The sequence below is a fragment of the Gouania willdenowi genome, chromosome 1 (genome assembly GCF_900634775.1).
Source record: "Gouania willdenowi chromosome 1, fGouWil2.1, whole genome shotgun sequence".
Taxonomy (NCBI): domain Eukaryota; kingdom Metazoa; phylum Chordata; class Actinopteri; order Blenniiformes; family Gobiesocidae; genus Gouania; species Gouania willdenowi.
The window spans coordinates 9,926,845-10,215,202 of NC_041044.1; the positions used below are offsets into that span (position 1 = coordinate 9,926,845).

At 39.4% G+C, this 288,358-nt stretch overlaps 9 protein-coding genes across 18 annotated transcripts in view; 5 read left to right on the plus strand and 4 right to left on the minus strand.

Annotated features, from left to right (window-relative positions):
- Positions 1 to 2,413, plus strand: part of LOC114465094 (interferon regulatory factor 2-binding protein 2-B-like) — a 5,637-nt gene extending 3,224 nt beyond the window's left edge. Inside the window, exon 2 of the mRNA XM_028449876.1 lies at positions 319 to 2,413. Within this exon, the coding sequence (XP_028305677.1) occupies positions 319 to 1,052 (734 nt within the window). The 3' untranslated portion in view covers positions 1,053 to 2,413. The remainder of the gene's footprint in view (positions 1 to 318) is intronic.
- A 9,877-nt stretch (positions 2,414 to 12,290) lies between these two features.
- LOC114463125 (mitochondrial import receptor subunit TOM20 homolog) lies at positions 12,291 to 27,730 on the minus strand (the record flags this gene model as incomplete). The annotated part of the gene is made up of 4 exons (XM_028446439.1): positions 12,291 to 12,654; positions 19,120 to 19,262; positions 27,371 to 27,452; positions 27,668 to 27,730. Coding segments are annotated over 4 exons (333 nt in total), but the record flags the coding sequence as incomplete, so codon positions are not given.
- Positions 27,731 to 30,691: 2,961 nt separating this feature from the next.
- On the plus strand, positions 30,692 to 44,674 carry LOC114471884 (mitochondrial import receptor subunit TOM20 homolog). Its single transcript, XM_028460870.1, has 5 exons — positions 30,692 to 30,923; positions 36,590 to 36,636; positions 36,852 to 36,933; positions 38,510 to 38,652; positions 44,085 to 44,674. The coding sequence occupies exons 1-5, from the start codon at positions 30,800 to 30,802 to the stop codon at positions 44,127 to 44,129; spliced, it is 441 nt and encodes a 146-aa protein (XP_028316671.1). The 5' UTR covers positions 30,692 to 30,799; the 3' UTR covers positions 44,130 to 44,674.
- Positions 44,675 to 45,588: 914 nt separating this feature from the next.
- Positions 45,589 to 54,750, minus strand: rbm34 (RNA binding motif protein 34). 3 transcript variants are annotated; one of them, XM_028449952.1, is made up of 11 exons: positions 54,605 to 54,750; positions 53,081 to 53,237; positions 52,818 to 52,948; positions 52,530 to 52,743; positions 52,355 to 52,414; positions 51,338 to 51,381; positions 46,917 to 47,000; positions 46,769 to 46,832; positions 46,640 to 46,685; positions 46,444 to 46,562; positions 45,589 to 46,345 (listed from the first exon to the last, which is right to left on the minus strand). In XM_028449952.1, the coding sequence occupies exons 1-11, from the start codon at positions 54,625 to 54,627 to the stop codon at positions 45,983 to 45,985; spliced, it is 1,305 nt and encodes a 434-aa protein (XP_028305753.1). In that variant the 5' UTR covers positions 54,628 to 54,750; the 3' UTR covers positions 45,589 to 45,982. The 3 variants fall into 3 exon arrangements, with proteins under 3 accessions (XP_028305753.1, XP_028305760.1, XP_028305745.1); XM_028449959.1 differs by having other exon boundaries at positions 46,640 to 46,682; positions 52,818 to 52,951; XM_028449944.1 differs by having other exon boundaries at positions 52,818 to 52,951.
- Positions 54,751 to 56,253: 1,503 nt separating this feature from the next.
- On the plus strand, positions 56,254 to 88,031 carry tbce (tubulin folding cofactor E). Of its 2 annotated transcripts, XM_028456627.1 has the most exons (17): positions 56,254 to 56,401; positions 56,482 to 56,673; positions 62,858 to 62,942; positions 63,114 to 63,281; positions 68,299 to 68,384; positions 72,461 to 72,560; positions 72,644 to 72,746; positions 72,965 to 73,041; positions 73,145 to 73,237; positions 74,003 to 74,067; positions 74,230 to 74,294; positions 74,530 to 74,682; positions 75,968 to 76,106; positions 77,641 to 77,709; positions 77,828 to 77,887; positions 77,972 to 78,063; positions 87,841 to 88,031. In XM_028456627.1, exons 2-17 carry the CDS (start codon positions 56,559 to 56,561, stop codon positions 87,955 to 87,957), a joined length of 1,587 nt encoding a protein of 528 aa, XP_028312428.1. In that variant the 5' UTR covers positions 56,254 to 56,401; positions 56,482 to 56,558; the 3' UTR covers positions 87,958 to 88,031. The 2 variants fall into 2 exon arrangements, with proteins under 2 accessions (XP_028312428.1, XP_028312417.1); XM_028456616.1 differs by having other exon boundaries at positions 56,254 to 56,673.
- Positions 88,032 to 93,433: 5,402 nt separating this feature from the next.
- On the minus strand, positions 93,434 to 139,091 carry LOC114463516 (nidogen-1-like). The gene is made up of 20 exons (XM_028447122.1): positions 138,783 to 139,091; positions 128,055 to 128,345; positions 127,667 to 127,893; positions 126,381 to 127,108; positions 126,128 to 126,268; positions 125,366 to 125,617; positions 125,080 to 125,280; positions 123,880 to 124,113; positions 115,805 to 115,939; positions 115,094 to 115,222; positions 114,158 to 114,301; positions 106,886 to 107,014; positions 104,510 to 104,752; positions 104,180 to 104,352; positions 103,552 to 103,678; positions 101,642 to 101,813; positions 99,723 to 99,880; positions 97,619 to 97,742; positions 95,859 to 95,971; positions 93,434 to 94,879 (listed from the first exon to the last, which is right to left on the minus strand). Exons 1-20 carry the CDS (start codon positions 138,984 to 138,986, stop codon positions 94,761 to 94,763), a joined length of 4,044 nt encoding a protein of 1,347 aa, XP_028302923.1. The 5' UTR covers positions 138,987 to 139,091; the 3' UTR covers positions 93,434 to 94,760.
- A 3,216-nt stretch (positions 139,092 to 142,307) lies between these two features.
- On the minus strand, positions 142,308 to 194,989 carry ero1b (endoplasmic reticulum oxidoreductase 1 beta). Of its 3 annotated transcripts, none has more exons than XM_028447273.1 (16): positions 194,547 to 194,989; positions 191,509 to 191,628; positions 182,240 to 182,323; positions 182,038 to 182,079; positions 180,184 to 180,266; positions 176,807 to 176,880; positions 176,404 to 176,524; positions 171,366 to 171,412; positions 170,537 to 170,548; positions 170,408 to 170,434; positions 167,767 to 167,859; positions 164,121 to 164,367; positions 155,455 to 155,524; positions 153,871 to 153,957; positions 146,522 to 146,655; positions 142,308 to 146,213 (listed from the first exon to the last, which is right to left on the minus strand). In XM_028447273.1, exons 1-16 carry the CDS (start codon positions 194,709 to 194,711, stop codon positions 146,153 to 146,155), a joined length of 1,467 nt encoding a protein of 488 aa, XP_028303074.1. In that variant the 5' UTR covers positions 194,712 to 194,989; the 3' UTR covers positions 142,308 to 146,152. The 3 variants fall into 3 exon arrangements, 2 of the variants coding, with proteins under 2 accessions (XP_028303074.1, XP_028303081.1); XM_028447280.1 differs by lacking the exon at positions 194,547 to 194,989 and adding an exon at positions 193,529 to 193,756; XR_003674111.1 differs by lacking the exon at positions 155,455 to 155,524 and having other exon boundaries at positions 146,200 to 146,213.
- A 6,516-nt stretch (positions 194,990 to 201,505) lies between these two features.
- LOC114464117 (GTP-binding protein 2-like) overlaps positions 201,506 to 288,358 on the plus strand; it is an 89,747-nt gene continuing 2,894 nt past the window's right edge. The window contains exons 1-11 of one of the 3 annotated variants that reach the window (XM_028448210.1): positions 201,506 to 201,892; positions 203,512 to 203,538; positions 211,125 to 211,309; positions 211,525 to 211,636; positions 211,790 to 211,987; positions 217,446 to 217,620; positions 237,648 to 237,867; positions 238,041 to 238,176; positions 262,165 to 262,223; positions 262,756 to 262,927; positions 264,684 to 265,129. In XM_028448210.1, the coding sequence (XP_028304011.1) occupies positions 201,719 to 201,892; positions 203,512 to 203,538; positions 211,125 to 211,309; positions 211,525 to 211,636; positions 211,790 to 211,987; positions 217,446 to 217,620; positions 237,648 to 237,867; positions 238,041 to 238,176; positions 262,165 to 262,223; positions 262,756 to 262,927; positions 264,684 to 264,755 (1,530 nt within the window). In that variant the 5' untranslated portion in view covers positions 201,506 to 201,718 and the 3' untranslated portion in view covers positions 264,756 to 265,129. Of the gene's footprint in view, positions 201,893 to 203,511; positions 203,539 to 211,124; positions 211,310 to 211,524; positions 211,637 to 211,789; positions 211,988 to 217,445; positions 217,621 to 237,647; positions 237,868 to 238,040; positions 238,177 to 262,164; positions 262,224 to 262,755; positions 262,928 to 264,683; positions 265,130 to 288,358 lie in introns of those variants that run through there. The other 2 variants (XM_028448208.1, XM_028448209.1) reach the window with 2 other exon arrangements.
- LOC114464138 (uncharacterized) lies at positions 276,138 to 280,988 on the plus strand. Of its 3 annotated transcripts, none has more exons than XM_028448211.1 (7): positions 276,138 to 276,910; positions 277,444 to 277,558; positions 277,738 to 278,040; positions 278,920 to 279,083; positions 279,264 to 279,407; positions 279,856 to 280,154; positions 280,280 to 280,988. In XM_028448211.1, exons 1-6 carry the CDS (start codon positions 276,161 to 276,163, stop codon positions 280,084 to 280,086), a joined length of 1,707 nt encoding a protein of 568 aa, XP_028304012.1. In that variant the 5' UTR covers positions 276,138 to 276,160; the 3' UTR covers positions 280,087 to 280,154; positions 280,280 to 280,988. The 3 variants fall into 3 exon arrangements, with proteins under 3 accessions (XP_028304012.1, XP_028304013.1, XP_028304014.1); XM_028448212.1 differs by lacking the exon at positions 280,280 to 280,988 and adding an exon at positions 279,503 to 279,737 and having other exon boundaries at positions 279,856 to 279,994; XM_028448213.1 differs by lacking the exons at positions 279,856 to 280,154; positions 280,280 to 280,988 and adding an exon at positions 279,513 to 279,599.

Below are 288,358 nucleotides of genomic sequence, written 5' to 3' on the forward strand. Positions count from 1 at the left end.
GTGATGTTAGTTTAGAATCACTGTATCATCACTGATGTTTGTTATTTATCTTTTGAAGAGTTGGCAATTTCATCCTCACTTTCACCATGCAAAATCAGAAATTAAGAAGCACAAAAATGTAGTGGCAACATTTTGAAGGGTGCTGCCATGTGCCCAGCAGTGCCACACTGCTCAGTGTTTTGAGTGCTGCGAAGCTACAAACAACAGCCATGTAAAACAGATATGGCTGCATAAAAACTTAAAAAACCTACAAGAATTTTCTGTTCTCATTGTTGTGGGTTTGCCCTGCTTAAAATATTCTTTTCTGCTCTGTCTCAGACAAGGGCAAGCACCAACGCCAAGGGAAAAGAAAGGCCTCCCCAGACCCAGATGGAGAGGGTTCTGCCCCCAAGATCAATGGCAATGAGGGCCAGCTGTGGCTCCCCTCACACTCTGAGGTCCTTAAAATGTCTTCAGGTGCCTTACCCAGCTTTGCCACCACTCCACCTTCTACGCTCTCTCCCCATTCTTGCACTACACCTCCAGAGGCAGTCCCAGCACAGAATGGCCAATCCTCGATGGCTACACTAATCCTTGCTGCAGACAATGCAGGAAGCACAGGCTCACTTAAAGATGGTAACCAAGTACACTCCACAACAGCAGGCACACGGCTGAACAGTAGCAGTCCACGGCCACCCTCCCCGACCTCCCAGAAGAGGCTGCTTCAGCGAGAGGATCCTCATCCTGGCAGCATTGACCCCGATGCGCCTTTGCCACACAACATTCCAAACTCATCTGTGCCCCCCAGCAATGTGCCACTGTGTTGTACGCTTTGCCGCGAGCAGCTGGAAGACACTCATTTTGTCCAGTGTCCGTCGGTTCCATACCACAAGTTCTGTTTTCCTTGTTCCCGGGAAAGTATCAAGCAGCAGGGTGCCACTGGGGAGGTGTACTGCCCCAGTGGGGAGCGGTGTTCACTGGTAGGCTCTAATGTGCCCTGGGCATTCATGCAAGGGGAAATTGCTACCATCTTGGCAGGGGACATAAAAGTTAAAAAAGAGTGTGACTCTTGAAAGGTTGGATTTTTTTTTTTTTAAATGATCTTCTGTGGTAACCCATCAGACTGAGCCTTATAAGTATAGCTGCAGTCAATACATCTGTACATAATGGTTTCAAATGAAGTGTGGAAGGATTTTGTCCATCGACTATCTTGTTTCTATGATTTTTGACAACATCTGATAATAATCAGACTGTCGAGTCATACTTTTTGTAAATCCACTTATGTAAACTAGTTTTGGAGACAATTCTTGTCAAACAGAAAATGTGAGCACTTGAGAAAAATATACACAATAAAAGGCAAAGAAAAAAGCTTTTGACTTCTACACATATCTATTTCTATATCTACTGTATTTGACACGTTTAAGAAAAAATAAACATGCCAAATTGAGTTTCAAACAAATTAGACCTACAGTTTTTTTTTTTTTTTTTTTTTTTAAGTTTCCATAATATCTGAGCAAAGAGTTATTTAAAGAGACTCAATCTGAGAATAAATTAACCATGATGTCTCTGTGCACTGGTTTTTAGGGATGAGTAGGTGGAACAAAAGAAAGAGGTTTGCAGGAAAGGAAATCTGGGAGTGGTTGAAACTGAGGCTTGAAGTCCGTTGCAAAAATGTACAATAGAAAGTTTGGGTAGGCTTTAGTGCACCGACTGTTGAGGGCTGTTGTCCTGTGAACTCAGAGAGATAAACTGAAACTAAGAATAGACGCCTGTCGAAATTAAACATGAAATCTGGTGAAGTGTCTGATCGGATAACAGCTCTTATTACATCAAATGACAGCTTAATGTGTGAAGAAACTCTTTTCATTGTAGACTTGGATTTTCATTGTGTCCTGTGTAAACTGGGCTAACACACATGTCAAATAGACAGCTGAACTTCTCTTCAGCCCTGGCAGCAAATCCTAGCAGCAGCCCTTACTGACTGAACTGATCCTATTAATACTATGGATTAATGTGAGTTCAAAGATTATTGTCTGCTAAGATTGTAGGTGACAACTGTTGAGTTAGCCCTTCAGGGCCTCAAGTTGATCACATACCAAAGTGCTTCAAAGTATTTTTTGGCAGTTTCACCAGACAAAGTTACAACAAGCTATTATTGCATCACAGTGAACAATATATATATATATATATATATATATATATATATATGTATTTTGGCTAGTTTCTACTTCAGAGGGAGATAATGCTCGGAATACAGCTGCTTTTGATAAAATGATTTCGTAGCATGTTACGCACCTCACACCAATGGTAAAGAGGCATCATTTGGTGACGTGCTGACGTATCGATCATTTCCTGTTTACGCTCTACCGCTACTTGCAGCGCTCTACTACTGTGTTCTGCTAACTCTAATCAAACTTGTTGTCATTGATATTTTAGCCTTGAAAACACTTGTTTTAATTTTTTACCGTAGAGTTAAACGTACAAAGGTTAAGTAAAAAGCAATCTCGCCTCTTATAGTCAGTGTAATCTCCTTCAAACTTCCTTTTGTCCTTAGCTTAGCTTAAATTTAGCACCTATGGCTTCTCTCTCCTCCCCTCCGCTCTCCTGCCCGGTGTGTCAGATGTTTAGTTACTCCTCGTCCTCCTTTAGGGACAATGGTAGTTGCATAAAGTGTAGCGTACTGTTAGATATGGAGGCGAGGATCAACAATCTGGAGAAGCGGTTCCGCACCCCTGATACCAAAACCGAAGCTAGCAAGCAGGACCTAGCCGGTGCGGACCGTGCTAGCTCTAGCTTAGCCTCCCCCCCGGCCAGCAATGAGTGGGTTACTGTCCGTGGTAAGCATAGTCGAAGGTCAAAAAGCCGCTCGGGACACCACCATGTTCACGTCTCAAACAGGTTCTCCCCCCTCTGTGAGGACAACACACTCACCGGGGAACAAACTCTGATAATTGGCGACTCCATAGTGAGAAACGTGAAGCTAGCGAAGTCAGCGGGCATCGTGAGGTGCATCCCAGGGGCCAGAGCGGGCGACATAGAATCAAATCTAAAGTTGCTGGCAAAGAGTAATCGTAAGTTTGATAGGATAGTCCTCCATGTCGGCACTAATGACTCCCGACGTCGTCAGTCGGAAGCAACCAAAGTGAACATTGAATCAGTTTGTGCTTATGCTAAAACAATGTCGGACTCCGTAATTTTCTCTGGTCCCTTACCAAATCTGACCAGTGATGACATGTATAGCCGCATGTCATCATTTAACCGCTGGCTATCGAGGTGGTGCCCAGAAAACAAGGTGGGCTTCATTGATAATTGGAGATCCTTCTGGGGAAAACCGAACCTGATAGGAAGAGATGGAATCCACCCTACTTTGGAGGGAGCATCTCTACTATCAGAAAACATGGCACAGTCACTGTTATGACATCTCATGAATGAGACCATGTTACAGAGGTGGAGTCCTCCACGCCCCTCTGCGCTTGCCTTAGGACAGTTTCCCTCCCATTGCTATTATGATAGCTGTGTTCATCGTCATGGCAACTGTTGTGATGGTGGTGAATATTATTTTATGGAGACGGTGTCTGTCCCTCGACCCATATTTCACAATGATTTTAACATAAAATCAAATAAAAGAGCTATCAATTATAAAAATCTGAAAAAAATTAAAATCTCAAATATAGCAACACCAAAACATAAAACCATTAGATGTGCTCTATTAAATATTAGATCACTGAGATCCAAATCTCTACTAGTAAATGACCTTATCTCAGAAAATAACTTTGATTTATTCTGTTTAACTGAAACATGGCTGTATCAAGATGAATATGTTAGTTTAAATGAAGCCACTCCTCCCAGTCATTTAAATACTCATTTGCCACGAGACATAGGCCGTGGAGGTGGTGTAGCAGCTATTTATCATTCCTCTCTCCTAATCTATCCTAAACCAAAGGCCAGTTACACTTCCTTTGAAAGCCTGGTTCTAAATTTATCTCATACCAAATCAAAAACCTGCCAGCCAGTCTTATTTGCGATAATTTACCGTCCTCCAGGCCCTTATTCTGAATTTCTATCAGAATTCTCTGAGTTTATAAAACTTAGTCCTCAGTTCTGATAAAATACTGATAGTAGGAGATTTTAATATCCATGTGGACAAAGATAGTGATAGCCTGAGCTCAGCCTTTATGTCCCTAATAGACTCAGTTGGCTTTTTTCAAACTATTAATGAAGCTACTCATCGTTTAAATCATACTCTTGATCTTGTTCTAACATTTGGCCTTGATATTAATGAACTAAAAGTCTACCCTGAAAATCCTCTGCTATCAGATCACTTTTTAATATCTTTTAACATTATCCTAGAGGATCTCGCACTGTGCAATAAAATAGTTACGAGTAGAAATCTGTCCAATAGTGCTGTGGCTAAATTTAAAGAGGCCATTCCTGCTGCCTTAAACTCAGTGCACCATCCAATAAATAACTATGATATTAATTATAACCCCTCTCAACTGGATCTGCTTGTCGATAGCTCTGCTAGTCTACTAAAATCCACCTTGGACTCAATTGCCCCATTGAGGGAAAAAACTATTAAACGTCAGAGGAAAGCTCCGTGGTTTAGCTCTGAAACTCACACACTCAAACAAACAACCCGTAAATTAGAGAGAATGTGGCGCTCCAATAAAACAGAGGAGTCACGAATACTCTGGCAAGAAAGCCATAGTAAATACATGACAGCCTTACGACATACTCGATCTACATACTACTCCTCACTAATTGAAGAAAATAAAAATAATCCGAGGTACCTTTTCAGCACTGTAGCCAGGCTAACACAAAGTCAGAGCTCTATTGAGCCCATGATTCCTCTAGCCCTCAGCTGTGAGGACTTTATGACATTTTTAACCATAAAATTCATAAGATTAGAGATAAAATTTGCCACTCCCTGCCTTCACCTGGGCCTGCTGTACCATTAAATGTAAATAGGCCTAACCTAAACTGTTTCACACATATAGGACTTCAGGAACTTAACTCTATTATTTCATCCTCCAAACCATCGACCTTCCTTTCAGATCTGATCCCAACTAAGCTGTTTAAAGAAGTTATTCCCCTAGTCTGCCCATCTTTGTTGGAGACAATAAATATATCCCTATCAATAGGCTACGTGCCACAGTCCTTTAAAGTAGCTGTAATCAAACCCCTTCTCAAAAAACCTACTCTTGATTCCAGCACTTTAGCAAACTACAGGCCTATATCTAATCTTCCCTTTATTTCAAAGATTCTTGAGAAAGTTGTGGCAGCTCAGCTCTGTGAATTTCTTCAAAACAACAGCCTGTTTGAGGACTTCCAGTCAGGTTTTAGAGCTCAACACAGCACAGAGACTGCTTTAGTTAAAGTAACTAATGATCTACTCTGGGCTTCAGATGAAGGACGACTCTCAGTGCTGGTTTTATTAGATCTTAGTGCAGCTTTTGACACTATAGATCACTATATTCTACTAGAGAGATTAGAGAAATTACTTGGAATCACAGGGACTGCCCTAAACTGGTTTAAGTCCTACCTATCTGATAGGTACCAGTTTGTACACGTGAATAATAGGTCTTCTGTGTACACTAAAGTAAGCTACGGGGTTCCTCAGGGCTCTGTGCTAGGTCCAATCCTCTTCTGTATCTATATGCTCCCCCTTCGTAATGTTATGAGAAAATACTCTGTTAACTTTCACTGCTATGCTGATGATACCCAACTGTATGTATCAATGAAGCCAGGTGAGACAAATCAGCTATCTAAACTTGATAGGACATTAGGGCCTGGATGGACCAAAATTTTCTTCTTCTCAACTCAGACAAGACTGAGGTCATTGTACTGGGCCCACGACACCTTAGAGAAACCTATGCTAGCCTAACTGCCCTAGATGGCATTACTCTGGCACGAAGCACAACTGTTAGAAACCTTGGGGTTCTATTTGATCAGGACTTATCCTTCAACTCTCACATAAAACAAACTTCAAGAACTGCCTTCTTTCATCTCTGTAACATTGCTAAAATCAGATCTATCCTGTCTCAGGGCGACGCCGAAAAACTAGTCCATGCTTTTGTTACCTCTAGACTGGATTATTGTCATTTTCTTTTAGCAGGCTGCCCGAGCAAGTCGCTTAAGACACTTCAGCTGGTTCAAAATGCTGCAGCACGTGTACTGACTAAAACTAGTAGAAGAGATCACATTACTCCTGTATTAGCCTCTCTGCATTGGCTTCCCATAAAATATAGAATAGAATTCAAGATTCTTCTTCTCACTTATAAAGCCCTAAATGGACAGGCACCAGTCTATCTCAAGGAGCTTGTAGTGCCATACAATCCCCCCAGAACACTACGCTCTCAAAATGCCGGACTACTCGTTGTTCCATTTGTCTCTAGAAGTAGTATAGGAGGAAGAGCTTTCAGTTATCAGGCCCCACTTCTCTGGAACCATCTACCAACCACGGTTCGGGGGGCAGACACCCTCTCTACCTTTAAGGTTAGGCTCAAAACATTCCTCTTTGGTAAAGCTTTTAGTTAGGAACCAGCCCATAGCTCATAATTAAGATGCAATAGGCATCGACTGCCGGGGGGGGGGGGGGTCTGGCATGCTCGGTTGGAGAGAGGTTGGAGAGGGCGTTAAGAGAGAGGTCATTTAGGCTAGAGAGGGACCGGAGAGGGTCCCATTCCTCTCTCCAACACTCCCTCTATGTCTGCTTCTTCCCTTGTGTTTGCTCCTGTACTCCTTCTGGCTTTTGTCTTGCAGGTCCGTGGGATCCTTAGTGTGGAGTTACAGAGTCTCAGCGGCTCTGTCTCCACCCTTTCCTCTGCACACACCCAACACAGCATAACGTGGATGGCTGTTCATCATAGGAATGGGATCCACACAAGGTTCCTGTTGCTTAACAGAAGGTTTTCCTTGCCGCCATGATGAATTCATGTTGGGTGTGGGATACATATGTATGTGTATATACGTATATATGCATATGTGTGTATCTATGAAATGAAGAGTCTGTCCTTAATACTGCTCTACTGTAAAGTGCCTTGGGATACCATTGGTTATGATTTGGCGCTATACAAATAAAGATTGATTGATTGATTGATTGATTGATTTGTGTCGATGACGTTCCGTTGAAGAGTTATTGATGCTAAAAGTCAGAATCTGAATATCATGCCAACTTTACCAACTGTGCTACGGTCCAAATAGTAAGAGTGATTTTATGATTTATTGTGATTTCTTTTGGTGCCGATTTTAATAATCGAATTTGCTTCCCAATATTGATTTGTTTTTTTTATTGTATTTCTCACATTTTCGTGGGTGCACACTGGGTGGCGGTAATGCACCAACAAGTGATTGCAAACTCGCGGAAGACTTGCAGCAGACAAACCAACAGCCGTGATTAAACCTGCACCTCTGCGATTTAAATAAAAAATATGGATATTCTTTTGATCGAATCCATGGCAAATGGATTTAGTCATGACCAAAGCTGTATGCAAACTCTGCTCCAGACAAGTAGGGTATTGTGTAACACAACGTACTTTACTGCTTATCTTGTCCGTCATGAGCCAGACATAAAGCTTAAGCAAGTGTGGTGGCAAAATTGGTTAATTATGTATACTCATATATTTGATCTCATTCAACTTAATACCCCAAGTTGTAACTTTCCACGCCTGTCTGATGTCTTTTCCTTTTCCTGCAAAGTCAGTGGGCTCATACTCCCATAATACAGCTTCTCTAAAGGAATGTCAGTTGGCCTCAGTTTAATCTCCAAGGCCAGAGCACGTCCAAACCCACCCCAGACATTATATACACACACACATACATCACATACACATACACACATATATACACACTCACTCACACACCCACATCTAACTTTCACCCCGACATCGGAGGTGTCACCTCCGGCAGACTGACCTTCCCCCCTGGTCTCTTCTTTATTGTCTGTGGAAGGGGGGAGGTGGGACAGTGGGGTACAAATGTGTGTGAAAGGAACTTTTGGTCTCTCTCTTCGTGCTTCTCCTCTGGCCAGAGGAGACCACCTCTTTGTCTATCCCGCTTTGTACCTTTTTATTTAGTTTAGATTAAATCATTTTTTATTACTTCATCATCTCTCCTGTCTGGTCTTCATCATTTATCACCGCAGAGTGTGTTTTCAAGTCAAAGATGAGGTAACCGTAAATTTCACCGTAACACAAGCAAGATAAAACCAACGGCCCCTGGATGGGATATTGAATAAACGTATCCAGGTAATGAGACCAGTCAAGGTGGGTATGTGCATTATGTCAGATGATGCGGACCCAACCCTGTCCATCATAGTGTGTGCTACGTCACGGAGCTGATCAGCTGTGTGCACCCGAGGTGAACGCGTCAGCTGCAGCTTGTTACAAAGAAACTCTGACAGACGCCAGACTAATGTCCACGCTGGTCAACTATTTTAACACTGCTAACTTAAAGCCACAGTTTGATCCACTACAGAGTAAATAAGTGTAACATTGATGACAGATGATGACAGATGATGACAACGAATGTGCTGATCATTTCTGATTGTAAGAAGTAAAGGAAATCAAGCTTTCCACACAAACAAACATTCATCTGGTGTTAATATGATTAACTGTGGCTCGGACAGAAGAATGTGGCTGATCCTCACACTGCAATACATTGTGACTTCTCTTTTGGAGCAGTATTAACTACCGAGCATGTTGAGCAGTTACTGTTCTTACTCAAAAAAAACCTTGACACTCCTAAGTTATAGTGACTAACTTCAAAAAATTCTGTATGAATTTGTTGTTTTATACATGTTTACCTACTTTCTGATGGATGTTTTATTTTGTTATTTATTTCAGTCTAAATAATAATAAATCACAGAATAAATAATGATAAATCAGTGAATAACTGAATGTGATGTGATGTGCATTGTTTTTTGGAACTGTGACATTCTATAAGTTTAGGATTCAACTTGAATAAGGAAAAAATTGTGATAATCGTCACTGTAGAATCGCAATACTTGTAAAATCAGAATCCCAATTTAAATCAAATCGGCACCCAAGAATAGAAATTAAAATCGAATCGGGACAAAAGGGTATTGTCCCAGCCCTACCAAATAGTGTTCAAATAAACTGGTGACTAATGACTGTGAGGCTGGTGTGAGGAACAATAGATGTTAGAAAAAACACATCACTTTTGCAAAAACAATTACAGCTTTTTTGAGGGCACTAAAAATACATTTTTTGCACGTTTTTATACTGCTTTCGCTAACGGCATCCGTAAACACAGGTGTAAGTTGATCACACGAAACGAGGAGCACCAGTTGAGTCATTACACCACCTCTGGTTCCTTTAATCACATATCTTGTGCATGTTTTAGATAACATCCATTCTTTATTAAATTTATGTATTAATAACATTTCAATTCACCAGTTCATCAGTGATGTGACTTATGCGTTGGTCATTTTTTGGAAGGGAGTAAAAGACCCTCTGTGTTGTGACTGAGCTTAAAACATGAAGCTCTCGTCCTAGTTTCCCCGCGAATATCAAAATATCACGCAAACAGAAAAACACTGTTTATCTGAATTTGTGTACCCTTTGTTCTTTGGTTGTTCCATTTTAAAACAAAATCAAAATAACAAATAAATAGTGTGGTTATTTTTGTTTTACTGACTTAAAACCAAAACAGAAATATCAAAAACCAGATAAGCAGCGTTTTTCTGTTTTAGGAAATATATTGTTCGGTTTGTGTGATTTTTGGACATTTACGGGGGGGAAAGAGCGAGAAACAGAAATCCGCTGCACCTGGTTTCCCCCCTCAGGTCCTGGACTAGGTCTTCTCGCACAATAGGACTGTTTAGGATTTATTTAATCAGTTTTCTGGTCCTGCTCCTGTTTTCATGCAGTCTGTGGATGTTTTAGCTCGTAGAAAGCTGCTCACGCTGTAGTTTTGTTTTATGGAGTAGGTGATCTTAACAGTGTATCTAAATAAACAGGTGACTGACCATTGACTGTGAGGCCGGTGTGAGGAACAATAGATATTACAACTTCTACGATTTCACACTTTTGCAAAAACAATAACACAGCTTTAATGAGGGCAATAAAAATGTTTATTTTGCACGTTATAATACCGTGAGCCACTAAGTTACTAACAGCAACCGTCAGCACAGAGGTGAGTTGATCACAAGAAACAAGGAGCACCAGTAGATTTATTACACCACCTGTGGCTTCTTTAATCACATATTATGTGCATGCTTTTCGTAACATAATTTTTTTGTTTTGATTTATTAATCAAAATGTTTCAATTCACTAGTTCATCAGTAATGTGATTTTTCTGTATTTATGTTTTAGTTTTGTCAGTAAAATATAATAACCCCACCTTTAATTTGTTATTTTGATTTAGTTTTAAAACAAAATAACCAAAGAACAAAAGAACAAAAGGTACACAAGGTAATTTCTGAATGGAAAAAACATATAAAAAATTGTCATAGTAAAAAGTTAAGGGTGCATGGTGGCTTAGTGATTATTAACACAACTGTCTCACAGCAAGAAGGTCCTGGGTACAACACGTGTCCTTTCTGTATGGAGTTTGCATGTTCTCCCCATGCTACGTGGCTTTTCTCTGGGTACACCAGCTTTAAATTGCCAATAGGAGGTTGCTCTGCACCCTCCAACCAGTTTCTCCACTCTTGAATCGCCAAAACCACAGCCAGAAAATTCCCAACATTATAGTTCCATTCTGCGGGACTTAGCCTGCGAGAAATGAAGGCACATGGGTGAAGCTTGAAAGACTCAGGATTACATTGCAAGAGGATAGCTCCTACCCCAGAGTCATGGGCATTCACCTCCACCACAAACTGGATAGAGGGATCCAGGTGTCTTAACACCGGAGCACTGTGAACAGAGTCTTGAGTCCTTCAAAGGTCTGTTGGACCTCAGGACCCCACAGGAAAAGTAGCTTGGTCGAGGAGAGTCTTGCGAGGGGAGCTGCAACAGAGCTGTAGTTCCGAATGAACCTGCAGTAGAAGTTGGCCAGATCGGGTAAAAGCTCTCCCTTAGCAATGATGTAACTGAGGAACTTAATTGAGGAAACGTGAAACTCACATTTTTTGGGTTTGACGAACAGTTTATTTTCCAGCAGCCGTTGAAGCACCAGGTGGACATGTTGACGATGCTCCTCCAGGTTGTGAGAAAAAAAATCAGAATATTGTCAATGTAGATAAAAATAAAATGATTCAGCAAATCTCGAACAAGATCCTTCAATAAACACTGAAAAATGGCAGGGGCATTTGTGAGGCCAAAGGCATGGCTGTATACTCAAAATGTCCCAAAGGCCTGTTGAAGGCTGTCTGTCTTTCACTCATCTCCCTCCCGAATACGGACAAGATGGTAAGCCTTCCTTAGGTCCAGTTTAAAAAAAAAAATGAGCATGAAACAATGGCTCAAAAGTGGGTGTAGATGAGAGGAAGAGAGTACTTGTTCTTCACCGTTATATTATTTAACATTTGAAAGTTTATGCATGGGCGTAAAGAAGCGTGCTTTTTCTCCTAACCCCAGCGGAGATAATGATAACCAGCCGCCACTGGTCAAAACGTCAACATACCAAGAGCAGCCATCCTTCAGTTCACCTCATGCTTTAGGTAATGTGTTTATACGTTTTTTTATTCTGCATTAAAACATTACTTGTGGTGTTGCTTCACACTGGCATGACATTATAGTGCCTTAACATCCACGATGTGAACACCCTGTTTCACCACCACATCCTAAAGGTATTTTATTAGATGAAGAGCTGGTGAGAAAAGAGCCATTTGGATATTTGTGGATTTATTGTTGAAAATGGCAGTCTGAAATAATTTTGTTTTGTGTGATGGAACGTTATCTTGGTAGAACAAGGAAATGGTATGCTGTGGTCATAAAGTGATGGACATACTGTACACAGTGCTCAGATAGGCTGAGGTGAAACTGATTTAACTTGTCATAACAGTTTTAATAGTTTATCTCTTGATTTAGGCTGTAATTCAAAATATTCCCAGACCAGACTTCTGCTTAACCTGCCCTGATCACTAAACAACTATCTGCTTTAAAAGTGAGATGTATTGATCTGCTAGAAAAGTAATGTATGGATGTTTTCTAGTAGCCTGGCCTTCTTAGACACACAAAGACAACTTTTAAGCCTTCACATTTTTTCCAAATCACTGGACAATGAGGGGTTGATAGCTTTTTTAATAATTTTTCCAAAGATTTTTTTCTTTAAAAAATTAACACATTCATGACAAGAGACACAACTTACTGTGCAATAACTAAGACTGACACCAAATAACAGTTTTTCCTCCAGTTTTTTGTCTGCATCTCTACTGAAAATGATAGTTTCAGACAGATCACCAGCATTATACAAGGACAGCCAATCTGAAGGAAGGAGGTCATTCAGGCTTTTACCTCTGGGATGAATAATTAGGGGAAATCTTAATCTTTTTTTTCATTAAACATCTAGTAATAGGTAACATAAATACAAAAACTGCAATAATAAACCAGGAAATAAAAAATATACATCCATTTAGGGATGTCTTGAGAGAAGAGATGGATGTCAGCAGCGTGTCAGGTCATGTGCTGTAGGGTCGGCGAGTTGGGGTAATTTTTCTCCATTCCTTTATTCTATATCATCCTCACTGAGACTCTGTGCACTCACGATCCGCTGCAGATGAAAACACTCAGATCAATGAAAGATTTCATATTCCTAGGTTAACCCAGTTGATGGGATGATGGTGTCTAAATAGTTTACATAAAACATGACACATTAGAAGTATAATATAGCTGGACGAGACACACATTAGTGACTGTTTTATACAGTAATGCATTAGCAGAATTACCAGGTCTCATTCATAAAATATTGCATTGAATCCATAATTGTGCGCCCTGAAACCCTGGAAGGACTCTGCCAAAAATATTTCCAATTGATAAAAATGTGCTGTGTACACCTGCATTCCCTTTATAAATCACAGCCCACCTAGCAGGTCACACTTGTGAATTCACTTCACATGTTGCTCTTGACCCACCCACATTCTACCATAATTGGAAGGGATGCGCCAAAATGAAAATTGTTGGCAAAAACAGAAAATGAGAAAACCAAGGCCAAAACACAGAATGAAATGACTATCAGTAGAGCTGCTGAAAGAGAAACAAATTAAAAATGTTCTGTCATAAAAATAAAGTGCATTCAAATTGTTGATGAAAAGTAGCTTCTCTGCTTTATCACAGTGAAGTCTGTTCTTGACAGTCTCTCACTGTCAGCTCTGCTTTCCGTCTCCTGCGCGCTTCTTTGTCTCCATGCGCGTTCTCCACATCCTTTGGCTTGAAGATATTTTTGTGCGTCCTGATTTAATCCCACATAAGTAATGATCTTTATGTAATGGGGGTTGGGGAGGTACTGGGGAAGTTTGAATAACAGTGAATTGACCAAATGTTTATGGAGGGAGAGTAAAGCGACCGGGTGTGAGCACCTCTTAGTTACCAAGGAGGACAGCAACTGCAGAAGTCACAAATTTATTACAAAGATTAAAAGTAAAACAGATTAAAATGCCCACAAATTAAAATCAATGTATGCTAAAATCCATTAACAATGTGGGCTAAGGAACAAATAAAATAGGGGAAAAAAGTCACGGTCCTCAATGAAGTGCAATGTGCAGCTACGCCCAGGTCCTCCGCTCTCTCTTGTCCCAAGGCGGTAGATCCCTCTGGTCACAGGCTCAGGGTCCCCTGAAAATGCAAAACATACGCCAGCAGGGGGGTCCGAGACTACGTCCAAAGGAGGGGTGTTGCCACGTCACTTACAGGGCAAGGCAGAGTTCCCCTCTGCGTGTATGTGGCTCTTAACACTCCAATCGGTCTCGATACTTCCCGCTGGCTCCAGTCCTCCACACGCTGGGACACCTACACAGAACAGCTATCGGCAGTCAAACGTCCCACAACAATATCCCCGATCTGACTTTGTCCAACAAGTGTTACTACGTTCCCATAGGGTACTCACACAGAAGGGAGAGTCCTCCTCTGCCCCTGCGTGTATATTGCCTCGCAACACTTGTGATCCCGGCGTGCTTGTGGTCCCCGATGCGTGTGCCGTCCTGTGCCCTGGGAACCTGGAAGGCAGAGTCCTCCTCTGCCCCTGGGAACCTGGGGAGGACCCACAGCTTCCCTGCTGCTCCTTCTCCTGTCTGTGTTGTTTTTCCTCCCCCTGCTCCTTCTCCTGTCTGCCCCTTTTATTGTGCTCCAGCCACAGGTGCTGATTAACCTCAGGTGTGTTGATTAGCCTCAGGGGTTGGACATAGTCATGTGATGGGGTTGATCAAATTACAGCATGTGACTGGCAAGGTTCATAAAACAAAAGCTAAAATGCACTGCAAAAATAAAACCAATACAAAACACACTAAAAACACAGCACACAATACAAAATAAAATACCATTTCACAGCAGGCTCACATTTATAAAATGGATCAAGTCACAATGAAGTGCAGAGGATCTCAGTGAAACGTGTGCTGACAGACTCCAGAACAAATTCAGATGCGTAGTTTGGATCTTTTGGAGCCAAGCCTCAGGCTGCGGTGTAGGAGTCCATGTCAACACAGAGGGCTACACATAGCTGCAGCTGAACTTTTCATTGTTTTTCGCTTCATGCTCCAACTTAACTTGCTTAGAAGACACTTTAGTGCTCAGTTATGTTGAGATATGTTCACACTGCAAACATGTCACCCTGTATCCAGACAAGCTTGCGCTGACCACGTACATCACTAATATTTGGTTGCAAAAATGCTCATGAAATGATTTTTGAATCAAAGCGAGCACGCTGCCCAATGGGATTTTATGCTCAGTTATGGCAGGAAAGACGAGAAGAAGGAATTTCAGACTGAGGAAGAGGTGCTTGTGAGTGATAGAGGCCAGAAAAAGTACATTATATATTTGGTGGTGGTCACAGCAGTGCCATCAATAATAAAAGAAAAGCACAATATTAACTGGTGTAAACAGTGGAAATGTAGCAGAGGTGAAGAAAAAAAACTGTCTGAGAGGCACGGCACCGTCAGAGTGCAAATCAAAGAGCAAATCGCGCTGCGATCGCCCAGCCAATAGACTTCAACTTAAGATGACGAAAACAAGGCAGCGCGTCACAACAGCAAACAGGTATCACTCTGAGCAGCATAGCATTATAGAAGAGCGCTCCGAAACGCCTGAAGCTTCTACTAAAAAACTAAAGAAAATTCCAGGTACAAAGCTTGTGGATAAACATCTTCGTGACTGCAACAGAATTTATCTTGGAGCTGCTTTTCAAAGGTGGAGGGACTTGCGGCTTTTAAAAGGATTTCGAACGAACCCCGATTTGAACAGGTATGAAACATGTTTTAATCAAACTACCATAAGTGTTTTATAGGGATGTAACGAATAATCGTAAGGCAGTTAAAAATCGATTCATAGGTATCACGATTCACATCGATACTGTGAAAATTGAATCGCAGTACTTTTTTAAACCAGCTATCCAGAAGTGTTGGCAGCAGGCGGAATCTGCTAATACTTTCTTTCTGGCCGCCTTCTACTCTTAAATATGTTCATAAATGATTCCTTACCCCTTTAGCAACAAAAAATATCTGTAATATTACGTGAATATCTGTAAAAGTCACATTTTTCTATTAGCTCTGTCTGCTAGCATAGCATCTCTTCTTCACTGCAAGATATCTGCATGCCAACCGATGACTGGGTTACCAGCACCCTCTGCTGGTCCAAACAAATATCTGACCTAAATACAGTGAAATTAATTTTTTTTTTGAAGTCCAATTGTTAAGGCACAAAATATGTTTTCAGTTGCACTTTTAAAAAGAACTATTATGCTGTTTTGCATTGTTTACTATAGAACCAGAATTTAAATTAATAGGCTCCTTCTTCATTTGTATTATTCCTTTATTTAATTCAAGATTTATTTTTAGTTAAATTGCATTGTTTTGAATAGTTTATCAAGGGATTCTTTACACAATGAAAAATAAAAGGAGAACAGAATAGTTTTTTATAGCTTTTCCCCCCAAAAAAATAAAGGAATTATTTTCAGTCATCATTTTTCTACAGTCTCACTTTGTAAAATAAATTGTGAGAGAATCATATTGTGAACCCAGTATCGCGAATCGTATCGGGAGTTGAGTGAATCGTTACATCCCTAGTGTTTTATAAGTGAAAAACAATACTACACGTGTGTTGGTGTGTTAAACATTGTTATGTTCCACGGTGCGCGTACAGGAAAGTAGAGACGTGGCTTCTGGTATATTGGCGGGTTAGGGAGGGACATCGTGACGTTCGCTTTTGAATTGTCCTCTCTTTTCATCCTCCTGATATCAGATGTAATATAAACTAATTTATATATATGAACCTAATGGCTCTCTGTTCACATCAAAACTTTGCAGGCTTGAATATTAAAGATTAGGCGGATCTAATAACTCTGATACGTGAGAAAATTAAATGTATGAGATTAATCTGACTTCCATTCAGCTCCATGCTACCAGCGATAACGTTTCCCCACTTCTCCAAAATGTTTGCAGTGCCTGGGTAGGGTTAACTATGGGGCTGCCAATTTGCCACCTTTAAAATTTAAAATAAGGGACACCTACCACAGGTTCTCTGGGCCATGACCCACACAAACCTGACTCATATGGGGTGGGGCACCCGCAGCAATGTCATGATTTATTTTGTATGTATTTTCAGTAAGGGGGTGATTAAAAAAGCAATTATACATAATTAAGGGCCAGGCAACTATTGGTATCCTGTGGTTTCCTTCTTTCTTTCTTGCGTTCAATGATAATTCCCATGCACAAACAATCATCAAATCTTTCACAAAGGTCCGGTTTCATGCCAGATTGCCTCACCTGCAAAAACGGGCCAGTCCTAAAGATGAAGTTACACTTTATTTCACCAAAATTACCCCAATACTGAAGAAACTTTTGTACATTTAATTTTATTGCAAATTATATAGTCTATCAATCTTTTCAAAATCTGTCAAACGTATTAAACCTATCTCGTCCTACAAGCTTTGCTCAATTGATACCAAACTTGCTACAGCACATCTTCAAACTGTCCGACACAACCGATCCACACAGATTTATGATTGATCACAAATTAGTGCAACAAACTGGTTTAATCGGTTTTGTAAACATGTACGAGCAAATTCTTGCTAAATATTTTTATGTACTGTATTGTAAGTACTCCCACTTAAAAAGATTAGCGAGGCCAGTAGTTTTCATCATAGGTATACCTCAACTATGAGAGAAAAAATGAGAAAAAAAATCCAGAAAATCACATTGTAGGATTTATAATGAATTCATTGGTAAATCCCTGGGTAAAAGAACTATTTGGTCACCTACAAACAAGCAACATTTCTGGCTCTCACAAACCTGTAACTTCTTCTTTAAAAGGCTCCTCTGTCCTCCACTTGTTACCTGTATTAATGACACCTGTTTGAATTCGTTATCAGTATAAAAGACACCTGTCCACAACCTCAAACAGTCACACTCCAAACACCACTATGGCCCAAACCAAAGAGCTGTCAAAGGACACCAGGAAAAAAATTGTAGACCTGCACCAGGTTGGGAAGACTGAATCTGCAATAGGTAAGCAGCTTGGTGTGAAGAAATTAACTGTGGGAGCAATTAATAGAAAATGGAAGACATACAAGACCTCTGATAATCTCCCTCAATCTGGGGCTCCACGCAAGATCTCACCCTGTGGGGTGTTATTGACAAAATACATATTTTCCACCATAATTTGCAAATAAATTCATTAAAAATCCTAAAATGTGATTTTTCTGGATTTTTTTCTCATTTTGTCTCTCATAGTTGCGGTATATGTTTTTTTTTTTTATTATCTTTAAACGCTAACAGCTGCTGTGTTGCACACAGTTGACTGGCTTAGTCAATTAGTGAAGCTACATCTGCTAATTATCTCAGTGACAGAAGATATTCCATCATGAAATAGTTGTGGATCAATTATGTGTTTCAATTATTGATTTATTGACCAATCATTGCAGCTGTAGAATTTCTAAAATGAGCTAGAAGATGATCACTTACCACCACAGACCACCCAGAATTTGTGAGTTCAAGACTCAACTGATGTAAAATTCACATTAGAATGCAACCTTTTTTCCCATCTTCATACATTATTCCAATATCAGCCACAGGCAGCCGTGGCCCAGGTGGTAGAGAGGTCAACTTCTCAGAGAGGTTGTGGATTCGACACTATGTGTCAAAGTCTCCTTGAGCAAGACACAGAACTCTAAGTTGCTCCAAATGGCCAACTAGCATCTTGAATGGCAGCTCTGACCCGTTGGTGTGTGAATGAGCTGATATTGTAAAACATTTTGGAACTACTTTGTCATAAAGGTGCTTTATAAATCAAGTCAATTTAACATTTACTCAGAATTGCCTTAAGTTGCCTGCCCCAACCATTACTGCCTATAATTAAAGCTTGAAATGCTTTAATTCATTTAATGTAATGATTACTGAACACTGTATTCCTCAAAAATATAAAACAGAAAGCTTAAGAAATATTTTTATATATTTATATATATTCCTCCCATATGCGTTGCTGTGTAGTGGACAATTTTATACCTGTATGTAGTGTGAGCAGCACTGCTTTGATGTGACATCTGTCACCAGGCAACCGTGACAGCACAACATGCAGAGGACCAGAATGGGGGTCCCTAAAATCCCACCACAAGTTTGCTGGCCATTTTATTCCCCATTTTATTCTGTTCATTATTGTTATATTTAGTGTTGTGTGTTTGTGTGTGTGTGTGTGACAGACGTGCTTTTAAGATTTATCAAAACACTGAACAAATCGCATCCCATATTGCTGCAATATGGGATGCAAACATTTGATTGCAAAATCAAGGATGATTCTGTATTTTACTGAACAGATGGCACCCCTAGAGTTAACGTACCAGTGTGCACAGATTTTTATGCTATGAACTTTGCGCTTCTTTCAGGTCTAGTTTTGTGCGTGCCCTATGGTTACAATAAGGCCCCAGCTCTTCAGATTTTAGCCAATAAAAAAGTTATACAGGGAAGAAATGAGACCCAGTTTGGGTTTGAAGAAACTGTTCAATGTTTGATGACTGTAAATACAGATATCATACCTGGCTGATGCTGGGCAGTTTGGTGAGCAGCATTTGGAAGACAGGCGGAGGCAGAGTCTGCTGCAGCACCTGCAGCAGCTGCTGAGGCTGACCACACACTGCTATGGCATTGGTCAGATGGTCCACTCCTTTCTCATAATCTCCTGTAGACACAAGCCACAGACATCAGGGTAAAACTTCCTCTTTCTACATGTTCCACTGGGATTAAGATATTTGGTTTTCAAAATAGAAACAGTCAATGTAGATCTGTTAGTATATATTTAACACCAACTTTAGTTTGACAAGTTCACCTAAGCTTTTAATGACAAAATGTCATTAGTACTCCTACGGTAGATTGTGTGTTGTTTTGAAAGGTTGTGTTGGGGCAGAATAATTAGTTATGCTTAATAATATAATTACTTATATATTTTAATCCTTAAGCCTTGGGGTGTAACTTTCCATTGTGTGACTTTCATGTCTTAAACCTTGCTGGGTCAAACTGCCTTGTCAAAAGCACACAATATCTCCCCAAAACAATAAACGCACAAGGACGCATAGGCACTCTGTGTGCGTACTCACATGCTCACACAGTCACATGTCACATAGCACACCCCATACACATTCATTCACACACACAAACACAAACGCACACTCCTCCGTCTCTAAGACAACCGACAGATAACAGAACTGGTTGTTTAGACCCAAAAGAACAAACTGTCTTTCTTTTCCTTCACCCTCTGTCCTCACCTCCTCCCTCTGCCTCTGCCTCTGTCTCAATCTCGGGGGGGGAGGAGGGAGGGGGGAACTAAGGGGAGATATACGTGGCTTTAATATTGTGTCTCGTCACTCTGTCTTTGGATCGCCTGGCCAGGGGGTCACCATTTTTGTTTCCACTTTGTATTCTTTTATTTAGTTTAGAATAAACTATTTTTTATATAAAATCATCAATGCTTCTCCTGGACTCCATCATTCAACCAGAGCAATGAATCATGTCTTCAAATGAGGTCAACCGTAAATTCAGCCGTAACAATTGGCGATCACCAACAGGACCATCTTCTGTCCACCCCTCGGACAGAGACTGGATCACGAACCATCGGTTGAACCTCAAACACCAATTCGGACTAAGGTAAAGCTGCCTTTATAAACATATATATATAAATTTTCATTTACATATATATTCGCTCTGTGTTGATTTTTTTTTTGGAACCAGTCAAGCATTGTATTGATTTTCAGCTTTGAGCTTTGATTTTGATCCTCAGCTGTTCTGTGTTTTGACAGTGAATAGAATGCCATGAGAAGGGCTCAAATGGTTGAGGTTCTATGCTTTTTAATGCTGTAGGTTCTCTCTGGTTTTCTTCGGGCTCGGATATTTTGTTTAGGCATAAAATACGGCTGGTCATTATTTACTTTGTTTTGTTCGGACACCCACAGCCTGTGAGGTCCTGACCATAGATAGACGGGCAACCAAAGTTTCCAAAACATCCCAGCGGTGCCATGATCTGAGTTCACCTCTGTACCGAAAGATTAAAACCCCGAATCTAACCTAAATTGTGTTTCTGTGAATCAAACAGATGAACAACCCAATAAACAAATAATATATGCATACGCATATACAATCTTGGTATGATGTGAACTCAGATCATGCTTTCAGGCGAGTTTTACTTTTTTTTTTATCTTTGTTTTTATTTTGTTTAAACGTGGAATCAGATTTCTCCCTTTGGCTTGGCTTTAATGCTTTCATTTGGACGAGTGTCAGCTTTTGGCTTCTGTGCGCCTTGGTTTTTTCTCTCGCAAAGCCACACACACACACACACACACACACACACACACACACACACACACACACACACACACACAAGACAGAGAGCGAGAGGGAAGCGCGCGCACGCACACGCACAGGCACGCGCACGCACAGAGAGCCACACCCAACAGAGAGAGAGAGAGAGGTGGCGCCCCTCACTGGCCAGTTTAGTGCACTACACACTTGTGACACAACATTGTGATTTCTCACCTTGCCCCCTGCCGATAGAATAGTGCCATTACACACAGACACTATTTTTATTTTTATTTTAAATTTTATTTTGATTTCATGTTTGATGGGCAACACACACTCAAACACACACACACAGATGAATACAGTATTTCATTTTATTTTATTTTAATATTACTGTTACCATCATTATCATTTTTTATTATTTAAATTGTTAGTTTCTGTTGGCTTTGTGGTTGCCCCCCTGAAGAAACGACATCTTCAATGAAAGAATGAAATCACCTTCAACTCTTATGCTAATAAAATGTCAACATCATTCAAAGGACCAAGCATCAGAAGGAAATGGACAATCAAAGGTCGGTGACCTTTCAGGACTCAAGGACTCAACTCCCATTCAGCAAAGCAATGCTGAAATAACTCGCTCAGTCCCAAGTCAACTCTTCATCGTCTATGAATGGGCCGCATGCCCCATCATCAAAGACTGAGAACGTGTGGGCGTCGGAGTGGACACTCCCCCACCAGTGTTGCGAGTTAAACGCCACGACTACTGCCTGAATGATGGGCAGCAACTGCAGACTGGTCACACGTCTGCTGGATATCTTCACCAAAAAAGACACTGTTTCAAAAGCCACAAGGATACCAAGCCACAAGAAGTCCACCACAGCCTTTGGTGGTAGTGCTAAATCACTTTAGCCTTGAACTTTGGCATGGAGGGGGACAACTAGCAAATAGCCAACAAGCTTCTCCTTCGCACAATACTAACCCCTCTATCTTCTGACTGTGCACTAGATTATTTTGTTTTCATTTATTCTCTCACACGCAGACAGACCAGACATACAGTCACACACCCACATTCATAACTATGAGAAACACAGGACCACCAGAACTTCACACAGAACCCTTCTGTTTGCCACATGAGATCAAGTGTGCCCATCATTTATCTTTGCTTTTATTCATTATGTTGCTCATTTATTTACACTGCTGTTGCCTTTATGAGAAAAGAACAAACAAAGGGGAAGAAAATAGTGTTACTGATAAGGTTGTTTTTGTTTGCTTTTCTTTCATTTATTTTCTTGATTGAGGGGAGGCCCCCACAATGCAAGATATGGTTACATCCGCTGAAGACAGAGCCCTCTGCTGCCTCAGCTTTTGGAGCTGAAGTTTTAATTTTTATTGGCCATGATTTTTTTTGAGCTCACACGTTTTTCTCCTTTGTTATTTCTGAACGATTCTTCTTTTTCTCTTTTGTTTTTACTCAATTTCAGGAAAATTGAGACAGAGATTGAGGACTGCAGCCTCAACCAAGTTTAAATTTTGACATTTTTTGACCGATACCCTCGTAAACAATCTGTACCTTACCCTTTTTGAAGCTGTTTGCGACAGACAGCCTAGTTCAACATTCATTGTTTTCATTTTGCGCGCCTCCCCCTTACCGCGTCGGACTGTCTGGCCGGCCCAAAGCCACTCGACAGCATGGGGGGGGTACCAAATTTTTCCTGAGAAAAAAATGTCCCATTAGTTGCTATGAGTACATAGGCAATTACTTTTCAAACAAGAAGTCCTGGTTTAATGTGCAGAAAAAGGATACACCTTGCTAGGGAAAGCACTCTTCGGGGGATAGTGGTCCACCTGATTTGATACATGCTTGGTAACCGAATACCGTTCTGAACAAATTTCTACGTTCCCTTAGAGTGAGGGTTATTAGAGGTTGCGTGCTCCGTTCAATCTTAGAGGTGCCCAATAAAGTCCTGACAGTTGAGTTTCCCCCAGGTTTGGTACCGGGGTTGAGTTTGTTTCCCTCAGGTTGCAGACCGAGGTTGAGTTATTCCCAAGCTCTTATTTTTCAAGAGTGTAGGTTGAGTTTCCTGCCGATTCAGAGGTTTTTTCTTAGACTTCTGGAGTTTATGGTGGTTGAGTTATTCCCAAACTCTTATTCTTCAAGAGCGGTGGTTGAGTTTCCTGCTGATTCAGAGATTCTTTTTTACATTTCTGGAGATGGACAGCGGTTGAGTTTCCCCCAGGTTGGGTACCGGGGTTGAGTTTGGTTATTGTGCACGGCTGTGCGATTGCTGCCTGATCAGCAGCTAGTAGACTGTCAGTACTGCAAGGGACAATACTCTAAGTGTAGACTCCGCCAAGGCGGAAGTAAAAAGGAGCGTACCTCTTAGTAATCAGACGATACCAGTAAAAAGCAATTAATTAACACTAAAAGGTTGCCAAGCATGAGGGGGCAATAAGAGCTCATTGACCCCGAGAGAGGAGGTGGACTGGCTATCGCCATTGGTGGGTTAGATGAGACCTATATTCCACTTAGACACTGCAGCAAAACCTTGTGAATGCATGGACGTGAAAATTGAGGCATGAACGTGTGCGGTGCATGAGTGACTGAATGATGACACGTTACGTATGCCTGAGGAGGAGGAGGTCGAGGAGGTTGGAGGGCACAAAGGCAGGCGGACACAAGAGAGAGGAAAACGGAGACACATCCAAAATGATCAGATAAGTGATTTTCCAATGATATTTATCATATGGTTTTAAGAATCCAAATGTATTCTTATGTAAAAAAAGGGAAGGGAGGGACCATCGTCCCTCTGATTTTTGATTTATATTTTATCATAGGAAAATATACCTCAAACCCTCCAACCATTTTCTTCTTGTTCCAACAGCACTTAGCGTGCAAGACCATAAAACACCTTCAGTGGGTTTAGACACGTTTAAGGGAAAAATTAAGTGTTCTCAACATTGGGTTGGTGGCCCAATCTGGGTCGCCTGAGATTTAAAAAGGGTCCTCCTGAAACTCTTGCTAAACTCTGGTTCAGACACAGAATAGGAGACACTTTTGCCACCAATTGACCTTCAAAATTAAGTAAATTACATCTCAAATAATAATTATGAGGGAAATGAATGAAATAAATGAACTGACAAATTCAGCTCTATAAAAGAATTAGGCTATGTGAATAGGTGTGGAGTGTTAACATTATTCAGAATAAATAAAGGATAGAATAAGATTTCTCCTTCACAAATAAGAGATAGCAATGAAAAATGAAACAAACAATTTAAATAAATAAATAACATTATTTATTTATTTGGTTAAACTCATTTAGCTTTCTCACATCTCCATGTCTCCCAATTGTATGTATTCATCTTGAGAAGACATGTAATCACACTCCACACTTCTCCGTCCGACTTGCATGTCCTTCTCCGTCCGACTTGCATGCCCTTGTAAACAGTGGTTCTCAAATTGTTGCTTCTCACCAGGTAAGTAGATGTACCACAGATAATCACTGCAACTCCAGCTATGCTTCTCCTTACTCCAGGAAAAGAAAATCGAATTAATACTTCCTGCTTTTCTTTCAGCCTCATATTTTCCCACTCGCGTGCGAATGGGCTACAGAGCTAGCATGGCTAAAAGCTCACTAACCCACACCTAACCATTGTGTGATTGTGCAGCAGCACCTTTTAGGATCTGAAAAGCTCTCAGATCCTGACCTCTGACCTGTCTCTGCCTTCCTGGCCATACTAACTATTCATTTAGTTAGTTAACTAAATGTTTCGTTTCGTTTCGTTTCGTTTCGTTTCGTTCTGTTTTGTTTCCCCCCCCCCCCCTTTTTTTCTGTCCAGGTACCAGCTAAAGCCTACCAGGTACCAGGTACCAGCTAAAGCCTCAGTAGTGGGATCGCGCCTGTGTTCAGGTACCAGCCAATCCCAAGAGTTCTGTTTCGGTGTTTTTCCCCCTCTTCTGTTCAGGTACCTTCCGATCCCAAGAGAGGTTGCCAGGTGTGTGGAGACTACCCTTCCTCAGACAACAACCAATCATCTACAACGCCGACCGGAAACGAACGACCCACACGGCAGTGAAGGTCGCGGAGCGAGCCACGTGGATTCACGCATCACACTCCAGGAAGGTGCCAACAACACCACTGATCGTGGAACCGCAGTAAGGAGCATTTCCTCTTTTCTGGATTAGGAGCAGTGTTTTGAGGAGCCTTTGTTTGCCCTGAAAGTTGCAACGAAGGGCAGAAGAAAAGTCCCCGGGGTTACAAGCTAATCTTTCTAACGGGGCATATGGTCTGTTGAAACCTTTGAAATCCAACCTTGAGGACATCGTGGGAGATCACAAGCATTTTCTCGCTGTGATGAAGAGGTCACGAGCCCCTCTGTTTATGCCCCAGGAGCAGGCTGGAATTATGCCACTATTCTGTCGTTTCATGTCACTCGTGTTCTGGTCATCGATTGGCACGATGGTCCTGTCCGCAAGTCCAGTACTCCTCTGGCTCCTGGCCTCCAAGGGGGCAATCGAGGACACTGGACTTGAACCAATGAATACAAGTGTTGTTCCTAATGAATGCTTCTTTTTACAGGGTGACGAATGCAAGCAGAAATAAACGTTGGATAAACGACATCGTCCTCCACAACACTTTAGCTGCGACCAATGTTCACGAACACCTGGTACCGATACGCGCACTATCAAGCTAAAAGTAGGGGCCTATCCAACTGTTTTTGTTCTTACATGCCTGTGTCATCAACACACCCCCGCTTAACCGCGATACCAATGGATGCTTCCGACTCCTTTTGTTATTTGTCTCACTCTAATTTCGGCATGGGGGACCCCAACCGTTGTTCTAAACCGCCAGTAAAAAAATTGACTACACTACGCGATGACACATCTTCCGCTATGTATGTAGATTACACGCGATCCACACTTTTTTCCCTTCTGTTTCGCCAGAAACGGAACTCGCAAACTAGGCCAGATTCCCGGTCATAATTGCAATTTTACTTAGTCCTGAATGCGACACCGCACATAATTCGCACACATGTGCCCACGTTCATACACCCGGGACTAATAGTTTAATTTAGCGAACGGTTTTGACTATGCTCAACTATTCCTCTTTTGTCACGAAGTAAATGCAAATCCCACACTCCTTTGGACTTTAATCCACACGACAATCTGGGGTACGGCTGCGCGTCGAAACCTTAGAATACAGGTTTAAGTCCTTTGTTAACGCTTAATGGTCCTACAAAGTAGAATGGTCCTAGACCTACAGACCGTGGCCAAAAGCATCTTGCCACGCGACGCCATGAACAAAGACCGCCACGTCCTGTAACCCTTCCGCCGCCGGAAGCCCAGCCTGAAGTGTTTATGATGAGTGTTTTTGATGTCTCAGATGATGACTCTGCTTACTGAGGACACCTACATATATTTTTGTTGCTGTGCCGTGCTGACATTTATACCATGTGTGTTTTTGCTACTAGTGATATATATTCCATATTCATTGATCACCAATGATGTTAGTTGCTAAGGATATTTGATTTTATTGTGCAGATGGTCTTGTCTCACGTAATATTCATTATGTGTTCATGAGGTTCTATGCCTTCTCCTCCTTTTTCTTGCTCCGACTTTGAGGAATGCCTGTGTCCCCTGGAAAAAATAATGCTTATATCCATAGTGTTATAACGGCGTCGATATCATTTGTCCTACGGACCATGAGGTTGCGCTAGAATTACACTAATTTTGATTAATGTTTTATGTGTTTTGGGCTGTGCTAAAGTTAAACAACTTACTAACTAATTTCGCTTTTTTTGTGTTGGACTTTGTCCAAAAAGAGTGGATTGTTGGGGCAGAATAATTAGTTATGCTTAATAATATAATTACTTATATATTTTAATCCTTAAGCCTTGGGGTGTAACTTTCCATTGTGTGACTTTCATGTCTTAAACCTTGCTGGGTCAAACTGCCTTGTCAAAAGCACACAATATCTCCCCAAAACAATAAACGCACAAGGACGCATAGGCACTCTGTGTGCGTACTCACATGCTCACACAGTCACATGTCACATAGCACACCCCATACACATTCATTCACACACACAAACACAAACGCACACTCCTCCGTCTCTAAGACAACCGACAGATAACAGAACTGGTTGTTTAGACCCAAAAGAACAAACTGTCTTTCTTTTCCTTCACCCTCTGTCCTCACCTCCTCCCCTCTGCCTCTGCCTCTGTCTCAATCTCGGGGGGGGGGAGGAGGGAGGGGGGAACTAAGGGGAGATATACGTGGCTTTAATATTGTGTCTCGTCACTCTGTCTTTGGATCGCCTGGCCAGGGGGTCACCATTTTTGTTTCCATTTTGTATTCTTTTATTTAGTTTAGAATAAACTATTTTTTATATAAAATCATCAATGCTTCTCCTGGACTCCATCATTCAACCAGAGCAATGAATCATGTCTTCAAATGAGGTCAACCGTAAATTCAGCCGTAACAGTTGGAATCAGACTCACCCTGAGCCAACAGCTCTTCTCCTAACTGGATCTCCTCCAGGAAGAACTTCTGAACTGCCTCTGCATCCTTCAGATCAGGAAGCTACACAACAATCAAAAGAAAAGCTAAAGATATAGATATCAGTCCGATAATGCACACAACAGGTTCATAACATGTCTGTATTGTACACAAACTTGGACTGTGACTAAAATGGCAGTTGACATAAACACTTTATTCCTTAAAAAACTAAATCAGTACTCTGTATGCACCTGTTTAAACACAAATTACCAGAGCTAAAAGCAATAATGACTGTTCACCTTTGCTAGGCCAGCCCTTTCCTTGGCTACTTTCTGCTTTCTTCTTCCTGCAACAACATAAAAACACAAAGGTCACTCTTCTATGAGGAGTGAAGAAGGGCAGGATTACACACAACATGCAGTGCGTACCAAACAGTGAGAGACGTGCAAGATAACCAGAAAAATTATTGCTGCCGCGATTAGTTTTAGGCTACAAATGGCAGCTGACCTCCTCAACCTGAGTGCAGCATTTGACCCCATCTCTCACACCACCCTCCTGACAAAACAAGTGACAAAACGAAGGTTCTCGTCATTGGCACCAAAACAAAACAATTAAAATTGACAACTCCCCCTCCCCTCTGATTGTCCTCCTCAATGGAATTCTATCCTTCAAATCCAATAATAATGTTACCCAGTCTGCTTACTTCATTCGACGAAATATTAATCAGCGCCACTAGATATGCTAATTTTATTTTTTTATAACGGCTGCCAACTTTGGTTGTTTAATCGACTAATTGGTCAATGCCGTCGTGGTCGTTCTTAAAGGGACAGTGTCCTGAATGTGATTTACTTTAAAAACTGCTTTCAACAATTCAGAGATGCCCTGAAAAAAGCAACAATACTGAATTTAATGATGCATTTCAGCCTCAATGAAGGAAAAAGTCAAAAGTGACACAATGTTGATATTGTGCTGCTAGTGATTAATAAAACGGTCTTTGTGGCTTTTTTCTCCACTGACATTGACCCATTATTATTTTTCTTGTAAAACTATTAAAAAAAATAAAAAAAAATTAAATGGATTGAATAGCCATTATAAGAAAAAATATAGATATGAATATTGGTCCATGTCACCCAGGCCTAATGTAACCAAAGCAGAAACGTTTTATCTTGTAGGATATGATTGTCCAAACTGTGAAATGAGGGGTTCACACACTGTTTAAAGTAGGATTTTATTAACATGAGTGTGTTACCTAAAAAGCAAATGGAAATCACTAGTCTGATCTGCTGCCTTGTTACGTAGCAAGTGTTGCTAATACTAATGCTACACTACTCTAGTTAAACAAAGTAAAATGACTTTGACTAAAATAACTTGTCAGCCTTGTTGTTTGATATTAATTAAGGGGCCAAGCCCGCGGGGCCAGGGAAACGCCTAGGACCAGCGGTGCTAGGAACCCTATTGTAATCGTAAGGATTATTATTATTATTATTATTATTAATATGGTTCGCCGGTAAAATAAAATAAAAATAAATGCTAACAACACCAAATCTGAGGTCCTTGGTTGGCATGTGACTGTTGGGGTATGTGCTAAATTTGAATAATGTAGGCCCCTAGGGGGTGCTGCAAATATGTGAGATTTTTATCTCTTACATGACAAGACTGATTTTTACCAAATTTGGTGGGTATGATCTTGGATTGCTCCTGAGGCCATATCTCAAAGTTAATCGCGAGTGGTCAAAGTGGGCATGGCTATTACATCATCACATATAAATAAACATTTATTTCAGCTGAATTATTATGTTGAGGGTAGGGGTGGGCGATATCAGCAAAATATCATATCAAGAGTTTTTCTTTGTGAAATCACGATCACGATTTTTTTCATTCAAATAATTTAGACTATTTTAAAGTTATTTACTAATAAAACAAAACAAATCCCCTACTTAAAATAATCACCCTAAACGGAAAAAGGAATAACATCCAAGGCAAACACTGCTCTAAGAGGAATGTCCGAAGCATGGGCTCTGGTATACAGTATCTGACGTTAACAAAATCCTTCAAGTAGAGACTACACATTTTACTCAGCCCCACATGGTTCCTTTTCGAGAATAAACCTTTTTTTGATATCTCAATCTTTAATCTCAGCAGTCACAGCAAGTAGTATTGGTAATATAATACTGTCTGATCATAGCTAGGGTTGGGCATCGTTTGGATTTTACAGATTCTGATTCCGATTCTCAATTTCAATTCATGTTCGAAACGATTCTCGATTCCAATTCTTTGAGTTGTGCAGGTCAACAGGTCACAGATTTTACAGGATAATTTTTTAATTTGAAAAAAAAAAAAAAAGCCTTTAAACAGGTCATTTTTATTAATTCACTTAGTTGATACATCTTAATTTGGATGCTGTAATGTAACTGGGGTATTCAATTACAAAGGTCCCAACTATAACTGTAAAAGTTAACCTTGCTGAGATAAAACTACAAACAAGTTGTCAGCAGTCTAAAAAACAAAGAGCTACAAGTAGATGTGAAACTAAATAAAACAAACTCAAACCCTGGAACAGTCATGTGACAAATCAATCAATAGTTCTTGTTGAGAAAGATTATTATTATTCTGGATACAGTGGAAACAGAAAAAATAAAATAGTTATATTGTGAACCTGTTTATATTGTAGGGAACATATTATATACATAAATGTAATTGGAGTCTAAAGCCACAAAAAAAACACCACTTAAAAAAAGAAAATAGACTAATATAAGGCCTCTTTACAGTTATTTGGGTCATTCTGCGCTTTCGAGACTTGCGGCGATGACGCGCTGGTGACGACATAATCCAGGATGGCGGCGGCCCGGACTACAGCCGACACTATTTAATAAGAGCCTTAAAAGACATGGATATAATGAAAAGAGTGGATGGACAGAGGCATAAACATGCGGACCTTCACACGGACACACACAGATTTATTAAACACACACGGATCTCGGTAAACGGAACAGGCTTCACTGGACGGCAGGCACTAGGACCCAGAGGCGGAGTAAATGTGTCCCTACACACACACACACACACACACACACACACACACACGTCGCGTCCTGAACACATCTTATACAAGAAATAGTTTAGCATTAGGGCTTAGGTTCCTAAATGTGAATAAATGCAAACTGTTTCCTCACAAAGAATGCCTTGAACCTAGTATATGCAACATATTGATTGTATATTTTTTGTATACAGTTTATTTACACAATAAAAAAGAAAAAGGTATAAATAACTATTTCTAGTTAGGCATCTGTGGACACCTACCAACAGTCAAACTGTTGGGTCCTTCCGGGTCCTTCATGTCCTCAGTTAGCCCAATAGTTGCCTGTCACAAACTGTTCTTAGGGGAAACAGCGTGCTACCGAAAACCTCCGTGATCAGACCGAGTCTGTAGAGTTATGATGGGCGGAAGAACTAGTGCGATAGCTGCAGGCGTGTGCGGCGCCCTCCTTGTTGGTTACTGCATTTATTTTGACAGGAAGCGACGGAGTGACCCAAACTTCAAAAACAGGCTGCGAGAGCGTGAGTATTGACCTCAACAGGGCGAACAGTAGGCCGCAGATGCTGTTAATAGTCTGATGTTTTTGTTAAACAAACAATACAGACACTTAAACTTAACATGATAGGCAGGGTCATGTGTAAACGTCATTATGAGGTCATGAATACATTTCATCAACACAGACAAATTAAGAAATAAAATAAATGCACGATAATGAAATGAATAGAATAAAATAGTAATAAATAAAATTGTTAGCAGGTTATCTGTCGTAGCGAGATCGTGACCAAGACATGTAATTTCTCTCAGTGATCACCACACGTCTCGTGGCACACTCACTTCTTTTTATTCACACAGGTGCAGGTCATTTATCAATCACATGATTGACATACGTCACTTCATTGAAAACAAACAGAAAATGGGAACACATCTCAACAAAAATAATAGTAATCATACCATAGCTAATGTGTTGAATGGTTTTATTGTGTCATCAAATAAGTCTCCTAACACTAGTATGCCCTTTAGGAACCACGACTTCCAAAAAAAGGTGCTTTGTTTACACATAGTTTAGGATTATACTATATACCAGATGACTGATTGAGATGAGGTTCAAATTTAAAGATTTGAGATATTCTTTTCCACACCTTCTGAAGATGAGACAAAATCGGGTGCAATCTTTTTTGAGGAGCAAAATCAGTAGATAAACAGTTAATTGGTGTGAATGGGGTGCAAACCATATTTTCAAGAGGAAACCATGGAGGTGCTCTCAGGGGGCAAGAACCAGTGTGCCAGATGTCTGGTGGACAAGGCGTAATGATTATACTGCAAGTTAGGCATTCCGAGTCCCCCGTTGTCCATTGGTTTCTGCAGCTTTCGTAAACGTAACCTGGTTTTTTTTTTTTTAATTTTTATTCCAGATAATTATTTTGTAAATCTGGTCAAACTTTTTAAAACATTTTGGGTGAATTAAAAAGCCTGCAACAGATAGTTGAATTTGGGGGTGAAGACCATTTTTATTAAACTTATTTTACCCCACATCGAGAGATTTAGTTGAATCCAGCTTTCTATATCCACCTTCATCTTGTCAAGCAGAGGGTCAAAGTTAATTCTAATTATATCAGATAATTTTGGAGGAATAGTGATTTCAAGATATTTAATATCCTTTTGGGGCCATGAAAATATTCCAGTTGGAAAAATATTTTTAGGGCAGTGAGCTGTAAGTGGCAGAGCTTCTGACTTTGTAAAATTAACTTTATAGCCAGAGATACAGTATTTCAATCAATCTCAATCAATCAATCTTTTATTTGTATAGCGCCAAATCATAACCAATGGTATCTCAAGACACTTTACAGTAGAGCAGTCTTAAGGATGGACTCTTCATTTTATGGATACACACATATGCATATATATACGTATATACACATACATATGTATCCCACACCCAACATGAATTCATCATGGCGGCAAGGAAAACCTTCTGTTAAGCAGCAGGAACCTTGTGTGGATCCCATTCCTATGATGAACAGCCATCCACGTTATGCTGTGTTGGGTGTGTGCAGAGGAAAGGGTGGAGACAGAGTTGTTGAGACTCTGTAACTCCACACTGAGGATCCCACGGACCTGCAAGACAAAAGCCAGAAGGAGTACAGGAGCAAACACACAAGGGAAGAAGCAGACATAGTGTTTGAGAGAGGAATGGGACCCTCTCCGGTCTCTCTCTAACCTAAATGACCTCTCGCTTAATGCCCTCTCCAACCTCTCTCCAACCGAGCATGCCAGACCCCCCCCACCAGCAGTCTATGCCTATTGCATCATAACTATGAGCTATGAGCTGGTTCCTAACTAAAAGCTTTACCAAAGAGGAATGTTTTAAGCCTAACCTTAAAGGTAGAGAGGGTGTCTGCTCCCCGAACCGTGGTTGGTAGATGGTTCCAGAGAAGTGGGGCCTGATAACTGAAAGCTCTTCCTCCTATACTACTTTTAGAGACAAATGGAACAACGAGTAGTCCAGCATTTTGAGAGCGTAGTGTTCTGGGGGGATTGTATGGCACTACAAGCTCCTTGAGATAGACTGGTGCCTGTTCATTTAGGGCTTTATAAGTGAGAAGAAGAATCTTGAATTCTATTCTGTATTTTATGGGAAGCCAATGCAGAGAGGCTAATACAGGAGTAATGTGATCTCTTCTCCTAGTTTTAGTCAGTATACGTGCTGCAGCATTTTGAACCAGCTGAAGTGTCTTAAGCGACTTGCTCGGGCAGCCTGCTAAAAGAAAATTACAATAATCCAGTCTAGAGGTAACAAAAGCATGGACTAGCTTTTCGGCGTCGCCCTGAGACAGGATAGATCTGATTTTAGCAATGTTACGGAGATGAAAGAAGGCAGTTCTTGAAGTTTGTTTTATGTGAGAGTTGAAGGATAAATCCTGATCAAATAGAACCCCAAGGTTTCTAACAGTTGTGCTTCGTGCCAGAGTAATGCCATCTAGGGCAGTTAGGCTAGCATAGGTTTCTCTAAGGTGTTGTGGGCCCAGTACAATGACCTCAGTCTTGTCTGAGTTAAGAAGAAGAAAATTTTGGTCCATCCAGGCCCTAATGTCCTTTAGACAGGCCTCAAGTTTAGATAGCTGATTTGTCTCACCTGGCTTCATTGATACATACAGTTGGGTATCATCACATAGCAGTGAAAGTTAACAGAGTATTTTCTCATAACATTACCAAGGGGGATAATATAGATACAGAAGAGGATTGGACCTAGCACAGAGCCCTGAGGAACCCCGTAGCTTACTTTAGTGTACACAGAAGACTTATTATTCACGTGTACAAACTGGTACCTATCAGATAGGTAGGACTTAAATCAGTTTAGGGCAGTCCCTGTGATTCCAAGTAATTCCTCTAATCTCTCTAGTAGAATATAGTGATCTATAGTGTCAAAAGCTGCACTAAGATCTAATAAAACCAGCACTGAGAGTCATCCTTCATCTGAAGCCCAGAGTAGATCATTAGTTACTTTAACTAAAGCAGTCTCTGTGCTGTGTTGAGCTCTAAAACCTGACTGGAAGTCCTCGAACAGGCTGTTGTTTTGAAGAAATTCACAGAGCTGAGCTGCCACAACTTTCTCAAGAATCTTTGAAATAAAAGAAAGATTAGATATAGGCCTGTAGTTTGCTAAAGTGCTGGAATCAAGAGTAGGTTTTTTGAGAAGGGGTTTGATTACAGCTACTTTAAAGGACTGTGGCACGTAGCCCATTGATAGGGATATATTTATTGTCTCCAACAAAGATGGGCAGACCAGGGGAACAACTTCTTTAAACAGCTTAGTTGGGATCGGATCTGAAAGGCAGGTCGATGGTTTGGAGGATGAAATAATAGAGTTAAGTTCCTGAAGTCCTATATATGTGAAACAGTTTAGGTTAGGCCTATTTACATTTAATGGTACAGCAGGCCCAGGTGAAGGCAGGGAGTGGCTAATTTTATCTCTAATCTTGTGAATTTTATTGTTAAAAAATGTCATAAAGTCCTCACAGCTGAGGGCTAGAGGAATCATGGGCTCAATAGAGCTCTGACTTTGTGTTAGCCTGGCTACAGTGCTGAAAAGGTACCTCGGATTATTTTTATTTTCTTCAATTAGTGAGGAGTAGTATGTAGATCGAGTATGTCGTAAGGCTGTCATGTATTTACTATGTCTTTCTTGCCAGAGTATTCGTGACTCCTCTGTTTTATTGGAGCGCCACATTTTCTCTAATTTACGGGTTGTTTGTTTGAGTGTGCGAGTTTCAGAGCTTTCCTCTGATAGTTTTTTCCCTCAATGGGGCAATTGAGTCCAAGGTGGATTTTAGTAGACTAGCAGAGCTATCGACAAGCAGATCCAGTTGAATAGGTGTTAATTAAAGAACACAGAGCAGGAAGGGAATTCTGTGGATCGGCCACAAAAAATCAAATTTCGTCTGCGTACAACATTAATTTGTGGCAGCTATGCTCTATTGAGATGCCTGGGAATTTTTTGTCTTTTTGAATAGCAACTGCCAATGGCTCAAGAGCAAGGGCAAACAGGAGAGGAGACAATGGGTCTCCCTGTCTGGTACCTCTCCCCAATTGAAAGGGTGGGCCAACCATACCATTTGTAAGAACAGAAGCTTTTGGGTGTGTATATATAAGCCGAATCCAATTGATGAAATTACTGCTGAAGCCAATACCTTCCAACATTTCAAATAAGTACAGCCATTTGACCCTGTCGAATGCCTTCTTGGCAGCCAATGAAATGACGGCCATAGGAGTCTGACTGTCCTGAACTGCCCACATAATATCTACCAGCCTTCTGATATTGTCAGCTGATGAACGGAAATGCATAAAACCAACTTGGTCTGAGTGAACTAAAGAGGTTATAACCCGATCAAGATGATTAGCCAAAAATTTGGATAATATTTTGCTATCCTTAGACTTTCAACTAATAGGGCGATAATTTCGGCAGTCCAGGGGGTCCTTATCTTTTTTAAAAATAAGACTAATAATTGCCTCTGTTAGAGAGGGTGGCATACTTTGTTTCTGGAATGATTCATTGCAAGTATTTAACAGCATCGGAGCCAGTTTTTCAGGAAAGATGTTTAACAACATTAATTATTTCTTCAATACTGATGGTGAGTCAAGACCTTCAATTTGTTCCTTAGTTACCTTGGGGGGATTTAGGTTCAGCACAGCTGGTGGTTTGTGATGGTCTCCTGTGAAGCCTGGGATTCTGAGCTACAGAGATGCATATAAAAGTCACTAAATATGGCATTATTTTTTTAGGCTCCGACAGGAGTTGACCGCTAATATCAACAGTAGAAATGGCGCTCCTGGCTTCTCTTTGTTTAATGTATTTTGCCAGTAGTCTGCCTACTTTGTCTCCCTCTTCAAAGTGCTTTTGTCTGGCACGAAACAGACTGAAATATGAATACAATGAAATTATGTCCCAGAAAGCAGAATTCAGTTTTGTTGAATTATTCAAATTAGATGAGGAAGGACCATTTGTTTCCATGGTCCAAATTTGTTTTCAATATTGGAAATTCTTTTATTTTCTTTCCTTTTAAAGGAGGCATGCTGAATTATGTAGCCTCTCAGGAATGCTTTTATTGCTTCCCATGCCACTCTGGCTGAAGGAGCAGAGGGCAAGTTAGTTTCGATATATGTAGATTAATTTGTGATCTAAGTGAGTGTCTAAAAGCATCATCCAATAACAGGCTAGAATTCAGTCTCCATCTGGGACTTCATACAGAGATATTAAACACAGTCACACAGACAAATATTGGGCTATGATCAGACAGTATTATATGACCAATACTACTTGCTGTGACTGCTAAGATTAAAGATTGAGATATCAAAAAAAAAAAGTTTATTCTCAAAAAGGAACCATGTGGGGCAGAATAAAATGTGTTGTCTCTACGTGAAAGATTTTGTTAATGTCAGATACTGTATCTACCAAGCCCATGCTTCGGACAGTCCTCTTAGGGCAGTGTTTGCCTTGGATGTTATTCCTTTTTTCCGTTTAGGGCGATTATTTTAAGTAGGTGATTTGGTTTGTTTTATTAGTCAATAACTAAATGATTTGAATGAAAAAAATCGTGATAAATTTGTGATCTTGATTTCACAAAGAAAAAATCGAAATCGAAAAAAATCCTCATAGATGAGTGACCTTTGTGTTTTTATGTTGTTGCAGGAAGAAGAAAGCAGAAAGTAGCCAAGGAAAGGGCTGGCCTAGCAAAGGTAAACAGTCATTATTGCTTTTAGCTCTGGTAATTTGTGTTTAAACAGGTGCATACAGAGTACTGATTTAGTTTTTTAAGGAATAAAGTGTTTATGTCAACTGCCATTTTAGTCACAGTCCAAGTTTGTGTACAATACAGACATGTTATGAACCTGTTGTGGGCATTGTCGGACTGAGATCTATATCTTTAGCTTTTCTTTTGATTGTTGTGTAGCTTCCTGATCTGAAGGATGCAGAGGCAGTTCAGAAGTTCTTCCTGGAGGAGATCCAGTTAGGAGAAGAGCTGTTGGCTCAGGGTGAGTCTGATTCCAACCTTTCAAAACAACACACAATCTACCGTAGGAGTACTAATAACATTTTGTCATTAAAAGCTTAGGTGAACTCGTCAAACTAAAGTTGGTGTTAAATATATACTAACAGATCTACATTGACTGTTTCTATTTTGAAAACCAAATATCTTAATCTAGAGCTGGGCGATATATCGAATATACTCGATATATCGCAGCTTGTAGTCTGTGCGGTGTTGAAAATGACCATACCGTTAAACTCGCGGACTTTTTTTTTTTTTTTTTTTTTAATTTCTTAGTGGCATTATGCACAAAAGGTGCTGTAGTGGCAACACACAAAAATGAAGTTTTACCACTTCCTTGCAGGACATGAAGTTTTCTGACTCGTCTGTTCCAAACATAATCCAATAAAAAATGAAGAAAAAAGAGGCAAGCGTAGGATGAATCAATCTGACTCTTTAATCCACAAAAAATAGAAAAACTAAAATAAAAGTTACAAAATCAAAGTGTCCTTATATTTAAAGCTCAGTCTCAAAGTCCCAAAAATAATAAATCCTTACGTAAAGACCACACTGACGTCCGACCGCGACAATGACGTTTCCGATGGCGATGACGTCATTGACGCTGATGACAACGATGACGTCACTGACGGTGGCACTGGCGCTGACAATGCTGACCACTTTGACTGTTTAGGTTGACGGTTTGAACAGTTTTTACGGTCAGAAACACTGTTGCTCCTCGTCCTGCTTCACTAAACTGCTGTCCTTTGACCGCATGGACTTCACCAGCCTGTGTTTTCCTTCACTTTTCGACACTAACCCACACTTTACGGTAGAAATCCAGGTTTACAGCAGCAAGTCAAAACCAATGGATCACAGAAACTCTGATCATTTAAAAACGTCAACATAAATCAATATTTAAACAATATTACCTTTAAAACTATTTCAAAATTACCTATTCCAAACATATTAATATTTAAACATAAAAAATACTGACATAATAATGATATGGCTCTAACAGGTGCACTTAAATTTAGTGTTGTTTTGAAATGCCATCTTAATGACAACATGCACAAAAGGGCACTATTTGTTTTAAAATATTGTAGTGGCATTATGTACAAAAAGTGCACTTTAATTTTGTGTTTTGAATTGCCATGTGAGTTGCATCCTGCACTAATGTCTTGTTTTGAAATGTCTCTGTGACAATTTTGCACAGAACGTGCACTTTCTGTTGACAATTTTATGTTTGAGCCACTCATTGTTTAATAAATACAGTTATGTCAACTTTGACTTAGTTGTGATATCCCCTTTTTTGCATGAAAGTTTAAAATTGGCATATATTAATGCAGTATGATCAAGAATGTTTTAATGTAGACATATAGAATCATCATAATGGTGTGATTTTGTGCATCAAAGTGTTAATTCAAGGGTAATGCAAAATATCGAGATATATATCGTGTATCGTGACATGGCCTAAAAATATCGCGGTATTTATAAAAGGCCATATCGCCCAGCGCTATCTTAATCCCAGTGGAACATGTAGAAAGAGGAAGTTTTACCCTGATGTCTGTGGCTTGTGTCTACAGGAGATTATGAGAAAGGAGTGGACCATCTGACCAATGCCATAGCAGTGTGTGGTCAGCCTCAGCAGCTGCTGCAGGTGCTGCAGCAGACTCTGCCTCCGCCTGTCTTCCAAATGCTGCTCACCAAACTGCCCAGCATCAGCCAGGTATGATATCTGTATTTACAGTCATCAAACATTGAACAGTTTCTTCAAACCCAAACTGGGTCTCATTTCTTCCCTGTAAAACTTTTTTATTGGCTAAAATCTGAAGAGCTGGGGCCTTATTGTAACCATAGGGCACGCACAAAACTAGACCTGAAAGAAGCGCAAAGTTCATAGCATAAAAATCTGTGCACACTGGTACGTTAACTCTAGGGGTGCCATCTGTTCAGTAAAATACAGAATCATCCTTGATTTCGCAATCAAATGTTTGCATCCCATATTGCAGCAATATGGGATGCGATTTGTTCAGTGTTTTGATAAATCTTAAAAGCACGTCTGTCACACACACACACACACACACACACACACACAAACACACAACACTAAATATAACAATAATGTACAGAATAAAATGGGGAATAATATGGCCAGCAAACTTGTGGTGGGATTTTAGGGACCCCCATTCTGGTCCTCTGCATGTTGTGCTATCACGGTTGCCTGGTGACAGATGTCACATCAATGCAGTGCTGCTCACACTACATACAGATTTAAAATTGTCCACTACACAACGCATATGGGAGGAATATATATGCATTCCCTAGTATAAAAATATTTCTTAAGCTTTCTGTTTTATATTTTTGAGGAATACAGTGTTCAGTAATCATTACATTAAATGAATTAAAGCATTTCAAGCTTTAATTATAGGCAGTAATGGTTGGGGCAGGCAACTTAAGGCAATTCTGAGTAAATGTTAAATTGACTTGATTTATAAAGCACCTTTATGACAAAGTAGTTCCAAAATGTTTTACAATATCAGCTCATTCACACACCAACGGGTCAGAGCTGCCATTCAAGATGCTAGTTGGCCATTTGGAGCAACTTAGAGTTCTGTGTCTTGCTCAAGGACACTTTGACACATAGTGTCGAATCCACAACCTCTCTGAGAAGTTGACCTCTCTACCACCTGGGCCACGGCTGCCTGTGGCTGATATTGGAATAATGTATGAAGATGGGAAAAAAGGTTGCATTCTAATGTGAATTTTACATCAGTTGAGTCTTGAACTCACAAATTCTGGGTGGTCTGTGGTGGTAAGTGATCATCTTCTAGCTCATTTTAGAAATTCTACAGCTGCAATGATTGGTCAATAAATCAATAATTGAAACACATAATTGATCCACAACTATTTCATGATGGAATATCTTCTGTCACTGAGATAATTAGCAGATGTAGCTTCACTAATTGACTAAGCCAGTCAACTGTGTGCAACACAGCAGCTGTTAGCGTTTAAAGATAATAAAAAAAAAAACATATACCGCAACTATGAGAGACAAAATGAGAAAAAAAAATCCAGAAAATCACATTTTAGGATTTTTAATGAATTTATTTGCAAATTATGGTGGAAAATATGTATTTTGTCAATAACACCCCACAGGGTGAGATCTTGCGTGGAGCCCCAGATTGAGGGAGATTATCAGAGGTCTTGTATGTCTTCCATTTTCTATTAATTGCTCCCACAGTTAATTTCTTCACACCAAGCTGCTTACCTATTGCAGATTCAGTCTTCCCAACCTGGTGCAGGTCTACAATTTTTTTCCTGGTGTCCTTTGACAGCTCTTTGGTTTGGGCCATAGTGGTGTTTGGAGTGTGACTGTTTGAGGTTGTGGACAGGTGTCTTTTATACTGATAACGAATTCAAACAGGTGTCATTAATACAGGTAACAAGTGGAGGACAGAGGAGCCTTTTAAAGAAGAAGTTACAGGTTTGTGAGAGCCAGAAATGTTGCTTGTTTGTAGGTGACCAAATAGTTCTTTTACCCAGGGATTTACCAATGAATTCATTATAAATCCTACAATGTGATTTTCTGGATTTTTTTTCTCATTTTTTCTCTCATAGTTGAGGTATACCTATGATGAAAATTACTGGCCTCTCTAATCTTTTTAAGTGGGAGTACTTACAATACAGTACATAAAAATATTTAGCAAGAATTTGCTCGTACATGTTTACAAAACCGATTAAACCAGTTTGTTGCACTAATTTGTGATCAATCATAAATCTGTGTGGATCGGTTGTGTCGGACAGTTTGAAGATGTGCTGTAGCAAGTTTGGTATCAATTGAGCAAAGCTTGTAGGACGAGATAGGTTTAATACGTTTGACAGATTTTGAAAAGAAACAGATTGATAGACTATATAATTTGCAATAAAATTAAATGTACAAAAGTTTCTTCAGTATTGGGGTAATTTTGGTGAAATAAAGTGTAACTTCATCTTTAGGACTGGCCCGTTTTTGCAGGTGAGGCAATCTGGCATGAAACCGGACCTTTGTGAAAGATTTGATGATTGTTTGTGCATGGGAATTATCATTGAACGCAAGAAAGAAAGAAGGAAACCACAGGATACCAATAGTTGCCTGGCCCTTAATTATGTATAATTGCTTTTTTAATCACCCCCTTACTGAAAATACATACAAAATAAATCATGACATTGCTGCGGGTGCCCCACCCCATATGAGTCAGGTTTGTGTGGGTCATGGCCCAGAGAACCTGTGGTAGGTGTCCCTTATTTTAAATTTTAAAGGTGGCAAATTGGCAGCCCCATAGTTAACCCTACCCAGGCACTGCAAACATTTTGGAGAAGTGGGGAAACGTTATCGCTGGTAGCATGGAGCTGAATGGAAGTCAGATTAATCTCATACATTTAATTTTCTCACGTATCAGAGTTATTAGATCCGCCTAATCTTTAATATTCAAGCCTGCAAAGTTTTGATGTGAACAGAGAGCCATTAGGTTCATATATATAAATTAGTTTATATTACATCTGATATCAGGAGGATGAAAAGAGAGGACAATTCAAAAGCGAACGTCACGATGTCCCTCCCTAACCCGCCAATATACCAGAAGCCACGTCTCTACTTTCCTGTACGCGCACCGTGGAACATAACAATGTTTAACACACCAACACACGTGTAGTATTGTTTTTCACTTATAAAACACTAGGGATGTAACGATTCACTCAACTCCCGATACGATTCGCGATACTGGGTTCACAATATGATTCTCTCACAATTTATTTTACAAAGTGAGACTGTAGAAAAATGATGACTGAAAATAATTCCTTTATTTTTGGGGGGGAAAAAGCTATAAAAAAACTATTCTGTTTTCCTTTTATTTTTCATTGTGTAAAGAATCCCTTGATAAATTATTCAAAACAATGCAATTTAACTAAAAATAAATCTTGAATTAAATAAAGGAATAATACAAATGAAGAAGGAGCCTATTAATTTAAATTCTGGTTCTATAGTAAACAATGCAAAACAGCATAATAGTTCTTTTTAAAAGTGCAACTGAAAACATATTTTGTGCCTTAACAATTGGACTTCAAAAAAAATTTTTATTTCACTGTATTTAGGTCAGATATTTGTTTGGACCAGCAGAGGGTGCTGGTAACCCAGTCATCGGTTGGCATGCAGATATCTTGCAGTGAAGAAGAGATGCTACGCTAGCAGACAGAGCTAATAGAAAAATGTGACTTTCACAGATATTCACGTAATATTACAGATATTTTTTGTTGCTAAAGGGGTAAGGAATCATTTATGAACATATTTAAGAGTAGAAGGCGGCCAGAAAGAAAGTATTAGCAGATTCCGCCTGCTGCCAACACTTCTGGATAGCTGGTTTAAAAAAGTACTGCGATTCAATTTTCACAGTATCGATGTGAATCGTGATACCTATGAATCGATTTTTAACTGCCTTACGATTATTCGTTACATCCCTATAAAACACTTATGGTAGTTTGATTAAAACATGTTTCATACCTGTTCAAATCAGGGTTCGTTCGAAATCCTTTTAAAAGCCGCAAGTCCCTCCACCTTTGAAAAGCAGCTCCAAGATAAATTCTGTTGCAGTCACGAAGATGTTTATCCACAAGCTTTGTACCTGGAATTTTCTTCAGTTTTTTAGTAGAAGCTTCAGGCATTTCGGAGCGCTCTTCTATAATGCTATGCTGCTCAGAGTGATACCTGTTTGCTGTTGTGACGCGCTGCCTTGTTTTCGTCATCTTAAGTTGAAGTCTATTGGCTGGGCGATCGCAGCGCGATTTGCTCTTTGATTTGCACTCTGACGGTGCCGTGCCTCTCAGACCGTTTTTTTTCTTCACCTCTGCTACATTTCCACTGTTTACACCAGTTAATATTGTGCTTTTCTTTTATTAGTGATGGCACTGCTGTGACCACCACCAAATATATAATGTACTTTTTCTGGCCTCTATCACTCACAAGCACCTCTTCCTCAGTCTGAAATTCCTTCTTCTCGTCTTTCCTGCCATAACTGAGCATAAAATCCCATTGGTCAGCGTGCTCGCTTTGATTCAAAAATCATTTCATGAGCATTTTTGCAACCAAATATTAGTGATGTACGTGGTCAGTGCAAGCTTGTCTGGATACAGGGTGACATGTTTGCAGTGTGAACATATCTCAACATAACTGAGCACTAAAGTGTCTTCTAAGCAAGTTGAGATGGAGCATGAAGCGAAAAACAATGAAAAGTTCAGCTGCAGCTATGTGTAGCCCTCTGTGTTGACATGGACTCCTACACCGCAGCCTGAGGCTTGGCTCCAAAAGATCCAAACTACGCATCTGAATTTGTTCTGGAGTCTGTCAGCACACGTTTCACTGAGATCCTCTGCACTTCATTGTGACTTGATCCATTTTATAAAGATCATTACTTATGTGGGATTAAATCAGGACGCACAAAAATATCTTCAAGCCAAAGGATGTGGAGAACGCGCATGGAGACAAAGAAGCGCACAGGAGACGGAAAGCAGAGCTGACAGTGAGAGACTGTCAAGAACAGACTTCACTGTGATAAAGCAGAGAAGCTACTTTTCATCAACAATTTAAATGCACTTTATTTTTATGACAGAACATTTTTAATTTGTTTCTCTTTCAGCAGCTCTACTGACAGTCATTTCATTTTGTGTTTTGGCCTTGGTTTTCTCATTTTCTGTTTTTGCCAACAATTTTCATTTTGGTGCATCCCTTCCAATTATGGTAGAATGTGGGTGGGTCAAGAGCAACATGTGAAGTGAATTCACAAGTGTGACCTGCTAGGTGGGCTGTGATTTATAAAGGGAATGCAGGTGTACACAGCACATTTTTATCAATTGGAAATATTTTTGGCAGAGTCCTTCCAGGGTTTCAGGGTGCACAATTATGGATTCAATGCAATATTTTATGAATGAGACCTCTGGTAATTCTGCTAATGCATTACTGTATAAAACAGTCACTAATGTGTGTCTCGTCCAGCTATATTATACTTCTAATGTGTCATGTTTTTTAGTTTTATGTAAACTATTTAGACACCATCATCCCATCAACTGGGTTAACCTAGGAATATGAAATCTTTCATTGATCTGAGTGTTTTCTGTTTTTATCTGCAGCGGATCGTGAGTGCACAGAGTCTCAGTGAGGATGATATAGAATAAAGGAATGGAGAAAAATTACCCCAACTCGCCGACCCTACAGCACATGACCTGACACGCTGCTGACATCCATCTCTTCTCTCAAGACATCCCTAAATGGATGTATATTTTTTATTTCCATGTTTATTATTGCAGTTTTTGTATTTATATTACCCATTACTAGATGTTTAATGAAAAAAAAGATTAAGATTTCCCCTAATTATTCATCCCAGAGGTAAAAGCCTGAATGACCTCCATCCTTCAGATTGGCTGTCCTTGTATAATGCTGGTGATCTGTCTGAAACTATCATTTTCAGTAGAGATGCAGACAAAAAACTGGAGGAAAAACTCTGTTCTTTGGTGTCAGTCTTAGTTATTGCACAGTAAGTTGTGTCTCTTGTCATGAATGTGTTAAATTTTTAAAGAAAAAAATCTTTAGAAAAATAATTAAAAAAGCTATCAACCCCTCATTGTCCAGTGATTTGGAAAAAATGTAAAGGCTTAAAAGTTGTCTTTGTGTGTCTAAGAAGGCCAGGCTACTAGAAAACATCCATACATTACTTTTCTAGCAGATCAATACATCTCACTTTTAAAGCAGATAGTTGTTTAGTGATCAGGGCAGGTTAAGCAGAAGTCTGGTCTGGGAATATTTTGAATTACAGCCTAAATCAAGAGATAAACTATTAAAACTGTTATGACAAGTTAAATCAGTTTCACCTCAGCTGTTTGCTCATATTGGCCATTGGAGTAAATATGTGCATGCAAATCTGTTTCCTCTGCATTGGGAAATTGATGTATGGTACTATGAAATGTAACTGGATTAAGTTTGGAGATGTTCCACCACTTCAAAGCTTTGACCTGAAAAAGGAAGAAAAGTGGGCTATAATAGGAAAATAGGATTTTCTGTTGTAATGTTTGATTTAAGTCAAAGTTACAAGTGGAGCAGTCAGTGGGATTGTTTATCTAGTTCCAAACTTGACTTAAACCAGTTGCTCATTTGTTAACATCTTTCTGATTAAGTTATTTTGATCGCTCTTTTTTCCCCTTGTTAATAAATTGTTCTGGCTTTTGTCTGTTGCCAATAAGACGAGGTTATTCTTTTAACACCTCAACCTATCTGAGCACTGTGTACAGTATGTCCATCACTTTATGACCACAGCATACCATTTCCTTGTTCTACCAAGATAATGTTCCATCACACAAAACAAAATTATTTCAGACTGCCATTTTCAACAATAAATCCACAAATATCCAAATGGCTCTTTTCTCACCAGCTCTTCATCTAATAAAATACCTTTAGGATGTGGTGGTGAAACAGGGTGTTCACATCGTGGATGTTAAGGCACTATAATGTCATGTCAGTGTGAAGCAACACCACAAGTAATGTTTTAATGCAGAATAAAAAAACAAACACATTACCTAAAGCAGGAATTTTACTTTGCTAAAGCATAGTTAAAACAGTAAATTAAGTCTCACCCTGCAGTTTACTCAGTGAATTGTTTTATTAAAACATTTATCACTTTAACAATTCTCTAGCAGAAAAAGTGTGGGTACCCTAGTTTGGAGTCAACCTCCTGACAGTGATTGGGTGACAGTCAGCATCATGGAAAGGCCTTACTTTGGCCCAAGAATCTTAACATAACTGACCAGATAATGTTCTAGTGCAGATCTCTTTTAAACAAAATACAACACCTTGCTAGACAAATGTCAAAATGTTTTTTTTTAACTGACACTAGTTTCAAATCAACCATAACAGGACTTAGAAAAAGTCAAATTTTGTAAAGTAGGTTCTGCTTTTGAATATGCAGCCTGTTTCTGTTGGTTAGAAAAATAGCCTTCACAGACATCATTACTTATTCTTGTTTTTCCTGACAGTTCTAGGGATTTGCACCTACAATGTGAACACATTTGGTTGGCTTCTTTTTCTTCTTCAGTCCTTTCTTTTTAGTCTTTTTGCTTGGATCTACCATCTCCCCTTTAAATGAGCTTGGGCGTTTGGTGAACTGCTGTTTTCCAGTAAACTTCCTCTGAGATCTGAATCCCCCTCGACGAGCTTCAGCCTCTGAACTGGAGCCCTTCCTGGAATCCTTCGTAGGACTTTTTCCAGCCCTTTTTGATGCTCCTTTGCTGTCCATTTTTTTCTTGTTCTTTTCTTTCTTAACTGACCTCATCACTCGGATGGATCTCTCTGCCAGCTTTGAACCATTCAGTTCTAATGCCAACTGCACATAGTCAGCACTCTGCAACACAGGTTCACACAAGGAGAGACAAATGACAAATGCACTGCTTGCTGGCACAAAAGGTGGTGAAGTTCCAAGATTGTGAATGGTGTGTGTACCTTAAACAGGACATAGCCAAATCCTTTCCCCATTCCAGTGTTTTGGTCTCGGACCAGCCGCACTGCCTCCACTGCTCCGATCACCTCAAAATGTTTTCGAAGAGCCACTTCTGTTATGTCTGCATAACAAAAGAGTTTTAGGATGACTGCAAATTGCATGCACAGTTACAGGATAATCAACTGTGTAGTAACTCACCAAAAGGTAGATTTCCCACAAAAACAGAACATTTGTGATCATGCTGCTGCAAGACAATAGCAGAATGTGTCCAATGCAAATATTCAGGTTCACAAGTACAACATTATCATGTGCCGTGTGCAGACTTACCGATGAGCTGCCTGTGACTCTGTCCACTCTGATGTGGAAGTCTTTCTCTACCTCCAAACCATTCCTGCAAAACAAATGGCATCAGATATTTTGATGGTGATTTGTGTAATGAAATGGTATGATGTGTTGGCCCTCAGCAGTGACTGACCTCTGCAGTGCTTTGGTAGCTCCACCCTCTTCTTTGAACACTACATAGGCATTTATGCTCTGTTTCTTTGGATGAACTTGGCGTCTGTAAATGAAAAAATAATTAAAATGAAGTTCTACAGAAAGTGAGTGACTGAACAAGTTAAGAGTATAAAATCTATTTGGAACCACAAAACATTTCCAGATGTCTGGTTTTCCTAAGTCAAGATGGAAAAGGGGAAATCAATGTAATAAACAAAAAACAAAAACAAAAAAAATACACAAACACATTGGCAAAGTTACACTGTCCAAACATAATTTCATCAAACACTCTTTTATTTGAAAGAAGAAAAAAAACTAACAAGATACAAAGAGAAAAACCAATGTTTACAATCAGCCATAATACTGATCGTACAGTGTAGTTATCAACCTCAGAAGAGTTAAAAGGTGAAACATTGCTTTATGGACTGTGATACAACCCACACTAAATCCTTAAAGGCAGTTTTGTCTTGTAAAAAAAAGTGGCAAAGAATTTGTAATGTATGGAGATTCAGGGACACAAAAAGGCAGGAGTACTTAGAAAATGTGTAAACACTTGTGTGTAGTAAGTAAATGTATAATGACTTAATTACTGCTAAATATTTAAATTAACTGAAAGAGTACCTGCAGCCATTCAGAGGACCCATTTGTTTTCTACCTTATTCCTTATTGAAGGTACAGAACCCTGCGAGCTTCAGTACATTCACCGAACCCTTCGATAAATAAATTAAATATTTCTTCGAAGAATAGGTACCGGTATATTTTATTCAGACACACGTAAATCTGGGCAGATTTTTTGCTTTGTTAAAAATTCTTTTCATTTTTATAAATCAATATTCAAAATTAAAATCTTATAGGCACCGACAGACCCCAGCAACCCTGAAAAACAGGAACAAGTGGCTCTGAAAATGGATGGATTAAAATCCTAGATTCATCTTGTAATTTATCTTTTAATAAACTAGTTTATCATGGAAATCTATTTGTTGTAACACATTGTTACTGTCTTGACCCCTGCCCAGCCCTGCAGTTTTATGACCTATTATAAAAACCGTGTTTATATACTCTTAAATGTTAAGTCTACACTAGGGTACTGTTCTGTAAAGTCTTAGTAATTCAGCATATCTATTAAAAATATTTTCAATTCAGTGTTCAGTAGATTTATTTCTCCAACATTGTCTTTAATGCGCAACTTTTTCAACTATACCAGAATCTACAGTTATTATTATTAATAATAATAATAATAATAATACATCAATTTTGTATAGTGCTTTCTTGGACACTCAAAGTCGCTTTACAGAATTAAGGGATTTTTCTTTTACACCACAGTTAGTGGTGGTAAACTACTGTTGTAGCCACACAGGGGCAGACTGACAGAAATGGCAAAAATACCCAGATTCCTTACTTGAGTAGAAGTAAAATACCTATGAAAAAAACGACTTGAATAAAAGTAAAAAATACTGATCCAAATATCTACTCAAGTGAAAGTAAAAAGTACAGGCTTTGAAATGTACTCAAAAGTACTTTTAAAAGTAAAAAGTATTTCTGTTGCACGATTCACTGCCTACAAAGCTATTAAACACAGGATCATTTATATGGAATCTGCTTTAGCAATAATGTTTGAACAAACACGACCTGTCTCGTATCCTAATGTACTTCACTCTATAGTCATTTAGGCATTTGTATTGTACACTTAAGGTTAACACATCACATTTCTGACCATTGTGTGCAGCCCTGGTTATGACAAAAGGCTCTTAACCAGGGGTGCACACAACTATTTTGATCTGGTTCTCAAGGAGGACCAGAGGTTGTTTCTTGGTGGAACTCATTTTTTTAATGTCTGAGTCATGGGTCAGATACTTTTTCTGATAAAATAAAAACATCTGACTTCATGAAATGAAAAAGAAAAAAACCCACAAGTTTCACTTGAACATTACTGCTGTTAACAGTACTGGTTACCTTTTTTGATCATTTTAACAGGAGCAGCACTTACCTAAAATCATTTCCCCAGACAATGTTTGTATCCCAAGAACAAGAATAATGTCTGTACTGTAAAATGTTAGGTACTCAAATGAGCACCAACACACTTGGATGTGGTGCTCATTTTAATATGTTCAGCGCTTCATGTCTTTCTCTGGTGTCATCTGTTTACTACTAACAGCGCTGTGCAGCTCTAAAGTGTTATTTGTTTTAGCCACTAGCTTAGTAGCGGTGTACACCGCTGAGAGATGTTTCATTAGATTAGAATAACTTAGAACACTTGACATGTATTTTTTTCTTTTTACAGCAGAAGGTTGAAGTAGTGATTGTTCTTACATGCAGTTTTAAATCAACAGAGTGCTCCAGGCTCCATATTTATACTTCTTGTCCTCTCACTGTCAGCACAAGCTTGTTAGCAATGCCCACTTACCTGAACTCTGTCACTACATCATTACTTGTATGTCTGTGTAAGCCCTCCCCCTCCCCTTACTTTCAGCTTCTGTCTGATCCTGGCTGTTTGAGCAGCAAATATTTTTACAAAAAAAATACACAAAATGACAACAGATATGCACAAAACTACACTAAAAACTATACAAAAATACACAAAATGACTCCAGAATCACACTACAATGGCAACAAAAAACAATTATACATAAAATACTCAAAATGACAACTGAAAGATACAAAAATACACATAATGAACTTAACAATATTTATACAAAAATTAAACAAAACCACAAGTGAAATGCACAAAAACACAAAATGACTACAAAAACCATATATTACAGAAAAATACACCAAACGACTACAAAAATATGAAAATGACTCAAAATCAGGGCTCTTCACTAATTTTTCCAGTGGTGGCACTGGTCTCACCAGCACAGAATTTGAGTGCACCCTTTTTTTGAACGGGGGTGGGGGGGGGTACAGCATAGCCATGCATGCAGATGAATAGTTGACTTAACTGGCGTACTGTAGTTTTCTATGAAGTAAAGATTGACAATGACTTGAGATATTTGCAAAATATTTTAATGTTTTAGTGACAATAATACATTTTTCTGCAACAAGCAGTGGCTGAAATAACAGGTAATTTATTTTATATAATTTTAAGACGTAAATTTTTTTTTTTTTTTTTTTTTTTAAATAACAGCAAAGCATAACAACAGGTTACATGCATTCTGTTTTTATTTTTGCAGAAATGCTGTACTTGAATTAACTTAACAGTAGCATAACCAACTGAACATCTGCATTGCTTCACCCCATGGAATTAAATTCAGAGGGTCCAGTTCTTATAGTGGGGTCTCCTAACCCTCTTCCCCTGGACAGGGGTCTGTAACCTTTACTCTACACAAAACCATTTAACCTCATCTCACCTGGATTAAAGTCCCACAAAAAATACCTTCTTAATGAAGACAATACAGTATTAAATTCTATACAGTTAAAATGATATAGAATAATGTTTGATTTAATTTGATTTATATTGATTATGTAAATGGAAACTTAAAAACAGTTCAAAATAAAATAAATTGACATCAAGAAATAAAACCGTATCTTTCATCTTCAAATTCTTACACATCTCAGTTTACATGAACACAATGTTATATAAAGAAGATTTATTTTAGTTAATGTATTTGAAAGGCTACAAAAGTAACTTGAATTTGACAACACGTGATCATGTGGTCAACACATGCTAATTGCTCATTTCTTGTCACACATAAAACATGCAGATTTAACTGACACATTGGTGGTTAAATTAATCTGTTCAGTTTTACTGCTGCCCTCAATGTGAGCACACACTCACCCAAGGGCTCGTTATGCCTGGCTCTGTTCATAGCGGACCACGCACACTCCAAAGGAGCTCATTAGTGTTTATAATAATGGTGCATTCACCGTTCAATTACCTGCAGCCAAGTAGTGTGAGCACGCACCGTCTCCTCACCCAGGCCCGCGGGCATAAAGCCTGACCCGACCCGAGCCTGACCCATTAACTTAAATTGTAGGTCTGAGCCCGAAACAAACTTGACGTAAATTATTATTTTATTGAACGCATTGCAGCTGGTAGATTATTAGAGCGGTGCCTTGCGCAGCGAGGGGGGCAGCCCAAAATATATTGTAATGACATGACTCGGGCCGTTATCACAGTTTTACAGGCTTTAATGGAGGTCGCAGTAAAATGCCAAAAATAAACAATCAAACAGAAATAACATATAGAAATACTGTAGGAAGTAGCAGTGCCTCTACTTCCTACAGGCACTGCACTAGTATGATGTTAAACCACTATGTGCACCATCAAAGTGTGAGAGAGGACACAGATGCTAAACTGGTAGTCAATAACAAATACACAGGAAGTCTTGGTACCTTGTATGAAACTAAATACAGTGCAAGAAGTTGATGAAGTTCTAGTGGCAGCAGTAAAGAAACACTTACCTAATTGTAGCTAGTTTTCGAGACATGGATGGATCCTCTCGTACCTGTAGTGGTAAAATAAAACACAAATCACATGATATGTCTAATCATAATATAAATATAATAAATGTAAACCGCCATGAGAAAACCAATAACAAATCAACCAGGGGGGATTTTTAGTTATTTACAGATTCCAAAAGCGTGAATTCTAAGCTTTCCAATGGTATCACAGACATAGAAATTAAATTGTATTTGAAGAAGTTATGACCATTTAAATGTTGTGACTAAGTACATAAGGGAGAAAACAGTCCTCAAAGATTCTGAAATTTTCGTGGCCTCAGAGCAGCAGGCTGAGAGGACAGAAACAAAGTCTGTGCTTACTCTATTTTGCATTAACCACACCCCGCAGCAATAGTTTTCCATAGCATTTCAACTGTTTTAATGCAATATATCCACAAACACACCTTCAGTGTTGAATTAAAGCACAGCGTGAGTGTTCAGAAAGTTTCATTTTTAGGAGCAGCTTGTATTGCCTTTATCAATTTAGCCGACGCATTCTCCGCGTGTTTGACTCAATGCAATGCAGCAGTAGTAAAAAGAAGTGTGTTTCAAACAGCTGACTTTAGTTATGAATTAATCTGCTGCGACAAAACACACACATCCTGAAGCCGCGTTTGTCTGACATAATCAGAATAGATGCTTGAGCAGCCATGTGTTTTACTTCAATGCGTAATTTATTACAAAGCGCTTGTACAACCTAAGAAAGCTGGTATGTTAACCAGCTGGTGGAATTCTACACAAATATTGCTCTATGAGCACAAAGTTTACAGCTTGAAAATCTCCCATGCTGTTATTTCAAGCATGGAGTGCTTTGTTTATAACTTCAACTGGCATATTTTGCTAAAAACAGCAACCCAAAAATCACATTTTTTTTTTGTGCCTTTTCTCCATCTTGCCGACTTACTCTTGGATTTACCATGGTGCGTCACTAATTCTTTAAAATAGAAAGAAAAAGCTATGAGGCAGATTTTTTTTTACCAAAGAGCGAAATCTGATTGATTCAATAGGTCCAGTGTCTCTGAAGATACTGCGCAGGGTCTGAAACAAAGAATTTCACCTATTTTATTTTACCACAATTCTCACAACAGATGCATAAAACAATGAGGGTGCAGGCTTGCGTTCTTTCACCATGTTTTATTACTGTGAATCATACCTTCTTAGAGCAGCTGATGGGCAGGTTACCAACAAACACTGTCTTTTTGCTCTTCACAGTCTCCTCCTCTCTGTTTGCCCTCAGCTTCTGTCTCTTCATCACCCAGTACGTTGCATCCTTTTCTTCCTCTGTATTCGACACCGTCCTCTTCCTCTTTGTTGTAGACTGCACCTCTCCTTTCAAATCCTCATCTGTGTCTTGAAATGTACTCTCCCTAAATGGAACACGGGCAGTGACATATAAGGGGCATTACAATAAAAAAGCAAGGCAATGAATTAGTCTATTTACCGGTTTTTCAAACTGTGATCAGCAGCACATTTGTCCTTGAGCTTTTTATTCTTTTTCTTCACACAGATTTCATCGTTAGCCTCTGGGCTGAGTTTTGGATGGTCGTTTGTGTCTGTGCTCTTCTTAACATGCTGCTTAAAAAAAAAAAAAAAAAAAAGCAGAGTGACAAATTACTATTAATATCCATTTTTTTTGTAATAAAAACTTAACACAGTCTGCTTGCTGATGAAGTGGGTATGACCAATTGTCAGATGAAGGGTCACCTTAGGTGCTGCTTGAAATACGAGTGATGCAGCCGGTGCAGGGGTGCTGAATAAAGCAAACAGGGATCCAGAGGCTGCAGGGCAGTTCTGAAGCAAACTTCCTGACACCTGACCAACTGTGTAGTCAGCTGACTGTTGCCCTAGTGATGCATCTTCACTGTGGATAGAAGCGCAGCAAGGATTTTACCATTATCAAAAACAAGGTGAATGATTAGGTGAAAGATTATTCATTATCCAAAGCTATATTGTCTTATACCACATTCATGATGGAGGTAAAAATGATATATAGCTACATTCAGCAAAAGCAAAACTGCAGTTTAGCGATCACTCTACCTGACAAGTGATCCTTGACCTTACTTTTGAATAGGGTTGCCAGCCATTCATAAAAAAACAGTATCGTCCTTTATTTTCATATAAAATGACCGTTACTTGTTCATTTTTTTAAGTGATAAAGGACATACAGTGGGTAAAAATAAGTATTGAACACAGCACAATTATTATCAATAAATAAATGCACTTCTTAAGGCGATATTGTTATCCACACATGCAAAGAAATCAAACCATAGATGTCCATAAATTAAGTTACATGTAATATTGTGTACCTTAGAACATCCAGTTAATCAACAGAAACACACACACGCACCCCTGTAACTGCTGAGAAACTCACCTGGTGGCTTCAGTAACTTTAAAAATGTAGTAGTAGTTCATTCGGCCATTTCAGTCCATTTATATGGTGGCTGGGAAGTGTCAGGTGAATGCATTAACAGAAACGAACACAAATGCAAACCGGCCACAACACAAATGCAAACCGGCCACAACGGAAGTGTTTCCGCAACGGAAGTGTTTTCGACGGACGGGTATTATGATATGATAGCCTGATATGAAAAATATAAGAGTATCCTAATCAACTTTCACTTACTTTCATACGTGTTTCGATGTCTTCTTGTTCTTCTCTGTTCTGGTGGGTTAAAAACATCCGCCAGAAACGTGTCCGTCTGTAATACCGGTCCATCGGAAACACTTCCGTTGTGGCCATTTTGCATTCACATTGTGACCTTTTTGCATTTGTGTTCATTTCTTTAAATACATTCACCCGGCCACCGAGTTTCCGCAACGGAAGTGTTTCCGACGGACACGTTTCTGGCGGATGTTTTTAACCCACCAGAACAGAGAAGAACAAGAAGAAGACATCGAAACACGTATGAAAGTAAGTGAAAGTTGGTTAGGATACTCTTTTATTTTTCATATCAGGCTATCATATCATAATACCCGTCCGTCGAAAACACTTCCGTTGTGGCCGGTTTGCATTCGTGTTGTGACCTGTTTGCATTTGTGTTCGTTTCTGTAAATGCATTCACCTGACACTTCCCAGCCACCGTACATTTAACATTAACAAAACATTTCCATTATCTCGTGTACAGCACGACCGAAATGGTTTAGGCTGAAGTTAATACTTATTATGCCTAACCCTGTTTACAGACTTCCACGACACAAAAACACAAGGGAGGTAAGTCATGAACAAACCTGTGAGAGGGTTTCTTCTTCATGGCTTCTAAGATAAATTACGTGCAGACTGAGGAAATATTTTGTGTTCGGCAGCAGCACGCTGACTTTTCACACACGTTTAGCTGGTATGAACATGAGTGTCCTGCACTGAACAGTTTCCCCCCGAGAACACGGTAACACTTGTACAATGGTTCCGTTGATGAACATTGATCATAGTCATAAATGCAACACACAATACGGAGTTTGAGTGAATGAATGAGAACAATATATACGAGCTATTTCGACATTTGTCGCTTTTTTAAAAAAAACTGTTATTTAAAGTCAAGCTAGTAGTTTTCATGTGCGACACCAAAATATTTCCGAGTGCCTGTTCTTCTGAGGTATGTAGTGATGGGCAGATGAAGCTACTCCAATGTGTGATATTTTGCTTAAAAAGTATGTGAAATAAACGGTCAGCAAAATGAAGAAATATGCAATGCATGTCCTATTTCGTTTATGTTCATGAGCAGCATTATTTAAATGAAAAATGCTGGCATTAATGAAAATAGAAATATTTTTTATAGTGGAGTATGGGCAGTGAAAGTGATTGTATAACTTTTTGTTATAAGTACCACAACTCCCTGGCACACAACAGACACTTTTGATTTGATTTGATTGATTGATTTATTTTCGAACATGTAAAAACATATAAACCATACATATACAATAAGGAATGTCACAATAATAATAATAATAATAATAATAATAATAATGGATCAATTTTATATAGCGCTTTTTAGGACACTCAAAGTCGCTTTACAGAATTAAGGGACTATTCTTTCACTCCACACTTAGTGGTTCATATATATATATATATATATATATATATATATATATATATATATATATATATATATACACACACAGATACTGTATACATTCACATAAACAATGTACATATAGGGCGTGGCCAGCCGGCGAGTCTTTGTACTTCACGGCATATGTCTTTGATACCAGCCCGATGCGCGCATTTCCTCTTTTTCTGCTCACTCAGAAAATTGTTCTCTGTGGAGTGATTGCCTGTCTGTATGTATATAATTTGTAAAATGTTTGTACATTAAATATTTCTGTAAATAAAAAATCACATATCACCGTCTGGATTACTCGACACATGCTTCAAAGACCGTCACATGTGCTTTAATGCCTCTGCATTATCTCTATAAAGAGCGGTTCAGTCAGTGTCCTGTCCTCTCAATTAGACACTTTTAACTAAAATGGGGTTTGACCATATGGTTGAATGAAACGATGTTTTTGTTAGGTAAAAGGGAAACAGATGAATGTGTGGAATGTAAAGTCACAGAAAACGTTGAACACATAATGTATCATTGCACAAAATATTGAGAAGAGAGAATAAGGCTAAATCAAAAGATAAGAGAGGCAGGGAGGAAATGAAAAATTGAGGGATTACTTGGAACAACAGCAGAGGGAATCAAGCAAACACAGAATACTTGCGATAGAATACTTAAAGATAGAGATATATCATAGGATTTAGTTTATTATTATTTGTACGTGTGTTTTGTTTGTTTATTGATTTTTGTTAAAAGCTCAAGCTACATACTCCGGTACAGTAGGTGGCGGTATGCACCTCTTTAAGTTATGTTGTAACCCGCCATTAAACTAAAAGAAGAAGAAGCAGTCCTCTCACTGGAAGGTGTTTAAACTGTGCTGGAATCAAAGGCTGCGTCCCTCCTATCTCCTTTCCTATCCACTATTCCATAACCCCGTGGCTGACGTCACGGGGTTAAGGTTAGGTGTTGGGAGAGGAGTTAGGAAAAGGTGATTACGTTTGTTTTGACGATCACACGCACTTCCACTAGGTGACGTAATAATCTTATGGCCCCGCCTCCTTTCACCAGAAAATGACGACTTAAACACTTCCGGGGGTAAAGAACAGTGCACATTAAATAGTCAGACTCACACACACGACGCCCTGATGGCAGGACAACACACGGACTCTGAGGTGACGATGGAGGCGGTGGGCAGGCGGTTGTCCTGTGACGGGGAGCTGGCCACGGTGCGCTATATCGGCCCGGTGCCACCAACTACAGGTACTACCACGGTATCAGAAGCACTTGCCAAGTCTAACCAACGTTGAACCGAATATATAGGTAATATTGTGTAGGAAAGCGAAATGCTAAACTTAGTACGGCTAGCCTAGAGCTAAGTTTTTCCTTCAATCAATCAATCTACGTTTTTATTGTCATTCGAAAAGAAGAACACAACGAAATGTCGTTGCATGCTGTACAGTGCTTAAATACCGGGTGCAGATCCTCTTAATAAATGCCCCCTGTGTAAGCATGGTATAAGTATGTGGCGCCACTAAAACATCTTAAAAGGCATCTAAAACAGAGAATATGGTCAGAATAGATGTGATTAATGCATCAATGCAAAGTCCAGTTCACAGTATTGCAGAGTATAATTTACTGTTCAGAGTTAAGAAACTAAGAAACATTTCCAGACTCCACCCATCAGACCTACACCAGGATGACATGAACTAAGATCAACCCTGATAGTTCGGACAGCGGAGTGCAGTTGGTCAGCTGTCCATTCCAGGCCCCTCAAGTCCCAAAAGTTGGGGGAAAATTGTAGCCCCCTAAGCGAGTTTGGATCCCGGGCCCCCATCCCTAATGTATCATCAGTACAAAATGACCGTATGACACATGCATTTAGCCTGACAACCCTTCTTATTAGTATTAATTAATTGAGATACAGTAGTTTGGCTGTATTGGGGGAATCAATCGGTTATAACTAACAAATAAACCTGAAATAAAACTAACTTAAAACTTAAGAACGTAACATGCATGTGTGCCTTTTACAGCCCATTCTGTATCTGATGACTGTACAGACGAAAGTGATGCACTGATTTTTTTTGTTTTCCTTTACGCCTTCATTATTTCAATATAAGTGAGCTAGAGCTGCACGATTTTGACAAAAAATATAATTGAGATTTTTCTGACAGATATTGTGATTTGATTTATGATTTAAAAAAATATTTTATACAATTAAATGCATGTGTTTTATTTTTTCCAAATTCCATTTAATTTTCCCCCCAAATTCCATGTTTTCCACATTAATTTTTTTAAATTCAATTTTTTTTTTTTTTAGAAATATCAATATATTTTTTCAGAAAATCTTAGTTTTTACCTCATGTGAGTAAACAAAATAAATACTAATAAATAAAAAACCCAGAATTAAACAAAAAACGTATGTAGAACATAAAATAAGATACAATTAAAAGGTAGATATAAGTTGTATTAAGTTTTGATCAACTTAATTTAAATTAACCTAATTTAAATGACCCTGATGACATCATTCCAGACCGTAATGATTACACAAGAACAAATAAACTCAAGGATGCATCAGTTATTTCACCACTAGAGGCCAGAATATTTGACAGTATTAGAAGTTATCATTAACCTACGATGTTTAAGACTCTACCATCCCTGGCAATAATGTTCTAGTCCACAACAACAGAAGAACTTTTCCCACAGATCTTCTGCAGCTCTGATGAGTTGTTGTTTAAACTCTGAGCAGGTGAAGCTGATTAAAGCTGGTCATGTTTTCACAGAGCACAGCAGCGCTACATGAGAAACGGACGGAGCTTCACAGATACGTTAAAGTTAAGCGGGCACTGGTGGCTTTGTATTTAGGAGTCAGTGATGATTTGCATAGTTTTTTGGCAGTTTAGATGGGGTTTAGTGTGGTTTAGACTGTGTTTGAAGCGGCCAGGACGGGAGGGGGCGGGCGGTGCATCTAATAAGCGGTCCCCGAAACATTTCCCTGTAAAAAGTCCTTTTCCTCACGTGGATTTTATAGGGCCCTAGTGTAGTTGTAAGCGCATTCACTGAGACTCGCTGCAGCACATACAAGCGTGTGTCCTGTAACTATTAATGATTGGCGAGCAGCCCAGGAAGGCGGTTCTCGGCGATTCTGATTGGTGAACATATACATCACTCAAATGATGGAGACAGAAGTAAAAACCTCCGCATCTGAGGTTAGGTTATTGCAGTAGTGAAAACCTCAATATCGATGCGAATAAAGTTAATCGTTCGGTCTTAATCTGAGCAGTGCTAAAGCGTCTACTAAGCAGAGGTTGAGGCGGACCACTAGGAATGTGCAGTATTTGATCATTTATGATTTACTGTCAAAAACATTCTCACCGGTATGAATATGTCATCAAACGATATAAACAATAAATTCCCATGTTGGAAATTAGCGAGGGCCACGGGCCATTTGCCCCAAAATTTAGCATCAGTGGTTGTCTTTTTGACAACTGTCAGGTCAGCAGGCTTCCCCACGATTGTGTAGCCTACAGAACTAGACTGGAGACCATTTAAAGGTCTTTGCAGGTGCACCAGGTGTCTTCAATATCGAATCTTTCCACAATATTTAAATTTTCTGAGATATTCAATTTGGGGTTTTTATTAGTTGTCAGTTATAATCATCAACATTAAAATAACTAAACATTTGAAATATGTCAGTCTGTGTGAAATGGATGTATGCATTGTACGAGTTTCACTTTTTGAATGGAATTTCTTTAGTAAATCAACTTTTTCATGATATTCTAATTTTATGACCAGCACCTGTATATAAAACTCTAATCTTTGTATCATTATGTCAGATATTATTGTATTTCTTTATTGTATCGTAGATATTGTTTCAGGTCTCCCAGCTTGATTATTTTTAGTATTATTTGTTTCTTTATTATTATTATTACTAATATTAGGTTATTTTTTATTTTATTCATTCTTTTCATTTTTCTATTTCTCTTTTTTTTTTAATTTTTAAAATTAAAATTTTCTTATAGAATCTACATGTTCTGCAGCTTTGCTTTGGTGCATGGGGATGTGGGGCCTCGGACCGGGGTGGCGGGGGGGGGGGTCGGGGTGTCCTCTTCTTTTGGGCCCTTTCACATTGTTAACATATAGCTGTGGACCTCTACTGTCTGGGTCAACCATAAAGCTGGAGGGTAGGCTTCCTCCCAAAAGGTTGTGGAAGCTACCCCACACATGGGACTTCAGCAGCTCTGGGTTGGCCCATGCCCGTATAGAGAGAGAAAGAGAGTTGTGACAATGGAAGTCCAAAATGTTTGACCGTCACGTGATTCATGTAAGACTGAATTTGTTCCCGGAAGTTAGTGGTGGGCCATTCCAATCCATTAATTCCTAGTGACATAACTGGGATTTTCAGTAATTTGTCATCAATAACTGCATTGATTGACAAAATTTATACAATACACTGTCATATGTATGTGTATATACAATATATGTTTATGTAATTCCAAAAATAGTTTTTTTTCCTAACATAAATATGTATTAATAATTAGTGTAAACAGCTTACCTGCTTTTTTGACATAATTAAGGCCAACATTAATTTGGTTCAAAAATGTGTTAATATGTATTGTATACAGAATGTATTGCTTTGAATTTTCTTTAATTTTCTTAAAAAAAAGAAGGGGTCATTAAAAAACACCATATCCAGACAGGACACATTGAAAACATATTTATAATGTTCATACATACTGTAAATACTATGCACTTAAGTACCAAGATAAATACATTAAATAAATGTCTAACAAAGTCAGAAACATTAATAACTTGTCATGCAGTTTGCTGTGCTGTATGGGGATGCTCCAATTTTTCCGAAAAAGGAGTGAAAATGTATGGCTTCCCAACCGAACCAGAAAGGAGAAAGAAATGGTTAGCCAAAGTCAGCAGGAGCAATCTAAAAAAAAAAAAAAAAAAATCAGGATTTATAACAATAAAAAAATCTGTGAGGCGATCATATTCAAACACTTCATTTGCACTTTTTCCACAAATAACACAATTAAAAAGCTTATTGTTTGATAAAAAGAAGATATGTAGATTATGTGGGTAGATTAAACTGTGTGAAGTAAACGCTGTGTATCTGCTAATGATCCCTTAATTTTCTAAGAATTTAGAATTTTTTTATTTTTCTTTTGAACATGAAAACAACAGCAGTGTATTTCACAATGGGGGAAAAAAGGTAATAATAGTAATAAAAATACTTCTAAAATAAAAATATTTACTAGTTTTGCTGGGGATAATCCACTAACATGCCTTAATGCACACGTTAATGGGTTTAGATACGCTGATAATATTAATAATAATAACGTCTTAACGTTAAAAAGTGCATCACAAACCGTCTAATGGCCTCAAGCTCCATGGGCTACAATATTAACTGATCACTTCCGGGAACAATTGTGAAACTTCATGAGCCGCCATTGCTTTAAAAAAAAAAACGAATCATTGGAGTGAACGGAGTTGTCGCAACTCTCTCTCTACGGCTCTGGGTTTGCCATCTCCTGATTAGGTCTGGTGGTGAGAAAGAGAGAAGAAAAAAAAAAGTGGCATAAGAAATGGAGTGGAGGGCGCGTGGGGGGAGGTGGGTGCCGTGGCCCCCTCGTATATTTGGGCGCTGGAGCTGCCGGCTGAGTAAATGTAGATTTTATTATGTGTATATATATATATATATATATATATGTGTGTATACATGTGTATAAAGTGTAATTTATCCAATTAATCAATGAAAAAATCGACAAAAATATTTGATGGCTGCAGTGCTAAACTAAACTCCTGCTTTCTGCTGACCTGCCACTAGGGGGGAAATTCAAAAATCTTCATTATGGGCGTTACTCCTGAAGCAGCTAAGACATGCCCAGGCAGCTATGGGCTCAACCACTACACTGGCCACGCTTACATGATGTTTTTTTAATTGAGAATTAGTTATTCTGAATTAAGTCATTCGGAATTAAAGTGTTCTGCTTCATATTTACATGGAAATAGTAATTCCCGAATTGAGGTTTACATGAAAAACTGGTTTATTTGGCTTTATTCAATGCCGCTTTAGGTCTGGGGGTTGGGAAGGCTCTGATTGGACAGCGGGCGAACATGACGTATCATGTCTATTGGGAAAAACACACCAACATTTTTATTGTTGGCTGTAACACAGAAGACCACACGAGAATTTTTTCACCTTTATTTTGATTGTAGTTTTGAATTAGGAACTAATCACGGGTAAATGAAGCCCAGTAAAACTCTGTAAAACCATCACCAGGAATAAATATTTGCTCCCTGGTTAAGATAGTAGCTCTAACAACCGGTACAATGATAAACTTGGTGATATTACAGCTTGTGCAGCAGTATGGGATGCATTTACTCCATCTCCGGGTCTTTGTATCACCCGTTCAATGAAGCCCGTTCCATTTTCTGATCTGTGTAATACGTCTATGTGTCCGTATGAATGTGCGCATGTGTATGCCTCTTTCTATCCACTCTTTTCATTATATCCATGTCTTTTAAGGGTCTTATTAAATAGTGTTTGACTTTAGACCGGGCAGAATTAAGCAAGTTAAGTGTTTACAAGAAAGAGGAATTATTGAATTCGTAATTAAATTAGCATTAAGTTTTTACAAGGTCAGGGTAAAGAGGGATTAACTTTTATTCTGCTTTAAATTAAGGAATTAAAGCTCCCATGAAAACGTCGCCAATCAAAGGCGCACACAAAATGTCAAAGTGAATCTCACCCACACACACACAACCGTACAGACACTATAGCACTCATGGGCAGAACCCCCTGCTCTCCAGCCATGAGCGCCGAAGCACCACCTCACACACACACACACACACACATAAACCAGGAAGACGCACACACAGCAACAAGAATCTGCTCTCTATAGAAGCACAGACTCCCAATCATTACTGCAGCGGAACACAGCATTGCATGGAGCTGTCAATCAATGCTCACTGACTGCTAGGATTGGACGAAACCATCCTCCCTCTTCCCAGCTTTTGTAGGAGGGGTGGGGCCAACAGTGACTGTTAATGATGCACAAGGGTCCAAATGATGCCATATAATCTGTTTCAGCCAATAGCAAAATGAAATTCTGCTAGCCGGCGTTTAACCCTTAGAGGGCAGTCACTCTGACATTTTACAACTGAATACACAAATATAAAATACTTTTACTAAAATGTGCAAAGTTGGACTTTCATCAATCAACAGCACTACCAGATACCCAAATACATGTGTTCAGCAGAAAAAAGTGGGTTTGGGGTTTAGTTACTCTCTAAATGAACTTTGTGTTTTCTTGTGTACATTATTATTATATTTATTTAAATAAATATTTTCATATACCTTTAAATGAAGCATTAATATAATTTCATATTTTTGTGAATAACATTACAGATCTGCTCCTTATTGGATTGTTTTTAGGGCTGTGGCTTGGTGTGGAGTGGGATAATCCTGACAGAGGCAAACACAATGGAAGTCATGAAGGAGTACAATATTTCACTTGCAGGTAAGGCACACTCGATTGTTTTAAATTATTGTGCTAGCAGTCCTGTCAGATTTCAACAGTAAAGACACCTGCTGAAATTTAAATTGCAAATAATTTAGTTTGAACCCATCAAACTAAACATTACAACATGCTTCCTGATAAAGAACAGATGGTTCACTTTTTACCCTTCAGACACCCAACAGGAGGCTCCTTTGTTCGTCCAACAAAGGTGAGCTTTGGCGTGGACTATTTGACAGCTCTGCAGCAGGTGTACCACAATGACATGGAGATGGTAAAGAGTGAGGAAATCTTTATAGGCAAAAGGAAGCTCAAGTGGAGGCCCTGTACCAAAACCCGAAGGTATGATTATCTTTGAGGAGAATTGGAGTCTCATGTTTTTTTCCTGTATTTTGTGACAATTTATGCGACTGTGGCTAAAATGTGATGGATCAGATGATTAAACGATAAAAACCCCATTTTACAAATGCAACTGCTTGTTATACATGTGAACAAACATTAGACTGTTGCAGGAGGATTTCATTCAGGCAATGACGTCACATCTCAAGCACTTGAGGTGGGGCCATAGGGAAAGCTGTCTTCTATTTTGATTTGGGAAAGTGTTTATGGATCCCGACCTTGCTCAGACCCCATAGACTCATTCCAGTGTAACACAGTATACCCCCAGGCCAGAATATACTCTGGCATGGCTGTTGAATACCCCGGCCATAGTTTGGCCTAGGATGTTGTAACAGGACATATTATACACCCAGTCCATAATACACCCAGGGTATAATACACCCAGGGTATAACCTGGCCGGGGCCAATTCATTTCCCTGGCCAAATCACAAAAGAAGGAACTTAAATTAAAAATACAAGATAACAATTCACCACTTCATGTTTTCACAATACAGAAGTCTGTCAATTTTACCACAGACCTACTTTATTTATTTATTTATTTATTTATTTTTTAATCAATTTACAATAATTATAACTTTTTATTTTGACAAACTAATGACCAGGGAGTAATGCAGAAATTCAGTGTGGAGAGCTTGTAAAAAAAACAAACAACAACTGAAGAACAACGCAAAAACAAATGCCGAAGATAGTGCAACATTATGCTCTCTTACTAGTCGTCAAATGGCTACAGGCTTGTGTAGCAGGTTCAGACTGATCGTTTGGTCAACTGGTGCTTCTTATTTATATTTTATTATTCAATTTTGTGAATTTGTAGATATATTATCAAAACATTTAAAGTTTGACTCAACTTGTGCAATGACACATCAACAAAACACGAATGTGCACTCTTTCATTGTGGATGATTCTCTAATACAGCACCTGTGTCGTGTCAATTATTTTAGTTTACCCAGCCTTATTTATTGCCATTGGATGAAAATAGAAAGGGAGTCCACGTGTAACAATAAAGTTACTGCATGGCTCTGTGCAACCGGAGAAATGCAGTAATCCAAACACGTGTTTAAGAAAGTACATTGATGTTGTACGCCAAATACCTTATCAGTTTGAAAGTATAAGTGAGTAAATATACTTTGTAAATGCAATCAAAACATAAGGGGTAAAGTTTGGCCTGGATTGTTAAATCTGGCCTAGGCCAGGATATACCCCGGGTCTGGCCTGGGCTGTTATATATAGGCTGCTATACTGGGTCATCCTCACCTGTGTGGCAGGGTTATTGTAGTGTAAAAGTACCACAATACAAGAGCCAAGAGGTGTGTGTAAACTGAGAAGGTGGAGGGTCGCTCAGTTATTAACTGAAATATCCGATTAAGGTGGTCAACATAACTAAAAACAGCATGTTTTTTTTTTATCCCTAATAGGTTGCTGCGAAGTGATCGACCATTCATCTAAAAATATTGAATCTTTCCATTCATTGCTTGTAATGAGATTACTCAACACTAACTTAGGTTTGTATAACAGTTTAAAGCTTGCTGGAGGACTGTGGTGTTAATCCAACAAGAGGATTTGTATAACGTGAATAGCGTTTTTAAAAACTAAATACACAAAGTTGCGAAATAAATTAATTGATTGTTATGCAGGTGTCTTCAACCCTTTTTGAAACCTAAAGTGATTCGTATCATAAAAGCAGCAAATGAATGGGGATATAAAGTATGGTTGGCTAAACAAAAGATGTACTAAATGTGGGGTCGCCTGGGAAAAAAAATGGGGTCACGTGAAATGACTAGTAATAATACAACTGAAAAAATAACAGATTAAAATTATATTAAGATTTCTTTTTTTTGAATTGTATTTATCTATTTTTGCACAATTAAAAAAACAATACTTATCACAGAAATTGACATACAGTGCAGGAAGAGGTAGAAAGCTCAGAGCTTACATAATTATTATTTTCAAATTAAAACACTGCATACAATCTCAAACATCTGTATTCTAAATTTAGTTCACATTAAATACAGTGTAAAAATATAAGGTGGCGCATATTCACACTTTATGCACTAATACTTACTACTCTGTATTTGTAACACAGCACAAATATGACAAATTTAAAATAATTTTAGAGAGAAAAAGCCTGGGGTCACGACCCGAAAATGGTTGGGAACCACTGCACTAAACATTGCATTTCATTAGTTCTTTAGTGTTTGTTTATGTACCGTATCATGTGCTCAAATGTTACTACAAGTAACGGAAATATGTTGTTTGGACTAGTGCTTTTTTACGCGCCTGCAGTAACGCACCTCTCTCCTGCGCGTATTCTCCGGTCCAAGCTCCTGACAAGCCCACCGTGTGTAAAAGCGCGTATTCTGTGAATGAAGGTGGTCTGAAGTAGGCTTTGGCGGTAATACCGTATACCGTGGGGTCATAAAAATGGCAACGGTATCAGTTTCAATTTAAAAAAAAAAAAAATTGCAATGCACTTCCCCGTGACTGCGCAGGGTCCACCACACACACACACACACACACACACACACACACACACACACACACACACACACACACACACACAGGTGTCAGAGGGAGAGTGAGAGCAGACGCTTGTAAACCAAGATAAGCAGTGTTAAAATAGTTTAGTCAGTCTGATGTCTCTGTCAGAGTTTCATTTACCGAGCTGCAGCAACTGATGCGCGCACCACGGCACACAGCTGATCAGCTTCGCGACGCAGCTTGCACCCCCTTCCAGGACAAGGAGCAGATGGCACAGATAAAATATAATTGAATATAACACATTTTGTCCTGTTTAGAACTGGTAAATGTGAACATTTAGAAATGCTGATGGTCAATCCTTTGGCGTGCTTGTGTGACTCCCCCCACCCCCGTGACAGCTTGACAGTGTTGGTTTGGATAGATGCTTTCCGGGAGTCTCCTCTGCAAAATTATACATGCGTGTGGCTTCAATTGTAACTAAGTCCATACTTCTTGTGCAATATAATGTTTCACCTTATCGGGGCGCTGCATTTATTCCAGTTTCAGAAGCGCGTAAAGCCTGTGCCAGTGACCTACGCCGTCAATGTGACGCAGAGGTTGGCCAACTGTACTTCTGCATCGAGGGAAAGTATCGCTATGTGATTGGCCCCCCTGCCGCCAGGGGGTTGTGGCTGTGTGTTGTTACACATTAACATAAAAACCCCTTGTTTTTCTTCCAGTCACAGAAAACAATGTTTTATATTTTTTAAGTCATTTATTTTTGGAATATTACTTGCCTACTTAACCATGTGTTTTGTTGGACATAAACATTAAAACAACGGTTTCAAAACATGCATTTTATTTTTCAATTTAAACATATGCAACACGTAAACAAAATATAAAAGTGTATCGAGCGCACTGTCGACTGCTCCGGTCAACATGACGCTGGGGGCAAGGGGACCTGTGCGCAGTGAGTTGAGAGTGGGGCAGCGGTGTAAAACTAGCTTTAAACATAACGTCATGTCTGCTCTTCTGGCCTTCACAGCATGTCAGTCATTGTTTACTGTTAATGAAACACAAACATGAACACAGTGTAGGTACAGAGATGAGGCAGAGTAGCGATAATAAGAGAAAACACACACCTTTTGTTTGTGATTGACTCTGTTTGGCGGTGCTTCACGTGTGCTGCAGCTATAAAAGGAAATGATAAAACTCTGGCTCTTTTTGTTAGTCTCGGTTCTCTCTTTGACTCAATCCACTGTAGAAATAACTGTCGTATCGCCAGGGGCGTAGCAGCACATTTTGGGCCCTTTGTACAAACCATCTTGTTGGACCCCTCCTGTAAATTTCACCCCAGAATACATACAATTATTCTTGCATTATTATATAAGCTTTCTTTTTTTCTTCATATTAACCCAGAAGTTCCCAACCTTTTTTGGGTCATGACCCCATTTTGATATCACAAATGTCCGGTGACCCCAGAAACATTTTTTTCTAGAATTAGTTTTTGATCATGTTTATTAAAATGTGTTACAAATACAGAGTAGCCAGGATTAGTGACAAGTGTGCCACCTCAGATATTTTTTAGACTGCATTTTATTTGAACTAGATTTATATTTGAGAAAGTTAAAGTATAGGATAGTTATTTGATATTTATTGTGTGTGATGTGTATTTGAAAAACAGTAATTTGGAAAATTTAAAAACAGAATTTTAATCAGTTTTTACCTACTTTTTTCTTTTTTTTTTGTAACCAATTACTTGACTTATAAACCTGATGCAGGCCCTGATCCAGCATGAATAACTGTGTTTAGTGCAAAACTATGCTTCACAATCATCTTATTTTTGTTTGTACATATGTATAAAGCAGACTGCTGAGGTATGATGTTTTATTAAACACAAACGTAGATGTTACGGTTGTTCATTAAACACCAGTGTTATTCAGTTGTACTACACAGTACCATAAACATGATGTAACAGATTGTGCATCAGTGTTTTTTTTTTTTTTTTTTTTTTTTTTTTTTTTTTTTTTGCAATTATGATGATGAAAATAATGGAGATTATTTATTGCTTTCAATACTTCAGTACTTTAACTCAAGTAATAAAGGTGAGTAATTTGTCCACCTCTGCAAACAAAAAACTCAACACATCCATCAAGTTCAATGTACTGATAATTAATAAACCGTATTTGTCAGGCAATGTTTTACCTGTTTATTTAAGGCAGGATAGAAATAGCCCATGAGTCACAGTTTGAGACCTCTGGTTTTCCCCCTCTGTAACACACTGCACAATTCAATTATTTAGTGTATGTCATTCATAGATATTCCTATCCAGCTAAATAGCTTTTCTTTTTTGAGCCGAGGGACGGGTTAATTTGCTTTTCCTGAATTCAATTTGAACATATGGATAGTTTTTTTTTTTTTTTTTTGTTCATCATTTCATGTAATATTTTGCATTCCCCATTTTACTGTTAATACATTTCCTCTGTTTAACTTGTCTCCACAGTTTTGAAAGCCTATCATCAGTCTTATTAGACTTCTGTGAAGTAAACGGACCAGGGGTTGATGGAGACATAAAGACAACAACACCTAGTATCTTTTTTACTATATAAATTTTTTTTTCTCCTCTTTTATGATAATCCATTTATTGTCTCTTTGGCCTGTTATAGTTGTTCCAAAGGATTTAGACAAAATAAACCCCCTTATTCATTGGGTCAGCAATTATTATTGTTAGTTTCTTCATGAAAATAAGGCTCAATCAAAAGAGACCACTAACTTATACAAAAGAACTTTTAAAAGAAAAGATTTTATTGCAAAAGAAGCATCGATTAATCAAAACTTAATTCAACAAAATAAAAAGAAACAAAAGCCGGCCAAAAGAAACAAAAGAGGGGTGCCATCGGACCAGCCACCACCTTGACTAAAGCTACCTTAGCCAAAACAAACTAATCAACTAAGAAAGAAAACTTGGAAACAGGACTACCAACTACTATAGCCAAGCTAAAGTAACAGGATTCTTAACATTCATGGGAAGAATGAATGAAGGAGGAAAAAGAATGCTTGGGAAGTTAACAACTTTTTTGTGCTCTAGTGGCCTTTATATGACAGTTTCTTGACAGGAAAGGGATCAGAGAGAGCAGGGAATGACACGCAGCAAAGGGTCCCAGGCCGGGAATCGAACATGGACCGGCTGCAGGTGAGGAACTACAGCCTCCGTACATGGGGCGGGCACTCAACCCACTGAGCTACACACCACCCCAGGAAGTTAACAACTTTAACAGAAAGGGAAGGCTCCAACAAAGCAAAAAAACAAACCTTTGTATGTCTCTTCCACAGGGGTATTGTACAAAAGTCAGATATATACATCTAGGATAAAGGAGATTGCGTGGTTAGACAAAGTCTGGTCGGCGCTATCTTGGATAAATTGGTTGCACCATTGCTGAGTCATAAAGAGACAAGGCTTAATGAAGCCGGCTGTGGATGTTTGCGATAAGTGGGCGGTGATGGCTTTCTAAAGAAGACCATGAATTCGATCACAGAATCACCAATGAAAGTATGGCTGACATACGCGCACCTTCGTTTACACCTGCCAATTAACTGCTGCTTTTTCAGCAGGATGAAGAAATAAAAGACATGATATGGAAAAAAGGAACAGCAGCGCTGCTAAGAAGGAGAAAAAGAAAGACTCCCTCCTGTGTGGGAGATCAAAGTTCAAATCCCAGCAAGTACTTAACTTTTTTTTTTCCCCTCTGGGAGATCAATAAAGGTCTATTCTATTCTATGATAAATGTATAAATCTAATAATCGGTGATTTAGAAAAGTGATCAGCTCCACCTCATCTTACTGTAAGTATAACAGTTCACTTTATTAATTCTACATGTTTGGGATATTCATACCGAGGCTATGTTACATATACATCCATCCATCCATTTTCAGACCCACTTATTCCTGTTTGTCAGGGTCGTGGGGATCTGCCGGTGCCAATCTCCGGCTCTCATTGGGCGCTGGGTGGGGGTATGCCCTGGACAGGGCGCCAGTTCATTGCAGGGCAACACAGACAGACAACCACTCACTCTCATTCACTCCTAGGCAATTTAGAAACTTCACTCAACCTTACAGTCATGTTTTTGGATTGTGGGAGGAAGCCGGAGTACCCGGAGGTTACATATTCAGTGGGGCAAAAAAATATTTAGTCAGCCACCAATTGTGCAAGTACTCCCACCTAAAAAGATGAGAGACCTGTAATTTTCATCATAGGTATACCTCAACTATGAGGGACAAAATGAGAAAATAAAATCCAGAAAATGACATTGTAATTGGTAAATCCCTTGGAAAAATATGTATTTGGCCTCTGTCCTCCACTCATTACCTGTATTAATGGCACCTGTTTGAACTTGTTATCAGGATAAAAGACACCTGTCCACAACCTCAAACAGTCTCTCCAAACTCCACTATGGCCAAAACCAAAGAGCTGTCAAAGGACACCAGAAACAAAATTGTAGACCTGAACCAGGTTGGGGAGACTGAATCTGTAATAGGCAAGCAGCTTGGTGTGAAGAAATCAACTGCGGGAGCAATTATTAGAAAATGGAAGACATAAAAGACCACTGATAATCTCCCTCAATCTGGGGCTCCACGCAAGATCTCATCCCGTGGGGTCAAAATGATCACAAGAACGGTGAGAAAAAATCCCAGAACCACACGGGGGAACTAGTGAATGACCTGCAGAGAGCTGGGACCAAAGTAACAAAGGCTACCATCAGTGACACACTACGCCGCCAGGGACTCAAATTCTGCAGTGCCAGACGTGTCCCCCTGCTTAAGACAGTACATGTCCAGGCTCATCTGAAGTTTGATAAAGAGCATTTGGATGATCCAGAAGACGATTGGGCGAATGTGATATGGTCAGATGAAACCAAAAATGAAACTTTTTGGTAAAAACTCAACTTGTTGTGTTTGGAGGAGAAAGAACACCATACCTACTGTAAAGCATGGGGGTGGTAACATGATGTTTTGGGGCTCTTTCTCTGCAAGAAACGACTGATCCATGTAAATGAAAGAATGAATAGGGCCATGTATCTTGATATTTTGTGTGAAAACCTCCTTCCATCAGTAAGGGAATTGAAGGTGAAACATGGCTGGGTCTTTCAGAACGAAAATGATCCCAAACACACCGCCCGGGCAACAAAGGAGTGGCTTCGTAAGAAGCATTTCAAGGTCCTGGAGTGGCCTAGCCAGTCTCCAGATCTCAACCCCATAGAAAATCTTTGAAGGGAGTTGAAAGTCCGTGTTGCCCAGAGACGCCCTCGAAACATCACTGCTCTAGAGGAGATCTGCATGGAGGAATGGGCCAAAGTACTAGCAACAGTGTGTAAAGACTTACAGAAAATGTTTGACCTCTGTCATTGCCAACAAAGGGTACATTACAGTATTGAGATGGACTTTAGTTATTGACCAAATACTTATTTTCCACCATAATTTGCAAATAAATTCATTAAAAGTTCTACAATGTGATTTTCTGGATTTTTTTTTCAAAATTGAGGTATACCTAGGTATACTATCTTTTTAAGTGGGAGAACTTGCACAATTGATGGCTGACTTTTTTGCCCCACAAAAAAGTCAGAAACAAAGATACAAGAAAGGATTTGTCATCTATAATTTAACAAAAAAAAAAACATAACTCCAATAATCAATTTAAATCAAACCTCTGAAAGCAATTCCACAAGCAGGATTTATTAGTATTACAAAATAGCCAGAGGCCCGACCGAAAAATAAATTGAATTAATAGTTATTGTAAAGTTAAAAAGTGAAGTCAGGCTAATGTGAAACCCTTCAGATCCAACAGTCCAGTATTCATTTTCATATTTTTAGGACACACTTGAAAAAAGTACTTCTAATAAACCGTCTGCCTTCTCACATTCATTGCTCATATCTTGTCTTTTACGTTGTTTTCGTCTTTATATATAAACTATGATAATAAAAATGATTAAAACCAAAAGTCAACTGACAAATTAAATGACTATAATATTTGGGTGAAGAAACGTATAAAATCCATGGACATTCTGTAAAACACATTTCTCACAGCAGAGCCACAGCAGGGATAATTTTATCCTGGTTGTTAACCTGCTCTGCAGTAGGTTAGCTGTAGATGCTACTTGTTCTGGATAAACTTGTCCGGCTTTCGTTCAACCGACTTGGGAATAAGTTTATCCAGGATTGCCGATTTTTCCAGGCTTTATCCCCTATCCTGGTTTTGTACAATACCCCCCAGGAGTGTGTGCATCTCAGTGCTCAGCTTGGTGCCCTGCTGCGCTCCTTTCTCCTTCCACCCAAAATAATCTCCTCCCTCACCCTGAGTGCCAACAGCAATCAGGTGTGCTGCAGCCACTCAGGTAGAGGGAGGAGTCCAGAGAGAGAGAGAACGCAGTAGCCTGCCACATGTAAAAATTATATCTACCTGATTATGAGCACAGCTTCTCTTCTTGTGAAATACAAACAGAAACCTAAGCATCAAGATTTACAGATTTTGGTTAACAAAGTGCTAAACACAAAACAACTTCTACTACTTACCTTTAACAGCAAGAACCCCATATATAGGCTATACAATAAAAAATAACTTGTTTAGAGTCATTACATGATGGTGGCTATACCTTGACAACAGTGATCAGATGTCAAGTGGTTGGACCTGAGTGGGTCTCTGCTCTCCAACTGGGTGGATGTGACTGATTTTGCCAAGCAGATGGACCAATTAGAGGGTCTACAGCTCAGGTATAGCTTCCACTAAGAAAGACACTCTTGCTATGTAATCTATCTGCATGTTTTTGTAACTTTTTACTGTGTTTATCTCTCAGCCACAACAGACTGAGTTTGCCTTTAAATCCATCTGCTTACAGCCAGCATTTTTGCTCCCTGAAACACCTCATTCTCAACAAGTGTGCGCTCACGTGGTCACAGGTATGCAGTTCTATAGATGATGTTCTAAGTTTCTAATCTTTGCTATAATGGATTAGCAAATACTGGTTGATACAAAACCCAGTATGTAATATAAATATATAGTGTAAACAAATTAGCAGATCTCTAACCCATAATTTTTGTTTGTAATTCACATCACTGAACTTGTTTTAAATTCCTTTCATGCTGTGTATAAGTGTATGTTTTTGTTTTTTTCTTAGGTTTTAGAGTGTGCTCCCATGTGGCCAAATTTAGAGGAACTATTCCTAGAAGGGAACCACATAACAGAGCTACAGAGGTAACAGCCTCCATTCTTGGCTTTTTCTTCTTTTGTACCAGATATCCATCTTTTTTTGCACAGTTTTTCTACATTCACCAGTCATGTGTTTTATTTTTTAAAGGCCTGTGCAAGTGCTTCAGTCATTGAGGATTCTTAGCCTGGCGTCAAACCCATTGGTGCAAGACAGTGTAAACAGCCTTGCTGATTTGCCCAGGTGATGTACTGTTAAGAGTTCAGAGGCATTTTATTGCATCCTTGGTCTTAATATTAATGTTATCATCACATTGTCTTTATCAAAACCTCTCACAGTGGCATGTGTCCCTATAGCTGTTACTGTTTTATCTTATACAAGCTGATTGACTGTTCCCCAAACTAGTAAGTTGGGATAGATCTTCAGCTGTAAAACATTCTCTAATTTGACTCAACTGGTCACAATATGTGTTATTGCAATTATGAATTCACTCATACATGACATTTTTTTTTTTTTTACAAATACATGACAATTTTTTAAACAGCTGATTTAAACTTTCACTTACTTCTCGACACCAGAAAACTTTGTTCTCACTCATACTTAGTCTTTTGGTATCACACCTCCACTTTAGGACATTTGTCATGTTATCTTTACGCCGAGCAGTTTTTTGTATTGCTTGGATCTGTTGTGTGATTGGTCAGAAATCTGATATAGGCGTTTGCTTGTGTTCTTATTGTTACACGGTCATCAAAATCAACACTGTGAAATTAATAAAAGGTGTCCTCCTATCCTTTTACTGTACTGTGTCCATTTAATCTGGAAATTTTGATTGCTTCTGCCTAGTGATCATGGTCTGATTGATTTACAGTGTGTGCATATCAGTACTTTGAAGTGCAAAGTGCAAAACACATATAGATAATATAAACACTGTGCGAGTGCAATACAGTCCAATTCTGGTCTGATGCATCACCATCTCTTTTGTTGGACCATGATGTCTGTGTTTTACAGACTGGAGCTGCTGAACTTGTCAGACACAGGACTGTCAGTCATTCGGTTTGAAGATGCTGATTCAGGTAAAAAAAAAAAAAAAAAAGCAAGAATTTTAATTATCCTGTTATTACTAATAACTCCAATCCATCCTCACTTCAATCCACCTTTCATGGAAGGCAATTCAACTATGTTGCTATCTATACGTTTTTTTAATGATTCATACCAATTCTGCTTTATTTGTTCAGGATCAAAAACTGTCATGTTTCCTGCACTCAAAAAGCTTGTCATCGATGATAATAACATTACTGAGGTCAGTAGGTGCTCTTACTGTTATTAATCTGCTTAAGCTTGATGTTGCTCTAGTTGAGCTACGCTGACAGATAATATCTGACTGTGATTGAATCCAGGATTGTTTATTGCTACCAATTGAGCTGCAGGACAAGGGCTTTGATACCATAACTTGCACCTACATTGCAGATGCAATCAGCCAATTTGTTTGACAGCAAGTTTCTCTCTCAAATCTCTCTTCCATTTCTCTCCATCAGTGGTTTGTGATTGATGAGCTGGCTAAGCTTCCCAGTTTGATCCAGCTTTCATGTAGGCGTAACCAGCTGATGAGCAGCGACAAAAACCCAGAGACTGCCGAACAGATGTTAATTGCTAAACTTGGACAACTGGAGGTTCTAAACAGCAGCAAGGTGACCTTAACCTCGGCAAAGTGCATCAGTTTACACCCACGCATATTTGTGTCTATTACATGCACATTTTCACAAACCTCTTCTGCACAAGCACTTTGCATGTTCACATTTGTTGAAGATGCAAAAGACATAAGGTCAAAGTACATAAACAATGTTTTGAATCTATTTCGTGAAGTGTCAATGATATAGCTGTTTATAAAGTATGTCTGATGAGGATTTTTTTTTTTAAGCCATTATTGGTATCACAGCCAGGGGTGGACTGGCAATCTGACATACCGGGCATGTCCCGGTGGGCCGTTGACCCGAAGTGGGCCAATCCGGGATATGTTGGGCAGTGCTAGTTTCTTCATTTTATATATTCCCTCCAATAGGGCCGGCCAGCCATTCATCATTAGCTAGCAGTTCTCAACCTCATGGGCAGGACAGGCAAACTGTTTGCTGTTTAACTAGTCAGGAAAAAATACAGGAGAAAAAACTGTTCGGGTAGCGCTGAGAAACAGCGGGCCAAAAAGATGAAGTAACTAAAGTTACCTTAGTTACGTCATCTCCCTGGTGGGCCGTGAAACGAGTAAGGAGGGCCCAGCTCAGCATCGGAAGCTGATGGGGGAAAAGTCTGTGAACGGCGATGAGTAAAATGTAAGTAAATGACAAAACATGAGTAACAGGTGAGATAAAACATTCCAAAAGTGGCACGAAAAGAGTGAAAAGTATGAAGGTAGATATGTTGCAAAATGTGAGTTTGTAGAATGCGATGTGAAGTTGTAAAATGTAATGTGAGAGCTTGTAGAATGTGATTTGAGCTTGTGTATAAAAAATCCACACACACGTGAAACAATTTGTGTGTTTGTCTCCCTTCCTCAGATTCCTTGTGCTTTCAGCTGCTCTGGTCTAATAGAAATATTCTTCTTGGTGAAATGCACATATCTTTTCAATTAAACTCCCCGTGTTCCATGATTTCCAGAGAGCTGAAAAAAAATGACTTCATGTGAAAGTCCGCCTCCTTTGTAAATTAATCACATAAGACTGCATTCTTACACAGCCTACTCACACCAGGTCTATTATATGCGTATAATATGCGTAACAAAAACATGCTTACCTCCACTCATTTAAAAAATGCTTAAATGCAAACGGGAGAATAGGGCCATATGTTATGAAGTTACTGCAGTTTTCCTCACAATAAATTACCCTGTATATCTGATGTCCCGTCCAGTTTTCCATATCAAGTTCAATACCACATTTGTAGAACTTGAGCTAAAGGTGTGCATTTGTGCCTGCTTTTTTCCAGATTAATCCTTCAGACAGGAGAGGGGCAGAGCTTGACTATCTTAAGATGTTTGGAGAGAAGTGGCTTAAATCACGGGGGGCTAGTCAGCTGAACACCCAGTTTTTCCATCAGCACCCTCGTTACCAGGCCTTGATCGAGAGTAAGTCAAAGTGCCAACATTATCAGAGAATTTTACTTTATGAACTAGTTTGAAAGGTCTTTACTACTGTATATAAAAAAACAATGTTATTTTTCTGTTGTCTTACCGTTTGATTATTACACAATGTGAAATAAACAATAATGTATCAATACAAATGGACAAAGGCTGGAACCAGATTGTCTAATATGAAAAAAGTAATCTTCTTACTGCTAAAATACCCTTGTAATATTAAAGGATTGAAGTCACTTTGCCTCTTAAGGTGGGCTGTGGAAATCGGGATCAGAATGTCAGAAGCAAACTTATCGATTCTTTGATACTTAAGTGCACACCAATACTTCGAGTAGGACGAAGTTTATAATGCCATTTCAAAATAACATTCAAATAAATGCAGAGAATTGCCAAAACTACCGCACTGCCTTTACTGGCTGGCTGACTCTGACTATGCTTTTCAGTCATCCAGGTCATGGTTATTTAGGCAAACTCTGTTTACTGGGATGTTTGAACCTCAAGGTAAAGTGTTTCATTATCTAGTAATCAGTAGGGATGTAACGATTCACTCAACTCCTGATACGATTCGATTCACGATACTGGGTTCACGATACAATTCTCTCACAATTTATTTTACAAAATAGGACTGTAGAAAAATGATAACTGAAAAATATTCCTTTATTTTTTTGGGGAAAAAACTATACTGTTTTCCTTTTGTTTTTAATTGTCAAAAGAATCCCTTGATAAACTAGTCAAAACAATGCAATTTAACTAAGAATAAATTTTGAATGAAATAAATAAAGGAATAATACAAATGAAGAAGAAGCCTATTAATTTAAATTCTGGTTATATAGTAAACAATGCAAAACTGCATAATAGTTCTTTTTAAAAGTGCAACTGAAAATGTATTTTGTGCCTTAACAAGTAGACTTAAAAAAAAAAAAAAAAACTAATTTCACTGTATTTAGGTCAGGTATTTGTTTGGACCAGCAGAGAGCGCTGGTAACCAGTCGTCGGTTGGCATGCAGATATCTTGCAGTGAAGAAGAGATGCTATGCTAGCAGACAGAGCTAATAGAAAAACGTGACTTTTACAGATATTCACGTAATATTACAGATATTTTTTGGTGCTAAAGTTGTAAGGAATCATTTATGACCATGTTTAAAAATAGAAGGCGGCCAGAAAGAAAGTATTAGCAGATTCAATACTTCTGGATACTGCTAGTTAAAAAAAGTACTGCGATTCAATTTTCTCAGTATCGATGTGAATCGTGATACCTATGAATCGATTTTTAACTGCCTTACGATTAATTGTTACATCCCTAGTAATCAGCATGATGAAGTATCAAAGAAGTGTTAGTTTCTTTTACTACTTTTAAAGTTCACGAGCACTTTCCTCACTGAAATAGTAGGTATGCTGAGTTTTACATAAGTTATTTTGTTCGGTCCCTCATTTTATCTGTATTAACATTCTGATAAGCTATGCATGAATTGTCAAGAATTTTTCTCAATTTAAATATGATTGCAACAATTTTTTTTTATCTCAGAGTATGGAGCTCCAGAGGAAGGTGAACTAAAGAAGCGGGAGTCCCCTATGCTGAAGAATAAGCTAATAAGTTAGTCTTGTTGTGAACAATTTGATTAATTAAGCATTTGTGTGGCTTTGTAGTTCAACCAAAAGTTGAATTTTAATGTGTTCTAAATGTTGATATTTTCTATATATTCCTCTGCCAGGAATTACTTTTGTGTTTCCTGATGATCCTGACAGGAAGCCAATTGAGAAGAAACTTCCAGGTTTGTGTAATTCAGACTCACGGTGGGTTCCTGATCAAATAAATCATGGCTGAGATCTGAAGTTTTTGTTTCTGTGTTTTAAAGAGTTAATGCTGGTTCAGAAGGTGAAGGGCCTCTTGTACAGACCGATAAAGGTCCCTGCTCCAGATATTTCGCTCACCTACACCTCCCCAAAGGTAACCATACTGCTTTGCAATATAAATACTAGATTCAAATATCAAACCTAGCCATACATAGGTCATGATTCACATTACCTTTTAAATGTAAAGTTAGTTAAAAGAAACCAATTGTTGGCAAAAGTGGTATGTGAACCCTTGTAATTACTTGAATCTGCATAAATTATTTATAAGATTAAGTAGTCATCAGTCACAAGAATACACAATCACAGTCTTCCTTGTGTGGTTTTTGCCATTATTGATGTAAAAAGGAATTCCAATTTAATTAAACATTTTGCAGGAAAAACTAAGACCATTTGTCGGCTAATTAAAGATGAACTGAGAATGGGTGATGCAACAGGAAAATGGCCCAAAGCACAGAAATAAATCAATTGCATTAGAAAACATGTCTTCAAGAGAGTTACAGTCCTGGGTCCTATACTAAGACACCGGTTAAACATATCTGGACTATCTGTCTGATAGTGGACTTGACCTAACTAAACATTCACAATCCCAGAGCAGCTGTAATATGAAGCTGGTTAACTTAAGCCAGCAGTTTCCATTCTGCGTCAATGCGTGCTCACATAAAAGTGGTGGTATTTGCAACGTCTGACCAATAACAAGCATGTTGAAACCCTGCAGAACAGCCTACATTACATTATTAACAGACAATCCATAATGCAAACTAAATATTGTCAAAACTTGTGCCAGGATCATGTGTGTGCAGATTCTTGATTTTCACTTTCTATGGAGCAGGCAAGTCCTCCAAAAAGCAAAGAACATCATTGCCAATTCACATGGTGCTATCTCGCTCCCAGCAGGGAGAAAGATAGGTTTGCAAACTAATTTATTCCTTCTGCCATCAGGCTTTTAAATGCTTGTGAGAGGACTAAATGAGATGTGTCTCTTGTGCAGTTTTTAGGATTTCATTTACTTTTATTTATTATTGCAACTATTACAGTTTGTTTTTGTTTTTGTCCTGTACAGTGACTGACTGATGAAATGAAATGTGGGATGCATGTGTAATGTTCTGTCCCTTGATGCAACCCATGACTGCGAACTGAATTGCCCCTCGGGGATAAATATAGTGTTCTGAATCTGAATATGTTGCTGCAAGAAAGGAAGGAATTTTGCCAGAAATTTGCAAACTGGTAAATACATACATTTGTGAGATTATACAATATTTATTAAATGGACAGCACTTGGATAAATCAGTTTTGCTTTATTACGGCACAGATGTTTTTCTATTCACATAGTCCGCCTCGTTTTGGGTGCAGACTATTGCTCTGATTAACTAGGAAGCCTATGAAAGGCACATTCTGCATACATACAGCTCAGCATAAGTTACAATGGTGATTTACCCCCGTAAGAAGTTAATCAGCTTCATAGTGCAGGACACACAGGTAGAGCTGCAACAAACGATTATTTTCATAATTGATTAATGGAATAAAAAAAACACATTTTTAAATTCAGCCTCTTTATTCATCATTGTGAATGTAGTGGAAGTAGGTCACCCTAAGGTAGACTTCATTGGCTCCACGTGTCCATACATCAGCAGTGAGAGACAGTTGCTGTTTGTGTTAACTGCATTCTTTATTTCCTTTAAAGTCTTCTTATTTTCTCTCCATGAGCTTTGTAAAATGTGTCCTTGAGGGCAGAGTGTGACCTGGATTAAAGGTGCGGATCATTCTAGTGAAGCTTCATCTTCAACCATCCACACAGGCCTCATGTCAGTGATAATCATGTAGAGGATGTTCTCAGTCAACATAGCTACTTTCTGTGGTTACATCATGTCTTTGTTATCATGAACCTTGTCATTGTTTGTTTTCTGATGAAATGAGAAATATAGTATAGCATTAGTATGTATTATAGCACAATTTACAACAACCCAATAACTAGCTTGTTTTATTTACAGTATTAGGTTAAAGCAAGTTAGTAGCCCAAAGAGCAAACCTCCCCCCCCCCCCACACACACACACTATATATATATATATATATATATATAAGTACAAGTACCTTGAAAATAATAAAATAATAATCAAACAAATTTGAGGTACTTTAACCTCTGTCTAAATGCAATTAATCCAGCCTCACTCCATTACAGACCAGTGTCCTCACTAACACTTATAGGTCAAAAAATTCAAAACTTGTGGCTTTATCTTTAAACTATTACCACCATTGTGTGCAATTTAAGTTTATATACAAAGCACATTTAAACCCTGCTTAAGCTGATTAATTTAAGAAAAAAAAAAGTATTTCTCACACACACACACAAGCGCACACGCAAATCACACACACAAACACTCGTGCGCGCACTCACAAACATACATTTTTGTGCACCCACACTATAATCAGCCAGAGGGGCTAACGATACGTTTCGTCTCTTCCAAACAGAACAATGTAGAATGTTGTAGTGACTTACCTGCTGTTGAGCTCCTCTACTGCTTCGCTGAACTTTGTTCTCCGCCTCCACTCTGCATGATGAAATACACACAGGCTTAATCCCTGAAGTTAAGGTGGTAACCTAACACATTGAAATTCATTTGTCAGAGTAGTCTTCTGCCTTTGCAATTTGTGAAAACCAGGTAGGTCTACCTCAAGGTTCAGACCTATCGTCACTACTATTTTTCTCTTTATATAAACAACTTTCCAAGTAGCTGCCCAACCAATGTACAGTGCCAGTTATATGCAAATAAAGCTGTCATTTATGTTGATACTAAAAACAAACATCAAGCAGCTTAACAACTCACATCTGCTATGAAAAATGTTTCAGAATGGCTGCAGAGGTCCCAACTGATCTTGAATGTATCAAATACTATCTGTATGTTCCTTTCCAAAAATAAGATAGCCGAAGATTACTTCCCTGTACTGATAAATGATACATCAATTGAAATGGTTACTAAATTTAAATACTTAGGAATCAGTGTTGACTCGAGACTCAACTTCAAACAACAAGTAAAAAAAATGACTAATAAAATTAAGTTCAACTTATCTAACTTTCATCACATAAGAGACTATCTAAAACCAGAGGCAGAAAAACTGTATTTCTATGCAATGATTGTTTCTCATATGACATACTGCATGACAAGTTGGGTATCCACAGGAAAGACTACTGACTGAAACCATTCAAAACCGAGTACAAACAGACTCTAAAAACCAAAAACTCATCATGGCTGTATAATCTTAAACACAGTATACTAAGCTGGGAAAACATGATTAAATTTGCAGACTCTGCCCCCGTATACAAAATTAATGTAATGACCTAATACCTACTCAAGTAGAAGTACTGTTACTTGATTGAAATTGTACTCAAGTACAAGTTTGTCATACATAAAATATTCAAGAACAAGTAAAAAGTAGCTCAATTAAATAGTACTCAAAGCAAAAGTAAATTTTACTTTCACCCGCCACATTTATTCTTGGTATTAAATCTCACCACTGTTCCCTTGCATACAGTAAACATCTCATGATTAAAATAAAGAAAATCTTGCACAACTGGAACTTAATGTATTTTCCACAAAGTATCTGTATAAAATAAAAGTTAAATTCAAAATAAAAAATGATCACTCTAAGTATAGCTACATTTATGAACTCTAAAACAGAGAATATAACTGGTATTCAATGCTGTTTTGGCGCTGTGTGTTACGTTTAATCTGGTTAGTTGGCTGTGATGCATTTGATTGTTGTCTGGTCATTTCATCTTTGTAATTTCACAATGTCAGTGTGTCATTTTAAAACAAAAACATAATTTACTCAGTAATGGTTGGGTGTAGAAATGTAAGAAATTACTTAACTCATTTTAAAAATGTACAAGTAAAGTTACTGATTTCAAAATATACTCAAAAGTACAAGTACCCATAAAAGCAACTCAATTACACTAACGTCAGTACTTGTAATCCGTTACTTTCACCTCTGTGAGTTTGTCACAGAAAACGATAAAAACAGACCCTCTAGAGCAATCCAGAGGTGACTGTAAAATCCCATCAAGTAAAACAACCTATGGACGGACCGTATTTTCATACCGCGCCTCTCATACATGGAACACCATCCCAACAACAATACGGAAGCTCTCAACTCTTAGCTCCTTCTCCATCCAACTCAAATCATAAAGTTGGTATGGTATGGTAAATCATGGATGTTGGACAATCTAAATTGTTCACACAACTTGACAAAACCTTGCACAATCATGTGACTGCACTTTTGCGCAGGAGCTTAGAACTGCATCTATATTTGTATTTTGATGTGTCAATAGATGTTTTGTAATGTGTAAGTATGTAGTGTTTGTGTAGTGTGAGTCAACATAGGGTTTGTCATTTTAAAGTTGGATGCCAACACTTCAGAGTATATGAGAGTGAGCTTGGACGTTGGTGATGTGTTGATGTGTAGCTGGATGTCCACACTACATTCAGTTGAAACATAATTACAACTGTGTTTGTAGTTGTGACTTAACCAATCAGATCATATTTTATAACCCATTTATCCTTAAATCCAGGTATTATTAAGGTTTCACATATATTTTCTTGTATGTTGGACAACAAAGTGAAACATTTCCAGCAGAACCAGACTGAGTGTTGGAGGCAGCCAGCTTTGTTTTGTTATGTAACAGGATAAATTGACATGCTGAAGTTAGCACAAGTTACAATCAGGAATGATTAGCACTACAACTAGAGATTCGAAAAGTGCAAAGAGTAATGCAGTCATCATGTATTAAAACATGACAAATTGTACACCTGAACACACATTTGACGATATGATGATGAATATAATAATTGCCATAACGTTCCCCACTTTTGGTCGCCATCAACGACCAAATCAAGAAACGAAATTATCTGGTCGTCTGCTGGGTGTGGGCTTCGGCTCCTCCGCTGGGGCCTCGGGCAGGGAGTTCTCTGGGCCCTCCCCTCGGGGGGTTAGGCGCGGGGGTGGGGTGGGGGGGGTGGGGGGGTCGATGGGGTGGGGGGTCTGGGGGTTGGGGGTGGGATCGGTGGCGTGGTGCGCTGGGTCCTTGGCTCCTTGGGGCTTTCTCGGGTGTGTATGGGGGGTGATGGCTGCCTCTCGGCTTGGGATCTTGGGGGCGTTCGGGGGACTGCTTGGCCGTGGGGTGGTCGCCGGGGGCCCTTAGGCTGCCTGCTCTTGCTGCTGGCCTGACTGCTTCATCGGGCCCGGGGGCGGCTCTTGGGTTTTGCAGTGGCGGTACTTGGAAATACATTTGTCATGGATGCACTGGCCTTGGGCTGTGGGATAACACTCATACTGGGCTCAACCTTAGACACGTTGTTCCCAAATACCTGTTTTATGGAATTTCCACTCACCTCTTCCTCTGTTCACAGCCACCACCATTATTCCTAAACCACACACTGGTCACCAAACTGGCTTGACAACACAACAATAAACACAATATACACAACCACAATTTCACATCGCATCACTTAAAAAACTATTCCTCACCCATTCCATATCCTATCTTGTATCCCTCTTCCCTGCTAACTTCCCCACCCCCCTCCAACCCCTCACCTTGGTGTAACACTGCCCTCTCTTTTTTACATCCTCCCTTTAATAAAGTATTTCTTACCCTTCCCTAGGGAGGGCTGGTGACGGTCACAATTATGCAATGAAATAAATAAATTTATTTAATTGCAATAATAAAATATGCATTGCTGTCAAAAGATTGCACTTCTTGTAGTGTTAACCTTCGAAAGCATGTGCAGACAAGGTAAAAAAAAAAAAAAAAAAAAAAAAAAAAAAAAAAAAAAAAAAAAAAAAAAAAAAAAAAAAAAAAAAAAAGAAACGAAATTATTATATTCTGGTAGAATAACCTTGGATCCACCTTTGCTGTCTGTCAGGGTTAACCATTAGCATCGTTATTTTCATACATTGGATATATTCTTCTTTTGTGAGGCACAGACATATCAAGAAAAATGTGGAAATAAACCTTAAAAAACTTCATCATTATTATCAATGGCATGAATCATCAAAAATCATCCTCTATTACCATCTCGATAAGCAAAAATCATCATTTACATCAAGGACATCACTCGTCTTCATTGACTGAGTTCAGTGGTGACTGGGGTCACCAATAGCCAGAAGAATAGTGGAACCATGGTTAGAATCACCGCACTTGATTGGCGGCATCATGAGTGAAGAACCTTCATGTGATTGTTTTCCTCAATCACAGCAGAAGGGCTGTATCATCTTGCAGCTAGGTGTGAGGTTGTCCACCCCCCACCTAGCTATAAGCCTTTCATGGGTGTGGCCTATAAACAAAGCAAAGGAAGAACAAAATCCCACGTCGGCTGGGTCCTCAAGGCTTGGTCTAGGCTCTTGTTCTGGAGCGTTTTTTCAACAGTGTGTGTCTCGTGAAAAAGACAATCAGCTCCTGTGATCCCACAAGGCAAAGGAACGCTTCTTTGTGCACCGCACCTGAGAAGCCAGCTTAGACGGTGTAGTTGTTATTACGCCGCCTCACTCAGTGGCCTTGTCGGTTCCCCCTTCGTTGTTCGGTCAGCCTCCGTCTCAGCATCAGCTGGTGTCGGCAATCATCTGCTTGGATCCATGTCGCCCGCTCCGCGACCTTCACTTCCGTGTGGGTCATTAGCTGAATTCGGTAAATGTCGGTCCACCTTCGGTCGTTCATTTCCGGTCGGCGTGTAGATGATCGGTTGTTGTCTGAGGAAGGGTAGTCTCCACACACCTGGGAACCTCTCTTGGGATCGGTTGGTACCTGAACAGAAGAAAAGAGGGGGGGAAAAAAAATAAAACAAAATAAAATTAAAAAATTAAAAAAAGTTTAAAGAGAAGGGGTGTTAGGGTTAGTTAACTAACTAAATGAATAGTTAGTGTGGCTCTGCCGCTCAGTTATAGCTTCCAGGAAGGCAGAGACAGGTCAGAGGTCAGGATCTGAGAGCTTTTCAGATCCTAAAAGGTGCTGCTGCACAATCACACAATGGTTAGGAGTGGGTTAGTGAGCCTAGCTCAATGTTATCTGTAGCCCATTCACACGCGAGTGGGAAAATATGAGGCTGAAAGAAAAGCAGGAAGTATTAATTCGATTCATAGCTGGAGTTGCAGTGATTCTCAAACTGTGGTACGTCTACTACCAGTGGTACGCTGATACCTGGTGAGAAGCAACAATTTGAGAACCACTGTTTACAAGGACATGCAAGTCGGACAGAGAAGTGTGGAGTGTGACTACATGTCTTCTCAAGATGAATGCATACAATTGGGAGACTTGGAGATGTGAGAAAGCTAAATAAGTTTAACCAAATAAATAAATAATGTTATTTATTTATTTAAATTTTGTTTTATTTTTCTTTGCTATCTTTTATTTTTGAAGGAGAAATCTTATTCTATCCTTTATTTATAACACTCCACACCTAATAACATAACCTAATTATTTTACAGAGCTGAATTCGTCAGTTCATAATTGCTATTTGAGATGTAATTTACTTAATTTTTAAGGTAAATTGGTGGCAAAAGTGTCTCCTATTCTTTGTTTGAACCAGACTTAAGCAAGATTATTGGCCCTTTAAGGTTAGACAGAAATAAAGTTAAGTTGAGTCGAACAATCATATTGTCTTTTGCTCTCTGCATTTATCCCATTTGTAGGAGTGATGAGCCATAGCACAGTTTGGAGAGCTTCCTTAAATGCTCGGAAGTTACTTAACTTTAAACTATCTCATTTATATCAATCAATTATCAAGAATTTCAGGAGGACCCTCTTTAAATCTCAGACGACCCAGATTGGGCCACCAACCCGATGTTGAGAGCGCTTAATCTTATTCTTAAAAATGTCTAAACCCAGTGAAGGTGTTTTATGGTCTTGCACGCTAAGTGCTGGTGGGGGAAGAAAAGGGTTGGGGGGTTTTGAGGTATATCATTTTCCTATGATAAAATACAAATCATAAATCAGAGGGACGTTGGCCCTCTCCCTTCCCTTCCTTTTTACATAAAAATACATTTGGATTTTTAAAACCATATGATAAATATTATTGGAAAATCACTTATCTGATCATTTTGGATATCTCCGTTTTCCTCTCTCTTGTGTCCGCCTGCTTTTGTGTCCTCCAGCCTCCTTGACCTCCTCCTCCTCAGCCATAAAGGTCAAAGCCAGGGTCAACTGTACGCTCCTTTTGGAAATTTGAAGATTTGTCCCCACTTTCGCAGTTGGATTGGAAGTCTCTGTAGTTTCTGGAATAGATATGTTAGAACATCCACAATATGTCATATTGTCACGTGTCTATTTCAATCTATTTCCCCTTTGCTTCCCAGTTATAGTTATGGACAATACTTCCCTTTTATTCTCATCCTTCATCAAAGAAGCAGTGACCGGAAATGACGGCTGTAGGAGGCAGGATCGGAGTCGAAAAGGTGGTGGCATTTTCTGTTCGGAAACACTCAGAAACAGAAAGAGAGGAAAACATTAAGACTTAGATGAATCATTTAAAAATATCCCTTTTCTTTTGTTGGATTTGATTCGTCTCCTTTGAATATACAGCCAGCGACCTGTATATTGGAAAAAACAACACAATAACAACAACGAAGACAAAGACATAGACGAGTGTACACAACAACGAGTATACACATACAACAACAAAAACATGGACACTGAACATGAACAGTAAGGTCAGTCAAGGTCAAAGCAAGTCATTCCACTGAAAGTGGCGTTATATATTAAAAACGTCGTTTTGGTGTTTTTAAACACCCAGAAAAAATAACCTTTAAAACCTGGTAAACTTTTTAGAAGGCCCAAGGCCAAAAACCATAATTCTATTAACAAGCAGCAGTGAGATCTGAACACCCCACTACATAATTGGCAAAAACAGGGAGAAGATCTAGTGCATCAAAACCCAGATTCTTTCAAATTAACCTATTGGTGCAGAGTAGACCCTTTTAGTTTTCTCACAAATATTGTGAACTGAATTGTTGAATTGATATGTCTGTGTTTTGAATGACACCGGGAGCTAAGAATGACTGGAATTACTGAAGCCATGATCTTGTGCTGGTTCCAGTTAGTTTTGTCACTAGAAGTGCCAATTAATTATAACATAAGTCATGTCATATATTGGGAGTTATACATCTGATTTGTGTTTCTTCTCCACATACTATGTCAGCAGCAACAAAATCGAAATATAACATCACATTGACTCTCAGACGTCAGTCCAACTAAAAATTAGTGGCTTAATGATTAAAAAAATATAAATGTTTAAATGGAAAGGGTGACTTTTAAATTAAGATTGTAGACAATATGTATGTGACAGAAAATGGAAATCCAAAAAGGTATTATTTAAAGCAAGTATTTACCAGTCATTCTCTTACCTCATTACCTATGGTCATCTTTAATGTTTCTTTCGTTTGAATTTGTTTACTTTGGCAATGACTGAGGTCATTGCTTCGGTTGTTTTTTGTAATTGTTGTTGCTTTTTACTGCTGCTATTGCTGTTCTTGTCACCACTGTTGTCATTATTGTTTTTTTTTCTCTCCCTCTTTTCACCATCCCTAGCTTGAATATCATTGATATTACTGTTGTAATTATCAGTGTCCTTGTCAACCTATATGAAATATGAAAATAATTTAAAAAAAGAAAATGCTTGTACATGTTGTTTGGCATATTATTGCTGAATACAATTAAGTGTAGATATTTACAAACGTTTGAGGTTAAAAATACCTGTATCTATATTCATAGATGGATTTTACAGTGAGTAGAAAGAGTTAACTTACTCCCAGCAATATTGGACTTGATGATGATTTGAAAGCATTTCTTTTACGTCTAGATTTAATTGTCTATTGTGTTTATTACAGACGGTGGGGGCAGAATTTGAGATCCACAATGACCTGCAGACACTACAGTTTTACTCTATCAAGGATGGAGACCAGGTGCTGGTACGCTGGTCGAGGGTGAGAAATGAAGCTGAATAACCACAGAGGGACCCCCAAATATTCTTTGAATAAAAGACTTCATTGAGGAAAAATAAAGAAAGCTATGTTTGAAAGTGTAATCTTCAGTGTGAGTTTATTTTTCCTCTTTGTTCTACTTCTGAACTAAACATTTAGCTAACCAATAATCACGTTTTGAATTAGGTTTTTAATCACTTAAACACATTTGGCCTATACTACAAAGCTTGTCAAATAAATCCAGGATATCACTCCGTTAGCGTCCCTAACCAAACATTCTCAATCACAGAGTAGCTTTACTACGAAGCTGGCTATCAACCAGGTGATTCAAACCTGGCAATGTGCGTGTTGCCACAGCAAAAGCCAGGAGGAAAGTAATACTGGCAGAAAGCCGCAGACATTGTTAATGCGTAAAATTTGCGAGATTATACAATATTAATTCATTGGATAATTAACGAACACTTAACGGCACTCTAATCAGCCAGTTTCACTTTATTACAGCACAGATGTGTTTCTATTCATGTAGTCCGCCTCAGTTTCTCACACATTTCTACAGATGGGGATGAAGGTGCAAAGTTTTCCTCCAATGCTCTAGTAAAGACCTGTGAAAGAAATATGCTGCATTCATAGAGCTCTAAGCCTACAAGGTGAATATTATATTAATAATATATATTTATATTTATAATTATATATATATTTTAATGATTATGTTGTATCCGTGGGATTTGGTCTTTTACATGAGGTTGATTTATTTGTTTTGTTAATTTATCTATGTCATATGTAGTCTCCAAAGAAAGGGTTGATAAGACTCAATATACAGACTTAATATATCAGAATAGTTGGAGATTAAAAGGGGAGGGATGTTGTATACCCAACATTTTTGTCCTGTAGGAGGAGATGAGTTATTATTAATGGGTTATATAACTAAGAATATTAATTATGATTATTAATATTGCTTCAAATTTGCGGGGAGCCACTCCTTTTAACAGGAGAAATATGTCTAAGTTTTTAGACTAAACTCATCAATGTGAAACCAGGAAAAAGTGAATTCTACCAGCAACATCTACATCATCATCACAGCTTTAATGAGTCAGAGGAATCAAAGATTATGTTTAACCTTTTATTCAAAAGTCGACAATTAACACAGTCAAAATATCAATTGAAATGGGATAATTAAATCATGATAAAATGCATTTCTAGGCTAATAAAAGTGAGGATTATATGTAATAAAGTGAAATCACTATTCTAGGGGGATGCTAGTCTACTAAATATTGAATACAAATGCAGGATACATATTCGAATAATAAGATCATAAAATCAAAGAATAAAATAAAAACGAAGAGGGAGACAGACGGGGAGACGGACAAACATATGTGGTGTATTGTGAGTGAAATGTAAGTATGAGGATGTATTGAATGAGGTTGTATTGTAGTTTAAGTGAGTCAGTTCTGCTGGTCCCATTGTTCACGGGTCCATACCTTGAGATGCAGTCTGGTTGGACCTGGAGACGTTCTGGGTTTGCAGGAACAACGTCTATTAAGCAGTGCTGTTTCGTTAAACAGCAGTGATTCCATTCCCCTCTGGGATGATCGCAGCCGGTTTCAGACTAAGAGGGACCACGGTTTGGTCCACGAGTCAGATGTTGGAAGGTCGGCTTTCAGGCAGGCTCCTTTGCGTCTTAGGCTTTCACTGCGAGCAAGGTTCTTAAAAAGTCTAACTGATGCAACTACAAATAAAAGAAAAATGAAATGAAAGACTGGAAACAGGAGGGAACACGTGTGAGCATGAACGCCCGCGTCCAAAACTGAAGTTAGGAACGGCGTTCTTCCTTTTAAAAGCTTATCTTTGGGAGTTGCCTCCTGAAGAGGGAACTTCGTTGATTGGTCTAAAGTTGTCAGCAACTCAGCTGGCTGCCTTTGGGTGTGTGGGGTGTGTGGTATGTGAGACAAAAGACAGACGACAAAGGAATGATTCTAAACATAAAAGAATGCCTAATAATTAATTCCACATATTTCAAAACATCTTTTCAACATCATATCTTGAAATATCATCTATAATGAAAGAGTTTGATACCAAACATGACTGGAACACTTTACGAACCGGTTAATTAATTTTACTTGTAATTACTCATAAACATAAATGTCAAAAATCATGTTATGCCTCCTCTTAACTATATGGTTGCAGTAACTACCTCAAACTAACTTTTGTGATGTTTTCTGGTATTTTTAAGCACTTTTAAATGATAAACACTTTAAAATAGCATTCTGTTGTTATTGAATTACATGAAACGAGTGCAGACAACATTTGTAATTTCAATTTCAGTAGAAATCATTCCAATAATGTTTTTATTTGTAACTTTTCAGTCAAACACATGTCCTTTGTTCTCATTTGAGCGGGAGAACTGGAGTTATTCCATCGTCCTGTGTAACCATTGGTGTGGGTTCGAGAGGTGGCCGCATCTGCAGGGGGTCGGAGCCCAGAGTTTGAAAACTTAGCATGTAAACATTGACTGGCTGTTTCCCTTTTGATCGTAAGGTCGCAAAGAGATGATAACAGGAGACAACTGTTCTGGGATTCTTCTGTCCCCTTGTTCGGACAGAAAGGGGAGAAGACCCCCCGTGGGGCACGTTTGCATTTCACCGTAGGAGGCAGGCTCTCTGACTCCACGGACTGGTGAAGCCAAATGTTCTAAGTCCAGATCAACTTGGGGGTTTAGTTTCCTACAGTCCGATGTACACCCTTCGTGTTTTCGTCAAATCATGTGTACCCCCTCCATGATTTCATAAGGTGTTTCAATTGGTTTTGCTAAACACCTTCTTGTGTCTTAGCATTGGTTCTTTATAAGGCTCAATCCACAACCTCAAAATATTGTCCAAAAAAAAGAAACAATGCAACTTTCACATGATTACTTAAAAAGTAAATGAACTTGATTTTATATAGCGCTTTATCACCACACTGAAGCAGTCTCAAAGCGCTTTACATATCAGCTCATTCACCCAATCACTCTCACACCAGTGGGACAGGACTGCCATGCAAGGCGCTAGTCTACCACTGGGAGCAACTTAGGGTTCAGTGTCTTGCCCAAGGACACTTCGACACATAGTCAGGTACTGGGATCGAACCCCCAACCTCTCGATCAGAAGACGACCCTCTACCTATCTCTCTACTCTATCATGGTCGCCCTTTAAGTAAATACTGTATGTAAGTAAATACTGTCTCCTTTGTAAAATATAGTGTTATTGTCAGAAGTGTGAATAAATAGCATCTACGGCATCAATTAGTTATGTGTAATGAAACTTTAATGTCTGAAGAGGGCACTTGGGCTCTGAGGATGGAAGAGTTAATGTGGGCACTTGTTGGGCTGCTTGGAACAGGTATAAGTGGTCAGAAAGAAGCTGCAGAACTAGAGCAGTTGGACAGTGTTATGTTGTGAGTTCCAATAAACAAGTTAAACTGAAGATGACATCTTCACGTGTGATTAATTGTGTCCAACGATATTACAACCTTCTACTAGGGCACATCTTTTTTACCCCTCAGCTGGTACGGCCTACTATTTTTCACACATACACCCAACGGTTGGGAGGATGGATGGTGGGGCGGGAAAGAAATATCTGACATTCATGCTACCATGTAGTGGTTTGGGTGCTGCATCATCTCTGGGGGGTGAGAAAGTGAGTGTCCTAGGCATCCTGGGGGCATTGTTGCTTTTATTATGCTGCGTGTGGTCTGAGCCAGGCTTCTTTAGTAACAGCTCCAGTCAACAGCTTGGTTTTACCCCCACTTTGGGAACCCAGGAGCTAGGTGCTTAGAAGGAGGGTTAAAGCTGTTTCATGACGTGGATAGGAAAAGGAATGTAGGAGTTTGTTAGGAATGTTTAGGAAGTGAAAAGAGCAACAGACGAAAGATGACTTTGAAGCTAGAAATTTAAGGTGTTATGTTTAATGTTAGTGGTTTTGCCACACAGATAGGATGTGTGCTAGAAGAGATGGAGAAAGTCTGGCATGAATTAAATGTGTATCCATGCAGAGATGACAGAGTCATGATTAGTGCAGTCTTTAATGGACATGTTGGTGAAGGCAACGGAAGTGCTGAGGAAGTGATAAGCAGGTTTGGTATCAGAGGATTGGAACACAGAAGGACAGATGGTGGTAGACTTTCCCAAAAAAGGATGGAATTGGCTCAAATAAACACTGGCTTTCAAAAAAGGCAGGAACACAGGGTGACCTACAAGAGCAGAAGTCTCAGTCCGAGATATGTGTTGAGGACCCAGATGCAGGGAAAGATGGCAAAGGAGCGTTCATCAGTAGTTTCTGATTTATTTTAACAAAGTTCAAAAAAGGTAGGCACAGATAAAACTAGTGAAGGAGAAATGCCACGGAGTGGAAGTAGAAGCCAAGACACAAAATTAGATTGAAGCAGCAACCATTCTCTATCCGAACACTCAGCTAAAATGGTAAATGGAGTTGATTTATATAGCGCTTTATCCCTACACTGAAGTAGTCCCAAAGCGCTTTACATATCATCCATTCACACACCAAGGCGCTAGTCAACCACTGGGAGCAACTTAGGGTTTAATGTCTGGCCCAAGTACACTTCGACAGGTAGACTGGGATCAAGCCCCCAACCTCTTGATCAGAAGACAACCCCTCTACTACCTGGCCATGGTCGTCCTAAATAGCTAAATAGTGAAGGAAACTCTAATGGGAATGGGCCACACCTGAGTGCCAAACAGTACGGATATAATCACTCACAACCCAAACACACTGACATCACTGGGAGGTGGAGACATAGGCATAACAAATGCTAAAGGACGCAATACAGCCAGGGGACGTCAAATAAGCTTAGTGAAAAGAAAAAAAAATGTAATGACCAAAGCGCTGATATTATTAGCATGCTAAAGTTGATAGTATTATTAAGTCTTCAAGCTGCAGCTATTTAAATTCTTTCTTTTTTACATTTATTTAGTTTTTGGTGCAATTCCTTACTCTAATAATATTAATATTTTGTATTTTTAACCTGTAACTAAGATGTATATTTAAATTGACTTATTTACTTGTTTGTGTTTTTATGTGTATGTGAACCCTTTTGTCAAAATTTAAAAAGTCAAAAAAGTTATTCTGCTCATGTTTTCTCCTTATGGAAAGTGCCTTTGTGGATATGGTGATATGCAAGTGTTAGAAATTATTCTGACAATACTATTATAACAATAATGTAAATATCCATTACTTGGTATATACCTGGGGGCACCAAAGAGACTAGAGCCACTGTTGATTAGACATGGAAGAGAATCTGAGATCTCAAAATCTAAGTCCCAGGAGGGCAGAGTTCAGACAAATGAGTGAACCAATCAAGCGTTGACATGAAAGTCAATATTATTTGTCCACCAATCGTAGTAGTCTGTGTCTTAAGAAAGTAGCTCATTAAGCTTCTTTATTGATGACAATCAGTGACGAATTGAACTGTTGAATGAGATGAGAGAAATGACGACCCTGCACACATGTTTTTGAAATTGTTTTATTGAGGTTATACAGACTTTTGTTGTTCCCTCTTTGACAGATGTTCAGTAACACAAGGTATATTGTGTTCACAGATATGGCTTAATACACGCATAAAAGCATCCAGCAGAGCTGTATCCACTTATCACTGACTTTTTAGTGCCACTGATGTTATGTCACAAACATGTTATCTTTTATCAGGAGCTTTAGTTTTGTGAAGATATGAAAAATGTAATATGTTTTGGTGTTGAGCTGTTCATTGGAGCTTTTTAAAGCACAGAACTGGATGTCAGAAAATGACTTTAGCTGTCCCATCCATATAATTGTAATTTCTGCACCAAAAACAATTGTATTTACTTTCAATCATTTTAGATCATTTAAATTAAAGCTTGATTACTTTTTATTACATTTTGAGGCCTAATAAATCTTTTCCGTGATTGTCTTTGTTTCAAACATTTCAAACATGCTTATCCATGACCTTCTGTGTGTGACCTTGTTTCTGCACACACAATAGGTCATGAATGTGGTATTACCTTATATATATATAGACACAGTAGTAGCTATATACACACAAGCAGTAAAGTAGCTCCTGTTTATGTTGGCACAGACCACACAGTCAAGGTGTTTATCTGAGCGCAGGTCAAAATTACCCCATCACAGGTCCTTAAGTTTGCTTGGCAATCTTTTTTCCTGCTGCCTATAAAATCTAAACCACAATAAAGAGATTTTTGTGTTAGTGACAGAGGCACCATATTGATCCTTGGAAATGAAATTAACCACAGATTTATTATAAAATATCAAGTCTTTATAATCTAGTCTAGTCCATTTTAAAAAAAAATATCTCAGTATGACAGAACTGGATCCTAATTCTGTTCTCTGCACCTGGCAGTGTTACATAAACCTGCGTATCGGCACTTGGAGTCATTAGTATACATGCAAGTGTACTAAAAGTAGCAAAGATTAATGCACATACATTTGACTGTTTCATATACTGTATGTCTTTCTCATAAGAAAATGCATAAAAAAAGTGTAAAAAATCAGACTTAAAAATTAAATCTCTTTATCTTTTGTCTGAATTCAAATAAGATGCAAACTGAAACATAATCTATCCTCTACATAAGCAATAGACAAGTAATACATTTGAACAAATGTAACATAATATTTACAGGTGTAAACAATTTGCAAGGGCTGGGGAAATGTTAAACTCATGTCTGTAAATCAGTAAAGTAAAACCACACAAACACATGCACAAATCACAGTTAAGTTAAATTTTCAGTGAAAATTAATGTTGCATCTCCCACAATCAACAGTCATGGTGGGTGTGTATGAGGTTCATGCAATTCCTTCAACACAGTGGCTTTCAGTGGCATCTGGGCAGCGGCAGGTGAAGCCTCCATGGTGTGGCAGACACAGGTGAGAGCAGCCACCGTTGTTGGAGCAGTAGTTAAATACTAGATGGGGATTGGGAGATAAAGTCAAAGATGTTAGCCTTTTAAGTGACTCCCCTTGGTCCAAGATGCTACTCTTTAACTCATCCTTCCATCAAATTAACACTGCTTTCTGGGATTTTCCAGTTCCCGTCAACTTCTCCTATGTTGACCTTGGGGATCTTGAGTCAGCCCAAGACCACCTAACTGATTACTCTTACTATGCTATTGAATTAATCTTTGACTTTATCAGTGTGGAGGATCGTACATGGCCTGAGGCAGTAATTCCTTTTGGGTTATTAAGCTGATGGCTGGAGGTACCTAAAAACTACTGCAAGCATTTTATAGCAAGTGACCTCTTAAGACCAACCTGCAGTGTTTTCAGAGGCCACCAGGAGACTACAGCCAACACTTTGGGAACCAATGATATTTTGACTCATTTTCCTATAATGTGCAATAGAATTAAAATCAACCAATCTTTCTTAGAACCAGGGAGACAGCTGTATTCGAAAGTGAAACTGACGTTGTGACCAGAAGATCTGAATGAACTACTGTTGTAAAATCTAGTGTGGCTCTAGCTTTAGAAAAAAAAAGTATAAATGTGGGGGCAAAAACTTGCTCATCCTCTGAAGTTGGAGACACACCAGCTGGTGAAGCTGTTCCTCATCACAACCTGCTTAACAGCCAGGGCTCAGAGCCTGCTGTGAGTCTCCATAGCCACAGCTGGTGTCCCAGAGGTCCTATCAGCTCAGGGTTCCCACGCTTATAGCTCAGGATTTATTACCATACTCACTGAGCATATGTTTAGCTCTGCTCCATTACTACCCATGAGATGTTGTCCAAAAAGCTAGATTACAGCTTTTTGGACAGTGTGTCCCTTTGCACACACAGTGCAAAGGGACATCTCAATATTTATCATTATGTTTATTATTATATACAATATATTTTGGCAATTTTTATTGTCAACTTTGAGTTTTCTTCTGATTGTTTGAGTATTAAGTACCTTTTGGACACTGTGTCGTGGTTGTGGTGATGCCATACAGTCGTGAACGTTTCTGTGGTAAAAATTCTTCTGTTTCTTTCTCTGAGAAACGATCCACAGCTACCACCGCCTCCCTGAAAGGAAATTATGCAAAAATAAAGAAAATATGATCATATGAAAGTGTAATAAAAAGGATTAATGGCAAATTAGTCTATTTTTTTTTTTACAATTGACAAAAAATAGTAGGGTTCATGAAAGTTTAGTTAATGTCTCTGAAACGCCAGGGACCAAAAGTACCTGGATAAATATAAATAACATAAAGCTGCAAGTTACAAGGTTTCAAATTCAAATTTTTGAGTGCTACATTAGTAAATTAACTTACAACATGTGTGTTAAGTAAGTTTATAAGTACGTTTGAGCAGGGAGGTATTTCATCAAACCCAACTAAGGTTTATTTCCAGGTTTAAACAGGGATCTAACTGGAACTGCCGTTTCGTCAAAGACAAACCACCTTAGTTGCCACAGTAACACAGTCTTTGGTGCAAACCTGCTCCTGACCAGGTTTAAGCAGCAGGCTTGGTTTACCATTTAGCCAGTTTTTTCAGACAAAATGACAACTTGTGATGCTTTTGATTGCTCTAAAAAAAATCAAGACATTTTTTGGTTATCAACTGTCCATGATTACTCACTACCTTCAGTTACCAGAGCATCAGTTGTGCACTGTTTAAGGGGGAATAACAGCCTTTTACGGTCACAAATGTTTTTATCCTCTTTTGATAAATAAAAGAGGGTTACATTGATAATTACATTTTCTCGATTTTTTTTAAAGCATTTTGACAGGCTAAATGATCTAAAAAGCAGGCCGAATTCTTTACTCTAATAGAAAACAATGGGATGTTTACAGGTAGTGTGACGTCATCAATCACGTGATTTTAAGATGGTGGAACACAGGCTTTTAAGATGTAAAGTAGTCCCATTTTTAAAAGGCAATTAAATCTATATGGTGCAAAATAATGAGTTTTGTTAGGCATCTGGCCATACCTGCCTGTTTGATCTCGTCAGATCTCAGAAGATAAGCAGGCTGGGCCTAATTTGTACTTTGATGGGAGACCACTCTGTGAATACCAGGTGTACCAGTGGGATGGCAGTTGCTCCAATAGTGTCTGTCATTGTGTCCTTAGGCTAAACACTTCACCCACCTTGTATAAATGTGGTGAGTGAGTTTTGGTGGTGGTCGGAGAGACCGATGGTGCACTATGGCAGCCTCGCTTCTGTCAGTCTGCTCCAGGGCAGCTGTGGCTACAATATTAGCTTATAAATGTGTGTGGAGTAAAATGATAATGTACATCAATGTGAAGTGCTTTGAGTGTCTATGAAAAGCCCTATAAATAAAATCCAATGCATTTTTATTATACATCTTGTAATAAGTACTTTTCAAAGATTTTAGGCCAAATTTGTATAAACAGTGGAGGATCCCTTTAATACTGTAGACTAATAAAACGTACTTGTAGAACAGTTCTATTAAAGCAATATCACACTCAAGGTTGTGCTGAATATTAGCACAGGTGTGATTGTCTGTGGCCGAATCACACTCGTGCTGATATTTCAGCAGAAAAGCATGACCTTAGTTTAAAAAAGTGGTGTTTAACTCTTAATTGTGTGGAATTTTACATTAATTTCAAAGTCACAATAATGTCCAAAACATAAAAGATCTCTATAACAAGAGTAATGACCCTAAATTACATTGTTCAAATGCTGCCTATATTAGGATTAGTGTGTACCTCCTCCAGTCAGTATAGTAAAGGTTCCTTCCATATGAGACAAGAGCAAAGGGATACTGGATTCCCTCAATAATTGTTATCCTCAGTCGACGGTAAGGATCAATACACTCCACTCTCCGAGTGCCTGCAGGTCAAGAAAGAACAACAAATTAGAAAACACACAACGGCAACAGTCAATGAGGCAGATTTACTGAAGGTCATCAGTTATCTGCCAAGAACAGAGATAGGACTGCACCTGCTGCACTTCTAATTCAACAGCTTCAAAAATGAATTCACACTTTAGCCCACTGAGCTGTCCTTCAATCTCCTTGAATGACATTTTACATGCACAAGATGCTCATTTAGGGTCATCTCAACCATGTCAGCATGGGCACCAATTTGAGCTTCTATCTTTGGAGATAAGGTGCACCAGACAAGAAAAAAATGCATCCAATGTGTAGGGGGATGAGCTTGGACAAGGAGGGATAAGAATTATAATATTAATTTTTATTATTATTGCAGTAATTTCCCAACAGGTGCCATCTGAAATTGAGTTAAAGTGTTTCAAGATCACTTAATTAGTTATTAATACCTTGTCATCCAGGGTTGTGAATTCTTGTCAAGACTGTCTACTCTCCATATAATAAACCTTATGATTGTAATATTTTCATAAACCACAGAAAACTTCTCAAAATATAAACACCTACTAACACAATAAAGCTAAAAGAGCGCTACGCTCACTAAACTAAGGATAAATGTATATATACACTTTAAAGGTAAAAGCTTCGTAGAGAAAGAAAGAAGGAAGGAAATTAAAGTAGCATGATTTCAATGTGTGTGTGTGTGTGTGTGTGTGTGTGTGTGAGAGCACTATGGTAAGATCAGTGTGGAACCATGTGGCTGCAATTACTTTAGGCCCGATTTGAATTTGAGATCCAGACTACCTCGGTTCTGATGGGTCCGTGGTCGGTGGTCCATCTCTTGTGGTTGACGGGCTGTTGAAGAAAAGTCTGTGATAGGACCGATGGCCCTGTTCCTAGTTCAGCGTGTTTCACAGCTTGTTTAGTCAGCAGGTTTCCACTGGTTCTGACTTGTGTTCTTCACCACGGGTCGAGAACTGACCTTGCGTAGACTACTTCAGTGCAGTGTGCTGTGCTCCATTGGCCTTCAGACTCAGATCATGCAGGCCTTTGTTCTTGTGTTGGTTCAAGGTTTCGGCTCTTGCAGTTGGAACAGGAGTTTTTTTTCTCTGGGACGCGCAAGCTTGTTTAAAAGGTCCAATGAAAGAAAACACTTTGAGGTTACAAAGAAAATAAAAATTGACAAACGAGAATAACGTACACTGCAGTGGGGCCGGAGTGCCAGCACCACCAAAATCCCATGATTTGAATTTTGCGCTTCGGTTTTATCGCGGTCTAAGCGATTCTATTGGTCGATGTATTTTCAGGAGCCAATTAGATTGCTTTGGATGTTTTGTGGGTTGTGGCTATCATGTAAGTGTGATAAGAGATGATTGAATGAGAAACATTTTGGGACAAGAAATATGAATATAACTCAGAAACCAGTTCGATTATAACTTTCAAAACAAGACGAAAGCAGAGATCATATTTTCCCGGTTATTCTGGCACCAAACATGATATACTTTATGCAAAGTTAATGAGATACAGTATATTCCTTAGGAACACTTTTACAGTAAAAACAATTATATGATCTTATTCTAAGAATGTCCTTGATTTCCTTAGAATGAAGAGAGTTAGTGGCAGTATAGAAAAATACATTTAAAACTTTTATCAAAAATTTGTGTCCTTTTAGGATGTTTCATTGCTAATTCTTGGGGAAAAGTAGAGGACAAAGGGAAAAGATTCTGCCATGTGCTTCAAGGAGCAGTGGGGGAAGAACAAACAGTCGTAAATTCCTGTTCTCAGCTTCTTTGTCTTTGTTTGAAAGGGAAAAAGGAGGAAACTGTTTCTGACCAAAGTGGTCAAGAAGTGTGCCGTGGTATCTGTCATAGACATGACCTCCTACAAATGTATCTAAGCACGCAAGAGATTTTGCACTCTTTATTTGAGATCTTAGTTAATCTGCCCCAAAGAGTCCACCAAAGATGTGATTAAGAAAGTCTCACCTGCATCAGCCCAACACAGCTGCTGGTTGTCGGCGTTGTAGGTCAGACCATTGGGAAGACCCAGCTCATCTTTAACTAGAATACTCCGCTCTGTCCCATCCATGTTCGACATCTCAATTTTAGGGCCATCCCTGTTCCAGTCTGCCCAATACAGCCGTCTGAGAACAACCAGACATATATCAACTTAAACAATACAGAAGTCCAGCTTCCTTTCCAATTAATAAAAGTACCACTTTTGTGGTCTTCGTTGTAAATAACCACCTACTACTCCCAATACTAATTATAGGAATTGTATACAACACTGTTCCTCAAGAGTGACAACCTTCATTGTTTAGAAGTCTTTTTTTCTTTAAAACATCCGAAATGAGACCGATGTGGTAGTCGAGACCGGTCTTGGTCTCGAGACCAAATTTTAAAGGTCTCGGTCTCGTCTCGGACTCTGAAGCATTTTGACTTGGTCTTGTCTCGGACTCGGGCTGCCCGGACTCGGGATTTTCCGTCAAGACCGTTCGAGACCAGCACTAATTCCTGCTATTTTTAAACTTTTTTATAATGTGATAACACGGAGAAGAACGGGATAAAATAATCCTTTATTCATTATTTAATCCACCCAGTATAATGACCACAACCTTCCTTAATGTGACTGAGTGACGTGTGTGACACACTCATACGTGTGTGGCTACGGTGTCAGTTTGGACCACGGAGCGCAAGGGAGAAATGAACTAATTACCGGTAAAAATCCCAGTAAAACTCCCAAAAACAATCACCATGAATAAATATTATCTCCCTGGTAAAAATAGTAGCTCTAACAACTGATAAAATGATAAACTGGTGATATTACAGCCTGTGAAGGCTGGATAGGGGACGCACTTACTCTGCTTCTGGCTCCTAGTGCCAGCCGAGCGGTGAAGCCTGTTCCGTTTACCGTGTGTACTGAGGTCCGTGTGTGTTTAATAAGTCCGTGTGTGTCCGTGTGAAAGTCCGCATGTTTATGCCTCTGTCCATCCACTCTTTTCATTATATTCATGTCTTTTAAGGCTTTATTACATAATGTCGGCTGTAGTCCGGACCGCCGCCATCCTGGTTTATGTCGTCACCAGCGCGTCATCGCCGCAGAGTTGCACTAGCACAGAATGACTCAAATAACTGTAAAGAGGTCTTATATTAGTCTATTTTCTTTTTAAAGTGGTGTTTTTTTGTGGCTTTAGACTCCAATTACATTTATGTATATAATATGTTCCCCACAATATAAACAGGTTCAAAATATAACTATTTTTTATAGTTACTGTTTCCACTGTATCCAGAATAATAATAATTCTCAACAAGAACTATTGATTAATTTGTCACATGACTTTTCCAGGGTTTGTTTGTTTTATTTAGTTTCACATCTACCTGCAGCTCTATGTTTTTTAGACTGATGACAACTTGTTTGTAGTTTTATTTCAGAAAGTTTCACTTTTACAGTTACAGCTGGAAACCTTTGTTAATTGAATATCCTAGTTACATTACAGCAACCAAAATAAACTATATCAACTAAGTGAATTCATAAATATGGCCTGTTAAAGGCTTTTTCAAACTAAAAAATTATCTTGTGAAATCTCTGACCTGTTGACCCTAACCCTAACCCTTGGTCTTGGTCTCGGCTTGTCTCGGTCTTGGTCTTGACTCGGTCTCGGCTCCCGAAAGTCTTGGTCTTGTCTTGGTCTCGGTGCATTCTGGTCTCGGGCAAGTCTTGGTCTCGGATAGTGTGGTCTTGAACACTAGTACAACTACAACATATCTTATTACTGTCTTAAGTCCTGCATGTACTTATGTTAAAACAATTTTCTGTCTTTGAACACTGGAATCTTTAATTGCAGGTAATTTGTAGCATAGCAAGGCTTCGACAGAACAATGTTCCATGTTTTTTAATCCCTCACCCGTGTGCTGGGTCGGTGACAATAGGTCGGGGGTTAACTAGATCAGTGTCAAACAGAACTCGACGATGGCTGCCATCCAACTTGGACACCTCAATAGTGTCTCGCATCGAATCAGTCCAGAAGAGGAGACGTGCCACGTGGTCAACAGCAATTCCTTCAGGACTCTGTAGATCTGAGGATAACAAAGCAAACACACCTGTTGAGCACCTTTTAATATCCATGAGAGACACATTTCAGATGCCTCATTTCATATTGATTTTCTGTGACAATGTTGCTAGTAGTGATCTAATTTTGGACACATTTGTACCAATAGTTAAGAAAGTGGGCTTGTAACTGGAGGGTCACATTTTCAAATCCCCTCTGGGACTTTTAGCAAGTCCCTTAAATTTAACTGCTAAAGAAAAATAGATTTTTGATTTCAATGAGACTTTCCTGGTTACTAAAATATACATCAAAAGAATGCAAATTATTTTATAGGTTTTTTCAAACATTTGTACGGAATTAGTAACAACCCCTAAATCTTAGAGGGCTCTCAAACTGTTGATTGGCCATCTAGTCAGGCATTTTGACTTTTAGCATTTACATAATGACATTAGCATCATTGGTTTAGACCATAACAACAAAAATTGTAAATGCATCAACCTTTATGTGTGTACATTTTCAGTCTTTTACACATTTTAAAACCCCAATTTCAATATTAATAGGCATACATTGTTTAAACATCACAACATTTTAAACATTTTTGGGGTGAACCTGCAAATGTCTCAGGCTTCTCTTGACAAAGAAAGTCTCGGCCATGACAACGATTTAGTCGAAACAAGGACAAAAGAAACTCACGCTACATCTTTAAACAGCGGACGGTTGGTCCACAAGGCAATGACAATGCTGAAATGATGCCGATTGACAAACACCAAACACTTTGACACATTTATTAGTAAAGCCTTATGACCTTAGTTTAACCTCTTGATTAGAAGACAACCCTTCAATCACAATAGCTTTTTCATATCAGACATGGAAACATGTAAAAACCTCTTGTTGACACACAAAAACTGTAAACTTTCTGATTTAGTATCACTCCAATATGTGTAATACCTACGGTAGTCTACGGTAGTCTACAACAAGAAAATGTAGCCAGTTTACAATAACTGCTCTGAAATCAAGATATGGCTAAGTTTCATCTGCCCAGTCTTTTTTACAGGTCAAACTTTAGGTTACATGATCGCGTAGTCAGTCCTCAGTGAGAAACTGCTATGTTTTAAGATAGCTTGTGGCTTTAGCTTTGTTTTAATAAAATTTCTCGTGACACTTGTACGATTAATTTTCATGGTATCAATTTGGTTTATGTATACAAGCCATAGTTTTTTTTCTCGTTGCCATAGTGTTGCTAAGGATGCTATTGACATTGAAGAGGAAGGAAGTTGACTCATGGACTGCGTTAAAGCCGTACTGTTTATGTGATTTATTATTATTGTTTCTATTCATTTACATTTGAATATTTTTTCACACCTCAAGCCTTAACTACTGTTTATGTGTTTGAAACTTTGTAATTATGCAACTAAAGTTGTTTTTTGGCCAGAGGAGAAGAAAGTAAAAGAGGTTCCCTTCTACCTTTGGAAAATTGGGTAAAGATTATTTGTAAACTCAGTGCTGAAAATGTGGGGAAATTCATTAAGAGGGGGGGGGAGTTTATTGATTAAGAATATTATCTACAGCAGCTGAAACTTAGTTATCTAACACACAGATGAAAAAAATATTAGGTCAGTATTAGGGCTAAAGACACCTGGACTGGCTGGGAGTTCTTTCCTGTAAAATGTATAAAATATAAAATAGTCTTTGCTTTATAGTTAAACAAAAACACCTTCCTTTAAAGACAAAAGACTCAGAAACTTGGAATGTGATATTTCTCATACCTTTGGTAACCACAGAAATTATTTCTCCTCCTGTGAAACTGGCCTTACTGATGGCCGGTCCAGTGATGTCAGACCAGTAAATCATTTTCTCCACACAGTCATACGTCACTGCGATCACCACACGGTCCTGAGAGCAAACACAGTTTTCAATGAGTCCTTGGTTTGAAAAATTAGAGATTAGGGTAATAAATTCAGAGAGAAGCTGGAAGGCTTTATCAGCTGCATGAATCAGTTGATCATTGCTGCTATACAATGCATAACTTTGGACTTTGTGAGAGAAAAAGAAGGGCTCTGATCCTGAGTGACAATAACGCACTTGTTCACAAATAGTACAAATTCTCAGAGGGCATTGAATTTATTTCCGCCAGCAATATTTGCCTATGCATGCTAGAAAAAAAGAAAATCTGTCTTAACTCAACTAGCTAAATTTCATCAAGAAAGTTTAAGGATTAAGGTTTTAGTTGAATATTCCTAAAATATTATTATTGTGTTGTACATGTTGTTCTTGATTCGGTCAGACTTATCTTACTCTGCCAAACAAGTTTGTCCTAAAAGTGCAGGGCATACACAGAGTGCAGAACATTTTCAGTAGACTAAGAGTAGCATATATATTTATATGGGTTTTTACAGGTATGTGCAGTAAAGGAGCAGCTTCCTCATTCTTCATGCCATAACCATCCAATGGAACATGCTCAATCTTCCCACTCTGAGCAAACAGCAAGTGTGTCCCAGGCGCTACAGGGTTAACATCGGGCCGTGGGGTGGGACCAATAGGCAGTGGAGTTGTTGTCTGATCAATACCTGTAAAAAAAAAGGGGTTTGTGTGTAAGTTAGTTGCTTTTACTAATATAGTGGATGTAAACATTGAGATTCATTTTAACTTAATACCACAAAAGTATAATACAGTACATTCTCTAATAGGGATGTTGCCATATACTGTATTTGATAGCACACTTACACAGAGGAGTGCTACCAGGACCGGTGCGGGTGTTGGGGATCTCCTGACCAACGGCATTTACACACCAGCACTGCCCGATGCTGGTGTAGCACTGCGTTGGCTCATAAGCTCCATGCTCATTGCACTGGGGAACAAATGTGCCAACAGCTGGACGAGGACGGAAGAAAGTGAACAGGCCAGTGCCAGGAGAAGCAGTGGCTTGGGCGCTCTCTCTGTCTAGCTCACATTGGGTTTTTTCATTCACTGAAAAAAAAATAGAATGTACAATGACACAAGACTGTTTTTTCATGAGTGGACTACAGGAATGTTTGTTTAGCATTCACAAATTTACCAGTTCAAGACGGAATAAAACCATATATAGCCTACACAATATTTTATCTGTGCCGTCCCCTCCTTGTCCTGGGAGGGCAGTGAGTGCTATATCTGGGAGGTAACCAGCAGTGCGCACCCCGAGGTGAGTGTGTCACCTCCACATGCTCGTTCACTGAAGCACTGATGAAGCTCAGACTTCTGTCCATGCTGGTCAGATAGTTGTCCAACTATTATCATACTATGTACAACAGTTTGATCATGCTCTAATCGTAAATAAGAAGTGAAACAAGCTGTTATCTATGCAGAGGTTAGTGAAATGCACTTTAGCCGAACCGGTTTGAACACATACAGTATTTAGAAATGATGCTTGGCTTCAGGTCGGGGTCTGTCACATCAATGCAATAAGGCATTGAACATTTTCAATTTAAAAGAGCTTATTAAGTAGGAAGCCAATGGTTCTGTTTCACTGGGTGTAAACAACATCTCTGTCTCCTCTGTAATAAAGCAGGACACTCTGCGGGTTTGCAGACACTTGTCAAAGTCCACCTTGCATTATTTCCCTCAAACCTGCAGCACATCACATTTGTGAGGGCTTTGAACTCACAGTTACCATATTGATGACAGATGATGATGATGACTGATGCGCTCATCATTATTGAATGCAGGAATGTATAAAGTTCATGAAATCGTCTTTCCACATAAACAAATGTGAGACCAATTTAGTAAGGTGTGCATGTGTCGATTTTCTCGCTTCCCTTTTCATATAGGAAACTGGTATACTAATACAGTTCCACCTACCTTCTTATAATATACAAAAATATCAGCTATACATCCTATCTGGTGGACATGGCAGCCCTTCAAAATCGGAAAAACGTTTGTCTCGGTTTCGGGCTTTAACATGTTTGGGCCTTCAGTAAACAACTTTGCATGCGTATGTCTCAGCTCCCTGTAATTTGATCAGCTTTGAGCTATGCACATAGACCGTTCAAATCACTAATTATTAGTCAGACATATGCAATGATTCTTGGATGATAGTCTTTTGAAATAAAAAGAAAAACAAACTTTTTTTTAACTATTTTCGTTGGCCCATAAATGCATGTGGGAATGTAAGAAAAAAATATGACCTCTGTTTTAATGTCATTTATTCCTTTTTATGTTTTTTAGTAGTGCACAAATGCAAAGATAGAGCAGGCATTCAAATAAACTGGTTATTACAGTAGTAATACAACATAACCAAGTAGAATTCCTTTTTAGTACCTCAACAATGCTATAACCAACCCCCGATTACTGTGCACTTGTTCAATGAGATACATTTTTGTGTCTAAAATCTAGATTTTAGTTTGTAGCAGTGGCAGATAAACATATGTGAGCTGTACAGAGAAGTGCAGTTTAAAGACAAGTAGTATAGCTCCTAATCTCTGCGGGTCATATTCAGGGGGCACAGTGACATCTCTGAGGCTCAGTTCCTTTCAAATTTATCCTCAAAGCTGTTTATCTGCCAAATGAAGGTAGCCATAACAGTCATGTCTTATCTGTCAGCAAGGTGTACTCACAGCACCATGTCTGTTCCCGACAGTCAGATAAAAAGAAAGAGGACACATGGCGATCAAAGGCCCAACTTTTGAGATGAAAGGAAACTAAAGTGCTCTGGATTTTCAACAAACAGCTAATTTGGTAGAATATATTTAGTTACTATAACATGAATATCCAATTTAATTATTTACAATCAAGTTTTACGTCCGATATTTATGGTGCACTCACACCATACTAAACCTACAATGTAGGTCCTGTGTGAGGTCAGACTGCCCTTATACCATTTTCTGTTAGAAAGAGAAACAGACTGGGTGCATAAGCATTGTAAATCTACATGATGGTTTAATAATAGTCATGTTACTGCCTGAAAACCCCTTTCCAAGACACAGCCAACTTGCTTTGATAGAGCACAGTGTACAGTCTGTTCCTTTTAATGCTGATCAAATTTCACTCTTCCAGTTCAAAGAAAAAAATCAGACAAATTGTTCAATGAATATTCAGAAAGCAGTGAAGTGTGATTATGCTTCATACCTGAGGATGTAGAGCTGCACTGGAAACCATCTCCATGAAAACCAGGGTGACACTGGCAGGTAAATGATCCCTGTGTGTTGATGCAGTCAGCCTCATGGTGGCATCTATCCTGCTGACACTCGTCTACATCTGAAAACATACAATATATAATAGCTTAAAGCTAAGAGTCCTGCAACAGATAAGCTGACCCCTAGAATTGGTTAATTTACCTCAAGTTTCACTGGCACAATGTTATTACTATTTATCAGAATGCTTCACCCACAAATGGTACAATAGGATACCCAGTTTCTTTGGGTTTCACAGTGCTTATTTATTGTAGACCGTTCAGAACACAAAATGAAACTGTCTAAAAAGCCAAAACTGGCAGAAAACATTGAAATTGTCCAAGCTCTCATAAAAAAGCCCAACACACCTCTAAAAAAAAAAAAAAAAAAAAAAATTAAAAACAGAAGTTGATTTTTAAAGCAGATTAAATCATCAAGGTTACAATTGTTGAATTGACAAAGCCAAGGAGACTATTTGTAGGTGTTGCTGACCAGAATGCCGTTAAGAGCCAGAATTGAATCACAGAATTACTACGAGTGCAACAAAAAACATTCATATCTATATCTAAACTGATTTGATTTATATTTCAACATCTTTAAAAAGAGTCTGCAAATCATTCGTCGCCATGATCTCCGTTTTCACTGCTACGCCGACGACATCCCATTATAAATCTCCACCAAATCTTTCACCCCTGAAACCCACTCCACACTGTCAAACTGTCTCTGTGACATCAAAGCATGGCTCATTCTCAACAGGGACAAATCTGACATACTCCTTATTGGTCCAAACTCCCTCAGACTTTCACCCCACCATTGATAACTGTGTCCTGGTATCATCTTTGACAATAACCAATGGTCGGTAGCAACGGGTTACAATTACTCCGTTACATGTACTTGAGTATCTTTTTAAAAAATTGAATAGTTATTTTGCAGAATACTTTTACTTGAGTAAGTTTGTGACAATATATGTACTTTTACTCGGTTACTTTGGGCCACATGCATGTCATTACATACATTTTTCTATAAATAAATTCAGAAGAGCTCAGACGCAGCTCTGTAGCTCTGGGCTGACAGAGACATCATTAGCCAATCACAATAGCAGCACCACAGCAGGACGAAGGTTTGACCCAGCCCCGCCACAGCGTCTCTCCCAAAATATGTGCAAGCACATCCACACATTCAGACCCCGTTTGCCTTTCAAACATCATATAATGCACTTCCTACTTTGTCAGCCCAAAACGGTGGAAATCTCAACTTTTAAGAATTCCATTTCAAATCTCAGAAAGCGTGATAAGTAGGATGAAATGTTACTTATGATAGCAGCACTAACTCGCTAATGAGTGAGTGAGTGAGTTAAAGGTCCAGTAATATGCTATTTTTCACTCATCTCCAATTGTTCTAAGAACCCCAACAACATAGTATTTGAGATTTATATTCCAGAGTTTTAGCCCTCTAAAAAGTCACTTTCATGACACCTCTAAAAACAGGCTGTTTTGGGGCCTTCATGCATAAGCATGAGTAGGCATTTTTGTAGACTTCATGCCTCGCTCTTGGAGAGAGACATCACCATAGTGATTTTCTTTTGATATCCACACACTCTTGTTATTATTTTTCAGCCAAAAAAATGCAAATTACAGTAAAACACATGCTTATTTAAGCGGCTATTGTGATTGTGAGTCCAACAAACGCTGCTTTAGGCAATCACTTCCCTGGTTTAATACTTTGTTTAGTCTAAAGTAAAACTTAGACCTATTTCCTCTTTTTAAGAGGTGGCACCCAGTAATTCGTTGAGCTAATATTAATAATCAAAATTAATATTCTCATTCATATAACCCATTGTTAACTACCCTTATCCTCCTACACAGAGTAGGCACCGGTATCGGATAAAACCATGCCGATACCAACCCTATATTCGCTGCAGGTTAACACAACGAGTACTGCTGCACAAGCCACCTCTGTTGGCCTTTTGTGTCACCGGGTTAACTATATAGCACTTTTCAGTGGGTGTAGCAGGCCCAGTTTTAATACAACGTAGGGGATACATATATCATTTGAAACTACGAACTTAAGGATTAAACACATATCAAGCATATCATCAAGGGGATGAAGTAACGCTCCAAAGTTGGGATAAGTTACTGTGTCTTGCCTTGAAATTGATGTTAAGGAGGATATTTTAGAACTAGTGTGTTCAAGCACACAGGTTGGGAAGGTTCAGGTATTTAAATATGTATGTATATACACACCAGCGTTTTTCAACTTTGGAGTCATGACCCAATGTGGGGTCGCCTAGGTAATAGTAAAATAAATTAAAATTACTGATTAAAATTATATATTTTTTATATTTTTAAATTGTTTTTATTTATTTATATTTATCCATTTTGAAAAATAAAAAAACAATACAATACATCATATTACAGTGCAGGAAGAGGCAGAAAGCTCAAAGAGCTCAACTATTTATTATCAGTTCTCAAATTAAATCACTACATACAATCTCAAACAACTGTATTCTATTTGACTTTCTCTAATATAAATATAGTTATAATAAAATGCAATATAAAAAAATCACTGAGTCGGCACATATTGTCACTTTGTGCACTAATCCTCACTACTTTGTATTTGTAACACAGTAAAACAAATATGATGAAAAAACTAATTTTAGAAGAAAAAAAAAGTATCTGAGGTCGCCGGAAATCAGCCCTGATATACACACTTTATTATGTAGATTATGTTTTTTCATGCAGGCTTCTATTTTAATGAATGTATCCAAGCCGCTCATTCAGGGAGTGAATAAATTGCACCTGAAGTTGCTCACTACATTTTTACTCTTACTCAAGTACTTATTTTTACGAGAACTTTGAATTCTATTTGAGTAATTATATTATGAAGTAACAGTACTTTTGAGTACTATTGTTGTTTACTCTAACCACCACTGATAATCCAAACCAATCCAATTTATTTATAAAGCACTAATAAAAACAACATAGTTGACCAAAGTGCTGTACAACAAGGCAATATAAAAAATACAATTATATACAGTACAGTGGCACCAAAAAATACAACTGGAACAGTAAAAGTCACCTTCAACACTGGTTAAACGCCAAAGATAACATGCATGTTTTAAGGTGTGATTTAAAAATAGGAAGGGAGTTGGCCTGTTGAATGTATAGAGGCAGCTCATTCCACAGGGACCAACAACAGAAAACACTCGTCTCCTCTAAGTTTGCAATGAGTCTGAGGAACCATAAGCAACGCTTGATCAGCTGACCTGAGTGACATGAGCAGGTCGGACAGATAAAGCAAGGCCATTGAGGCATTCAGAGACAGATAACAGAATTTTAAAATCAATTCTGTATTGGACTGGGAGCCAGTGAAGGGAAGACAGAACAGGTGAAACATGATCACGTTTTTGAGATTCAGTTAGAAGGTGCGCTGCAGCGTTCTGAACCAGCTGCAGGTACGTGAGCGAGGACTGTGATGCCGGTGTACAGGGCGTTACAATAGTCCAGCCGTGCATGGATCAATATTTCAAAATGATGCCTTGAAAATAAGTGAGCACTTTATCTTTGCTTGTTGCCTCAAATGGAAAAAACTTGCCTTCACCACAGCACTAATTTGTTTGTCAAACTTAATATTTTGATCCATTTTCACTCCAAGATTTGAAACTGTGGGCTTAACAAACTGTGACAACGATCCTAAGTTTACCAAGGTGGCACTACCAGAATTGCTTGGCCCAAATAGAGGAACTTCAGTCTTTCTATCATTGAAATGCAAAACGTTAGCAGACATCCAGGATTTGATTTCATCAATGCATTCCAAAAGTTAAGTGGCACTGAATACATTCTCATGCATAACGGGCACATATATTACATCTACAGAGAACAGATCCTAGCGGTAGCAGATCGATAGACCCTTGCGGTACGCCATACGGCAGGGGGGCTGTAGAGGAAACAGTCCCCAACTTTGACACCAAAACTCTGTTAGGTAGGATCGGAACCATTCCAGAGCACATCGCTGAATGCCGACCAAATTTTCAAGATGACACAGGACAACACAGCACCAAGGCCACAGTGTGGCCAGAATCAGCACACAATAAAATATCATTAAAAAAAAACCTTAAAAAAGCAGACTCAGTACTGTGGAGGTTCTTAAAACCAGACTGAAAACGGGATCTCATGCTCATCCAAATATGTTTTCAGGTGATTGAAAACAGTTTTCTCCCAAATTTCGGACAACAATGGGAGCTTGGAAATGGGATGAAAATTAGGAGATCTTTAGGATTAAGGCCAGGCTTTCTAGTTAATGGCTGAACGCTAGCATGTTTGAAACTTGCAGGCACGGCACCATTCACCAAGCATCCTTAAACACCAGGGGTGGAAAGAGTACAGAAAAAATCTACTCAAGTAAAAGTACTGTTACTTTGATGAAATTTTACTTAAAGTAAAGTTACTGGTATAAAAAGTAAAAAGTAGCTCACTTAAAATGTACTCAGAGTAAACATTACTTAGTTACTTTTTTTTGGGGGGGGGCATCTCTCCCACGCAATAAAAAAATAAAAAGACGTGTATAAAGATCAAACTAGGTTTTTTTATTATTATAATTTATTAGAGAACACCATTTCAAAATAACGTGCATGAGGACAAAACATGGCGTGGCTAACCTTGATAAATAAAATAAAATAGATGTCAAGGATGTCAATTTGATGAGATAAGTGCTTTTGTCAATCCATCCAATGTGTCAGAGCATCCAATAAATCACCTCTGAAAGCAAGAAATGTGTAAAGTATGTTATATAAAGTCAATAAAACATTCTAGGTGGAATGAGCCGAAGGAGGAAAAAATTATACTGATGCCCCAAGCTTTGATGTAAATTTTCTATGTTCATAACAGGGGACGGGACTTGGATAAGCAAACTGCTTCTCTCGTCTGCTTTTTCGGCATGGACAAAACAAGAAAAAAAAAGGGAATAACAAAACTTCTGTGAATGCAACCATGTCGGAAATAAACTGAATAAATAAATAAATAAATAAATGTGCGCGCGCCTACAAATACGATTTTATATTAATGATAATAATAGTAAATAAAATCACATGATCATTGCGCAAAACTGCTGATCAATTGGCTACAACACCTGTAGCTGTTATAAAAAGAAACACACACACAATGCGTAAAGACGCACAGGCACTGCTGGAGGACGAGGGGCACGGGAGACCAGAGTCGGTGCCAGGCAGTATTAATTGAGGGCATTAAAAAAAACTTTGAGGGGCACAAAAATGCTCCACTCTGAGTCGCACATCACATATATGCTATATAAACACAGCCACAAAAACAAAGTGTACCTCTGACCAAGCGGTCGCTAGAAACACGGGCATCAGCAGACTCTGCTCCTACCGACCGCAGACGTAGGTTTAAAATCCACTTTTTACGGCGTTGTTCTGTGAGCTTTTTACATTTCTCACCTTGTGTCTATAAAATCTATTTTCCTTTTCTCGGTTAGAATGATTGGAGCGGCTGTAAACTCCACAAAACATGGCCATTTTGATGATTTCAGACGACAGATTCTCAAGATTCCTGCTCTCCTGAATTTAGTGCCCTCGCTTTGTCACTTTGCAGCAATGTGAGTGATGTCACGTGAATCAACAGAGCAGACCATAGACACATTCTATTGGCTGATCCTAACAACAGCCCTAGGGTACGTTCAATAGCACAAATGTAGCAGACACCCCCGTCCGTGTGCAGGATTTATTTTATATCACATCTTTGAACAGGCGAAGGAAATGGGATCAAAGGGTGAATCACCGGGCTTCATTTGAATGACAACCTTTTCCAAATAAGAGTGTCAGGGTCAAACTGACAGAATGAGGCTGTGCATGTGACAAAGTCAGATACGCCAGCAGATGAAGGGCTGATAAAGGTCCTAGTGGTCACAACCTTATTTATGAAAAAGTTCAAGAAGTGTTCACACACTGCTGGTGTCGCTTCGAGGTTATTGGACTGAGGAACATTAAAGGGGACACATCATGGTTTTGAATCCTTCCTTTTTACATATAAATCATACAGTTGTGGTCTATATAAAGCGGAACTGCACTGCTTGGGTCTGAATTCCTCATTATTATAGCTCCACAGGCCCCTTTTCTACCCCTTTTCTGATGTGCTTCTGAGAGCAACTCGTTTTGGTGCTGTCTCTTTAAATGCAAATGAGACACTTCATACCCCGCCCCCTCTCGGTTTAACTCCACCCTGCTCGGCCATTTTTGTAGTTTGGTAGAAGAGATATGGCTATGTAGCGGCGCAGAAAAAGTTTATTCACACGTTATTTACACAATATCAATAACGGAAGACTTGTCCATCCAGCTTTACATGTTCCGAGCCAGAGTCGGACCCGGCGGAGCGAGACGAAAATGAAGATGATGAACCTGCAGAACCCTAACAAGCACCGAGCTAACGCTAGCGCCAAGCTAACATCACGAAATGCATTTTAATACAGTCTTTTCGGAGAAAAAAAACGGCAAAATGAAATGACTAATGAAAACTTTAGACTTAAATTAAATCACGTAGGCCATATCATCAAGGATCTAAAACGAGCACACAGCGCTAATATATGAAGTCTGAAGACGGTGCAACTGCTTATTTACAGCTTACCGAAGTGCTCTGTTTGTCGTCTCCAAAGATAGAAGGAATTGAACCCTCAATAAGACAAAGTCTTTCAGCAAATCCTTCTTTATACTGGTGGAGGTTGCTGAAGCAGTCATCCTTGAAGTGCTTCGCGCACACAAAAATGACCTTACCCACAAATGTGGGTACATTTTTATAAAAAATAAAACCCAACCAGGCACTTCAAAAAGGTTCTGATGCTGGGAGACGGTGTAATGAAGCGTGTGGGTTACTACATCCAACAACCGAACATTTTGACTTGTCCTCTCGTAACTTCGGCATCCTTGAGCGTGGACTACAAAATCACAGCGAGAAATAAAAATGGCGGATTGCTCGAAGTGTTGGACCTGGAGTCGATGTCCTAATTTGGCAGTTCCGCTGCAAATAATGTGACGAAATAGTTCAAAAAATATGAGCAAAACAGAATATAAAGATATCTACGGAGCACCTGAAGAGACTAACTTGATTTTTTTTCTGTACTTCTAAACACTCTAAATATACAACAAAATGCATTTAAGGGCTAAAAAAGTGGATTTAGCATGATATGTCCCCTTTAAGAGTAATCTCTGTTCACTTACCTTGGCATAGCCGGCCATCACCCACAAATCCCTGTCGGCAGTAGCAGACGTAGTCCGAGCCACCAGTGTAGCTGCACACAGCTCTCTCTGGAATATCACAGTCATGACTTTCACCCTGGCAGTGATCCACAGGACGGTTCTCCTCTGTAAAACACCACACGTTAGCTAGCTCCTGAATGTCAACATGTTTAGCAAAACTTTGCTGAAAGAAGTCGAATTTTTGCAGACAGCATCTTACATGTTACTATAGGTTATTTGAACAACCCAAATAGTAATGAAAAAGCTTTTGAAAATAGATGAACCTACAATGACTTGTTAAATTGTTTTGTATTCCGAGAAGAGATTGATGAAACCTAATCGTTTTTCAAAAAATCCTTTGTTCTTGTGCTGCTGCTTCAAAGCCTGAAGCAAAAACTTGTCTGTTATAAAAATAAAATAAAAAAAGTGTGAAAAACATATCCAGTCTTTACTTACCTGATAGAACTCAACATCTAATTTTCAAGTCTGCTTTTAGCTGGTCAACACTTTTTGAAAGTCATCACTGGTATCATAAATAACAGGAACATATGCTTTTGCTTATGTGTAATATAAATAGTACAGCTAGATTTATTTTGTGATTTAAACAATATTGCTTTTTTGTTCATTTATACATGTAATAGGTTTCATGTCAGTCTATGTTTGGTTTACATTATATAATATTGCCTACTCATTACTCTCTACTTTTAACCATCTTCATTTAAACTATCTCGGCAACAAACGCCATCAGTGTATAACTTTCTATCTCGCTAAGAGTAAACAAAACCTAAATTGTTTGGGTCTCTTGGAGACTTTGGGATCTTTATGAGAAGCAAGAGTTTCTTGGATCACACTCACAGGAAGCATACATTCCACCCACACAGCTGTAAACACAGATGGATGCATAGAATGTAACCCTACCAATGCAAGTTCTCCCATCACTGCTGAACGTGAAGCCTGTGGCGCACTCACAGCGGAATGTTCCGGGATGATTAGTGCAGACAGCATTTGGTCCACACACATAAGGAGTCTCCTGGCACTCATCCACATCTGCAAACATTGTAATATATTGAGAAAATAACGCTACTAAAAACAACAGCACCCTGAGGAGAGCATGTTTTACTTTGATTGCTCTCATATGGTATTCTATAATATATCTCTGGTAATAAGGTTTTTTTGTTACATTGTTTATAATGGTAAATAATAAAATTGTAGATTTTCATTAGTCTAAATTTGTAAAACTTTTACTTGTTTGCCAGGCTAGAAATGACCATCAAATTTTTTAATCAGTTACATTGTGAAGTGAATTGAGTTGCTGAGGTTGGAATATGAAATATCATCCATTTCCCAACCAGCTTCCTCCTTTTCAAAGTCTCGGGGTGGATATTAAAATAATATCTATTTAATGGAATTGTTCACAAAAGATACGTATTTTCTAAGGTCCCCACAGTTTGAAAACAAACATTCTCTTCAAACTCTCTGCACCTAATAGATTGTGGTGACCTTCAGCCAAAAAAAGAAAAGGCCCTGCAAAAGCACTTGAAAAAAAACACGCTTCTACAAACATCACAAATAAATAGTTAAAAGCTTTCAGCTTTACTTTTGACACTTTTTAGACTGTTTAAAAATTACCATGGCAGTAGTTTCCATCCCCAGTAAAACCAATTGAACATTCACATGTGAAATGGAAGCCTTCGCCTGGTCGGCACACAGCACTGTTGTCACAGCCATGGCGGCCAGTGAAGCATGGATTTTGCTCTGGAAGGCCTGAAAGAAACAACCATCTCAGACTCTAAGACTCTGCATGTAAAGAACAACAACAAGTAATGATTCCACATCTGTTCAGAAAATATGACCACTGACTACTTTAGATAGGTGCAGTGAGCTCCTAAAAGTCAGATATATTATCAGAATCAGAATCAGAATCAGAATCAACTTTATTGGCCAAGGGTGTATGAATACAGACGAGGAATTTCTTTTGGTGACGTGTGCTCTCTCAGGTAGTGTAACATTAAATAATAACAATCAACTAGAATAAAGAAAAATTAAATAAAATAAAGAAAAATAAATAAAAAAAGAAGTATAAACATAAATATAAGAGTAGTTAGACTAATATGTGCAAACTAAATAAAAATAACAAGATAATAATTATATCATAATTGGATTTATTAAAGGTAATTTGCAATCAATATAACCCAGAAAACCAAAGGACAAAGATCAGTATTTAACATTAAGAAAGCATGGAAGACCAAAAACTACACACATGGCTGAAAAAATATGGGAAGTACAACCTTGTGCTGTATTTGGCTACTTTTACATGTTTCCAAAGTCATTATTAAAATATATTAAATTCACTAAAGCTGGTGTAAAATAAAGTAGAATTCATAATCAGAAGCCTCATACTGCTTTGCTGGTTAATGATGTTGGCGATTGCAAACGAAACGTGATTTACGGTAGAAATGAAATCCTATACAGGTGCCTCATTTATAAAGCAATGCGTAAGATCCATACTAAAAGGTCAAGGTTAGGGGTTAGGGTAACAAAGGGTTAGGATTTGGGTAACGAACGACACTTAACGACAACCCTCCTGACACCTTATTTATGCTAGTGACAGGTGTCATGTCCTAATAATGACAGCGTAATGTCACCTTATGTATAAAACTTCAAATAAAGTGTCATTAATAACAATAAATTAGGACAAAATGTATCGGCACCCCTGTTTATTTGAAGAATCGCAGTCAAATTCACAACCCAGATGTGATTCAGTTGAAACTTTGTGGGGTAATCGAGGAAGTCAAAATTCATGAAGCATCAATTACAAACCAAGATATGAAGATTTGAAAATTAGCTAATGATAAGAGATAGGGATTTTTAAATGTTCAAACTGATGATGTCATCAACAGTGACTTCATCGGCAGTGTTCTATTCTATGCTTATGCTTATGCTAATGCTAATGTTAAGCTAATGCAGTGCAACGCTGTCTGTACACGATAACTTGAAAAGTTATGAATGGATTTTGATGAAATTTTCAGGAAATGTTGATAATGGATGGGTCAAGGAACAGCTGATTACATTTTGGTGATGTTCTGGCTACCAAAAGAAAATATATAGATATAGATCCCATTAATTTTCCCATCCACACTGTGGAACTCCTGTTAACGTCAATATGAATAGATACCTCTGACCATACCTGTCAAGTATCCCGTTTCGGCTGTGAAACTCCCGTTTTTTACCCCTCTTTCCCGCCATCGTCCCGTATTATTATTTTCCCGTAAACATCCCGTATTTTTATGTAATAATAATTAAAAGATGCCTTACAAAACTGAACGCCGTCACTAGCCTCGCAAGAACTGCCACCCAGGCCATTTCAGAGATGAGTTCCAACAGCGGCAAAACAAACACGGAAACAACTGGATGATGGATGAATAAAGACAATCTGGCGAAAAAACCTAAAAACTTGTGTAAATATCTTGTAAAATAGACAGAGAGTTTATCTTCCTAAAGAGCAGCAGGATGGGACACAGTTACACGTTCTGTTAGATTAGTAACTGAGATCTTAGCGTCTACCACGGGGGAAGGAACAACGTAAGTCACCATGAAAAATCAGCCAATCACAAGCGCCACAAATATGCGCTGTTTTTAAAAAGTGTTAAAGGATGTAAATTCTGCAAAAAATGTGTCTAATAAGTCATTAGTGAAAACCAGAGAACCACATGAGTGAGCATGAGAAATTAAAAGAAAATATATAATGAAAATAAAACGTTAATGTCTAACTTAAAGACAAGCAACGTGAAATTAACAGTAAATATGCAATGTGTTGACTTTTATATAAACTGTAAGAATATTAAATAAACACGTGCTTCATAAACCCATTTATGTTTTTATTTAGGCTGAATTAGGGATGGGCGATATAGTGAGATTCAAGATGTATCGAGTTTTCTATTTTGGCGATATAGAAAACTATAATATTTCATATATAAACTCTTCCTCACCCACCACAGGTGGTCTCTTTTTTCCTTCAAGCTCGGGTCCTCTACTAGAGGATATATATACTATATATATATATATATATATATATATAGTTTTAGGAGTCGCTGCTTTTACTTCTCAGAACAGAATGTAAAGCTCAGTTAGATGATTGAGTGCACATATTGATCAGCTGTTTGTTAATAAATGTCCCTGTGTGGCATTTTGCATCAGTAATTTAACCCAGAATTGTCTTTCTGGTCAGACTTTATTTGATAAAATTATCTAGATTTATATTGTATATCACCATTTTGAGAAAATATATTGAGATATGAGTTTTGGTCCATATTGCCCAGCCCTAGTAGGAATGTTGACAGCATTTCAATGTTAATAAAGGTCGACCTACCAGATTCTAATCACATAATTGTATTTAGTAAGTGGTTGACAAGTGGGTATTTTAGATTTCTTGTACACCTATCTTAAAATATAAGGGATACTGGAGCTTGATTGGGTGGGTGGGACGGCTCGTTGTGGGCACCTGATAATTTCCCTTATTTTCAAATCCAAAACTTGACAGGTATGCCTCTGACAGGCACTGTACTAGTTCAACTAAATCCGTCAGAACCGTGTTTGAAGCACAGGTAACTTGTAGATTGATTAAATGGATGCTGGTAGTTTATGTACATCAATTTCAAGCAGAGACTTAATACTAACATAGTGCATACATTAGGCCTAATGGCTCAATAAAGAAACGCATTTATAACTCTGCAGAAATTGACTATTTATGATTACGTTGATCTAGAAGTCTGATATGTGATGACATTAAATGTATGAGATTAATCTGTCTTGAATTCACTATGCCACTCTATGCCTACAAAATGTTTATGCGGATCTGAGGTGCCGTGCTGGTGCGTACAATGTCCCATTAGGATTATTTTATAATTCATAAAGTTTGCATGTAAGAAGTAGGATGCACATCTCACAGGCCCTGTTTTGAGTGTAAGCAACATGAATAAATGAAACCAAAAAATCACATGCAACTGATGACTATATCACACTTGAGATACATAATAAGAATTATTTCTTCCCATTAAATGGTTGAAATGGAGCATTACTTTTTTTATGTTTGGACCATGGAGTCTTTTGTTTCCATAATGCAGCAGGGAGTTTGCATCCCACTAAGAAAAGGAAATCTTCACAGGAAACACACCACAGATGTTCTACTCTTTGCCGACAACCCTCCTGACTGACTATTGTTTGCTTGTCTAATTAAGAACCCTACCATGTTCACATCAACAAGATCCATATGTGGATCAACATTTAACATAATCCTCTTTTTAAAAAGGCTGCTATATAAGTTTCTACTTCAGAGCCCCCTGAAAACCGTGCAAAGCAATCTTTGGATGTGCAATTTTCTTAACGTACAACCACATACTCAGAAAATGTATACTCTTAAAGATGTATTTTGAAAAAGGGAAACATATCAATAGTTTCTTCTAAAGCAAACAACGTATGACATTTCAAGATATCACTGTTAGTGAAAATAACATGCCCTAAATTTCTTTGTACTCAAAAGACCATTGGTGAGCACACAACACACTGAAACTTTAGAAAGATGAACTAAAGCAGTAGCCCTCTAAACACACTTATTTGGGGGGACAACTCATTTCAGGGAATATTGGGGGGGGTCCTTTTCTTCCAGCCCTATCATATAGAGAATGTGGACTACACTGGAAATTATAGAGTTCCCTGATAGGGGTCCACCATAGCCCTGGAGAGCAGGCTTTCTCCCAAAGGGGTCTGGGAGCTGCCCTTCTTACAGGATTCCAGCAGCTAAGCCTTTTCCTAATTAGCGCTGAAGGCAGCCCAGAGCTAGAAAGTACACCTGGACAGGGCAAGGGAAAAGGGAAAATAAGGGGGAAAAGAAAGAAAAGGGAAAGAAAAAATGAAGGTAAAAAAAGAATAAGGAAAGTAGGAATAGGTGAGGTCTGGAGTGGGGGTCCCCCTGGTTCCTTTGCATCCACCAGGTGCTGGCCTGGCTCGCTCAGTTTGTGTAGGCACCGGGTTAGCAGTTGAAATGTAGTGAAAAAAAAAAAAATCCTAATTAATTTCTCTTCATACCTCAATTTTTATTAGGAGCCGGGAACCTATTATTTTCCTGTGTGTCTTTCTTTTTGTCTTTCAAGGAAATCAAACTTGCTACGCATGAACAATCACCAAGTTTTGCACAAAGGTCCAGTTCCACACCAGATTGCCTGAGCAATCTGGTGTGGTGTGTTCTCTGCATTTAACCCCTCCCTGAGGAGCAGCAACGGTAGCACCAGGGAGCAGACACCTTTTTAGTATCTGTTCTAACGCCTCGTATCACTGATCTGACGTGTTTGTGACACAAAGCGATGCACCGGTTGGGCAAAACAAATTATTGTCACCTTAAATGCACTATTCCTGTAGTTAGAAGAGCAGAGGAGTAGAAGGAACTGACTTATCAGCTTAACACTCCGATGAGAGTTTGAAGCAGCTGACTGCTGCTGCTGTGATAAACACATGCACCTCACAATAACAATAGCCACTTAAATAGCCATGTTTTTACTGTAATTTACTGTTTTTTGGCTGAAAACAATAACAAAAGTGTGTGGAAAGCAAATTGCTTTGGTGATCACTGATCTGCCTCAGAGCAAGGCATGAAGTCAGCATCTATAGACCCGTTGTTCAGAAAGTCTCTTTTCAGAGAGCTAAAACTTTGGAGAACAGGCAAGTTTGGGAAAATAAACCTCAAATACTATGTTTTTGGGGTTCTTAGAACAAATGGGGATGGGTGAAAAATGCATGATATAGGACCTTTAAACTAACAGCTGCTGTCTTGCAAACAGGTGACTGGCTTAGTCAATTAGTAATGTGACATTTCTATTCGCCAGTTAGCTCAGTGACATAGAGGATATTCAATCATGAAATAGTTGTGGATGTATTATGTGATTGACTAACCCCCAACCGAAGGCAAAGTAAACTCTAACATACAGGCACCGAGCCAGTAAGTAATACCCAAAAACTATTGCCACATCTGCCTGCCATCTCTAACCAGCAGGAACTCCAGAGTGGAAGAGAGTCCAACCCTCTCGAGAAGACTTGTTCAGGAGCCAGGTTGCTATGTGCGGAGGTAAAGCTGGCTATATGGTATCTACTCAAAACTTACTGACCTTGCTCACAAGGTCACCAGAGAGGAGACATTCCATGTTGCACCAATCCCCTCCCCCCTACAGGTTGTGAGGGCGACCGTGGCTCAGGTGGTAGTGGGTCGTCTTCTGATCGAGAGGTTGGGGGTTCGATCCCAGTACCTGACTATGTGTCGAAGTGTCCTTGGGCAAGACACTGCACCCTAAGTTGCTCTCAGTGGTCGACTAACGCCTTGCATGGCAGTCCTGTCCCACTGGTGTGTGAATGTGAGAGTGATTGGGTGAATGAGCTGATATGTAAAGTACTTTGAGACTGCTTCAGTGTGGTTATAAAACGCCATATAAATCTAGTCCATTTACCATTTACCACTTGGCTCACCACCTTGGTAAAATACATTTACCATAATATATTTTTTATTTTGTTGTTGCTAAAAAAATTATCAACCTAAAACTTAATCAATTCTTCTTTGTTTAACATTACATACACTGAAAACCTTTAAAATGTGAGGGAAATTATCCATATATTCAATTGTTGCTGTTGGTGAATGAGCTTTCACCAACTAGCAGACACATTGGCCACTCTGCCCCTAGATACCCCCCTCTTGGATTTAGCAGGCCTCTGTTGTTTTTTTAAAAATTGTTTTCATTTTGGTTTTGTACCGTTCTCTTTCCGTTTTGAATTTTTAGACTTTTACTCTTTTGCACCCATTTGTTGCACTTGAGATTTGTTTTAAATGTAAAGTGCATTATAAATAAACTGTATTAATATTATTGTCAATCTGAGCCCTTTTTTGTATTGTTATAAAAAGAAATTGAAAGGAAATCAGTTGTTTTGCAAATTGCAAATGCAGTCATGGAGAACAACTGAAGCCTTTAAAGACCACGATCTGATGCAAAATCTCACATTTTAGGCCGCAAAAATCACACAAAGTGTTCGATATGCTTACTCATTACACACTGACAAGACTGGCTCGTTAAATAAACATGGGAACCTGAACATAGAGACGTACAAAAAAACAGGGAAAACTGAAAAATAGGATAACTAAAACCAACTCTGAGCAATTTTTACTGAAAAACATTTAAAGAATATGTCTTCAAGAAAACCTACACAACATTCAAAATGCTACCGGACAATGACAATCAACACAATTATTCAAACCCATAAACATAATTGAAATATTTAATGAACTAAACAAAAACAAAAAAACAAGTGGGTATTACTGGAAAAGTGATCACTTTGACCAGTACAGCCTCTCTAGTACAATATGTATTATAGTGTACTGTACTGTTTTGTTTTATCTGTTATCAATAAAAATGCATTAATGATCATGATACTTGTTTCCCACCATTGGCATCTAGTTGACCTCTATTGCTGACCTCCACCCCCTGCCAGGACGTTCACAGCCTTTCTGATTGCAGCTGAGGAAATACAGCCAGGCTCAGATTACTATTTATCTTCCTCTGATCTTCCAGAGCAAACACCTCCAAGGCATTAAACGGTCTGAGGCATTCCTCTGCGTTAACATGCTTTAGTTGGCCAACTAGTTCCTAAATGTAACATAAGAGCCATTACCTAATTATTGCACAAAAAGCATGCACAAAAGACATGACTGTTTTGAAATAGAAACATTTGTTTCTAGTACTGACTTGTTATATTGACTAATATTGAGTTGTGAATACATTTTTTTTTGCATTACTATCGCTCACTAACAGTTTTGAGCAACTGTTAAAAACTGTTAAAAACTTTTAATAATTAAAAACCTGCTCCTGTTTTTAGTATTTGTGCCTGCTCTGCTCTTGTTGGGTTCTTTTTCTTAGGGACTTTATATTTTGTTAAATATGTTGTGACTTTGTTGTAATTTGCGCTATATAAATAAAGTTGAGTTGAGTTGCTTAGAACTCGACTTTGTATGAGTTTTTGCTGCACTTTCATATGTCTGTAAACTCTTATGTTTTATAAATATTAATGTATTTTCTCTCTTGAAAATTATACCTAGTTGTCTTAATAGGACAACCTGTATGAATAAACATTAAAAATGAATAAATACATAAATATAATAATATAAATAAATTGATCAGAAATGTAGTTATACTAATTGATTTTAGCACATTCCTTTTACTAATTCCTCTTAACTTCTCCACATTGAGGTAAAAACAACACTTTTACAGTCTGAGTGGAGTGATGAAAATGAAGTTTGTAAATAGATTGAAAATCTAAATAAACAAATAAAAATCATAAATTCATTGTCTACAGTATAAACCTGATAAAGGTTGTAAGTCGAGTAGAGTACAGCCTCGGCAGATAACAACTTTCCATCAAAGGTTTAACGAATTTTGGCATACATTACTAGCAAACACATGTTCATATCCACGGCCAATCAAAATACTCTAGTCAGCCTAACGTCATTTTCGATCATGAAAGAAAACCAGAGGACCTTGAAGAAAATCAATCCAGTTTGAATTGAACATAAAAAAGTATTATAAGACAAAGTTACACCAAAGTCATACAATGGATAGTACAAACAACAACTATATGACTTATCTGCTACCAGCAGAGGTGTCACAACTCACTGTGGATGGAGCCAATCCTGTTGCTCATGGCATATCTGATCAGGTGGTTGTCAGTGTCAAACATGACAAAGATCTGATCCACACTTAGCTGCTGTGTTGATGGCACAGTCTGCATGGTGTTTTTATATGGACAGCCCTGAAAAGTGATGGTTTGACGCCATTGGTAGGTTCTGGTGTCCATGTCGCTGGCAGGTGAGGTGATGGTGTACTCCCGGACAGAAGAGGAAGTGATTACTGAGACAAGGACAAAATGAAAACACAAAAAATCAGATCGGTTGGTTAATTTAGAACATCTTTAGAATTACAGACATCCATTTTGAAATTATTTCATAAAGACCTAATTTAGAATGACAATCATTATTGATGTCATTTGTTTTAGAGCAGCCTTGCCCTTTATGTGCTAGTCCGTTGGAATTTGACAGTATACATTGTTAGTTATTGCATCTATTCAGCCCAAGGAATATAAATAGGCAAACTTGATTTCATTTGTTTATTCCAATCATATAACAATAACATTTCGCATTGTTAACCCATGTAAAATATAATCCAATCCTGTGTGCATATAAAGCCTCAGAAACATATTACCAGATTACGCGTCAGTAAATCAGCAGCAAACTGCAAATTCAAACATTCATCATAGGTACATTTAAGTCAGTGCTGGCAAAATATTGTAGCGTATCAAACCTTTAAGCGCCAAAATTGCTACAAAGACATTTTTCATAACTTCAAAACTAATGACCAATCTTGCTGCTTTTGACTGCTTAATGTCAAGCACTACTAGTTTTAATACAAATAATATTTAGGGGTAAGTGTATATGGAATTCAAAAGTAGTTTCAAATCAGCTCTCTAGGGCAGAGTGAGCAGACAGGCAGCAGTGATAAGAGCAGGGTGAACAGGATGAGATACAGAACTATTAGAGGGAAGTTCACTATTTGTCGCTCAGTGACTGTTTCTATCTCTGGCAGCCATAATTCCATAACTGGGAATAAAATTTAACCATTGTAACTGCACTAATGCCTTGTTATGTGTAGAAGTGTCCAATAACTTGTTTATAAATAACGCTGCACTTTAACTTCACAAAAATGCTATGTGATTTGGTGATGTGCAAGTGAAAAAGATAAAAGCTACGCTTGGTTAGAGTTTTAACAAATTATAATTTTTGAAACAAAGGTAACATGAGTGTGAGCTGCTGTCCTTACAGTTGGTGTCATAATGGTAAATTTCCTTATATGGGTTGATCTGGACAGATGATCCCAATGGTACAGCAGGTAAACGTCCTTCAAGCTCAGTGCTCACTACCAAGTGATCATGCTCGTCAATTCCCTTGAACTGTTGCATAATTGTCAGGCGCTCATTTCCTGGCTGAAAAATTACCTCAGCCTGCCGTGTAAAGGTTCCACCTACAAACAAATGGCAGAAAATGATAATATGTAAACAGTAAAATGAGGTGCAGTACAGGGCGTCATTCAAAAGCAATAACCTCACCAATTAGACTGAAGCCGTTCTGGTAGCCAGTCTGTTCCAGTGCAAATGCCCAACCCATTACTCCTCCTAAGGAGGAAAGCAGCTGCAGGGAAGGGCCCACAGTATCAGGGATGTTGCTGATGGCCACATAGGCTCGTCCGTCATTGGCCACCACATAAGAGTGCAGGTCATTGTTAATAAGCTCCACAGGTGAAGGCAAGTTTCCCACAAAAACTTGACCATTCACTTTTCCATTCATCCTCTGGGGTTTACCTACAAAATAGCACTTTTATGTTTACTGTACCCAGTAACAGGTTATGAGTTTAATAATAACATTTTATTATATCAAACCACTTTTTTTTAACCATGGTTTAAGGTTCATAATTGTGTTTTATTCAGTAATAATGTGCGACCGTTTCTCAGGTGGCAGAGTGGTCGTCTTCTGATCAAGAGGTTAGTGGTTCAATTCCAGTGCTATACTGTGCCTGTCTATGTGTAGAAGTGTCCTTGAGCAAGCTACTGAACCCGAAGTTGCTGCCATTAGTCGGCCTTGCATGGCAGCTCTGTCTCATTGGTGTGTAAATGTGAGTGTCAATGGATGAATGAGCTGATATTGTTAAGCACTTGGAGACTGCCTTGGTGAGGATAAAGCGTGACAGTATATAAATCCAGTCCATTTACCATTAACATAAACATATATAAAAGAAAATTCAAATTCCACAATGTTTGCTATGTAAAGTACCACAAAATATTCCATAAAGTTCACCAAGGAAGGTTCCTTACCCTCTGCCACGCAGTCTATACCATTACCATAGAAACCAGTCCTACATTGGCAGCAGTACCCATTATTGAAATCTTGGCAGTCAGCAAAAGCAGAACATTTGTGCCTGTTTAGTGCACAGGTCTCCAAGTTGTAGGCAAAAACTAAAAAGAATCCAAAAAACATACAATTCACTTTAACCTCAAGGACAAAAAAACTGCTTGGAATTTGTTCTAAATTTATAACACTTTGTTACTTTGTAGTTAAAATGATTACCATTCACATTGAGGTCTTCATCTTCATCCACAACAACAATCTGAGGGTGCTGTTGACCCAAGTGTGGTGGGACTTGTTGGGCTCGTTCAGGGTTGTTATACCATGGTTTAATAGGATCAGATTTAGGGTAGCTTGGCTCAACTGGAGAGTATCTGGGTTCACTTGCTTCTGGAGCTGTGTATTTTGCTTTGGAATCAATAGAAATATGGTCCTTGGTTTCAGTTTGGTCAGAGCTTTTTGGTTTAGAGGGTTCTGGATAACTTCGCTCTGATGGTTCATTGTGTCTTGATTGATTTTGATCCGGAGATTGTTTCGATGTCCTTGGGCTATCTGCTGTGGATGCTACAGTCTCTGGCTCATAGTATTCTGGATTTGATTGGCCTGGTTTCTCATCATCCCATTTTTCGGTTTTTACATTTACATTACTTAGGGTGATGGTCTCAGTTATGGGATAACTGGTTTCATACTCATTGGGAGACTGAGTTAGAAGCGTATCCTTGTCTTCAGGCACTGCCACAGTTGGTATTGTTGTGATGAGGTAGAAAGAGAAATCTAATTCTTGTGGATTATCATATCTTTCAGTTTGCCCAGGTATCTCGGTTGTGTGAGGTTTTGTAGCCTCCCTGTCTTCATCAGAAGTGGTGACCATTCCCGGAGCGATGGAAATGAAGAAGGGTGAGCTACCAATCTCAAACACCCAGACTCCATTCTGGCCTGCATTGGTTTTCCTGGTAACACATAATAGAAAATTAAGATGAATCATGGGGGGAATATGTATCTTCAAGTCTATAGTGCACATAAATCCTATTTACAATATAGTTTTCAATCAAAAGATTCCGATCCAAATTTAGAATGTAAAGTATCTTCCATTTTTATTATAGTCCCATATATAATATGGCTATTGTACATGAATTTATGTAGTTTATATATCTACTAAATGCATTTTAAGATTAATTCATACAATATTGTTTAATTCTACTGTAAGATGTATGAATCTCTGTGTACAAAGGCTGATTATATCAAACAAGACCGACAGGCAGAGAGCTCAAAACATTGATACATTTAGGTGTATTGATACAGATGCTATTGGAGCCACAGATTGTTAGCTAACCATTTCCAGCAAGTAAGGAACAGTGCTTAGTTTGCAGAAATGGTCCTACAAGCTCATCGCGTCAAATTGTTGATTAATTCATTTGCCAATTGCTTTGCCCCAAATTTAAGACTTTAACAAGCATTTTTTTTACATTCCCATAAAATACACAAGGACCTTAACTGTGAGGTCATACTTGGTAAGATCCCTGATGGAGGATTCTTCATCTGTGGTGGCAAGATAGTGTGTCCCCTGTTTTTCCCAGAACCAACCGGAAACAAGTCCTTCATTAAAGCCAGCTTCTAGTAGTTTGTTTTCCTGCTGTACAGATGTGGAGATAAACTGCAGACCCTCTCTGGGGTATAAGAGAATCGCACTGGAGGATGACTCCATGAAGGCTAGAACCAGTTGAAAGGTGTTTCTCTGCAAGTGAAAATAAATCAGCATCATTTAGTCATCTGTCACAGATGAAGCTGTAATGGTGGTAACACTTAGTAATGCGTGAGTAACGTTGATTGTGCATGTGCATAACAGCAATGCCTGTAACCAGATTTTAAATATTGAGTATATGAAATGCAGCTCACCTTCACGTCAGGTCCAGACATCCCTTGTGCAATCATGTTCTCCCATGTGACAACAAGGGTGTTAGTAGGGTCCACTCCATTGTCTCTGGGAAATGCTCTCTGGATATGCCCTGCGGCTCGGCTCAGTACATATTGGCTGCTGTCCTGTCTGAAGTAGACTTTTCCTTTTCCATCACTGTTGTCAAGGTCTCCCATTAATACTGCAATGTATTTGAAACTACTGGGCTTCCGCTCTAAGTACTCCTCCTCTGCTGGGGGTTGAACCACAGCCACATGCCCATTCGTGTTAATCTGGAAGAGGGTTCAATGGATTGTTGTGTTAATTGCATTTCATAACAATAATTTGTGAAAGCAGCAAAAGTTTGTCAAACAAAAATTCACATAAGGAGGTTTTCTCCTGTATAGCATTATGGACAACTCAGTCTCACAGCAAAATATGTAATAGCAACAATTGTCCACAAGCAATATTGCAAGGATTTTACGTTTGAGGCTCTTAAAACATAAGATGCATACAGTTTCTTCTGCCCAGTTTTTTCAACGGGCTAACATCGTGACTGCTGACTCTGAACCTTGCCTGCAATGCAAAAAACGGCGGACATCTCATGTAGTACATTTTAGTCGCAAATTGCCTTATTTCAAGACAGATTGTGGCTTTAGAATTGTTTTGATAACATTTTTAGCGAAAAAAAACCTACCCTTAACTTTCATTCTATGGAAAAAAAACGACAAACCAAAAGCAGATTAAAATCCATTCATGGCCTCGTCGATGTAATTCTTTTCATGCTTTATTTTTTCATTATTATCAATATTTTTTATTGATATTCCTTCCTATTTGAATGTGTTTCTACACCCTGTTTCTACTACTGTGTTGGTCAAAGCGCAGAAATACTACACGTCATTTGGCCAGTGTTTTCTATTTGGCATACGTCAGGTCACGTGACCACCTGTCAGGCCAGTTTGAGAAAGGGAAAACATGGTGCTATATACTAAGAGAGCTTGTGGCTTTAGCTTCGTTTTGATGTCATTTCTAGTGAGAAATGTACCCTTAAATTTCATAATATCCATTCTGTTTATGTAAAGGATCTGTAGTTTCTTTGTTTCGATGTAGATTTATCATGCTTTATCCCGTTGCTATGGTGTTGCTAGGATGCTTAGAATGTACTGGAAGTGATGTTTAATTATGTGTTTACTATTTAAAACCGAGAATTCCGTCATTATTAATATTATTTATAGTCATTCACATTTGAATATATTTCCACACCTCAAGGTTTGAAATCTCGTAATGATGGAGCAATGTAAAAAACGTTTTTTCTTTTTTTTTTTAAACTTTCATTTAAAAACTGACTATTTTTAGAGTAATAAAGTAAAAAGATTATTAGACAGGCACTAAACAAGTGTTTTTTTTTCTTTTTAAAATAAATTATATTATGAAAGATATTTCACTTATTTATATGAAAAATTCAAGGATTTTTATTTGTCATCATGTGCATGAACATGATAAAACAACATCCCCAAGTTCCTCGTTAAGCCCTGAAAAAATAAACATCTCCAACTCTCATTGGGCGTTAGGCTGGGGTACACCCTGTACAGGGTGCCAGTCTAGAAAAACACCACTAAAATATAAAAATAATATATACAAAAATAGTACAAATATACAATAATATACATAAATGATATAACCCCTACAGCAGCAGCATTAACAAGTTATTATTCGGGCAAGATATTTGTGTTTGCAGATTGCTCTAAAGGCTAAAGAAAAAAAAAATCAAATATTAAATATTATCTACCTATGTGATGATTTCTCACATTAAATGTTTAATATTGATTTCAGAAACTGTTCATTTTGTGATATTATCGATTAGTCTTTTTCTTTTCTTTTTTGTACATGTAATCACAAAAAGGCTTTATATTTCATTACAAGGTTAAGTTTTGGGTCAGGGTTCTGTTTAGAGGTTAATTGAATGAAAGTAAAGATTATGTGTATAAATAATAATATTAATCTTGACAAAGCTTTTAATCCATAAGTGTAGATATATAAAGACAAAGCCATGTTTTTTACATTTACTAAATCAGTTAAAAATATTTAAAAACAAAACAAATTCCAGGTTTACGTGTGTTCAAATAGAATATATTATACCAATGTTTTGAAGAAATCATATTTATTTATCCAATTAAGAATGGTTCAGTGAATGCCCCGATGAAGCATTCAAGGTTTACTTCCTCCAATAAGGTTAAGAACCACTGTCATAATCAGACATGAAGTTTGCTGTCAAGCAGTGAGTGGAACTGGCCATGGAGCAGAGGAAAGTTATTTTCTATTAATGTATCAAAGTTTTTCACATGTACAGCTCAGACCTTGACTCTATCAGCAGCTTCAGACATAGACTGTACAGTATATCTAACAATCCCCATTTTACCGCAACATGTGGAGTCCCTCGTGCAAAGAGACTAAACAGCTCCTCTGAGCAGAAAAACTTTGATAAGATCAATTATCTTTATATCTCATATTCAATTCCTGATTCTTGTAAATAAAGAAGAACAGAAAACCTTTTCTGTAAAAACCTTGCAGAAATATTTAAGATTTTACACAAACCAGCCAGTTTTGATTTAAGCAAGGGAAACAATGAAAAAGCTATAAGAAGAGTGCAGCAACAAGCTAAAAAACAAATGTGTGAGCTTGAATAAGCTTGAGATGACTAATCGCTTTAACAGCATGATAAAGTGCGATAAAAAAAGAATGTGTTTTGAACTGCTTCTGCAACCTAGACTCTGAATCTCATCCAGGCTCCTGCCCCAAAAATAAGCTAAGCTACAGAACTCATTCACACATGAAGCAATGCAACTAGAGCAGTAGCCTCACATGTTCATATTGTGCAAATGAATGTTAATGAATGTGGCTCTGAGAAAACATTTTAAGAAAACAGATTTTGTTTTCTGATAAGAAAAAAAAAATTGACTTGTATACATTTTGATAAAAAAGTTGAGACATGAGTTTTGATTCATATCTTCCAGCCAGGGTTTGGGTCAATTATATTTTTCAGTTACAATTATGTTTTCAATTACCCATGTTCAATCACAAATCAATTACGATTACAGGTATCAGCATTTTTGCCAATTACATTTAAATTACAATAATTTTTTATCCTCAGAAAGTTAATTACAATTACGTTCTCAATTACTATAGTTCAAATACAATTAATCACAATTACTGAGCCTGAAATAAACAACGTAATAAAAGTTACCCTTCCTCTTGTGTTAGCTTTCTGTTAGCATCTCTTAGGATAACAGGTCCTAAATCAGCTGTAAAATACACTAAAAACAAATATCTATCATCTAATTTCTTTCTTATCTCTTGGTTACCTTGTTAGACTTCCTAATCAATGAAAATATAGATTTTATTATTTTTGGTGTGGGCATCTGAGTCTTCTTGTGTCAGTATACCGTTCGATTTCCTTTTTTTTTTTAATGGTAAATCTTCATTTTAATTTCAGGCAAGGATTTAAAATCAAACGAAAAGTGTTGGAGGACAGACGAACAGATGTTGAACATTCAAAGACATGTATATTTGTAGCTTAAACTACTGTAATAGTGTATGGAACTCAACAGCATATTTGCAATGCCTCACTGTGGTAATGATCTGGCTCTCCATATAATAATGGCTCTACTGTTTAGGGACCCACGGCATTCTGATTACAAGCAGACCTTTTAGGAAAGTTGCCAGAAAGTTGACATCACACATGTTCGACCCCTGAGATCACCATTATCAGTGTGAGAACAGCAGTGGGAAGAAAAAACGTGCAGCTCTGCCATCTGGTTTGGGAGGAGAGATGTATCATTTCTACACACTCCAGATGTACCAACGCTATGAGGAATTTCACTTCCTGTCAGCCAAATAGCTTCACAACAGCAAAATCTGGATCCAGGCCAGGAATTTCTGTTTTATAGAATCTCCAAATAGTTTTTACTCTGATGTAATTTCATATAACAGAAGTGTTGAAGAAAGTCACTAAAAATTACAGAGGAACCTAAGAGCAGCAGCAGGATATTTACAATACTGCAAGCCTGGAGGTGATAGTGGGGGGTTGGAAACGCTTTAAAAATAAGTTCTGATGAACTACGGCCGGGCCCCCGGACCGGCTCCATGTCGAATAGCACGTACCATGTCCCTGAGACTTCAGTGAAATTAAAACAAGTAAAACAAATCAAATTGTGCTACGTAAAATCATAATCTACGTTGAATTGCCTTTGAAATGATATATCACACGACTATGTTCCAATACATTTAGAAATTACTGGAAAAGGGGTGGGACCCCGTCCCCCCGTCCCTTTCAAAAAGGTCTCCGAGAAATTCTTAACATCGCTCATAGAATGTCCATGTGAAATTACAGCCCGATTCAATGAGCATTAACGGAGGAGTAGTCATTTGAAAAATGGGGCCCCCTGGCGCCCCCTTGGCACTTGCGAAGTAATGGGCCTCATTCATATATTGGTATGTGTCAATAATTCGGTACCATCGAGCTCTGAGTACACATCCATAGATTATACCTACCAACGTTCAGCCCGATCCGTTCACGAAAAACAGAGTAGTAGCAATTTTAACTAGTGTACACAACCAACAATAAGAACAAGAACAAAGTGAGTGGCGCTGTGAGTCCGGTAGCCCGGCCTAACAATGTGTAACTGTGATTACAGCAAACTTACAAAGGAGCATCAAGAAAAAAGAAAAGAAAAGAAAAAGCATGAGGGATAACGAAAATTAGCTGTCAATCTGACCAATGTACCAGGATCCCTGCAATTACATCAATGAAGTCTTAGATTATATCTCATTCTTTATTACATTCTGTAAAGAAATACAAAAAATAAGAGCAAAACGTGGGTGACAAAAAAACCTAAATCTATCATTAACAGAAAGAAAATAATAATGTTTTTCAGGTAATGATAGCAGTAATCAAAGCACTCTCTAAAGAAGTTAAGACAAAAATCAGGTAACATTAAATTGGACTTTAAAATAACAGATGAGACCTCAGTGCAGTCTGGAAAGGTTCATTTATTGTGCAACACGCTTGTTCCTTTTCAATGGGGTTGCAAGTGTCTGATGGTGTCTATCTGCAGCACTTAATAAAATAGAACTTTGTCATTGTACCAAGTACAACAAAATTGCAAAAAGCCCTTGAAGGCAAGTAGGTAGGGGCTTCACCCTTGACAAGGCACCAGTCCATCACAATAGGGATACATCACAATAGAGACAATAGTGTCAGCACCACCAGAAACAATGGCCAATTATTTATTCCAAATTAAATTATTCGGAATTAAAGTGTTCTGCTTCGTGATTACATGGAAATGGTAATTCCCAAACGAGGTTTACATGGAAAACAGGTTTGTTCGGCTTTCGTTAATTCCGCTTTAGGTCTGGGGGTTGTGAAGGCTCTGATTGGACAGGGGGAGAACATGACGTATCACATCTAACAGGAGAAACACACAACAAACCTTTTATTGTCGGCTATAACACAGACAACCACACATGAGAACTGTTTTCACTTTATTTTGATTGTAGTTTTGAAGCAGCAGCTCAACAATAACACATGGCTTCAGTTTGGACCGTGGAGCAGAAGAGAAGTAGGAACTAATCACTGGTAAAAACCTCAGTAAATCTCTGGAAAACAATCACCAGGAATAAATAGTTGCTCCCTGATAAAGATAGTAGCTCTAACGACTGGTAAAATGATAAACTGGTGATATTGCAGCCTGTGAATGCAGTACGGGGACGCATTTACTTAGCCTCCGGGTCCTAGTGCCACCCGTCCGGTGAAGCCTGTTCCGTTTACCGAGGTGTGTATTTAATAAGTCCGTGTGAAAGTCTGCATGTTTATGCCTCCGTCCATCCACTCTTTTCATTGTATCCATGTCTTTTAAGGCTCTTATTAAATAGTCTAGGCTGGAGTCCGGGCCGCCGCCATCCTGGATTATGTCGTCACCAGAGCGTCATTGCCGCAAGTCGTGCATGCACAAAATGATACAAATTAACTAAAAGTGGCTTTAACCAAGTTGAGTGTTTACAAGAAAGAGGAATTATCTAATTCGGAATTAAAAACAGAATAAACCAGCCACCTAATTCGGAAATAACTTTTATTCCGCTTTAAAGAGGAATTAAAGCTCCCATGTAAATGTGGCCACTGTCATCACAGGCAACCCCAGTAAGTCTAGATAATAATAATAATAATAATAATAATAATAATAATAATAATAGTAAATAATAATGTATCCTTTATTAATCACTGGAGTTAAATTCTTTCTCTGCATTTAACCCATTTTCCCCAAAGGGTAGCAGTGGGAAGCCACGGTGTGGCGCCCAGGGAGCAGTTGAGGGTTACAAGCCCGACGTCCTTAACCACTAGGCCACCACTCCACACCATTCCCCAATCCTAAATTGTTAAAGACAAAAATTTCCATCAAACTAGATGGAAACAAAATCTCGGTTAGTGTCAACAGTGAGAGAACAGACCACCAGCAGCCCTCTGCCAACACCCACATTGGCCAACCAGGAAATTGCCACTAGCTAAGGTTTTAGAACTTAACTATTAGTTCTTACTTAGTCCTCATGTTAAACTTTTATTTTCTTCAACCGCAGCTAAAAGGAGGAGGAAAAGGAGCAACAATGAACCCTTCTTCCAGTCACAGAGGGGGACAGGGCCACATGAGCATTATTCAAAGAAGCCAATGAGCATTGCAAGTCCTTTCTCGAAATTTTCAAGAGACTTCAGCAGAATCAAATTTCAGAAGGCGGGAGGTGCGCCACCAGCGGGCATTTCATGAACAAATGTTTTTGCTTTTTGGAACACTTGTGCAGTCATTAGCTTTTCATTAGATGAACAGACCAATAAAGGAAAAACTGAATTATAAGTTTACTAAGATATATTCAGTTATTATTGTAAAATAAATGTGTGCTTTTGTAATCTATTTGCATCATGAATGTGATAAAACTGAATGCAATAATTACCAGAGTATTTTGCACAAAACAAATGCAGAAAGATTTATGAGGGCACTTATAATCAGTTTTACATTCTTCTCCTCTTTCAGTTTTTTTTTCCAACCTATATTTTTGTCAAGACATTGCAGCTTATGTAAATTCTAGGAGCGTAACGATTCAATTTAGCAACAATTCGATTCAAATCACGATTCACTGTTTTCGATTCGATTTAGCAACAATTCAATTCAAATCGCGATTCACTGTTTTCGATTCGATTCAAGAACAATATTGGTTAATTCAGAATGATTCGATCTGAAACGATTCAGTGACTTGAAATCGATTCAGTAACTTTTTAGTCAAAATAACAATTAAACCAGTGTGATTGTCAGAGACAAAATGAATAAGTCCATGATTGACAAATGAACAAACTCACTAAAAACTGATTGTGACAGTCAACCACTCTCGGTAGTAAAGGATGTGGGGCTGGAAGTGGTGCTACAGATAGCATCATCTGACCCAACTTATGAACTGCTATGTAGAAAGACAATTTTAAACTTAATTCATCAGCTTCATCAGTTGGTCTGTTTATTTCATGCCAGAGATATTCTAACTATTTTGCACTGTTCCGTTTCCACTTCTCTGGAATGTTCTGTACTAAATGCTGTTTGTTATTTTAATACACATACATATACACATTTGTTTTAGAAAGTTTACAAAAAATTCAGAAAAGCATGAGTATAGCTTACATGAAGGAGCATAGGGCAGGATCTACAAATCAGACTCCATAGTGACACAACTGTCATTAGTGTAATTGCAGTCATCAGCCAAGCCACCACAGGGGTGTGCATCAACTGTCTAGTACCACAGCACAGCTGATACTGTGACTAGAGGATGGATACCCGACCGAAGCCTGACGGGACCTGACGGCACCGGACGGGTCGGACAGTTATTTAGAACTGGTGGTCGGGTTCGGTCACATAGTGTCCTTTGCGCACACAGTTCTTCCATTCCTGCTGCAGCAGCTGAAGTGAGAGCAGCTGCAGCTGGAGCAGTGACAGCAGGATTAGCGGTGCAGGCCAGGAAGAAAGAGCAGAAGAGGACAATTATGAAGGCATCGACCGTTGAATCAATACTTTTAACAAGAACATGGATTATCCTAATCTTTGATACAAGGATTATGTAAATAGATCTGCTGGGTCTCTCGCTCGCACTGCGCCCCTGTTTGTGTTTGATGTTCGCTTGTTACCCCATGCGCTGATCTGCTGTTGACATTAACAGTTTTAGGCCGGTGTCACAGTCTGAGTTTACCTCCGTACTGAGATTAGAACCCTAGTCCTAATTTAACCCTAACATAATTCAATAAACAGATAAAACAAGTGTCCGTTCACTTTGAAAACGAAAATAAACAAAAATAAATTATTTTTTTGTTAGCAAAAATTCATTTTTCGGTAGTGCGCATGCGCATATACAATCTCAGTACGATCAGCACTCAAACCATGACACCGGGCTACCGGATTCAAAATACCACTCACTTTGTTCTTCTTCTTCTCGTGTACACTAGTTAAAATCACTACTCCTCTATTATTCGTGAACGGATCAGGCTGAGATTTGGTAGGTACAGTATATCTATGGATGTGTATGCATCGAAGTTCGAACCCGATTTTTGATTTTTATATATATATATACACAGTATATATATATATATATATATAAAAGAAAAAAGTGAAAGTCAATTTCTATTTTATTTGCGAGTCAAATATTGCGACAGTTGGTGGTACCGAATCATTGGCATATACCAATATATAAATGGGGCCCATAACCCCATACTTGTCGTGGGGGCGCCAGGAGGCCCCATTTTTCAAATGACTACTCCTCCGTTAGTTCTCGTTAGATCGGAATGCAGTTTGGTATGAAAACTCTATGAATGAATGTGATGAGATGCTCAGAGCCCTTTTTTGGAATGGGTCCTGGGACCCCCCACCCATTTCTGGTAATTTTCAAATTCATGGGAGCATAGTTGTGTGATATATAATTTCAAAGGTAATTCAACGTAGATTACAATTGTGGCTCACACAATTTGATTAGGGGCCCACCTCCATCTTTTTTGGTGATTTCCATTCAAGTCGTTTTCTCATTTATTTGTGAGTCAAATATTACGACAGTTGGTGGTACCGAATCATTGACACATACCAATATATGAATGGGGCCCATTACTCCGTATGTGCCACAGGGGCACCAGGGGGCCATTTTAAAATGACTACTCCTCCGTTAATGCTCGTTGATGTCAAGAGCCTCTCGGGGACCTTTTTGAAAGGGAGGAGGGGACAGGGGGCCCACCCTCTTTTCCAGTAATTTCTAAATGTATTGAAACATAGTCGTGTGATATATCGTTTCAAAGGCAAATCAATGTAGATTACAATTTTACGTCGCACAATTTGATTTGTTTTACTCGGTGGAACCGAGTCATTTGACTGAATTCTCGGGAACGTGGTACGTGCTATTAGGCACGGAGACGTGGTTCGTCCAAACTTGTTTGTTAATAAAAGCGGGTAAAATTTGAAACTGAGGTGTTAAATTAAACAAACATCAAGTAAAGAAGCTGCAATCTTAATAAACTATCACATGACCAAAAGAATGCCATCTATGTGTGCTTGAGTGTGAGTGGGAAACAGCTTATCTGCATTGTCTCAGACTCACATTCCAACCTCTTATAAGAATAAATATTCACCAAGAATATGAAAACTAACTATATATGCTGCTCTCCACACACTTCTGTATCCATCATGGCTATGGTGTACCAACAAAAGTGATCCTTTTAAATAGGACTCTTACTTTGAAATGAGTCACTAAACTAAGTAGAGGTGTTTAGGGTCCCAATAGATTAGTCCGCGTCTACAAACACAGTGGGGGGATAAAAGCAGAGTACTCAAAGACAATGTTTGCATATAAACTGTTAAGTACCTCAGCCAGGCCCCTAATTAAGTACTTCTAATCTCACTTTAAGTTTAATCAATACAGAGTGTAAAAACTATAGTTTCATATGTTTGTGTGAGCATCTAGTGGGAGAACCTCAAAGATTGGAAAACATAAAAAAAAAATTGCTGCCAATTTGCATCCAGAAACTTTTTTTTTCTAAATTACAATAATCCAGCAGTAAAATTCATACTTTTATGAAAAGTTTGAATCACCCCAAAAAACAAGATAGATATCTTTTCTGCCTTTAACTCCATCTGCCTTTCAGTGTGATGCTTGCAGGGCAGGGAAAAAGTCAGCGGCGTTGTCAAATCTTACTGCCTCAGAAATTAGTTTTACCACAGCTGACTTTGATTTAAGGATTAATGCCAAAAAATGCTTTGATGCACTTAAAGCTCAATCAAAACCAAGACAAATAAAAACCTTCCACAATAATTCAGAAATAATAAGAGAAAATAATACATGGCAAATATTTGTCTCTATGAAATATAAGTTAGCAAAAATATTGCATAATGATTGGATTCAGTTTTAAAGAGCATCATTCTATGTTTTTGTTTAACAAAGTCTCCAATTTTGTTAAATGTATTATTTACATACATCTGTATGCATTCAATCAACTGTCTCAATTGTTTTAAGAGTTAAGTGTCATGATGACAACTTCAAGCGAAGTAGAAACCGTTCATGTTATGTTATGTTATGTTATGTTATGTTATGTTATGTTATGTTATGTTATGTTATGTTATGTTATGTTATGTTATGTTATGTTATGTTATGTTATGTTAACTCACATAAACTCTGTTGAAAGTTTCGCTGAAGAGGAACAGCGAGCTGTTCAGCTCCAATTCGGCCGTGGAGTCCGTTCCCGGCTGTAGCTGCACGTCTCCGGCTTCTTCTCCAAACTCAAACAGCTCGTTCAGTTCCAGAGCCTGGTTCACAGCACTCAGGCTCAGCATGCAGCACCACAGCCAGCAGCTCCAGGACCCGGGACACATCGTGAAGCCTCACGCTCAGATCCGCAAACACACACGGTGTGACCGGGACGGCAAAGTTCTAGGGAGGTAGAGTGAGCCGGTGGAGAACCACGTGAAGATGATGAGGGAGAGTGAAGGGGGTTGGGAGGGAATGAATGAAAAACCAGTCCACTCATTCTGTGATTGGCCTTTTCAAAATAAAGCCTGGATTTTTTTAAATGTATTTGTATAGCGCATTTCAAACACAAAATAAATCATTGCGCTTTACTTGATTAAAAAGTGCAACTGTTTAAAAGTCAATAAAAATATGAAATTCACAATAAAATGATTAGAAATCTCTCTTTCAGTCAAACAGTGGAGAAATGTTCACATGCTAAATTCAGTTCTGCTAGCAGTTTCACCATAGTGCAGTAAACTTCACTATCTGACCTGTGTCCATAGATCTGACAGACCAAACTGGGTTCATACCTGACTAACATCTCACCGATGTATTCTGGACCAGTGGTTCCCAATCTTTTTTTGTCTCGTGTACCCCTTTTGTATTTTTGTCAAATTATGTGTACCCCTTCATATTATGAGTACCCTCTAGACTCATGCTTTTTAATTTTTGAAACAGCGGGCTCACCTAAACCGCTAAATGTGTCTTGAACATTAATCCATAAATTCAAAACAATGAGTGGAATTTAAAGTGAAATTTGTTTAAAAAATGTAAACAAAAAATCCAAATGCAACTTTTATGTAATTACACCACTAGAAAGTTAATGTGGTCCCCTGTGTCAAATAATTGTCTTTTACTGTCAAAAGTTTAGGAATCACAAGTGAGTCGTAATTTCTTAATAAAAAGCACTACCGTTTACATGAAATTGTATTTTATTTATTGTTTTTGTAATGAAGTCTTTAATTATGTAAGTAGTACCAACCATTTGCATTTAGATAAAAAAGAGAGGTTATTTACTGTCTTTTCAATTATGGTACAACACTCAAGACACCAACCTGTTAAACTCAAGCCCCTTAACAAAAATCCAATAACTAGGCATGACAAAAAATAAATAAATAAATTTAAAAAAAAAAAAATCACATGGAAGTAGGAGCCTTAGTGATGTGAAATATGATAATGAGTGACAATAAGTTATGTTATATATAAAGTTAAAAAAAAATGAACTGCAGCAAGTTTTGTGATAATGATGATAAATAGGCCAAAAATACACGTTTCTTTTATTCTTTTTTTTAAGTTCAGGTGGAAGCAGTTTTGGCAAGTATGAACTGTGTGATTCAAATGGATTACAATCATTTTTAGCATTGTATTTGGACACTAGATTGTACAATTTGGTGTAAAATAAACACATATGACCTAAATTATTATACTTTATTCATCCCACATGGGTAAATTTGTTCCCTGCATTTAACCCATCTCCGAGAAGGAGTGAGCAAAAATGTACTTCCTTGTATATCTCTGAGCAATCCTAGTTTAACTTTAAAGTTAATCTGAATGTTTTTGGAAAAAACAATTGATACAAATTTTTATCAATTGTTTTTCCAAAAACATTCAGATTTTCCCAAATTGCACAATTAATTCAATTTTCAATTCAACTCCAACTTTATTTATATAGCATTAATTACAACAATAGTCATCTTGTATCTCAAATTCATCACAAATCAATTCCATGCTTTTAATAAGTATATTTCCTGGAAAGGAGTGCTCATCAGTTGGAGAAATATGGTCATATATGAAATGCATTTATATTTTAGTCAGTTTTGAAGTCTGTTTGTCAAGTTATGATCATGGCTACTAGCGTTGCAAATTGTTCCTTTGGATCAGAAAACAACAAATGGCATTTGGATGACTATACCAGGTTTGAAGCATCGTTCACAAACCTTACAAGATAAGGTACCTTACACCACACATGGGAGGCGATACACCATAGCACAAAAGGATGCCAATGTCCTGAAATCAAATTTAACTGGTTTCTGATGCCGCATTTAAGTACTGTTATGATAATGGATATATATTAATGTATTGTGAAAGAAGCACATCCCAAAAAGAGAAAATGTAGAGCCAGGGAAATTTGTTCATAATAAATACTGTATGTTTTATAAAATAAATGTTTTTCTGATACAATGGTTATATTTCTTACATTGCGAATGAAAAACTAGTGGACAACAAATTATGAGACACAGAGGTAAAATACAATGGCTTCACGTAAGGAATTTTCAATATTTGCGAGTGGTGAAATAACTCAAAGTTGGAGTCCAAAATAAAAATGAAGTCGCATAAAGAAAAAAATGTTTTAAATCCAAAGAAAGAGTAATCTTTATACTACTACGATTTTTTTCTTACATTCCCACATACAGGCAGATGTAGATTTGTCACTAAAGTATTATTTGAATTTCAAGAGACTGTCATTCAAGAACCAATGCATATATTTGACAAATCAGTCTATGTACACAGCTCAAAGCTGATAAAATTAGAGGGAGCTGAGGCATATGATAAGTTGTTTACTGAAAGCTCAAACATGTTGGAGCCAAAAAACCCGACAAACTTTTTTCCAAATTTGAGGGGATGGCATGTTCACCAGATAGGAGTTCAGCAGATATGTTTGTATATTCTGAGAGTGTGGGTGGAGCTGTATTACTATACCAAACTTCAGTTTCCTATGTGATGTAGTTACTAAGAAATAGGAACCTGAAAATGGAAGAAAAATAAGGCGGACGCACGAAAATCGACGCGTACCCTCCCTCATTTAATTGGCCATATTTGAAAAAGTCTTCATTCGATCACACTAAAAGTTTACAGTGGTTCCAGTTGAATAAGTAAGGAATAAATAGTAAACATTTTAGATTTTTTTGAGACAGCAGTGCGTAGGATGTCCTGATTTTTTTTTTTTAATGACATGGAATGAGTCTACTGCTGATTTAATAAACAGTTTAACGGCCGAGGGAAGAATTGAGAACACCCTGGTAACGTGTTTCAGTATTACTGGTTTGTTGATGGTGATGTGAGGCAAAGGATCACACATAGATCCTTTGGGTGGACCAAGGATGAATAAGGCATTGCTATCAGAAACTGGTCTGGGGCTCTGTCACTCAATAGTGCCAAGAGGCTGACTGATGTCCTCATTCAGGTTTAGAAGATCATCACCAGTGAATCAATGACATTCAGACATGTGGGGAAGCAGGCTGTATAAATGAAAATATTAAAAGCATATTTTGTCTGTGATATTTTTTCTCAACTTGTCCACCAGAGTAATTTTGAAAATGGTTAAACTTGTCCTTTTTGTTTTGCTTTGCTTGGACATCCATAAGAAAACAACGTTGGATGAAAGAGTTTACACACACAAAGTATATATATCCAGGATCTCTTTATTCACTTTTTATAAAATATATACATCCCACACAATTCAACATGGTGCAACTGTGTATATTATATATGTATTTATGGGAGGAACAAAGGGACAAGCCTGAGAGCCAAACAAATAAGTCGTGCAGCCTGAAAACCTGTACACAGAGTTCAAAAGGAATAGCACAAAGAACTGAAGCATAATCCTTTTTCCCTGATGATGGTTTTTAAGGCTGGTGAATGGACTTTATAAGACGTGCAGCAGCTGGAGAGCATGCAAGGTTTGAAGAAAGGCATGTGAACGTGAACAAGCAAGCATGCAAACACACACACAGCTTCTATGACTCTAGCAAATCAAACTCTTACAGAAGCAGAATTGACAATTCAACTAATTTGTTTTATTGTTTAAAACATTCCAAGCTGCCATTGTATTAATTTATTAGTCAATTTCTTGCTATTTTTTATGATAGTGGTGAAAGCAACATTTAGGAATTGTCAAACTAAACTGCCAATGAATAAAATAAATGTAGAATTAAAATATTTTCCTTAACAAGAATGAGGTAAAACATTTTGAAAGCCATTCATGAGAATTTGCAGTTGTCCTGGTATTCCTATGCTATTGTTTCCAGTTGTGATTACAAAATGATCTCAAGTCATAGTCTTAAGGACAACTTGACATGAGATCTCAAAACCGCAGATTACATCTTGATTAAAAATCACCAGAAAGACAACAAAACAATAATTCCATTTAGTCCATTTCAGATTTTTCTTGCTCAGCTAAACAAACATTCCACAGGAGAAAAAAAAATGAATGCCTTCTTTTTCTCTAAATAACTTATCTGCAAATGACAGAGATTTAGTCTTTTCTGTAAAATGCTGCTGATGTCACCAAAGGCTTCCTTCACCTCAGTGAACACCTACTCTCTGCTTGTGTAGTTGCTTTTTGATATATTTATCATTATATTTACTACATTTACATCCACAACGTCAGTGTCATTATTAACCACTGCATCCTCTTACTTGTTAGTTTATGCTCTATCTTAGGTTGAAGGTCATTGCAGGTTAAAAAAAAAACAATGTACTGCTAATTGGGTTTAATAAAACAAGGTTTGCATGCATTGTGAAATAACCACTGGCAAAAAATTATGGAATCATCAATAGGAGGATGTTCATTCAGTTTTTGAATTTTGTAGAAATAAACCAGATCACAGACATGACAAAAACTAAAGTCATTTCCAATGGCAATTTTCTGGCTTTAAGAAACACTAAAAAAACAAAAAAATGTGGTAGTCAGGAACAGTTTCTTTACGTCAAAGAATAATAATAATGGGATCACTCAATTCTGAGGAAAAATTATGGAATCATTCTGTAAACTTTCAAGTTTAAGACTAACACCTTCATCAGATTAAATCTGCTCATTAGTCTGCAGTTAAACAGACGTGCTGACATGTTGGAGAGCTGTTGCACCAAGTGGTTTGTTTGACATCAAATCTGCTGTGGTGCTGTACAGCAAAATGCTTAAAATTGTGATACTTTGTATATTTTTATGAAGCTGACTAAAAAACCCTGCATTTTCTGACAAATCCAAATGGTTGAACAGCAATGATCTAATGTGCTACTCTAAGTCTTAAGAGACTCAAACTGACAAGTTGGTCAATACTGTCATTTTCCCTCAAATCCCTCCAACAACCATTAAAAAAAAATGTAAAACATTGCCAGCTTCCTATTGTTTTTACCATACCATTGTGAATAATTTACTCAATGCTGTTTTGCATTTTTGCTGTATAGTTGGCTAAAGCGTAGAGCAGAATTTTTGAGGAACAAACAGAAATGTGATTTAGTTTTGATGGAAGTTTTTAAAGACAGCTTTAGAGAAAATTAAAACTAGTTCAAATTGATTTTAAAATTTCAAGTAACATTTAAGAACTGTAAATTTACGTTGTACTAAGGTGAATGTTAAACAAATTTAGGATCATTGGTCAGAAGTCTGAACTAGCTTTACACATAGACCTTTCTGTTGTTTGCAGCACAGATAAAAGCTTTTAGGAATGTAGATTTAGCTGTGTTATAATTTAATTAAATCTGTCAGCATTGTAGTACCAATGCCTTTCACGACTTAACACTTTCTTCCCAATTAGTTTTCGAGTACTTCTGCTCAGAGAATATTTCAGCACAAAGCATGTGGCAGGTTAAACAGCTACAAACACCTAGCAAGCATGTCACTCATTCACACATTCTTGTATCTGTCATATCACTTTTGTGCAAAAGAACGATCAATTTCATGATAGTAGTCCATCCCCAAAATGCCAAATAATTATTAGTGAATAACATTTCCAGTTAAGAGAAATGTGGCTGAAAAGCGAGGCAAAACAAGGTTTTACAAAAAGCATCAAAGCAGCAGGAGGACAGACAAAAACATTGAGTAATCCAAATAAATCTTCATCAGCTAAAAACTTCAAACATTAGAAGTCAAGACTCAGGCTAACGTTTCCTTACGGTAAAATCAAGTCATAGTCGGAAGTAATTCTTTCACGTCTCAAGACTCAAACATACAATGACAAAATGTTGCAGCCCTCCACACTCTTTTGATAATCTGCCTAATCAGCAGTCATATTGTTTTCATTGATTGTTGCAGGACATTATCATTTAGTTTGACCTTTTTTGTGAATCCATGATCTATTAGTTGCGAATTCCATTGTTCCATAACTTTAAATTAAGGCATCAAAAGTTACAATCAATGACATTTGACCTGATTGGCATTAAAGGGCGTCACCAAATATTGACTGTATTTGTAAGAGTTGACAACAGCAGATTGTGTTTCTCTGCTTGAGAGACAACATGTTCTTTATGTTCAATGTGATGGTGTCATATTACAAAAATTACAATGTTGAGGGAGGCCTATGAAAAGGGGCCAATAAATATATTTTAATGAAGAACTTTAAAGACAATAGCGATAAAAAGATACATTTGTGAATCTTTCAAAACCATGTCATAAAACATAAAATTTAAGGTCCATCTTCCCACCTTCTGTCCGATGATGAACTGAGCAACAGCAAACAGATCTGCAGACTACAGGCTACACGTCTACATAAACACTGCAGGGACAACAAACCTTATGAGCTTAAGTAGAAATACCTAACTGTGGTAGGGTTCTGCTATGTTATTACTTAACTCAAACACACTAATGCACAGTGGCAGACACACACCTATGGGAGTGCCAAATCAGACATGAGAAGGTAAATGTGAATTAATTGGTCAAAATTCCTTCGTCTGAGGAAAAAAAAAGCGAGCAGGAAACACATTTTTAAAATGCAAAAAAATTGAGGGGAAATAAAATAAAAAAGAAACTAGGCAGCTTTTTCCTGATTTAGTCATCTTCTCAACTGTTTGGCATAAGGAGTTTATGTCCTTAAAATATGGCCAACAATGAAGTGTTTAACTGATGATGTGAAGTCAGCAGGAAGCGGGAAGGACCAGCCAAGAACATAAACAAGAGAGCTTCTTCATGACGCATGGTTGATTAGTTTCTTTTGTCTTGTCTCATTCTAAACACTCAAACTCTGGTCCTCAAACCCCGAAACCCATTTGAAGTTTGTCAATGGCAGAAGAAATAGTTGACAGAAATTGCTAAAGCTTTCCTTAACTGGACTTTTTTCTGAGGAAGCCAAAGATGAGGTGTGATTAATGTTTGAAAATCCTCATGTGAGAAAGGAGGAGGCAGCAAACAAACTCAATAAAAAGGACTGGGCCACAAAAGAGGAAGAGACTGCTGACCCTGATCCCAGTGATGATTAGAACCTACACCTGTGTGCTTGTACCATCTCCAGGCCAGGAAGAGTATGACATCCTGTTACCTGCTGTCCTTCAGCAGCAGGCGAAAGTTGTGCAGCTGATGTATACTGGTGGACAACCTAAAGCAAAAAAAAAACAAAGGCGGTTTGTCATAGTTTTTAGTCTAATCTCTTCCTATATGGTGTATAGGCAGGGATGACGCACATGCAAAGTAAAATTTTGTGAAAAGTTTCACTCATGGAAAGCACAGGCCAATGCTAGTAGACCACAAACCTGTGAGTAAACTTGTTTAAGTGTAAGTTCCCAAACACTGTCAAACACATCATGTGGTTAGTAAGCGGGACTAAAATTAATATGTTGGCAGGACGCAGAACATTCTGGAGCCTCTCAAAGGGACACCTTTGAGCTTCACGCAGATGAAACATACCTGCAAAAGCCGTTGAGCAAAGCAACAATCTCCTGTCGAGTAAGCTGGAAGCCTTTGGATGGACTGTGCTCTGGAAGGTTCTTGATTTCTTTCTCTGAGAACAGGATCTTCAGAGCTGTACCTAGGCCTTGGGTCTGTAAACAGATAGGGACACACACACACACACACACAACGTGTGAAAATATATTTGTTATCCAAATACCTAAAATTTACATTACAATACAATATTTAAAGCACCGTCAATATAAAGTTTGAATTTATGTAATGTAATATCTGCTTAGAAGGTTTAGGGATGTACATCTTAATGCTGCAGTATGTATGTAGAATCATGCGAAGCTCCCCCCATCCCTCCCTGAACCAAACTTACCGGTATCATCGTGAATGCTCTAACTGTGGATCTCTCAGCGACTTTTTTCTCAATAGTGACTAGTGACAACTGTAGGGACTTTATTTTGTGTTATGAGAGAGCTTTCCGATATTTTAGGCCCTGTTTACATGAAAACATATTCTAGGGAAAATGCAAAAGTTTTGTTTTGATTTTTTGGCTGTGCGTTTACACAGCAACAGCGTTTTCCCCCGTGTCCGTGTAAACATGGAAACAAAACTTTTGTACTAAGGCTGCTATTTTGTAGCCTGGCAATAAGCCACACCCACTGCCTTACTTTTCGTAAGAAAGTGGGTATGGTAATACCGCTGTTTTTGCTCACTTCCTCGTTTTAAAAGAAACAGAGTCAACCAGAGCCGTACAGAAAGATCATCATATCTCCTGCACCACTGTCTGTGCAGCAGTGTCAAAACAAACATTGCACCCACCAAAAGACCTGGAGCCTCCTGTACAAAAGGTATGTACGCCCAAAAACATGCGTACGTCAAGTGAACGTGGAAATGTGAGGTCTTTCACGTTAAGTCCATGCGTTTCTACATAGTTGATGCTTAAAATTCTAAGCATTTATTAGGCACACTACTAAAATACAAAACATTCACACATGAACCTCTGAGCTGCTGTTGACCTGTATCATTTACACATTTGTGAGTTACAATTTTTTTTAAATCTATCAAATGTGAGTCAGCCACATTGTTGTTCATTACCTGTCAAAGATGTGTGCTGGAACTGTACTGTACTCCTGCAGGTGGTCAGTCATCCTCTCAGTAACAGATTTCAGCATCATTAGCAGACATACACATACACTATGGCAAGCTGTTCTAACATTTAATAAGTAACAGTACTTGTATGTGTAGTTCTCTTTCATAACATTTGTTTCGATGTCTCACTATGGGAAATACGCCTCCGCGTCATATCTCAGAAATCCTCTCTCATAAAGCCAACCCTGATTGGCTGGTGAAATCTATTAATCCGCGGCAGATAGTCCCACCAATGCAGTGGGCAGAGAATACATTGGCACGTGGTAGTGCTAGCTGGCTTCTCCTTTCCGCCACACCCCAGTGCAGAACAGGAGAATAGAGGACAAAGCCCCAAGCAATAATGGGGCTGGAGGATTGCCTATGCGGGTGTGGTAAAAAGATCTCCGGACGGGACATACACAGAGTCTGCTTCAGGTACCTCGGGCTGGAACACGCCCAGCGGGCCCTGGACGCCCCCGGGTCCTGCCAACACACACCTTCACCATGAAGGGCCTCCGTAACCGGCTGCCATGTCAGGTCAGCCTGGCAGAGGAAGGACCCCTTCCTTCCCCTCTTAAAAAGTTGGCGACGTTGCACCCCGCTGGGCCCAGCTGGAGTTCCCAGTCCGACATCGCCAATGTCCCTCTGCCCGGAGAGGACATTCTCGATTTGGACTGCGGGGACAACGATGACATGACCTCAGAGTTCATTATCTCAGAGAACAAAGAGGAAGACGACATCTTCGTCACCTCAGCTCAGGCTGCAAAGCCCACCGTCTCTGCCGCCTCCACTGAGGGGAGCATTCCAGCTTCTCCTCTCCCTGGCTCGGACATGGTGAATGTCTGCAAGCGAGCAACCGCCCGTCAGTCCATCCAGTGGCCTGCCATTGTGATCGAGAAGACCAGGTCCCGGTACAAGACGACTCCCCGCAGCCAGGGGTACAACGAAGCAGATGCTCCCCTTTTTTCCAGAGCTGCTGGACAAGGTGGCACACTCCTGAAAGGACTGGCCATTCACCAACGGGGGCGCAGTACTGGGAGCTTTGTCCCTGGACTGTGAGAACAGAGGGCCTGGACCTGTTCTGCTTTCAAGTGTGCTCTCAAGGGCTCCCCACGCCTCGACCCGACGGCTGCCAGGAGAGAAGGAGAGTTTTCCACAGAGGTTCCGGCTGTTGCCCCTCAAAAAGGGAAAATACTGTCCAGAAGCATGCACCCACATTCAAGTTTTTCAAAAATAAAATTAAAATGTGCCCCGCTGGCGCACCTAGGCCGAAGGCCGAGGGTGCAGCAAATAAGAAACCAACAAAAAGTGGAACAAGTCACTATAAGGAGCGTGGCGGCTGCTGTTCCCTCTTGGTGGGTGGGCTGTGCCCCCCCCGAGCAGAGGACTGTAGGGTTTCCGCCGCCATGCTGTCCCCTTAGGGGTGCCGGCATGGCTCCACCGCTAGAGGCCCCTGTGACGGTCGGGCCGCTATAGGTGGCCACTCTCTCCTCCAGAGGGGAGAAATGGGCTGAGCTCGCGACCCAGCACTGGGCGTTGAGGACGATAATGGGGGGATACAGAGTGCAGCTCTCATCTGTATCTCCCCGGTTCCCTGGCCTCCTAAACGCAGGCTCAGGGAGAATCAGCCTGTGTTTTGCAGGTGGAAATTCTCTCATTTCTAAACAAAAGGGCGATTTCTGTCGTTTCTACTCCAGGTATTTCCTGGTTCCCAAACTAAAGGGGGGGCATCCAGGATAAGCCCTATACTGGATTTACGTGCTCTCAACAGGTTCAGGATGCTTACGCATGCCTCTCTGCTGCGCATGGTGCGTCAGAACGATTGGTTCACATCTGTCGACTTGAAAGATACGTATTTCCACATCCCGATTTAGCCTTCTCACAGAAAGTTCCTACTGTTTGCTTTCCAGGGGATATGTTGTAAGTACTCTCTGAGCCCGAGGGTGTTTGTCCGGTGCAAAGAAGCAGCGGTGGCCTCGCTGAGGCGGCAGGGCATTTGCTTAGCCACGTATCTGGACGATTGGTTGCTTTTGGCACAGTCGGAGGCGGAGGCCAGGACGTACACGCGTATCCTGTCGTGTCACCTGGACAACCTAGGTTTTGTCATAAACATAGAAAAAAGCATGTTGGTTCCGGTACAGTAGATAGTCTATTTATGTCTATCCCTTTCATCGGCATGAGTGGAAACCTTCACAACGTGCCTCGCGCTTCTCCAACCGGGAAGATTCGTCCAATTCAGGAAGTGTCTTCGGCTGCTCTGGCTTATGGCATCAGACATTTTGGTGACCCGCCTCAGCCACCTCCATATGCGGGAATTCCATCTGTGGGTGGCCGCGTGTGGGCTCGATCCGGTGCGTCATGGCGCACGGTGAGTGTTGGTTACGCAGGAGTGTGCCAGGGCTCTGCGCCACTGGCGCGACCTCAAAGCACAAAGCATTTTCAGCATTTAAAGCAAATAAAAACTAGCAAATCTGCTCTATAAACTAATACAAACTGTCACAACCTGCTCTTACTTTGAAAGGTCTACTTCCACCTACTGCAGCTCGACTTACCTCTCCTGCTTCCTAATCACCAGCCTGCTACTTAAGCTCCCATTTGCATCTCCTCAGTTGCCAGACTGTCTATGTTCTCATGACAAGGGGCCTCATTTATAAACGCTGCTTACGTACAAAAGAAAGCCTACACAACTTGTAAGCAATGTTTGGGATTTATAAAAATCAATCCCAAGTACGCACAAAATCAGGAGATATGGGATACTCCGACCCCAACAGGAGAAGGATGAAATCAAAGACAGTGAGAACTATTTCTTAATTTCTTATAATCAATTGTGTGTAAAGATGTTCAGAGGTCAGCTTTCCTTCACAAAGAGAGCTACGCAAGATCCAAGGCAGTCAATCATCGTCATGTATGACATCAAATCCCATTTTTTAACCTCAAATAACTTATTTAAAACAAACTTCACAGAAAAATGAGCAGTTGAACACAATGTGGGGTGATAGTAACTAATGATCACAGCAGAGTTTGGGTTTGGAAAAAAATTATGTGACGAGTATTTTAACTTTACAGTTTGACAATCATCCCATCCGTTATCATTGAGCAGGCAGGGTTCATGACCAATGCTGCAGCCAGTCAGCAGGGGAAGCGCTTAAAAAAAAGCTTCACTTCCCTGTGAGCATGCGCCCATTCTTTTTACAGTCTATGTGGGGTTGCTGTCTGAAGGTATGCTTAATCAATATCAGCCAGCCTATGGCCAGCTGCATGCTGGTTTTGGGAGTGAACAAGTGTTTGGTCAGTTTGTGAGGAGTCTTCCTTCTACAGCCAGCGAGCTGGCAGCATGCTTGAAGCTTGTATGTGGTCTTGCCTCTGCTTCAGCCTGTGAGCAGCCTGCATGCTGGTTGCAGGAAATGACTATAACTTTGAATAAAATACACTGCCAAATAGAATTACTCCGGTCATCTTTCCTCAAAAGCTACTCATTTAAAGATCTGGGAAGATAGAGGTACAAAAAAAATTGATACACGTGTGAAATGATCGCATAATACACATCACATCATAGATGAAGAATACATTTGCAAAACTGAAAGGAAAAAAAATTATACTGACAAATACAGTTTTATATTAATAATAATTGTAATTAAATCACATGCGGATCTTCAGTGACGAGCAAGACCTATTTGCAGGACCGTGCCCGTGGGGACAAGGCTGCTGTGGGTGGGCCCAGTTAACACTCTGGAACTCAATAAAAATATAGTTTTACTTGAAATTAAACTATTGTGAATTAAGTGTTTTACAAGCGTAAATGTTCATTTTTATTATTTGAAACAAAACAATACAATTTAATCCCGTGCTTCTGGTGGATCAGTGTCCTTAGCCTATGTTACAACACAGAGGGACTCTCTAAGCTTTTCGACTGTGAGGGTGCGCTCCAGTGTACATACGCTCTTCCTATGGAGATTGATATGCCTTTTTGCCTTCGCTTTTATGTCTGGCCATTTCTCTTTCATCTCAGTCAAATAATACGACCCTTTGAGGCAACATTCTTCACGGCATCAGCCACATGCTCCCAGTCTTCTTCCTTTCGTGATGCCCACTGTGCCCACCAAATTACACTGTCTTGCAAGTGTCCACCTCAACAATTAATATCTCCACCTCGCATCGAGTGAAATTTGTGCTATTTGTTCATTTTCCTCCTTGGTCCATCCTGAAATTTGTATCAGTGAATATTAATCAAGGGCGTTCACCTGACCTTTATAGGCAACATATGGGTGGAGCAAGGCATTTTCTCATGTTTGACAACTTGTTGATTATGGTTTATTAATGGAAACAGGCATAGGACGTGTATGTGCCCTCTTTTATACATCTGAAAGTTTTTATGTGTATGCATTTCGTAGGCCAGCTGAAGTGATCTCACCTACGCACAGTTATAAATGATGTAATGTTCCCCTAAAGGCTCAAACATACTTGAGTGGACTCCGCGCACACCGGACTTTGCGCAGACTGTCCATTCTCCTCAGAGCTTACGTACCCGGGTGTACCCCCGCATCGTAGTTCCCAATAAAATCCTACATTTCCCACAATCCTTAGCGCTTCTTTGTAGTTCTTGTACTCCTGGGACGTGTTTAAAAGGTGTCACTACTGTCGTAGCTGATCTGCCAGTCTCTCCACTAAGCTCGTCTTCATCTCACCTGCTCCGTTTCACCGGGCGGGTGAAATGCAGGTCGGTGTTACATTTAATGCGGGTCAATACAATGCCGAGCAGTGTTTAGTGCGACACCAAAGTCTGTGCGGTCGAAAATATCTGAGCTTTGCATTTAATTGGCCTGGCGGACTCCATTTTGTGGGTGTCTGCCCGAGTATGTTTGAGCCTTTAGATGAAACAGTATCATAGCAAAACTTATCTTGGATAGCGCGGTAATCCTGGCTTAATTTGCTTTCTAGGCTTTTTGAACAACCCTGCTGGTTTATACATTATCAACAATAAAAATAATAACCATATACTGATAATCACATAAATATGGAGCTGAACCCTATGGCACTTGAGTGACAGAGAATAGGTTAAGGCATGGTTTTTTCTGTCAATGAACAGGACATCTGTTCATTGACAGAATGATACGCGACTAGCTCCGAGGAGCTGCGCCTGATGGCACCCTAACAAACAGGTAAGGAGAACTCCTGACAGAGTTCATTATTTAGTCACAAGGAAATAAGAGGGAACAATCTGGTGGGAATGCAGTTAGTGACATGACAACCGCCCATAGTACACCCTGTAACCAGAAATGCATTAGTGCTCTGAACAAGTACGTTCACAAGCTGGATTGACACTTTCTGTGAAAGATTCCGTCGGGACTGCGTCTGATTTCAGATGCAACTTTGGCTTCATGCCTATTAGTTTAGCCCACAGATTCCTCTCATAGCAGCTCGGCTTGAAGTGGGAAGAGTGTGTAACCCGTACCGATATTATGGAGCCAACGTCTGGATAACTCTGTCTTAATGTCGTTATTTGGCTTAGAGATGCAAAATAAAAGTTTTTCCTGGGTATTTCTCCTGTTGTTAAAGCAACCATTGGCTTTACACTCTGCCATTGTTCAGAGTGTGTAGAGACCAACAGAACACTGTTGCCTAGCAACAGCTAACAGGAATCAATGAAAGTGCATCATACCCTGACAAAAATGGAGGCTCGACATAGTTTGTGCCCCAAGGTAAAAATCGTTTGAATAAGTCCTTTTATTGTTTTTAAATTATTATTATTTTTTTTAATGGTATAAATATTTTGTTTATAGGTAATACATTAAACACATTTTAAGGTACCCTTTAAAATAATATTTTAAAATTTTAATAACAATACTAATAATTTGTATTTATCTATTTTGCAAAAAATAAAAATAAAAAAAAACATAATATCACAGAAATAGATATACAGTGCAGGAAGAGGACGAAAGCTGAGAGTTTAAATAATTATTATTTTTCAAATTAAAACACCACAGGCAATCTCAAACAATTGTATTTCTATACTTAATAAAATGCAGTAGAAAAATATCTCATTTGGCGTATATTGTCACTTCGTGCACTAATACTGGCTATTCTGTATTTGTAACACATAACAACCTTGATCAAAAAACAAATTTTAGAAAAAAAAAAAAGTCTCTCCGGGGTCACTGAAAATCTGCGATATAAAAAAGGCATCGTGACAAGAAAAAGGTTGGGAACCACTGGGTTAAGGGACTCACCTGTAATTTTCCCCAAAGTCGACATTTACTGCAGCCAACACAGTCCATAATCCTGGAGATGTTTTTAAAATGAAGGCGGAATTCCTCCTGTGGGAAAAGTGTTGTGACAAGTCAATTTAGATTCTAACCAAGAAATAGTTACAAATCCTAAAACACAGGGAGGATGTACTGTACAGTGGATAAAAGTTTAGATTCAAATCACCATAGGGTGAATAACAAATCTACCGGTATATATTCGTATCTATCTATATATCTATTCATACTCAAGAGACAACAGCTGGTCATGTTGTTTTAATGGAAAGCAACCCCTGCTACAGTCAAGAAATCTGATTGGCTATCGCAACTGACTACACACACTGACAGCGTGGACGGAGTCTGTTCTGTTGATTCACGTGATGTCACTCACATTGCTGCATCGCGAGAGCCTTATAGAAATATGGATATTTAGCGCTAAATTCAAATGGAGGGCAGGTAGTGAAGTAGCTTGAGAATCTCTATCTGAAATAATAAAAATGTTGATGTTTTGTGTAATTTATGACTGCTGTAATTGTTCTTACCAAGAAAAGGAAAAAAAATATTTTATAGAGTAGCGAAGATTGTCGTTCACAAAGGTGAGAAAGCTCACAGAACAAAAAAAGTGATTTTAAAGCTACGTCTGTGGTGGGGAGGAGCAGAGTCTGCTGAAGCCCTTGTCTTTAGGAACCACTTGGTCAGAGGTATGTTAGTAATTATTTAGTCAGTGCGGAGCGTTCTTGTGCCCCCCGCAGTTTTCTTAATGCCCCCCTATTTAATACTGCCTGGCGCCAACTCTGATGGGCCATTTTGTTCTTTTAACAGTAAGAGAACATGAGCTGTGAGCCAACGAGAGAAAGTTGTTGTAAATAAAATTAAGGGCAACACATTTAAAATGCACCAATATAGTGTGTAATTCTGTGATGAGGAAAATGACAAAATGTCTTTTGTGTAGCTGAGGACAACACAATTTAAAGCAACTATGAAAATAAAAAGTTTAAAATTTTAAAATTAAACATGTATTGGTTCAAATGGACCCAGTATATTAAAGAGTTAAGAAGTAATTTTGTCTAAATAATTAGCTCAACTTAAGGAATATTAAAAGAGGGAAAAATTGCATCAAAATTATATCTGTCATAACTGTTTTCACTTGTCCAACCATTAGGTTTAGGTTTTTATTATTATTATTATTATTATTATTATTATTGTTATTATTACTATTATCATTATTGTTTTTTGTTGTTGTTTTTGCTATTTATATTAAAAAAAGACTATTTCTAGTTATATCCTTTATTGTTTCTATATATAAAAAAGGGAAAATACAATCAGGAGCAATCACTTACACATTGGTACAATTTTAAGTGTTTTAAATTGTTTACCATAAATGTTAACAGTACTATGCATACAAATATTTGTAATTTTGGAAAATTGTACTGCTCCTAATGTAAAAATGCTGTGCGAAATCAATAAAAATACAGAATGTAAAAAAAAAACAAAATAAAAAGTTGGGGAAATTTTGTGGTAATGTTTTATAACATACCACATTGTGCAACTACCTGATGCAGGCCCTACCTTTAATGTTTTGGCTTCCAGTTTGTGACCAGCAAACATGGACTTCTCATCAAAGTGCATAGGGAAAGCCCTGAAACACAATAACAATAGTTACATGCAGTTCATTTCTAGGTTGTAAACGGGCTCAAACAAGCATTGTATGAGTTGAGATATCTGAGTATATCACAGTTCTTTTATAAAAGAATAAATTGATTAAAAAAATGACTTGATGCAAATGATCTGAGTCGATGCATCGTTAAATTAGTGACAGAATTCAGGATATAAGGTTAATTTCACAAAATCTGAAATTATGTTTCCAGGCATACCGAATAAGACGGAATCCAGCTTTGTAAACCCTTCCGTTGGGAACCAAGTGGATTCACAAATCTGGGAGTTAAGATAACCCCAGCAATTATTCAATTGTATGGAGAAAATATTACTCCGATCATAAAACACATTAAGGATAAAATGTTAAGCTGGAAGAAACTCCCCATTTCTTTTCAATTCTACCCAAATTGACTTATCCAATGTCTATGCTCTTTCTACTTTTGAATGGAAACACCGTTAAAGATATTAATAAAGCTCTCTGATTTTGTCTGGGCAGGCAGGAAACCTAAAATCAAACTGGGCATTCTCCAGCTGCCAAAAGATCAAGGTGGTTGGGGTCTACCTAACATTGTCAATTATACCATTTCAATGCAAGCATGGGCAGTAAGCCACCGTGCGCCGGCACTGGTTTCAACTTTCAGAATTGGCAAGATGCATGAATATATCATATTTATGATTTCTAGGAGAATGGAAAATGTAAAACTTTTCAGTCCATGAAAGATATATATACAGTACCAACAAAGGATTTTTATAATTATCTTCAGGTCAGGCATTACGCACACTCTATAATGAAGACTTTAACACTTTGGAAAAGGTTGTTTTAGAATGCTCAAAACAGAAACATTTTGTTACAAAATTTTATTCAAAGTTGCAACATCTAAATACTGGAAGATTAAACTTCCAGAAAATGTCTTGGACAACTTTGTTGAAAATAACGATTGTGAACAATGGAATGAGATTGTGCTATTACTTTTAAAATATCAATATGCAACAGATTTGGAGAAATGCAATATAATATTTTGCACAATGTGTATATCTCCCCTTATATGTACAGCAAATACACAGCAGGCGCCTCTCCTATTTGCCCGAAATGTAAGGTAGCTGTAGGGACAAGGTTTCACTGCCTCTGGGAATGTGACAAGATTCAGCAGTTCTGGAAGGCTATCTGTAAAGACATTGGTGTAATAATTAATCAAAAACTACAACCAAACCCACTACTCTGTCTTTTAGGCTCCATTCCTGATCATTTAAAAATGCAAAGGAGCGTTATGCAGTTTTTACTTATGTTAGGACGGAAGGCTATAATGACCAAATGGGTAGGTGATGCTTGGCTAAATGTCTCATTACGGAAATCATTACTAATTGATACTACTGTTTTATAAAGGTTGAGATACTGCATGAAAGGAAAGGAAAGTACATTTACAAAATTGTTTAAACAGGTAATTAATTATCTGCGAACCCAGGATACTTGACGTGACTATTGTAATATGTAAGATTTTTTTTTCCAAGATGGTGGATCTGTATTATTGTTATACTATTTGTATAAATCAAGGAACAGATTTACATGTAATGATGGTTCTAAAACAACAATACAACTACAGTAAGTTTGCTGGATATATTACCGGTACACATAAAAATAAAGCGATCATGAGTAAATGGAAGTATTTTGGCTTGAGCCACCTCAGTGACGAGTGCATTTATCAGGGGCAGTCCAGGTGTATTTGGCTCCAAGGCATCGAATCATGTAATCTCTTTAATTTTGCACATTTAAATATTTGCTTAATGCTCAAAGGAAGCCGTATTTGTTATTGAATTATTTTGTGGCTGCAACACACCCCTAAAAGTTCTGTTTCCTCCCTCCCTTGTTATTCCACATTTTCTAAAAAGTCAGTTCCAAATGGGCAAGATGGATTTTTCCCCCACTAATAAGCAGTGTTTGGAATAACGGCTTTTAAAATAACGGCGTTAGGTAACGGCATTTGTTTTTCAGTAACGGGGTAATCTAACTAATTACTTTTTATGACGTTACAACGCCGTTATTGTTACTGAACGCTAAATACGTTGCGTTACATGCATTGATTGAATAAACTGTGATCCGAAAGCATCCCGGCTTCTTACTCAGCTGTCGTGAGCAGGTGGGTTAAAAACAAAGTGAGTGATTATGATTGGCTAAAACGGCGTCATGTTTCGTGGTAGCCAATCAGAGCCAGTGTTTTTACTCATGTGCCGCACACACACACACACGCGCTACAGATTTGATGAAGCAGCAGTGATGACGAGTGTTGAGCAGTCCGATGAAAAGTTGGCATTTTTAAGGTGGCGATTGTGATCAAAGGCAAGAACGTGCATTTGAAGTGTACATTATATCCAGGAACGAAGACTGTTGACATCCGATGTAAGCAACTCGAATTCAATGAAGCACCTCACAACAACCCACGCATCTAAAAAATCTGAATTCTTTGACATAAAGCAACTTTTTTTTTTTTTTAACAGGAACGCAAATAGTTACTTTACTTGGTAATGAGTTACTTTTATTATAGAGTAATTCAGTTACTAACTCAGTTACTTTTGGAACAAGTAGTGAGTAACTATAACTAATTACTTTTTAAGTAACGTTCCCAACACTGCTAATAAGTCATAATGGGGAAATTCCTCTTACCCTACATAAGAATGTGAGCTCCTCCCTCTCAAACTACCTAACAGGTAAAACAAACACTGATGTTTAATATATAATATACTGTAGGTTATGATTTATTGTCATATATATAAAGTAACATACATGGAATGTGTTCTCTGCATTAAACTCCTCCCTGAGAAGCAGTTGACAGCCATGGTGTAGCACACAGGGAGCAGTTAGGGTTAAGATAAGAGACTGATCAACATCCCACAGTGATGGACCAGGTAGATTCGAACCAGTGAGCCTACAATTACAAGCTAAAGGGACAATGGTTAAGGGAGCAGTCCCTTAACCATTTGTCCCTTTATCCACAGATAATATCTTTATGTTCAGTATATATATAATCCAGTAGATAATCCAAAGTGCAGTGTGAGTCCTCACAGTTTAATTTTAAGTAGCCATTATATTGCCTCGTATCGCCTTTGACATGATCAGACGTGATTGTGACCCAATGTGGCACAGCGGCTGGACAAAAAAAATTATTATCACCTGAAATTGACTATTAATGTGGTTAGAAGAGGTTAGGAGGAGAAGGAAACAATTTGGCAGCTCCGCTGAGTGTTTGAAACAGCTGACACACTCCAGGCCGGCATGCGGCGGGGGTCGCCCCCTGGACCGCTGGGGCGTGTGGCTGGTACCCAGCTGTGCCTGGAGGGTGGGTTTTCCGACTGTGCTGCTTGGCGCGTCCCTGGGGTCGCGGTGTCGCGTGCCCATCTGCGCCATCTACCTTCTGCGGTGGCCCACTCTGTGGATATGCGGGCTCCAGTGATGTGCCTTCAGGGTAGGCAAGGTAGGCAGTGCCTACCCAAGGGTGAATTGATATTTTGATTATTTAATTATAATTTTTTATTTTTTTTTAATTATAAATTATTTATTTTTCCATTTCCAATAGCCTACAGTACCTATAAGTTTGAAAGTGTCCGCATTTTGTGCGTTTCATAGCCCAAATTACTAAACAGCGCTATTTTCTGGAACAGCTGCACAGTCTTATTTTTTCTTTTTCGCTCCGCTGTAAGGCAGAGGGAGGCCACGCCCACTCCCAAAGGCACGTCGCTCTTCTGCCGTTCCCATTGCGTGATTTTACGTGTTTGCGCATGCGCAGTCAAGTCCCCAAAATGACATCCATTTACGAGTAAAGGCAGCGTAGGGAGCTGCCTTTGCACGTAACTGCGCTATGCTAAATGCTATAGTAAGTTCACAGCACATTAGTGAATATGACATTTGACTGCTGCTGCTACGTTCTCTAGCTAGTGGGCGGGATAACGCTACAGTCAGGATGACAGCGCTAGAGATGATAGAGAAACGACAGCTTTTAAAAGATGGAGACCAACACCTGAGTTAGCAGAGCTTCAGCTAAGGTAAGGTCAGAACATGTTTCATACTTTTCACAGTGAATGGTACAAAGTATGGAGGCTATATTAAATAATTGTTTGTTTCTTTAATGGTGTTTATGATGTTGATTTTGTTAGATGGCTAAACACTTGTTCATGTGGATCTTATTGGGTTTTTTCTTTCTTATTATGAATTTTATATTTTGGTAAGCGCATTGAGATGACTTTGTTGGAAATTGCTTTATACAAATAAAATTGATTTGAATTGAATTAACACTTGACAGCAGAAACATATGAAATTGTCATTGGTGGTCTCGATTTGCAACGTGCCTACCCAGCCCTAGTGGTCACGGCACATCACTGGTGAGCTCACACCAGACAGGCCTTCTACATGGACACTTCACTTCACTCCCAGCTGGTCTGGCTCACTCAGTCTATGCACCACACCCCTATCCAACCCTTGGGGGGCTGGATGGCGGGGCTAGATGGCAGGGCCTCCTCGGCTCCTTGGGGCTTTCTTGTGTATGTGGGGGCGGTGGCCGCCTCTAGGCTTGAAATCTCGGGGGCATCTGGGGGGCTGCTCGGTCGTGGGGTTGGCCTGGGGCTCCTTGGCAACCACCCTTTCTGTTGGCCTGGCTGTAACTCTGGCCCGGGGCAGCGCTTGGGTTCGCAGAAGCAGTTCTTGCACAAACATTGGTCATGGATACCCTGGCATGTCTTGGGCTGTGGGATAAACTCGTACTGGGCTTAACCTTAGACACGTTGATCCCAAATAACTGTACCAGTTTTAGGTATAACCACTCACTCCTTCCCTCTGCTCACGGCCACCACCTTTATACATAAGCTCCACACTTGTCACCAGACTGGCTGAACTGAATACACAACACAATAAGCACAATATGCACACTTATAACATCACTTCTCTCTAACTATAAAGCAGTTAACTCTTCCCCACCCTTTCCATTTCCTACCCTGACACCCTCTTCCCTTCCTCCCCACCTAGATGAAGCCCATTTTCCTACCCTGAATCCCTGTTCCCTTCCCCCTCACCTAGGTGTAACACTGTCCTCTCTTTTTATATCCTCCCTATAATAAAGTGTTTCTTACCCTTCCTTGGGGAGGGCTGGTGAAGGTCACAATTATGCAATTAAATAAATTATTTTATTTAATTGCAATAACAAAACATGCATTGCTGTCTTTAAAAGATTAAACTTCTTGTAGTGTTGACCTTTGACAACATGTGCAGACAAAGTGAAAAAAAAAGAAAGAAACACACACCCTGAAGCAGCGTTTGTCGAACTCACAATCACAATAGCCACTTAAATAGCCATGTGTTTTACTGTAATGTGCAATTTTTTGGCTGAAAACAATAACAAGAGTGGTGGATAGGGAAAGACAATCGCTATGGTAATCACCCTCTCCAAGAACAACGCATGAAGACTGCATCTACAGTAGAGATGGAAATTGAAAAGAATTTAGTGAATCCGATTCCATTATTGACACTGCTGATCGATTCGATTCCTTACCGATTCGCTTATCGATTCTCATTGGGTGAGGGAATTAAATAATACAAATGGATGTGTTTGCTTTAACTCTTTATTATCTTATCTCTGTCTTTTTAATTTCCTGCAGGAACATCAGCTCTCTTTTAATCCACCAGGTATAGATTGTTTTCACTGAATAATAATATTTACAAAAGTGCAATATAAAATTGATGAATTACTATTATTATTATTATTATTACAACATATGACATATTTTGGCTGCAATCATTTGAGAATATTTACAGTGCTCCTTTTGAACTTGAACAACTTGATCTAGTGTTGTGTTCAAGACCACACTATCCGACACCAAGACTTGCCAGAGACCAGAATGCATCGAGACCAAGACAAAACCAAGACTTTCAGGAGCTGAGACCGAGTCAAGACCATGACCGAGTCAAGCCGAGACCGAAACCAAGACCAAGACCATAAACATTTTTTTTTTCAATTTAAAAAAATATATAAATAAATAAAATTATGACAAGGTTCGACAGTTAAAAAAATTAGTCTATTTTAAATACATTTGATAGAAAAAAAAGGTGCCTGCAAAAAATTAACTAAATTATTAAAACTACTACTGCTACTGATAAATTCACAACTATTCTACAGATTTGAAAACAAGATTTTTATGTCAGCCGAATGTACAGCAAGTGTTTAAAAGTATTTCTGCCAAGAAATAATGATTCTCGATTCTGATTCTTTGAGTTGTGCAGGTCAACAGGTCACAGATTTCACAAGATAATTTTTTAGTTTGAAAAAGCCTTTACACAGGCCATTTTTATTAATTCACGTAGTTGATATAGTTTAATTTGGTTGCTGTAATGTAACTAGGATATTCAATTAACAAAGGTTTCTAGCTGTAACTGTAAAAGTGAAACTTTCTGAAATAAAACTACAAACAAGTTGTCAGCAGTGTAAAAAACAAAGAGCTACAGGTAGATGTGAAACTAAATAAAACAAACTCAAACCCTGGACCAGTCATGTGACAAATCAATCAATAGTTCTTGTTGAGAATTATTACTATTCTGGATACAGTGGAAACAGAAACTATACAAAATATTTATATTGTGGGGAACATATTATATATAAATATGTAATTGGAGTCTAAAGCCACAAAAAAAACACCACTTTAAAAAGATAATAGACTAATATAAGACCTCTTTCCAGTTATTTGAGTCATTCTGGCTTGTGCAACTTGTGGTGATGACGCGCTGGTGACGACATAATCCAAGATGGCGGTGGCCCGGACTACAGCCGATACTATGTAATAAAAGCCTTAAAAGACATAGATATAATGAAAAGAGTGGATGGACAGAGGCATAAACATGCAGGATTTCACACGGACACACACAAACGTATTAAACACACACGGACCTCGGTAAAGGGAACAGGCTTCACCGGCCGGTTGGCACTAGGACCCAGAGGCGGAGTAAGTGTGTCCCCTGTATTGCATTCACAGGCTGTAATATCACCAGTTTATCATTTTACCTGTTGTTAGAGCTACTGTCTTTACCAGGGAGCAACTATTTGTTTTATGGAGTTTAACTGGGATTTTTACCGGTGATTAATTCATATCTCCCTTGCGCTCCGCAGTCCAAACTGACACCGTCAACAGACAGACACACACACATACATTAAGGAAGGTTGCAGTCATTATACGGGGTGGATTTAAGAATGAATAAATGATTGTTTTATCCCGTTCTTCTCCGTGTTATCACATTATAAAAAAGTTTAATATTAGCAGGAATTAGTGCTGGTCTCGAACGGTCTTGAGAGAAAATCCTGAGACCTTTAAAATTTTGGTCTTGAGACCGGACCGGTCTCGACTACCACAACACTAACTTGATCCAAAACTAATTCAGACATAAAACAAATAAATATTCTGTAAAAAAGAACATATTAACCAAAAGTACAGCTGCACTTACTGTTATGTATTCCAACGGTAAAGCTTTAGTTTAGCCTTTGTTTACATTTCTATAAATGGACCAGAGACGCTGTCCCCGTTATTACATGTGACATCATCAGCCATGTATGTGAAAGAGCAAACTAAAGACAACAATCAGTACCAGTCAGTCTCCTGTATTTGATTACTTGTTATGAGGACATGAACTGGCGATGAGGTATGCGTTATTGTTGAAGTTTGTTGTTTTCAGAAGAAAAGTTCGTGCAAAAAGCAACTTTTGCGCGAATGTACAGAACCCGGAAGTGAGTAGTATAGCAACGGAGACGCTTCAAACACAGGAAGGAGGACAGCGCAGCTGCTGGTGGAGGAGGTGGATTCTCCGTAGTGGACAGCAAACAACTATATGGTGGAAGGAGTTTCATTTGGTGCTAGCATAAACACAATATACAGGACCTAGAGGAGTTTATCGTTACGTATTCGCGACATAAGAGGAACCGATAAGTGGAACTGACAGGCAAGCAAACAAACGATTCCCAGGAATTGGATTACTGGGAACCGCTTCTCAGAAAGAACCGGTTTTCGATTCCCATCCCTAGTCTACAGGCACGCCTACTCATGCATATGCATAAAAGCTCCAAAACAGCCTGTTTTTAGAAGCATCATGAAAGTGACTTTTCAGAGGGCTAAAACTCCGGAAACAGGCGAGTTTGGGAAAAATAAACCTAAAATACTATGTTGTTTGGTTTCTTTGAACAAAAGATTTGTGAAAAATAGCATAATACTGAACCTTTAAATGAACTGCAATTCGCATAGTACAATATAGTTTCTCTCTGGTATTATTATTTTGCATTCTGGCATTAATAATAATAATCATTATTATTATTATAAAAATAAACTAATGTCCTAACTTTTTAGATGACATGGAAACTTTATCAAACCACCCTTTAATTTCTAAAACCCAACAACTAGTCTCGAAAGACAAGTGTGACTAAATAAATTGGGTGAATCAATAGCATTAAGACAATGCTGTGCAAAGAACTACTTTGTTTGTGGTAAGCATTGAGTGTAGTCTTGGGAGTTCCATGTGAATCTGTATTAGGAACGATCGTTGTTTGCATTAACCTTACCTGAGCTCGTTGAATATCTGCAGCAACAGGTTCTTGGTGTCTCCATCCTCCTGAGCATTTCCAGTGTAAAGGTTGATGAAGGCTCGCTCAAAGTATGGAGCCACCTTGTAGAGCGCTCGCAATTCAATCAAGTACAGGAAGTACAAGTTCTTCAGTCTCCGGATACCCTCACCCTTCGTCTCTGCTGTGTCAAAGCGTCTGCGAAATTCTTGGATGTTTGGACCCCACACTGAGCGGCTCCAGCCCTCTGAGGTGTCAGACAACAAAAACAACCTATCAGTTTGTGAAGTATAGTCACCTGAGTGCATAGTCACTTCTGATGTCATCTGACATAGTTTGTCCTTCAAAGTTATGGAATCTTTGGATCTTGGATCAAAAGTCATCTTTAAAAAGTACAAGGGTTTCCTGAATTTTGAAATTATACAGTGGGGAAAAAAAAGTAGAAAGAGGACAATGGGAATAGGAGGATGCGGGCAGGGAAACCCTCCTCCCATAGGTTGGGGTCTGGGGGGGTCTCTTCAGGTACGGTCATTTTGGTATTTCACGATTTGATGCAATCTCGAATATTGTGGCCATTAGAGAAACCATTATATTACTTGTTATTTTGCTGTAATGGCCATTACATGTGTAAATCTGAAACACTGTAGTGTAATGTACAAGCATCTTTAGAACTTTAAATTGAACATGCATAACTTGAGTTTATCTATTTTGAATAGGAATGTATGAAGCGATCATCAATGTCTTCAATACCTAACCTGGACATGGCCTCCTGAATTTCATCTTTAAGTTTAACTTTTTTCAGTCAGAGTTATGGTAATCTAAGGTGCAAGTGAACAAACGTGCCACGTTCACCTTATGTGGGAAACCTGCGTATTTTTAATGGACACTATCAAAAGACAATCAGACTTTCATAAGGATTACGGTCAGCACCATCTTGCCTTGATAATGACGCTAGGTCATAGCAATGTGAATGGCTGAAGTCGTAGTACTGTCTGATTGGTTGAGCTGCAGCCAATCAGATAATACACTCCACCCCATGGGCATGCAATCCAAAATCTTAAATCCGGATGGATTAGAATGTGATGAGGTTCTGCCAAAGCCCAGATCATAAAAGTGGCTATAGTGCTGCGTCTCTACAATATGCCGAATTACGCAATTTGATAGTTTGCTTTATGTCAGCACAATGGACACACCGAAGAACCAGTCAGAGCGGACATGGAGCATACTGGTACACTCTGCTCTCACTCATAGATTGAGACAAACCTTGAAAGCAGTTATTAAATTGAGAGCTAGAAAAGACACAAAAATAAAGCTACAATAAAGAAAAAAAGTCAAGTTCTCATTTAGACCAGGAAAATGTATGGCTTTTAATGTACAGTATATATTGTCAGAGGTGTTTTAGTCTGTCTCCTCCTCTGATTCATTTTGTACATGTTCAATACCTGATATTTTCAATAAGTTACAAGTACTCAACACAGCACAGAGATTGCTTTAGTTAAAGTAACTAATGATCTACTCTGGGCTTCAGATGGACGACTCTCAGTGCTGGTTTTATTAGATCTTAGTGCAGCTTTTGACACTATAGATCACTATATTCTACAAGAGAGATTAGAGAAATTACTTGGAATCACAGGGACTGCCCTAAACTGGTTTAAGTCCTACCTATCTGATAGGTACCAGTTTGTACACGTGAATAATAAGTCTTCTGTGTACACTAAAGTAAGCTACGGGGTTCCTCAGGGCTCTGTGCTAGGTCCAATCCTCTTCTGCATCTATATGCTCCCCCTTGGTAATGTTATGAGAAAATACTCTGTTAACTTTCACTACTATGCTGATGATACCCAACTGTATGTATCAATGAAGCCAGGTGAGACAAATCCGCTATCTAAACTTGAGGCCTGTCTAAAGGACATTAGGGCCTGGATGGACCAAAATTTTCTTCTTCTTAACTCAGACAAGACTGAGGTCATTATACTGGGCCCACGACACCTTAGAGAAACCTATGCTAGCCTAACTGCCCTAGATGGCATTACTCTGGCACGAAGCACAACTGTTAGAAACCTTGGGGTCCTATTTGATCAGGATTTATCCTTCAGCTCTCGCATATAACAAACTTCAAGAACTGCCTTCTTTCATCTCCGTAACATTGCTAAAATCAGATCTATCCTGTCTCAGGGCGACGCCGAAAAGCTAGTCCATGCTTTTGTTACCTCTCGACTGGATTATTGTAATTCTCTTTTAGCAGGCTGCCCGAGCAAGTCGCTTAAGACACTTCAGCTGGTTCAAAATGCTGCAGCACGTGTACTGACTAAAACTAGGAGAAGAGATCACATTACTCCTGTATTAGCCTCTCTGCATTGGCTTCCCATAAAATATAGAATAGAATTCAAGATTCTTCTTCTCACTTATAAAGCCCTAAACGGACAGGCACCAGTCTATCTCAAGGAGCTTGTAGTGCCATACAATCCCCCCAGAACACTACGCTCTCAAAATGCTGGCCTACTCGTTGTTCCATTTGTCTCTAGAAGTAGTATAGGAGGAAGAGCTTTCAGTTATCAGGCCCCACTTCTCTGGAACCATCTACCAACCACGGTTCGGGGGGCAGACACCCTCTCTACCTTTAAGGTTAGGCTCAAAACATTCCTCTTTGGTAAAGCTTTTAGTTAGGAACCAGCTCACAGCTCATAGTTAAGATGCAATAGGCATAGACTGCCGGGGGGGTCTGGCATGCTCGGTTGGAGAGGGCGTTAAGAGAGAGGTCATTTAGGTTAGAGAGGGACCGGAGAGGGTCCCATTCCTCTCTCTAACACTCCCTCTATGTCTGCTTCTTCCCTTGTGTGTTTGCTCCTGTACTCCTTCTGGCTTTTGTCTTGCAGGTCCGTGGGATCCTCAGTGTGGAGTTACAGAGTCTCAACAACTCTGTCTCCACCCTTTCCACTGCACACACCCAACACAGCATAACGTGGATGGCTGTTCATCATAGGAATGGGATCCACACAAGGTTCCTGCTGCTTAACAGAAGGTTTTCCTTGCCGCCATGATGAATTCATGTTGGTGTGGGATACATATGTATGTGTATATACGTATATATGCATATGTGTGTATCCATAAAATGAAGAGTCTGTCCTTAAGACTGCTCTACTGTAAAGTGTCTTGAGATACCATTGGTTATGATTTGGCGCTATACAAATAAAAGATTGATTGATGATTGATTGATTGACTATGCTTATCCTCTGTATAATGTAAAGCTATATAATATTGTGGGTTTCCCACTTTAATGGCATTTATGGTCAGCCAATCTTGCCGTAATTTTTTTACTTAGTTCTCCCAATATAAAGACATTCAAGTCTGGACTACAAAACAATTATTAAAAGATTCATGGTCAAACTGCTGATCGGCTGTATGTCCCCCCACCACCAAACAATGCCCTGTTACGCCACGCCACATTGCCCCACATCCTGGCATCGCGTCACAGGAAAAGCCTGTACAACAAAAAAGACAAAAACACCACCGGCACCCAGCAAGAGTTAGCACACTGGCCAGCACCACTGCAGGGGATCACCAGATGTGAACAAGTAGGACCTCAAGAAACAACCTCCGTGCAAAAGGAAACTATACCTAATGACATCAAGTATGAAGCTCTTACCATCCAGCAGGTAGTCGGCACACAGATGAATGTTGATACTGCTGTGCAAGCCAGAGATGAGTCGATAGAAAACTCTTTTCTCTAAACACAAACCTGAACAAAGCAAAGACAAAAGAATACATTAAAACTCGAGAGCTCACACTAAATTACAATCGATCCATCTTCTAAACCTAATTTATATAATCAGGGGTATTCCCATTTTTTTGTTTTTTTAATGTGATCATTTTCAATTCTGTTCATGACTTCTTAGTAATTATTGTTTAGGTAATTATGAAAAAAATAGTTGCCTTTTCTTTTGGCCACTATTTGGAAAAATGTCATGGAATTTGTCATGTCCAAATAATAAACACAAACATATCCAGCCAAAAAACTCTTACAATAAATAACATTTTATTTATGTCTATAAATACTGTGAATGCTGGGCTCGAAGCATCTGGAGAGAGACAGTATCAATCTTTTGAATAATTTTTGTGACAAAAATCACTTGTTTCACAACAAGCAAATTTGCGCTACTCCTCAGGTAGAACTTCCTGACAAAACAAATACTACTGAAATCCACAGCAGAGCTTGTATTTTCACAATGCTTTTTAAGCCTGGAAAAATCAGCTGGATAATTTTCAAAAGCAAGAGGATATCTGTGCGTCACTGTGAGAATTCTATCACAAATGGGGAAAATTACACTAGACAGTCTTGGTGATCCAAAAATCTAATTAAATATGCAGTTCTCTTATACTGTCACTGTAATTAATCTCAACCAACAACTTAGATACTTTGTGCAATTTATTTTATAGGGCATCTTGTTTGTTATTAAGAACAAGTAATTTTTTTGGTAAGGGACTGGCCTTTAGAATATAGAATAGAATTTAATTTATTGTCATATATGTTCCGGTACATACGCAAAATTTGTTCTCTGCATTTAAATTACCGTACTCCATCCCTGAGGAGCAGTGGGCAGCAGGTCCGGAGTGGGACTCATTTTCAGCCCTGGAGTTTCATGCCTCAGACCGGCCCACTTTAGATCATGACCTGTTCTTATTTAAATCATGTTATTATAACCTTATATGTTAAGTCTACAATAGCGCACCGTTACGTAAAGCCTTGTAATTCAGGGTATTTTTCTGAAATATTTCCAATTCAGTGCAAGTAAGGTTTCCACTGAATTGTGCACATCTCCAACATTACAACACATCATTTTCAACAATATCAGAATCTATATTCTGTTCAAATAAGTGTTTACAGATATCCAAACCTTAAAAATGAAATAAAAGAATAAATAAAAATATTAAATATTAAATGAAAAAAATAAAGTGTCGCACTTTCTAATAACACAATCATTTCTTTTTCTTCTGCAAGGAAACAGTTCCATCACAACTTAGATTTCACAAATATGAGAACATTCATTATAAGGCCAATCTCCAACACTAATCTTTACAACATCGGAATATCCTTTTCTGCAATATCAAATATCAAGCAAATGAGTGTTCACAGATATTTAATCTTTATGAATAAAGAATAAAATAATTAATGCACTGTTCTCTGCAAGTTTGTTATTCACAGTATAACAAAACTTTCTAATGATGCCATTATCTTTTTTCCTTCTGCATAAGAGTAGTTTCAAACATGGCCAACCCTAAAACATTAATAAACGCCTGAGCAGTGCACTGGTCTCTGTGACTTTGTTTATTACAGTATAATTGTCCAAAGACATGATAATTTCTTTCTCAGTGCACATGAGCACGAATGCCCCAAGTTTCTTCTGGGTCAAAGTGCCCTTGAGTCTGTTTTTTATGAATTTCACTGTTGAAAAACTCCTCTCACAGGCTACTTATGTGACAGACAGTCTTAATAGCAACTTGTAGGCCAGTCCAATCACATGGTAGGCATCAATTAGCAAATTGTACTAAGAGAGGATCAGATGAACACAAATGACGCAGTTTTTACTGAAGGAACAAATTTTGATCTCCAGTACAACATCCTGCTGTTCAATGGAAGGAGTCTGAACGGCTACAAGACAAAGTTTCCCAGTTATGTGGCATCGCATCATACTATTATCTAAATTATATAACGTTATGTTATATGCCAAAGTCACACAATTCATTGACTTGATAATTAATTTACTTGAACGGTGGTTTGGAGGCAAAGTTCAACATCTTGCCTTACCCATTTCATCGTCCTCATTTGTCGTTTTAAACCGCAAGCTAGTTTTAGTGAAAAAGTTGCCAATTTTAGCACATTTGGCTGCGTCCGTTTCCAGAACTTTCCTCTTTTTAATTCTTGCCTTCTCCTCGCCACCCTTGCTCCTTCTATTTTCCATCTTTCAAACACCACTGACCGAGTGCACAGACGTGTTACGTCACGGTGCGGAGGCGGCTACTTTTGATTATTTATATTGCATTTTAGAAACAAATCAAAACAAAGGAAGTTTTTAATCTTCACTGGAATACAGTGAACAATATTTTGTAAGTTTTCACAATGTTAGAATGTTTTTGTCATTTGAACATTTTCTCCAATTTAGTTAACTACCAAACTATATTTTCGTAAAATATAAGTGGATCTTCTTCTTGCATTGACATACAAAAACAATTGAAATGTGATTTTTTAAATAGATTGATAAAAATGTGAGCAAAAGATTAAAACTCACCTTCAAGCCAATTGTAGAAACCTTCTCCTGCAAATTGACCCACAAATTTAGGCTAATTAGATCATGTACAGCATTTATACACAAATGAAAAGTCTTTGAATGAATACAGGCAGATTTAATTTTCCTCACCATCATCATCTCCTGAAAAGCAAGCAGAAAAAGGACAAATAAGTTTGATGGAGGTCATTTTTAATTGGCACAAAGCATCATGAATCTAATACAAAACCTTATTTACCTTTTTGTGCTGCAACTGTAAAGTTGGTTTTTATTTTTACATATTGCATGCAAATCATCAAACATACAGAGGATACAACTTTACATAGTTCATTAATCTTATAGTAACTTGAAACTAATAATTTTTCTGACAATACATTTTACTTTGTGTGTAGAGCAATCTTTGTTTCATGCACTCTCACAAATAAAACAGTGAGAGCAAGAAACAAAGGCAATGAGCTGAAGAAGTTTGGTCTTGAGGATGGAGACAATAGTGGCAGGTTCTTATTACACAAACCTAAGCCTATATAACTTCTGTTGATTCAGAGGAATGAAGGAAAAGATGCTCTGTTAAGTAGCCTGAGTGGGCACTTTTATTCACAACTATGTTTTGTTGTTTGGAAATCAAAATCATGCTTGAAATATGATAAGTGAATAAGTCACTATCTTATGTCTTTATCCATTTCTGTGGTGATGTTAGATGCTGTAAATAAAAATGTGTGCAACACACATGCTATCTTGATACTTTCAGTTATGTTAAATTACTTTATTTTTACTTGGTGACTTATTTTGTGAATTTACCCCATGCAAAATGTACACTTGGCACAACAAAACTAAAGCTTGGAATGTTACATTGATCAACAGAAGAACATGTCTACCACAGCATTTAAAGAAAAAATATTCTATGACTTTTTAACTTAAACATGTAAAAAATAACTTAGAAATGGGATCAAGCACAACATACCTCTGCTGGGAACCAGAGGATTGAGTGGACGATACACGGACCGAGGTCTGTGAAGACAAAAGTCCGAATTTAAGAGGCACAAACAAAATTCAGTTTTATTCACATTTGAAAGAGGGAAAGAAGAAAAATATCACAAATCTACTAAGATTTGGCGACCGTGGCTCAGGTGGTAGAGGGTCGTCTTCTGATCGAGAGGTTGGAGGTTCGATCCCAGTACCTGACTATGTGTCGAAGTGTCCTTGGGCAAGACACTGAACCCTAAGTTGCTCCCAGTGGTCGACTAGCGCCTTGCATGGCAGTCCTGTCCCACTGGTGTGTGAATGTGAGAGTGAATGGGTGAATGAGCTGATGTGTAAAGCGCTTTGGGACTGCTTCAGTGTGGTTATAAAGCGCTATATAAATCAAGTCCATTTACCATTTTATTCTCTAAGGATCTTTCATTTAAGATTTTATCAAGTTGCTGGCCAACAAACTGAATAACATAAGCTTAAAAAGAAAAAAAAATAGGGCAGTATGCTTCCTACAACTCTCTTCAATTCAACCATATCTATTCTGCAGCAACTAAATATTATCATTTTATACTCATCTGATAGTCAAGAGGATACACCAAACAGCAGAAAAACAGAAAAATGAATTTGACTAGTGATCAAAAGCTGAGATAGAAACAGAAGAACACACAATAGATTTAGAATCAGGGGTGTGTTGGGCATTTGACTAAATGCAATAGTAAAAACAGCAAAGTATCAATAAGCTTCAAGAAAATATTAGTACCCCTCTAGTCCTCTAGGTGGGCATGATGAGCTGAGATGCCCATCGCTCTTTAGATGTAAAGAGAATTGTTTAATAAACCAGTATTATCCTTACCCTTTGCTTTTAGAGCCTTGCTGTTCAGAAAATATGCAAGTATGAATCAAACTCTTTGAATCAATGTAACTTTTAACATAATCATACTCTGTTAACTTATAAAAGTAACATTTAAAGTGAAAAACATACAGCTTAAGGTTGCCAAATAACCATGTTACATTTATTCAGAAGCTATCATGTCAACGTGTTCGCTGCAGAGGCTAATAGTGCTCGGGAGCGGACGGAGCGCTGTAACGGTCTGGAGGATCCAGTAAAAAGTGACCATAAAAAGCTGTAAATGGACTGATATGCAGATGGGGGGCAGTGAGGTGGAGACTTAATCTATAGATGGAAACTCATCCGTTTAAACAGATCAAACTATGAGGAAATACACGGAAACCTCGATTAACCGGAGTACAGCAGCCCGCCTACCTATCCGTTCTGAATGGCCAAGTCGTTAGAAGGACACCCTCATCAGCCAATAGGATGAGGACTATGTCACAGAGCGGTCTTTGCGTGATTTTTTCTTGGAAAATTGCTAAATTATTGGAATGTGACCAATACAGCGGTGCATCCAATAGCCCGGAAAATACGGTGTATCAGCTTAATTAGTCCAATGGAATGTCAGAGGTTAATAGCCAGTGCTTATCTTGTAAATCATCAGGTCCTGGAACACCCGCCGTGTGTTGTTCCGGCAGTAAGAGAAAAACAAAAATGTCACGGAATAAAAACATTTTTAAAACGCCTTTCGCTAACTAAATGGGCCAATAATATCACATGAACACAAACAACCAATTAACCGAAATGTTTAATAAAAGAATTATGAATCAGCGTTAAAGAAGCACGGACAATCCCCCATTATGGAGTGCATCCGTCTCTCTCTGAGTGAAAACTGCCAAAATCTACCATGTTTCAGCACCAAGGACAGTGCAAAATCACCACTAATCTAGCCACTTTAAACTTTTACACCCATACCATAACTCCACTAATGAATCGGCAGCACAGCAGAAAATGAAAATATAATGGGTGCTTACCTTTTATTTCTCCAAAATAGAAGGAGAACTTTGTATCCTAACAACTTTTTTACATATTTCACAGCCGAGGCCTACCTCATCTTTTATAAGCCAACAGTAGCAGCTCATCTTGGTTTTGAACTGAACCCCTCTTTCAATGTCCATACCAGAACTTTCTCCTTCTCTTCTCTCTCCCTGCGTTCTTCTCATGTCCCCTGGACAGTTCTCCTGTGTCGTGTCTGTTGGAGGCAGGTGCTCCTGCATTAGCATCGTTGCTACAAGTGCTGCTACGCTAACTGCTGCTGTGCTGCTGCTCCGCAATTTCCACAAACATTGGAGCTTTTTATCTCAGGCTTCACTTATTGGCTTAAAAAAACTCTTTAAATCCAACTGCCTTTTTTTTTTTAGCCTTTTTCTATCATCTTCCAAGCTGACAAGACACAATTTTTGCTGACTCTTGCTGCTGCAGGATCCGGCCCAAATTAAGATCTGGTAATACCCTAGCACTGGACTCTTACCTGATAGATAAAGAGCTGATCCTGATAATCCCGTAAGGGGTTAAAAACAGGTGATCTCACCACTGCTGTGGGTTGATAAACAGTAAGGTCTTTTACCTGTTTTCTGTTAAGTGTCTTGCAATAACACGCATTACAAATTAGCGCTATACAAATAAAAATCGATTGATTAGTGAAGTTATTTTGAGACGTAATGGCCTCTTTCAATGGCAAAATAAAAAAAATAAAAAACAAGAACCAACAGAAGAAAGTTAATTTGTAGTTCTAACTCTCTCGCTCTCTCAGCAAGCGGCAGATGTATGCCAGCCTATATTACAGTAGTAAATATATATACTTACTTCCTACAGGCACTGCACTAGTTTTGTAAATAAGTGGAAAGAAACAGTATTTAGTGCAATGGTTCCCAACCTTTTTATCGTGACTGCATTTTCATAAAGAATTTCTGGAGACCCAAAAAACATTTTTTTCACTGCATTTTAGTTGAAAGTGAAAGTAGAGAAACATAGTACGAAAAAGGATTAGGGCAACTGGAAAAAGGAAAAAAAAAGCACTCACTGAAAAAAAACAGAGCCACTAGAGCAGGGGTCACCAACGCGGTGCCCGCGGGCACCAGGTCGCCCGTAAGGACCAGATGAGTCGCCCGCTGACCTGTTCTAAAAATAGCTCAAATAGCAGCACTTACCAGTGAGCTTTTATATATATATAGATTTATTTATTTAGCTATTCTTGTTTAAATCACACTTACATGTAACTTAGAAATGACAATACATATATATAAACACTTAAAATGTAAAGTGTTTTTTGTGTTTAATACATACTTGCCAACCCTCCCGATTTTCCCGGGAAACTCCCGAATTTCAGTGTACCTCCCGAAAATCTCCTGGGGCCACCATTCTCCCGATTTTCTCCTGATTTCTGCCCGACATTGTCCGGGCGGACCATCCTTCACTGAGCGTCATTTCCAGCCGTACAATAATAACGATTACACCGCATAAGAAGAGGAAGAAGACTCTTCTTCCTCTTCTTATGTGGTGTAATTATATTATTGTAATAATAATATTGTTGTAATAATAATAACGATTACACCGCATAAGAAGAGGTGTAATCGTTATTATTGTCCGGCCGGAAACGACGCTCAGTGAAGGATGGTCCGCCCGGACTATGTCAGTGAGGAAATCGGGAGAAAATCAAATCCAACCATGTGTAGGGAAGTGTTTCTGTTATGGTTATAGCCGTTGTTGTATAGGCTATGTTTAATTTTCCTTTTGTTGATTATTTTTATTTCAAGCATACATTGCATAGATTGATGAATAATTTATGCAATGTATGCTTTTTTTGTTTAATTTTATGTTATTTATTTTATTTATTCTACTACTACCACCATTTACCATTTGCACAGGTACTGTGGAATTTGTTCTTTACTTTATATGTGTTTTTCAAATAAAAGAACACTGTGAAATTGAATTATTTCATTATTTCATTTTCTCTTTAAAAAGCTTTTTTGAAAATGAAAAACGTGCACTTAGAGAAAATATAAAAATAAAGTGTTGCATATTGATATTTATCTGTTTCTATATATATTTATTGTGAGAAATCATTGAGATGATCAGTGTTTCCACAAAGATAAATATTAATTATTAATAATAACATAGAGTTAAAGGTAAATTGAGCAAATTGGCTATTTCTGGCAATTTATTTAAGTGTGTATCAAACTGGTAGCCCTTCGCATTAATCGGTATCCAAGAAGTAGCTCTAGGTTTCAAAAAGGTTGGTGACCCCTGCACTAGAGGAAGAAATGACAATTGTAATCTTAATTTTTTTTTTTTTAGTCTTTTTTTTTGTTCATTTTCTTTTTATAGTCTAAATTCTATTTTTTGTGTTAACTTTTTTCTCCAGTCCTTTTTTTCCCAGTGGCCCTAATCCTCTTGCATAAATATGAGATTGTGTGTTGTTTTAGATAAAAAATTATAATACTTAAAAAACTTCAAAAATCAATTTTAATTTTTCTGAAATATCAGGTGACCCCAAATAAACTCCAGGTGACCCCACATTGGGTCGTGGACCCAAGGTTAAAAAACCCTGAATTAGTGGCACCTAAATAGATTTATTTCTATAGTATCACTTCCAGTAACTATTTGTTAATCTTTCTCTCACCCCCCATGCCATCGCATACCCGTACCCCTATTTGAGAAACACATGTGTAGGGTGTGAAATTGCACACATACAAAAAAAAATATCAATATTGTAGCATTTCAATCAAGGGAGTCTCTGATCCTGCATGCCAGGACACTATGAACAACAGCCCCATCTCCTTTGGTCTAATCTGATCACAGGCAGTTAACTATGCTGGAGAAGACTTTTGATCTTTGACAGAACAAAAGGACTCTCACATTTTTGAGTTGTAATCCTGATTCTGTGATTTGACTATTGGGTCATGTTGACCAGAGGACCCCTAAAGTAACTTTTTTTTTTTTAATACAGCTTACATGAAAAGGTAAAATTAAGACATTAAATTGTTATATTGTGGGGTCCAGCTAGGCAAAGTCCTTGAATTTCAAGGTAAAAAAATATCATTGAGGATTTTCCAACATTGTTGAACACAAAACCAAGTCACTTCGACCAGAGAGTGCCATGCATTATGTGCAGGAGGCAGCATTTCAGACCCACTTGAAGCAGTTTTCTTCATAGATGCTGTTCCAGACTCTCCAGGCTGAAGGACCCTTATATCCAGTGAAGCGCTCAGGATTTAACAACAGGTCCACATATTCAGCATCAGGTGAAGTCTCATCTGAAATCACAAATACATGTAAGCACAAGGACTAAAAGCACAAAATAAAAACATTCTGGGTGAATGCAAATCTGTGCTGATGTTACATTACATTTAAAAACATGTAGTGAGCAGGGTATCTTATGGTAATATGACTAAGTGCCTTGCTTAAAATGTAGAAATTTATCAAACTGGAGGATTTTAAAAGTCAACTAACAAAATTCAATCAGTTATGAGAACTCTTTCTTTTTAAATGAAATTTTTGGAGCGAGAAACAAATGAACACAAAGAAACGTTCCTCACCATCCAGCTCACAGAAGTGATCCTGAGCATCGTCGTGTCTCGCCCAGTCAGCGAATGCCTCTTTACTCTGGTTACTGTTGCCAAGATCATACAACAAAAAAAAAAAACCTCAACACATCACAAAGACAAGATATATTTTTCAAAAATAGCATAAAGAGGGAACGTGAGCTGGATTTAGACCGTTGTGAGACAGTTTAGTTTTACACTACTGATGATGTGTTGTTGCAATAGTATTTTTAGATTGTAGTTTATAATCAATATTAAAACATTATTTCAGAGATTGAACAACTGAAACTATGCTTTCAATAAAATAATTGTAATACAAAAGAAAAAAAACAATAGAAAACTCGAACTTTGCTTATCCTGGAACTACACTAAGTAAAGACAGTAATGTTGGGCATGCATACATTGGGGAGAGCAAGCTTACAAAAACCTATTGACAAATAATGCACTGTATTTGCAGATGACTAGAATTGAACATGTACTCAGTATCTGATTGGACAAAGCCAAGTGATTTAAGTGGCCTTTATACAGTAAATGTGTTCTATTACCAATAGCTATCTCACTTTAGGTTACATTTTCTCAGCTCTACACACATCTCAACTCAATCAACCACATTCAGTTTAATAGCCTTCCCCTAATCTAATAAGGGGAAACCAAAACGGAGGGGGATTGGGAGAAACTGTAGGCTAAATCAGAGGGAATGAGCTTGGGGCCCAATCTGGTTTACAGGTAGGTTTGCGCACTTGCTGCTTATTACCGTGCTATAAAGTGGGTTAGCAAGGTAAGGGAAGGGTCATTCAACTCAAGTGAACAGGACCGCATTGCGGCATGGTGCTCTGTATCTGGCTTAGAAAAGACAGTCGGTTACAATCTACATTTATCAGTGCTAGTCAGTACCACAAAAGAACTCCACTGGCTTCCCCACAAATGTAGGATGTTTGGTCTGAAGATGCTGCTTTCGTTAATGTACTGGGGCCGGCTCGGCTGGAAAAGGGTCTTCTTCTGCTTTTTGGAGGCTGTAATTGAAAATCCATTGGGGCACTAGTGCCACCACACTATGTGCTAAGAGGCTGAATTGTAACTAAGGAATCCAGGGCTGATATGTGCAATCTACTTTCGGTCATTTATGACGCCTCACGGCCCACGCACGTGATCAATACCCAACGTCTCTGTGATCGACGGATTGATCAACCAATTGGGCACTACTGTAAAAAAGTAAAGTGGGAATGACATGGAAATGGATATACTGTAAAAAAAAAAATGGGTAAAAAATTTCGGCCTCTGAAATTTTTTTTACCGAAACAACCTGGTCGAAATAGGATGTTGCGATGAAACGAGCAAACACCGCAGTAGCTTGTGGGCTAACATGTCCACAGAGTGGTCGTATCTCAGTATATCTGAGCACCAAAATGTCTCCTAAGCAGCGGTTGAGACAGACCATGGAGCAAAACAATGGAAACACTCTCCAGTGCAGTTTATGTTTATGCATCAAGTAGACTGTGTCAACACGGACTCCTACATCGCAGCCTGACGCGCACATCCAGAAAATCCTAGCTACATGTCAAAAGCATAAATTAGGCTTTAGAGTGTCAGCACATGTTTCACCAAGATCTATTCAGATCCTAAAGATCATTACTTGGATGGTGGAATAAAGCAGCACGAACAAGAAATGATCCACGCCCTGATGGATGAGGAGAATCCACGTGGAGATCAGAGAGTGCTGACTGTGCGAGACTGTCAGCACTATAAAGCAGAGAAGGTACTCTTCATTAAGAACTTAAATGCATTTTTTAAGTTATAGGCCTTTATAGTTTTATCTAATGTACACATGCGAGGGCTCAAGTTAAAAAAAATTTTTTATTTTATCATATTTTATATTGTGCATTGTTGGAAAGTCAGCACTAAATAATTTTAATGTATTTATTCTTTGAAGCATTAATATTAATTCATGCAACTGCATTGTCTTGTGTAGGGGGTAGATAAGGAGTGGTAATTATAATAATAATTATCATTAATACTAAATGAATTTACCAAGAGGTGCCATCTAAGATAGAGTTTAAAGTGTCTTAGATCACTTTAATTGTTATTAATACCTTGTCATCCAGGGTGTGTATTCTTGTCAATCTATCTACTCGCCAATAACAAAAAATATTATTTTGGAACATGAATCAAAGACAAATTTTAAGCATAAACATTTATTAATCAAAAGAGTTAAACCTACTTACACAATAAAACTAAAAGAGCGCTACACTCAATAAGCTCAGGATAAATGTTAAGTATATACAATTTAAAGTAAAAGCTTATTAAAAAAAAAAAAAAAAAAAGAAAACTGTGGTTTCAGTGTGTGTGTGCGTGTGTGTGTGTGAGATAGCTATGCTAAGATCAGTGTGGAGATGAACTATGTAGCTGTAATTACATTAGGCCCAATTGGAAATTTGAAATCTAGAGTACCTCGGTTCTGATAGGACCGTGGTCCGTCTCTGTGACGGAGCGGGCTGGTGAAGAGAGCCGCCTTTTGCTGGGTTTTCAACGCGTTTCACGGTTGGTTTTAAAGCTGGTTTTCACAGTTCGTCTCAGCAGCAGCAGGTATCACCTGGTTCTGGCTTGTGTTATCTTCACCACAGGTCAAAAACTGACTTTGCGTGGACTTTCTCCAGCTTCAGCGTGCTTTCCTCTCTGGTGTGGGTTTTCAGTGGTTCAGCTCATGCAGGTTTGGTCCCAGTCTTGGTCCTCAGTGTTGGAGCTGCAGTTGGAATCAGAGGTTTTTCTTCTATGGAACGCGCAAACTTGGTTAAAAATTAGGATTAAAAGGTTACAAATAAAATTTAAAAGAGAACATCGCGAAGGGGATGGCCCATGCGACCAGAGCCATCCAAAATCAAAATTTGCCGCTTGGTCTTATAGTGGTGATGACATACTATATCCGGGTTTAAGCATTCCTATTAGTTGATGTTTTTGCGGGAGCCAATCAGATTTGCTTTGGTGGATCATGGATTGCAGATTGTCATGTGGGTGTGAGTGAGTTTGAATAGAAACTTTTTTGGAAAAAGAAATATGACAATATCTCAGAACATAGTCAGAATGTTTTTGTCAATTCTTGGGGCAGAAGCAGAACAAAGGGTTTGGCCATGTGCTTCTTGAAAAAGCCGGGGGAAAAACAAACAATTGTTCAGGGTTGTGAGAGAAAAAGGAAGGAAGGGGGACATGGTCTCCTACATCTCTGTTCTGTGGTTAAAAATTAAGCTGTGGTATCAGCCACAGACGTGGTATCTTAAACTTGATTTTAGTGAGGTTAGACCACCATTATAGCCATAATGCAATAATTGGCAATATAAATTATTTTGGTATTTGGAAGGCTTTAACTTTGGTCTCACCTTAAGGTGCTGTTGATGGCACCCAGCTCATTGGCTTGCTCACACTCAGCCATGTCGGAGTTTGTGTTTGCTGCTTGAGAGTACTACACACAGAGGGAAAGGGATGGTGGTGTTATTATCACATAATGGTTCAACCACTGCCATTGCAGCAAACACTACAAATACTCATGTTATCAAGCTCTAGACTAGTTATTTACAAAAGTTACTCTTAAATATGCCATTTTCTAAATCTGACTGATCAGCTACAACAAATCTAAATCAAAGGCGTGTGCATCATTTGTGTTGTGATGTACTCAAGTGAGTGTAAGTCTACACATATTATGCACAGTCTCTGACATGAAAATATTATAGTGAACTGCAATAGTGAAAATAAAATGGCAGTCTGTTTCTGTTGTTGGATGATTTACATAAATACATTTCTAGGATTTAACAAGGAGAAATCCAAAAATAAAGTGATTCTTTTTACTGCTGGACAGAAAGATAATGGAAAGATCTTTGTTCATTGAGGTACAAGACACAATTCCCACACTTTATCCTGAAACAAGCCTTTGAAATGTAATTAAAATTACTGTAAACAAGCTCATGCTTTGCTAAAGCTCCATGTGAGTGCTGCTTAGTGATAGAGTGGCAAGTAATGCCTCACTCTTAAGTGTTTGAATGAAGGAAACTATCTTCATTATCATGTAAGTTAAGGGCATTAGCCTGTGTGGTCAGTCATTGTGTCTGGTGCTGTGTCCAGGCTAGAGACAAGATTCCAGCATTACTTCTGAGCAACACTGAATAAGGAGGAGACATTTAAAAAATAAAAATAAAAAAATTATTAAGTATTCCTAATTCTAACATCTATATGGTTTACCTCTACAGTGGTTCAGCATTGTCTGTAAAATGAACCACTTCCAATTGATACTGATTTCAAAGACACCCAGTGTGCCTAATGCTCATCGCAGAATTCGGAGACTGTGACTCTTATCATTCTGCTTGAGCTCTGCTTGATTTTCCTGGCTACCAGTAAATTTCTGTGATAGACATTAATACACATTTTGCTGAATGTCAACATCCAGTTTACAAAAAAGCAAACAAGAAGCAGCTGCCCAGAAGCTGGCAATCAGTGATCAGTTTGAACTTGGTCACAGCATGTGACCTGTGAGAGGAGGTGGGGGTCAGTGGTTGGTCTGCATGCAGGATGTCTGTGTCCTTGATGTAATCAGCTGACATGATAGTGCTGAGACAACTGCAGCTGGTGTGCGGTGGTAACAGCAATTTGAGACCAGCAACTTCAAGAAAAATCTACTTTCATACTATGTGAAAAGCCCCTCAACTCTGGCTTTCCTTTGTTGAGAATACAAATGTCATTCTTCAAAAACGTACCATCAGTTATACCTAATGTGCTGGGAAGGCTAGTGGTTACATTGCAAACACTTCAGTAACAGTAAACTGGAAATCACAAGAATAAAATGATCTAATAGATTAAGTAAACATGAAGTAGCTCCACTTAATATCCCTTTAGTATTAATGGGAGTTAGGAAAAATGTGAAAAAAAGCAAAAACTCTGCATATTATATTTAAAATATTCAAGAGGAAAAAACTAAATTACTCTTTCTAAAACAAAGTATTTAGTTTGTAATTTGTAAATTACTGAGCAAGCCCTAAAGGTTTCTGTGCTGAAATGCCCCTTAATACTTCAGTTGTCTCTGTTTTAGGAGACATGAGCTGCTTGTAAAATTTAGAATATAAAATCATCATAATAAATACCATTATACTTAACTTTATAAAAAAGGCAAGAAGTTAAATTTTACAATTGTGGTCTACAGATGCTTATCTTCAAAAAGCTTGTGGTTTGTCAGCAGTTCTCACCTTGTTGTAGTTGCCAGACTTGATGCCAACAGGTATCTTACTCTACAAAACATTAAATGTTAATAAAATGAGAGGATATATTCTCTTACATTGAAAAACATTGTTCAAACTCTTTATTTAGAACAATAAACAGTAGTGTAAAATCCCAGATTAAATCCAATACAAACAAATTTGTCTGTATAATTGAGTCAGTGAGTTTGACCTCTGGACACGGCTCCACATGGCAGTCTTTAATGGCACAGTGTCCATCATCAGCCCAGAAAGGACAGGGTCGCTTTAGGTTGACCTGGAGAAGACACAAAAACACAAACTATTGCTCTGGTACCTTTTCTTTGGAGATACCTCCAGCTATAAGAACAAACAAGAGTAAGTATCAGTGAGGACCAAAGTACCTAAAAAACATCAAACTGGGCTTTACCAAAGGTCTTTGATTCTTAACCTTGGTGCTATGATGTTGTCTTGACACAAAACAAAATGTAACAAATAGCAACACAAATGACTAACCCAATGAAGACTGGAAGCACAAACAGCTTTAAAGGAAACGTGACACCAGTTTTGACATCACGTGATTTTAACACCATCTTATTCTATAGAAAGAATCATGCTAATATCTGGTAATGAAAGTGCCAAACAATGCTCAGTTTGTCCACTTTTAACTCAACATAGTATGTTTACTTCTGTCGGATGCCACTGCTGAAATCCAGCAGTCCGACTGTGACGTTAGATCAGAAATTCTCAGCTAATGATCGATACGTCCGAAGCATAAGAAAGTTTGATTTCCGGAGAAGTTTACTTCGAAAATTGTTCGAAGTGAGCATGAAATTGTTCATGAAATTGTTCCCCTTCATGCTTAGATTCATTCAATCAGCTTTATGAATTTGAACAAGAGGAAGGATACCGACTCCTGTCACCTCAGTAATAAGGCAGAGAGCTACGTAAATGCTTGATTATAGGGCTGAAACGATTTCTCAAATAATTCGAGTAGCCTACCACGATTACAAAAAAGGATTGATGAATTTCCTCCATCTTGAGGAATCTTTAATTTCTTTTTTACAGCTTAAAGCATGGTATTTTGTCCGGACTACATTTAATGTGGCACAATGTCATGCACGAAAAAGGAGGAGGAGGGAGCGGATATGTTTGTTTAAGCAGCAGGAGAAATGTAACAATGACAAAAGTGAATAAAGGCACAAAAAAAGACAGTAAGACAACGTTGCATACCACAATAGTACGTGTTCAATGCTCCATCTCCACCAAAGGCACCGGTAAGTTAATGTAACGGTAGTGAAAATTAATGAATTTGACAATAATTTACATTGCAAATATACCGGTAATGTTAGCCCTTCGGAGGGCCAGTTTTCTGTTAAATATGACTACCGTCGAATAGGTAATTATGCTCCTAAAATCGCATGTTAGTCATACAGGGTTTATTTAAACTGTATAAACAGCACTGTAGGATGAAGAACATGAAAAAGAAAAACGGAATGAAGCAAGCTGGGCAGTTGTCAAATTTAGCTCACAAGTCATTGACGGATAAGAAATGGTGCTTAATGTGCTGGTATTAATTTTAAATTATATTCAAGAATATTTGTTTTTTTTAGTTAAAATGTCTCATTTCTAGTCATATCTCATACTTAAAATATATCACCCAATGTCATTAGTTTTAAATTGTTTGCCTTTTTTTAAATTTCCCTTATGTTTTTGATACTTCAAAGAAAAAACTAAGATGCAATTGCCGTTTGTTGATTTGCACAATGTGCATCTAAAAATAAAAATGTTGACTGTCTAGAAAAGGAAACCAACTGTTCATTCATTATGTCCTATTTACACATGCATATTTATAATTACTCTTTAACAAAACTAAAACATAAACAAAAGTTTTCTTCAATTACTGGTACTTGATTAATCAAAGAAATTTCAGTCGAATTCTCAATTACAAAAATATTCTATAGCTGCAGCCCTACTTAATTCCAACCTGACAACACACACTAAACAGCAAGTGATCAAGATCCCCATTGCAGCATTAGGCACAACAGCTACAAGGCAAAGCAAGCCTAAAAAGGAAGATTGACATGCAGAAGCAACAGTCTAAACAGCTTGGATTGTTTGTTTACGCGGGTTTGTATCTCTAGTAGTCAGAAGAACATCACTCATCTGAACATGGACCACAAAAACCGTTGCTCGAAAGTCTAGCTTCATTTTATTTTGAAAAAGGGATGGATTGGCAAAGTGTACCACCTGCCAAAAACGTTTTACTGCCTAAGGAGGATGCATAAGAAATATGGCAAAACAGGCTAGCTAAAGTTATAACCTACCAATTGCTAAAGCTGTGTCAAATCTATTCATGGTTGTTGAAAGCTCACAGAGTGATGCTAACGTTAGTCAGTCTGAGCGTGCTGCTGCTGCTGCATTAACCAGCCAGCGACCCCAGCCAGCAGAGAAACGACGTGACCATATTCACTCTAGCAGCAAGGGGAAAGCTGTGAATGGAGCAAGTCGAAGAGTGCCACAGGAAAGTTACAGCTTATGTGGTGAAAAGGCTGCATCCCGTTTCAGATGTCGAATCGCCCACATTTAGGTACTCTAAGCAATTAAGAATAATGTTAAGCTAACTAACTTAGCTGGTAGCTACTTGTTATCTGCCCCCAGTCACAGACAGTTTAGGTTTAAATTCGACAGATATGTTTTTGCAGTGCTTGTTTCGTTTAAAAAAAAAATCACAACATATGGACGTGCTAAAGTGTTTGTGTGTATTTATTGCACATTGCTTTTATTTTCTGTTTAAAAGTTAAATTTACTAAAGATACCTAATGTTTGTTTTTGTGTTTGCAGGAATATGATCAATTCAATAAACCCCAAGTACACCCCCCCCACAAGGGACTATTTAACTAATACATTAATCTTAACTTGGTGCCAGGTTGAAATATCAAATATAATCTCAGAGCTTAGTGAGGTCAACCACATCGCTCTTACTTGTGACGGCTGGACTAGCCTTACACAGGACCACTAACTAACTGTCACAGTGCACTATGTAGTGAAAGGCAGCATGAGGCAGAAAGTTCTAGCAACAAAAGCGGTGTATACAACCCAGACAGGAAGTGTTGTGGCAGAGGAAATCGGCAACTTCCTGAAAGAATTTGACATGTTTGATAATAAATCGTAGCCGTTACAGTGCATAATGAGGCAAATATAGACATAGCTATCAAACGGCTGGACTTCACTAATTCACAAGCACAAAGTCTGTACTCCAGCAGCTTAGTGGCTTAGTGGACTGCAAAAATTCAGGCCATCATCTTCTGGATGAAGAGGTCATCGATGGCAAAGGTAGTTCAATGGGAGAAGCAGGATGTCCTAAGTAAGTAAGTTAATTGGGTACCACAAAGATCAAATTAAAGCAATTCCTTTGTTTTAGTAGTGCACAGGACACAATGAACATTTTGCAGATATTAAAGCAGAACTAAGTAACTTTTTCACCTCATTAAATCCTTCTCATAGTCCCTGTGAGGGTAAAACAGAAGTGTTTTTGGGGTAATTGGGGGGTCTTTCATCCCCCCGCTGTCTCTGGCCAGAAAACAGCATTTGCAACTTTCCTGCCTCCGACCCGGTGGCAAGACGTACTGCTTTACCGCAGCCCAATACAAACTAATGCTAGATTATCACCAGCCCCGTGGCTGCACACGGTTGTCTACAAATTCACTTTTCTCAAACTTATATTGTTGCGGAGCCAGCAAAAAAAGGCAGAGAACGAAGGAAGCAACAGAGCAACTCAATGCAGTGACAGCTCAGCAGCAATCACACACACACTGTCGTCATAGTGTGTGTGATTGCACAACACACTCGCAACCCAGCACTCCATCAGGCAGCACACACACAAATATCCATCCATCCATCCATCCTCCATCCATTTTCAGAGCCGCTTCGTCAGCACACAAACACATCACACACATTTCCACACTGCCTTCCATACTACTCCCACATCATTCATTTAGTTTACTTGTCTCTCTTCCTCATATTGTTCACATGGTCACATAGGACTATAAGTGTGAAAGCACCCTTAGTGTCACTGTTGTATTAGGATTTTTCAGTGATTGGTTGCTACCGTCTTGGTAGAACATGGAGCTGTGGGATGGGGCAGGTGGTGGGGTGTGTGGAGTTTTTACGGGAAAAGGAAAGTTCTGCTTTAACATTGGTAAAACAAAGCAACGTTACATAAATCTGTCTAATTACACAGTATGAAAGTTACATGTTCTATTGATGTCAGTTCTCTATGTATTTGTGATTTGATGAATTGCATTGCACCCACTGCATTAATTTATTTGCATTTCCTCCTCCCATTTTTTGGCATCCCTTTTGAGATCCGCCTACTTTCATATTCATCAGGGGGAAACACTAAATGGCTTGTGGGCACATTGTGACGTGCAGTCCTGATTCTCTGGGGTTGGTACCCCTTATTAGCACATGAAGTGACGTTTGCACACATTTTAATACCCCTAAACCTTTAGTGATTCCACCCCTCTGTGTTTCCAACAAAACAAAGCCCGAGCCAGACAGATACTTTTTTAATCACCTTACTACAACAACTCTAATGTTAATCACTTAAGTGCATGCCTTTATTAGCACATATTGTATTATTGACAGACTGTGACAACTCTCTGTACTGTTCATTGTTTTTTAATTTTATTCTATCCATCTTTCTATATATACCCATCCCTCTCCATATTATGTTCTCTGTAGTCAGTGGAGGTTGGTATGATGCAGGGCAAGGGAAACCAGGAAGGTGTGGAGACTGAGAGCAGGGAGGGAGCGGATAATGTAAGTACAGGTGCTAGTCATACAATTAGAATATCATATAAAAGTTGATTCATTTCAGTAATTACGTTCAAAAAGTGAAACTTATATAATGTATACATTCATTTCACAAAGACTGACATTTTAAGTGTTTATTTCTTTTAATGTTGATGATTATAACTGACAACTAATGAAAACCCCAATTTGAGTATCTCAAAAAATTATAATATTGTGGAGAGGTTAACTATTGAAGACACCTGGTGCTCCACTCTAATCAGATAAAAAAACTCAAAACACTTGCAAAGACCTTTAAATGGTCTCTCAGTCTAGTTCTGTAGTCTACACAATCATGGGGAAGACTGCTGACCGGACAGTTGTTCAAAAGATGACCACTGACACCTTGCACAAGGAGGGCAAGACACAAAAGGTCATCGCCAGAGGCTGGCTGTTCACAGAGCTCTGTGTCCAAGCACATTAATAAAGGAAAAGATGTGGTAGAAAAAAATGTACAAGCAATAGGGATAACTGCGCCCTATGAAAAAAAAACCCATTCAAAAATGTGGGGGAGATTCACAAAGAGTGGACTGCAGCTGGAGTCAGTGCATCAAGAACCACCAGGCACAGACGTATGCAAGACATGGGTTTCAGGTGTTGCATTCCTTGTGTTAAGCCACTCTTGAACAAGAGACAGCGTCAGAAGCATCTTGCCTGGGCTAAAGGCAAAAAGGACTGGAATACTGCCGAGTGGTCTAAAGTTATGTTCCCTGATGAAAGTAAATTTTGCATGTCCTTTGGAAATCAAGGTACCAGAGTCTGAAGGAAGAGAGGAGAGGTACAGAATCCATGTTGCTTGAGGTCGAGTGTAAAGTTGCCACAGTCAGTGATGGTTTGGGGTGCCATGTCATGTGCTGGTCCACTGTCTTTCCTTAGGTCCAAGGTCAACGCAACCATCTACCAGGACATTTTAGAGCACTTCATGCTTCCTGCTGCTGACCAACTTTATGGAGGTGGAGATTTAATTTTCCAACAGGACTTGGCACCTGCACACAGTGCCAAAGCTACCATTGCCAGGTTTATGGACCATGGTATCCCTGTTCTTGATTGGCCAGCAAACTCGCCTGACCTTAACCCCATAGAAAATCTATGGAGTATTGTGAAGAGGAAGATATGACACCAGACCCAACAATGCAGAAGAGCTGAAGGCCACTATCAGGGCGACCTGTGCTCTCATAACACCTGAGCGGTGCCACAGACTGATTGACTCCATGCCACGCAGCATTGCTGCAGTAATTCAGGCAAAAGGAGCCCCAACTAAGTATTGAGTGCTGTACATGCTCATACTTTTCAGTTGGCCAACACTTCTAGAAATCTTTTTTTTTGTAACGGTCTTATGTAATATTCTAATTTTCTGAGATACTGAATTTGGGATTTTTATTAGTTGTCAGTTATAATCATCAAAATTAAAAGAAGTAAACATTTGAAATAATCAGTCTGTGTGTAAGGAATGTATACATTATATTCTAATTATATGACCAGCACCTGTAGATTACTGAAATTAGATTTGGTATGTTTTTCTCACTCATGACATATGTTTGGGGTTTTTTTTACTGATAACTGTTCTGTGTTTGTTTAGCAGCCTCTTCCTTCCAAACAATCTCCACTGGAGGAGATTTTTGCTGAAGAAGATACCATGAAGAGGACCTCACAGGAGAGGTTGATGATGTTCATGGAAGAGCGTGCAGCAGGGTCACATCGACTGACCCTGCTGCCTGTTTCTGGACCCAGAAACAAACTTATCCTTTACTGTCATGTCTGGCCTTCTCATATTTATGTGTCCAGGCCTCCTCAACGCCCAGTGAACGTGTGTTTTTGATCGATTTGACACATGACTGCTCCAGGGTTTGAGTTTTGTTTTATTTTGTTTCATAAACTTCTACCTGGGCTGCAGCTCTTTGTTTTTTAGACTGCTGCCAACTTGTAGAGTTATTTTAGTAAGTTTCAGTTTTACAGTTGGGGACCCTTGTAATTGAATACTCTTGTTACAGTACAGCAACCAAATTAAACTGTATCAACGAAGTGAATTGATAAAAATGGCCTGTGTAAAGGCTTTTTCAAATTAAAAAAAATTATCCTGTGAAATCTGTTACCTGTTGATCTGCACAACTCAAAAAATCGGAATTGAGAATCTGAATCATTAAAATCTTAATGATGTCCAACCATAGCCATGGTGCAAGGGGGTTCTGTGTGTGTGGTTTCAGAGGAGCATTAAAAAGCCCTTGTTTACCTTCTGATCACAGAAAACAATGTTTTATGTTTTTTAAGCATCTTAAAATTGTATGTATTTCGGTATTATTACCTACTGTACCTAACCATGTGTGTATTGTTGAACACAAACATGAAAACAACGGTTTCAAAACGTGCGCTTTATTTTTTAATATAAATATATGCAACATGCAAACAAAGTATAAAAGTGTATTGACCGCTCTGGTTGCCAGTCAAGCTGGATGTGACCCCACTGTAGAGCAGAAAGGGCCCAGCGAGGCAACCTAGTCCATGGCCCCGGGAAGCGGCGAGTTGGGAATAGGGATGGGAATTTACAGTAATCTCTGCACTCGATTACTCAAATTACCTAATAAACGAGTACTTGCAGATTTATTTTTAAAAAAAATTTCTTTTAACCGTAAACAAAACAAAAGGTCCATCGGACCGGAATTGTAAACTTTATTCCTGAAAAATTACATAAACATCCAATATTTAAATATAAATATAAATAAATAGCCAATAACATAGATTTCAATTTAAAATGCATTTATTTAACAACTGTAACAGCTGCTCAATTTAAGTTTTGTTTGACATTCCTGTCATGTCACCGCAACAACGTACTGTATATGGACTTCATTCTGCTGCTTAACACTCTCAAATAACAGCCTAAATCATACATTCATCGTTAAAATAAATAAATATAGGCAAATCAACTAAAATACTGTTTTTAAGCCTGCAGTTTCCCTTGGCAAAAAAATTTAAATGACATCACACAAAGATGAGCTGCTCAACTTAATAATTTGAATAGCCTACATCAATATAAGCGGACTATGGCTTAATAGCAAACAAGCAGGCTACTGGCAACAACATAAATTAACCGTCCATATATAGTTTCATGGTAGACACTAGACAGACATGAAGTGACTTAACTTATTCTTCTTTAAAAAAAATAAGCATATCAACATGTTCAGGCAACAACCTAGTACGGAGGCAATTTAAAATGAGGCCCGCTGTTGAGAATACTTTTTTGGCTGGTACGAAGGTAGCAGGTATACTAAGGTATTGTTTCGCCAGCACTCCGAGTTTCTAGTACCTGGTCTCATTGTTTTGCCATCATTGCAGCAGGTTTTGGTCAGGTGGGATGCATGGCTCCTTGAAGAACTGATCCAACTTGTAATGGGCCTTGGTGCCAACTGTGCAGTAATCATTCCCGAACAAAATGTCAAGTGCTGCAGCGATTGTAATTTGGGCGGATGTTGGGCAATGTCCGTCTGTCTAGGGCAGAACACTGTCTCTCCTTCTTGGCTGTTCTGATCTGTGGTAAAAGTTGTTCTGTAGTTGTGGACGAGACCATTTATGCCAGTGATTGTAGGGTCTTAAACATCATAGATTATTGATAATTTATAATATTCTGGCCCTTAGTGGTGAAATAAATGATGCATCCTTGCATCCATTTATTTTTGTTTAATCATTACAGTCTGGAATGATGTCATGAGGATAATTAAAATTATGTTAATTTAAACTAAATTCTCTTCTTCATGTCATCTACAAAGCAGCAGAGTTGGAACTGTCGCCCCCTGCGGTCACAGGTTTTTTAGGGTCACGAATTTTGTTTATCAAAATAAACAAAAGGTTTACATCGACTTTTTCAACTTTTACTGATTTTTAGAGCAACCCAAAGCAGCACAAGTTGTCATTATAACTAAAAAAGCTGCTAAATGATCCTGAATGCTTCACCTCCTATAGAACTCAATGGACTAAAAGGGAGGATTCGCGTCATCAATGACGTCATTTCAACATGGCGGCGCACAGGGTCTCAAACGGTAAAGCACTCCCATTTTTAAAAGTAAATAAAACTAATATGATGCAAAATAATGTGTTTTGTTAGGCATGGATCTTCTAATAAGGACATTTGAAAGGTTTTAGTTGCCCAGTGATGGACTGGCGCCCTGTCCAGGGTGTACCCCCGCCCAGCGCCCTATGAGAGCCGGAGATTGGCACCGGCAGACCCCCGCGACCCTGTTAAAACGGGAATAAGCGGGTATGAAAATGGATGGATGGATGGAAAGGTTTTAGGCTACATTTGTGAAAACAGTGGAGGATTCCTTTAGAGATCAGTGATCCGCCAGAAAATTGCAATTGGTCCACCCCTAATTAATTGAAGAATCATCATAACACTGTCCTCTGGCATTTTATTGGCAGAATATTCAATGCTGCTTTACCAGCCAGCCACAATTCCAGAAGCAAAGGATCTACACAAACAAGTTTGTTAGGTAAGCATAAGCAACAGGGACTGCCTGGCACAATTATGCTACTGCACTCCCTGTTTCTTTCACACAATAACACAGTGAGAATAGTCATCATACAGGAAATGCATGATACAGAAATCTAACCGGTCTAACGCAAAGCAGCATCTCTCACCTTGTAATATCTGAAGTAGTCTCTCTCCGTCAGCTTCTTAATGCGTGGGTAAATCTTGAAGTTGTTAAAGATGTCAATGCTTTCTACATCACAAAAGCAGTCATCCAGGACACCAGTGAGCTGAAACATAGCACAGGGACCTTTGGTTTAGCAGTTAGCATGTTAAGCTGTAGGGCAGCAATAAACAGTTATTTTAGCAATAGATTAATCCATACATTTTTAACTAATTAAAGCTCCAGTACATATGTTTTTTTGGGCATCATTTGTTCAAAAATCCATAATCATCTTTAAGTATATTGTAATCCAATGTATTCTAAGTGGAAAGTGAATCTCTGCTGCTTCGCCTCGCCCTGTAAATGAGCTTTAGAAATACAGTGTGTGTGTGTGTGTGTGTGTGTGTGTAAAGCCGGTGACAGAGGAGAAAGAGAGGTATGATCACTTCTTTTCCTTCTTCTCCGGCCGTATGTTTACGGCACTTAAAGACAACTCCGCTTTTACGGTTTAAATTATGAACTTACGGAGTTACTAAAGGATGAGTTAATTCAGAATGTAGGCTTATTCAAGAAGTTAACCGCTTTAATTTTGCCCCAATAAATTGAGGGCTGCAATAGTAGCAACACCTTTAAAACACGTCCCAGGAGTACAAGGACTACAGAGAACTACTAAGAATCATGGGACATGTAGGGTTTTAATGGAAACTACTATGCGGTGGTGCGCCCAAGTATGTAGGCTCTGAGAAGAGCGGACAGTCTCCGTTGTGCGCGGGGTCCGTCCGAGTATGTTTGAGCCTTTACTGTCCTCACAGCAGAGAGTGATATGTGCTTTCATGTTTCTAAAACATCAGAAAACTTTCTAATCACATAAGATAAAGTCCCCACATTTGTCACTAGTCTCTATTAAGAAAAAAAGTCGCTGCCTTCACAAAGGGCCAGTAGACGCAATTTAAGTATTACCTGTAATTACATTTTTTTTTTTTTTTTTATATCTGGACAGTCAAAATGAGAAAGGTGTAAAGAACTTCAATATATTGTAATAACAACCATGAATTTATCAAATCGGAACCAAGGGACACAGACTTCAGTGATGTTTTTAGGAGCTGATTTGGAAAACTGTGGATTTCAAAAATCTGATATTTGGACTACACTCTTGTTTTTATGGGCTGCTCAGTTCAACAAAGGTTAGTGGCACTGCCTCTCAGCTAAACAACAGACTTAAACCAGGCTCACTTCCTTTTACGCCATTTCATATTTTCAAAGAGTATGGTATGAGTGAGGTAATTAGAGTCTGATTTCCAGAAACTTCACCTGTATTTGCTTTGTTGGAGTAAATACAGTGCTTGTGAATAAGTATGTTGTTGACAACCTTTGATCGTCCATCTCTTAGTGTTTCAGCCCTCTGGCACACATATACTAGTCCAGGAGTGTAACTAAATAATCTGCTAGATTACTTAACCACATCAAGTTACCTATCTTGTCAACTGATGAAAAAAAATACAAAAGGAACAATCAATGAATAACATAAAAACATGTTTTAGAAACTTTAGAGGAACCCAGAGTTCATTTGAACTGAGAAAACCTTGATTTTTAATGTCTATTTAACATTACTGGAGATGCTTAAACAATTGAAATAAATGAGAACCAAAATTTTACATGTATACAAGTTTGGAAATGTGTTTATTCCTCTGAAAAACACAGATGCTTGAAAAGGTTACAGTAGTAAATTAATAACTGAAAAAGCATAGGTAACAGTGTTACAAAATTCCAAGGCATCACATTTTACAATTACTCAGCTATTTCAAAAAGTTTTGTAACACATAATTCACACCAATGTTTTCTTCTGAATAAAAACAATGCCAGAGATTTTGTTTAGTCAACATTTACCACACATGTAACTGTCTCATGCAACTCTTAAAAGATTATTGGGAGCAAAACTTGTTGGGTAAACCACACTTGTTAAATTCAATCAAATCGGAAACATACTGAGTGACTCAAATATACAATATAAGCCAATCAAAGCTGACCTCTGGATGAAGAGTTCCACTGAATGCTACAAATGGTATGAAGAGATACATTCCCCTCAGCATCCTGTAGTCCGGCCCAGCCTCCGCTTGGTGCTTTAATGCTCTCTCTTGATGTTCTAACTTTATTTTACTTAACTTGGTGTCCATATGTTACCGCAGCAGCAGCTCATATTTGGCCCTGAGCCGAGCTGCCAAAACCAACCTCCAGCCATACGCAAGCAGCAGACCCCGCCCCGAAACAAAGAACTGACAAAGTAAACCCCGCCCCTACCTAGATTGTAGTCTTCTGATAATTGCCCTTCGCGTGCTCGGTTGCGGAAACAACTACAACTCCCATAAACGAATCGAGGAAGGAACTTCTACTGCAACCAATCAATTGACACCACGTTTTCTGTTTAGCAGTGGAAATCAATATCATCACCGTCACAATCCTCCGAATTCAACCCAATCACTCACAGTCGGACTTCTCTGAATACTTGAAACGCGTAATATCAATAGCAGCGCTATTAGTCTCTTCCCTCGTTAAAAACATTTAATTGCCTGCTTTACTGGTAATGTTTACTTTTTATAACATTTCATATCACGTTCAGTAAATATTTACGTTATTTATGTTCGGTTATATTTACTATAATACGTGTCGTGGGCACACATAGGTGTATAAAGATAAGTTTGTTAGCCTCGCTTTCTGGGTTTGTTGAAACATGATGCTTCCAGCATGTTATATTTTTTAAGAAAATGTATTTCCCTATTAGCGGACACAATCCAACCATGCTTACAACTACAATCATACATAGATTAGAAAGGTGGGTTTGTGTTTGCCAAACTAGTCATACAACTCTTCAGGAAACTAACTCGTGCAACATCTCACGTCCTCACGATGACGTCAAATGGCTGGATGACAGTAGAAAGTGCTGGAAAATTCCCAGCATGGCAGACTCCGTCACACTAAAAGCCTCAAATGGATGACGTGAGGTGGTTTTAAACATAACGAGAACTGTATGAGGTGTGGAGGACTTACATGGCAGAAGCAGCTTTGGTCCTGGCCGCCGAGCGCTGCATTCTGGGGCTCACCGAGTTGCGTTCGAGGTTTGACGTTGTTTTGTTGAAACCAACCCAGAACGCAGTTCCCGCAAAACCAAATAAACAGCAGAACACCGACCGCTCGTACAGATATTTTCAACATCACTCAGAGCTGGCAGGACACCAGGGGTACAACAACACAACAGTGATTCCAAGTACTTCCGTTAGTTTATAGCTACTAGCTACCGATGGTAGCTAAAGCTGGTTTTATACAGCGCACAGTGTCTATAATCAGCTCAAATCAGCAGCAGTGGGCGATCATACAAGAAACACTGGCAGCCCATCTCTCCCGATAAGCGTACAATCACCGCGAAAGAAAAGTTCATGCCCCTTAGTATAATAGACAGTTGCACCAAATTACCATGAGCAACCAATAACAAAACACCAACATCCGGACGAACTTTTCAAGTTAAGATGCTTGAATCGATTGTTTTGCATTGTTTTTTTTTTTTTTTACATATTTTTTTTCTTCATATTATTTATTTGTTTTACCAAAAATACATTTAAAACCACTGTTATAAATCCCCTAAATGATGACAATGGTTTCTCTGACAATGCTCTACCTTGTAAAAGTATTACAATTTGGTTTTGACCGGAAACATAAATGCATATCTGTTTTTTTTTTTTTTTTTTTTTTTAAATCAGTTATATTAATTTATTTAAGTTATATCTACTGCACTTTCCCCTGACAATAAACATTAAATGGTTTTTATCCTTTCTAAAAGCATTTATGTTAGGAAAAAGATAAAAGTGGCTGTTTTCTTTAGGACAATGTAATTTGTTACTGATTAAAATAGTTCATAGTTTCATTGATATTTAAATGGTAGACTGTCATCAGTCCGTTTGTGTGTGTGTGTGTGTGTGTGTGTGTGTGTGTGTGTGTGTGTGTGTGTGTGTGTGTGTGTGTGTGTGTGTGTGTGTGTGTGTGTGTGTGAGATACTTAGGTTTTGACGTTTATGTGCTTAACTATGTGTTCCAAGAGTTCTGTACGACAAAGTTGGGTTTACTTACACAGGGTATCGCTCGGTGAGCTGGGTTGACATAAGCCTGAATCATGCTACTGCCTCATGAGCTACACAGTAGGTACGGCAACAATGTGACAGCGCTTGACCAACAGAAGTTGTGTGTTGAGGGAACATGTTGCTTTGCAATTTACTGCCATGTTGCTCGAGGGTTGTGGCTGTGTTTGTGGTTTCAGACGGGCAAAAAAACATTGATTATCTTCCTGTCAATGTACAAAGTGTTTACGTTGTACGGTCTTAAGCATTTGAAAATGCAATTTCTTTTTGGAATACTACTTACCAGCTATCCATTTGTTTATGGTGTTGGAAACAAACATCAAACAAATGCAAAAAGCAAGCATAACGTATAGAAGTGTAACACTGTCATGGATTGAGCAGTAGACTTTAAAGATAACTTAGCATGTCGGTCATTGTTTGCTGTTAATGAAACGCATATCGTGTGTTTTTAATGAAAAACACACACTGTAGGTATGAGGCATGGCAGAGTACCAGTAATAACAGAAAGCACATCTCTTTTGTCAATGATTGGACTCTGTTTGGCCATGAATGGAAATAAACACTGGTTATTTTTGGCCATTTCTGCTTGATCCATTGTAGAAACAACACTCGTGCCGCTCAGCAAAAAGATCAAAAATGGTGGTGTTGACTGGATAAAAGCAGTGACCATGGAACAGTTTTTGAGAAGACTAATCTCAGCCCATGTTTAAAGTGCAGCTAAAGCCCAACGATTTGGTTGACGTGCACTAGGTTTAAGATTAAAAAAGTGCCTTGATTATGGATGTTATAAGCCTTTTCACACTCTCTGAAATCTCGCTCTCGTTCAGTTCAGTTGTGGTCAAAAGTCAAGAGGTGTAAACATGGTCAGCTGATGGTACAGGCCGTGAGTCTCACAGAGATCTAGATTATTTTTCCTGTTGGAGCGTTGATTCCTTGAAATAGTTTTTGTGTAAAGGTCTCCAAGACAGAAAGGCAGAGTTAGCTGCTTTATGCTGCACACAAGTTGAAAATACGGGTTTTTCCTGACTTTTCAAATAGTGACCCACATTTTTGAAACAAGAATCAGCTGATCTGTGCTGTTTTACTTACCGGCCTGTCCATCTTGAACTCATACTTTTCCTTTTCACACTCTCAGAAATCTCGCTTATCCAATCAATAATAATAACAATACAAAATTTAAAGACACTTTACAGTTGTTGAAACAATTGCACAAGTCAAAAAAGAAAGAGGCATCCCGCTAGTGGAAATAAAGAAGAATGAGAAGACGACGACTTGGACACTGAAAGAAGACAAGCACAGTGGCCTAAACTACTGTTTGGTTCCACAGATGCATACAGAAACATGTGCACAGGTCTTGTAGTAAACAGTGACATGAACTGCATAAATAAATAACCGTGTCACAGTTGGAGTGGGGATCAGGCTGCATTTTCTCGTCTGAGTCCGACCTGACAGTGAAAACTCTCACTGCTACAGTTGAATCTGCACTATTCACTGCAGCTGCTGCAGTACAACTGTGGAACTCTTAGTGACTTCCTTTCTAAATAACGAGTAGTGGCAAACGTACGGACTTTATCTTGTGTTATTGAAGAGTTTTCTGATGTTTTAGATACTCTGACAATGAATGAACGTATCAATATCTGGGTCTAATATTCTTAAAAGGTGGTGGCTATCCGTACGGTTGCCGTATCAATATATCGACTTCCTATCCATACGCAGCGCCCCTATTTGGCCAGCTTAGCTCACATGTTAGGTCAGTCATTGGCCAGTTTAGGTCACGTGACTAAGACTAAACCTTAAACCTAACCCTAAACCTAAAAATTTTGCGATATTGGGTTATAACCGACCCCTAAACCTAACCCTAAGACGCTACGTATGTGTACTTAGGTAACCGTACCAATAGCACCGGGGGTTGTCTGTACGGCAACCATACAAATAAACACTTTCTTCTTAAAACACCCCATAAAGATTGACCAGTATATGTCCTCAGTGAGCAATGAGTGTGACCAAAGTGAGTTTCTTGTAATAATTGTAAACTTCAATGACTAATTCAGAGAAATTTCATTTTAGGAAATGGGGTGTCCCAATCCGATGTTGATATCAAATATCGGTTTGATATCAACCAGAAAACGAATATCGGATTTTATCGGACTGCATCAAAATCTTCGATATCATAACCGATATAATAATTTATTTTTCATTCATTTTATTCAGTTGTAGAATACTGTAGATATTATGCTGAAGGTTAAAATGTATGTAACCAATTGGTTAATAATAAATGGGTCAGTTTTTCTCATAACTACTGTTGCTGACTATTGTTTTCTGTTTGAGTAACATCACTTGATCAAGCCTTTTCTAACATTCCACACTACAAAATAAGTAAAAGTATGTATGATTCATGCTGTTATTGTATCGGATCCATATCGGTATTGGCCAATACTCAAGGCTGCAACATCGGTATCGGATCGGAAGTGAAAAAGTTATATCGGAACATCCCTATTAGGAAATGCTGCTTGTTTTAAAATATTGTTTTCTTATTCAGCTAAATTCCTGAGTCAAGTAAAACATTCTGCTTATTTCATAATATTGTACATTTATTTACAAATTCAATGACTAACCTGTGTGAATGAGCTGATATTGTAAAGAGCTTTAGAACCATCTTGTCATAAAAGGGCTATTTAAATCTAGTCCATTTTGAACATTTTTTATATTATTTGGTCAGATGACTAAATTGGCCAAACAATTTTGGGCGCCTGATGGTGTAGTGGTTAGTACGTCTGCCTCACAGCGAGAAGGAACACTTGGGTCCTTTCTGTGTGGAGTTTGCATGGGTTTTCTCCAGGCACTCCAGCTTCCTGCTACAATCCAAACACATGACTGTTAGGTTGATTGGAGTCTCTAAATTGCCCATTAGGAGTGAATGTAAGTGTGAGTGGTTATCTGTGTGTTCCCCTGCGATGGACTGGCACCCTTTCCAGGGTATTACCCGCCGCCTAATGCCCAATGAGAGCTGGAGAAAGGCACCAGTAGACCCCTGCACCCCTGAAAAAAGGAGCAAGCAGGTACGAAAATGGTTGGATGATAAATAAATAAATATTGAATAGAAATAAAAACAAATCTGAGTCAGAAAGAGAACTAAACATGAACGTGTGCCTATTTCAGCCCGTTCAGCACCTGATACATTTTCTACAATTTTATAGCATCACTAGTTGACATATACATTCACAATAGACCCTAAATAGTAAGGACTGTTCTTGTTAACATGTATACTTAGATGCACTTTAAGTTAAAATGCAGCATTTCTTGAGGTAGCCTGTTCACTTGTGTGAACTAGGATAAGAACAAAATCCTGAAGTTTTATTGGTTGTGACGTTTCATTTTGGTTTGAGGAGCCAATAGAAAGCCTTGGTGCATTCTCCTTCAACCTTACAGTATATTTTTTTTCTGTAACTACTTCCCTACATTAGTAAGTTAGAATACACTTTTACCATCACTAGTTCTCTAATGTTGCTGCAAATGGGTTTACTAGTCAACTAATTTCATTCTTCACTAACTAAACATACAACTTTATAAAGACCTTAATCAATGATTGACAAGTTAACATGTCAAATATGTTGCAGCTCACTAGTGAACTAGTTTGTGTTTGACATCTTGATATCAAGGTTGCATAGACTAGTAAATAGCCACTGGGTTTTCCATACGCTCCTGACTCGGGATGTCGACAACTTCCCATTTTGCAGCGCTGCAAGTGCTCTCCTCCTTAACTAACGATTCAATTGTATGTTCCTTGAAGGTTGAAAAGCTCACTAGCAAAAAAGGCTTAAACTAGTGAACATGCACACTAATTTAAGTCTTTTTTGCCCTTACTAGCAAAACTAGTGTTACAACCTGGCTTAAAAGTATGTGACAAAGATGGAGACCACACATAGGTGCCAAGTTTTAGCAAATGTATTTAATGAAAAATAATTAAATAACTCCTAGAGTTAATGAACACGATTGACAGTGTGCATGCAGTGTTGGATGTGAGTCAGTGAAACAAAATCTACAAGCAAAAAGCATTCTCAATCTGCAGGCCAGGGAAGAGAGAGAGCTTCTTTTTTAATTTCCGGCCGACTAGCCGCATCAAAGGCATATTGTTACCCTCCACAGGTCTCGTGTTTCCCCACATGTAGTTCATATCTATGTGCAGTTTACCCTGTGCTATCATAGTTCTGTGCCTTCAGTTTTTAAACTATGACCGCAATGAGCGTTCCTCAGTCACAGACTGGTTACTCCTCACTCTTCCATGTAATAATTCCCCTACTTCTTGCCACCCCAAACATTTAATTCCCAGGAATTTTTCCGTTGACTTTGATTATCTTGATCTTTTCAGTTTTCTTTTAAATTCGAGCAGGGCAGTTTATGACATCGACCATGAATAGTATGAAATTGTTCTTATCCACTATCTGTTTGCAACCTTTGCACTCTACTTTTTTCACAGTTTCTTTTGTATGTTTTCCTGTATTTCCTCATGTTTTTCTAACAGCTTCGTAGCGCAAGCTCATTTTATTGAACCTTCTGAATCGCTGCTTCTTTTTTTACTGACTTCACAGCCCCATAGTCTGAACTATGTTCACCACCACAGTTAACACACTTGGGTTTTACCCCATCCTCACACATCCCATATCACCAGCACTTCATGTTCACCGCTGCTTCCCCCTGCACACTGCAGCTATATGACCAAACCTTTGGCATTTATTGCACCTCAGTGGTGGGGGGGGGTCACAACTCATGTAGCCCATATAAACCAAAGCAGGCATGGCAGCTTCCTTAAATTTGATCAACTACAGACAAACTGTCAATTTTTTCTCCAAAGCGTGGAGTCTTCAACCGTTTCACCTCCATGATCTCCGCCCCAAGCATTTTCTCCATTGTCTCCTCTGTGGACACTGCTGGATGTTTCTACTCTACTCTTCCGTGGCTTATACCTTCTTCTCAATCTTTTTCCTACCTTTATTGCTTTTTGCATCTGCTCACGGTTAACACAACACACTAGTAGTGATCCATTCCTTGTTATTGTGACTGTTTTGATCTCCCCAACAGCTTCCTTTATCAATTTTGTTAGCTGACTGGGACTTAAAGAAAACTTTAAAATCCTCACAGTTACTCGGCTGTTCCTGTCCTGCCTCACTATCTGTTCCGTCAGAAGAAAGCAACTCCCTAAACTGCTTTTTCCATTTCCTTTTGCTTCTCTTTGAAGCCATGAACTCAGATTAATTTTCCGCATCACAAGTTTCCATCCCATCTATCTCACCCACATCTGTATCTGTCATCGCTTCACTCTCTTCTGCGCCCAGACCTCAAAGTGTTCCCCCAAAAGAGAGACAGCGCTGTGAGCAAGACTGCTTTATAGCCTTGTGGGCCCACCATGCTCAGGTGTGCTGCATTACTGAGATGATTAGCGCCTCCCTCATTACCTGCAACACAAACTCACAGCCAAAACAGAGGAAACAAGGAAAAGGAATAAGGCCATGTAGGTGGACCCAACATGTTTATTAGTGAACTAGAAGAAGTAAGATATCTACTAGCAAAGCCATTTGCAGCAGCACTAATGAAATATAGATGGTAAAAAAGTGTGTACTAACTTACTAGTACAGGGAAAATAAGCACTAGTTAACTAGTAACAGAAACTGTATGGCATATATAATTAGGTATAAGTGATTAATTGAATTATTAATTTATTGACATATCTGTAGATATTTATTTTTAATTATGGCAGAGTTCTTCATCCATATAGAAAATGCAAGTTTGGGTGAATAAATGGATTAATTAATTTGATACTGCGCATGCCTAGTTCATTTTCAGTTTTATTTTGAAGGAATCAATAGTGATGAGTTTTAGATTTCCTGTCAAGCTATTGTCTGCCTAACAGACTGCCTTAGTGAAGCTGATGGGGGAGCGTCCACTGGATGTTTCCGTCCAGCCAGGCCAGACCCTTGAGGAGGGTCGTGACATCAAAACCAACAACATGAGCCGTTTCTATCCTTTGTAAAGCCTTTCTCATCCTGGTCTATAGCTTATATAGCTCCAGCGAATATCGTTACTGAGCTCAACCATGGCAGATACGTCAGAGGGAGCTGCAGTGTGTCCCGCGAACAGTAGGCACGCACCGGGATCTGCAAACATCGGCAAGAAAACGTCAAAAAAGTCACGGCCACGACGAGGAAAACGGGGCAGGAGAAGAAGGAACAAGAACAGCAGAACACCGCCACCACATTTCCCGCCGGAGGTAGCAATCCCTTCTAAACCTAGATTACCTACACCCAGCCTGCTAAACTAGCCTGCTAGCTACTTGTAATGCAGAAATAGCCTGTGCCTGCTGTCAAATTAATATATATACACCAGCTGTTATAGTGATAAAGGGCTGCTGTAAAGGAGACCGTCACTTTTAGTATCACCAACTCTCATTCAAACACAATATGAGAAACATCATAATCATCAACTATCCTCAAAATATGTACACATACATACAGACGGAGAATAAAACTTAAACTTGTGATACAGGTTGTGGTTCTCAAACTGGAGAGCAGTTCTACAATGTGGCCCTCTAGTACTCGTACCAGAACCTGGATGAGTAAAGGAGGCTGAAAGCAAAGACATTTGAAAATGTTGTTTGCTGTTTTTCCCGCCATTTAATATAACATAAATTTAGGATGAGGTTGGGTTTTCAAACTTTTTTGGCTCAAGTACCACCTTTCTCTTATTTCTCTTTGACTACAACGTTTTTCTCAGATTACTCCAAAGAACAACTACAGCATAATGATGGAATGAAAGGGTGATAACACATTTTAAATAAACTCATTTTGTAAATAAGGGGAATTAAACGGTATTTTATGGAAGCCCGTTTCCGCCACTAAAAAAAAAGAAAAAATCACCAGGGAAAGTCATAATTATGAGTTAGTAAAGTAAATTACTAGAAAGGAAGTCATAATTATGAGTTAGTAAAGTCATAATTATGAGATAGAAACATTTTTGTTACATCCATCTGTACCCATGGCACTGACCAGAAATGTCCATTTGTTGTTCAATAAACCGTGCTACTTCAGCCACATCAGTTTTATCCTTTCGACGCCAGGGCCTCTTTTTGCTTAGTATCTTTTCAAAGGTGTGTTTACTCAGCATATTTTTATTTGAATTTGCAAGCACGTATTTCATCTTTTGTAAAGCCCTGTCTAAAGTAGTCTTCGATAGTCTTATCAGCCATCTCTCAGTGTCAGCTCACCACATGAAAAAGCTGCTGTAAATGTGTTTAAGTATCTCATAATTATGACTTTCTATCTCATAATTGTGACTTTTTTCCTCATAATTTTGACTTTCTATCTCATAATTTTGACTTTCTATCTCATAATTATGACTTTCTTTCTCATAATTATGACTTTATTTCCCATAATTATGACTTTCCTTGGTGATTTTTTTTTTTTTTTGTTTAGTGGCACAAACGGGCTTCCATAGTATTTAGTGCCTCGTGAATAGATTTAAAAAAAAAAAAAAGTTTTTGTATATTCCGATTCCAGTCATCTTCCGCCTGGTGCGAGACCTCTCTCTCTCTCTCTCTCTCTCTCTCTCTCTCTCTCTCTCTCTCTCTCTCTCTCTCTCTCTCTCTCTCTCTCTCTCTCTCTCTCTCTCTCTCTCTCTCTCTCTCTCTCTCTCTCTCTCTCTCTCTCTCTCTCTCTCTCTCTCTCTCTCTCTCTCTCAGTTTTTGGGACTGACACTCTACATGTACTGACTACATAAACAAGATAAAAATACCAGCTTTTGTTATTTTTTGCAGTTATCAGACTATTAATTTAAAACTATAGTGATTTGTTAGTAACTAAACTCTTTTGTCTTCTGTTTTTGTGTATCCAGGCTGAAGAGGGAAACATTGAGTATAAGGTAGGACAGAAAATAAGTTATATAGAATACAACAACTATAGAATAAGCTCACTGGTTCTATTCACTATTCTTTTCTCTCTTTTTTTTTTTTTTCTGAAATTATTGCTATGAATGTCAACAACTCACACACTGTTTTCTGTAATTGAAAAGCTCACAACTCCCCCAGATCAGATAGCTCCTGAATTACTGTCAACTGGAAAATATATATATAAATACTGTATATTTTAATGAAAAAATACAGTCAATAAGGTCAAACATCAGAACAAACCAGAAAAATAACAAAAAGCTTGAACAGCTTCAACCACTGAGGGATGAGTCAACTACAATGTTATTACAGTGAACTCAAAAACAATTGAGGAAACTGTTCAGCAGCTGAATCCATCACAGTGTTGCCTTGACACAATACCCTCAAACTTCTTTAGAACTGTGTTAAAGTCAATTGACACCGATTTGTGTCAGATAATTAACTGCTCATTCCAATCAGGCACCGTACCAAAATCCCTGAAAGTAGCTGTTGTGAAACCTCTGTTAAATAGAGAACACTGGATGCCTCTAAACTGGCTAACTATAGACCAATCAGCAACCTTCCATTCATGGCCAAGATCATTGAGAAGATGGTCCTTAACCAACTGATAGGGCTTTTCCACCGGACAGGAGCTGGAGCTAACTCGGAGCTAGCGCGCGTTTTAGCTTCGAGCCATTCTGTTTCCACCAACATAGCGAGTCCAAAGTGAGCCCAAGAAGACAAAACAGTGGTCAGAGGAGGAGAACATTGTTTCCTAGTACTGTGGGTGTCTGAAGAGGTTCAGGGGAAAGTAGATGGAGCCCCACGGACCGAATAGAACTACGGCCATGGAGGAGCTCGTCTTGTAGAACTTTTACTAATCCTGGTAAGTTTTATTTCACCCTGTTGTTAACCTACTACCAATATTAGCTTGTTACAATATTCCCTCATCCATATTATGAACGTCACTTCTAACGAGGTGCAGGCTAGCCAGTTAGCCGCTGGTTAGCTAGGAAACCATAACAATACTTTAATATTCCTGAAAGCAGCAGTAATATTTCATTAACCTGTATTCAGAACTTATCTTATTGTTACACAATGGTCATGTAATAATATTACTGAACTATGTGGTAACAACGTTTCTGCTCATTTCAGAGTTGGATTTGGAGGTTCATCAGCTCATCTTCATCTCAGAACAAATCTAGTTAGATTTATTCATTCTATGAAAACATCAACATGATCAATATTATCTGTTGGTCCATCCTGAAATATAATTATACACCATTTACTGTATAATTGTGGGGGTGCCTCTTCCCTATGGGTGTGGCTTGGCCCTTGTCTCGTCTCCTGGTCGTCTTGGGGGCTGTCCTCGGTGTGTGCGGGCCCGGGGCGGCCTGCCTCGCCATTGTGGGGGGGTGGGCACGCTGGGGGGTGCTGGCGTCTGTAGCGGGGTTGGGGCGGGGTTGCTTGGCGCTTCGAGATTATGCTGTTTGCTGGGGGGCGGCGCGAGCTGTTCCGGTGGTTGCGGTTGCTGTCGGCTGCCTGGTAGATCTGTCCTGCTATCTGTGGATCGGTGGGTGGGTCCGGGGCGCCCTTAGTTGGGGACTGCTATTCCTGCCTCCATCCTGCGCCGGTGGGTGGCATTGCCTTGTGGCTTGCTGCTGTCCTTGCACCATCTGGGGCTGTGCGGTCCTGCTGGACTTTGGCCAGTTCGTGGGCTGGGGTGGGGGGCTCCCCGGGGGGCTTTTCCCGGGGTCTCGCCCTTGGGGGTTCCCGGGGGTGCTCTAGGGGACCGGCGGGCTTGGCCGGCTGGCTTGGCTGGTCCTGGCGGAAGTCTCCCGGGGTGGGTGGTGCGGGCCGCGCTCTTGCATACCAGTGGGTGCGGGGTGGGGTGGCCCCTGCGTGTGCGGCCCGAATTACCGCCTCTGGTTTGCGCACGCCGCATGACAGTGTGGCGGTCTGGCTGGGCTCTTGGGGGTGGGTGGGGAGGTACTTTAGCAATAACTGAGGCGCATCGCACTGGCGGTGTCCAAAAAAAAAGGGTGACCTGGGGTGCTCTGGGGGGCTGGGTCGGTGTGCCTGGGGGCTGGCGGTGCGACGTGCAGTGTCCACTCGTTGCCCAGGGCCGCCGGGGGTGTGGTCGTTGTCCTTGGGTGTGCTGTTCCCGGTGCTGCTTCTATTCCGGGTCCTTCTGGCCTGGGGTCCGGTCCCTGCTGGTTCTGGCCCCACTGACGGGTGCCCGCCGGCTGCCCGTTCGTCACGGCCCTGGCCCTCTGCTGGGGTCTCGGGCTGGGGGCTCTCTGAGCACTCTAAATGGGGGATTGGGTTCGTTGATCCCAAACACCTGTTTCAGGTATTACCACTTACTCCTTCCCTCTGTCCACAGCCACCACCATTATAGTTAAGCCTCACGCCTACAACTTCACATCTCACTCTCACTTTACAGTAATCAACTTTTCCCCACCCTTTCATTTCTCTACCTTGAATCGCTCCTCCCTGCTCTCTGTGAATGTATAAACTGTATATAAAACTTTTGTGGAATATATATTGTTAAAATAGTAATAAAAGCTAAATAATTTTGTTTGTGATTATCTAAGAGCCTTGTTTAGTTTTGTTGTGATAAGGTAGGTTTATATAAGCTTTGCTTCAACCTACACACTTTGGCTTAAGGATTACACAATTGTTTGTTTTTGTATTTTCTTATTGTGGAGACTGCTGAAATAAATAATAAATTCAAATATTTTTAATGCTTCTATGCAGGAAAAAAGGAGGAAGATGTTAATGCAGATTTTCTTCCATGGAGCAATCTGGGACACAGTTCATGGACCAGAACCAGGTCCATAACCTCCAGCTCATGATGAACTCTCCTCAGCACTGGTTGGACTGGTGTTGGTTCTGGAGCAGATAGAGGCAGGCTTTGGCCCTTTCTAATAGAAAACCCACAATCAGTTTTCAAGTCAATGTTAATATATATTGAGTTGGTTTATATATCCTTTTTTACTTTGTGTAAATAAAGTTACTTATTTTGTAATCTACAAGGACTTTGTTCATTGTTTGTTGCCTACTTGTAAGCACACATATATTTTATTTTTATTCAGATAATTTAATTGCTCTTTACATCCACTTTTTGTAAGATAGAAACATAATCTGCTGTAGCACACACTATTAGGTTTGTATTTTTATTTATAGAATTGAAAAGTTCATTATATACTCACCTAATAAGTAGGACATTTATATGAAATGGCGATTTCCTCAAATCAAAATTTATTGGAACAAATCAAACAGCAGCAATAGGTATAAAACAAATGTGGATCAATAAGGTGTCGTTGATCATTAATAACACAAGTTAAACAGTATGATGAGGACACAAACATATTTAAATACAGCATCCGTTCAGTCACACAATAAGTCCTCGGTCCAAACGCAGATGAATGAATGACATCAGGACACGTTAGTTTGACACAAACTTGCGCTGATTCTGGTCGTATTGAGTCGCAGCAGCTGCAGTGCGATCACGGACATGCACAGTCAGCATTAAGAGCATCTATAATGATAAACAAACATATCAAAATCAACTTATTGTCTTTAACTGCTGTACTTATGCAGGCGTAGTTGAAGCTAAGTAGCTTAGCAAAGGCTAACACTAACATGACTAACATGTCATTGTTAAGCAATGTTGTCGCAGATTCCTGTGACTCCGATAAAGACGGTAGAGTTGTTCAGCTGAATATTTACATAGGATAGGATAGGATAGAATTCATACGATGTCAAAAGTCAAAGCATGGGCTTCATTATGGCGCAAGTGCTCATGGGTAAACTGCTACGTAATCAGTGACGCACTGACGTATTGTGGTGACGCAAGGACGTGGCTCCAACTTGCCGCTGTTGCGGTGGAAAACCAAACCGGTTCTTCAGCAAAACAGGACAAGCTCTGAAGTAGCTCGAGCTCCAACTATAGCTCCGAACGAAAAGCCCGTGCTCTTGGTGGAAAAGCCCTATCAATTCTTAACATCCAACAAAATATTTGAGAAATTTTAGTCTGGGTTTCGTTGTCATCACAGCACAGAAACTGCTCTTATCAAAGTGATCAATGACTTAAGGTTGAACACTGATTCTGTTCTCATTCTATATGATCTAAGTGCTGCATTTGACACTGTAGACCATGCAATTTTGTTGCACAGAATGCAAACATGGGTTGGACTAAATGGAAAAGAAATGCAATGTCAGCGGGGCCGGACTCCAGTCCTCAAGGGCTGGATTCCTGAGACTTTTAGATGTGTTCCTGCTCCAACACACCTAGTTGAAACCAATGTGTTGTCATCATGCTCTGCAGAAGCATGATAACGAGCCATTCAGTTATGCTTCTGCAGAGCTTGAGGCACGATAACTGATAACTATGTTGTTACTATTGCAATAACACATCATCAGTAGGTTAAAACTAACAGGAGTTACTAAAGGATGAGTTCACTCAAAATATACTTAGAATTTAAAAGGCTTATTCAACTAGTATTCCACTTCATTTGGCCCTAGTAAGTAGAGGAAGTGCACAGCCCTCCCGCTGCAGCCTTCTCGTTGTAGTGATAGGGAGGGCTGCTGCCTTGACTCTACAGACATTGACGACTGCTTGACGTTGCGTCATTTACATTTATTTTAAATGTAATGTAGTCAACTGGACATCTAAAAAAGACGTCTTCTAGACATCCCAAGGAAACGTCATAAAAAAGATGACCCATGTTAGATTCCAACCCCTGACTCTATGCTTTCAAGCACGCTTCCATACCCGTTGCACCACAGTAGCATTCATATTGCGACACTGACGCTATGGTCAATAAGTATGAATACAACAGTATTTCAATAAGAAATGATGTAAATATTGAGTCTTAAATGTGTATTCCTTTAAATTGACATACTGTATCCTTTACATTTACCACAGGTTTGTATCCAGGTAACTTTACAAAAGACGTCATTAGGCATTTTAATGCAGATATACATTTCTGATTACTCTGCATATAGTGACTTTCCCTGAATGCTCTGCATATAGTGCCTTTCCCTGAATGCTCTGCATCCCCAATGTTGTAAAGAAAACTACCATTTGCAAAAAAGCCTCACATTTTTAACGATGGGAGTGCATGTCTGTGGTGTGTGATGTTACAAATGTGTGGTCAGAGAAGAGTGTTAAGGTAAATTTAAGTGTTCTTTGAGAAGCAGTGTTCAGGTGGGTGCAGGCAGGTAGAAACCCAGGGTTTCTTAGACAAAACCTACCAGCGAGCATGTTCAGTTCAAGGAGAATGTTACCATGGTGACATACTCGGAGTAGAACTTACCTCGCTTTCAGGAATCGGAAACGCAGTTTCACTAATGTGAGCCCGAACACCCCTCAGTAAATAGATGATCATGATTTGTTCTCAGCTCAAAAAAGTTTAGGGTTCATTGTGCTATACCTGTTTATTTAAAAAAAAAAAAAGGACGGGGGTCAATCGATGCATTTAACAGTGGCAGAAATTAATTTACCTCCCTATAGGCTACATGAGGGAGCCAGTGCAGTACTACTACAAATTGAGTCATTTACCATATTATTCTTTTTTTTAGTTAAAAGTTGAGCAGGATTCTAAATTAGCGGTGCATGACTTTAACAAGAGATAATGAACAAATGTACACAAAAGAAAAAATAAGCTAAAATAAATACACATGCAACTACAGATAAGCAGATAATTCACTCGTTAGATTAGCATGTAAGGCTTGGTAAAACATCTTAGATGATACAAAACGTATCTATAATTACATATCTACAATTACACAAATTTAAGCATATATACACAGATATTTCCACAAATTTTTCTTGATTTCTTTTTAAACACTATCTACTTAGAAATATCTCCACATAAAGTGTCAATATAATGTCCTGTATCACGTGGAAGTGACAAAGACATAAAAGGTGATTTCTCCTCACCCTTTACTGCAACAACAGATGGATTTTTGTTTTTGCCATTTGCTTTTGTGCATATGGTATTTGCCCACAATTGTCACTATGTTAGAGTGTTTTTGTTTACTAATTCATTTCACGTCGCTTTTAAAGCCGCCGCCAGCTGGTTTCCCAGGAGATTCCTACTATACGTCACAATGCAATGAACTATGGTTTAATTTCCTAACAATCTGCGGAGATGGCCACTTATGGAAAACGCACAAGAAGGCCTGAAAAAGTCAGCGGAAGTTCCCTCACAGACTTCATGATTTAACAATGAGACAGCGCTGAGCCCTCACAGACTTAGCGGGAGCGCGCCTCAAAGTCAGTGAGTGTGGACATTGGGGTTGCGTCTGCATAGTCCCTCCCATCTCTTTTCCTATCCACTTTTCCATAACCTCGTGGATGACGTCACGGGGTTAAGGAAAGGCGTCAGGAGAGGAGTTATGCAACGGCCATCACATTTGTTTTGACAGCCAGACACACTTCAACTAGGTGACGTAATAATCTGACGGCCGCAAAGGTTTGTGACGTCTGCAGTGATAAAAAACTACAAAATTCTGAAAATGGACTACTAAACGCACATTTATAACACCTAACGCTGATATACTATAAAAAATCACACGGTTTCAATTTAAATCAAAGGAAAAGAGACTACCAGGTTGCGGGGAACAAAAGTGAAACTAGGAACACAGACAAGCTTCTTCTGGCCACCTGCGTGTGGGATTAGATGACTAAACTTTGCTTGGGAACCTCATTGAAATTATATTACCCTTGTCAATTGTCCTCAGAGCTGTTCAATTAAAAGATCCGGAAGAAGGTAGAGAAAACCTTACAACGCCTTTATTGTCCACCACACCCAGGATTTGAATTATGAACTGATTTTGTAAGAGGAGAAAAGGTACCCGATCCAGGGTACCTTTCTTGAAAAGTAGCATACACTTAAATCTAGAAAAAGTCACAGGAATATTCGGATGTATGAATCTCTGCATACAAATGAATTCCTTTTTTCCGGCATAGAAGCATTAAAAATATTTGAATTTATTATTTATTTCAGCAGTCTCCACAATAAGAAATTCCATTTGAGCTTTATGTGAAATTGAGTGCACTTGTTGGAGTAGCTGACCACTTTCTTTCCCCACCCCCATTTAAATAAGGGAAATTAAGTTTTGCTAAATGTTACTTAGATACATTTCTCAAGTGATTTCATTACATATGAGTATTTAGAATTATTTATAGTTGTGAAAATTAAAAAAATTATGAAACATTTTAATGTGAAACCTAAAAGGCATGTTGCAAATGGCACACCTCAATGTCTGTTTTACCATTTAATCTATTTCTGAAATAACATGGACTTTATATACAGTATACATTTGTTCACTTTGACACATTGGTCATTCAATGTGCAAGAAAAAATTAAAAACATTGCATGAAATTGTATGCATGAACTTGATTGTTACAGATGGTCTGCAAGGTGGAGAAGATTGTTGCTGATATAATCCTTTTTATAAGGAAATGATTTGATGAGTGATATTCAATAATAGTTGGGAAATGTTGGAAAAAGAATGGTTCTTTTCTTGGTCCATGTGTCTCATTGTTTTTTATCTATCCCTCCTGTAGCTGAAGCTAGTCAACCCCACTCAGTATCGTTTTGAGCACCTGGCTACTCAGCTCAAGTGGCGACTGCAGGAAGGCCGTGGAGAGGCCGTCTACCAGATCGGAGTGGAAGACAATGGACTGCTTGTGGGCCTGACAGAGGCTGACATGAAGGCGTCACTGAAAACATTAAAGAGGATGGCTGAGAAGTATGTCAGTTTGACATGTTTTGAGCTCTAAATGTAAACTTGAGACATTACAAAACACAACAGATCAGCCAGTCCTATTAAGAATTGCTTTTGTATATGGGAGAGACAAGATACAGCTTTTGGTATGGACCAGGATGAGCTCATTTCAAATTGTGTTGTTACCTTTTGTTATTTTAAGGCATGATAGGACTTGGACACGATATGTCTTATTTCAGAGTTGGAGCTGACATTGCTCTTCTTCGTGAGAGGGAGGTAGACTATGATTCAGATAAAACCACACGTAAAATCGCTGAAGTCCTTGTACGAAAAGTCCCAGATGACCAGCAGGTAGGAACCAGTTTCTATTTTGAGTCGTTGTAGTATTTGTTTGGGTTTTAAACTACAAAATAGATTGTGAATTTTGTGATTGTTATTGTTGAATTTGGAGCCAGAACAAATCTACACAAACCAAACATCCTGTGTCTTATGCTGTTGGCACAGTTCTTGGACCTGCGAGTGGCTGTGTTGGGGAATGTGGATTCGGGGAAGTCCACTCTGCTTGGTGTCCTGACACAGGGCGAGCTCGACAATGGCCGAGGCCGAGCACGGTTGAACCTTTTCAGACACTTGCATGAGATCCAGACTGGACGCACGTCCAGCATCAGCTTTGAGATCCTGGGCTTCAACAGCAAAGGAGAGGTAATGCTACTCACACCACCTATTGGTGACTTGTTGGAAAACAGGTTTGGCATGGGTTTCTCAATGACTCCAATGCCTATGATTTTTTCTCGTGAGCACATACTCAGCATGTCAGATTCATATAAGTTCATAGTTTTTACATTTGAGCAGTTAATAACTCTGTAGTTTTTCCTCATGTTCTCCATTGATACTCATACACCACACAGTTTTCCATTGAACATTAACAGGCCATGATCCAATTCACAACTGAATAATTATTATATCATAATCCTCATGTTCAGACGCTTTCAGTAATTTTTACATTTTCATCCTTTTTTTAGAGGCAAATTTGATGCTACAGATTGTAGATAAGAGCAGTCAACAGTGAAGAGAACCACAATGTGACATGCCTGGATACAGCCAGTGATTTGGGCAATCTCTTGAGGGCCATAGTTCGTCACGTTTTTGATGTGTTCCCTTTTCCGCATGCTGGTCTCCATCAATTGTGTCATAGTGCAGCTTAACAGAAGATTTGATAAAGACTTTCTCTCTCTGATGGAACAGAAGCACAATTAAGTGTGAAGGACAGCAGCCCTCAAACCAGATGCCAGACACACTTTGGGTTAATTGACTTTGTCACTTTTTCTGACAGAAGATTTTTACAGTAATACTCATGGACCTTAGCTGCTTCATTACATGGCTAAGGGCTTTATTTTCTCATTCATGTAGGTCCAAAAAGCCACGCAGCTGCGCTGTTTTCGGCTGCACGCTATTATCCCCCAGTATCACAGGTATACAGAAGAACTCAAATGCAACGCAGGAAGGAGTAGACAGATACTGAAATATCTAAATAAGATTGAATAAACGGGCCCCGCACAAAACCAGGAAGACAACTGAAATATTCCCCACTCGGATTTGTTATTTAATAAAGAACTCAGATTCCACACTTAATAATCAAAAACAGGAACTCTCAATTCCCCACTTTAATAATCAAAACTCAGGAACTCTCAATACCCCACTTTAATAATCACACTCAGGAACTCTCAATACTTTCTAGGAGTTTGAAGTCTCTCTTAACGGGTTGACCATCTAGCAAGAGACTGACAGAACAGAGGGAGTATAAGTAACCTCCTCCAACTTTGACGAGGGAATGAGGAGCAGCTGTGGAGAGCAGGAAAACTGGGCAGGCAGGAAAACATGGACCGGAACAGGCAAAATCAAGGAACAGGGAGTGAATAAGGAGGTAAACCATAACTAACTAAGCAGACTCATGACACCCAGTACTTAAGTCAGTCGCTGCACGCCTTCATCCCAGTTACGCACTGTGGGTGTACCCATTCAAATTTGGCTTTACGCGCATTCTCCGGTGTGCGTAAGTCCTTTTCCTTTTATGCGCTTCTAACCCTGGAATAAGTGCAGCACCCTGATAAGGTCAAACATTATATTGTACTAGAAATATGGACTACATTTAAAGCCACACGGATTTGTGCGTCACGCAGAAGCAGCTGTGATCATTCAGCTTTTGCTGCGTGATTAATTAAAATGCAGACTTCTGTCCACGTTGGTCACAGTTATTCAACTATTTTCAAACTATGTCCAATGTAAAGTCACAGTTTGATCCACTACAGAGTGAAACAAGCTGTCATATACAGATGAGGATGGACCAGAAACTATTCCCACGTGTATTTAAATGAGGCTTAGCTCAGGTCGCTTTAAACAATTTATATTTAAAACTGCGTATTGTGGAAGCCAGTAGTTCTGCGTCACTGCAAACATCCCTCTGTATTAAAGAAGGACGCTCTGCGGCCGCGTTATTTCATCATATCTCCAGCTAATCTAACTCGGTCACACTTTACAGCGATGATGATGATGATCAAGGAGAGAGATTTTAACTGTGACTCTGACAGAAGAATGTGGCCGATCCTCAGTCAAACTGCAATAATCTGATCAATGATCTGATCAAATCAACCTGTTACAGTGTTTATCAATGAAGGCCTTTCAAATTAAAAGTGAACTTTATCATTTTCATGGATTTCAATGACATTTACAAACACCATGCTCCGTGATTTCTCGACAGCCCGCCTTCATTCACAGACTACGCGGTTTTTGCTCTACTTTACCCACGGTGGGCATGTCAGGAGAGACATTAGAATTTTCCCTTACTAAGATAAAAGTAATTAACGAAGTATCTTAAGCTCTAAAGCCTGATTTAAGGTTCTGTGTAAAATCCCCACCGTAGACGCACGTAGGCGCAGACCCCCTCCCCGTAACCTAACGTTGTGCCTCCCAAAATCCTGACTACCCATCAAGTCGACGCCTTGACGCGTAGTCAGCTAGGGCTGTGATTGGTCCGCTCTAAACCTCAGCCTCGGTCACTGCCATTTCCAGTCACACCGCCATGTTTCAACTTTTTGCGGAGCGATACGAGTTGTTTCTACAGTGGATTGAGTCAAAGAGAGAACCGAGATGGACTAAAGGTGCCAGAGTTTTATTATTTCCTCATAGCTGCAGCATGTGAAGCACCGCCAAACGGAGTCAATCACAGACAAAAGGTGTGTGTTATTGTTATTATCGCTAGTCTGCCTTGTCTCTGTACCTACAGTGTGTGTGTGTTTCATTAACAGTAAACAATGACCAACATGATGTGGAGGCTGATAGAGGAGCAAACTTGATGTTATGTTTAAAGTGATCTTTACAGCACTGTCCCGCTCCAACTCCCCGCTTTCCAGCGCCGTCGTTCAGGTTATCTCGCTGCTCTTTCTCCAATCTACAGCGGGGTCTGGGTCTCCTACCTCCGGCGTTACTGTTGACAGTCTGCTTGATACACTTTTATACTTTGTTTACAAGTTACCTATGTTTATATTGAATAATAAAGTGCACATTTTGAAACCGTTGTTTTAATGTTTGTGTCCAACAAAACACACATGGTTAGGTACAGTAGGTAAGTGATAATCCAGAAATAAATTACATTTTAGGATGCTTCAAAAATGAAAAAAAATTCTGTGACCGGAAGATAAACAAGGGCTTTTTCAATGCTCATTTGTGACAACACACAGCCACAACCCCCTAGCGGCAGGGCGGCCAATCGCATAGCGAGGCGTTCCATTCACGCAGAAGTAAAAGGTCCAACCTCCGTGTCACGTTGACAGCATGCCCCCGGCATAGGTCCTAACGCTGAACCTTAAACCAGACATAAGTGTGCTCCTAAGGTGGAAAATTGTTAAGAGTGGTGAGGAGGACTTTTTAGAAGCATTAGAGGTGCTTAAACAGTCAAGATGGCGGAAAGACAAAGAAAGGGAAGATGTTCTTCGTTTGTTTAACGACACCAATTTATTGATACTCTACCGGCTTGATCGTGAAGGACTACCCTGACGTCGCGGTCCACACTCTGTGTTTGAACACTGCGTATGCGCCCATTGGTTTAAAAAGTGGGGAGAAAATGTGAGAAGTCATATGATTGGCTGAAAGCAAACACACCTGATTTGCTGATGAATCTGTCAATCAGTTTTATCAGCCAATGGTGACGTTCATTGACCCGCGACGTCAGGGCAGTCTCAAAACAATTTTATCAGTTAATTTTACTCTCCATTCATTACTAGAAGCACAGAGCGTGTTTCTTTCTTTTCCTTTCCTCTAACAACCAATCACAGATTTTAGCAGACTGCAGACACTTTGTGAATCACTTTTAAGCTAAGATTCCATGCTAGGAATTTTTAGGCTAAGTTAGGAGCTCTTTGAGTGGATTCTGAGAAGCTTCGTGAATACGGGCACAGATCATTGCGGTATGATGTGTTGAAAAAAAAGTTCAGGATAGAGACTCAGATGACTGAAGGCCATCTGCCAAAGCAGTTCAGCTAAAAATTTGTTTTATGAACTCTTGTATTAAGTGCACACACGTCGACATGGCTCACTTTACAGAACGTTAAAGGGGACATATCATGATAAATCCACTTTTTAGCCCTTAAATGCATTTTGTTGTATATTTAGAGTGTTTAGAAGTACAGAAAAAATCAAATTAGTCTCTACAGGTGCTCCGTAGATATCTGTATATCTGTTTTGATCATATTTTCAATCTGTTTCGATTTTTTCTATTCTCTACTACGTTTTTTGAACTTACGTCACAGTATTGCAGCGGAACTGCCAAATTAAGACATCGACTCCAGGCCCAAACACTTCGAGCAATCCGCCATTTTTATTTCTCGCTGTGAATTTGTAGTCCACGCTCAAGGATGCGAAGTTACGAGAGGACAAGTCAAAATGTTCGGTTGTTGGATGTAGTATCCCACACGCTTCATTACACCGTTCCTAGCATCAGCACCTTTTCGAAGTGCCTGGTTGAGTTTTACTTTTCACGGAAATTGTACCAACATCTGTGGGTAAGGTCATTTTTGTGGGCGCGAATCACTTCAAGGATGACTGCTTCAGCAATCTCCGCCAGTATAAAGAAGGATTTGCCGAAAGACTTTGTCTGATTGAGGGGTCAACTCCTTCTATCTTTGGAGATAACGAACAGAGCACTTTTGTAAGCTGTAAATAATGCAAAAAAGTGTGATGATAAGACGTCCCTGTCATGTTTGTTAGCATTAGCAGTTGCTTAGCCTTTGCACCGTCTTCAGACTTCATATATTAGCGCTGTGTGCTCGTTTTAGATCCTGATGATATGGCCTGCGTGATTTAATTTAAGTTTAAAAGTTTTCATTAGTCCATTTCATTTTGCCGTTTTTGTCTCCGAAAAGACTGTATTAAAATGCAATTTTTGTGACGTTAGCTTGCGCTAGCGTTAGCTCGGTGCTTGTGTTAGCTCACTTGTTGGGGTTCTGCAGGTTCATCATCTTCATTTTCATCTCGCTCACCGGGTCCGACTCTGGCTTGAACATGTGAGGCTGGATGGACAAGTCTTCTGTGTTGACATTTTGTAAATAACCTCTGAATAAAAAGTTTATGCGCCGCTACATAGCCATATCTCTTCTATCAAACGACAAAAATGGCCGAGCAGGGTGGAGTTGAACCGAGAGGTGGCGGGGTATGAAGTGTCTCATTTGCATTTAAAGAGACCGCACCAAAACGAGTTGCTCTCAGAAAGCACATCAGAAAGGGGTAGAAAGGGGCCTGTGGAGCTATAATAATGAGGAATTCAGACCCAAGCATTGCAGTTCCACTTTATATAGACCACAACTGTATGATTTATATGTAAAAAGGAAGGATTTAAAACCATGATATGTCCCCTTTAAGTAATCTCCACCGTGGACAACTTTTACAGTAAAAACTAAAGTTTTGATTCAGCTGACAAAAAAGACTGTGCTTAGAGGCAGAGTATACTAGTGTTGACTTAGGCATGTTTATGTTGTCTAATGCTGACCAAGCTTCACATTTTTATAATCGGGTATAAATTGTACTTTTCATGCTTGGAAAATTTACTTCTGTGTAAATCTAGGTCAGTTTTTATTCATATGTTGTTCTTCTCCTTGGCATCTTTCAGGTGGTGAACTACAGCGAGTCTAGGACAGCTGAGGAGATCTGTGAGAGCTCCTCTAAGATGATTACATTTATTGACCTTGCAGGACACCACAAGTATCTGAAGACTACTATCTTTGGCCTTACCAGTTACTGCCCAGACTTTGCCATGCTCGTGGTGAGCGCCAACAAAGGCATCGGTGAGACTCTGCTCTACACTTTACCCCATCATTACTCCAGCACGGTGTGGAAATCAAGTTTTCATGTAAGAGGGGATTAGAATGGAGTAGAATCACCACACTGACAACCTGAATCTGCAAGGGCCAGAGTACTTTTTAAGTTCCTTGATCATTTTTTATAAGAGATTTAAAAGTGGCCTTACAAATTTAAAACTGACACTCAATATAGCAACAGCACAATGTATTTATAAATAATATATATTATATATGTTCATGACATGAGTCATTAAATATGAGATATAGTAAAATGATTACATTAGAAATGTAGACAATGAATAACATTATAGATAAGGTCAAATATTAAATGTCTACTTATTAAAGCAAATTAAATGGCGTCTTCAGTTTGCTTTTAAATAAAACAACAATAATAATAACATTATTACTCTTATTATTATTTTTTTAATAATAATATATTTGTACAACTATGGGAAACCTATATACAACATTTACACAAACATCTGTTTATCTACCTATCTACCTATAAAAGCAAGAATGTTCTGTGTGCGTGTGTGTGGAGCGAATATCTCCCCGACAACGTAATGTGTTAGACCTGAAACTTTGTCAACGCTTCCAAATACAGCAAGTGTGTGCATCCGTTATTTTGGAGTGATTTGGAGTTGCAAAACGTTCAAAACGTTCATTTTAATTTTAAGATTACGACTCCCTCTCTCAGTATTGAGCGCGCTACTTCCGGTTCCGGGGTCATGACGTCACTGTGTTGCTGTTTTTTGGATTCAAAAAAGAAGGTCAATATTAAAACGTTTTGGTACTGCTAAAAGTTATTCGAGTTTATATTTCATGGTTATTTAATATTTTATGGTTATTTAAAATTATTCCCGTGATCCCAAACTTCCTTTAAATCGCTGGTCACGGAGTCCACTTCCTCTTCCGTCTCCACCACTGCACAAAATGACAACAGAAATGCATCTACAACAAAAAAGACACATAATGGCTCCAAAAATCATACATTACAGAAAAATACACCAAACAAAAAAATATATAAAATGAGTAAAAAAAACAACAAACACATTTATAATGCACATGTCCCATAGAATTAAACCAGAGAAATCTAACACGCTATTTTACTTTGCACCCGCAAATATACCCCTTTATAACAGTACAGAGTATGTACACCTCTTTGTACATCCAACCTTCCAACACATCCTCATTTGGCCATAATTGACAACTCTACTTAAGCCCCCACTATATGAATACATACTTCCGACAGGCACTGTACTAGTCTATATAAAGCAAGGAACCTCTGTCTGTCTGTCTGTGTGTGTGTTCCTCAAATATCTCAGTGCATCAGGATCAGACTGACCTGGGAGTTTCAACTTGGATGCTGCTTGGTTCAAGGGTGTGCAACATCGGATTTGTTTTTGACTCTCCTGAGTTGACAAACTCAGTGATGATGTCATCAGTCTTAGCTCTACAGTGATGATGTCATCCCTATGTTCTAATAGTCCTACCTCTTAAAAGCAAAGTTAGACATCATAGCAAAGTTCATCAACTCTCAAAAAAAACATCATTTTTTCAACTTTTTCAACCCATTTCAACTTTTTTTAATGTTTTTCAACCCATTTGAATTTTTTTCCAACTTTTTTAACCAATTTCAACGTTTTCAACCCATTTCAGCTTTTTTCAAGTTTTTCAACACATTTCAACTTTTTTTCAGCTTTTTTTTTAACCCATTCCAACGTTTCTCAACTTTTTCAACCCATTTCAACTATTTTCAATTTTTTCAACCCCATTCAACTTGTTTTTAATGTTTTCAACTTTTTCAATCCCCATTTAATTTTTTCGACCTTTTTCAATCTAATTACTAATATTAAGCTATTGCTAGTTTATTGCTAATGCTATAATGAGTCTTTTGCAGACACGTTTCCCAACCCGTTCAATACTCCATCTGGAAAACTGCAGATTCTCTGTGGTGCCGTGCATGGAAGCTACGCTCTGACCACTCGGTTCGAAGGTAAACAATGATTTTTGTTTTTAAAAAAAAGGCAGCCGAATTGTAGATAATACTTTAATTTACTTACTCACTCATGTAGTGTGCAGCTTTACGTTTTGTTTTGCGCAGTTTGGTTGTTTTTCTTATTGGCGCTACAATCACTATGGAGTTTGGTTATCTGCGTCTCAAACATTTCAGGGAACACACACACGGTATTTATTTATTTATAATAAAATTAAAAATAAAAATATAGTAAATGAGTATAAAACATAAAAAATGCAGAAAAAGACACCTGAAAGATGAAAAAAATACACATGACTCCAAAAAACATACATTGCAGAAAAATACAACAAAAATATGAAAATGACTCAAATACACAAAACTAAATATTCATGCAAAAAATACACAAAAGACAACAGAAATGCAAAACACTACACTAAAAAAAGATACAAAATGACTCCAGAATCACACTACTTAAGGCAACAAAAAACAATAATTATACAAAAAATGCACAAATGACGTAAAACAAAAAATTAAACAATATTTATACAGGAAGTACACAAAACAACAACAGAAATGTACAAAAATATACGAAAAGGCATTTATAACACTACATAGTACAGAGTATGTACACATCTTTGTACAGCCAACCTTCAAACATATTCTCATTTGGCTATAATTTACAACTGTACTTATGCTCCCACATGAATGCATACTTCCGACAAGCACTGTACTGTCTATCCATAAAGCAAGGGGTGTGTGTGTGTGTGTTCCTCAAATATCTCTGCGAATCAGGCTCAGACAAAGCTGAAGCTTTGAACATGGCTGCTCTTGGTTCAAAGGTGCGCAACATTGGATTTGTTTGGACTGCAGTGATATTGTTAAAAAATAATTTCATAAAATTGTCCACCGGGAGCCGACAATTTTATGACATTATAGAACTGATGACATCATCACTGTGGATTGAGCCTTTGCCACGCGGCTCAGTTGGCCTGGTTAGATGCAGCCTGTGGGCACACCAGAGCCAATTACTCTGTGGGGAGAGGGGCAGAGGGTGGACAGTGTCAGCCGGGGCAAGCCTGTCCCGAGTGGAGGCGCTGCAGCAGCCCGGGGTGCCATCCGCGTGTGTGCGTGTGTTTTTTTCAGAGGTAAATGTGCATTAGGAATTAAGTGTTTATAGGTCAGTTTAAAGAGGATTTAACTTTTATTCTGAGTTAAGAAGAAATAAAGCTCCCATGTAAACCATCCATACTTAACCTCCCACCTTTCTATAGCAAGATATAGTTCCTACGGGCACTGCACTAGTAATGTAAATAAGGTCTGCGTGTGTGTGTGTGTGTGTGGAGCAAATATCTCCCTAAAGCGGTATCTGTTTGACCTCAAACTTTGTCAACGGCTTCCAAATACCACGAATTTGTGCATCCGTTATTTTGGAGTAATTTGGTCATTTAAAAATGTTTATTTTAATTTATTCGCCTGGACGGCACATTCAAGTTTGCCCGAAGTGAACAAAGCTCTCAAGTGACAAAGCTCTCAAGTCTCAGTTGGGCCTGATGTGAGTCATGCGTGCATGTGCGCGGTTGAAGCGCTTGCGTGAGCCACGGAGTCGCAAGAGACACATATACTTATTTGGCCATAACTGACAACTCTACTTAAGCCCCCACTATATGAATACATACTTCTGACAGGCACTGTACTAGTATTAAAGAATACCAATAGTGGAATGTATAAAACACCAAAACATCTTTAATACATTACCAATACAAAAGCGTGTTTGTATTAGGGATTTAACGATTAATTGTAAGGCAGTTAAAAATCAATTTGTAGGTATCACGGTTGATATCGATTTTCTGAAAATTGGAATCGCAGTACCTTTTTTAACTATCAAGAAGTGTAGGCGGCGGGCGGAATCTGCTACTACTTTCTTTCTGGCCGCCTTATACTCTTAAACATGTTTATAAATGATTCCTTACCCCATTAGCACCAAAAGAATATCTGTATCATTACGTGAATACCTGTAAAAGTCACGTTTTTTTATTAGCTCTGTCTGCTAGCATAGCATATCTTCTTCACTGCACAGCTGCATGCCAACCGACCACTGGGTTACCAGCGCCCTCTGCTGGTTCAAACAATATCTGACGTAAATATAATGCAGACTGGTTTAATTTTTAAAGTCCAATTGTTAAGGCACAAATACATTTTCAGTTGCACTTTTAAAAAGAAAAAGAACTATTATGCAGTTTTGCATTGTTTACTATAGAACCAGAATTTAAATTAATAGGCTTCTTCTTCATTTGTATTATTCCTTTATTTAATTAGATTTAAATTTATTTTTAGTTAAATTGCATTGTTCTGAATAGTTTATCAAGGGATTCTTTTGACAATGTAAAATAAAAGGAAAAAAGTACAGTATTTTCTAGTTTTTTCCCCCAAAAAATAAAGCAATGTTTTTTCAATTATTATTTATCTACAGTCCCATTTTGTAAAATAAATAGAGAATCGTATCGTGAACCCAGTATCGTAAATGAATCGTATAGGGAGTTGAGTGAATCGTTACATTCCTAGTTTGTATATATAGAAAAATAAAACTGATTCAAAGTACTTTTTTGAACTATTTCATATGTTAAAATACCATCCATGAGGATCAGCTATTTTAGGCCAGATAAAAATAACTAGTGGCTATAGTATGGTATTTTAATGAGCTCCTATCAGATTTCTCTGATTTTCTGTTGTTTTTGTAGTGGTTTTCTTTACATTTCTTTATAAAGTTATATTAATACGGACTACACAAGGAAATCTGTTGGAGCAACTTTGTTTTTTGTTGTTTTTTTAACTTGTCTGCACATGCTGTCAAAGGTCAACACTACAAGAAGTGCAATCATTATGAGACAGCAATGCATGTTTTGTTGTTGCAATGAAATAAATTGATTTATTTTATTGCTTAATTGTTGACAATCACCAGCCCTCCCTAAGGAAGGGTAAGAAAAGTTTATTATAGGGAGGATATAAAAGGGAGAGCAGTGTTACACCTAGGTGGAGGCGAAGGGGGAGGAGGAAGGGCGCAGGGAAGAGAGACTCAAGGCAGGAATAGAACGGGTGGAGGAAGAATAGATTATTTTACAGTGAGAGTGAGATGTGGAGTTGTATTAGAACGTATTGTGCTTATACTGTTGTGTAATCAACCCAGTCTGGTGACAAGTGTGAAGCTTAGCTAAAATGGTGGTGGCTGTGGACAGAGGGAAGGAGGTGAGTCGTAATACCCTAAATCAGGTATTTGGATCAACGTATCTAAAGTTAAGCCAGTATGAGTTTTATCCCACATCCCAAGGCGTGCCAGTGCATCGTAGACCAGTGTATGTACAAAAAAACCGCTACTGCAACCCAGGAACCGCCCCAGCCCATAGATGCAGCCAGGCCAGCAAAAGAGTGGGGACCAAGGAGCCCCAGGCGACTCCCCACGGCCGAGCAGCCCCCCAGACGCCCCCAAGATCCCAAGCCGAGAAGCAGCCACCGCCCCCCCACACACACATTCGAGAAAGCTCCCAAGGAGCCGAGCCACCCAAGCGCATCCTGCCACCGACCCCAACCCCAAGGCCCCCCACCAGCATCCCCCCCAATCCACCCACACCCCCACACCCGACCCCCCGAGGGAGGGCTCAGAGGGCCCCCCGTCTGAGATCCCAGCAGAGGAGCCAAGGCCACGCCCAGCAGACAGCCAGAGCCGCGCCGAAAGGGCAGCCGGCGGGCGGCCCAATTCCCCAATGGAGAGGCACTTCCCTATCTCCTGAGTGAATGAGTGTGTTTGGGTGAATGTATGAAGTGCTATTAAAAAAGGTGGATGGAGGGGAGCCATCCAACTTATTTGTATATATGTGTATGTGGTGCAATAGCTCGTAGGGTGGAAGTGGTGGTCCCACCCTCCGGGTGGTGTTTTTAGGTGTAATTAAAATTGGAGGGATTAGTAGGGCAGCCAGAGGTGGGAGTGCCGCCCCCCGCGCCACTAACTTAGTAGCACAGGCGGTGGCTCCCTCCACACCTAGCCCCACCATCCAGCCCCCCAAGAGTTGGGTGTAAGTGTGTGGTGCACCAAGTTGGTGAGCCAGACCAGTTGGGAGTATGTGAAGTGAAGTGTCCATGTAGGAGGCGTGTCTGGTATGAGGCCCGGCCCGTTCACATGGCGGGCTACCGCCCGCTGGCTCAGAGCGGCCCGCCCCGCCAAAGCAGGAGGCGGCGAGCAGGAGAGAGGCCAGCGCCCACACAGGGCCAGCACAGGCCCGCACGGCCACCACAACATAGCACCCTCCACAGGGAGGTGGCCCTGGCCCTCCCGATGAGAGAGGATGCCACCCCGCCAGCCACCAGACCGATAGGCAGCATACCTAAGCACCCCCAGCCAGGCACCGCAACCCCACACCAATGCCGCCAGCAGAGCCGCCCACCCCACGGAGGCCAAGTTGGAGCAACTTTGGACATTGATGAGATTTAGAGGACAAGTGTGCCTCAGTAAAGCTACCGTCACAGCTAGATGTCACTAATGGTGTTGAGGTGAGCAAAATGGCGCCGACCGTTTCTCATAGACGAGTCTCTTTCCTCATTGTGGCTGCTCTACAAGATGATTAAAGAAAGTAACTCTACTGAACCTCTAGTATTATATATGATCTTTTGATATAACTTGCAAATAAAATTCAGTACAAGTATCCTTAAATAAATAGTCACACCCACAAACATTGGTATAATACATATACGCAGGGTATGATATTAAGATCATATTATGGATGCAATTTTGGCCCCATAGTCTAAATGGCCATATGTTACTCAGCATAATTTATAATTTTAGAGATGACCTAATAATGTTTTTAAAATAATATAATTATTATTCAGTAGCGTACGGTTATATTTATTTTTCTGCCACCACCTTTGATAACCCGTTTTGGTCCGGTGTCAGAGGACAAAGAAACTTGCGCCACAGGGATGAGGTATAGAAAACACTTATTTTATTTAATAGTGAATCCTAAAATAGATAAGCAACATCACTGGCAATGATAAGGCTCCACCAGGTCACTCTGGCCAAAGTGCCACTCAGCCACCCCCTTGTTGCACACAGTAGACACCAATAAAAATGCACTGCAAATGGAAACACCACATATAAACAGTGGAAACATGCATCTCCACCTTTCAAGACCATTGCAAGCTAAGAGGCCAATCGCCACTCCACCACTAGAGGGAGCCAGAGGATCACCCTAGCTCTAAGTTGTTCCCCAGTGAGACCTAAGGCAGGCACTGTGCATCAGGTTTAAAAACAGAGCCATACATCCATCTTGAAAGTACAGTGTGTAATGTTGGAGACAGTTGAAGGAATACAACCCCCAATGGTCTAGGTCCGTAGAGTTTGCGGGGATGAACAGGGCGCTGGGACTGGCCCGAAAAGTGTATCAGCTCAGGATCTCTGCCTTCACAAGAGTTGAGAACTCAGTGTTTCACAGCCACACAGTGCTGGACTGGCCCGGTAGAGACATTTACTAACCCCCACTCGCTACCTACAGGAGGCAACTATCTTTGCTATCTGCAACACTAGAAGTTGCAGATAGCAGCAGTCTTTGAAAGCAGAAGCCTTCAGTCACGCTCCTCATCACTGCTTGTTGGAGCCTCAGCCTCGGGCTACAATTTGCAGGTTACAGAAACCCATACAACTCTCTCGTAGCACCCTTCAGGACACCTCTTTAAACCAGAGCTTCCTTACCACAGGTGAGAGCAATCCCAATCAGTTCACCTGTCCATGGGATCTCTGCCCACATGAGCCAGGATGCAAGGAAATTCCTCCCACAGAGAGTTTCACTACAATATGATAATCCTTTATTCATCCCACGACGAGGAAAGGCACTGTTAGGCCTACAGTAGCAAACAAGCAAGAGTACAGTGCAAACAAAATGACAACTAGGCTTTATAAAGATATAACTGGACACTGTCCTAAACTGGCGGTTTATCTGACATCACAATGCAATGCGTATCGGTGGAGTGGTCATTAGCTAAACGTGTTGTAGGCTGCCTGGCACACATCGGTGCCAAGTAGCGGCTCCAGGATTGTGTTCAAGGCAACGCTGATGAAACTCTGCTTTTCTTATTTGAAAATTCTGAGAAATTACAATAAAGGCAATAATGATTCATTTAAGGCTTTAAAAACATGACACAGGGCTCAAGTAAAAAAAAAACACACATTTTGAAATCATGAAATAGCAACATAAATAAAGCCTGCATTACTGTGTTCCACAACAGCTGTAAGTAGTTTGTGAACATAGTTAATATTGTATATATTTTCTGAGTTTTTTTTTTGGCATTTAAAAGGCTTTTAATAACTGTTTTACCAATGACGTGGTTATGCATGTGTTTCATCATTGCTAAGAGACGTCAGACAAAATATTTTTAGAGGAAGTTCGACTTTACCGCGTAGGAGCTCCAACTCCAGGTGGCGACCCGCGGTAGATATAAGTCCAGATTTCTGAGGTGCATTGAAGGCATCATGAGGACAGAGAATTCCAGTGCAGCCTGTGGGCAGGATTAAGAGTCCACAAGTGGGGTTGCAAGCCGCTGATTGGATGAAAACCTTTCACTCAAAGCTTTCTTTGGCTGGTTATTGCAAGTATATCCAACTGCAGCTGCGGTACAGTGCATGTGATGCCCCTTAAAAGTGACGCCCCTTATAAGAAAGTGGAGGCGGTATCAGTTAAGGTTAGTAAAAAAGAAAGATAAGTATAGTCAGGAAGTGGAGGCGGTAGCTGTTAAGGTTAGTAAAAAAGGAAGATAAGTATTGCAAAGTTTCAAACAGTGGAGGCGGAAACGAAGTTGGTGCTCCAGTGGGTGGCAGTAATACACTAAATTGTAGTTTGCCAAATCTCTTAAAACCTCGAAGAAGAAGAAGAATGACTGTGGAGGGCAGCATACACTCTACAGAGTTACAGCCTGCCGGAAATCCAATTGAAAAAGAATTAGAAGGCGGAAGCGGTTGTGGTAGTGGAAAGGTATTGGCTCAGGGGGATTGATAGGGCATATTTTGCTAGGGGATGTGGTTAGTAAGGAGTGTGGTTTGTAAGTGGCTGTGGCTGCAGCTTGACCCTTCTTGTTATTGGATGAACAGCAACTGGGTGGGTGTTGATTAAATCTCCAGTATTATTTATTTTTCACTGTCTCCATTTGTTCTAAGAACCCCAACAACATAGTATTTGAAGTTTATTTTCCCAAAACCCTCTGAAAAGCCACTTTCAGAGCAAACAAATGGCAGGGCTGCCAAGTTTCAGAAAATTGCCAAGAGTGAGCATTTAGTGACCTGATGCGTTGTGGCGAAAAAAAACATGGCTTTGGCCTGTTTTAACGTTGATATATACCTTTAAGACTGATGTCCTCATCGCCATGCCAGCGGCTCTCCCTGCACTGTGGCCTCCTAATGCTAGTTTAAATCAACCAGAAATTAGAAATGAAAACTGACAAGAATTTTGACAAACTACATTTTTTGGCAATATTTCATTTCAACCAACTCTCCATCATTTAGCTGGGGACATGTCTCATGTTGTAGGTGTTTGTCTCAGATTTTGATGCCTTGATGACAGAGCCAGGGGGCTCCCACTTAAAACACTGTGGCCCAAGGCAGTGCCACCTTTACCTCAGCTTTCCTTGTCTGCAACAGAAAGGAGGTCATTCAAAAGCAAATCATGTAAAAAACATTAAAACATCAAGTGATTTTGATTGAATGAATGTATAAGCAACAGACTCAAGGTCCCTAGAAATACACTATTAAATACAAAAATAATCAGATAAGAACAGTTCAAATTAACATTAGATTAGACTTAATTAGATTTCATTCAAATCATTTAGACTATTTTAAAGTTATTTACCAATAAAAGAAACCAATTCACTTACTTAAATCATCGCCCTAAATGGAAAAAAGGAATAAAAGATCATTTAAGGACAAGATAATTTTAAATATTTTTTTTAGACTGTATGTAAGCAATTTATCAAACTGGTTCCAAGTACAATTAACATCAAACAAAAAGGCTGACTTGTTCTGATAGTCACACACAGTCTTTTTACTTTGTTTAACTAAAGTAGTGTAGCATTAGCATCACTTGCTAAATAACAAGGCAGCATATCAGTCTAGTGATTTCTATTTTGTTATTGAGGTAACACTCATATTAATAAAATCCTACTTTAAGCAGTGTTTGAACGCCTCATTTCACACAGTTTAGACAATCATATCCTTTACAAGAGAAAAGCTACTGCTTTGGTTACATTATGCCTAGGTGATATGGACCAATATTCATATCCCTATATTTTTCCTTAAAATGGCAATAGACGATACAAACCATTTATTTTAATCATTAGTTTTCCAAGAAAACAATAATGGGTCAAAGTCAGTGGAGCCCCAAAGACCCTTTTATTAATCACTAGCAGCACAATAACAATATTTTGTGTCACTTTTGACTTTTTCCTTAATTTAATTTCTTTATTTAAGTAAGGACAATACTATTAATGAACATTCAAAAAAAAATGTATACATGCCAGATTGTAGCCAAATGGCTAATTTCCATCTGTTGTCCCTAGACAGGCTGAAATGTGATTAAATTTTGTGGTGTTTGCTTTTTCCAGGCAGCTCTGAGTTGCTGCATGTTGTTTTTAAGGTAAATCAATTCAGGACACTGTCTCTTTAAATGGGGAAACAGCCCCGTTAGCTGCAGCAGCAGATCTCTGCTGAGGAGCGACAGAGAGTTAGTTAGAGAAGAGAAACACATGCAGTGTTTCCTCAAACATCTCTCAGTTGCTTTAACACTCAGAACTGATAGAGTTTTACAGGACAACCAGACATTTGCACTGAGCGTCTGACAGACAGTCGCTAACACGCTGACTGTGTGTGATCAATGCACTGGGGGAGGGGGGATAGTGTTTTAGACGAGTAAACAAACACTATAACACACACAGACCACACACACACATACACACACAACAATATAAGCACTGAACAAAATTGGGTAGTTACATATCATCTCAGACGGCGTCTGACTTCTAGAAACACTTTCTTTCTGAAAGCATATAGGCGAGTCGGTGTGTTGTGTGAGGTGTCTAGGAGACAGTTCGTCAAGACCCGCCTTAAGTTGATTCTGATTGGTTCATTATTGTGTGATGCCTCCCGTGGTTGGTTAGATTTAGGCACAAGGAGACATGGATTGGTTATCTCGGTCAGTCAATCAGAGTTACTCGAGTTACCGCAAGCCGCGTGGACCAAAGTTTATCATCGTGAAAAAATAATTAGATATTGAATGGGGAGGAAGCGTGAGAAATGTCAAGTGTGGCATGTGGTGTGAGAATGCGGTCAAATTGCGTGACTGTCACGCTCAAAGCGTGAGGCTTGGCAGCTCTGCAAACGGGCTGATTCGCAGCCTACTTATTCATATTCATGAGTAGGCGTGTCCGTAGACGCTGACTCCACACACAACTGATCACTAGCAATTATATTTTGCTACACACACACTCTTGTTATTGTTTTCAGCCAAAAAACTGCACATTACAGTAAAACACATGGCTATTTAAGCGGCCATTGTGATTTTGAGTTAGGCAAACACTGTTTCATGATGTGAAGGTGGACCTTCATCTTCCCAGTGGCTGAACATCCTCTTCCTCTTATTCCTCCTCTTCTTCCACAGGGACACACACACATCAATGTCCTTACTACAAAACTGCAACCTTAATAGTGATGTGTCCCGGATTACACCATCTATCATTCACAAACACAGCCAGACCCCCTCCTTTCCGCTTACCGCTCTCCGTCGTCCTGTCGCAGCGTAAAAAAGTTAATGGAAGCCATCTAATTCCACAACTGTAAACATCCCAAGCCACATCCCCATCGTTTTCCTCCTCCAGTTCACGATGGATGTTGGGTCTCGCTGCATAGGCTGGCTTAGCATTAGCACGGAGTGCTAACAGCTGATGGGTGTAAACAATGGCCTTGGCTCCGAACTCCTGACACGATCGCAAAGATTGCTGACACAAACAGCAGAAAAAGTAGTGCAGTTTGCATTTACCAGTGGTGGAAAGAGTACAGAAAAAATCTATTTAAGTAAAAGTACTGTTACTTGGATTAAATTATGGATTAAAAGTAAGTACTTACTTTTTTTTGGGGGGGGGCAACATCCCTCCCATGCAAAAAAATTAATAAAAAGACATGTATACAGATCAAACTAGCTTCTTTATTATTATTATTATTATTATTATTATTATTATTATTATTATTATTATTGTTATTAGAGAACATAATTTCAAAATAACGTGCATGAGAACAAGACATGGTGTGGCTAACCTGGATAAATAAAAAGGTTGTCAATCGATATAGGCAAGTGCTTGTGTCAATACATCCAATGTGTCAGAGCATCCAATGATCACCTCTGAAAGCGGGGAAATGCGTATACAGTATGTTATATAAAACATTCGAGGTGGAATGAGCCGAAGTAGGAAAAAATTATACTGACGCCCCAGGCGTTTTTATACAGTTTTATATTAATAATAATAATTGTAATTACAATCACATGATCAATGTGCAAAACTGCTGATCAATTGGCTACAACACAATGCATAAAGACGCACAGTGGCTTATCTGGCACTGCTGGAGGACGAGGAGCACGGGAGACCAGAGTCGGCGCCAGGCAGTATTAAATTGGGGGGCACAAAAACACTCTGCTTTGAGGCACACACAACCTATATGCTATATAAACATGTGTTCACATCCTTGCGCGTGCATGTAGAATGATCCTTTGCAAGTTAATAAATAAACATGACCAGCAGCTTCATGTGCACTTAGTCTGGTTGAAGCTCTGTTTATATTGCACGGTGCACACAGGCAGCATCTGGGGCAGCTAAAGAACTGCAGGAGTCCTCAGGTGAAGACGGGAACATCCGAGCAGATCGCCTGTATTAAATAGACTGTGTGGCCGATTATGTATTATGTTATGTATTTTCTGTATTTACCTTTATTGTTATTAGTTTATTTTTGCTTGTGTTGTTGTTTTAAAAACTGTAAAGTGTCTGAGTTTTGAAAAGCACTTATAAGTAAAATGTATTATTATTATTATGATGTGACAAGCAAAATTTCCGAGTGTGAAGAGGACAGTATGATTTCTCACTTTGAAAAGGTAAATTTACGAGGTACACCATTCACTAACCAGGTGCATGATTATTTTTATTAAGCAATTATTTTAATTCAATTTACAAATTTGAAGGAAGTGCACAAGATGGACAGGCCGATTAGTGAAACAGCACTGTTCAGCTGATTGGTCACTTTTCGAAAAGTCAGGAAAAACATGAATTTTCAGCTTGTGTGCAGCATTAGCTTTAGCAGCTAACTCAGCATTTCTCTCGGAGACCAATATCACGTTTACGCAAAAAATGTTTCAAGGAATCAATGCTCCAATGGGAAAAATAATCTAAATTTGTGTCAGACTCACTGTCAGCTATGTCGAGTTTATCCCTCTTGACCTTTGACCTCATGCAGGAGAACTGAGTGAGCGCAAGATTTCCGAGAGTGCGAAAAGGCTTCTTCCGTCTCTGGAGAAGGAGTTGTTGGCAAAAAACTTGGAGGCAATTTTGGCCCGTGGAACAAGGTTTTTGGGGGCATTCTTGACCAAACTGAGGGAAAAATGACCCGTGGCCTTTGTTCATTTCCGACACTGCATATAAGCAATATTTCGAAGTGTCAGCGGTTACCGTTATGGTTTGGAGAGAAGTGTATGTGTGGTCAGTGGGGGTCTTACAGCAGCAGGAATAAATGATTTTTGGTACCCCTCATTCGCACACTGTCAATGGAGCAGTCAGAGCTCTCCAGGGCTGTCCAGAGGATCTTGCAAAGGATGTCATGGATGTTGGCTTAGCTAACATCCTTCTCTCTTCTACCTCACCAAAATGAGGGGGCATCCCAGAATAGAGCTGGCCTTCCTAATCAGTCTTTCCAGCCACTTCCTGTCTGAGAGGAGAAAAACTAGAAGAAATTAGATTGCTCCCTGCACTCTGAAAGACCTCAGCCTCCCAAGTCTGTTCTGGCCATCTTACAAAGTGCAGTAGTGTTGTTTGTCCAAATTGCAACACCTAGTGGTCAAACATAAGACAAACAATGATTGGAATGAATTTGACTGACATATTACAGTTACAAACTTGTTTCCAAACTTGTGGAAAACTTTGGCACTTCAGCATGAACAAAAACATGTGTATCTTTGGCCTATTGTTTATTATCACCAAACTTGCTGCAGTTGATGTCCATACATTAGTTAAATTTTAAATATTTCTGCTTTTTTAGAGTTCCCTATGGAGAATTGGCTTTATATTTGATGTAAATCTCTAGGTTTTTTGGGCGGACTACAGATTTCTGTATTTAAAACATGATTTATTGTCACTCAGTATCATATATTTCCCAAATTTCACATCATTTGTAACAGGACCGGTCCTATGAAATTCTGGGCCGGGGAGTAAAACCATTGCGTTGATTTATTATTACTGACAATTGTGAATTCATCAGATACTATGATCAGAAGAAGTGTGACAACCTGCAAAACGCCTCTTGCAGCGTCAGTCACTTGTCCACTCGCCTTTCCCACACCACCGGTTCACTCCCCTGTTCAGCCTCTCACACTAATGCCCATCTCTGTCTCTTCGCCCATTCGCTATCCCCGGTCCCACCGCCGGGCAAGCCTCCTGCTTGCGGTAGTAAAATGACATACCTCAGAGAGCCGTGGAAGCAGCAGCATCGGTTTCTGGGTCGGAGCAGAGTGTGTCCTTGGGAACTCCGTACAAAATTGTTTAAAGCCATCACCAATTGTGTCCTTACTGGAGGCACTTCATCCACCCGCGGCACTTGTCATTTGCCTCAAATAGTTTTTAGAGCTTAAAAATCCAGCCCGCAGACCCAGACACTACCGCTTCCTGGTAGCTGCAACACGTCGGTGACGTCAGTACGCACACCGCACGTACAGATCTGACCAGACATTGGACTGTCCGTGAGTTTCCTTTTTTGTTTTCTTTATTCAATATATTATTATTTGCCTCTGCTGTTATGATATAACATTGATGGATGTATGTTTAAATAATATTAAATATGTTTATTCTAGGGTTCTTTGTGCATTCAAAACGACACTTCCGCATTACGTTATCAACCCGCAGAGACCTCTGGATTTCTACAGTGCACACAGTGACACTCTGAAGCCAAACCATTTCCATTTAATTTAACCATTATTCCTTTTTTTCTTTTACTAACTAACTCTTCATTTGACTCTGTCTTAATATTGTCGCTGTAGCTGCTGAAGTGAGTGAGTGAGTGGAGGAGTGGGGGGTTTGGTAAGTGTGTGTGTGTTGAGTTTCACTCAGAGGGACATCCACAGTGTCTTCTTGTTCTTCTGCTGCGGCTGCCCAAACGTTAAACCACGAACCCTTTTAAACCTTTTTAGCATATTCTGTCTCCTTTTTTGTACTTTCAACTTTTCGTTTTACCTTTGTCCGTTTCTGGCAACCCAATTTTAATCTATTTACCGACATGTTGGCAAATCATGGTCTGAATGTCTAGCGTTGACTCAAGTCTCTCGTGCGCATGCAGCATGGGCAATACTAACTAAAGATGGAGGGAGGGGTGTGACGACACACATTTTGACACATTTTTCAAAATATCTCATTATGGGGGAAAAAAATGTAAGAGCAACATAAAGGGCCTCTTGGTACTGAGTGACCAAAAAAACAATAATCAGAATTTTATTTTTTGGGAGGATTGAGGAGGAGTGCCCCACTGCAGGCCTGGGCCTGGTGCAATTGCTCCTGTTGCAACCCCTGAAGAACTGGACCTGATCTGTAACCATTAAGAGTCCTATACTTCAAATTGAACAAAAATTAACCATGTAGGTCATGTAGACGCTAAGAGAAACATTATTTGTTATGGGTATGTGATTTTTGGCGAAAAGTTGCTGGTGCTTAAGAGGATCATGCATGTACCTCAAACATTTTAAAATGCTATACAAGAGTTATATTCAATACAAAGATGTAAGAAAGTACTTGGAATCGATTGAACTTCATTTCAGTGTGTGGTAGAGATGACAGTGATGATAGATACAGTATGTGTTTTATGCCATTTATATATTGCTGTTGTGGAGCCGAAGAAAAGGAGTTGGAGGTGGAGTATTCAGCACAGAACTCCAATCTTTATTTGCCATTTAACCAGGCTCTTCTTCACCTCTCTTACATGGAAGAAAACAGCATGAGCAACACACAAAATACTACCCCCTGGAAACACCCTTCTCAACACAATAAGTTCTCCCGCCGCTCCCCATTTACTGGGTAAATTATGAACGTGAAAAACAGTCACCACACTGTGTTTGTACCGGTAGTCCTTTTTTTTTTTGAAGAGTACAAGTATTGACTTCTTCCTACTCCTGTTTAAACTTGTAACATTTAATTTCTTTCTTTTTCTTTCTTCATATTGTTGCGTGAGTTTAAAGGGAATTTTCTTTCTTTTTCAGATTGAGTGTCATTGTTAGATATTTAAAATTAATAAAATAATAATACTAATACAGTGATGTTGCTAGGTATGCGTCCTGCATCCATGATGCATAAAAATCTGACAGGACACAGTAAATCCACTATCCATGCGTCCCAGGGACGCATCTAATTTTTCCCATGAAAAATGACACATTGTGAACTATAGTTGCACGATACCCACGGTACCCCGTAGTGCCCAATTGTAACGGTTCTTACTATACTAGAAATTCTACACGACGGTACTACCGCGGATTACTATACTACCAGTGCCAGTTTCCGCTACTGCCTCTACTTTCCTCCCGGCTTCTCACTGCACAGTTTAAACTCACTGCACGCTATTCACTTGAAAACAATCCAACTTAGCAACCGAACTCCACAGCTGCTGAATGATTGGCTGTTTGCCTGTTACTGGTGACGTCCGGAGATGTGATAGGCTGTTTCCGCCCTTCTGTTAGCTGATTGGCTGTTTGTGTGTTTCTGCCGGCAAGAAGGAACTGAGGACAGCTCCGCTTTGACAGAAACTCTCTTCAAAACAAACAACAAGCTGGACGCGTGCACGGCTTACAGTCACAAACAGGAGACAACACATGCCCGAGCGGCGAGTCTGCACCGGGGTCATCGTCGTCAGTGGCATCACTAATTTTGCTCAAAAAACCAAACTCCAAAAATTCCATTTGGAACTATTTTGACTTTAAACGAGGCAGAGACGGTAAAGCAATTTTTTTTATTTACAGAGATTTACAATGTACAAACAATTTTACAATTTATATACATACTGTATAAAGGAGGAATCACATCCAATTTCATAAAACACCAGTGACGTCACAAGAAAATGCATACATATAGTTTACTCAGGGAATCAGTTCCTGTTTTTTGTATTTTATTCTCTATGGATTATGTTGGAGAAGCATTATTTTCAAATAGTTTTTTTTTTTTTTTAAGACAGGGATTTGTTATCCTAAGTGATTATTTATATTAGTTAAACATAATTTGATCTGCAAAGGACCTATAAATTCTAACTTCATTTATTAGTTTTTTATTTTTTATATGGTTTGTACTCTTATCATGCACCAAACAACACTGTAAGTAATTAATAAGTATTTCTAACTCATACAAATACATTGCAGTTCATATTGATAATAAAAAATGCTTCAGTATGGTGATATTACCCAGAACTGTGATACTTGTCTGGTATAGTATTGTGGTTACTCATTTGGTATCTTGACAACTATTGTGAACAACTTATGTTTAAAATCACAGTAACTAACAAAAGAAACCTAGCCGACAGTGGACCCCTTTACGCATTAACTTGAGTACATGCTAGTTTAGCCGCTCAACAAACTAACCAGTTACTCTAGCTGCTTAATACACCACAAACATATCTGCATCATTTTATTTTTCTCAACAGACTTCGTTAAGTTTATTTTTTGTGCAAAAAGTTTCATAGTGATTGACAGTTCATTTCAGAAATCAGAATCAGAAATGTTTTAATGGCCAAGTACAGTTTTTAGGACAGTACAAGGAATTTGTCTTGTGTCACGGCAAATTTGCGGTTGACCTCATTTGGAGACATGATTTATTGCTCTGGTTGAGTGATGGAGTCCAGGCGAGGCATTGATGATTTTTTTTAAAAAAAAGGTTTATTATAAAACTAAGTAAAAAAGAGTACAAAGATGGACAAAATTAGTGACCGCCCGGGCGGACGTCCGATGATCGAGACCCGCTCTAACTAACAGTTCCACAGCTTAAGCTTTTATACAGATAACCGAAAAGTTCCACCCTGAGGTAAGGAGAAGGGGGGAGTCAGATGCCCAACAGTGGAAACTTTTGAGGATGATGAAGACGTGTATATTATGAGGAAGATTGGGCGCCACTCTTATCTATCCTTGATAGTGTGTGTGTGCGTGCATATCTGCATGTGAGTTTGAGTTTTGGCCTTCAGCAGAGACTCTGTGTTGCACTGAGTACAGTACGATCTGTACTGTTTAATCTAACATGATTCAGCTGTTCAAAAGTGCAAAGAGTAATGGAGTCATCATGTTTTAATACATGACAAATTGTACACATGAACATACATTTGACGATATGATGATGAATATAAAAATTGCCATAACACTTGGTAGTTGGTGGACAAAACAAAAACAAAGAAACAACCCAGCAACAATAATAATAATAATATAATAATAATAATAATGAATATATAAAGGATGAGGATAAATAAGGATAGATGGACTACACGATACCTCGCATAACATCTATCTCTATATATCTCTCTCTCTATCTCTCTTCTATGATCTCTCTAGCAGTGCAGCCGCGCATGTCATCCTGGAGGTGGTGATCGGGTGGTGGGGGGGGTTCATGTGGATGGTGGCAGAGGGAAAGAAGCTGTTTTTGTGTCTGGAGGTTCCGGTCCTCATGGACCGAAACCTCCTTCCATAGGGGAGAGATTGAAATAGTTTATGACCGGGGTGGAAGGGGTCGGCCACAATCTTTCTTGCACGCCTCTGAATCCTGGAGGCGTAAAGGTCGTGGAGGGAGGGCAGATTACAGCCGATGACCTTCTCTGCTGAGTGGATGATGCGCTGCAGTCTGGCCTTGTCCTTGGCCATAGCTGCAGCGTACCAGATGGTGATGAAGCAGCAGAGGATGGACTGGATGATGGAGCTGTAGAAGTTCACCATCATCTTTGTTGGCAGACTGAACTTCTTCAGCTGCCACAGGAAGTACATCGTCTGCTGAGCTTTTTTGATGAGGGAGCTGATGTTCAGCTCCCACTTGAGGTTGATTTAGTTGATGTTCAGACAAGAAGATTTTGGTCTTATTTTGGTGACAATTTATTTTTTGACTCTTTTACACTTTTATTGATGAGTTATTTTTGTACAACAGACACCATTTTGTTTTCTTTTGAATTTTAGTAATTTATTTTGGTGCTCTTTAATGTTGCTACAAAAGTGCAATACAACCTGCCACTGTAACAGTTGTTGTGCAATAAACTTTTCAGACTTGGAATTGTATTTCAGATACATTTTGAACACACATGAATCTATCTGCTAATTATAGCCATATCAAACCACCATTAAAAGAGTTTAACACTACAATTTAAGAAATTGAAGAATAAAAGAAATAGAAATAAATATTTTTTTTTATTGTGGACCCATTGAATTTCCCAGGGACCCACTCAAATCACCACCTGTGGGTCCCGGGTACTCGCTACATTGAAAAACTATCAACATCACTGCTAATAGAGATATTAATACATTTATAAAATAGAATAAATACATAAATAATTACTTTAATGATGGAATTGTATTCTTGCAACATATGAGATTTTATAGTAAAATTAAATCAGCCTTTGTTTTGTACTTTAGAAAACCTATTTAAAGTCTTCTGCCATGTCTTGAAAACTCTGACAGTGCAATGTGCCGTTTTGTAAAAACTGCTGTTGGAAAAGTAGCATACTTAGCTGTGCTTTATCTGTCTCACTCAGCTGGTACAACTCGGGAGCACCTGGGCCTGGCCATGGCACTGAAAGTTCCTATTTTTATTGTGGTCAGTAAAGTGGACCTGTGTTCCCATGGCACAGTGGAGCGAACGGTCCGACAGCTGGAGCGAGTCCTGAAGCAACCAGGCTGCAACAAGGTGCCGATGGTAGTGTCCAGTCCTGACGATGCTGTGACCGCCGCACAGCAGTTCACGCAGTCTGCATGGTGGGTTCTGTTACTCTTAACAAGAAACATAAATACTAGTTTATTCAGGCAGAAGTAATTAGGTGCATTAAGGAAGACCATTCATGTTTTAGGGGTGATGACAGGACACAAAGGCTTTAAATGCCAATATTTACTAAAAAAGAAATGTAATTGATGTGTATGCGTTCATGCAGCGTAACTCCAATTTTCACCTTGTCCAATGTGTCTGGAGAGAGCCTTGACCGCCTGAAGGTTTTCCTCAACATCCTCCCCCCACTGAGCAACAGCAAGGAACAAGAGGAGCTCATGCAACAGCTGACTGAGTTTCAGGTAAACACACTTGAACAGACACACAGCTCTAATTCATAGAATAGAATAGAATATGCCTTTATTGATCTCCAGAGGGGAAATTTAGCAGTTTTGTAGCAACGCAATTAAAGAGCAGACAGTGGGAAAAAAATAAAAAAATTAGAACTGTAGGTCAGACATAAAGGGGGGGTCAGTTTGGTGACAGTTTATTTATTCATGCACAAGCCCTCAAATTCATCATCTTTCATATATCCCCTGTTGAACATTTAACTTCCAATAGTAAAAAATAAAACTGCAAGCATTGATAACCGGCCTTTGCCGAGGCGACTCCTTCCTACCGGCCGTGTTCAAAGTCAAACTTCATTCTGTATAGCACGAGGTCTGGTTGCAGAGTGGGGCGTCTGTCTCCTGTGAGCGTCTGTGTATTACCGGTGTAAATGATTGTTTCATAAAGTGTCCTTATGCTCTAGAACAGGGGTTTTCAAAGTGTGGGTGCGCCAGCCAGAGTTCTTCAGGGGAGGTGCGGCGTGCGAGAAAAAAATAACCCGAAGAAATTGTGGTAATCTTTCTCTGAAAAAGCAGAAGAAGAAAGGGGGAAACTGTCTGTGACAGCCTTATCCAGGTATTTCTGAGGTTTTTTTTCTTTTTTCTCAGCTAGCTGGTTAAGGCGTTGTGTCTATGGTGGGTTCTTCAAGCATCTGACCACAAGTGTGCATAGGTGTGTGGGAGTGTGATCATTATGGTGATCCACTCCGTCTCAATTTTCAATTAAATTCAAAAAGCTTTTTAGGCGTGACACACATATTTACATTGCCAAAGCATGTAAGACATTGAACAATGTCCACACAAAAAGACATTAAAGAAGCATAATTACATAGTACAAAAATATTATATGTTAAAAAATAGCATCTGTGTCCCTGTTCTCTGTCTGTCTTAAGTGTGTGTGTGTGTGTATGTGCGTGTGTGTGTGAGAGAGAGAGAGTCGCTCCTAGTTGGACTCTCTCCATCTCCTCCGTTAGTTCCCTCACACACACGCATGTGCATCAGCCGTGCGCATTCTCATAAACCGTCACAGGTTGTTGAGAGAGAAAAAACGGACCCCGAAGTACCACGAAAAATAAACGTTTTGCAACACCACATAAGTCGCAACTCTCTCTCTAAACGGCTCTGTGTACGTTCAGCATGTACATTTCGGCACTCTCACACACGCATGCGCATAAGCCGTGTGTGTGTGTTTACATCATAGCTCCTAGCATCTTAACACATAGAATAATATAAGAAGAAACGACCAAAGTTTTCCAGATGGAGTATTGAACGGGTTGAGTTCAGTACTGACTCAAACGAAACATGGGCAGTTATATGGTTTAAACAATGGAAAACTTGTTGGCAAAAGACTCATCAGTGGCTGACAGTTTCAAATGATCTATTCCCGTTTTTGAGACGCTGACGATAGCATGGAACAGTGATGGAGATGGAGATGGTCTCGACTACCACAACACTAGGAGATGGAGGAGGAAGAGGAGGAGGAAGTAGACTCCGTGATCATGGGATCATGGGAATAATTTTAAATAAGTATGAAATATTAATTTAAATTACTTTTAGCAATACAAAAACGTCTTTAATATTGACCTTCTTTTTTAAACCCAAACAAACTGCGACGCAGTGACCTGGAACTGGAAGTAGCGCGCTCAATTCCACGCTCAATACCCAGAGAGAGCCGTAATCTTAAAATTAAAATGGACGTTTTGAACACCAAATTACTCCAAAATAATAGATGCACACCCTCAGGGTATTTGGAAGCTGTTGACAAAGTTTCAGGTCGAAGAGGCGGGGAGATTTGTTCCACAAACACACACACACAGACCTTTCTTACATTGTAGTATATATAGATAGATATAGATTATGGCTTCCAGATAATGAAAACCCAAAATTCAGTGTCTCAGAAAATTAGAATATTGTGAAAAACTTCACCTGCAAAGGTTTCCTGAGCCTTTAAATGGTCTCTCAGTCTGGGTCAGTGGGCTACACAATCACTGGGGAAGACTGCTCACTTGACAGATGTGCAGAAGACAGTTATTGACTCCCCCCACAAGGAGGGTAAGCCACAAAAGGTCATTGATAAAGATGCTGGTTGTTCACAGAGTGCTGTATCCAAGCATATACATAGAAAGTTGTGTGGAAGGAAAAAGTGTGGTAGGAAAAGGTGCACTAGCAAAAGGGATGACCGCAGCCTTGAGAGCATTGTCAAGTGTAGGAGGAGTTATTAATAATGGGTTATATGAATGAGAATATTAATTATGATTATTAATATTACTTAACATTTTGCTGGGGTGCCACTCCTTTTGATTTTGAAGTTTTTAGATTAAACCCCTTAATTTGAAACCAGGGAAATACATTAGATTTGTACAGCAACATCTACACCTTAATACACAGCTTTAATAAATCATAGGAATCAAAGATTACAGTTTATGTAGTAATTAAATCGTGATAAAACAACACAGTTCTAATTAAAGTGAGGATTATACGTAATAAAGTGAATCACTATTCTAAACTAATCTAGACTAAATATTGGATAGAAAAGGTAAAATACATATTCAAATAAAATAGCCTAAAATTCAAGGAGCTCATGATAAAAGACAAAAAGCGATGACAGACAGGGTAGACTGACAATGACACCACTGACATGGTGGATGTGTGAAGCATATTGGGGTATTGTGTGTTTGTAGGAATGGGTGTTTTGTCTGAGGATGTATTGTGGTTATGTGAGTCAGTTCTGCTGGTCCAGTGTTCACTGATCAGTTCCTTGAGATGAGGTCCAGGTTGGACCAGGAGGCATTCTGGGTTGGCAGGAACAAAGTTTGTGGTGCAACCGTAGTTCTGTTGGCGTAACAGAAGCGAATATTGTTTGAACATTGTAAATATCTCTGTAAATAAAAAAATATTGCTTCTCATAAACAGAGAACAGCTGATTCCTATTTACATGCCTTATGGCCTTGTTCCCCAATTCAACAGTTTTGGTTTCTACTGAAAATCCGTCCTCCATTTTGGACTGCAGGATTTCTCTGTCTCCAAATCTATGTCTGATAGGAGACCCGACGATGCTTGATCTTCCAGCAAACCAATCGCAATCCATTCTTGCGGCACTCACCATAGCAAAAAAACAATATTAGTGAATTGGAAAGATTAAAAATCCTTAAACATAAACCAATGGCAAAATCTCCTAATAGAATTTATTTCCATGGAAAAGATGTCTGCTCTCAGAAAAAATAAAATGACCTGCTTTGAGGAGCGTTGGACTCCTTTTTTAATTGCAATAATTGCTTTTTTAGCCTGTTGATTTAACCTGCAAGCGACTGCCATCACCACTCTTTACTAACACACTAATCCAACTGTAGACCTGGACTTCCCTGGGCTTGTGGCGTAACCTTGGCCTGGGTGGCTTGGGTGAATTGCCGGGGTGTCTGGGTGCCTCTGCGTGGGCGTGCGTTCCTTCTCGATGTTCTTGTGATCCCGGGACTGTTTGATGTTGCCTTCCTGCTCCCTCTGTGCACGTCTGGGTGGTCCCTGGGGCTGGGGGCCTTCGTGTTTCTCTGTCGCTCTTTCCTCTTGCTCTCTGTCCCCCTGTCCCGTCCTCCCCCCTCCTCCTCCTTTGCTCTTGTGCCTGCTCTCCTGTTGGGTTGGTGTTGGGGGGCTCCTGTCAGCCCAGGATGCTGTGGCTCTCGCTTGGGGGCGGCGGTGCCGCGCTGGGTGGGTCTCTCTGGGGGCCTGGGGTGGTGGGGTTTGTGGCTCTGGACCGGTGGGGTGGAGGGTGGGGGTGAATCTGGGGGATGCTACTGCTCGTGGGTGGCGGTTTTGCCTCTTGAGTTGCTGGGTGGCGGCGTGTTGCTGTGGGGTGCTCCGCCGGCTCGTCTAGGCACTTTGGCTTTTTCCTTGGGGCGCACTTTTGCTGGAGACGTTGCTGGCACGGTGGGCCGGATCTGGCCTTCTCCGGGGCTCACTTGGGAAACCGCGTGGGCCGGTGTGCGACGTGGGGGGAGGTGCTATGGGACCTTGCCCGTGCTGGGGCCGACCCAGGGGTTGTGGTGGGTGGGTGTGTGGGGGCGCAGCCAGCGACAGGCAGCGAACAGATGGCCGAGGTTGGGTGTGGAGGCAAAGTCAGAGGAGGAGGGTTTATCAGGTGTAGTATCTCCCATGAGGCGAAATATGAAGGAGATTGCTGGGTCTTGGCCCTGTAACGTTATTAGGTCATTGTCGGTGAAAGCGGGTTTTACCGATGCAGTGACCTGTGAGGACGTTGGGGAGTCGGCCTCGGCAGCAGTACAAGAGCGCGTAATAGCATTCACTGACACTGGGTGGGGCTCAAGGAGCTGGGTTGTGTCAAAGGACCAGGGTACCCCTGACAGCGCCCCCTGTTTGGCAAGGGCATCAGCTTTTTTGTTCAGATCTCGGTCTAAGCTAAGGACCTTGGAATGACCCTTGACCTTTTTCCAGTAGGCCTGTATGTTGTGTTTTAACACCAAGTTGTCGCATGCAATGAAAAGGTCTTTGTGTTTAACGGGTTTGTGACCTGATGTCACAAAGGCATTGGTGTTCCACACAGGTAGATGACACACAAAGCTGAGTCGCACATAATTAGAATCAGTGCAGATTACCAAGTTTCTGAGGCCATGGTCGGCGGCATGTTTCAGGGTAATGAGAATGCTGGCTACCTCTGCAAACTGAGACGTTTGTTTGCCTAATTTGAACATCATTGGTTTGCTGGGGACATTGTCGACCCAGACGAGACCAGCCCCAGCGAGTACCTGGGGGTTTTGGTGGAAAGAGCATCCATCAACAAAAACTGTCGCCATGTCTGTACATACGCTCGGATCAAAGAAATGATGATTTGAGGGGACGACAGACAGAGGATCGGCTGGGATTGGAGGCAGGTGTGTGCTATGGGGCTGAGAGCCAGCTGACGCGGCCTGAGCAAAGGCGTTGCTGGGGCAGAGTTGGCATGCGGCCAAATCCATCCCCAACAGTGTCTTGCGGTTTTGTCGGACTTCAAGGTCAAAGCTTTGCAGGGTCATCATCCAAGATGTGACGCGAGCGTTTGTAACCACGCCATCTCTTAGGTGCTGGCTGTTAAGGAACACCACTGGTTGGTGTTGTATTTCAACGATGACCTTTTGACCTCCAACATAGTTGGAGAAATGCTTCACAGCCCATACTGTAGCTAACAAAGCTTTTTCGCAATCATTGTATTTGAGTTCGGGGTCGGCGAGGGTTTTGCTTGCGTAAGCAACCACTCGTCTGTCCATGTCATGTATCTGGTACAAACCGGCACTGAGGCAGTGTGCTGAAAAGCCCACTTCCAGATGGAATTCCCTGTTGTGATCAGGGTAAGCGAGGCACGGAGCCTTTGTTAGCATATCAATTAGAGCCTGCATAGCGTGTTGTTGTGGCTCACCCTAAGTGAAAGGAACATCCTTTTTTAGGAGTGTGTAAAGGGGTTTGGCTAGATCAGTGTAATTGTCAATGAATTGCCTGGAGTAGTTGCAGATACCAAGGAAGCTTCTTAAGCCTGAGATATCCTGGGGAATTTTGAGTTTCTGGAGACCTTGGAGACCGACATAATTCACTTTTGTGCGGCACCATTGACACTTGGACAGTGAAATTTTGGCACCGGCGCAGGTGAGTTGTGTCAGTACATGATCAATTTCACTCATGTGGTCTGCAAAAATCGTGTTTCTCCTTAGTATGTCATCAACATATGAGAGTGTCGCAGTCGCTAGCGTCCGGGCATGCTTTGTTCAGAAAGATGTTAAACTCTGCTGTCGAGTTAGCATAACCAAAGGGACACCTGGTGAAGGTGTATTGTCGTTTTGCAAAGGTGAACGCGAGTTTGTGCTGGTCCTCCGGATCTACTGGAATAGTCCAGAACCCGGAGGCCACATCAATGGACGTGAAGTACTTAGCGTTTCTGACTTTAGGCAGTTCTTGTTGTAACTGTGTCATAGGCCACCATGACAAAGGAATCTGTTGGTTCAGGTGCATGTAGTCAACAGTGAGACGCCATTTACCGTTAGGGTTCAGAACAGGCCAGATTGGTGCCGAGTAGGTGCTATTGCACGGATGAATTCTGCCTCTGTCCAGGAGATCGTTTACGATAGTTTGGACTGGTTTGTATGAGGCTAATGGGATTTTGTATTGTCGCACAAACGTTGGTGGAGCATTTGGCGGTGTCGGGATGTGGACCGAGTGGATGTCGGTTAAGCCCCAATCCAACGAGTCGGTTGAATTCTGTGCTTTAGCAGAATTGCTCTGAGTTTGGCCCTTTCGGGTTCTGTCTGGATTGCGTCAGCATCCAGAATCACCTGATCAATCTGCTTCATCAGTTTGGCGTGGGGGTCTGGTGTAGCATTGGTTGTGGCCCGATCACTCACTTGTGCGGTGAGGACTTGTGTCGTTGCTGCCCCGCGGTTCGAGTCAGACTCAGTGGTTTGAGGGTCAACGTATGAATCACCATTACATCATCTTGAGTTAAATCAATCCGGGCTGGTGTGTCGTCACCCAGAGTGGTTGTGGCGAACAACATTACGGCACCGGAGGGTTTTGTCGGCATGGTAGCGTTGTTATCACTTCCTGCAACAAGTGAAGCAGGGATTTTCCCTATGACGGGCACGTTTAACTCAAAGTCATGAAAATTAGTGTCGATTAGCCAGCCCAGAGAGGTGGATTTGGATATCACAACAGTCTCGTTAGAGGGGTTCTGACAAAGTAGGTTGGTGGTACGATTGTGTACCTCCAGCAGGGGTGTTGCCGTTAGGGCGAGACCTAGTTTCGGCAGAGGGTTGGAAGAAGACCTGGGAGCAGTCAAGGCTTTAGGCTGTATGATAACCAACCGGATGCGCACATTGGAAGCCAGTGGTGGCACGGTGACATTAGATTCGGTCATGACTTGGCACACTTCCGGGATAGTTTGATCGGAGTTTAGTTTCAGTGGCATGGACTGGCCTTGCTGCAGAGCCTGCGTTGCTAGTGACAGTTGGACACTGTTCACGGTGTCCAACTGGACACCAAGGCGAACTAACATTTCACTTCCGATACATGCTGCGTAGGGCAGCTTCGGTACGATCAGGAAGTGGTGGGAAAATTCTCTACCATTCCACGACATCTTGAGGACGCAGGTGCCCGTTGACTTAAGGGTGATGTGGTCGGTGGGTGCGATGGGGAATCGGTCAGAGTGTTTTTCCCATTGCATGGTGGGGGTGAGACCAACCATGAGGTCGAATAGGTCTTGCCTGATAGCAGACCTGTCGGACCACAGAACCAAGATTACATCGCTGATGTGTTGGTTCTGAAGTTCGAGGCCACCACTAATGATGGAGCAGTATGGCACAGCTTCTGTGTTGGTTAACGAATACAGGAACGTACTTCTGGTCGTTAAAGTGCGGTCTACTGTTTCAGTAGCCGGACGCATTTGGGCCGGAGACTGGCTGGGGGTCTCCTTTAGAGCCTGAGGGTGGTTCAGTTGGTAGCACTGAACTCCGTTGGGTGAGTCAGGCTGCAGCGGCAGTGGCTGCCTGACTTGGGCTCAGATTTTCAGATTCCGAAAGTCGATCAGGGGCTCAAATCGGTTGAGCAGATCGATACCTATGAGAAGGGGAATCTGGTTGCGGTCTGAGATGTAAAACGGGTGCACCAGTGATAGCTCACCAATGGTGATTTGAACAAGAGCCCTTTTTGTGATGGTGGTGGCATTGTCGCCATAAGGTTCAATGTCAATGCGGCAGTCTTGGAGTACCAACCTTAGGTTGGCCTCCTTGGCTAGGCTGCGCAGCTTGTTGAACAGTTGGGCTGACATGAGGGATATGCCTGCTCCAGTGTCCAGTAAAGCTTTATTGGTAAGCATACCTTCAAAAGTGGCTGATATGTAAAACTTTCGGCCAATTCCTCTTTCGTAGAGGTCGCACAAGAATTGGTGACTTGGTAGTTCACTCTCAATGGACTGATGTCCTCCGGAAAGGAGGCGGTCTGGCGAATGTGTTTGCACCAGCAAGACAGCACTAGGTGGATCATCGTCATCTTTTCGTTTTGATTGTTTTGGCTTTTCATTGGTTTTGTCATCTCTCATTTGTTCAAACATTTGTTCCATAATAGACACTATATCTTTAGCCATTTTGTTAGACAACTTTGTTTTTAAATTTTTTGTTTCATTAGATTCATCGTCTGATTTTGACATGTTCGGCGGCTGGCTGTCGGACCGTTTCTGATTCATGTGGTACCAAGGTTTTGAGTGTTCGTTTCTGGGCGGAGGTGTTCGGCGATCGTTGTCGTGTCTTTTCCACTGGTCAGAATGGTCGTTATCAAACCACGGTGGGCTTGATCGGCGATCCGGATAGTGTTGGTTGGGGCAAAAATTTTGGTGTTGAAAGTTTTGCCTTGGCGCGTAGTCGCGGTAATTGGCTTTACTTTGATAATGTTTTGGTCTTGCACCGTGGTACGGTTGCTGGGTGTGTGGTGGAGGAGTGTGAGGAACGTCGGGTGTCTTTTTTGTGCCTTCCAATTGCAGCAAGTGGGAGTTATTCTTTACCGGGAACATTTCGCGAGGTGTGGATTTTGCCGAATTTTGTCTGTACAAGAGGAAGCCTCCGATTGCAAGATCGCGAAGTTTCTTACTGGACATGGTGTATGGATCTGCCGTGACGCCGAGATGGGTGCTCGTGTTGTGGTGAAGGTTTCTAAGGAAAAGTTTTTTGAACTGCTCTTCTTCCTCCATACCTGGGTCTTTGCCTGTAGCAAGGTGTGGTAGTATTGTTGGGGTGATTCGTTTTTCCCCTGTTAAATGGTGTGGGCATAGTCAAAACCTGTTTGATGAAGTGTGTCAGAGAATTCATCCACCAGGAGGTGGCACAGGGTTATGTAATCATCTCTGACCTGAGGTAGTTGACGTTCAATGAAATCATTAACAAGCCTGCTCGAGGTTGCTTTGATTAGGTAGGTTTTATCTTCAGCGTTAGCCATTGGATAACTTTTTAGATAAAAATCAATGTCTCTCAAAAATGCTCGAGCGTTTTGGGGGTTCGTCGAACTTTGGTTCGAACCTCGGAATGTTTCTGGCGATTTTATCCAGGTCGCGGTTGGACGGTCGATTTATATTAGGGGGCTTAGCGGGCGTAGGTCCGCCGTCAATAGGAGGGTCAGCGGAGGCATCCTGGGGTCTCCTTGGGCGACACGGACATACCGGTGGGTCGGTAGTGCGCAGGACTTGTCGACTTGCGTCTTCACCGTTGGAGTCAAGGTCGCCATCGGCTTCCAACATTGACAATGATGAGAGAGCCTGGCCGAGCTCACGTCTTGCGTCTAGGAGCTCTTTCCTGGTGAGGTTCAATTGTCGTTGAACCTTAGCAGTAGCTACTTTACCGTCAGCTACTTGTTGTAATAAATCATTAACCCTCTCTCGTTCTGCTTCTAATTCCTTAGACAGCAGTTTAGTTTTGGCTTTTGAGGCTTTGATCGCCCCTTCTGCCTCAAGGAGGAGTTTCCTATCCTCATTTGACTCTTGTAGTTGCGCGTCTAATTCCCGGGTTGTGGTGTCGAAATCATGTTCGAGAATGCGTATCTTATCTCCGAGTAGCACTTTGGATTTTTCTAATTCTTTATTCTGAGTGATTAATTGATTCACTTGAGCTTTTTTTAGGTAACTCACACGCGTTTGGAGCAGTCCATTTTCTTCACGTGTTTCTTCATACTGGACCGTGATGTTCACGCAGCGGGCTTCGCATTCCTCGATGGCTTCGAGTTGAGCGTTGCGTTCACTCTCGAGGATTTTAACCCGATTCTGTTCGTACTTTAACTGGGCAGAGAATGCTGATATTACAAAGCCAAGCTGTTTAACAAGCTCTTTATCTTTCAGTTCTTTTTTTAAACGGTTGCAGTGATGCAATCGGCCAAATGGTCTCCTAATTCTTGAGGAGGGGATTCTTGGATTTTGGCATCAATTGTGGATTTGTCGCCTCCTAAAATTTCTATGAGCAGGAATTCTAAGTTCTCGGCCGGGTGGTCTTCTGAGGAAACAGACATGTTGATTTGTTGTGGGTCAAAATCGTACGAAGAAATCTAAAGAATTCAAAATTTCAAATAATTTTTCAAAGTTCAAATAACAAAATACAATGGTGGTAAATTGTTTTATCTTATTCTGTTTGTTTTTAGCAATTCACTGTTTGGTAAATAAAACTGAGTGGTAAACTTGAAAAGGTTTTGTTTGGTGTATTCACTTTAAATAATTGTTCTTACTCAATCAAGATTTGTTCTTAACTGAAGACTTTATTGAAATTGGCTTTACCTCAATTAAATTAAGGTATTGAATTAATTAACAGGTATTTTTAATCAATTAAAAAAAATGTTTTATTGAAATTAAATTCAAATCCTATTGAATTTATTTTAATCAATAAATGTTTTCCTTAATTCATTTAACTTTAGTTTAAATTTGCTTTACCTTGATTCAGTTTCCTTAAATTAATCACGTGTTTTTAATCAATTAAATTTTTTTTTATTGAAACCAAATTCAAATCCTATTGAATTTATGTTAATCAATAAATGTTATTTTTAAAGAATTAAATCCTGTTTTAATTTATCAGCTTTTATTTTAGTTGTAATTTTCTTTAGGTTGGTTTAAGAATGGTTTGTTTAAATTCGGTTGTCTTGAATTTAATTACCTTAATTAAAACTGGTTTAACTTATTTTAATTAATAAATCCTTCTTAAATTAGTTGCTTTCATTTAAATAACTTCCTATTCAATTTAATTGTTTTTAATTAAATTGATTTAATTTTAATCACACTGGATTAATCATTTAGTAAAATGTATAATTTTACTTTAATTATTAATTTTATTTATTTAAACTCTGTTTTAGTTTAATTATTTTGGTCAAATTGGTTTAATTCTTGTTAAACCTTGATTTTAGTGTGTCAATCGTATTTAATTGAGTTACCTTAGTTTTAATAAGATTACGTTTTAATTGCTTTACTTCTGTTTAGTTTACGAGCATGTATTAAAATTGTTTTTGTTTAATTAACTTATACAAAGGGGATTGAATTCTGATTCAATTAAGTTTTCTCACCGTTAGATTTGTTTTAATAAACGTCAAAATCTCTGGTTTGAATCGTTACACAGCTGTGTGTGTGTGTGGGTGTGTGTGTGTGCGTGTGTGTGTGTGTCTCAGAGAGATGACAAAATCAGACCGTGGCTCAGGTGGTAGTCGGTCGTCTTCTGATCGAGAGGTTGGGGGTTCGATCCCAGTACCTGACTATGTGTCGAAGTGTCCTTGGGCAAGACACTGAACCCTATGTTGCTCCCAGTGGTCGACTAGCGCCTTGCATGGCAGTCCTGTCCCACTGGTGTGTGAATGTGAGAGTGATTGGGTGAATGAGCTGATATGTAAAGCGCTTTGAGACTGCTTCAGTGTGGTGATAAAGCGCTATATAAAATCAAGTCCAAGTCCAAGTTCATAGAGCACATTTAAAACCACACGATTTCAGCAAAATGACGGTAAAGACAGCTGTGTCGCAGTTGTAAAGCCAAATTTGTCTAAAAGACACGCTGTAACTTAAATGTGTTTAAAGGCCACACTGGGCAAGTTAGGTTAGCTGGATGCTAGCCGCTAAGTAGCAGGCTGCTGCTGCTATGCTTCGGCTCTCGTTAGCCTGTTATTCGCGAGGGGCAGTCGCGTCTCAAAGAGGGACAGGAAGGCCTGTCTTCGTCTAAGCACGGCGGCTTGACACACTTGCTTCCGGTTTCCGGAGCTTTCACACACATGTACCAACCAAGAAGAGCTAACATGAGCTAATACAACATTAGCTTGTCCGTTTTCAGGAAACGGAAGATTCAGACGACTTACACTTTGTTTGCGTCAACGAGATACTAGAGTTTCAGAGCTCTTCGAGGTAGCAAATTCCTAGTTTGCAGTGTCGCTACGTATCTTTTCCCAATTCTGGCAACTTACTGTTTACCTTCAGACATCTCAGTCACTGACGGCGCAATGATAAAATTTCAACTTTTTCGGCGCGGCGGCCTTTCATAACATAAGCGCTTTAAAACACAAAGACACGGCGGCCTTATTCATTCAGTTTCCAAGCATTAGCGCGGCGGCTTTGCTTAAAATACTACACTGGTCGGAGCAAGGCGGCTTCCGACCCAATCTGGCAACACGGAGTGTTCAGTTTTTAGAACAGCTTTTGATTTCAATGATTATTTATTAACGCTGTGTTCATGGCTTCAGCTGTCCCATCTCCGGGCGTACCAATAAAATATAGGAGGATGAGCTATTATTAATGGGTTATATAAATAAGAATATTAATTAGGATTATTAATATTACTTCAAATTTTGCGGGGTGCCACTCCTTTTAACAGGAGAAATATGTCTAAGTTTTTAGACTAAACCCATCAATGTGAAACCAGGGAAAAGTGAATTCTAACAGCAAATCTACACCATAATCACAGCTTTAATGAATCAGGGGAATCAAAGATTATGTTTAACCTTTTATTCAAAATTCAACAATTAACACAGTCAAAATATCAATTGAAATGGGATAATTAAATCATGATAAAATGCATTTCTAGGCTAATAAAAGTGAGGATTATATGTAATAAAGTGAAATCACTATTCTAGGAGAATGCTAGTCTACTAAATATTGAATAAAAATGCAGGATAAATATTAGAATAATAAGATCATAAAATCAAAGAATAAAATCTTAAAGAGAGCTCATAAAACAAAGAGAGGAAGACAGACAGTTCTGTTGCGTTTCAACAGAGTATAGCCCCTTCAGCCAATCCAGGCGGTTCTGGCCTTCGCAGCTGGATTAGAGAATGGCTCGTGGCTTACCCCAATGGGTCGCAGGCCGGGATTCTTTTTCGGGTGTTATGCACGTCACTAGATGCTGATTTCGTCTGAACCAAGCAGCTGTTGGTTCCAAAAATCTAACTGAAAATAAAATGAAATAAATGAAAAGGTGGGGAAGGGAAACGCGTTGAGCATGAAACGACAGCGTCTCAAAACTGAAAGTTTGGGCGGTCTTTTAAAGGAATATCTTTGAGACTCGCCTCCCAAGAGGGAAGCTTTGTTGATTGGTTTAAAGTTCCCAGCATCTCAGCTGGATGCCTGTGGGTGTATCTGGGGTGTGTGTGTATGTAGGGCAATGACAAACAGGAGGGATGATTCCTAGATTTACACATAAACCATAATAATGAGTTCTGCATATTCAAATAATCTTTTCGACATCATATCTTGAAATATCATGTATTACGAAAGAGTTTGATACCTAAAGTGGATCACTTTAGGAACCGGTTAATGAATTTTACTTGTAATTACTCATAAACATAAATGTCAAAAATCATGTTATGCCTCTTCTTTACTATATGGTTGCAGTAGATACCTTAAAATAACTTTTGTGATGTTTTCTGGTATTTTAAGAACTTTTTAAATGATGAAACATTTAAAATAGCATTCTGTGGGTATAAAATTATCTGAAAAGACTGGAATAGGACAGACAATATTTGCAATTTCAATTTCTGCAGAAACCATTCCAATAATGTTTTCATTTGTTACTTTTCAAACATAATATAGTTTCTTTGTTCTCACTTTTTCATGGGACACATCTCAGAGAAGGCCTGGGCAGTGTCCTTGTGTGACAGCTCACCACAGGTGGTCAGAGGTCAGTGGAACAGTTCTGTGATCTTACAGCATCGCAAAGATATCTGTGAAGGGAGGGAGAAGACGGATGTTCTTCCCCCGTGTGGAGTCGTAAAGAGGGTTCGTACTGAACATTTCAAAGTGTTGGGTCAGTCTTTTCGGCTGCGTTATTGGGTTCAAAAGGCTGCATAGTGGGATTAGCTATGCACCTCAAAGTTGCTGGGGCAGTTATGTTGTAAACAGTTCATGATAAAGAAACAGGCTCCTTGGTTAATTCCTGTTAGACAGAGGGTCTTTAGGCTTGATGTGGTTTGGTTCCCTACACTTTGGAGGGTTTGCGTGGAATCGAGTCATTTTTAAAGTAGATGGAGAGGATGTATGCTTGACCGGTGGTTTGATGCCACATTATTGGATTTACTGCTTAGACCCGAGACTTCAAGGCTACTGAAACAATGCTAGCCTGAAACAAAAACAAATTATCACCAGTTGGCCTCCCCCCACACGCCAGCTCAAAGTTGTAAGGTTGTGTCTAAATCTCACCATGGATGTATGCACATCTGACGCTCCATCCCTCCTCCTCTCTCCCATCACCACCTGGACATTCTGTTTTCTGAACCAGACCTACCAAGCTCGCCACACAACATCTGAGCTCAGCAAAGTTTTATTTTGTCTACACCCTCACCGGTACCGTATTAAACTGTACTCTCTAGAGGTGGGAGAAAAAATCGATTCTTAGATGCATCGAGATTTGGAGGTGGACGATTCTGAATCTATTCTTTAATTTCCAGTAATCGAAAATCGAAATTTTAGAGGCCATTTAAAAGTCTGAACAAAAAAGGCAGCGTAACTGTGGCGTGCAGCGCGTTGACAGAGGGACACTTTAAAGAGAGCACCACAACAAGGAAGCATGGATGGCTAAACTGGCCAATGAGGGGCACTGCGTATTCATAGAGTGGCAGTCTACGGATACGTTTAACGTACCCGTAGCCACTGCCAATAAAAATTCCCAGACTTCCCAAGCTATATGCCTTAGCAATCCTGATCTCGGGCGGACACGTGAGATATCAGTGCTGGTCTGCGTGAGCAAGTTGTATAGCTTATGGTCAAATCCTACAATAATAGCCGAGAAAACTCGGCAGAAGTGGAAAACAAGGATCTGTCGACACTGGTTGGTGCCACGATTCAAGGGTCGGCTCAAAAAATGAAGAATAAAAAGAGGAAGAAGGCGATAATGGTGGAGGCGGGTAGGCAAGCCTGTATTGGAAATGAACCAGAGAGTGCAGGGGATAATCTAAGTAATAGTGAAGATGGTATGGAGTATAATCAGGGTGAGTCAAGCAGTGCAAGAAATAGCAATAGAACATTTGGATTAAGTAGTGACAAACAAGGAAGGGAGAGAGGAGAAATGGGAAATTAATTTAAGGTTATTTTGAGGTTTGCAGAGCAGGGAGGGATTGCGACAATGAATCCTGTCAGGTTAACTACAGTGCTGAGGAAAGATATAGGAGATATAATGTTGGCAAAAGTGTTAAGGGATGGAAACCTGTTGGTTGTGTGTAAAGATGATCAACAGAGGAAGCGTGCATATGGACTGAAAGTGATAGAACAGAAGTTAAAGCAAACATATGGGGGGCAAAGATTAAAGAGGCTCGGCGTTTGCAAGTGTCCCAAGATGGAGAGAGAAGGGATAGTGAATCTGTGCTTTTGGAATTCCAAGAAATAATGACGCCAAAGAAGGTGTATGTGGGTTGTTTGAGCTACAATGTCCGGGAATATGTGCCAGGGCCGATTAGGTGTTGTAAGTGTCAGAGATATGGCCATAGAGCAAAGGTATGTAAAGGGAAGCGCAGATGTGCTCGGTGTGGAGAGGACCATGAATATTCTGAATGCAGTAAGGAGCAACCTCATTGTTGCAACTGTGGCGGGGATCACAGTGTGGCTTATAGGGGCTGTGAGGTGTTTAAAAAGCAGAAAGAAATTCAGCAGGTAAGAGATCATCCGAAAGTCACTTATGCTGAAGCTGTCAAAGTGGTTAATGAAGGTGGTGGAAGAGCTAAAAAGGATAAAAGTGTGAACTTAAGCATAGAGTGCGTGGCGGAGGCTGCAAATCAGGAAAATGTGGTGAAGGTAAATGGACTGGTAAATGGACTTGATTTTATATAGCGCTTTATCGCCACACTGAAGCAGTCTCAAAGCGCTTTACATATCAGCGCATTCACCCATTCACTCTCACATTCACACACCAGTGGGACAGGACTGCCATGCAAGGCGCTAGTCGACCACTGGGAGCAACTTAGGGTTCAGTGTCTTGCCCAAGGACACTTCGACACATAGTCAGGTACTGGGATCGAACCCCCAACCTCTCGATCAGAAGACGACCCACTACCACCTGATCCACGGTCGCCCGTGGTGGATCTAAAGAAGTTCGTCACTTTCATAACATCTGCGATAAATTCAACTATGGATGTGAAATCAAAGTCAGAAAGAATTCAAATAATTGTTCAAGCTGCAGAGTGTAATCTGGGCCTGAGTGGACTTACTTGGGGTGAGGTAAGCAAAGACCTGTATTATCAAGCCAGGTCAGAGAGGCCATGTACATGATGACATCTTTATGCTGTAAATGATTTTATTATTACAATGGAATGCGAGGAGTTTGTTGGCTGACGGTCAGGAGCTAAAGAAATACATTGATGTTATGCCCAGTAAGCCAGAGTTGGTGTGTATTCAGGAAACATGGCTCCGGTTTCGATTGGGTATAGGAAAAGATCAAGAATATGTGTCTGTGGAAATCTGGACAAGAGAAGGTGTGGTTGTAGTGATTAATTATTACAATCCGTGTAAAAGGTTGGACCGGGATAAGTTTTTGCAAATGGAAGGAATGGATCATGGTAGGGTGGTGTTATGTGGAGATTTTAATGTTCACAGTACATTGTGGGGAGAAAGCAGGAATGACGTTAATGGAAATGTGCTGGAAGAGGTGTTGGAGGACAAGAGCATGGTCTGTTTAAATGATGATAAAGGGACCCGTATTGATGTACGGACAGGGAATGCCTCTGCTCTGGACCTAACTTTGGTTACAAGAAACATGGCTGGTCTGTGTGAATGGGAGGTGGTGGAAGAAACAACCATGGGCAGTGATCATTTCCCTTTAAAAACGAGAATTTTGTTTCAAGGAATAGTGTCACAGAGCAGTTTAGCTGGAAGATGGATTTTTGCTAAAGCTAAATAGGAGGTTTTTAGAAATATAAGTGAAAGGGAGATTGACCAAGTAGACCTGAAAAATGATATTGAAATTATTGATAATAAGATATGGAAAATATTAATTGAGGCGGCAGGGCAGACCGTACCTAAAAGTAGTGGGAAAATAAAAAGAAAATCAGTTTCGTGGTGGATGGAAGAGAGTAGTGCTGCCATTAAAGAAAGGGATTCAGCATTTAGACGTCTGAGAAGAGTTATGAACTATGACAACTTGGTAAAATATAAAAAGGCTCAGGCTGTTGTGCGAAGGGTTATTAGAAAGGCTAAAAGGCAAAGTTGGCAGGTTTTTTGTGAAAAAATTGGTAGAACTACACCTATAGGAGAAGTGTGGGGTGCCATAAAGAGTATGCGGGGTATCCGGAAAGAGCGACACTATCCAGTTTTAAAGATGCAAGGTGAGGTAGCAGTGTCTAATGGGGAAAAAGCAGAAATGATTGCAAAAGCGTTAGTCAAAATACACAGTTCTGATGATTTAACAGAGATGGGTAAAAGAGGAAGAGAGGAGACAAAAGCAAGGCACCCTGATGCTCTTAGGAGGAGGGAGGACAGTAGAGGTGTTATGGATGCCCCCTTTACTATGGAGGAAGTAAAGAGGGCAATATCTAGATCTGTAGACTCCTCACCAGGTAAGGAATATATTTGTTATAGCATGCTGAAGAATCTGGGTCCTATGGCGCTCAGGAAAATCTTGGGGTTTTATAATAAAGTATGGGAGATGGATTCTTTGCCAAAAAAATGGAAAGAGGCAGTTATTGTTCCTATTAGAAAACCAGGAAAGGATTCTTCTAATCCAAGTAATTATAGACCAATAGCTTTGACATCTCATATGGGAAAGATAATGGAAAGGATGATTACAGATCGGTTAGTGTATTATGTCGAAAGCAAAGGAATTCTGTCACAATATCAGAGTGGATTTAGAAAGGGGAGGGGAACAATGGACCCTGTAGTATGCTTGGAGACAGAAAAAAGAAAAGCACAAACTAATAAAGAGTCAGTCATGGCAATCTTTTTTGATGTAGAAAAGGCTTATGACATGGTTTGGAGGGAGGGGCTGATGATTAAGCTAAATGAATTGCGTATATTAGGTCGAACTTTTAATTGGATTAAATATTTCTTGTTTGACAGGCATATTCAGGTAAGAGTTGGGACGGCGATGTCGGAGCTGTATTCTGTAGAAAATGGTACTCCCCAAGGCAGTGTGATAAGCCCAATTCTTTTTTGTATTATGATAAATTATGTTTTTGAACAGGTTGAATTTAGTATTGGACGGTCGCTGTTTGCGGATGACGGAGCATTATGGAAAAGAGGGGAAAAATATTTGTCATATAACAAGGGAAATGCAAGATGCCATGAATATTGTTGAAAAGTGGTCATATTCATGGGGGACTAGGTTTTCTGTGGAGAAAACTAAAGAAACAAGGAAAAAGAGATTTGATGCAAATATTAAGATATATGGACAAGTTGTGGAACAAGTGAAGGAGTTTAAGTTTTTAGGAATGTGGTTGGACTCTGGATTAACATGGAATTGTCATATAAACCATATTGTGTCAAAATGTAAGACAATTCTAAATGTGATGAGGTGTCTTTCTGGTGAGGAGTGGGGGGCAAGTAGATCAGCATTAAAGAAGATATATATAGCTTTGATTAGATCAGTTTTAGATTATGGAAGTAGTGTATACGGTTCAGCCGCAGTGAGTGTGTTGAAAAAGCTTGAGGTAGTGCAATCAAGTGCATTGAGGATTTGTGGTGGGGCTTTTAGGACTTCTCCTATCTCAGCCCTTCAGGTTGAGATGGGTGAGATGCCTTTGTATTTGAGGAGAATACAATTAGTAATGAATTATTGGGTGAATCTTAAAGGACATTCTGAAGATCGTCACCCTGCAGTAAGAACACGATTACCTTGTTGGGAGAGTGAGAGGGCAAGCTGTGATTGTTTTGCATGGAAAGGGCAAAGAAATGCGGAGATCATGAAGATAGATCATGACGGTTACTCTTCCGTGGTTGTTTCGAGCAGTCTCAGTAGATTTTAGTTTTTTGAGTAAGGAGAAATCACAAGAGTTTAATATGAATGTGGCAGTGTTGGTAGAGGAATGGTTGAGAACAATATATAGCTCACTCACATCAGTGTTTACGGATGGTGCGAAGGATCCTAACTTAGGAAGTACAGCGTTTACGTTTGTGATTCCAGCTCTTCAAGTAGCAGTGAAAAGGAAAGCCGCAGACCATTTGGCAGTTTTTACAGTGGAGATGTTGGCAATTTCATCAGCGTTACAGTGGATAGAAGAATCACAAGTTAGAGAAATAATTATCTGTTCTAATGGCAATTCAAAATTTTAAGTCTTCTAGTAGACAGGATTTAGTGAGTGAAATTAATGAAAACTTGTACAGACTTTATAGGAGAGGTTTCAAGATTTTATTTTTATGGATTCCAGCACATAGAGGGATAAGCGGTAATGAAGCAGTGGATAAATTAGCAAAACAAGCGCTTACTTCAAATGAACCTTGTATGGATATACCTTTTAGTAGGACAGAGGCAAAGTCTTTTATTAAAAGGAATATCATGGCAGAATGGCAGGCGTGTTGGGACTCTTCAAACACGGGGAGACATTTATACGCTATACAGAGTACAGTGGGTTCTAGGAGGTACACCACTGGAAGTAACAAGGAAGAGAGGATCTTTACTCGATTGAGAATAGGACATACAAGGCTGAATAAAACTTTACATCTCATCAAAAAGCATGTAACAGGACTATGTGAGCATTGCAACGACCAAGAAAATGTGGAGCATGTTCTTCTAAGATGTAGTCGATATGCAAGACGAAGACAAATTATGCTTCAGGATTTACATCGTCAGGGGATGGAGATTAGTGTGAGTAATGTTTTGAATAAAGTTAAAATGAAAAGGGTAATCAAATTTTCTTTTTTTTCCTTCTTTATTAGGATAGTGTTATTAAGAATAAGGATAATTATTGGGAGTTAGGAAAAGGATAAATCTCTGGTTCATACTCCGATACAGTAGGTGGCGGAAAATGCACCTTTATCTGATGAGTGCCACCCGCCAATAAACCACATAAGAAGAAGAAGAAGGGAAGCATGGATGTGCGGGAGTTAAGACCAGCCCCGTGCAGTTTAAAATCTGATGTTTCTTTAATGTCCACGGTGGAAATGAACTGGACAAGAGCAACGCTGTATGTAAGCTCTGTTACACTAAAATTAAGTACTTTGGGAACACAACAAACATGAGTAGCCCTATAGCACGCTTTCACTCGGAGGAGGAGGCAATGTCGGCTGCAGCTATGGCTGAAAGTACCTCTACTAACCAGAGAACAATAGAACAAGTCACAACAAAGCTTCCACCCTGTTCGGAAAAGGTAAAGTAGATTAACAAGTCGATTGCAACATTTATTGCTAAAGATTTACGTCCTTACTCGGTCGTGGAAAACCAGGGCTTTCGTGCACTGCTGCATACTTGGAGCCTAGATATACCATCCCTTCTCGATACGGCCATCCTGAAGCTTTACAACCAGACCAAAACAGAAGTCATAGCATTGCTGCAGAAAGCGGGTAGGATAGCAGTGACATGTGATCTGTGGACATCTTATAACCGCACACTTTATCTCTAATGACTGGAAGCTAATGTCATACGTCATTTTTTTTTTTTTCTCAATTGAAGTTATTTTACAAGGAGGGCTGCTACTCCCTTTGTTTCAAAAACTTGTACATTTTCAGTTCACATACTTCTTCCATTAGTGTAATAAAGGATAATGAACTAACTACAAATAATATATATTTTTATACAGTGCGTGGACACAGTGAATACAACAGATATTTTGTGAATAAGACATGATTCATATACATTAATAATTGATTTAGAATCAAATCGAAGCCCCTAGAATCATCGAAAAGAATCGTGAGGTGCCTAAAGATTCCCACCCCTAGTACTCTCCATAGGGAATTCAGTCTATGACCTGCCTTTTCCCCCTCACCCCCTCTCTCTCCTCCTGTTCTTATCCCACTTCTCATCTAAACATGATGGTGCCGAAAATGGCAGCCGCTGTGTGTTGATGTATGTTCTTTCCGCTGCAACTACCAAGTTAAATTCCTTGTACTGTTCTAAACTGTACCTGGCGAATAAAATTCTTTCTGATTTTCAGAAGCGTCTTACTTGGACTGTGGAGAAAAAGAACTAGACTGTGTCTCAGTGGTCCAAAGTCCTCATTTCAGATTAAAGTAAATTTTGTGTATCATTTGGAAATCAAGGTCCCATAGTCTGGAGAAAGAGTGGAGAGGCTCGGAATCCTTGTTGCTTGAAGTCCAGTGTGAAGTTTCCACAAATATGATGATTTGGCCATGTGATCTTGTCGGTCCACTGTGTTTTCTGAAGTCCACAGTCAACGCAGCCATCTACCAGGAAATTTTAGAGCACTTCATGCTTCCATCTGCTTACAAGCTTTATGGAGATGCTGATTTTGTTTTCCAACAGGACTTGGCACCTGCCCACACTGCCAAAAGCTGGTTCAATGACCATGGTGTTACTGTGCTTGATTGCTTAGCAAACTTGCCTGACCTGAAGCCCATAGATAATGATTTTGTATCTCTGAATATTAACACTAGCATGACCAGAGTGGTGTCATTTGACACCTATACCTATAAAGTCCAAGCTGGTGTCAGATGGCGGGTGTGAACAACTCAGCTTGTGACCATTGTTATGTTACTGAGGCCCCCTCAGCTAGGGTGGGGGGGTGGCTGGGTTGGTTTCAGGACACAAAGACCTTTTGTATTCTCCTTTGTGTTTCCCATACAGCAGCTACATAGAGGTTGCAACTTATATTTCAACTTTTGCGACAGAAAGTAGTAAGTAGTAATCGTGAGACATCAACACAGTTTGTTTGCATTCTTGGTGAAATTTATTTATTAGAGATTTTGTGAACAATTCTGGCACTGCCACACCTCCTTTATGCATTTGCCACATGCAAACTTGTCACAATACATACAACGCTTGGTAGCACGGTTTTTCCTGCAGCAACACTTCACCTGGCACAATGCCCTTTTCCCCACATCCGGTGTGGGTGGTTGTTGCTGAAGGTTTTGCTCATTCACCTCCTTGGCTGCCATATGAGACTGGGCAAGCTCATTTGCAAGCTCCAGCAAGAAGTCCACCCTTCTCTCCTTGACCCCAGTGCATGCCTGATAAAGCACATGTGCGTTCAGCGCTGCAATGTCAATCATGTTGTAAAACACAGCGACTGGCCAACGCCGTGTTCCTGAACGCACAGTGTACTTTCGAACCATCTGGTCCATGACGTCCACACCGCATTTCATGCTGTTGTAGTTGGTGACTGTGTTCGGCTTTTTTTTCCGAGTAGCCTCAGTCTCCACCACGCTGTGCACGCTACTGAGGAGGCAGACAGTCTTCTTTCGTTTGGGCACATAAACAGTCAGTGTGGCACCAGAGGTTGAAAACACTTGTGTGCTGAATTCCTCACGGGCCAAATTTTTTTTAGCTGAATCTGGAAGCTCCCGGCGAATCTTATTGACTGTGCCAAGGAGGGTGGTCTTCCGGCTGTGCAGTCGACGTGCTAGTGACAATGAAGTGAAAAAAATTGTCGGTTGTAACAGTTCTTCCTTTGTCCATAAACGGTTCCGTAAGCTTCATCACCACATTTTCAGACAATCTCTCCCCAGGTGGACGACTGGGGTCTTTGCCAAGATATGGGATGATTTTGCACACATACTTGGATTTAAGGTCACATTCCACCCAGAACTTGATACCAAACTTGTCCGGCTTCGTACTTCCGCATTGGGTCAAAGGTTAAGAGGGATAATGTCAGCATAACTGATGGTGTAAACAGAGATTTAGATTGTTTTTCCCTGTTGAAGCATTGATTCTTTGTGCATCTTGTGCACTTTCTTCAAATTTGTAAAATAGTGAATGGTGGACCTCGTGAATTTACCTTTTTAAAGTGAGAACTCAAACAGTCCTTTTCACACTCGGAAATCTCGCTTCACCATAAATAGCAACAATACATTTGATTTATAAGCACTTTTCAAAAACAATAAAGGTAAATAGTGAATACTGTTAATACTGTTTTTCTTTTTCTAATTTTATTTATTGTGGTTTATTAATTGATCACAACACACATGGCTCATATTAATTTGGCCATTCTTATCCAATAATTCCATATAATGTTATTTGGATTAACAAACATCTACCTGGGAGAAACTGGTTTCTCAACACTGGCCATCATTTACACCAACCCCCAAAGTTTGTCACTGCCCAGCTGCACATTCCGATTGAAAGGCTTTATTTACATAAGAGAGGTGGCCCCACTGAGTTGCAAATGAGTGTCATTTGGCGGCCCCTGGGCAGGGCAGCAGGAGTAAGAAAACCTTGGGCATGCTAGTGTTAAAGACTTTTAATTTTAAAAATAAACATGATGATATTTACTTAGGATTGTGCTGTTGGCCAGTCAAAAAGTAATAACCAGGTAATGGCGCTGTGATCTGCCTACTGTGGATGAATGGTTAGATGTAATGTTAAACATTTATAATATGGAGAAATTGACAGCGTCGCTTAGACTGGATGTTGAAAAATGTAATGGTATCTGGAAAGGATGGCTCCTATATGTTCGACAACATAGACCTGACTTTGTGTAAGTCTTACTGAAAGATATGTATCTATCTATGTATGCTATCTGTCCGTGTGATGCAAGATTGAGGGTTCTCTTTTCTACGGAGGCTGGGAAGATAATTTTTAAGTTTTCTCAATTCCACAGTTCAGAGCTACAACCTTTTTTTCCCTGTTTTTCTTTTCAGTTTATTTCCTTTTTCTCTTTTGTAAGTACTGTTTTCAATACAAGTATGGACATTTTAAGGACATTTAAGGAGTTTGGGATTGTTAATTAGTACTACAGCTGTATGTCAGGTCATTTATTTTGTGTTTTAAGGTGGTAAATGAAAATTAAAAAATAGAAGTTGATGTGCACCATCTTTGCGAGTCGGTTTCCTCATTGATTGGCTCCCCTGATTTTGCCAATTTTGACAGAGGACAAACCACTAATACTTGTGTCTGATTACAGGTGGATGAGATTTACTCAGTGCCTGATGTAGGCACTGTGGTGGGAGGAACGTTGTACAGGTCAGTGCTTAGTTTAATTATTTGCAAGAACATCAAAAAATTTAAAGTTTGTTAAAATTGTGAGTGTTTAATAATTGTTATTAATTAATTGAGTATTATTGTAACAGTAATAGCAAAGTCTTTACTGAACAGCAAATTAAGTTAGATCTTTCAATCTGCTAAGGCTGTAGCTTGGCACTGGTTCATTTCAGGAGTCTTTGAACTTCAGTGCTTTGATAAACATTTGAAGCTGCCGGCTGTATTTTAAGTGTGTATGTTTAATTAGCATGTTTTGGTAAGTTATCTTTCTTGATATAAACAGTTATTCGTTTGTGCTGTCAGGGCTCCTGTCAGAATGCAATTTGTTGGAGCTTCATATACTGTATGTATGAATGTTTTAATTAGTTGCATAGGAGAACCAAAAAATATGCCTATTCAAGCTACTCCTGCACTGTGGATGTTTATGTATATATTCTTCTTGTTAGTTTCTACCTTCCTAATGACACACATATTATATTACATTTTAAAACCAGATGTTGTGTATGTTTTACAGCGGAGTGTGTAGGGAGGGCGAGCGGCTGGTAGTGGGGCCAACGGATGAGGGTCGTTTCCTGCGTCTGAAAGTGGGCAGTATTCAGAGAAACCGCTCCGCCTGCAGGGTGCTAAGGGCAGGGCAGGCTGCCACGCTCGCTTTGGGAAACTTTGATCGCTCATTTCTGCGCAAGGTCAGAAATCAATCCTAAAATGTGGCTGTTTGCAGTACTTGTTATGTTACACTGTTCCTTGTAAATATGTATGGATTTTTTTTCACCTTCTGCAGTCCAAAGAAAAGTTGTAGAATTATATATATAATTATAGTATATAGTTGTTTATTTCCCAAACTTTTTTCTGTTTCACCCCCGAAAAAGGGCATCTTGTCTTGAATTCATTGCAATAGATTGCAATTTTGGCTTGATTTTGTATAGTTACTTGTCATCCATTTCTTTGGATGTTCAAAGATCTGACGGTAGTTTTTTTTTAGTTAATTGTTTCCTCTTTTATCATTTATATATATTAGTGATGAAAATAAATTTTCCTATCATCCTCTTAGGTTTGTTTTTCTCAAGCTTCTACCAGAGGCCTTGGAATTTGAGGGTTCTGCATAGTATCTTAGCTGTTCCTAGTAAAGCTGGGTATTGCAGCCAGTTTCCTGAATCAATTTGATTTTGATTATTAGGGTTTCAAATCGATTAATCACAATTCGATTTGATTCAGTATTTATTTATTTTTCAAATTTTACTTGTATATCATACATATTGTCAAACAAAAAGCTATGAGTATGAATCCTCTACATTGTGTATTATTAGAAATATCAATATTTATGTAGAAAAATCACTACAATGCAGTCACAAATAGAAAAGTTTTTTATTTTCTGTTTGGTCCATAAACAATAAAAAAGAAAAACTTTTATCCAGTATTACACAAACAGTACTGGTTATAGCTAGTTGTTAAAGTGATAGTAAGTTATTGTTTTGTTATTCTGTTTTTAATGTAAAGTGTCCTGAAAGGTGATATAACTTAAATTAATTAATTATTATTATTATTATTGTGATTATTATTAATAAAAATTATTCCAGTTTTTTTAAACAAACATTGAAGATTTATTTTTATCTTATCTCTTTGTCTTCTGTAAATTGCTCCTATATTTATTTTTTTGCATACCGTTTGGACCTGAGCACTAAATTTCATTTTCATTGTCATTACTGTGTAATGACAATATAGGCTATTCTATTATAGACCAACACAGTATTACAGCATATTTTTTAAGGATGTTAGGCCCCAACTTCTTTTGTCTTTTTCTAACTGTAAAGTTTTGTACAGTATGCTGGGGTTTTTATCCTGCCAAATAAATCTTGATATATTTTTTCCCCATTCAATTAAATGTTTTTTTGCTATTATTATTCGGAGGAATTGGAAGAGATAAAATAGGTCCAGGTGTGGTCTGATAGATTGTCGGAGCTGCACCAGGATGAGTCTTTCCAGGGTCTTTGTGTTGTGGGAGGTCAACTGTATGAAGGAATAATGGCAGTTTATATCTCCTTGAAAAAAGCGCAATATAAATCAAAGCCATTATTATTATGGTTCATAAGTAATGTGACGAAGGATTCAATGTATGTGTGTCTTTAATAGTTTGATTGACAGTTCTTATGTAGCCAATCACAAGTTAGACTATAGCAAGTTTGGTTGTAATCGCTACGTCTGCAGAGCATTAGTTTCTCCGCTCTCCCCAAAACATGTAATTTGTAACGTCCGTCTAATATTGTCCTGAGTTTGGCGATTATGTGTAAATCAAGTCTGGTCATTATGTATACATTTGGGGAGGAATTCATCCACTCTTTGAGCCATTTTGAAGGCAAATATGCAGAAATCTATATTAAGGATTGAGATCGGCCTGTATGAGCCAAAACATTGTCTTATTTTTCCTCTACTGCATCTTTCTAGATGGAAGGTGTCTCTGTTTTTATCAGTGTCCAGTTCAACACCCTCAAGAGCATAGGTACGTGCTCTTTTTGAAATGCTTTGTACCCCGCCATGATAAGGCTGAACAATTAATCGCATTTGCGATCTTCTCACAATATCATAAAACGCGATTTTCTAATTGCAAAGGCTGCAGTTTTTTTTTTTTGCATCGATAAGCTACATCCTTCTCAGCCCTGTTACGGGTGTTTTTAGGGTTGTGTTAATCCTCAAGCCTCAGATAAGTATTGATACTGCCGTGCTGCCTGTCAGTCCTCCTTAAGAACCCGCATGCGGAGCTGATTGATGGGAGAGGCAACTGTAGACAGTGCTCGCCTCTTCGCCTCGCTTCATGAGTAGGCGTGTCTGTAGACGTTATCTACACATTTATTATTGTTTCCAGCCAAAAAACTGCACATTACAGTGAAACACGTGACTATTTAAGCGGCTATTGTGATTTTGAGTCAGAAAAGTATGTGCCACTGCAGAACCAGAGCAGCAGAAGCAGATGAGTTGTTTGTGTGCCGCGCAGGGTTCTCCACGGCTTAGCCTTTAGCCTAGCCGATAGTCCTCCGTGGTAGCCACGCTTCTGCCGTCTGTCACGCCGCCTCCATCTGCTCCACTGGCGGCGAGTGCTTGCAGGCAAACCCTCTGCTTTGTGGGCCGCTGGGTCATAGGTTTCCCCGCACATCGGCCGCTATCGTGTCTCGGCTGCCAGCAATATTAAGTTTGAGTAGTGACTTGCTATCATATATTATCTTACAGCTAAAATGTTGCAAGTTAATATGGCAAAACAGGGGTAAATCAACATAGTTAGCCTTGTTGTCATGAGCCAGTGCAGCAGCAGCCATCAGAGGTGCAGCTCACTAATTCTCCTTTTGCGCAATGTTTCATTGTTAAGTTATGTTTGATATGCTTGATTTGAATATTTGTATTGTTTAGATAGTTGGTTTAGTGTTTTGTTAATATAAAAAAGTTATTTATATGGTATTTTTTATTTATACAATTATAGTGTTTTATTTAGAAATATTTATTTTGTATTTTTCATTTATTTTGTGTGCCATATTGTTAAAAATGTAAAAAAAAATAAATAAATAAATAAACAGATTGATGTTCATTATTTGTTTTTTGTTATTTTGTGTTTTTCCATTGAAAAGTAAGGTATCGACAAGGGTATCGATATGTACCGGATCGAGTAGTAGTATAGTAGTATACCCATCCCCAATGTGGAAGAGGTAAAGCCACAGATTTGTTTGCTTTATTATTGCAATCTGTGCTTTAAAATTTACACTTCATATTTATTTAAAGTTTAGTCTTTATTTTAAAGTTTAAATAAATATGAGATTGTTTATCATGAAACAGATTGTTTTATTGCTTGTGTTCATTGAAAAATACATGACAAGAGGACCTTGAAAAAAATGATTGCATATTAAATTGCAATCGCAATATTGAGGAAAAAAATTGCAATTAGATTATTTTCCAAAATCGTTCAACCCAACTCCATGGTATAGCCATCACTTTCTGGTGATTTGTTTAACTTCAGTCCATTAATTGTCTCTGTTAATTCTCTTTCTGTAATTTCTGTGGCAAGAGTATTATTTTGAACTTGAGTTAAAACTGGTATATCTTGGGCATCCTAAAAGGAGTCAATCTTGTTCTCATCTGCTGGTCTGTTAGAGTACAGTTATTTATAGAATGATTCAAAGACCCTCTGGATTTTATCTTGTCTGTTGGGGATCTTCAATTTTAGAAATAGTATTGTCTGCCTATTGTTTTTTTAGTTTCCTTGCCAGTATTTTTGTGAATTTGGAGCCACTCTCATAATCCATCCATTTTCTTCTGCTTATCCATTGCCGGATCGCAGGGGGAGCATCCTTAGTAGGGAGGCCCAGACTTCCCTCTCCCTGGCCACTTCATCCAGCTCTACCGGGGGGATCCCAAGACATTCCCAGGCCAGCTGAGAGACATAGTCTCTCCATTGTGTCCTGGGTCTTCCCTCCTTCCGGAGGGACGTGCCATTGAGTGACATTGAGAGCTTCGCTTTTCGGCTCAGCTCCCTCTTTACCACAATGGATTGGTGCAGACTCTGCATCACTGCAGACACTGCTCCAATCTGCCTGTCGATCTCTCGCTCCATCCTTCCCTCACTCGTGAACAAGACCCCGAGATACTTGAACTCCTCCACTTGGGACAGGACCTCATCTCCAAACCGGAGAAGGCACTCCACCTTTTTCCAGTCGAGAACTATGGACTCACATTCGGCTGCGAACCGATTCAGTGAGAGTTGAAGGTCTCGGCATGATGGAGCCAACAGGACCACATCATTTGCAAAAAGCAGTGATGCAATTCTGAGGCCCCCAAACCGGACCCTGACTGTGCCTAGACCCTCCTCTCCAGTACCCCTGAATAGACCTTACCAGGGAGGCTGAGGAGTATGATCCCTCTATAATTGGAACTCACCCACCTGTCCCCCTACGATGCTGCAGAGTCGTGTCAACTTTGACAGCCCCACAACATTCTAGGCCTTGAGGAACTCCGACGGATCTTATCCAACCCCTGGGCCCTGCCACCAAGGAACTTTTTAACCATCTCGGCAACCTCAGCCCCAGAGATAGGAGAGTCCACTCCCGGGTCCCCAGGCTCTGCTTCATCATCGGAAGGCGTGTCAGTGGGATTGAGGAAGTATTCTTTCCACCGATTCACAACATCTCGAGTCGAGGTCAGCAGAGCACCATCCGCACCATACACTGTGTTGACGGTGCACTGCTTCCCCCTCCGGGGTCGCTGGATGGTGGTCCAGAACCTCTTTGAAGCCGTCTGGAAGTCGTTTCCCGTGACCTCACCATACTCCTCCCATGTCTGGGTTTTTGCCTCGGCAACCGCCGTGGTTGCACTTCACTTGGCCCATCGGTACCTGTCTGCTACCTCTGAAGTCCCACAGTCTAAAAAGGCCCAATAGGACACCTTCATCTTCTTCGGCCGCAAGTCCGATGACACGACTACAAAGTTTATCATCGAATTGTGGCCTAGAGTGTCCAGGTGCCAAGTGCACATACAGTATGGACACCCTTATGGTTGAACATGGTGTTTGTTATGGACAATCTGTGAGGAGCACTGAAGTCCAATAACAAAGCACCGCTCAAGTTTTGTCAGGGGGGCCGTTCCTCCCAATCACGCCCCTCCAGGTCTCAATGTCGTTGCCAACGTGAGCGTTGAACTCCGCCAGCAGAACGAGGCAAGGCAAGGCACATTTATTTGTATAGTGCATTTCATACACAAGGCAATGCAATGTGCTTTACATCAGGGGTTCTCAACTGGTCTCACCCTGAGACCCACATTTTGCCACGGTCTTGAAATCGCGACCCACTTTTTTTGGAATTCAACCAACCAAAACACACATATAATCTTTTTTAAAACATACATCTATATATTTTCCTGTGTAACATGCATTTCACAGCAAGTCTGTCAAAAGAAAAGTTTTTTCAAAATAAAAGACAAGTCCAATTTGAGAGGTACTTATTTTTGACCAGCTGTCTGCGACCCACCCAGTACAGGTCCGCGACCCACTTTTGGGTCCCGACCCACCAGTTGAGAATCACTGCTTTACATGATCAAAAAGTGCAACAGACAACAGCTTAAGATCAATAACAACATTAAAGTGGGCAACAAAACATTTAAAATCATCAGTAAAAACATTTAAAATCATCAACAAATAACAACAACATGACCAAAAATCTCCCAATTTTTTTGTCATATTCGCACATTCGCAAGAGTTGAAGTATTGAACCTCTGTGACTGTTTCGCATGACGAACGCCAATCATTGTCTTTGTTGACGATGACGTCAAAACCGGACAGCGGTCTGTTCACCCATTCAACTATAGGGTATAAGCTGTGTGTGACCACCTGGAGCTGTATGACACGGCCTTTATAACCGGGACCGGACGAGGAAGGATTTGGCGTGGAGGAGAATCAGCGATGAGGTGGTAGTAGCAGGTAAAAGTTCTCTCTGTAGTTTTCATCTTTGAAAGTCGGCACTGAGCTAGCTGAGTTAGCATTAGCCGCTAATCTCACCGAGTTTGATGTGCGCAGGTGGGCGGTGCTCCGCTTGAAACGCGTATATGAAGCGAATGGGGAAATTTTTTTATCCTGCGAAAATGCGGAACGTTCCGGCTAGCAGACACGTCCGGTGCCACAGAAGACGTATTCGGTGTGAATGCTGCATTAGTAATCACCCATAAGGGTGTAGGTTGAAGCAAAAGCTTATACACATCTACCCCATCACAAAAACAAAACAAGGCTCTCTAGATAATATCCCCCAAAAAATTAGGACACAATATTACAATTTTTACAATACACATTCTAAACTTTATTATATATAAAATTATTTATATAGGATATGATATTATAATCTATATTCTGAACATAGTTTTATATATACAGTGTATACATGCACATCAAACATATACAGGTGCTGATCATATCTAACTAAAAAGCAAGGGACGTGTGTGTGCGCGCGCGCGTGCGTGCGTGTGGAGCAAATATCTCCCAGACGCGGTGCGAGTTCGACCTGAAACTTGGTCAATGGGTTCCAAATACCCCAAGTGTGTGTATCTGTTATTTTGGAGTAATTTGGTCATTTCAAAAATGTTTATTTTAATTTTATTTCACTTCTTTTGACCTCAGAATGTGAGGGGGCGCTAGCGCACCATCTATATCTATTTCACTGCACAGCTCCTCACCCGAGCAAGAGTCACGTGTGCAGCCAGAGCCAATCGCTGCGCACACAGCCAAGCAGACACGGACTGTAAACACATGAGTGAGAGAGAAGAAGATAGTTTTATACCGGAGAGGGGAGAGGGGCGTCTGAGTAGCTGTGCTTGCACTGATAAACTAGCAAAGCTCTTAAGTCTCACCTATTGGGCCTGATGTTAGTCACTGATGTTCCTGTGTGTGAGCGACTGCCGACTCCACTTCCTCCTGTGCCATGCTATTGTTAGCTTCTCAAACACGGGAGCTCTCTGAATAGATCATTTGAAACCGTCAGCCACTGGTGAGTCTTTTGCAGACACGTTTCCCATTATTTAAATCAATAACACGCTGTTTCACTAGAGTCGGTATTGACCTCAACCCGTTCAATACTCCATCTGGAAAACTGCGGATTCTCTGTGGTGCCGTGCATGGAAGCTAAGCTCTGACCACTTGGTTCGAAGGAAAAAAAATATTTTTGTTTTTTAAAAAAAGACAGCCGAATAGTTGATAATACTTTAATTTACTTACTCACTCATGTAGTTTGGAGCTTTACGTTTTGTTTTGCGCAGTTTTGTTACCTTTCTGATTGGCGCTACAATGTCTATGGAGTTTGGTTATCAATGTCTCAAACATTTCACGGAACACACACACACGGTATTTATTTATTTATTTAAATATACTAAATGAGTAAAATAAAACACAAAAAATGCACAAAAAGACAACTGAAAGAATAAAAAATACACAAAATGACAACAGAAAGATACACAAATACACATATTGACTCCAAAAAATATACATTACAGAAAAATACACCAAACAAAAAAATATAAAAGTGAGTAAAAAAAAAACAATTAACACATTTATCATGTTCATGTCCCATAGAATTAAACCGGGGAAATCGCACATGCTGTTTTATTTTGCAACCGCAAATAAACCCCTTTATGACACTACAGAGCACAGACTATGTACACCTCTTTGTACATCCAACCTTCAAACACATACTCATTTGGCCATAATAACTACTTAAGCTCCCACATGAATGCATACCTCCGACGGGCACTGTATCTATTTCACTGCACAGTACACAATACACCAAACAACAACAAAAATATGAAAATGACTCAAAATACACTAAACTAAATACTTATACAAAAAATACACTAAAATGACAACAGAAATTCACAAAACTACACCAAAAAACAAACTAAAATACACAAAATTACTCCAGAATCACACTACAATGGCAACAAAAAACAATAATTATACAAAAAATTCACAAAATAACAACAGAAAGATAAAATAAATACACGTAATGATTAAAAAAAATATACATTATAGAAAAATACAACAAAAATATGAAAATGGCTCAAAATACACAAAACTAAATATTTATACTAAAAATACATAAAACTAAATATTTACACAAAAAATACACAAAATGACTCCTGAATCACACTACAATGGCAACAAAACAATAATTATACAAAAAAATGCACAAAAACACAACAGAAAGATACACAAATACACATGACTCCAAAAAACATACATTACAGTGAAATACACCATGCAAAAAAATATAAAAGTGATGATGAAGTCATGCACATGTCCCATAGAATCAAACCATGAAAATTGGACCCGCAAATATACCCCTTATGCTCCAACATGAATGCATACTTCCGACGGGCACTGTACTAGTCTATCTAAAAAGCAAGGAACGTCTGTGTGTGTGCTTGCGTGTGTGTGTGTGTGTGTGTGGAGCAAATATCTCCCCGAAGCGGTGCGAGTTCGACCTGAAACTTGGTCAATGGGTTTCAAATACCCCAACACAGATACACACACGTATCTGTTATTTTGGAGTAATTTGGTCTTTCAAAATGCTTATTTTTATTTCACTTCTGGACGGCCCCGAAATGAAACCTATTCATCTTTTGATCTCAGGGTGTGAGGGGGCGCTAACGCACCATCTATATCTATTTCACTGCACAGCTCACTTCCGGTGCATGCAAGAGCTCCTGTGGACTTCTCTTTTGAGAAAAATACTTTTTTTACTCTTCCTTATTTGGTGATGGTATTTAAAACGTTTATTTTCATGTTAGTTTGACCGTACGCTATTTAAACCGGACAGACCTCACCCGGAAGTTATTGATGGCAATGGCTGTTGTGCTGAAAGCTGCACATTTCTTTGCGGTGTGTGTGTGTGGGAGAGAACCAACAGAGGAGATTAGAGTCCCTGGTAGAAAGTCTCACACACACACACACTCACACGTAGATCAGGTGCGCTTCACTATCGATCACCGTCTACGTGACATGCGTGCAGGTATGTAAGTGTGTGAGTGTATAACGGACCACCATTTAGTCCGGTTACAGTCTGTGTGACGACACCCAGTCATTGCGTGGTAGTGACTGTAGTGTTGCGCTCTGAGTCAGATCTAAGTGTTTACATGTTACGTAGACGGTGCTACATAGTGAAGGTCACCTGATTACTGCAGCTTCACTCACGACACACCTGCCACTGCACCTAACGACTGAAAATAGATAAGGTTAGTGAAAGTTAGGCAGGCAGGTACACGTGGATGGACTGGTGGCATGAAGTTAGAATGGATTCACCCCACACACACACACACACACACACACACACACACACACACACACACACACGACAAACACGACAAAAAAATATGAAAATGACTCAAAATACACAAAACGAAAGATTTACACAAAAAATACACAAAAGACAACAGAAATGCAAAAAACATGTACAAACAATAGGGATAACCGCACCCTGGAGAGGATTGTGAAACAAAACCCATTCAAAAATGTGGGGGAGATTCACAAAGAGTCGACTGCAGCTGGAGTCAGTGGAATCACCACACACAAACGTAGGGATGTAACGATTCACTCAACTCCCGATACGATTTGATTCACTCAACTGGGTTCACGATACGATTCTTTCACGGTTTATTTTGCAAATTGGGACTAGACAAATGATGACTGAAAAATAATCCTTTATTTTTTTCGGGAAAAAAACTAGAAAATACTCTACTATTTTTATTTTATTTTTCATTGTCAAAAGAATTCCTTGATAAACTATTCAAAACAATGCAATTTAACTAAAAATAAATCCTGAATGAAATAATTAAAGGAATAATACAAATGAAGAAGAAGCCTATTCATTTAAATTATGGCTCTACAGTAAACAATGCAAAACTGCATAATAGTTCCTTTTCTTTTTAAAAAAATGTATTTTGTGCCTTAACAATTGTCATTGTACTGTATTTACATCAGATATTTGTTTGGACCAGCAGAGGGCGCTGATAACCCAGTGGTCGGTTGGCATGCAGCTATTCTAGCAGTGAAGAAGAGATGCTACGTGCTAGCAGACAAAGCTAATAAAAAAACGTGACTTTTACAGATATTCACGTAATATTATAGATATTCCTTCAGTGCTAAAGGGGTAAGGAATCATTTATGAACATGTTTAAGAGTAGTAGGTGATTCCGCCCGTTGCCTACGCTTCTGGACAAGAGAAGGATAAATACATACAGAGGTAGCGTCCTCTGCTGTTTAAAAAACTACTACGATTCAGCTTTCAGAATATCGATATTAACCTATGAATCAATTTTTAACTGCCTTACGATTAATCGCTACATTCCTACACAGACGTATGCAAGACTGTTTCAGCTGTCGCATTCCTTGTGTCAAGCCACTCTTGAACAAGAGACAGCGTCAGAAGCGTCAGTGATGGTTTGGGGTGCCATGTCATGTGCTGGTGTTGTTCCACTGTGTTTCTTTAGGTCCAAGGTCAAAGCAGTCATCTACCAGTAAGTTTTAGAGCACTTCATGCTTCCTGCTGCTGACCAACTCTATGGAGATGCAGATTTCATTTTCCAACAGGACTTGGCACCTGCACACAGTGCCAAAGCTACCAGTACCTGCTTTAAGGACCATGTTATCCCTGTTCTTGATTGGCCAGCAAACTCGCCTGACCTTAACCCCATAGAAAATATATGGGGTATTGTGAAGAGGAAGATGCGAGATGCCAGACCCAACAATGCAGAAGAGCTGAAGGCCACTATCAGAGCAACCTGGGCTCTCATAACACCAGAGAAGTGCCACAGGCTGATCGATGCATTGTTGCAGTAATTCTGGCAAAAGGAGCCCCGACTAAGTACTGAGTGCTCTACATGCTCATACTTTTCATGTTCATACTTTTCAGTTGGCCAACATTTCTAGAATTTTTTTTTTTGCATTGGTCTTAAGTACTATTCTAACTTTCTGAGATACTGAATTTGGGATTTTCATTAGTTGTCATTTATAATAATCAAAATTAAAAGAAATAAAATTTTGAAATATATCAGTCTATGTGTAATGAATGAATATAGCAACCAAGTTTCACTTTTTAAATGGAATTACTGAAATAAATCAACTTTTTCATGATATTCTAATTGTATGATGTCACGGCAAATTTGTGGTTGACCTCATTTGGAGACATTATTTATTGCTCTTGTTGAATGATGGAGTCCAGTCGAAGCATGATGATTTTATAAAAAAAAGGATTTATTATAAAACTAAATGAAAAGGAGTACAAAAAAAGAGAGTCCCATCCTGTGGGAAGGAAAGGCGGCCAGGTACTAAGCAGGATGGTTCAAAAGGTCTTGTGTCCGGCTCAGGATATACAGGACTGGCCAACAGTTTCACAGTTTAAGCTTTATACAGATATGAGAAAAAGTCCCAACCCTGAAGGGAGGAGAAGGAGGGGGTCAGATGCCCAAGGGATGGAAGATGATAAAAACGTGTATGTTATGAGGAAGGCCTGCGCCACTGGTATCTGTCCTTGATACTGTGTGTGCACGTGTATATCTGCATGTGAGTTTGAGTTTGGCCTTGAAGGTTCAGGCCGGGGTTCTTATCTGTGTGTTAACATGACTCAGCTGTTCAAAAGTGCAAAGAGTAATGCAGTCATCATGTATTAAAACATGACAAATTGTACACATGAACACACCATTGATGATATGATGATGAATATAATAATTTCCATAACATTCCCCACTCTTGGTCGCCATCACCGACCAAAGCAAGAAACAAAATTATTATATTCCACCTTTGCTGTCTGTCAGGGTTAACCATTAGCATCGTTATTGTCATACATTGGATATATTCTTCTTTTTGAGACACAGACATATCAAGAAAAATGTGGAAATAAGCCTTAAAAACTTCATCATTATTATCAATGGCATGAATCATCAAAAATCAACCTCTATTACATCTAGATAAGCAAAAATCATCATTTACATCAAGGACATCACTTGTGTTCATTGACTGAGTTCAGTGGTAACTGGGGTCACCAATAGCTAGAAGAATAGTGGAACCATGGTTAGAATCACCGCACTTCATTGGAGGCATCGTGAATGAAGAACCTTGAGTGTTTTCCGCAATCACAGCAGAAGGGTTTGTGACTGTATCATCTTGCAGCTATGTGTGAGGTTGTCCACCCTCCACCTAGCTATATGCCTTCCATGGGTGTGGCTTATAAACAAAGCAAAGGAAGAACAAAAATCCCACGTCAGTGGGGTCCTAAGGGCTTGATCTAAGCAATCAGCTCCTGTGATCCCACAAGGCAAAGGAACGTACAAATAATCTTTAAAACCTGGTAAACCATTTAGAAGGCCCGAGGCCAAAAATCATAATTCCATTAACAAGCAGCAGTGAAATCTGAGCACCCCACTACATAATTGGCAAAAACAGGGAGAAGATTTAGTGCATCAAAAACTCAGGACGAAAGGAAGGTGAAACAGAGGAACATGTGTAGTCAAAACAGCCATTCATCGATCAATCACTCAATGACATGTCCGCGGCACATTCGCACTCACAACGCGGTTCTCTCAGGCATGCGTAACGTGTCATCATTCAGTCATTTATGCACTGCACACGTTCATGCCTCAATTTTCACATCCATGCATTCACAAGGTTTCGCTGCGCAGTGTCTAAGTAGAATACAGGCCTCATCTAAACACACCAGCGGCGATAGCCAGTCCACCTCCTTTCTCGGGGTCAATGAGCTCTTATTGGCCCCCCATGCTTGGCAGCCTTTTAGTGTTGATGAATTGCTTTTCACTGGCATTCAATCCATATAGGTAACTTTTCACAGCTTCCATCTCCATATTTTTTCTTCATCTGATTATTAAGAGGTGCGCTCCTTTTCACTTCCCCTTTGGGGGCCGATTAACTTTGATTGTTGCCCATAATTGTCCTTACGGTCCGTTCTGTGCTGATCAGGCACTTTTACACTGGCCAGTGGTTCGGAACGCCGTCTGTAATCACACACACACGGCTCAAAAGAGCCCCGTTCAACCCAGGGTTCCCGCGGGGTCTTAAAAAGTCTTAAAAGCATTGAATTTATGAATTGGGAAATAATACCTTAAAAAGACTTGAAAAAGTCTGGAATTTTGATATCTGGGTCTTGAAATTTGTGCAGTAACTTCAGGTATCACATTTACCTCTCTAAAGTTTCCATTTGTCAACCACTATTATTTTGATTAAATAACGTAATAGCCTAAATAAACAGTGGCGGAACCAATAATTGAGAACGCAACGCCGCCCGGACCCGAACACTTCACTTTGCGACAGACTGACCTAAACTTCTCTCTCAACGTCCTCTCGTCAACGTCGACTGGGACGCATATCGCATGTAGACCCACTTCATGCTGAGGTTATGGGGAAATGTAAATTTAATGAAGCGTGGCAAGATAAACAAGCATTTTGTCACTGGTTAAAACCGGTGGACAACAACGTATTTGAGGCTTTTTGTACAGTATGCAAAAAAAAGATTCAGCTTGGTAACATGGGTGTGAAGGCTTTGGAGTCTCATGCCAAGTCAGGTAAGCACATCAACTCTATCAAAGCTAAGGAGAAAACACTTTCCATCGACGGAGTGTTTCAACCTGCTAACGTTAGCCAGCTAACTGTTAACGCGCCTGAAGCAGAAGATAACGTTAACCAACCAGCTGCTTGCGCTAGCACAGCCCCTCCAGTTACGACCGCTAACGGTAGAGTGGATCTGCGCACAACTTTTGGATTCACACCTACAATGAAAGCAGAGGTGTTGTGGACTCTTAACACCATCGCCAAACATCAGTCCTACAATGGAAATGAGGGTATTTCAGAGCTTTTCAAAAGCATGTTCCCTGATTCCGACATCGCTACCACGTTTACTTGTGGGTCCGACAAAACGGCATACATAGCCAAGTTTGGTTTAGCGGTTCACATCAAAGAGGAATTGGTGTCCAAAGTAAACAAATCGCCGTTCGTTCTTATGTTCGACGAGAGCCTCAACGAGACAACAAAAAACAAACAGCTGGATGTGCATGTTCGCTTCTGGGACGAGGGACAGGTTCAGTCCAGATACCTGGGCTCCCAGTTTATGGGACATTCCACTGCACAAGACCTGCTGTCACATCTCAAAGTAAGCATAACCTTTTTTATTCTAAATGTTTCTCAATCTATATTGATATAATTTTGTGGGCACACATCGTCCTGTAAAAGCAATGTCACATGACCAATTATGTACTTGCCTTAACAATGTTTATTTTTTATGTTTATGTACTTGGCAGACACTTTTATCCAAAGCAACATATAAAATACATAAAAAACAATCACTATAAAAATTCTAATAACTTATGGAAAGAATAATGTTGGTACAAGTAGAATACATAAATGGTCGTCTGTAAGGTTCCTAATCAGTCCTTTTTCATAGCACAGATGCACAAGTGAACAGATGTGTCATGTACTCTAAAAATGTTGGAATTGATTCAGTAAATTTTTTTGCTCTTTTGAAAATCTAAAATATAACTGACCCAAGTATACAACTGTGCCTATAGTATAATGATGTGTAGTACTAGTATAGTGTGTGTGTGTGTGTGTGTGTGTGTGTGTGTGTGTGTGTCTCTAACAATGTGTGCTGCTCATCTTGAGTAACCAAATGCAACCCTTTTTAAGGAATGTATGGACAAACTGGACCTCAGACACTTGGTGTCCATTTCAATGGATGGGCCCAGTGTGAACTGGAAACTCTTCGACATTTTCCAGAAAGATCAATCTGAGCAGTACGGAGGTGAGGAGTTTATAATGCCATTACTGTGTGTGTGAGTATGTATATGACCCACTTGTAATTATAAAAATTAATTTTATTTGTTGTGCACTTTTACATTGAATAAACTATTTAAACGTGCTACAGAGCATTGCTACATAGAATTTGTTTTTTTAATATCAAGTTTCCAATGAAACCTTCAGGTGTTCAGCTCATTTGTGTGGGGAGCTGTGGCTTACACACGCTACACAACGCATTCAAGTGTGGGTTCAGTGCATGGCAGCTGGACAAGTTGCTGAGAGCAATGCACACATTGTTTCACAATGTGCCTGCCAGGAGAGAGGATTACATCACCATAACCAAGTCCAGTGTGTTCCCCTTGTCTTTCTGTGCCCATCGTTGGGTAGAAAACCTTCCGGTTGTGGAGAGAGCCTTGGCTGTCTGGCCATCACTTCTCCTGTACATGGAAGCTGTGAAAACAAAGAGACTCTCCAACCCTGGGACAGGTAGGCCCTTCTTAAATGCTGTGAATAGGTCTGTGACTGTGTCTTAATCAGTGGTGGAAAGAGTACTGAAAATCTGTACTCTAGTACAAGTACTGTTACTTTGCTAAAATATTTCTCAGAGTAAAAGTACTGGTGTTAGAGAAATACTGCAGTAAAAGTCCAAAGTAATCAGAGTATTAGTTCCTTTTAACGGCTGATGTCACCGTCACTTCTCCAGACTAGGGCTGGAAATTGTGTGTTTTCCTTTACCAAAAGTTAAAACACCAACAATCTATTCATCATTAATCATTGATAAGATACAAAACAAGTGTTTTTCCCTCATTTTTCCCTCATTTGAAGTTTTTATTTCCTTATTCAGTAAATGTCTCCGGCAGACAAAAAACTAAATGACATGAGGAGCCGCGACTATTGATTAAATATCCATGAATCCATTTTAACTGGTTAAATTCTTCATTCAGAATCAATGAAAGATCAGTCATTAACGTCCATTTTTTGTTTGGTTTTGTTTTCCGTCCTCATGACCCGGTTTCCATCGGCTTGTTTGCTATCAGATCACCTTACTGGCTACAAAAATGCAGATAAAAGCTTTGGATAGGAATTAAAATTGGACTCAGTACTCAACTATGATTTTAAAAGTAATTTAGTAGATTACATGGATTAATGAATACTTAAGTACAAGTAAAACTACAGACTTGAAAATCTACTCATAAAAGTACAACTACCCCCAAAAAACTACTTAATTACAGTGATCTGAGTATTTGTAATTAATTACTTCCACCTCTGGTCCTAATCCTGGTGTTGGTATGGCCTTGTCATAGTTTTTGTAATATGGCTAAGTTGAAATTCTCCTGCCTCTCTGTCTGTCTGTCTCTTTCTCAGCATCCTATGACACAGTTGCAGCAGCCATAAAGGATCCACTCATCTTGGCCAAATTGCAGTTCTACGCAGCACTTGCCAGGACCTTCACTCCCTTCTTGAAAAAATATCAGACAGATAATCCTGTGCTCCCATTCCTCCCCAAGGATCTCACCGAGTTGATGATGGTGATAATTTACATAACGTTATAATAACCACTGATTGGGCTCAGTTGATACATTTTAACAACATGGGGTTTGTGGTTAGGATGTCTAGAAATAGTGGCTACATTGTGCATCATCATCAGACAATTTGATGTTGGTGATTAATGTGCCACATCTGACATTTCTGTGTTTGTCTGTTGACAGAGTCTACTCAGACGTTTCATAAAGAGAGAAGTCCTCCATGATATCACTGCCCTGCAGCTGACCAAACTGGATGTTACAGACAAGACCATCTGGCTCAGCCCACAAGACATCAGCATTGGTCTAGGTGCAGAGTCGGTCCTTAAGGTAGTGTGATGTTTTCAAAAGATCGTTTAACAAATGGTTAGGCTGAACCAGGTCAGTGAAGACATGTTCTATATTCATGGCTAATTTCTCTGTAGAGCATCAAAGGTGCAGAGCTCAGGGTGCTAGAGTTCAAGAGAGAGTGCATGCAGGGACTGTGTAACATCATCAGGAAAGTGCAGGACAAGAGCCCCCTCAAGTATCTGACTGTTAGGTAGTTGGTGTGCCTGGATCCGTCAGTAATGTACAGAGAACCCGAAAGATGCAGGAATCACATGAAAGGGCTGGTTCAGAGGTTTCTTCAGGATAAACAGCTAACTGATACTTCTGCAGGTAGGAATAAGAGGCAAATTATAGACTTCACAAGAATTTATCCTCAATCTGATTTGCTGGTAATGCCCAATGATTTATCAATGTTTTTCTCTATTTTTTCTCATCTGTTTTGTCATAGGGGACGTCATACTGCAGCAGTTTGACAGTCTCCTGTCCTTGGAGAGCAGGAGTGAGGACTTCCTCTCCTTTCCTCCCATGCAGAAGAGGCTGGACGTCTTCCTGTGCAGTGCCATGGAGCCTTATCCAGAGCTGTGGGCCTTCTGCAAGAAGCTGCTCATCCTCTCCCACGGCCAAGCTACGGTTGAACGTGGATTCTCCATCAATAAAGAGGTTGAGTCAGATAACTTGAAGGAGGACACTGTGGTCACACGGAGACTGGTGTGTGACTACATCATACAACATGGAGGTGTTACCCAGGTAAGATGACCCCTGCCTGGACTAGTAATATGTTGTTGACTTAAAAGTTGATAGAATCAACATACATAGTTGGTCTCTTGAGTTTGTCACTGACTCTGGTTCTCTTTTCTCAACCCGATACCCAGGTTCCACTCAGTAAACAGCTACTGGCAAGTGTAGCAAGAGCTAGGACAAGGTATCGTATCCATCTTGAGACCAATAGAAAGAACAAGGAGGCAAAAGACCAGGCTCTCAAGAGGAAGGAGGCAGAGGACTGTCTTCAGGAGTTGAAGGTGAAGCGAAGATGCATACAGGAGGTATCTGAGGGTCTGGCTAGGGATGCGGACAGGCTGGCTGAGGAGGCTGAAGCGAAGGCAGGGAGCAAAATGGCTGACCTGATCACCAGGTCCAACATCCTGCGGAGAGGCCATAAGGAGAAGTTGGCAGAAATGGCTCTCCTTGATAAAGAGATCACTGCTAAGAGTGCAGAACTTAGGGGTTGATTGTGTGATCGTAATCTTATTTATTGTTGAGTTTATTTTAATTGTGTATTGCTCAAGAGTGTACTCCCCATATTCCCAGCATGGAATAAGTAGATTGGTTAATGTTAGCAATGTTAAAAAAACAACTTAACTGTGTTAAGCAATCTTTTTTTTTTGTGGTCTGCTGAAAATTTCTTTGGTTTTTCACACCTCTGTTTGGCTTGTTGTCTGTGGTCTGTGCTGTGGTGTTGTAGCGTAAGTAGGCCTACTCACTATTATGCTGCAATATTACATAATTCTTCCATAATGCTTTACGCAGTCCACATTTTCACATTTGTTTGAGAAATAAATGATCAAACAAAAAAAAAGTGTTTTTCTTTGCCGGTAGGTCTGTGAAATATGCCGTGAAATAGGTATTAAATTTTTATATAAATGGTCTTAAAAAGGACTTAAAAAGACTTGAATTTGACTTGAAGAAACCTGTAGGAACCCTGTCAACCCAGTCGTTAGAAGAGAAAAAGAAAAATATTTCTCTCTAAATAAAGGGGAACCTCCGACACGCGGCCAGAAACAAATATGACATAGACAGCCGGTTCAACTAAAAGTCGCACAAAAACAACTGAAGGAACACCTCTCAACGGTTTATATTTCCAGATCTAGAAAAATCCAAACAACCGGAGACCCGCTCAACGTTTACCTTTTTAAAACAAAAGATTGGAAGCATTAACACAAAACCCTAATAACAGACCGTCAGGACTCTGGGCACTGTTTATCTTAACACTGTTTATCCTAATGGAGTGCAGCCTCTGGATCATACATCAGCGCAGAGCCAAAAGAATGGACAAAGAGGTCCTGTGGAGACAAAAGAGATCAATCGTGGTCCGTGCTTCAGTCCCGGTCCACGAGCCATTCCGCTGCGGGATCGTCACCGGGGTTAGGATATGGTGTGTCCACTAGTGTCACCCCGGCCACGCTACCGCAGGACGGCACGCGAAACCCGGAGAAGGATCCAAGTTCAATTCTATACGTTGACAAGAGCAGCCTCTAACAACCCTCACTCTAAGGGAACGTACAATATTAATATCGTAGACTGAGAAGTTTGTTCAGAACGATATTCGGTTACCAAGCATGTATCAATTCAGGTGGACCGCTATCCCCTGGCAATAAAGTATGACGCATGTTCAGCGAGTCAAGGATGGAGAGAGAAGCATTCCCCAGGAATTGTCCCGCATGTCAGAAAGGAAAGACCCCCAAAGAGCGGTTCCCCTCTCAAGGTTTATTCTTTTTTCTGCACATTGAACCCAGGACTTCTTGTTTGAAAAGTAATTACCTATGTAGTCATAGCAACTAATAGGACAGTTCTCTCAGGAAAAAATTTGGTCCCCCCTGCTGTCCAGTGGCTTTGGGCCGGCAAGACAGTCCGACTCAGAGCAGGAGGCGCGAAAAATGAAAACAATGAATGTTGAACAAGGCTGCCTGTCGCAAGTAGCTTCAAAAGGGTAAGGATACAGATTGTTTACGAGGGTATCAGTCAAAAAAAAATGTCAAAATGTAAACTTGGTTGAGGCTGCAGTCCTCAATCTCCGTCTCAATTTTCCTGAAAATGAGTAAAAACAAAAGGGTAAAAGAAGAATCATTCAGAAATAACAAAGAAGAAAAACGTGCAAGCTCAAAAAAATCATGACCAATAAAAAAATGAAAACTTCAGCTCCAAAAGCTGAGGCAGCACAACAGAGGACTTTCTTCAACGGATGTAACCATATCTTGTATTGTGGGGGTCCTCCAACAAGAAAATAAAAGGAAAGAAAAGCAAACAAAAACAAAACCATTAGTATCACTATTTTCCTCCCTTTTGTTTGTCTTTCTCATAAAAGCAAAAGCAGTGTAAATAAATGAGCAACATAATGAATAAAAGCAAAGATAAATGATGGGCACACATGGTCTCATGTGGCAAACAGGAGGGTTCTGTGTGGAGTTACGGTGGTCTTGTGTTTCAGCTCATAGTTATGAACGTGAGTTTGTGACTGTATGTCTGGTCTGTCTGCTTAGAGCACACCTTCTTTTAAGCGCTTCTCGAAGCGTGTCAGAGAATGAATGAAAACAAAATAATCTAGTGTATAGTCAGAAAACAGAGGGGTTAGTATTGTCCAATCGAAGGAGAAGCTTGTTGGCTGCTTGCTAACCCCCCCCCCCCCCGTGCCAAAGTTCAAGGCGAAAGTGATATAGCACTACCACCAAAGGCTGTGGTGGACTTCATGTGAACTTGGTATCCTCGTGGCTTTGTGAAACAGGGTCTTTTTTGGTGGAGGTGTTCCAGCAGACATGTGATCAGTCTGCAGTTGCTGCCGCATCGTTCAGGCAGTAATCGTGGCTTCCAACCCTCAACTCATTGGTGGGGGAGTGTCCAACCAACTCCGATGCCCACAGGTTCTCAGTCTTTGATGATGAGGCAGGATGTGTTAATTCCCAGTATTGGCCCATTTCCATAGACGACGATGAGTTGACTTTGGACTGAGCGAGTTATTCTGTTACAGCATTGCTTTGCTGAATGGGAGAGTTGAGTCCATTAATAGTCGATTTCCTTCTGAAGCTTGATCCTTTGAATGATGTTGATGGTTTGGTGATTTCATTCATTAAGAGCTTTCATTGAAGATGTCGCTTCTTCAGGGACAACCGCAAAGCCAACAGAAACTAACAATAAAATAATAATAAAAAAATGATAATAATGATAGTAATATTAAAATAAAATAAAATGAAATACTGTAATCATCTGTGTGTGTGTTTGAGTGTGTGTTGCTCATAAGCATTTTAGAGTGGACCCCAGATATATCAAACATGAAATCAATTGAAATTTAAAATAAAAATAGTGTTTGTGTTGCAATGGCTTAGCACTATTCTGTAGGCAGAGGGAATGGTGAGAAACCACAACGTTGTGGCACTAACGCTGTTAGTTTTGGGAATCTATGTATTAATAGCAGACCGTATTACAAGTATGTAGTGTCTTAATCACGTGACCTTTCACTAAACTGGCCAATGAGGGGCGCTACGCCTGGATAGAGTCCAACAGTGTGTGTGTATGTGCAAATCACTTCTCTGTGTCTCTCTCTCTCTGTGTGTCTATCTCTGTGTGTGTGTGTGTCTCTCTCTCTCTGTGTGTGTGGCTTTCTGTCTGTGTGTGTGTGTGTGTTACACGCGCGCACAGGGTTTAGCACACGTCATGACCGAGATGAAAACTGGGTTCAAAGTGCTGCTTATATCCGTACGTTCAGCTGAGAGAAAGTCGAAACGCACGGAAAACAGAGTAGCTGACACACGTCCAAAATGAAAGCATCAAAGCCAGACAACCAAAGGGAGAAATCTGATTCCATTCACACGTTTAAACAAAATAAAAACAAAGATTAAAAAAAAGTAAAACTCACCGAAAGCTTGCCGGTTTCATGATCTGAGTTCACATCATACCGAGATTGTATATGCGCATGCATATATTATTTGTTTATTTGATTGTTCTCATTTTCTATAAATAGTACTAACTTATCCAATAATATCCCACTGATATCTTCATCTGTCTGTTTGATCCCCATTATTAGTGTTTTACTCCCTGTAGTCTTCACTACAGTTTATTGGATTAGGTTAGGATTGGGGTTTTAATTTATTTTGATATCGTACTGAGGTGAACTCGGTACATGGCACTGGGGTGTTTCAGAAACTTTGGTTGCCTGTCTATCCTATGGTCAGGACCTCACAAGCTGTCCGTGGAGGTGCCTGAACAAAACCAAAGTAAATAATGACCGGCCGTCCTAGATGCCTGAACAAAAATATCAGGAGCCCGAAGAAAAATATAGGGAACTTATAATATTAAAAAGCAAAGAACTTCAACCATTTGAGCCTTTCCCATGGCAGTCTTTTCACTGCGTCAAAGCACAGAACAGGTGAAGGAGGAGAGAATCTCCAGATGAAATCAATACAATACTTGACTGGTTACTTGTCAATCAACACAGAGCAAATATATATATATAAAAAGGCATATTTACCTTATTAGTCCGAATTGGTGTTTGAAGATCAACCAATGATTCGTGGTCCAGTCTCTGTCCGGGAGGCAGACCACCGCGGGGCAGACTCGGAGTCCCATGCCAAAACCTGGCTTTGGGTTTTAAGCGTGTCCGCTCTCCGGTACCAGTCTGCGGCAGAAGCCACCCCAGAGCAGAAGATGGATCCTGTTTGTGACGCCAATTTGTCACGGCAAATTTGCGGTTGACCTCATTTGGTGACATGATTTATTGCTCTTGTTGAAGCATGATGATTTTATAAAAAAAGGATTCATTATAAAACACAGCATAACGTGGATGGCTGTTCATCATAGGAATGGGATCCACACAAGGTTCCTGCTGCTTAACAGAAGGTTTTCCTTGCCACCATGATGAATTCATGTTGGTTGTGGGATACATATGTATGTGTATATACGTATATATGCATATGTGTGTATCCATAAAATGAAGAGTCCGTCCTTAAGACTGCTCTACTGTAAAGTGCCTTGAGATACCATTGGTTATGATTTGGCGCTATACAAATAAAGATTGATTGATTGATTGATATAAAACTAAATGAAAAGGAGTACAAAAAAAGAGAGTCCCATCCTGTGGGAAGGAAAGACGGCCAGGTACTAAGCAGGATGGTTCAAAAGGTCTTGTGTCCGGCTCAGGATATACAGGACTGGCCAACAGTTTCACAGTTTAAGCTTTATACAGATATGAGAAAAAGTCCCAACCCTGAAGGGAGGGGAAGGAGGGGGTCAGATGCCTAAGGGATGGAAGATGATGAAGACATGTATGTTATGAGGAAGGTCTGCGCCACTGGTATCTGTCCTTGATAGTGTGTGTGCGTGTATATCTGTATGTGAGTTTGAGTTTGGCCTTGAAGGTTCAGGCTGGGGTTCTTATCTGTGTGTTAACATGACTCAGCTGTTCAAAAGTGCAAAGAGTAATGCAGTCATCATGTATTAAAACATGACAAATCGTACACATGAACACACATTTGATGATATGATGATGAATATATCAATTGCCATAACAATGACCAGCACCAGTACATACGCACAGACATATACACATATACACGCTTATATACAGATAACATACAAGGTGGAGCCACGTCCTTGCATCACCGTAAAACATCACTACTTCACTGATTACGTAGCAGTTTACCCATGACCACTTGCGCTATGAGGAAGCCTATGCTTTGTTGACATAGTATGATTGCTTCGCTCTCCTATGATCTTATCCGACGTAAGATTCAGCCGAACAATTCTACTCGTCTTCATCATAGTCACAGGAATCAGTGACAACGTGTGGGAGGACAGATAATTATCAAATACGATTCAATTTTTAATAATAACCGTGTTGGTGTTGGCCTTTGCTAAGCTACTTGACTTTGACTATGCTTGCATAAGTACAGCAGACAAAACAATCTGTGTACCCTTTGTTCTTTTTTTTGTTTCAAAACCAAATAAAAAATAGAAAAAGCACTTTTTTTTTTTTGTTTAGTAACAGGAAAATGGAAAAACCAAATACCAAAAAAAATTATTTTGTATGTGTATTTCTGATTGGTTTTAAAATCAAAATAACAATGGCAACATATTATATTGCTTTGTTGGTTTGTCTGTTCATTCTATATCTATACACGAAAAAATCTGTGACCACAGGTGGCAACAGTTTCAAACACTGCCACTTCTTGACGGACTTGTAGTAGAAAGTAAGAGTGCCTCGTCAACTGCGTAAACCTCTTTGTAGTGATTAAGGCACCATTTACCCTCCATTGAACATGACCCTCCGATAATTTCAGGTCAAAATGATGTCACCAATTGATTTTCTGAGGGTGCACAGATCCTAGATGACTAAGATTGTTTATAAATGTGTAGACTGGATTACAATAGAGTAGGGATGGAGTCAGGGCTGTCCCATTGTCTATCGAATCTACAATAAAAGTCACTCAGGCTGTTGGCCAGATGGAGGTTAGCAGGGGCTCTGGGCTTATAGTAGGTTATCTGCCTGAGCCCTTTCCAGGCAGAGGCAGATTTGTTGGTAGAAAACTGGTGTTGGAGTTTGTCAGAGTACAGACATTAGCTCTTCTCACCTTCTTGCCAAATACGTACTTTGACTCTACGTACCAGACTCTGTCTCCACTTCTAAAAGATTCCTCTTTGTCTGCCATCTGAGCTTTGCTGTGAACCAGGGCTTGTCATTGTTATAACTTACCCTGGTCTGATGTAGGACGTCACAGCATCTGTAAACTCGTTCAGGTTGTTGTTAGCAGACCTGAAGAGTGACAACATCCCAATCGGTGCAGTCTAAACATGCCTGAAATAATTTTACGTACACCACTTCAGGACTTGATGTGATGCAGTGCACATTTCCCATACCTGTCAAGTTTTGAATTTGAAAATAAGGTAAATTTTCTGGCACCCACTACGAGCCGTCCCACCCGCTCAACCAAGCAGTATCCCTTATATTTTAAGACAAGTGTACAATAAATCTAAAATACCCACTTGTCAACCACTTACTAAATACAATTATGTGATTAGAATCTGGTTGGTCGATCTTTATTAACATTTAAATGCTGTTAACATTCCCACAAGGGCTGGGCAATATGGACCAAAACTCACATCTCAATATATTTTCTCAAAATGGTGATATACAATATAAATCTTAATAATTTTATCAAATAAAGTCTGACCAGAAAGACAATTCTGGGTTAAATTTGCTGATGCAAAATGCTACACAGGGACATTTATTAGCAAACAGCTGATCAATATGTGCACTCAATCATCTAACTGAGCTTTACATATTGTTCTGAGAAGCAGCGACTCCTAAAACTAGTATTTTGATACATAATAATCTATAATATATATATATATATATACATATGAAATAATATAGTATTCTATATCGCCAAAATAGAAAACTCGATATATCTTGAATCTCGATATATCGCCCAGCACTAATTCCTAAATTATAAAACAGCCTAAATAAAAACATAAATGTGTATATGAAGCACATGTGTTTATTTAATATACTTACTGTTTATATAAAAGTCAACACATTGTATATTTATTATTAATTTCACATTGTTTGTCTTTAAGTTAGACATTAACATTTTATTTTCATTATATATTTTATTAGAATTTCTCATGCTCACTCATGTGGTTCTCTGGTATTCACTAATGACTTATTAGACACATTTATTACAGACTTTACATCCTTTAACACTTTATAAAGCAGTGTATGCTGCTCTTTAGGAAGATAAACTCTCTTTCCCATTTCACAACATATTTACACCAGTTCTTTGTTTTTTTTCGCCAGAACGTCTTCATTAATTCATCTCTCTTCTCAGTTGTTTCCGGGTTTTTTGCCGCTGTCAGCACTAATCTCACGAGAACCCAGGCTACTTCAGATGGCAGTTCTCGCGAGGCTAGTGACGGCATTCAGTTTAGTGAGGCATCTTTTATTTATTACATTAAAATACGGGAAAATACTAATACGGGAAGATGGTGGGAAAGAGGGGTAAAATACGGGAGTTTCCCGGCCAAAACAGGATACTTGACAGGTATGCATTTCCACGCTCACTCCAGTTTGGATACATCCAGATTTTGCTGTAAATTTTGATGTACACCATTTTTTGGCGTGTGTAACTTATGTACATGAATCCCCTGGTGTTACTGCCAATTTCTTCTGTGCCTCACTCATGTAC

Coding starts and splice junctions, on each gene's coding strand:
- LOC114471884 (XM_028460870.1), top strand. CDS start 30,800: ATGATGGGCGGAAGAACTAGTGCGATAGCTGCAGGCGTGTGCGGCGCC. Junction 30,924..36,589: donor CAAAAACAGGCTGCGAGAGC/GTGAGTATTGAC, acceptor ATGTTGTTGCAG/GAAGAAGAAAGCAGAAAGTA. Junction 38,653..44,084: donor AACTGCCCAGCATCAGCCAG/GTATGATATCTG, acceptor TTTTATCTGCAG/CGGATCGTGAGTGCACAGAG.
- LOC114464138 (XM_028448211.1), top strand. CDS start 276,161: ATGGGGAAATGTAAATTTAATGAAGCGTGGCAAGATAAACAAGCATTT. Junction 277,559..277,737: donor TCAATCTGAGCAGTACGGAG/GTGAGGAGTTTA, acceptor TGAAACCTTCAG/GTGTTCAGCTCATTTGTGTG. Junction 279,084..279,263: donor ATCTCACCGAGTTGATGATG/GTGATAATTTAC, acceptor GTCTGTTGACAG/AGTCTACTCAGACGTTTCAT.
- ero1b (XM_028447273.1), bottom strand. CDS start 194,711: ATGTTGAAAATATCTGTACGAGCGGTCGGTGTTCTGCTGTTTATTTGG. Junction 176,525..176,806: donor TCACTTCTGTGAGCTGGATG/GTGAGGAACGTT, acceptor TTGTGATTTCAG/ATGAGACTTCACCTGATGCT. Junction 155,525..164,120: donor CAGATATTCAACGAGCTCAG/GTAAGGTTAATG, acceptor ATTGTGTTTCAG/GGCTTTCCCTATGCACTTTG.
- rbm34 (XM_028449944.1), bottom strand. CDS start 54,627: ATGAAGAAGAAACCCTCTCACAG. Junction 52,415..52,529: donor CCATCAGCTGCTCTAAGAAG/GTATGATTCACA, acceptor TCTTTGTTTCAG/ACCCTGCGCAGTATCTTCAG. Junction 46,346..46,443: donor TTGGCTATGTCCTGTTTAAG/GTACACACACCA, acceptor CCTGTGTTGCAG/AGTGCTGACTATGTGCAGTT.
- LOC114463516 (XM_028447122.1), bottom strand. CDS start 138,986: ATGTGTCCCGGGTCCTGGAGCTGCTGGCTGTGGTGCTGCATGCTGAGC. Junction 127,894..128,054: donor TGTCTGGACCTGACGTGAAG/GTGAGCTGCATT, acceptor TTTCACTTGCAG/AGAAACACCTTTCAACTGGT. Junction 115,223..115,804: donor GGATGGAAACTACTGCCATG/GTAATTTTTAAA, acceptor CAATGTTTGCAG/ATGTGGATGAGTGCCAGGAG.
- tbce (XM_028456616.1), top strand. CDS start 56,559: ATGGCAGGACAACACACGGACTCTGAGGTGACGATGGAGGCGGTGGGC. Junction 68,385..72,460: donor CATAAAGACAACAACACCTA/GTATCTTTTTTA, acceptor AACAGTGATCAG/ATGTCAAGTGGTTGGACCTG. Junction 73,042..73,144: donor CACATAACAGAGCTACAGAG/GTAACAGCCTCC, acceptor TATTTTTTAAAG/GCCTGTGCAAGTGCTTCAGT.